This window comes from Pleurodeles waltl, chromosome 7, assembly GCF_031143425.1.
Source record: "Pleurodeles waltl isolate 20211129_DDA chromosome 7, aPleWal1.hap1.20221129, whole genome shotgun sequence".
NCBI classification, from domain to species: domain Eukaryota; kingdom Metazoa; phylum Chordata; class Amphibia; order Caudata; family Salamandridae; genus Pleurodeles; species Pleurodeles waltl.
In genome coordinates this window covers 172,572,795-172,861,152 of record NC_090446.1, presented here as the reverse complement: position 1 = coordinate 172,861,152, position 288,358 = coordinate 172,572,795, and the positions used below count along the sequence as shown (strand labels likewise).

The window sequence follows — 288,358 nt, the reverse complement described above, 5'->3', positions numbered from 1 at the left end:
TCCATGCAGCCTCCGCCAGCTGCCGCAGTCACCTTGACTCTACTTGACTCGCCAGCCACGACTCTGTCGATTTCTGGCAATACAGGTTGCAGGCAGAACACAGCACTCAATGCTCCTTCAGGGTGGCGCGTTAGAGGAGGAGGATACAGCAGAATGATGTAAGATTAAGCCAGGGTCGCAAGGAGATCCCTAGAAGCGTGTCCCACCAGCCATCTTGCTCGGCCACGCCCCCTCCATGACCCCCTCTTTAGCAGCTCCTGATGGAGAGTTCCTGATGGAGCTCTTCTGCCTGAAGTTCGGCAGAAAAAGGCTATAATTAATGTGAAAGGGTGGGTGGTTGGTTGGTTCAGTAGGTGAAAGGACTGCTGTATAGATGCGTAAGTGACAAGGAGGAAGGGTGGATTGATGGAGGGATGTATGAATGAGTGAAAAGATGGATGTAAAGATGGATGAGTGAAAGAATAAATAGATGAGTGAAGGGTGGTAGATTGATGGATAGATAAAAGTGTTGATGGATGGAGTTCTTGATGGCCCTCTTCTGTCTGGAACTTGGTAGACTAAAGGGGAATGAGTGAGTTAGTTAGTGAAAGGATGGATGTGTCAGTGAAAGGATAAATGGAGAGGTGAGTGAAAGGATGGTTGTGGGTAGATGGATGGATGAATGAGAAAGGATGGATGAAAGAATATATGAGTGAAAGAATGGATACATTAGTGAAAGGGTGGATGGCTGAATGAAAATATGGATGGATGAAAGGATGGACGGTGTATGGGTGAAAGAATGGATGGATGAATAATGCGTAGATGGATGAATGGATGGATGGTTGAGTGAAAGTGTGGATGGATGAGTGAGTGAGTGAAAGGATGTATGGTTGAGTGAAAGAGAAGGTGGATGGATTGTTGGATGGGATGAGTGAAAAGGAGGACGGACAGATGAATGGAGTGAAGGTGTGGGAGGTAAAATGTACTTAAAGAGTGGATGGATAAGCAAAAGGATGGATAGATGAGTGAAAGGATACATGGGTGAGTGAATGAATGGATGAATGAAAGGGTGGATGGGTGAATGAAAAGGAGGGTCGATGAAAGGATGAAAGGACAGATGGATGTATGAGCGTAAGAATGGATGGATGAGTGAAAGGGAGGGTGGATGTATGGGCAGATGAGTGAAAGGATGAGTGGATGAGTGAGTGGATGGATGAATGAAAGGGTAAATGAATTGATGGAAGAGTGGTTGGGTGGAAGGGTGAGTTAAAAGATGGTTGATTGGATGGCTGAGTGAAGGGGTGGATGGATAGATGAAAGGTAGGACGGTTGAATAGATGCAAGGATGGATGGAGAGAAAAGTGGAGATGGATGGATGATGAATGGATGAATGCATGGACGACAGGAAGGATAGATGATGGACAGATGAGTGAAAGGGTGGATGTGTGAGTGAAAGGGTAGATGGTGAGATGAATGAGTGAAAGGATGGATGGATGGGCTTGGAGGTGAATGCATTGGTTTGGATATGGAGGGGTGGACAGACAGAATGGTGAAAGACTGAATGATAGATGAAAGATTTAATGATGACAGAATTAGAAGGTGAAATTGTGGCTATCAGCAGGTGGATAGAAGGATGAATGGACAGATACTGGGATGGAAGAGACAAGAGAGCTATTCTTGGGAGAGTTGTGGTGAGTTGCTTTGTTTGCTTGGTGCCATAAGAGCTTTGGTCTGAAGTGGGGAGTGGGTATTTCATTTTCTGGCCACTCCCTTGTTGTGTTGTATTATCCTCGTAGCCACTGCTTGCACCACTGTCATCTGAGTATCAGTCAGCCTAATTCTGGCACGTTTTTCATTCCAATCTAAAAACACGTTTTTCTTTTATTCTAGGACCCACTTCAAACAAGGTGGAGAGAGATATTTTGACCTGACTAAGGAAATGTTTTTCATTATCCTTCAATGCCAATGCTACAACTGAGTCAATGGGTAGTCATGGCTAAGCTTGCCCGTGCTTACACCAACTGTTGCACAATTGTGCATTCCCAGTTAAAAATACATATAAAATGTATTCATGGAATAGCTTTATATTTAAAAATTAAAAATGTTAATTTCAATTATTAATTCACTTAGACTTATAACAGCTATTGGGTGTATTCTAAATTCTTGCCATTTTACTGGTTTGTGGTGAAATCGAATTTATGCAATCAGCACAATCCAGTTCTTCAAATACATCTTTTCAGCAATGTTTATATTGCATCACTGTTTGGTTCCCTCAAATGACATACATAGGTGCTGGAAGTAGAGGTGCAGGGGGTGCTGCAGCACAGCCAAAATAACCATTCAGGAGTTCAGAATGCCCTTGGTGATGCACAAAAGAGATATGTAGTGAAATCCAAATTTCCACATGCTATCGTTTGTGCACTGAATGGTTTTAACACACTATCCGTGGAAATTTAGGGGCATTTTAATGGAAAACATTCTGTCTGTAAATGACAGTGCGCCACCACACCATGCTTCAGTAATATATTTGCAACAATGTGCTCCAAAATGCCCCAACACCTACAGACTATACACCCTTACCACTCTCTTGAGAGATACTATTGCTACCCTTCTTTATGTGCCGTTTGGATTTTTCACATTCCCTATGAATTCAGTGATGTAACATTGATGGCAGCACCCCCACTCTGAAAATTGTTCCAGCACCACTGATGACCTACAGACCTTTCATGGATGCAGAATAGTATATAAACAGACTGCTTGACTGTAGGTCAATAAAAAAATAATCAGATTAGGAACGGGCAGAGATTTTATTACTTTGGCAACCTTCAAAATGGGCAAAGTTTCCTGACTTCAAGAAACTACATATTACTTCTCCTGATGGCCTAAGGTGATGATCAAATTCCTTGCCTGGCTTCTGTGAAGATATCGTGTTCAATTATGACCCATGGGCAGGGTATCCTGAGGAGGCAATCATGGCAGCCTGAAGCCCTCCATGCAAGTAACATGCTGAGGTGCCAGGTGTAGCAGTGGATGATGCAGTATGAGGGGCAAGTGAGTGAGCAAGTGGTCTGCTATATTCACTGAAACTGGGGAGTGGTGAGGCACGTCTCAGGGCCAGGCTGGGTGGGCTAAAAAACCTTACAGAGAGGATGGGAAAGACTGGGGCTCAGAGTAGGTGACAGGGCACATTCCAAGTAGGATCTTCTTGCAGCAAAAGGAACTTTTCTCACAGATTCAATGCGTCACTGAAGCCGCCCCTCCTTTGTGATATTCAAACTTGCTCAAAACGTTTTTAAAACGTGCAAAGTTGTGCATCCGATGACTTTGCAATTTCAATCTCACTTCCATCTTACGTGAAGTTGGATGGGTTTACACAATTCCTGCAATACAGTCCATGAAACACTGCACTCTCCTTGGCCTTAGAAGTGATAAATTGGGAACCAATCAAGCTTGTAGCGAAGAAGAATCATAGCCTTCCACTTTTCCCAAAATATTTGCTAAGGAGCAATTTAAGGAGAAACCACGACAGTTTGAAAAATCGCACATCATCGTTGCAGGGACCTCATCCCTGTGACAACATGTGTAATTGTGCACAGAGAAGGCTGGGCACCTTGGGTTACATCGGCCAGGGTCAGGCAATGGACAGGGAGACAGGAGGCGCCGAAAGCATGATTGGTGGACTCAGACGGGTGAGTGATAATGTGTGAGAGCCTGTCTTTCATCACTTGTGTGAGCTGTATATGTGCTAGGTGAGAATCTTCGAGTGACCGGCTACACCTGAGGAAGGCACTAAGGGGTTTTGATGGATGTATATCCCCTGGCCATGGGCTGTGACCAAGCTGCGCTAGGTGTGTGGCAGGTGAGGAGAGATCCAGATTGAGGATCCCAGCTTCGTACAAGCTATTATGAGACACATGGGACAGGGACCTTGCGATCTCAGGGTTTTGGACAGGTCTGCATTAGGCTGGTTCTCAACCACTGGAAGGCTAAGTCTCCGGAGACACCTTGTTTCCAATCTTACGCTGCTCCGAGGGCTATCACTGGAAGGGGTGGGATGATGAAGAAGTCTGAACATCCATATAGAGTTTTAAGTGAGTGACACATGTCAGGTCACACACAACTCGAGCTACCAGCCTGTGAGTAGAAGTTCAGTTTTGGCTCCAAATCATTAGCTGAAGAAGGTGGTCCTCCGCTCATAGCATGCTTCCAGGCACAGACGTCATCGCATAAGGGAGTTGAAGCTTGAGCTTCTAATCAGTGTGCTGATACATGAAATAACAGTGTTATTCCATCCCATTGGCTGGCCGGTAGGTTTTTTTCTCTGTTTACTGTATTTGAACCTCTAAGATAAGGAGAACAAAGACCCTCTAACTTGGTTACTAAATTGTATCTTGGTGATATAGTACCTAAGATTAGGAATGAGGGCGGGCTTCCACTGCCACAAGAGTATGTGAGGAAGAGAATGCAATCCATAGGGTGACTGTTTACATTGCCTCCCTCCTAGATGGTTGCAGTATTGTTTATGCCATTCATTTTGGCCTGTTTTCTCTCCTGTAACCAGTAGGTGACCCTTGTGGGACCCCACTATACCAAGAAAAAGTTGCTGTTATGAAGACCCGAGCATGATGCAGCCAGTTGTATGCTTGCAATGGATGATAGCGATGATCCCTATGGCACATACTCCAGGAGAAAGCAATACAAATTTCCTGTCTATGATTACTGTTAATCTCTAAAGTTGGGATCACCCAGGGACAATTCCTTTTGCCCATCCGTAATCCATGTCCTTCAACTACTGAATTTGGGTAACTTGTGTCTTCCCATATGCAGATTGGCAGCAGACTCTGTCATTAGACGTCACCACCCGTGGAAGGCCACGGAAAAATGGGTTACATGTTAAACAAGATATTGTCTATTTTGTGGGCAGACAAAATAGATGTAAGGCCCAGCACAAACAGGAAAAATATCATTATAGACAAAAGTACGTAAAGCTCTGCTTATACAAACACATAGAATAGCAGGGTAGACAAAATGATTGCCAAGCAGACGCACATGCCTAGGCATTTCATGCCTGCATTTTGTGGCCTTCCATTGTCTGCTGCCGCATAACTAGCAAGAAATCTCCACATTGTCAAACAAATCGGGAACTAGTCAAACCTTCCCTAGACTTCTATCTCTGATTTAGACTCGTAGAACCTACACCAGAAACTGCACAAACATGAGGGGACATTTGGGGTCAGCCTGAGGCTCCCGGCTCTCCACAACACGTGCCCCTAGATTCACATTACCAGCCATAGAGAGGACCAAAACAATGGGGGCAATTCTGCAACAATCCTAGGACCCCTCCCAGCCTCCACTCTCGAACTCAGAGCACCCAAAGCAGGAACTCCTCTGAGTCCCGGAGAAATCTGGGGAGAATCTCAAGCTTCCAGTACCAGAAACTGGCAGCAGTGGGGAATTTGTCCTGCATGCTCTTAAAATGTCACCGAGTAAGCAATAGAACAGACCAGATCCCAATTAGACAACAAAATACAGTATACTAATAATGTGACCTTTCACCTGTCATTCAGCTCCACCTCCGTCGCCGACAAAGAAAACCAGCCAAACATAACTAAAGGTGCAGATCAGAGGCTGGTTCTCAAACCTCCAAGTAGAAAAGGCAGAGGCTAGAGCAGGTGAAAAACAAACAAAAATGAATGAGCGCAGGTGGAGCTGCGGAACATGGGGGTTTTGCATCCAGGATGTGAATCCCCAAGGACCTGGCAAGAGGCAGTATATGCAGAGTGGAAAGAAAGGGCTGATACCGCACACAAGTACATTCTCTGCTACTCTCTACTATCCTCTTGGATACAGGAGTCAAAAAGTTTTCAAACAGGGTTTTGCAAAGTTACATACTCTTTAAAAACACATTCATTGTGCAAGAATAAGCTCCCACACAGCAGTTCCAGCATCATATTAAGGATGTTTGGAGCTCTGGGCAAGACACATTTTAGGGGCACCTGTTAGGATCTAATCGAAGCTTGCATGAGCCCAAACAAACTTTCACAAAAGTGATCAAACAAAAACAGTTCAAATATGGCATTCCTGAGCCCTAAAATCCTTAAAGTGACACTTGGCAAAGAAAAATAGAGTCAGAGAGAGTTTGAAATACAGAAAGGGGCAAGATGGAAATAAATAAATTTCACTTTCCTAGGAGCTCCTCGGAAGATGAGGTCCCCATGCAAGTGCTCAATTTGCACATGCCTTAAAACTTTTCTGATCAGTTCAGTTTCAGTAAAGTCGTGACGTACCTGTTCCCATATCCGGTTTCTGAAGAAATGTATTTTGATATGGTGAATGCAAAAGAAACTGTTAACCCACGGTAGATTTCGTCTGTAAACATATTCTCTAAGTACAGTAGCCAGGGAAACATTTGCACATCTGTTTTTGAGTATAACATTGGTTCTGTTGGTTGAAAGTGTTTGTGGGAAAATGTACCCGCCAAACCAGTCACGTGGAAAAAACGGAGAAAAAAAATAAAAACTTCACAATTTCATGAATCGGGCAGTGAGGCTATGTTTATTACGATCAGGTAACTCAACTTCAGGGATCAGAATTTTGACAAACAGTTATTCGTTATTCTACAAAACCTGCTACAATGGCAGTGCCAATTTTCACAGTAGAATGAGGGAGCTCCTCTGAGTCTATTCACATTGCTGGGCACCTTTTCGACTTGCAATAAGATTGCCATTGCCAAACCTATCGTGAGGGTGTGTGTGGATACATTTGTGAAATCTTAGGTCTGATTCATAAAGGTAAACTTAGACCAAAAGTCTAAGGTTAGAGCAAAAGTCTAAGTTTACAGCTAAAGTCTAACTTTACTCGCAGTAAAGTTAGGTTTTTGGTCTAAGTTTAGACTTCTGGTCTAAGTTTACCTTTGTGAATCAGGCCCTTTCTCCACATCTTTTCCTACTGGTACTTAATCAAATGCCCACAAAGCCACTTTAATCAAAGAGGCTGGAAACAGTGTCACCTGAGTCCATCACTTTCCACACCTTTAAAGGCTGACGGGCAGCTAACTCTACTCTGAAAGTCTTCTGGGGATCTTCAAAGAATCATTACTTATGATACTCAATAAAACCCTCCTTGTGCAAAAGAGACGGAATAAAGGCAATAACCAAACATAATCCGTATTAAATGGTCTTCGGGAACGCAGCGCATAAATCAGCTGTATATTCTGAGAAAAGATTGATGAGACTTTAGAAAGGTTTTGGAAAGACAATAATAAAATGATAAAGGATTTAACACAACTAATTGGACTGTACATTTATGTGTGAATGAGAGACTTATGAGCTTAGGGATTTTTTGAGGGGGGAAAGGAGGAGGTGTTGTCTCACTAATTATAGCCTGAAAATAAATGCTTTTCTCAGGATCCTAGACAACCAATTTGTGGCAAAGATCAGATCAGGACTGCTAAAAAAATCCTATTTGCTGGTCGAATAGACAAAGCCCCACATCTGGTAAAAGTTCAAAATAATTGATGAACTACATATTCGCTTTAGCCATTCTGACTGTCATCACCCCGACTATTAAACAAACAAGCAAGGATTGAGCCAACTTCCTAAAAAAGAAACTTCTAAAAGTAAGTTTTGACATTTCATAGAAATGATCCTGAGACCCACGGTCTATGACACTGACAGTATTTTTGTAACTCCTATAGACATTTTTGATCCATTATCACCTAACTCTCTATAACTTTGTCTTCAAACTACTTGCAAAAGCCTTTCTTCAGTGTACCTTTGAACCTGCGTTCAGCAAATCATGCTCTGGGGCACTTACTATGGAAATAACTTATTTTTGTGTCTGTAGCAGATCCTTTTGTGCAGTGATCATCCCCAGGCTGTGGAAGAACTCTATTGGATTACCTCTTTAAAAAACACCTCCCTCAAATCCCTCAGAAAGTAATTAATCCATCCGATTTCACTACTCTCTTAGCTGAGCAAGCTACTAGAGAAAATAGCTTTCAATCAACTTCAAACTCTTGTGAAGCAAAACAGCTTATTGGATGGATTCCCATTAAGTTTGCTCCTTCCATGGGAGACAAATTGAGTTGCTTGCAGTGTCAGTTCCGGACAACCTTCACGCTCTTAGAAATTGCAATAACTTTTGACACAAAAGTTCACTTCATTCTCACTACAAGACTTTCTGATCAAGACATAGAGGGATTTTCTCTGACGTGGCAGACCTTCAGCAATTCGTCCTATTAAGTCAGAAAAAAAGGGATAATAATTATTTTTTATTATCCCTTTATTTTCTGCTTTCATAGGACGGGGCCAGCCTTCTCCACGTCAACAAATGGAAGAGGAGTAGTGGAAGCTTCTAAGTGCGCATGTCAGTTTGGTCGGTCATCTTAATCTGTGTAACAGCATGCATTGGGATTGGTTGGGGAGGGAAGAAGACGAGAGGCAGCTGGAGCTGGATCAGCAGATCATGGAGGGGCAGGTAAGTTTATTATTATTATTTTGTTGCCCCCCATGCCTCTGCTCTGCCCGCTACCTCCGCACCCCTTCCATTCAGTACAGCCTATCTGCAAGGAAACAGCACATCTTGGCTAGCCATCCCATCAATGTCGTCTGCACTGAATCACCCCTTTCAGGACCAGTTGAATGTGGGAGTCGTGCCTTCCATGATATTCACTAGTGGTAAGTGTTAAGATAGTGCACCTCCCTACTCTGCTACCAAAACAGAGTGCTCCCTCTATCAGCCCCACACTTTGTCAGACATTTTAGGGTACCCTCTACAACTATAGACCAATATTTCTGCCTCCATACACATATCCATGCCTACAAGTCATTGTCTTTTTGTTTCCAGTTGTTGCCTGCCCCACAGCCCAGCCATGCCCCTCTTCACCAGCATAAACCCTAAATGATAGAACAGGAGGTGAAGTCGCGCGAGATCAAGGTCGCATTGGACTCCCAATAGGATGAATTGCAGCATCGTAGGGATGGCCACATCAAAGATAACTTCTATTTCTTTAGCAAAGTGTACCTTTGCCAATCCCACAGCGCAAGCATTGTGGACCTGGAACCCTGGCCATATTGTAAAATCAACTTTTATTGTAGTGGATCCTGTATAGGATTTTCAGATGTATAAATCTCAATTTGAATTGAATTGCTACTTCCTTAGGGTTCATCAAAGCCACCTCCCAGTCCACATTTTACATTGGGCCTACATCTCTCTTCCAGGTCACCCTAAGTCCAGTAAGCGTTTCAGGTTTATTGTTTATGATGAAGCAATGTGTTTGGGAGACCACCTTAGTGTTAATTTCTTCTCCAAGGATCCTACTCTCCAGAAGTCTATAATCTGGAACTGATTCTAGTCTATTTTTCTGGCCACAGAGCATAAAATAACTGGAGGAACCAGTATTTCTGCGTGGGATTCAAGTTATAACCCTTCTGCAGGACTTCAAAGGATTTCACTTCATCCATGTCCATTATGTCTCCTATTGTGGAGATGTCTATGGTATCCCATTGGCAAAATCCAGTCAGCTTCCCTACCTCTTTTAGCATATGCCCTTTCCACAGCTGTGTTTGCTTTGTTACATTTCCCCGCCAGCCCAGATGCTGGCTCCTTTCTACCATACAGCTAGAGTTGCCTGGGTATTTTTACTATAAAGATAATCTATATAAATTTAGCTCTTCCTGTCCCCCCCGTTCTAGTCTTGAAGCAGAATCAAGCTTCAAGCTGAACCCCCATTTGTTATATCCTGTACCTGTGTTGCCCTCCAGTACGCCCTGATATCTGGTAACGTGATGCCGCCATTATAGACTGACTGGTGCAAGGACTGGAGGGCTATCTGGGGTTTATCCATCTCCAACAGGAGTCGAAGTACAGCTCATGGACAGCAAACAGTGTATTTTGAAGGATGTAGAGCAGCTTAGCAAGTGTTATCATTTTAAAAATTGTTGCTCTCCTTATCCTGGACAGTGGCAGTTGCGGCCATTGTTCCCTGTCGGCCTGATATCCTCATAGACACAGCTATTTCAATCACTAGGTATTGAAATCCTGCCCTCTCGACACAGAGGCTGCAGTAGGAGTCACTTAAGTTGCCCTGTGGGCTGAGGTTGTATAATGCTGATTTCCCCCAATTGATCCTATAGCCTAAATATTTCTCAAAGGCTCGAAACACTGACTGGTAACAACACTATGGTTGCATGGAGGTCTGCGGTAAGTGCCCCTTCACTGTAGGCCCTTTTGAGCAGATGGAGCAGATGCGGGTCAATAATCAATGATAGCTGCTTGTACGTATTACACGGGAAGTCATTAGGCCCTGGTGTTTTCCTGTTTGACATGTCAGTGGGGGTCTCAGAGAGCTCCATAAGAAGGAACTACTCTTCCAAGGCAATCCTGTCCTCTTTAGCTAGGACTGACAGGCGCATCTCCCTAAGGAAATCTGCCATGGTTAGTGAGGTCATCGTCCGCTACCTCAGGTAAAATGTTTGCAAATTCTTGGGCTATCCAGAAGCCTGTTCTGATTGCCTGGCCTTCCTCCTGCCAGATTTCTCCCAGCCATCTCGATTCCTCCTCTCTCCTACTCAGCCAGGCCAACAGCTGACCTTACTTGTCCTCAATCTCCTACAGTCTTCGTTGTTGTGCGATGTACTAATTTTCGGTGGCCTGGCTGGTAATATTCTTATACTCCTCCCTCTGCAGCCTAAGCATCACAGGTCTGTGTGAGTGGTAAAATAGAGGGCTTCTATATATATAATCTGCTCTTCCAAGACATCCACATTCTGGGCCCTACACCTCTTAACAGGGGTCAGTAGATTTTGCCTCGAAGGATGGTTTTGTAGGTTTCCCTAAGAGAAAATTCACAATGCCTAGGTTTTCAGCAAATAAAGTTTTGAGGCCTTCCTCAGGCTCCGTACCACGTCAGCGTCTTTAAAATCCTAAGTGCTGAGGCACCACGTGGAAATATCCCGGTTCACAACCTGTTCCCATCCCAGGATGATTTTGAGTGTGTGAGTGGGGGAGAGTGATATTAGACACCCTTGGCGAAATATTACACCTCTTGTAGAGCAGGAGCCCCGCCATTGGAGATGAACACATAAACTAATCATGAGAAGGTTTTTTGGGCTCTCAAGACAAAGGAGTATTGCCTGTCTGCCAGGTGTTTCAATCTCCAGACGTCTGTCAGGCACAGGGTGCATGTGAATGACACCAGGTTTGTGACTGGGTATTGTGTGTCAGAGTGAGGTGCAGATCGATCTAATTCTTTACCCGGTATGTCATTGATGTTGCCTCCTATTATGTGTCTCGTGGCTCTCGATGGTAACACTATGTGAAAAATTGCATTGAAGACCCGTTACTAAGCTTGGGTGGGGCATAGGTATTACGGATTAATATGGATTGCCATCTCCACATGCCAGCATTGCAGCCAGTAGGATCTTCCTATTATCCGGTCACCTGAAAGGGGTGACCACCTTCATTAGGACTGCCACTCCCCTAGAGCCCTTCGTAAAGCCCACATGGGCCAAGAAAACATATGGGCCCCGCTGTATGCATCTGCAGTGTGATCCCAGTAGGTGTGTTTCTTGCAACAGTACCAGGTCTGGTGTCTGTCTGTGGACATACTGGGCCACACCCCTCTCTTAATTCTTTTGGCCAGGCCATTGACATTCCAAAAGAAGATTTGCAATGCAATGAGTTCTGTTTCTTCAGTCACCATGCAAGTGGTACATTGTGCAGGAGACCATAGGATCCTCGACAGGTCCCTTCCTGCTGCTGAGTGTATTTGCGTATTGTTAGAAATTGGGTCTCTGGTTGGCAGTCAGTTTGCACTCTGTCCAAGTAGGGACCCTTGCGCTAGTCAGCGTAAGGGAGATACACAGCTCAGATAACCCCTGCTCACCCCCTTGGTAGCTTGGCACAAAAAGTCAGGCTTATCGCATAAGTAATGTGTGAAGGATTTGTACCAAACCACACAGTAATACAGTGAAAACACTACAAAATGGACACCACACCAGTTTAGAAAGAATAGATAGCCAATATTTACCTTAATCAAACAAGACCACATTGACAAAAATCCAACATACACAAATAAAGTTAAAACATTTTTAAATAATGGAACCTTACTCCATAGAAAACAATGGAAACGTTGTTACAGAAATTACCTGGTTTGCGAAAAAAATAAAGCTGCACGGGCAAGTGTACGTCGGAAAAGTCAGCAATGCGTTGAAAACCTTACTCGCAAGTGAGGCCGTGCGTTGTTTCTTCTCCGGTCCAGTAGGAGATGTGCCGTTTTCTCTCCTGCAAGAGAGTGATACGTCGAGGCACTTTGGATCCACGCAGGTTTGCGTTGATTTTGATGCCCCGCGATGATGCATGGGAAATCCGGCCACACGAGGATGAGAATCCACGCTGCATGGGGTTTGTGTCGATTTTAGCAGCGGAAAGCAGTGTTGCGTTGTTTCTCTAGCCGCAATGCAGGTGATGTGTCGCATTCCCAGCCACAATGCAGGTGGTGCATCGATTTCAGTCGCGATGTGGGTGGTAGATCGTTTTTACAGCTGTGTGGGAGGTGGTGCATCAAATGTTTCCCTGCACGGCTCCTGTGAGTGGATTTCTAACTTGATTCCACCAGCTTCATCTTTCAAGGGCCCACGGACGGGATAGGGCACCACTTGGCAGTGTAGGAGTCTCAGCAGTGAGTCCAGGTGCTGGCAGAAGAAGTCTTTGATGGCCCTGAGACTTCAAAACAGGAGGTAAGCTCAATCCAAGCCCTTGGAAGCACTTCACAAGCAAGAATATACCACAAAGTCCAGCCGTTGTCCTCTTTCAGGCAGATGCAGCAACTGCAGGCCAACCCAGCAAAGCACAATCACAGACAAAGGGGCAGTAGTCCTCCTTCAGCTCTTCAGCTCTTCTCCTTGGCAGAGGTTCCTCTTGGTTCCAGAAGTAATTTGAAAATGTGGGGTTTAGGGTCCACGACTTATACCCCTTTCTGCCACACTTCAAAGGAAAGTATCTGTTGTTCACAAGATCCTGCCTTGCCCAGGCGTGGCCTCAGATATACACCAGGGGGTTGGAGACTGCATTGTGTGAGGGCAGGCACAGCCCATTCAGGTGTAAGTGACCACTTCTCACTCCACTCTAGCCCAGATGTCCCATCAGGATATGCAGGCTACACCCCAGTTCCCTTTGTGACACTGTCTAGTGAAGATTCACAAACAGCCAAACTGTCAGTCTGACCCAGATAGGGAATACACAAGCAGGCAGCGTCACAGAATGGTTTAAGCAAGAAAATGCCTATGTTCTAAAAGTGGCATTTTCAAACTGACAATCTAAAAACCAACTTTACCAAAAGTTGTATTTTTAAATTGCGAGTTCAGAGACAGCAAACTCCAGATCTTTATCTGCTCCCTAAGGAAACTGCACTTAAATGTTATTTAAAGGCAGTCTCCATGTTAACCCATGAGAGAGATAGGCCTTGCAACAATGAAAGCCGCATTTGGCAGTATTTCACTGTCAGGACAAGTCCTACTTTTAACATACACTGCATCCCGCTCATGGGGCTCTCTAGGGCCTACTTTAGGGGTTCCTTACATGTACAAAAAGGAAAGGTTTGGGACTGGGAAGTGGGTAAGCTTGCCAGGTCGAATTAGCAGTTTAGACCTGCACATGCAGTGCAGTGGCAGGTCTGAGCCATGTTTACAAGGCTACTCATGTGGGTGGGACAACCGGTGCTGCAGGCCCACTAGTAGCATTTGATTCACAGGCCCTGGACACCTCTAGTGCACTCTACTAGGGACTTACTTGTGTATCAAATATGCTAATCATGGAAAAGCCAATTACACACACAATTTACACCCGGAGCACTTGCACTTTAGCACTGGCCAGCAGTGGTAAAGGGCCCAGAGTACCAAAACCAGCAAAAACAAAGTCCAGCACACAGTCAAAACATAGGAAGCAGAGGCAAAAAGAGACAGGGGAGACCACGTCAGGGATGCCAGGTCTAACTGGAAATATCCTGAACAACTAGGTCTAAACCACAACTTGCCTGGACCACTACTGATAAACAACTAAAAAGTCTCTACAACTGAACAACTACTGTCTAAACAACTATTGTGCCTGAATAACAATTGCCTGAACAACTAATTTTAAGGTAAGGTTTTCTTTTTGGTTTTTATGATTTATTAGTTGTTTAGAATATATATATATATATATATATATATATATATATATATATATATATATATATATATATATATATATTAGTTGTTCAGGCAATTGTTATTCAGGCACAATTGTGGTTTAGACAGTAGTTGTTCAGTACTTAGTTGTAGAGACTTTTTAGTTGTTTAGCAGTAGTGGTTTAGGCTATAGTTGTTTAGGACCTAATTGTTCTGTCACATATTCGGTCTAACACGTATGTTTACATAGAAGTTGCTGCCAGAAAAACCAAAAAACACATCCCCAACTCCCTCCCCAACATTTTTATTTCACAGGCTCAAAACTATCCACTTGCCTAACTATGGAAAGGTTTGTCGCTCTCCCATGTCCCCCCTTATACTTTAAGCTGGGCACTCAATCTTTTTACCACCTTACACAAAACCCCAAGAAATAAACTCAAACAACAAGGGGGAGTAGCACCTGAACTTCCTCCAACATCAGGACGTTAACAGTTCTATGGAATACACATCATCACGCTGTGAATCTTGTCCATACCTGGGGGACTCACCTCCTCCCTGTGATAAAGACAGTTATATGCAGCTGCCTAGCTCTCAGTGCTCCAGTCTCACAGGGGACTCCCCCCTCATCTGTGCTAAGCTGTTCGGCCTCCACACTTGCCTTATCTGTTGGCGGTCTTCTGGTGTCTCCAGATTCAGCAGTGTAACAAAACTGGTGAGGGTCTCCCTACAAAACACATGGAGGGGGCTCCCCCTCCAGATCCACACAGGCCAGGTGGGGCCCCCGCATTCCACAGACTGTGGGGGTCTTTGTTACGCCACTGTCCAGGTTCTATGCAAGGGGGGCTGATGTCTGTTCCTGACAAGTCTAAGGTGCTGCAGGTCCACCCCAGTCTGTATGTGAGCGAGTTCTGTGACTGCCCGATTGAAGTCTGCCATCCATAGGAGGCGTCTTCCACCAGAGGACAGTGCCACGGGCCTGTGTAGTTGCTTCCCCTCTGCTCTGTGGCCCACTCCCAGGCTGCCTTTGGGGTATCAACAAAATAGGAGTTGGAGCTATGGATTACTCTATGTTTGACTGGGAAAATCCTTATTTAGGATACGTTCATATCCTGGAGCTTCATTTCACCACCTCAAGCAACTTCTGCTGATTCTGAACTTGTCTAATGTAGCCTGGGAAATCATTATGCTGGACAAGTGATAGAGCAGCTCTCCTTTCTTACGGGCCTCCTGCAGCATCACTTCCCTGTCACATAAATTAAATATAGTAGCAATCAGGGGTGGGGAGGCACTCCGAGAGTGGGCCTCAGCATTGTGCCTTGTGAGCCTTCTCAATCCTGAACCAAGGTAACTCCTCTCCACTAGAGATTCAGGATACATTCTAGTCCTCAAGACATTTGTTGGGAGAAGGGGATCCCCCGATCTCCTGGGAACCAATGAAGTGCAGGTTATTGCATCCGGATCTGTTCTCGGTGTCCTCTGCCCTCACTTCCAGGATTTTTGTAGGCAAGTGTAACTTAGTCACATCAGTGTGAAAGGTAGTCATCTTCTCTTCAAGCTTTAGAAACTAGCCCTCGACCACTAAATCCCTGGCGGCTACATTTCTGAGGTTCTGTTGCAGAGGCTCCAAGTCCACCCCTTCCCCAATGCCATTTGTGAGGCCTAGCTTTCTTGCAGGATCACAAGCGTATCAGTAGCATTTGAGTTTTACTAGGTAGGGGCTTGTCCAGGCCAGCACTGGGTGTCCCCAACTGATGTGCCATTTATCTGTCCATTGTTGTCTGTGCTGGTGGGCCAGGCCCCTTGGGTTTCCCCATCAGTGTGGTTATCTGTCAAAAATGTAATCAGAATGGATTCAGCCCCTTGGGGCAAACATGGAGTCAATGAGGATGGCTGCTGGATCCAAGAGTGGCATGGGTGTCAATCTGAAGGACAGGAGCAGCTTAGTATGCCCCAACCCAAGGTTATGGGAGCTCCATAAGCAGGACTCCGCTACTAATCTGCCCAGCCCACTTGCTCCATCCGCATATGCCAGGAAAGGCAGCAATAAGCAGCCTGTACCTAATGGGGAGGCATTTACTGGCCCATACCATACCTGCCCAGGTAGATCCACCCACCTCCAGTGCCATCAGGTCCCCTTCCCCTACAGCAGCAGTGATGGATGTCAGCCACTAGTCCCTATAAAAGGCAGTGGGGTGCACAGGAGAGCACGAGGCATCTTGCAGTCCATGAGTGGGGGGTGGGGAGGGACGGGGGCAACGAGCACCGGTGGCATGTGTTCACCCCTGGGCAGAAAAGTGCCCCCTTATTCTAGTCCCTCTGCCAGCAGCATCATCAAGGCCCAATTAAGAGGACTGACCTTCTCTTCCACCACAATGCTGAGCCTGTTGCATGTGTCTTCCCCGAGGCTGCACCTTACAGGTCTCAGTGGAACGTCAAGCATGGGGCTTCCTTCACGCTGATATCTTCTGCTCCCCCTCAGCAACAGCTGCAGAGGCTGTCTCCGTACTGCTTCCAGCCTGGTGCTGTCCGGGTGCTCCATGCAGCCTTCCCTGGATCACCTCCCAGTCCTTCAGACATTGGTCGGGCCTCCTGGCAGCAGGATAGCCCAGGATTATGAAGGATGCCCGGTTGCACAATCACAGTGTACTCTCCCTCTTGGCTGGCTTGGCCACTCCACCCACAGAAAATTTCTTGAACTGCCTACTGCTGGTATTGAATGATGCAGCTCTCTTGGTTAATAGTCTGCGTAAAAACTGCCAATACTAAAATAGCTGCTTTGGCTCCCTATATGCGGTCAAGACCACATTAGTTGGTAGTAGAGCAATCTACCAGAGTACCCAGAACTTCTTGGCCCCAACATTTGTCTGGCACAGTCTGGCCAGAGCCCTTTACTCAACCTAACAATTTCTCCTTGTGGTCCCTAAGGTGTGCACAGTCACTTATGGAGATAGCTCTTTCTCTTTAGGCACACGTATGGGTTTCTGCTGCTAGATTTACATCAAACCTTCCCTCTGCTTCATTTCAGAAAGTGACACAAAATTTATATTTTATCAACAACAGGTTATAATGTAGGTGTTGGGCTTGGCATATATCTCTACAGTTCCATAACCCTACTTGCATATCAGCACTCAAATAATTATTAACATGAGATAATGATGGACTGTGCAACTATGGTTAGCACCCAAGTGCTAAGCCAAGTGTTCTGATTGCTTTTAGGTATTAACTTCTCAATCAATGTTTTTTTCTGTGATAGAGACCTCCCTCAGCATCAAGGGTAATCACCAGGCCGGCAGAAATCCTCCTTTATAGCAAGGGTGGCATCAGATCTTTAAACTGTGATAACTTTACAACTGTAGGTCAGGGGTGGATCTTTCAAAATGCCTTGCACAGATACCAGGCTACCCAATAGCACACAAAAGGCCTTGCGAACTAGGGAAAAACACTTTTGTGTCATGCGGATAGCAATTGGATTTCGGCCAGAGAAGAGAAAAACATTTTAAACACTGGGAAAATTGACTGAGTAGTGAGAAAGATTAAGTGTCATTCAGATCACACACCAGTAGCACCCTGGAGACACACTCAGGGAGCAGTTCAAAAGACAGTCAATCAATCAGTACACTTGTAAAGTGCGCTGCTCACCCGTGACGGTCTCAAGGCGCTGAGGGGAGGGGGGTGCTGCTACTGCTCGAACAGCCAGGTCTTGAGTAGCCTCCTGAAGGTCAGCAGGTCTTGGGTCTGTCGTAGGAGCAAAAGGAGGGTGTTCCAGGTCTTGGCGGCGAGGTGGGAGAAGAATCTGCCGCCGGTGGTCACTCTTTGGATGCGAGGGACGGTAACGAAGGCGAGGTTGGCTGAGTGGAGCTGGCGGTTCGGGGTGTAGAAGGTGAGTCGTCTGTTGAGGTAGGCTGGACTGGTGTTGTGGAGTGCCTGGTGTGCGTGGGTGAGGAGCTTGAAGGTTATCCTTTTGTTGATGGGCAGCCAGTGTAGGTCTCTCAGGAGGGGAGTGATGTGGCAGGGTACGTCCAGGATCAGGAGTGCAGAGGAGTTTTGTTGTACGTTGCAGTTGTTTGAGGAGTTTGGCCGGGGCTCCCGCGTAGAGGGCGTTTCCGTAGTCAAGTCTGCTACTGACGAGGGCCTGGGTGACTTTTCTTCTTGTTTCTGTGGGGATCCACCTGTAGATCTTGTGGAGCATGTGGAGGGTGTTGAAGCAGGAGGAGGAGACGGCACTGACTTGCTTGGTCATGGAGAGTGTTGAGTCGAGGATGACGCCCAGGTTGCGTGCATGGTCGGTGGGTGTCGGGGCTGCTCCCAGTGCTACCAGGAGTCGTCCCAGGCTGAGGGGTTGGCACCGAGGATGAGGACCTCCGTCTTATCTGAGTTCATCTTCAGTCTGCTGTTCTTCATCCATTCGGCGACGGCCTTCATTCCTTTGTGGAGGTTGGATTTGGCGGTGAGGGGGTCCTTGGTGAGGGAGCGGATCAGTTGGGTGTCGTCTGCGTAGGAGATGATATTGAGGTCGTGCAGCCGGGCGAAGTGGACAAGTGGGGCCATGTAGTCGTTGAATAGTGTTGGGCTGAGGGACGATCCTTTGGGTACGCCGCAGATGATCTTGGAGGCTTCGGATCGGAATGGGTGAGGCGGACGCTCTGGGTTCTGCCGGAGAGGAAGGAGGTGGCCCATTCCAGAGCTTTGTCCCGGATCCCTGCATTGTGGAGGCATGCGCGTAGTGTGCGGTGGCAGTGACATTACCTGCAGAACAATAGGGTAGTTGTCACGAAGATAGTGTCTTTAGTTGATCTTCTGTCCTGGTCACCTTTGCCACGGACAGACCATTGTGAATTCTCAGGCCCGGTTTCCTTGAGTCACCTGTATATCTAGGCCATTCACAGTTGCCCTTGTCCTCAAGTGCAGCGGGCTGCTTAGGTCACAGCATGCCTGCCCATATCTCGATAGTAGAGTACAGCTTGTCCAGACATCCAAAAAGCTTGTCAGGTGTGTTCCCAGGTTTTGGGAGATAAGCATGAGAGCAGCAGCCATAGCAAGCATTCCCTTTGAGCAGTCCTGTGGAACTCCTCTGAAATACAGAAAGCTAATTGTTGCCACTGTTAGGGCACTGCCGAAAAGCTATGATTCAATCATGAAGTAATTTTGAAATGAAAATCCTTGAGTCATGCAAAGCAATTTTGATGAGTCACTTCACAGGAATGTAGCACAAAAGGTAGAGGGCAGCCAGGCTATAGCTACTCAGAGCTAATTGGATATGGTTGCAAAAAACGGGTTCTCAATGGGACACTACCAGGGGATGCTGCTTGCAATGAGTCACATCTGCAGTGACTTACTCTGGTCTGAGAAACTTCCATTACCAACCATCAGTCACGCCATAACCTGGTGGAAATGCCATCCTAGGCTATGGATGGTGATGCAATGGGGGGTGGAGGGTGATTACCTTAGTTTTAGTAAATTTGAGTAGTCTGTGGAGGAGCAACAAAACAGTCCACCAGTGGTCTAGAATTTGTGATGCCACCATAGACAAAACCAAAGGTAAACTGCATTTTTTTAAAGTACAAGCTAATAATAAAATAAACAAATCCAAGTTTCAATTATTTCCATATGGAGCCTACTGTCAGCATGCGCGAATGTCAGGGGGTGGCAAAATGCCAAGGATGTATTTTCTTGATTCCACCTGTGCCTGTTTATTCTACCACCCTAAACTTCAAATCTCTTTGTCTCATTCTTGTATATTTCTTTGGAGATCTGCCTACAGACAGATTGTGGTATTTCTGCAGCCTCATGTAATAAAAAAATGCATAGAAGGACTTTGGATCAACATTCTTCGTCAATGTGTCTGATCAATTGTTGTGAAAACACCCACACATACCCCAGCATACAGCATGGGGAAATTGGCAGCCCACTTTAGCAATTGTTTTTGTGCTTTTTGAATGATGGCATATTGCTTGGTCATATTTGCACATCCACCTAAAAGGTGCACTTCAGTGCCAAGACTTGAAAGTCCATAATTTACTTTGCCAATTCTTTTTTTCTTTCTATGTTTTATCTTTTTTATTTTCTTTGTCACCTCTGCTTTTTCCTTCTATCCTGATTTCTATATTTCACTTTCTTCTCCCTTTTTGTGTCTTTCTGCCTCTCGCTCTTGTTTAAAGTCTAATAAAAAATCAGTGCCCATCCCAAAACATGAGGGCTGCTGCCCAGTGCCTCTAATCACATGCGCAAATGCAGATATTCCTAGCTAGAATAGTGAAGGAAAGCCCTGATTCCATTACAGTCATGGAGGTGAATATTATGCGTTCTTAAATTCCTACTTTTATTACACCTGCCACAAATCACAAAAAACTAACCTTCCCGCAAATCCTGGGTCATGAGCTACATGCTAGGGGTAAGTAGGACCATCAATCAGCTCTTTTATTGCTGCTCAGATCTGAGACAAGTATTCAATGTCACTCCTATCTGTATTCTATTGCTTGAAATGTGTTTGAAATGTGTTTGTTATTGCGTATCTGTCAAAGTGCTGGGCTCAAATGGGCTGTGTTTCACACAATATTTCTCATTTGCTTTATTTCCATTTATTTAGATGCATTTTTAGGCATTGATTTCCCTTTCTTGTTACTTGGGTCACTTCTACTGACAAACTTTGTTTCATGCATTGCCATTTGTTCAAGGCATAGCATCAACACTACAATGGCCAGCATGCCATGCTACTGTAAAATAGATTTAGCACTGGAGCAATGTATTAATTATAGGCCTCATGACTACCCACATGCATTTGTGGATTACACCTGGGACACCTGTTCATGTCTTCCTGATGAAGCATTGGTTAAAAACATTTGAAAGTGGAATGCTTGATGGTATTGTGCATTTAGGAATCCGATTGTTTTGTGCGTGGTGTAAACAGTAGCAATGAAAATGACAGCTTCCACAAATGTGGCCCCTTCTGATTCCCAAAATCAATCTATCTATCTATCTATCTATCTATCTATCTATCTATCTATCTATCTATCTATCTATTTATCTCTCTATCTATCTGCATGAATACAGTCACACAGCTGTTTTTGTATAAATTTGAGGCTGATAACAATAGTTATGAAGGATCTGGAATTGTTCTTATGATTTTGAATTTGAAGAGGAATAATTGATCTAACATACCCAGTTATTTTCCTCAATGTTTAGTTAAGGATATTTTCTACTGGGGCTGTTTCATTACTGAAAATTTCACCCTCAACTGCTGGTAGTAGCAGGCTATGCATATCCCATCCTAAAGGCTGCACTTGTGCGTGTGTTTCTCTTTAGCCAAAAGAGATAAATGCTCTTTAAATCTGAGCATGTGCATTCTCATAAGATGCAGGAACATTCTATGCAGTGGGTTTTTACTCTGTGGATATTGTAATTAGCGCCCCTCAACTGCCGAAAAATATTGTCTAGTTTAATGGGATGGTTGAAACTTTTCATAATTTAGTTTTATTTCTGAAAGATGAAGTGATATGCTAGACTCTACCATACCACTTTGTTTTTCAATCCCAATTCATGCCTCTCTATTGTCAGCACATACCAATGCTTTAATTGAGGCTACCAATTCTCCACATTAATTAAATTGTGTTTGCTGTCACCAATCAAGCTAAAAATACAAACTTAATTTTAACTTCCTATGTAATATTTCTTTACATTTACAGAGCATTTTAAAACATGCTTTATATATGTATACTTTATTAATCTGCTACCATTAATTGATCTCTAAAGAGTCAAAGCCCCAAATTAAGAATGGCAGTTCTTAATTATTGATTCTATGGTTGACTTATTATGAAAAAGTAATCATAGATTAGCAGGCTGTATCCTTTTTATATGACTTTGACCCATTCCTTATACAATTAAAACCAACTGCATTGGCTTATTGTACAGCCTGGAGCTACAAAAAATGCACATTTTACTAGTGGCCACTTGAATGATCCAATCCTGCAGCTGCGGCGTACTGCATTTAAGTATAGATTCACCACATTTGCCTCATAGTCCATCCTCTGCTGCATAATCTGCAGGTTTTAATAAAAAGAACTCTAGCTCAAATGGATCAAAAGTTATGAAAATTGCGCCGACCCATGCTTCTGCACAGCGAAAGTCCCAATGCAAAGGTTGACCGGTCATCTTACAGTTAATTATTACTGTAATTGGATGTTAAACTGGTATTAATAAGAGAAAACATTTGCCAGGTGTTAATATATGAAACAAGCATTTGCAATGCAATAGGTATCGCATTTGCTTGAGCTATTGGTGTTGTAAATGCATAACTGGACTTTTCTTGTCACATAAATTAGTCAACCCTCCTGCATACTTTGGTCCTTTCTGTCACATAATTCCAGTGGCCCTGCATATAACTAAAACACTTTGCTTTACCTTTTTCCTCTATCTGCAGCAAAAAATGAAAATATTGCCATTATTTATTATATTTTTTTAATATTATTATTTTGGTGTCCCCCCAACCTAGTGTGGGGACTCAGGGCTGACCTAGACAGAAAGAGCAGGAAGTGGAGTGAGTTATGGGCAAAAATGTTTTGTAAAAGAAATGCCCTGCAAACCATGTGCAGCAAATATTGTAGTATCTCTACTCTATGCTTAGAACAGCCCCTAGAGGGCACCACTATACAAATAAAATTTGTAAGAAACATGGTCATGTAACCATACAGTCATCCCCTAGAAGGCATAAAAACATGAAAGCAGAATGGCAGAAAATAATGCAGTGTGACCTTATATGTAGCCCATAGAGGGCATAGTACCTTACACATTTTCAGGCCTAGCAGGCCTACTGCAATACTATTACAAATAAGGCCAATAAAACACAAACTAATCTCAGCTGTAAAACAAACGTTTTGGTCATCTGTGCCACGGACAGACCATTGTGACTTTCTCAGGCCCGGTTTCGAGAGCTTAATAAGACATTGAATGATAAGAGAGTTTACTATTTTGGGGTCCCCCAACCTAGGGTGGGGACCCAGAAATGACATAGACAGAAAGAGCGCGTCATGCTGAACATTTCGATAGTGGTCCGATTGTCTTAGGACATGGGCAAAACTGTTTTGTAAAAGGAATGCCCCGCTGTAGGAAGTTGGCTCTGTATGTGCTATTTCAAAGTAAGGAATAGCATGCACAGAGTCCAAGGGTTCCCCTTAGAGGTAAAATAGTGGTAAAAATAGATAATACTAATGCTCTATTTTGTGGTAGTGTGGGCGAGCAGTAGGCTTATCCAAGGAGTAGTGTTAAGCATTTGTTGTACATACACATAGACAATAAATGAGGTACACACACTCAGAGACAAATCCAGCCAATAGGTTTTTGTATAGAAAAATATCTTTTCTTAGTTTATTTTAAGAACCACAGGTTCAAATTTAACATGTAATATCTTGTTTGAAAGGTATTGCAGGTAAGTACATTAGGAACTTTGAATCATTTCAATTGCATGTATACTTTTCAAGTTATTGACAAATAGCTACTTTAAAAGTGGACACAGTGCAATTTTCACAGTTCCTGGGGGAGGTAAGTTTTTGTTAGTTTTACCAGGTAAGTACGACACTTACAGGGTTCAGTTCTTGGTCCAAGGTAGCCCACCGTTGGGGGTTCAGAGCAACCCCAAAGTCACCACACCAGCAGCTCAGGGCCGGTCAGGTGCAGAGTTCAAAGTGGTGCCCAAAACACATAGGCTAGAATGGAGAGAAGGGGGTGCCCCGGTTCCGGTCTGCTTGCAGGTAAGTACCCGCGTCTTCGGAGGGCAGACCAGGGGGGTTTTGTAGGGCACCGGGGGGGACACAAGCCCACACAGAAATTTCACCCTCAGCAGCGCGGGGGCGGCCGGGTGCAGTGTAGAAACCAGCGTCGGGTTCGCAATGTTAGTCTATGAGAGATATCGGGATCTCTTCAGCGCTGCAGGCAGGCAAGGGGGGGGTTCCTCGGGGAAACCTCCACTTGGGCAAGGGAGAGGGACTCCTGGGGGTCACTTCTCCAGTGAAAGTCCGGTCCTTCAGGTCCTGGGGGCTGCGGGTGCAGGGTCTCTCCCAGGCGTCGGGACTTTGGATTCAAAGATTCGCGGTCAGGGGAAGCCTCGGGATTCCCTCTGCAGGCGGCGCTGTGGGGGCTCAGGGGGGACAGGTTTTGGTACTCACAGTATCAGAGTAGTCCTGGGGTCCCTCCTGAGGTGTTGGATCTACACCAGCCGAGTCGGGGTCGCCGGGTGCAGTGTTGCAAGTCTCACGCTTCTTGCGGGGAGCTTGCAGGGTTCTTTCAAGGCTGCTGGAAACAAAGTTGCAGCCTTTCTTGGAGCAGGTCCGCTGTCCTCGGGAGTTTCTTGTCTTTTCAAAGCAGGGGCAGTCCTCAGAGGATGTCGAGGTCGCTGGTCCCTTTGGAAGGCGTCGCTGGAGCAGGATCTTTGGAAGGCAGGAGACAGGCCGGTGAGTTTCTGGAGCCAAGGCAGTTGTCGTCTTCTGGTCTTCCTCTGCAGGGGTTTTCAGCTAGGCAGTCCTTCTTCTTGTAGTTGCAGGAATCTAATTTTCTAGGGTTCAGGGTAGCCCTTAAATACTAAATTTAAGGGCGTGTTTAGGCCTGGGGGGTTAGTAGCCAATGGCTACTAGCCCTGAGGGTGGGTACACCCTCTTTGTGCCTCCTCCCAAGGGGAGGGGGTCACAATCCTAACCCTATTGGGGGGATCCTCCATCTGCAAGATGGAGGATTTCTAAAAGTTAGAGTCACTTCAGCTCAGGACACCTTAGGGGCTGTCCTGACTGGCCAGTGACTCCTCCTTGTTGCTTTCTTTGTTCCCTCCAGCCTTGCCGCCAAAAGTGGGGGCCGTGGCCGGAGGGGGCGGGCAACTCCACTAAGCTGGAGTGCCCTGCTGGGCTGTGACAAAGGGGTGAGCCTTTGAGGCTCACCGCCAGGTGTTACAGCTCCTGCCTGGGGGAGGTGTTAGCATCTCCACCCAGTGCAGGCTTTGTTACTGGCCTCAGAGTGACAAAGGCACTCTCCCCATGGGGCCAGCAACATGTCTCTAGTGTGGCAGGCTGCTGGAACTAGTCAGCCTACACAGACAGTCGGTTAAGTTTCAGGGGGCACCTCTAAGGTGCCCTCTGGGGTGTATTTTGCGATAAAATGTACACTGGCATCAGTGTGCATTTATTGTGCTGAGAAGTTTGATACCAAACTTCCCAGTTTTCAGTGTAGCCATTATGGTGCTGTGGAGTTCGTGTTTGACAGACTCCCAGACCATATACTCTTATGGCTACCCTGCACTTACAATGTCTAAGGTTTTGTTTAGACACTGTAGGGGTACCATGCTCATGCACTGGTACCCTCACCTATGGTATAGTGCACCCTGCCTTAGGGCTGTAAGGCCTGCTAGAGGGGTGTCTTACCTATACTGCATAGGCAGTGAGAGGCTGGCATGGCACCCTGAGGGGAGTGCCATGTCGACTTACTCGTTTTGTCCTCACTAGCACACACAAGCTGGCAAGCAGTGTGTCTGTGCTGAGTGAGAGGTCTCCAGGGTGGCATAAGACATGCTGCAGCCCTTAGAGACCTTCCTTGGCATCAGGGCCCTTGGTACTAGAAGTACCAGTTACAAGGGACTTATCTGGATGCCAGGGTCTGCCAATTGTGGATACAAAAGTACAGGTTAGGGAAAGAACACTGGTGCTGGGGCCTGGTTAGCAGGCCTCAGCACACTTTCAATTGTAAACATAGCATCAGCAAAGGCAAAAAGTCAGGGGGCAACCATGCCAAGGAGGCATTTCCTTACACAACCCCCCCCCAAACGAAAGAGGATGAGACTAACCTTTCCCAAGAGAGTCTTCATTTTCTAAGTGGAAGAACCTGGAAAGGCCATCTGCATTGGCATGGGCAGTCCCAGGTCTGTGTTCCACTATAAAGTCCATTCCCTGTAGGGAGATGGACCACCTCAACAGTTTAGGATTTTCACCTTTCATTTGCATCAGCCATTTGAGAGGTCTGTGGTCAGTTTGAACTAGGAAGTGAGTCCCAAAGAGGTATGGTCTCAGCTTCTTCAGGGACCAAACCACAGCAAAGGCCTCCCTCTCAATGGCACTCCAACGCTGCTCCCTGGGGAGTAACCTCCTGCTAATGAAAGCAACAGGCTGGTCAAGGCCATCATCATTTGTTTGGGACAAAACTGCCCCTATCCCATGTTCAGAGGCATCAGTCTGCACAATGAACTGCTTAGAATAATCTGGAGCTTTTAGAACTGGTGCTGAGCACATTGCTTGTTTCAGGGTGTCAAAGGCCTGTTGGCATTCCACAGTCCAGTTCACTTTCTTGGGCATTTTCTTGGAGGTGAGTTCAGTGAGGGCTGTCACAATGGATCCATATCCCTTCACAAACCTCCTGTAATACCCAGTCAAGCCAAGGAATGCCCTGACTTGAGTCTGGGTTTTTGGAGCTACCCAGTCCAGAATAGTCTGGATCTTGGGTTGGAGTGGCTGAACTTGGCCTCCACCTACAAGGTGGCCCAAGTAAACCACAGTTCCCTGCCCTATCTGGCATTTGGATGCCTTGATAGAGAGGCCTGCAGATTGCAGAGCCTTCAAGACCTTCTTCAGGTGGACCAGGTGATCCTGCCAGGTGGAGCTAAACACAGCAATATCATCAAGATAAGCTGTGCTAAAGGACTCCAAGCCAGCAAGGACTTGATTCACCAACCTTTGGAAGGTGGCAGGGGCATTCTTTAAACCAAAGGGCATAACAGTAAACTGATAATGCCCATCAGGTGTGGAGAATGCTGTTTTCTCTTTTGCTCCAGGTGCCATTTTTATTTGCCAGTACCCTGCTGTCAAGTCAAAGGTACTTAAGAATTTGGCAGCACCTAATTTATCTATGAGCTCATCAGCTCTAGGAATTGGATGAGCATCTGTCTTGGTGACAGAATTGAGCCCTCTGTAGTCCACACAAAACCTCATCTCTTTCTTTCCATCTTTGGTGTGAGGTTTGGGGACTAAGACCACTGGGCTAGCCCAGGGGCTGTCAGAGCGCTCAATTACTCCCAATTCCAGCATCTTGTGGACTTCCACCTTAATGCTTTCCTTAACATGGTCAGATTGTCTAAAGATTTTGTTTTTGACAGGCATGCTGTCTCCTGTGTCCACATCATGGGTACACAGGTGTGTCTGACCAGGGGTTAAGGAGAAGAGTTCAGGAAACTGTTGTAGGACTCTCCTACAATCAGCTTGCTGTTGGCCAGAGAGGGTGTCTGAGTAGATCACTCCATCTACTGTGCCATCTTTTGGGTCTGATGACAGAAGATCAGGGAGAGGTTCACTCTCTGCCTCCTGATCCTCATCTGTTACCATCAACAGATTCACATCAGCCCTGTCATGGAAGAGCTTAAGGCGGTTCACATGGATCACCCTCTTGGGGCTCCTGCTTGTGCCCAGGTCCACCAGGTAGGTGACCTGACTCTTCCTTTCTAGCACTGGGTAAGGGCCACTCCATTTGTCCTGGAGTGCCCTGGGAGCCACAGGCTCCAGAACACAGACTTTCTGCCCTGGTTGGAACTCAACCAGTGCAGCCTTTTGGTCATACCAAAACTTCTGGAGCTGTTGGCTGGCCTCAAGGTTTTTGGTTGCCTTTTCCATGTACTCTGCCATTCTAGAGCGAAGGCCAAGTACATAGTCCACTATGTCTTGTTTAGGCTCATGAAGAGGTCTCTCCCAGCCTTCTTTAACAAGAGCAAGTGGTCCCCTTACAGGATGATCAAACAGAAGTTCAAAGGGTGAGAATCCTACTCCCTTCTGTGGCACCTCTCTGTAAGCGAAAAGCAGACATGGCAAGAGGACATCCCATCTCCTTTTGAGTTTTTCTTGGAGCCCCAGGATCATGCCTTTTAATGTCTTGTTGAATCTCTCAACCAAGCCATTAGTTTGTGGATGGTATGGTGTAGTGAATTTGTAAGTCACTCCACACTCATTCCACATGTGTTTTAGGTATGCTGACATGAAGTTGGTACCTCTGTCAGACACCACCTCCTTAGGGAAACCCACTCTGGTAAAGATACCAATGAGGGCCTTGGCTACTGCAGGGGCAGTAGTCGACCTAAGGGGAATAGCTTCAGGATACCTAGTAGCATGATCCACTACTACTAGGATGTACATATTTCCTGAGGCTGTGGGAGGTTCCAGTGGACCAACTATGTCCACACCCACTCTTTCAAAGGGGACCCCCACCACTGAAAGTGGAATGAGGGGGGCCTTTGGGTGCCCACCTGTCTTACCACTGGCTTGACAGGTGGGGCAGGAGAGGCAAAACTCCTTAACCATGTTGGACATATTGGGCCAGTAGAAGTGGTTGACTAGCCTCTCCCACGTCTTGGTTTGTCCCAAATGTCCAGCAAGGGGAATGTCATGGGCCAATGTTAGGATGAACTCTCTGAACAGCTGTGGCACTACCACTCTCCTAGTGGCACCAGGTTTGGGGTCTCTGGCCTCAGTGTACAGGAGTCCATCTTCCCAATAGACCCTATGTGTTCCATTTTTCTTGCCCTTGGACTCTTCAGCAGCTTGCTGCCTAAGGCCTTCAAGAGAGGGACAGGTTTCTTGTCCCTTACACAGCTCCTCCCTTGAGGGTCCCCCTGGGCCTAAGAGCTCAACCTGATAAGGTTCAAGCTCCAAAGGCTCAGTTCCCTCAGAGGGCAGAACTTCTTCCTGAGAAGAGAGGTTCCCTTTCTTTTGCTGTGTTGCAGTTGGTTTCCCAACTGACTTTCCTTTCCTCTTGGTAGGCTGGGCCATTCTTCCAGACTCCAGCTCTACTTGTTCACCCTGTGCCTTGCACTGTGCTCTTGTTTTCACACACACCAGTTCAGGGATACCCAGCATTGCTGCATGGGTCTTTAGTTCTACCTCAGCCCATGCTGAGGACTCCAGGTCATTTCCAAGCAGACAGTCCACTGGGATATTTGAGGAGACCACCACCTGTTTCAGGCCATTGACCCCTCCCCATTCTAAAGTAACCATTGCCATGGGATGTACTTTTCTCTGATTGTCAGCGTTGGTGACTGTGTAAGTTTTTCCAGTCAGGTATTGGCCAGGGGAAACCAGTTTCTCTGTCACCATGGTGACACTGGCACCTGTATCCCTCAGGCCCTCTATTCTAGTCCCATTAATTAAGAGTTGCTGTCTGTATTTTTGCATGTTAGGCGGCCAGACAGCTAGTGTGGCTAAATCCACCCCACCCTCAGAAACTAGAGTAGCTTCAGTGTGGACCCTGATTTGCTCTGGGCACACTGTTGATCCCACTTGGAGACTAGCCATACCAGTGTTACCTGGATGGGAGTTTGGAGTGGAACCTTTCTTGGGACAGGCCTTGTCTCCAGTTTGGTGTCCATGCTGTTTACAGCTATGACACCAGGCCTTTTTGGGATCAAAGTTTTTACCCTTGTACCCATTTGTAAGGAAATGCCTCCTTGGCATGGTTGCCCCCTGACTTTTTGCCTTTGCTGATGCTATGTTTACAATTGAAAGTGTGCTGAGGCCTGCTAACCAGGCCCCAGCACCAGTGTTCTTTCCCTAACCTGTACTTTTGTATCCACAATTGGCAGACCCTGGCATCCAGATAAGTCCCTTGTAACTGGTACTTCTAGTACCAAGGGCCCTGATGCCAAGGAAGGTCTCTAAGGGCTGCAGCATGTCTTATGCCACCCTGGAGACCTCTCACTCAGCACAGACACACTGCTTGCCAGCTTGTGTGTGCTAGTGAGGACAAAACGAGTAAGTCGACATGGCACTCCCCTCAGGGTGCCATGCCAGCCTCTCACTGCCTATGCAGTATAGGTAAGACACCCCTCTAGCAGGCCTTACAGCCCTAAGGCAGGGTGCACTATACCATAGGTGAGGGTACCAGTGCATGAGCATGGTACCCCTACAGTGTCTAAACAAAACCTTAGACATTGTAAGTGCAGGGTAGCCATAAGAGTATATGGTCTGGGAGTCTGTCAAACACGAACTCCACAGCACCATAATGGCTACACTGAAAGCTGGGAAGTTTGGTATCAAACTTCTCAGCACAATAAATGCACACTGATGCCAGTGTACATTTTATTGTAAAATACACCCCAGAGGGCACCTTAGAGGTGCCCCCTGAAACTTAACCGACTATCTGTGTAGGCTGACTAGTTTTAGCAGCCTGCCACAAACCGAGACATGTTGCTGGCCCCATGGGGAGAGTGCCTTTGTCACTCTGAGGCCAGTAACAAAGCCTGCACTGGGTGGAGATGCTAACACCTCTCCCAGGCAGGAATTGTCACACCTGGCGGTGAGCCTCAAAGGCTCACCTCCTTTGTGCCAACCCAGCAGGACACTCCAGCTAGTGGAGTTGCCCGCCCCCTCCGGCCCGGCCCCCACTTTTGGCGGCAAGGCCGGAGAAAATAATGAGAATAACAAGGAGGAGTCACTGGCCAGTCAGGACAGCCCCTAAGGTGTCCTGAGCTGAGGTGACTCTAACTTTTAGAAATCCTCCATCTTGCAGATGGAGGATTCCCCCAATAGGGTTAGGATTGTGACCCCCTCCCCTTGGGAGGAGGCACAAAGAGGGTGTACCCACCCTCAGGGCTAGTAGCCATTGGCTACTAACCCCCCAGACCTAAACACGCCCTTAAATTTAGTATTTAAGGGCTACCCTGAACCCTAGAAAATTAGATTCCTGCAACTACAAGAAGAAGGACTGCCTAGCTGAAAACCCCTGCAGCGGAAGACCAGAAGACGACAACTGCCTTGGCTCCAGAAACTCACCGGCCTGTCTCCTGCCTTCCAAAGATCCTGCTCCAGCGACGCCTTCCAAAGGGACCAGCGACCTCGACATCCTCTGAGGACTGCCCCTGCTTCGAAAAGACAAGAAACTCCCGAGGACAGCGGACCTGCTCCAAGAAAAGCTGCAACTTTGTTTCCAGCAGCTTTAAAGAACCCTGCAAGCTCCCCGCAAGAAGCGTGAGACTTGCAACACTGCACCCGGCGACCCCGACTCGGCTGGTGGAGATCCGACACCTCAGGAGGGACCCCAGGACTACTCTGATACTGTGAGTACCAAAACCTGTCCCCCCTGAGCCCCCACAGCGCCGCCTGCAGAGGGAATCCCGAGGCTTCCCCTGACCGCGACTCTTTGAACCTAAAGTCCCGACGCCTGGGAGAGACCCTGCACCCGCAGCCCCCAGGACCTGAAGGACCGGACTTTCACTGGAGAAGTGACCCCCAGGAGTCCCTCTCCCTTGTCCAAGTGGAGGTTTCCCCGAGGAATCCCCCCCTTGCCTGCCTGCAGCGCTGAAGAGATCCCGAGATCTCTCATAGACTAACATTGCGAACCCGACGCTTGTTTCTACACTGCACCCGGCCGCCCCCGCGCCGCTGAGGGTGAAATTTCTGTGTGGGCTTGTGTCCCCCCCGGTGCCCTACAAAACCCCCCTGGTCTGCCCTCCGAAGACGCGGGTACTTACCTGCAAGCAGACCGGAACCGGGGCACCCCCTTCTCTCCATTCTAGCCTATGTGTTTTGGGCACCACTTTGAACTCTGCACCTGACTGGCCCTGAGCTGCTGGTGTGGTGACTTTGGGGTTGCTCTGAACCCCCAACGGTGGGCTACCTTGGACCAAGAACTGAACCCTGTAAGTGTTCTACTTACCTGGTAAAACTAACAAAAACTTACCTCCCCCAGGAACTGTGAAAATTGCACTGTGTCCACTTTTAAAACAGCTATTTGTGAATAACTTGAAAAGTATACATGCAATTTTGATGATTTGAAGTTCCTAAAGTACTTACCTGCAATACCTTTCGAATGAGATAGTACATGTAGAATTTGAACCTGTGGTTCTTAAAATAAACTAAGAAAAGATATTTTTCTATAACAAAACCTATTGGCTGGATTTGTCTCTGAGTGTGTGTACCTCATTTATTGTCTATGTGTATGTACAACAAATGCTTAACACTACTCCTTGGATAAGCCTACTGCTCGACCACACTACCACAAAATAGAGCATTAGTATTATCTATTTTTACCACTATTTTACCTCTAAGGGGAACCCGTGGACTCTGTGCATGCTATTCCTTACTTTGAAATAGCACATACAGAGCCAACTTCCTACATTGGTGGATCAGCGGTGGGGTACAAGACTTTGCATTTGCTGGACTACTCAGCCAATACCTGATCACACGACAAATTCCAAAATTGTCATTAGAAATTGATTTTTGCAATTTGAAAAGTTTTCTAAATTCTTAAAAGACCTGCTAGGGCCTTGTGTTAGATCCTGTTTAGCATTTCTTTTAGAGTTTAAAAGTTTGTAAAAGTTTGAATTAGATTCTAGAACCAGTTGTAGATTCTTAAAAAGTATTCCAACTTTTAGAAGCAAAATGTCTAGCACAGATGTGACTGTGGTGGAACTCGACACCACACCTTACCTCCATCTTAAGATGAGGGAGCTAAGGTCACTCTGTAAAATAAAGAAAATAACAATGGGCCCCAAACCTACCAAAATACAGCTCCAGGAGCTTTTGGCAGAGTTTGAAAAGGCCAACCCCTCTGAGGGTGGCAACTCAGAGGAAGAGGATAGTGACTTGGAGGAAAATTCCCCCCTACCAATCCTATCTAGGGAGAACAGGGTCCCTCAAACCCTGACTCCAAAAATAATAGTCAGAGATGCTGGTTCCCTCACAGGAGAGACCAACACCTCTGAAATCACTGAGGATAGCCCCAGTGAAGAGGACATCCAGTTAGCCAGGATGGCCAAAAGATTGGCTTTGGAAAGACAGATCCTAGCCATAGAAAGGGAAAGACAAGAGATGGGCCTAGGACCCATCAATGGTGGCAGCAATATAAATAGGGTCAGAGATTCTCCTGACATGTTGAAAATCCCTAAAGGGATTGTAACTAAATATGAAGATGGTGATGACATCACCAAATGGTTCACAGCTTTTGAGAGGGCTTGTGTAACCAGAAAAGTGAACAGATCTCACTGGGGTGCTCTCCTTTGGGAAATGTTCACAGGAAAGTGTAGGGATAGACTCCTCACACTCTCTGGACAAGATGCAGAATCTTATGACCTCATGAAGGGTACCCTGATTGAGGGCTTTGGATTCTTCACTGAGGAGTACAGGATTAGGTTCAGGGGGGCTCAAAAATCCTCGAGCCAGACCTGGGTTGACTTTGTTGACTACTCAGTGAAAACACTAGATGGTTGGATTCAAGGCAGTGGTGTAAGTAATTATGATGGGCTGTACAATTTATTTGTGAAAGAACACCTGTTAAGTAATTGTTTCAATGATAAACTGCATCAGCATCTGGTAGACCTAGGACCAATTTCTCCCCAAGAATTGGGAAAGAAGGCGGACCATTGGGTCAAGACAAGGGTGTCCAAGACTTCAACAGGGGGTGACCAAAAGAAAGGGGTCACAAAGACTCCCCAGGGGAAGGGTGATGAGACAACCAAAACTAAAAATAGTAAAGAGTCTTCTACAGGCCCCCAAAAACCTGCACAGGAGGGTGGGCCCAGAGCCTCTTCACAAAACAATGGGTACAAGGGTAAAAACTTTGATCCCAAAAAGGCCTGGTGTCATAGCTGTAAACAGCATGGACACCAAACTGGAGACAAGGCCTGTCCCAAGAAAGGTTCCACTCCAAACTCCCATCCAGGTAACACTGGTATGGCTAGTCTCCAAGTGGGATCAACAGTGTGCCCAGAGCAAATCAGGGTCCACACTGAAGCTACTCTAGTTTCTGAGGGTGGGGTGGATTTAGCCACACTAGCTGTCTGGCCGCCTAACATGCAAAAATACAGACAGCAACTCTTAATTAATGGGACTAGAATAGAGGGCCTGAGGGATACAGGTGCCAGTGTCACCATGGTGACAGAGAAACTGGTTTCCCCTGGCCAATACCTGACTGGAAAAACTTACACAGTCACCAACGCTGACAATCAGAGAAAAGTACATCCCATGGCAATGGTTACTTTAGAATGGGGAGGGGTCAATGGCCTGAAACAGGTGGTGGTCTCCTCAAATATCCCAGTGGACTGTCTGCTTGGAAATGACCTGGAGTCCTCAGCATGGGCTGAGGTAGAACTAAAAACCCATGCAGCAATGCTGGGTATCCCTGAACTGGTGTGTGTGAAAACAAGAGCACAGTGCAAGGCACAGGGTGAACAAGTAGAGCTGGAGTCTGGAAGAATGGCCCAGCCTACCAAGAGAACAGGAAAGTCAGTTGGGAAACCAACTGCAACACAGCAAAAGAAAGGGAACCTCTCTTCTCAGGAAGAAGTTCTGCCCTCTGAGGGAACTGAGCCTTTGGAGCTTGAACCTTATCAGGTTGAGCTCTTAGGCCCAGGGGGACCCTCAAGGGAGGAGCTGTGTAAGGGACAAGAAACCTGTCCCTCTCTTGAAGGCCTTAGGCAGCAAGCTGCTGAAGAGTCCAAAGGCAAGAAAAATGGAACGCATAGGGTCTATTGGGAAGATGGACTCCTGTACACTGAGGCCAGAGACCCCAAACCTGGTGCCACTAGGAGAGTGGTAGTGCCTCAGCTGTTCAGGAAGTTCATCCTAACATTGGCCCATGACCTTCCCCTTGCTGGACATTTGGGACAAACCAAGACGTGGGAGAGGTTAGTCAACCACTTCTACTGGCCCAATATGTCCAACATGGTTAAGGAGTTTTGCCTCTCCTGCCCCACCTGTCAAGCCAGTGGTAAGACAGGTGGGCACCCAAAGGCCCCCCTCATTCCACTTCCAGTGGTGGGGGTTCCCTTTGAAAGAGTGGGTGTGGACATAGTTGGTCCACTAGAACCTCCCACAGCCTCAGGAAATATGTATATCCTGGTAGTAGTGGATCATGCTACCAGGTATCCTGAAGCTATTCCCCTTAGGTCGACTACTGCCCCTGCAGTAGCCAAGGCCCTCATTGGTATCTTTACCAGAGTGGGTTTCCCTAAGGAGGTGGTGTCTGACAGAGGTACCAACTTCATGTCAGCATACCTAAAGCACATGTGGAATGAGTGTGGAGTGACTTATAAATTCACTACACCATACCACCCACAAACTAATGGCTTGGTTGAGAGATTCAACAAGACATTAAAAGGCATGATCATGGGGCTCCCAGAAAAGCTCAAAAGGAGATGGGATGTCCTCTTGCCATGTCTGCTTTTCGCTTACAGAGAGGTGCCACAGAAGGGAGTAGGATTCTCACCCTTTGAACTTCTGTTTGGTCATCCTGTAAGGGGACCACTTGCTCTTGTTAAAGAAGGCTGGGAGAGACCTCTCCATGAGCCAAAACAAGACATAGTGGACTATGTACTTGGCCTTCGCTCTAGAATGGCAGAGTACATGGAAAAGGCAACCAAAAACCTTGAGGCCAGCCAACAGCTCCAGAAGTTTTGGTATGACCAAAAGGCTGCACTGGTTGAGTTCCAACCAGGGCAGAAAGTCTGGGTTCTGGAGCCTGTGGCTCCCAGGGCACTCCAGGACAAATGGAGTGGCCCTTACCCAGTACTAGAAAGGAAGAGTCAGGTCACCTACCTGGTGGACCTGGGCACAAGCAGGAGCCCCAAGAGGGTGATCCATGTAAACCGCCTTAAGCTCTTCCACGACAGGGCTGATGTCAATCTGTTGATGGTAACAGATGAGGATCAGGAGGCAGAGAGTGAACCTCTCCCTGATCTTCTGTCATCAGACCCAAAAGATGGCACAGTAGATGGAGTGATCTACTCAGACACCCTCTCTGGCCAACAGCAAGCTGATTGTAGGAGAGTCCTACAACAGTTTCCTGAACTCTTCTCCTTAACCCCTGGTCAGACACACCTGTGTACCCATGATGTGGACACAGGAGACAGCATGCCTGTCAAGAACAAAATCTTTAGACAATCTGACCATGTTAAAGAAAGCATCAAGGTGGAAGTCCACAAGATGCTGGAATTGGGAGTAATTGAGCGCTCTGACAGCCCCTGGGCTAGCCCAGTGGTCTTAGTCCCCAAACCTCACACCAAAGATGGAAAGAAAGAGATGAGGTTTTGTGTGGACTACAGAGGGCTCAATTCTGTCACCAAGACAGATGCTCATCCAATTCCAAGAGCTGATGAGCTCATAGATAAATTAGGTGCTGCCAAATTCTTAAGTACCTTTGACTTGACAGCAGGGTACTGGCAAATAAAAATGGCACCTGGAGCAAAAGAGAAAACAGCATTCTCCACACCTGATGGGCATTATCAGTTTACTGTTATGCCCTTTGGTTTAAAGAATGCCCCTGCCACCTTCCAAAGGTTGGTGAATCAAGTCCTTGCTGGCTTGGAGTCCTTTAGCACAGCTTATCTTGATGATATTGCTGTCTTTAGCTCCACCTGGCAGGATCACCTGGTCCACCTGAAGAAGGTTTTGAAGGCTCTGCAATCTGCAGGCCTCTCTATCAAGGCATCCAAATGCCAGATAGGGCAGGGAACTGTGGTTTACTTGGGCCACCTTGTAGGTGGAGGCCAAGTTCAGCCACTTCAACCCAAGATCCAGACTATTCTGGACTGGGTAGCTCCAAAAACCCAGACTCAAGTCAGGGCATTCCTTGGCTTGACTGGGTATTACAGGAGGTTTGTGAAGGGATATGGATCCATTGTGACAGCCCTCACTGAACTCACCTCCAAGAAAATGCCCAAGAAAGTAAACTGGACTGTGGAATGCCAACAGGCCTTTGACACCCTGAAACAGGCAATGTGCTCAGCACCAGTTCTAAAAGCTCCAGATTATTCTAAGCAGTTCATTGTGCAGACTGATGCCTCTGAACATGGGATAGGGGCAGTTTTGTCCCAAACAAATGATGATGGCCTTGACCAGCCTGTTGCTTTCATTAGCAGGAGGTTACTCCCCAGGGAGCAGCGTTGGAGTGCCATTGAGAGGGAGGCCTTTGCTGTGGTTTGGTCCCTGAAGAAGCTGAGACCATACCTCTTTGGGACTCACTTCCTAGTTCAAACTGACCACAGACCTCTCAAATGGCTGATGCAAATGAAAGGTGAAAATCCTAAACTGTTGAGGTGGTCCATCTCCCTACAGGGAATGGACTTTATAGTGGAACACAGACCTGGGACTGCCCATGCCAATGCAGATGGCCTTTCCAGGTTCTTCCACTTAGAAAATGAAGACTCTCTTGGGAAAGGTTAGTCTCATCCTCTTTCGTTTGGGGGGGGGTTGTGTAAGGAAATGCCTCCTTGGCATGGTTGCCCCCTGACTTTTTGCCTTTGCTGATGCTATGTTTACAATTGAAAGTGTGCTGAGGCCTGCTAACCAGGCCCCAGCACCAGTGTTCTTTCCCTAACCTGTACTTTTGTATCCACAATTGGCAGACCCTGGCATCCAGATAAGTCCCTTGTAACTGGTACTTCTAGTACCAAGGGCCCTGATGCCAAGGAAGGTCTCTGAGGGCTGCAGCATGTCTTATGCCACCCTGGAGACCTCTCACTCAGCACAGACACACTGCTTGCCAGCTTGTGTGTGCTAGTGAGGACAAAACGAGTAAGTCGACATGGCACTCCCCTCAGGGTGCCATGCCAGCCTCTCACTGCCTATGCAGTATAGGTAAGACACCCCTCTAGCAGGCCTTACAGCCCTAAGGCAGGGTGCACTATACCATAGGTGAGGGTACCAGTGCATGAGCATGGTACCCCTACAGTGTCTAAACAAAACCTTAGACATTGTAAGTGCAGGGTAGCCATAAGAGTATATGGTCTGGGAGTCTGTCAAACACGAACTCCACAGCACCATAATGGCTACACTGAAAGCTGGGAAGTTTGGTATCAAACTTCTCAGCACAATAAATGCACACTGATGCCAGTGTACATTTTATTGTAAAATACACCCCAGAGGGCACCTTAGAGGTGCCCCCTGAAACTTAACCGACTATCTGTGTAGGCTGACTAGTTTTAGCAGCCTGCCACAAACCGAGACATGTTGCTGGCCCCATGGGGAGAGTGCCTTTGTCACTCTGAGGCCAGTAACAAAGCCTGCACTGGGTGGAGATGCTAACACCTCTCCCAGGCAGGAATTGTCACACCTGGCGGTGAGCCTCAAAGGCTCACCTCCTTTGTGCCAACCCAGCAGGACACTCCAGCTAGTGGAGTTGCCCGCCCCCTCCGGCCCGGCCCCCACTTTTGGCGGCAAGGCCGGAGAAAATAATGAGAATAACAAGGAGGAGTCACTGGCCAGTCAGGACAGCCCCTAAGGTGTCCTGAGCTGAGGTGACTCTAACTTTTAGAAATCCTCCATCTTGCAGATGAGGATTCCCCCAATAGGGTTAGGATTGTGACCCCCTCCCCTTGGGAGGAGGCACAAAGAGGGTGTACCCACCCTCAGGGCTAGTAGCCATTGGCTACTAACCCCCCAGACCTAAACACGCCCTTAAATTTAGTATTTAAGGGCTACCCTGAACCCTAGAAAATTAGATTCCTGCAACTACAAGAAGAAGGACTGCCTAGCTGAAAACCCCTGCAGCGGAAGACCAGAAGACGACAACTGCCTTGGCTCCAGAAACTCACCGGCCTGTCTCCTGCCTTCCAAAGATCCTGCTCCAGCGACGCCTTCCAAAGGGACCAGCGACCTCGACATCCTCTGAGGACTGCCCCTGCTTCGAAAAGACAAGAAACTCCCGAGGACAGCGGACCTGCTCCAAGAAAAGCTGCAACTTTGTTTCCAGCAGCTTTAAAGAACCCTGCAAGCTCCCCGCAAGAAGCGTGAGACTTGCAACACTGCACCCGGCGACCCCGACTCGGCTGGTGGAGATCCGACACCTCAGGAGGGACCCCAGGACTACTCTGATACTGTGAGTACCAAAACCTGTCCCCCCTGAGCCCCCACAGCGCCGCCTGCAGAGGGAATCCCGAGGCTTCCCCTGACCGCGACTCTTTGAACCTAAAGTCCCGACGCCTGGGAGAGACCCTGCACCCGCAGCCCCCAGGACCTGAAGGACCGGACTTTCACTGGAGAAGTGACCCCCAGGAGTCCCTCTCCCTTGTCCAAGTGGAGGTTTCCCCGAGGAATCCCCCCCTTGCCTGCCTGCAGCGCTGAAGAGATCCCGAGATCTCTCATAGACTAACATTGCGAACCCGACGCTTGTTTCTACACTGCACCCGGCCGCCCCCGCGCCGCTGAGGGTGAAATTTCTGTGTGGGCTTGTGTCCCCCCCGGTGCCCTACAAAACCCCCCTGGTCTGCCCTCCGAAGACGCGGGTACTTACCTGCAAGCAGACCGGAACCGGGGCACCCCCTTCTCTCCATTCTAGCCTATGTGTTTTGGGCACCACTTTGAACTCTGCACCTGACCGGCCCTGAGCTGCTGGTGTGGTGACTTTGGGGTTGCTCTGAACCCCCAACGGTGGGCTACCTTGGACCAAGAACTGAACCCTGTAAGTGTTCTACTTACCTGGTAAAACTAACAAAAACTTACCTCCCCCAGGAACTGTGAAAATTGCACTGTGTCCACTTTTAAAACAGCGATTTGTGAATAACTTGAAAAGTATACATGCAATTTTGATGATTTGAAGTTCCTAAAGTACTTACCTGCAATACCTTTCGAATGAGATATTACATGTAGAATTTGAACCTGTGGTTCTTAAAATAAACTAAGAAAAGATATTTTTCTATACAAAAACCTATTGGCTGGATTTGTCTCTGAGTGTGTGTACCTCATTTATTGTCTATGTGTATGTACAACAAATGCTTAACACTACTCCTTGGATAAGCCTACTGCTCGACCACACTACCACAAAATAGAGCATTAGTATTATCTATTTTTACCACTATTTTACCTCTAAGGGGAACCCTTGGACTCTGTGCATGCTATTCCTTACTTTGAAATAGCACATACAGAGCCAACTTCCTACACCATTGTTTTGTGAAGAGGCTCTGGGCCCACCCTCCTGTGCAGGTTTTTGGGGGCCTGTAGAAGACTCTTTACTATTTTTAGTTTTGGTTGTCTCATCACCCTTCCCCTGGGGAGTCTTTGTGACCCCTTTCTTTTGGTCACCCCCTGTTGAAGTCTTGTACACCCTTGTCTTGACCCAATGGTCCGCCTTCTTTCCCAATTCTTGGGGAGAAATTGGTCCTAGGTCTACCAGATGCTGATGCAGTTTATCATTGAAACAATTACTCAATAGGTGCTCTTTCACAAATAAATTGTACAGCCCATCATAATTACTTACACCACTGCCTTGAATCCAACCATCTAGTGTTTTCACTGAGTAGTCTACAAAGTCAACCCAGGTCTGGCTCGAGGATTTTTGAGCCCCCCTGAATCTAATCCTATACTCCTCAGTGGAGAATCCAAAGCCCTCAATCAGGGTACCCTTCATGAGGTCATAAGATTCTGCATCTTGTCCAGAGAGTGTGAGGAGTCTATCCCTACACTTTCCTGTGAACATTTCCCAAAGGAGAGCACCCCAGTGAGATCTGTTCACTTTTCTGGTTACACAAGCCCTCTCAAAAGCTGTGAACCATTTGGTGATGTCATCACCATCTTCATATTTAGTTACAATCCCTTTAGGGATTTTCAACATGTCAGGAGAATCTCTGACCCTATTTATGTTGCTGCCACCATTGATGGGTCCTAGGCCCATCTCTTGTCTTTCCCTCTCTATGGCTAGGATCTGTCTTTCCAAAGCCAATCTTTTGGCCATCCTGGCTAACTGGATGTCCTCTTCACTGGGGTTATCCTCAGTGATTTCAGAGGTGTTGGTCTCTCCTGTGAGGGAACCAGCATCTCTGACTATTATTTTTGGAGTCAGGGTTTGAGGGACCCTGTTCTCCCTAGATAGGACTGGTAGGGGGGAATTTTCCTCCAAGTCACTATCCTCTTCCTCTGAGTTGCCACCCTCAGAGGGGTTGGCCTTTTCAAACTCTGCCAAAAGCTCCTGGAGCTGTATTTTGGTAGGTTTGGGGCCCATTGTTATTTTCTTTATTTTACAGAGTGACCTTAGCTCCCTCATCTTAAGATGGAGGTAAGGTGTGGTGTCGAGTTCCACCACAGTCACATCTGTGCTAGACATTTTGCTTCTAAAAGTTGGAATACTTTTTAAGAATCTACAACTGGTTCTAGAATCTAATTCAAACTTTTACAAACTTTTAAACTCTAAAAGAAATGCTAAACAGGATCTAACACAAGGCCCTAGCAGGTCTTTTAAGAATTTAGAAAACTTTTCAAATTGCAAAAATCAATTTCTAATGACAATTTTGGAATTTGTCGTGTGATCAGGTATTGGCTGAGTAGTCCAGCAAATGCAAAGTCTTGTATCCCACCGCTGCCACCAATGTAGGAAGTTGGCTCTGTATGTGCTATTTCAAAGTAAGGAATAGCATGCACAGAGTCCAAGGGTTCCCCTTAGAGGTAAAATAGTGGTAAAAATAGATAATACTAATGCTCTATTTTGTGGTAGTGTGGGCGAGCAGTAGGCTTATCCAAGGAGTAGTGTTAAGCATTTGTTGTACATACACATAGACAATAAATGAGGTACACACACTCAGAGACAAATCCAGCCAATTGGTTTTTGTATAGAAAAATATATTTTCTTAGTTTATTTTAAGAACCACAGGTTCAAATTTAACATGTAATATCTTGTTTGAAAGGTATTGCAGGTAAGTACATTAGGAACTTTGAATCATTTCAATTGCATGTATACTTTTCAAGTTATTGACAAATAGCTACTTTAAAAGTGGACACAGTGCAATTTTCACAGTTCCTGGGGGAGGTAAGTTTTTGTTAGTTTTACCAGGTAAGTACGACACTTACAGGGTTCAGTTCTTGGTCCAAGGTAGCCCACCGTTGGGGGTTCAGAGCAACCCCAAAGTCACCACACCAGCAGCTCAGGGCCGGTCAGGTGCAGAGTTCAAAGTGGTGCCCAAAACACATAGGCTAGAATGGAGAGAAGGGGGTGCCCCGGTTCCGGTCTGCTTGCAGGTAAGTACCCGCGTCTTCGGAGGGCAGACCAGGGGGGTTTTGTAGGGCACCGGGGGGGACACAAGCCCACACAGAAATTTCACCCTCAGCAGCGCGGGGGCGGCCGGGTGCAGTGTAGAAACCAGCGTTGGGTTCGCAATGTTAGTCTATGAGAGATCTCGGGATCTCTTCAGCGCTGCAGGCAGGCAAGGGGGGGGGTTCCTCGGGGAAACCTCCACTTGGGCAAGGGAGAGGGACTCCTGGGGGTCACTTCTCCAGTGAAAGTCCGGTCCTTCAGGTCCTGGGGGCTGCGGGTGCAGGGTCTCTCCCAGGCGTCGGGACTTTGGATTCAAAGAGTCGCGGTCAGGGGAAGCCTCGGGATTCCCTCTGCAGGCGGCGCTGTGGGGGCTCAGGGGGGACAGGTTTTGGTACTCACAGTATCAGAGTAGTTCTGGGGTCCCTCCTGAGGTGTTGGATCTACACCAGCCGAGTCGGGGTCGCCGGGTGCAGTGTTGCAAGTCTCACGCTTCTTGCGGGGAGCTTGCAGGGTTCTTTCAAGGCTGCTGGAAACAAAGTTGCAGCCTTTCTTGGAGCAGGTCCGCTGTCCTCGGGAGTTTCTTGTCTTTTCGAAGCAGGGGCAGTCCTCAGAGGATGTCGAGGTCGCTGGTCCCTTTGGAAGGCGTCGCTGGAGCAGGATCTTTGGAAGGCAGGAGACAGGCCGGTGAGTTTCTGGAGCCAAGGCAGTTGTCGTCTTCTGGTCTTCCTCTGCAGGGGTTTTCAGCTAGGCAGTCCTTCTTCTTGTAGTTGCAGGAATCTAATTTTCTAGGGTTCAGGGTAGCCCTTAAATACTAAATTTAAGGGCGTGTTTAGGTCTGGGGGGTTAGTAGCCAATGGCTACTAGCCCTGAGGGTGGGTACACCCTCTTTGTGCCTCCTCCCAAGGGGAGGGGGTCACAATCCTAACCCTATTGGGGGGATCCTCCATCTGCAAGATGGAGGATTTCTAAAAGTTAGAGTCACTTCAGCTCAGGACACCTTAGGGGCTGTCCTGACTGGCCAGTGACTCCTCCTTGTTGCTTTCTTTGTTCCCTCCAGCCTTGCCGCCAAAAGTGGGGGCCGTGGCCGGAGGGGGCGGGCAACTCCACTAAGCTGGAGTGCCCTGCTGGGCTGTGACAAAGGGGTGAGCCTTTGAGGCTCACCGCCAGGTGTTACAGCTCCTGCCTGGGGGAGGTGTTAGCATCTCCACCCAGTGCAGGCTTTGTTACTGGCCTCAGAGTGACAAAGGCACTCTCCCCATGGGGCCAGCAACATATCTCTAGTGTGGCAGGCTGCTGGAACTAGTCAACCTACACAGACAGTCGGTTAAGTTTCAGGGGGCACCTCTAAGGTGCCCTCTGGGGTGTATTTTGCGATAAAATGTACACTGGCATCAGTGTGCATTTATTGTGCTGAGAAGTTTGATACCAAACTTCCCAGTTTTCAGTGTAGCCATTATGGTGCTGTGGAGTTCGTGTTTGACAGACTCCCAGACCATATACTCTTATGGCTACCCTGCACTTACAATGTCTAAGGTTTTGTTTAGACACTGTAGGGGTACCATGCTCATGCACTGGTACCCTCACCTATGGTATAGTGCACCCTGCCTTAGGGCTGTAAGGCCTGCTAGAGGGGTGTCTTACCTATACTGCATAGGCAGTGAGAGGCTGGCATGGCACCCTGAGGGGAGTGCCATGTCGACTTACTCGTTTTGTCCTCACTAGCACACACAAGCTGGCAAGCAGTGTGTCTGTGCTGAGTGAGAGGTCTCCAGGGTGGCATAAGACATGCTGCAGCCCTTAGAGACCTTCCTTGGCATCAGGGCCCTTGGTACTAGAAGTACCAGTTACAAGGGACTTATCTGGATGCCAGGGTCTGCCAATTGTGGATACAAAAGTACAGGTTAGGGAAAGAACACTGGTGCTGGGGCCTGGTTAGCAGGCCTCAGCACACTTTCAATTGTAAACATAGCATCAGCAAAGGCAAAAAGTCAGGGGGCAACCATGCCAAGGATGCATTTCCTTACACCCGCAAAGCATTATGGTGCATTTTCCAAGTGCAGCAAATATTGTAGTATCTTGATTGTAATGCTCAGAACTGCCCCTAGAGAACACCAAAATAAAAATAGCATTTCTAAGGAACACGGTCATGCAAGCATATAGTCAGCCCCTAGAGAACATAATGACAAAAAAACAGAGTGGCAAAAACTAATGCAGTGTAACCATATACATATAACCCCTAGGGGGTGTAGTGCCTTACACATTTACAGGCATAGCAAGCCTACTGTAATACTATTACAAACAAGGCCCTTAAAGAAATACTACTTTCAGCTGTAAAACAAAAGTTCAACCAAGAGGCGCGATGACAGTCCTGCCTGACTTGCCTGACCTGGGGTGGGGTCACATCCCCCAGCTGATCATCATTTGCCTGTTCTAAACTCCATAAAACAGGCCGGGGACCACGCGCAGTGGGACGCGCTGACACTCTTGCCTGACCTGACTAAGGCCCCAAAAAGAGGATCATGCAGGGGCCAGAAAAATTCCGGATATATTCAATATGAAGAGAAGAAGTAATTCCTCAGATATTACATCTGAGATTGATGGCAGCAAAAGCAAAGATACTCATAGGTTTTCTCCAGTGGTGTCTTTGCCGACTTCTATCTGCAATGCTCTTTGTCCTACAGCGCCACAGAAGGGGCCCCTACACGAGGCAGGAAAGTACATTCCTCCTGCGTTGAGCTCGGTGATTAAGGTGGTTCCTAATATACTGTGTACCAATCGCTTTGAACCATTGCTGGAGAACAATGATATGCCTTGCTCGTCTGGATCTGCCATCCCAGTTGACAGTCCACATAGCACCCATTATGACCCAGAAACTCTAGAGCCCCAGGTCAGTAGAACCGATCTGGCCTTAGTCCTACAGAGAGTTGGTGAAGTCAGGGATCTGGTCCTGGCTTTAACAAACCTAGTAAAGGGGAAATTATCATACCACTGCAGTTGTAAATGCCAAGGGGGTAGTGGGAAGACCAAGGGGAATGAAGCGTCAATAGCAATGAATCCATCTCCGGGGGTCATGTTCAGAGGGGCGTTTTTACCCTCTGCCTGTGAGACCCTGCCTATTTCAGACAGAGAGGCGGGTTATCCTAATCACACATCTGAAAAATCGAGCTATAGAGAAATGCCTATTAGAACATTAAGATGTAGTGACAGCCAAAAGCTTAGGATAAGTAATTCCGCCCACCCTGAAGGTGACGTAGAAAGAGGAAGGGTCAGGGCACGTGACCCATTGATTATAGCTGACCCAGAGGCTCCAGCTATTCTATCGCACGTTAGGCCACCCAAACCTCCTTTTAATTATATTTCTCCTCTCTGCAAAGACAAAGATGAAGCAGTAAATATACCTCAGGTACAGGATATGGGTAGTGGTGATAATATTATCCATCTGGTAGGTGTTCCAAAATTACCATTAGGTTCAACTGAGAATCAGGATTCCCTGATAAACAAGGTGACACACTGGCTACGTACTCGACAAAACTGTCTCTCTATTATCCGTTCAGATATTTTGGCAGCAGACAGAAGTAGTATACCAGATACCAACTTGGATAAAATCACCATTTACCTAGTAAACAAGTCTTTGGTAACCCAGCTCATGGACTTTGATCTCCGGACTCGTTCATATGGGGTGAAGAAAGGTGGGGGTTAGGCTTATGTTAGATCCCCGTAGTTCCTGTACTGTAGTAAATTCAGATACACCAAACAGTACTCGTAGAGGCGCCACATCCATGATAAATCTAAATCCCAATCCCCCCTGACAGTCAATCCCTGCGTGACTGGCCACCAATATGATAGTTTCTAATACAATAAGTCATGAGGCATTATACACTGAGGAGGATGGCAGGGGACTGATGTGGGATAAAGGTGGTTATGCTATTGACCAAAGGGTTTCAGGTCGGCAGATCCACAAAAAAGAACCCAAAAACAGCCCACTCATTTTATTGTCCTGGAATGTAGCAGGCCTTGATAAGAAACTGGATGACCCCGATTGGGTTTCCTTCATTAAAGCTATAGATATATGCCTCTTCCAGGAAACATGGGCAGAGAGAGTCAAAACTATAGATGGATTTTCTTCCCTTTTTGTCCCTGCCACACCCCCGGAGAAGGGTATGGGTCGTGCAAAGGGCGGGCTTTTGTTATGTCTAAATAAGAAAGTACAATGCGATTTTCAGCGATTAGAAATAGATTCTGTTGACCTAGTGGGCACACAAATTAAATTCAAACAAGACCTTACTATTGCCATTATTAATGTCTACATCCGATCAGCTTTGCGAAGTATCGAATCCCAAACATTAGCTACATTAATCAGCTATTTAGAAACCTTACATCCTTCAACCCTACTGATTATAGCCGGGGATATGAACTGTACTTTCGAACCTTCCCCCTGTTCAGTGGTTTAACTGATGAAGAAGATGAGCTTCGGGGGATACCTCAGCCAAACAGTACTCAGTCCTGCACACGTTCTTGTGTGGCCGTACAGCTTGCCACACTTTGCTTAAGATTTGGCCTAAGGGCCTGCAATGGCAGGATGCCATCCTATTTAAACCTTGACCCGACATTCAAGCACTATTGACTATTTTCTGGTGGATGTCAGGTTGTGGCCATACCTAAGGGATATGAAAGTGGAAGCTAGATGCGAGAGTGACCACTTTCCCCTGCTACTCACATTGTCGGGGGAGATGTTTAGGAGAACATCTAATATTATACTTACAGAGGTCCCCTCACTGTGTTGGTCCAGTAGCTTCACCAAGGTCACCTGGCCTAAAGTGATGACTAATCCCCATTTGATGAGAGGGAATTATCAAGCTTTCATATATAACTTGGCAGCATACGAGGATCAAGTTGTAGATAATATTCCGATCCTTGATATTCATGTTAATTTGACTAAACAACTGCAGAAGTTTTTTTGCAAAAAAAGAAGATCCAGGCCAATTGGAAGGGAAAAGGGATGTAGTGGTTGGTTTGATGAAACCTGCTCTAGGGCCAAGACAGGGTTAAAAGATGCGCTTATTAATGGTTCCCAGGGGGAGATCCAACAAGCAAGACGCAAACATAAAGAAATCACAATCACAATCCAAGCAAAAAAACAGTGGGAGGATCACATGTGGCAGGGACTCTTAGAATCCTCAAGAGCAAATAACAACAAGCTCTTTTGGGAACTTCTGACCAAAAGACAAACAGGAGGTAGGACCTCCCCTGCCAATTATATACAACCTGAAAGTTGGGTGGAGCTTTTTTCTAGGCTTTATGCTATGCCAGCAGACCCCACGGTAGTTGCTGGGTTATATCCCCTCCCGATGGGGCCAGATTCTTGCTCAAGTCTGTCCCCATTCGGGGGGGGGGTGACTGCGACACATATTTTCTTCTCCTTGGAAGAGACCCTTGAAGCTGTAAATTCTCTAAAACCAGGTAGAGCACCTGGCCCGGACAAGCTCCCAGGAGACCTCATTAGATCAGAACCTAACCTATGGTCATGGTATAGAAACACAATTTCAAACAGTATAGTTTCCCGAAACGTGGAAGGGGGCAGAAATCATACCAATCCACAAAAAGGGTAATGTTAATCTTCCAATTAACTATAGACCTTTTAGCCTTATAGACAATTTACAAAAGATCTTTGCAAAACAGCTTCTGCAGAGGTTAACCAGTTGGGTGTAAGATCACCAGATCCTTTCCCCCCACGAAAAAACTAGTACGGTGGACCAGGTTTTCAGGCTAGCAGTATTGCACTGGAAATACGTAGTTCTTGCCAAATTGCACTTGTATGTAGTATTTATTGACTTGAGATCTGCCTTTGATTTGGTACCTAGAGCCAAGTTTTGGGAAGTGTTAGGCAAACTGGGGGTTCCATCTGAAATATTACATTTGTTAAAGAGACATTATGAAAATACTTATGCGCAAGTGAGATGGGGGAACCAAGGCAAACTGACTGAAAAAATTCCAACTGAGTGGGGAGTTCAGCAAGGTTGTGTGCTAGCCCCCTTATAATTCACCTTATTTATAAATGAGGTAGTGAAGTACATGACCTTCTGTCAAAATGACGCCCCCTTCCTGGATGCACAAAAAATCCCCCATTCTTCTCTTTGCAGCCGATTCGCTTCTCATTTCAGAAACTCCAATGGGGCTGCAAATTCTTGTTGACAGATTCAATCTTTTTTGTAGAGAACATGGACTGGAGGTAAATGTAAGCAAAACTAAACTAATGGTGCTCCATACAGGCCCTAGTAAAAGTTGCTCCATTGATATTAACGGAGTCCCGTTAAATAAGGTTAACTCCATAGACTATTTGGGTGTCAGACTATCCAGTAAATTATCCTGGGAGGATCAGATTCTGAAGAGTGCTGGGCTCCTACAACATAGAGCCGCATCTATACTCCGCTTTTACCAAAGCTCCACAACTAAAGCAGTGCTCTCAGCGACTAAAATGTATATAGCCAAGGCACAGGGAGCAGCCCTATATGGTGCAGAAGTATGGGGATCCAGCACTTGCAATAAAATAGTGGGAGAAAACACATTTGCCACGGCCTTGATCGCGTGCCCGCGCAGCACACCCCTGATTCCTCTTTTTTTAGACTTAGCGTTGAAATGAGTAGCCGACCTAATTACCTTGAGACCTTTAATCTATTGGATAAGGTTGTGGACTACCCCTGAATTTAAAAATTTAAAAGTATCATTAGTTGATTTATTTAAAAGACTGAACGCAGCAACAATCCCCTGGATCAGACATGTTTCTTACTGGTTTTGACAATTGGGTCTGGCTGATTACTGGGAAACCCCCCATAAATTAGAAAGACGCCACAAAAATGTCTTAAAGACAGTTTATTGGTCCCATATTAGGGCCAATTATATAACTTGTAAATCATATGGCCGTCTAACTGATTGCTTTCTTAATTTTAAGTGGTTACCGCAGTATGAGCCATATCTAGATAATATACCAAATCTACTGGGTAAAAGTTTATATGCAAGATTTCGATTCGGAGTTCTACCTCTATTGTCCTTGACCAGTAAATGGGGGCAGTCCACCAGCACGGACACGTGCCCTGCGTGTGGTGGAGCGACAGAGTCTATTGAGCATTTTATGTTTTTTTGTCCTGCCTATTCCACCCCACGGACAAAGTGGATCCGTAAAACTTGCCGAGAACTGGGTATAAGTAACTGTAACCTCTCATTAAGGATCTTAAAAACCCACAGATCTAACGATCCAGTACTTGCAGTTAGCAAATTCTTAGTAGCAGCTTGGCACATACGTCGCTGTTTTTTAACCAAAAACAACTAAACACCAAGTGCAATCAGACGCTGTTTTATGAACCTATGTATTTTACATTTTTATTTTTCTTCTTTTATTATTTTATATATTGATCTTGTATCTGAATAATAATATTTGTATTGCTGAGTATTGCTTTGAAGGTCAATGGACCAAATAAAGCTTGTTGTTGTTGTTGAATACACTGAATGGTGGGAGACGTTCCTATTTTAGAGTCCCCAACAACCCAGGTTGGAGACCAAGATATGACCTATATAGAAAGAGCATGTCGTGTTGAATGGTTTGTTGGTGGTCCCATTTTCATAGGACCACCACAGGCTGAGTTATGGCAAAAATGTTTTGAAAAGGAAATGCCTTGGAAAGCATTATTGGGCGGGTTTCCCGAGTGCAGTGAATATTGTAGTATCAGCCCTCCTGCTGTGCCAGGAGAGCTGCTTTGAGGATTTCTTTTGTAAATGATCCAGTTTGGATATGTCTCAACTGCTAAACTTGTAAACCGGTCCTCGTGTAAAGCGCTCCTCCAATCAAGTTTGTGCTATATGAAATTTCAGTGCAAGTCTGATCAAGTTTGTGCTATATGTTTTTTTTTTTTTAATGTATGAAATACATTAAAAATAACACCCCCTCCAGCTTGCAGCCTTTGTGCGCAGACACCACAAAGAAACAGCACCATGCCTAATACAGGGAAGCAGAAGAAACAACATTCGGCCACACAGTGCAAAGCAGCAAGGCAAAAGAAAAAAATAGTGCGCCACACTAAGATATCTGGCCAATAGTGCAATAGTCCATGTAACAGTGTCAGTCTGCAAGTGGTAACAAAACAGCCTCAAGGCAGGACAACCTAGGGAATCAAGGGAATTTTGAAAGGCCGGCCCAGGAATGAATATAAATGATGTGCGTGAGATGGGCGTTGTTAAAGCCCACAGAGTAGACTACACCAGGTCGAAGCAAGCGCGCTGCTAAACTCGACCGAAAAATGACAAAGCTACGAAATAATGCTATCAGAAATTGGGCTGCATTAGGTCGCATAATATGGCTGTACTTGCAGCCTAATTTAGTTAAACCCTCCGCCTAATTTGGTCGTCCCCTGCCGTATATTTTCAAAGGTCCTGATTATACTGCTGTTTTACTCTTGCCACTTTTATTGTTTATTCACCTCTGCATATACTCTTTGTAAACAAATGTATTTTATTTAAGGGGAGAGCTCTAGCTTAAAAAAACTGGTGGCAGAACACCTGGAGATGGCAAAACTCGTTATTTCTTTGGAAAACGGACAACACAAATTGCACGAGACCAGGTGCTAAATCGCGAAAGCAGCTCTTTCCTTGGAATAACAGCATAATTGATCTATTGTAATCTACCGGTGATGCGCGGACTAGCCAGAAGGTGGCGCCAGTAAACCCTGTCCTGACAGTCCTCTCCTTAAATCCTCTGTGTAAGAAAGAAACTTTCTGCCACGTCAACTGAACTTCCTGGAGGATTAGCTTCCAGCCAGGGACATCAGCCAGAGATACCTGGACCTGGTGAGAGATCTGAACAAACAAGGAAGTTAGGAGGCAAACAAACCACCTCTGTTGTTTTGTGGACTATTTTCTGATACGGGGAAGAATGCAGTCAGCACACAATTAAGGTATTTGAGCATCTAGTCTGGTCCTTGTTGATTCTGGCTGCGTTGCGAGAGATAAACAATGCATAGCGTTTTAAACATTAATTTTGAGCGTCTTTCAGTGTGCTTTCCGGGTGTTTAAATGTGCAAGAACGCGTGGCCAGCACACCGCGCCGATGTTCTATTAAAGAAAAAGCCGCACGTTGAGACCCACAATGTTCCGTTTTTTTTTTTTCTTTGTTCCGCCTGCACACATTTTCTATTAGCCAGATTAAAATCTGCCGTGACGCCGTTTGAGGACAGCCCCATGATAATATCTCGAATTTGGCTGATGGCAGCAAGGAGTAAAAACTAATCCCGTAGAGGCTACACTAATCTCCGATATTATCAAGAGAGTGTTCACCTATTGACCCCCGCGAGCAGATCACTGGCGTATTTACCGTTGCTTCTTGGTACGTGTAGTTTTGCTGTGCCCTTTACCGCGCGACTATGGGCAGAACCTTCAGAAATCACGAATACGATTCTGGTCAAGAACTTGAAATAATCGGTGAAGGGGAGCAGGGGGGCGGAGGGTGCTTTCTTAAAGTTAAATGAACAATGGGTGCCAAACGGTTGTTCTTTCCTTTGGGAATATGTGTTATTAGGCCAGCTCATCAAATTCATTTGTTTAGGATACCTAATAATAGGCGTCCCATTGTAAAGATTTCAGTCCATTGCTCTCGGAGATCCAGTACAATCGTGGCTAGGGCGGCCAGAATTATAAAGCCAGAAACTGGGACATTTCACAAAAATGAAAGAAAGGATACAGTTGCACTTCAACCGAGCGCACAGAATGAATGCGCTCAACAGCATATAGTTACCGAAGAGGCACTAAGAACATAAATAAAATGCATTATTAAATGCCTGCATCACGCCTGTTAATTACAATTCTTATGATAGAATCTACCTATCCCTGCTTTAGAAAAGATAAAAAGGCACCTTTCATTGTTTTAGGCGACTCTCTCCAAAAACCGGGATATGAGCTAAATTTCCCGAAATCTGCTGGTACAGCGGGTAGAAACCGTGAATGTCCCGGGGTATCCGGGACGCCTGGTAACCGTAATCGTGGCTGTAAAGGCTTCTATCATAGCTTTATGTGGGATGAAAAAAGTGTGTGAATTGAGGCCATGATTCATGCACCAAAATCCAAATAGAGAGCCACCCTAACAACACATTTAAATAGAATCACAACTGCAACCAGCAATCATGACCACTGCTCTGTGCGCCTTGCAGGGAGGCCAAGGACTGGATGACTGTGTATTCCCATCACATGTTGCCCCACTGAGAGGCACTGAAAAAAAACTGGCACTGCCCTTAGCCAAAACATAATCGTGCCCAGTAATAAACACCTGGGTGCGACTTCATTCAAATTACGCACTAGACAAGATTAATGCGCTGCCTTGGAAAAATAAGCACTAACAACCATCCTGGAAAAAGCAAACACTCTCAGGGAAGGCGAGATTAAGTAAAGCATGTGAACTATCAGCAGAAACGAAATGGATTACCTTAACGTTTTTTACACTCATTGTTCAGAATTGTTTTGCATGAAAAGGTAAGGACATGATTACAGGACCCATTTCTAAGCCCTTTTTAAAATACTTTCAGGTCTGCGACTTGGAGAGTCTTGGTCCACTTAAAGCCCTGTTTATTCTGCAGCGCACGCCCCAGAGCCACCACCCAGTGGACACTTGTGAGCAACAATACCAAAGGCTCTTCTAGTGGACTTTGCGTTGTGCCTCTTGATGATGGCCACCCTCTGACTCTACAGCAATGCACATCCCAATGTACCCCTTCTATACCTGCTTATGTTTGACCTTTAGTTTTTGTGAACTAATGGTTGTGTGTTTGTTGGACGTTGTGAAAGTTAGGTATAGGTTTGTTGCACTGTATCATTCATTTACTGCAGTACTCACAGGCACACTTACACTCATCACATGCATTTAACAGGCACACACTGAACACCACTACATCTTTCACATATTGTACCACTCATGGGCACACACACAGCACATGCATGTAACATGTATGCACTGCACAACCCTAAACCCTTCATGTATTGTACCACTCACAGGCACACATACAACCAGCACATGCCTTTTAACATACATGCCCTGCAGAGTACTGCATTATCCCTGTATTGTACCATTCACAGGCACTCACACTCCCAGTACAGGTACACCACTCATGCAGCGCACAGCACTTCACACCAAACCGATGTAGGCCAAGGGTGAGGTAAGCACACAGCAGTGGAACTTTAAATGAGTAAGCCTGCAGGCCTCACGCCAGTTACACAGGTTAAAAAGGACCTGTTCACCCTTACTGATCACCACACGGTATGCTGCCACCACCACATGTGTGCTGCTTAACTTCTTACAAAGGCAGTAACCTTTCTCCACTATGAGAGTAGCAATTTTGAGACACCTCCTTATCCAACAAGACCGCAATCTATGAGACAGGCCTATGTGATGACACACATGCATGAAAAACATATGTGTTTGCATATGACCACAAAAATCAGCATTAGGGACCCAGGCATCAGTACAGATGGGGCACTCGGGGAAGGGGTGCACGTCCTTTACCACGCAGAGGACTTTTCGTTCCCAACAATCATCATTTAAAAACACTCTCCGTGCATCCTCTTTATCAGTAATAGCAGACTTGTTTGATTATTTACAGCACGCAATGATTGGAATTTATAGCTGTGATAACAATGGTGACACACGGTGGAAAAAGACATAACTTTAAGAAACGCACTGGATTCAAAATAGATCATCATGTGTTACAGCAGAGTTATTAATCATAAAATAATATTTATTGACTTGTGTAACTTAGCATAATTACTTTCAAAATTAATTTACAGGGCCCTTGCCTATTTGCACTAAAGGCTACAGTTATGCGGCATTTAAAAGTTGCACTAATAAGTTTCCTGTCTGCGTGTTTCTTTTCCTCTTCTGTGTTTTAAATTTTTATGAAATAGTCGAAATGGGATTTATTTCCTGGTGCTACTTCACGTACTATACTTCGGAGGTAGCCATGTTGAGACATTCCTGCAATGTTGCAGTAGCCTAGGCTGTTACCCCCTGCAGGTACAGCTCTATTATCTGTTCACTTAATGGCTTACTGTGAAATTGTGCAATGCCATTTTCCTTATTTGTAGGGTTAAAAGGGTTTGTTATTAATTTGGATGATCACTAGAGTAGCCTGTTTAATGTAACACAATTTCTGAAATGTTGATTAGTTTTTCATCACAAAAGTATGATGGACAGAGCACCCTGGGACCCGTTTCAGGGTATCACCCTTCATCAGCCAGGCTAGCTTGAATACAGTGGCACAGTGAGCACAGAACCCACGTCTGAAGAGTCAGGGAGTGGCTGTGAATGGATTAAAGAGGCCTGAGAAGGATTTATGATCTGTGTGTGCATATTTAATTGCAGTAGCCGTGTGTTTCACAGGAGAGCTTTGGGCACTGGCACGTTTTTATTTACAAATTAAGCACTGGAATTTGAAAACCATATGATTTAGAAAAAGTGCAACCGATTTGAATCTGTCACAAGAAATCCATGACCCCTGAGCACTAAGTGCCTGCCGAACAAATTGTTAGTTGGTCATATGATGTTTTGTAGTTACAAGTGAACACAATATAATCTGTGGAACGATGGACGGAACTTTACCTGAGACCTCTCATGCATTGCATTTGACGAGCCAAGCAACCTTCACTAAATTTGTAGAAAACATCCACCCCGATTCATGAATGTTGAAATTATTGATGTATTAAAATATTAGGTCACCATAGTTTTTTGGCTTTAATACGAAAAAGGTGGTTAATTTGTACCTGTATTTTGCATTAGTACATAGGAATTAATATCTTTAATTCAAATAAGTGTATAATTCAGAAGTTTTCAACTTAAAAAGTAATTATAATCAAATATTGGGTTTGATCACAACACTAGCTATGCCCCCTAGTCTTGCTGATGCAAGCGGAGTGATATTTATTGTGGTGGGTTACTGATTTGCCCATGGGCAGAGAACTAGTTCTGCTATCATCCACATACATGCTATATGTACAAGGGCACATAAAGTTTGTCATAGCGCTTGACAAACAATCATTGGCAAAGCCAATAGGTCTCCCCTGTGCATGAACTATTGGCTTTGCCAATATGTTTTAGCCATATTTTACACCAGCTTCGCCATTCCTCTCTTCAGCAGGGCAAGTTAGTGTGATAAAGGACAGGGGAGTGTTTTAAAGCCATCCTACTCTGCACTTCTGCATTCTATGACAACAAACTCTACACCACTGTACTGTGTGCCACTGTACTCTGTATCACTCCACTACAGGCTACAACACTTTGCAGCACTTCACTGTACCCCACTGCACTCTACAGTCCCATACAGTACTCTGCACGACACTGCACTACTCTATTCTGAACCACTCTAGGCCCCTGCACAATATGCCACTCTGTATTCTGCACTTTACGGGACTGCACTCTACACCACAGCAATCTATGCCACTTGACTCCACTTTGGCCACTGCCCTCTGCATTGCACAACTCTATGCCACAGCACTTTACCCCTCTGCAATCTGCACCACTCCACTCTTCTGTGCACCACTCCACTCTTCTGTGCACCACTCTACTCTACTGTGCACCACTCTACTCTACTGTGCACCACTCCACTCTACTGTGTACCACTCTAATCTACATCACTACATTCTACAATGTTGCATTGTATGCCACTGAGTTCTATGCTGCTTCAGCCAATGCCACTGCACTCTATGCCACTATACTCTGCAACACTCAATGCCGGTTCACTCTAAACCAGTCCGCTCGACTCTGCAGCTCCATCTACAACACACTACTCCACTCTTCACCATTCCACTCTACAGCATTCCATGGCACTCTTCTCTCAGCCACTAACTTTTAGCCATGCTAAACAGCAGCAGCGCTGACGTACAATACAGCTAAAACACATTGGCAAAACCAGTAGCGCTTGCATGGGCGAGACCTATTGGCTTTGCGTATGCTTGTTTTATTCATTGTTGACTTCATATCTGAGAGTAAGGATCATTTAGGGGTGACTAAGTCAGATTTGTGGATGCAAAGTGACCTAGAGATCAGAATGATATTATCAAACTGTCCAAATATTTTGTTAAACGGAATCTGAAATATAATGATCCAAAAGGAAATATTATGTTTAAACATAAACATTTTTGATGTCAAAAACGTACATTTTGCATGAACATAGTATGTGGTTTATTTACTAATTTGTGTTACAAGGTTAATTTATATTTTTGAACACGTTACGAGGAATATTATCAGGCCTTAAGCAGTGGAGGATTAAAACATAATCTGGGATCAGTGAGTTTAAGAGGGTCTAAGCTTGACACTGATTAATAAAGTAGCTGCCAGAGCAATTACTGTGTGTTGCAACCAGGAATTAATAGAGGTGCATACATTGCTCGCTGGATAGATAGAGGCTGCGACCAGAGAGAGTGATATATGGAAATAACATATGAAATGAAGTACCTCTAAAGTACATGATAAGGATATTGCAAGTCACTGAGGAATTCCATGACTATATCAAGGTTCAAAACCGATGCCTCAGTTACTTAATAGGGAAAGAGAACTCCTGTAAAGGCTCACATTTTCAGTTTTTACAGATACATAGAGACTAAGGCGGTCATCATGAACATGGTGGTTCGGCCCGCCATGCCGGCAGTGGCGACTGAAGCAGCTAGCCGGCATGGCGGGCCACATAATGAACTGGTTGACGGCCGCCAGCGGCAGCCGTCACCTACCGCCATGCTCCCGCCACCAGGCAGCCAGGTGGCGGGATGAAACGCCATTATGCGCTACCCTGCGGATAATGTTTCATATGCCGCAGCCAGGAAAAGGCTGGCGGAGGGGGTGCAGTGACATGCGCGACGGGTGCTGCTGCACCCGCCGCACACCAACATTGGTGGCAGCTCCTAATGGAGCCGCCCTCAATGTTACGCCCGTGTTCCCCACCAGGCCGGCGGGCGGAAACACTGTCTCCACCCACCGGCCGGGCGGGGAAAACATAATACGGCCGGCGGGTTTTCCAGGGGGCTGGCGGTCAATGAAAAGACCGCCAGCCTGAACACGGCAGGAAATCCCGCCGTGTTCAAAATGAGATCCTAAAACCCATCTATTTTTATGTCTTTGTTTATTTGTAGATATCAAAATAGGAAAAATAAGTATTTTTATGAGACCTTTAATGACAGCTCTCGGCGTGGTTTACCTGTACGTTTTGCTTCTGTCCCCCTGTTTTTGGACCCTGTGCTGTAATTAATTTTTGCTGGTTTTGACACTCTGGGCACTTTACCACTGCTAACCAGTGCTAAAGTGCAAGTGCTCTCTATCTAAAGAATATTGACAATTGGTTCTCCAAGTTTGGCACATTTGATTTACTGGTAGGTTCCTAGTAAAGTGCACTATGGGCACCCAGGGCCTGTAAATCAAATGCTACTAGTGGCCATGCAGCACTGATTATGCCACCCACATGAGTAGCCCTTTAAACATGTCTCCGACCTGACACTGCAGTGTCTTGTGTGCAGTTTGGCACTACCAATTCGACCTGGCAAGTGTACTCACTTGCCAACCTCAAACCTCCCCTTTTCCTACATGCAAGTCACCCCTCAGGTAGGCCCTAGGTAGCCTAATGGGCAGGGTGCAGTGTATTTAAAAGTTAACTCGTGTACTGGTGTGTTTTACATGTCCTGATAGTGAAATACTGCCAAATTTGCTTTTCACTCTTGCAAGGCCTATCTCTCCCATAGGTTAATGTGTGGGCTGCCTTTAAATGTCTTTTAAGTGCAGGTTCCCATTGGGAGCAGATAGAGATTTGGAAATTGGGGTCTCTGAACTCATAATCCAAAAATGCATCTTTTGGTAGAGTTGTTTTTTAGATTGTCTATTTGAAATTGCCACTTAAAAAGTGGGCATTTTCTTGCCTAACCATTCTGTGCGTCTGCCTGCCTGTGGAATCCACGTCTGAGTCAGACTGACAGTTGGACAGTTTGTGAATTCCCTCTAGAAAGGGAGCTGATGAGTGGCCGGAATATCCTGATAAGTCTCCTGGGCTAGAGTGGGGAGGGAGGAGCTGACGCACCTGAAAGGGCTGTGCTGGTCTCCAGCCCCCTGGAGTGTGTCTGGGACCAAAGCTGGGGAAGGCAGGATCTTGTGAACAACAAAAACTTTTCTTTGAAGTTTGCCTACCACAAAGACAGAAATGAGAATAAGTGGTGGACCCAACCCTCAAACTTTCAGATTACTTCTGGATCAAGAGGAACCTCTGCCAAGGAGAAGAGATTGATGCTGGTGGATGACCTGCCACTCTGCCTGTTGCTTTGTTGTGCTTGCCTACTGCTGCTGCTTCTGCCTGAAGAGGGCAAGAACTGGACTTTGCTTTCTGAAATCCTGCTTGTGAAGTTTCTCCAAGGGCTTGGACTGAGCATGCCCCCTGTTCTGAAGTCTCAGGGGCATCAAAGGCATCATCTGCCAGTGCCTGGGCTCTTCTGCTGAGAGTACTGACTTGCTAAGTGGTTCCAAATCCAGTCCCTTTGCCCTTAGAAGTGGAAACTGGGAATCTGCAGGGAAAATCCATGCACCGCTGTGTGCAGATCAGAAAAATTGATGCACCACCCTTCCTGCAGCTGAAAATTCGATGCAGCGCCTGCCTTTCAGATGGAGAAACGAGCGCCTGTTCTCAACATGGACTCTTCGCACAACACATGAGAAATGTTCACGCACAGATCCTGGGCGTCAAAATCTGGAAACATCACTGCATGGACCCGAGGCTGCGCACCCGGAATCAATGCATGGCCTCGCTTGCGAGTAGAGAAATGACGTATGGCCTTCTGTGCGAGTAAGGAATCGACTCACAGCCTCACTTGTAAGAAATCGATGCATCGCTTGCATTTCTGTTGCACTGCGGCCCTTGCATCTTTATTTTTGACGCATACCAGGTACTTTGGCCAGATGTAGCAAAGGGTTTTTCCCATTCTGTGTCAATGGGAAAATGTGTTCGTACATATGGCCCTTTGTGCTAAAACAACGTCTCCATTGATTTCTATAGCGTAAGCCTCTTTTTACTGTATAAATTCATATCTTTGCCTGTGTATGTTGTTTTTTTTTCATTTTGGTCTTGTTTCATTTAGATACATTTTGGCTATTTTTCTAAACTGGCATGAAGCCCTCTTGTGGTGTTTTCACTGTATTACTGTGTGTGTTGGTACAGATACTTTACACATTGCCTCTGAGATAAGCCGGACTGCTTGTGCCAAGCTACCAAGGTGGTGAGCAGGGGTTATCTGAGCTGTGTATCTCCTTTACCCTGACTAGAGTGAGGGTCCCTGCTTGGATAGGGTGCCAACTGACTGCCAAATAGAGACCCCATTTCCAACACTAACACTTCTAAATAAGCTCAAATCAAGATCCCCATGGGATCCTGCCCCTCCGTACATTCTAGCCAAAGTTTTTGAACAGATCTTGCCAGCTCAATATTCTGAACTCGTCTCTGGCCAAAGGGAAAGTATCCGCACGATGGAAACTTGAAATGGTAAAAGTCCCCCTTAAAAAGACAAATCTGGACCTCTCTGGCCCCAGGAACTACAGGCCTATTTCCCTTTTGCCTGGTCCAAGTTATATTTTGGAAAGTTATGTCACTAACCATCTCCCTCAGTTTCTTGAGAAACATAATATTCTACATCCTACTTGTAGGAAAGTGCCCTCTTTCCTGGCATGTTTACTCACATTTTCTGCCTGTTGGCATTGTGTTTGACTGTGTCTACTGGGATCCTGCTAACCAGGACCCCAGTAGTTATGCTCTCTCCTGTAAACTGTGCCTTTTACTCCCCACAATTGGCATACTGGTCTCCCCATGTAAGTCCCTAGTATGCTGTACCTAGGTACCCAGGGCACTGGGATTCCAGGGGATCCCTATGGGCTGCAGCAGTAATTCTGCCACCGATAGGAAACCCATGCAAAGAGTTCTGCAGGCCTGCCATTGCTGCCTGTGTGAAACCGGTACATGCACCTGTTTTTACTACAGGTCACTGTAAGTCACCCTTATGGTAGGCTTTCTCCTCCCAGAGGGCACCCCTTTGTGAGGGCACCCATGCTCTGGCAGAGGTGCCCCTATAAACTCCAGAACCATTTTCCTGGACTTTGTGTGTGCGGGGACACCATTTTATGCATGTACTGGACATAGGCTACTACCTATGTCCAGCTACATAATGGTAACTCCGACCCTGGTTTGGTATCAAACATGCTGGAATCATACACCCATGCTGTTGTAAGTATTAGAAGTATGATTCCATGCACTCTGGGGGCTCATTAGAGGACCCCCATCATTTCTACGACCAGTGTTACAGGGTTTTCTGGGCAGCCCAGCTGCTGCCACCCCTCAGACAGGTTTCTGCCCTCCTGCTGCTTGATCTGATCAAGCCCAGAAAGGCAGAAGACAGGATTTCCCTTGGGAGAGGGAGGTAACACCCTCTCCCTTTGGAAATAGGTGTGACAGGCTTGAGAGGAGTAGCCTCCCAAGCCACTGGTATGCTTTGAAGGGCACATTTGGTGCCCTCCATGCATAAACCAGTCCACACCGGGCAGGGACCCCCAGTCCCTGCTCTGGCATGAAACTGGACAATGGAAAGGGGATTGACTACTCCCCTGTCCATCCCCACCTCAAGGGTGGTGCTCGGAGCTCCTCCAGAGGGTCCCTGGGTTCTGTGTTGTAGGAAGAATAGGAACACATCATATACATCACATACATATAAACATAAGTTCCCAAACCCCCAATACAAACGTTGTAGGTTAGAGATAGTTGTAAACCAATGTAAGTAGTGAAAGGCTTAATGCATGACATGTTTAAAAAAAAGACAGACTGTGGGTTCAATAGAAAAGGCAGGTCATATTTAGGACAAACAAACACTTATTACTTAGGAAACTTATACACATGCTGCATTGTTAAGTTAGCTGTGCTGAAACACACAAGAGGCCCAAACCACACTAGAATGAGAGTTTTTCTTTGGAGCTGCACCAACTGGTGCTTTCAAAATCTTCACTTAGCACGAACAGGTTGGAACAAAAGGTTGTATCCTGCCTTAGCGCAAGGGTCCTAAAAACCACAAGTCATTCATATCTTGGTGAGGGGAACTGTGTAAGGGTCAGATAAGCATTTGCACAAGGCAGGGCTACTGGGAGCATCATGTAACATATAATCACTTGTCGTGCAGAAAGATAGAGATGTTGAATGACATCAATGTTACTTACCCACCCATGAGGCGACCAGTAATCGTGCATGTGCTCTTTCCAAGAGGTACCTCTCCCCTATTATCTTATCTGTACTGCTTGTTCTTGCTTACGTCAATGCTGAACTTCTGACCGCAGTTTTTTTGTGGTTTTTACAGTATAAATACCACTGCTTGTGAACTAGAACTTTGAACTTCAGTCATGGCCTCTATGTTGAGACTGCCGATCGTTCCCAGCTGAAAATCGATTAAACCTTTATTACTTTGTCAAATTGATCTGTCTTATTTTATTAACTGATTTCCCTCTAACATCTGCCATCTTGTTTCCAAGGTTGGCAGGGAACTCTGGGAGCATCTGAATGGCCATTTCAGGCAGGTGGCGTCAGAACCCCCTCCTGATAGGTGCTTACCTGGTTAGGTGACCAATCCCCCTTTCAGGGCTATTTAGGGTCTCTCTCTTGGGTGGGTCCTCCGATTCGGCTTGCAAGACTCCAGCAGGATTCCTCTGCAACCTCCACTTTGACTTTGGGCCACTGGAACTGTGACTGGACCCTTCAAGAAACTTAGTTTCCAGGACTCCTGCCAGCTTTGCCACATTTCCCAAGCTCTGCATCCTCAGAAGACCGCAACTCTTCAGCCTGCACAAGAAGAAATCTCCCATGGAGTGAAGGAGTCACTCCCTTGCAACCACAGGCACCTACAGCAAACGTCGACCAGCAGCATGGATCTCCCCTCCTCTTGGGCTGTGTGATCCTGGATCAGGGGTAGTTGTCCGGAGTAGTCCTCTTGGCCCCTCTGCCAGCTTTCCAACTGTGGTGGAGGTAAGCATTTGCCTTTCCACGCCGGACAGCACGCCCGTGCACCACGTCTTTTGCAGCTGCCAAGGCTTGTTGGCATCTCCTCCAAGGGATCTTCAGGTTGTGTGCAGCTCCAGCCCCCAGCGCTCTTTCCTGTGAAGCACAACCTCCTATGTGGTTCTCCGGCGGCCTGGGATCCTCGTTTTGTAGTGCTGCATTGGCTCCAACTGTGACTCCTGTCTCCCCATCCTCCTCCTGTGGGTGCTGCCTCTGCTTCTGTGGACTCTGTGCAATGCTGAGGTTCCTCTGGGACTCCCCCTCCTGGTTTGAGTCCTCCTGGGCCTTGCTGGTCCCTGGCAGCACCACTTTTCCTGTAACCTCGAGTTTGCCTTTGCCAAGGGTTGTTTGTGGATTTCCTGCACTGACACCCATCTGCAATGTTAACTCCAGTGTGGGACATCTTCTGCATCCATCAGAATCTCTTCTCCGGCTCCAGGGCTGCAGTGCTGACCTGTTCTTCATCACCATTGACCAACTCCTACAAGTACAGCTGGGTGGGTAGTAGCTCGTACTACTCTTTGACTCCACTGTGACTCTTGGACTTGGTCCCCTCTTTCCACAGGTCTTCCTTCTTCAGGAATCCACCACTGGTTTTCTTGCAGTCTTCTCTGGGTGTCTTCTTTTCTTCGTTTTCCTCCTTTTGGTTGGTTTGGGGAAAATCCACTGATTTACTTCTGCTTTCCTGGTTGCTGGGGGTTGTGGTGCTACTTACCTCTGTGGTTTTCTAGTACCTCCAGCTCCCCTCTACACATTCCACTTACCTAGGTTGGGGTCCTGTGTTCGCATTCCATTTTTTTAGTATATGGTTTGTGCTCCCCCTCGGATCACTATCGGTTATTGTTATTTGCACTGTTTTCTAACCTTTTCTATGTCTATTTCTGATTACTAGTGTATATATTTAGTGTATTACTTACCTCCTATTGGAGGGTTGCCCGTCTAGTATTTTGTGGTATTGTGTTCCAAAAATAAAGTACCTTTATTTTTTTATAACTGAGTTTTCTCTTTCTTATGTGTATGTATTGTGTGACTACATTGGTATTGCATGAGCTTTGTATGTCTCCTAGATAAGCCTTGGATGCTCATCCACAGCTACCTCTAGAGAGCCTGGCTTCTAGACATTTCCTACACTTAGCTAAGAGGGGATACCTGGACCTGGTATAAAGTCTGAGTACCTTTGGTACGCACCACACCCTAGGCCAGCATCCTACATTACTCAGGCGGGCTTCAGTCCGAAACATTGATCTGAAACTGCCCTCCTAGTGCAGCATTTGGTCTGGTCAATCACAAGATTCTTGTTGAAAGACTACAGAGTGTTGTTGTGGTAGACCAAGCTCTCCTTTGGCTCCAATCTTTCCTCAGTAACAGGACCTTTAAAGTGTTTGAGTGTGGCTGTATATCTGATACTTTCCCCTCTGAACTGTGGAGTCCCTCAAAGGATCCTCATTAAGTCCAACACTATTTAAAATGTATATGAGCCCTCTGGGGTATGATGCTCTGGCACACAGGATCTCACTAATCTCGTGTGCAGATGATACACAACTGGTCTTTTCCATCTGTCACACACAGGATCCCTGCTCCGTGAACATAGGTCCCTGTCTCACGGACCTAAGAGGATGAATTACTCTGCTTTAGAACTAAATGGAGAGAAGACTGAACTTATGATCCAGGGTAATTCCTTACCGTCTCAGTAAAATCTGGGATGGCCAGGCATTTTAGGCATCCCGCCCTCCCCCTACCCTGCTGTAAATAGTCTGGGTTCTGGCTGGATAAAGTATTAACTATGGACATTCAGATCACAAAGTTAGCCGCAATTTGTCATGGGTTGCTTAAAATTCTTAGGAAAATACTCAATCTGCTTCCTCTCCCCTCTAAAAGAATAGCAGTCTGGTTCTCATTCTTGCTTGTCTGGATTATGGAAATTCACTGTACCTGGGAGCTGCCAACTGGGCGAATTACGCAGCCTGCCTCCTCTATAACATTCCCAGAAACTTGTCCGCTCAGCACGCTCTAAAATATCTTCATTGACTCCTGATGGCCCAGAGGAGTAAATTTAAATCCCTGTGCCATGCCCGCATAACACTAATGAACACAGGCCCGAAGCTTTACCAATCATTGATCATCCCTTATATCCATACAAGGTGCACAGGATCTACTAATGCCCGATTATCAGCGGTACCTTGCTTTAAAAGAACTAAGATTGGAGGCCGCTCTTTCCAATACAATGTATCCAAGCTATGGAACTCTCTTCCTCTTTCCTTACGGGCTTCTGATACTGAACTTCTGTTTCGCAAGCATTTGAAAACCTGGCTGTTTGCCCGATCTTTCTGAATCACTTAGCCATTTTTGGACTGCTCCCACAGTATTTCTTGTAGTCTGACTCATAGTGTACTTCAGCTCTGGGATGCCTATGGGCAACTAACTACATGCTCTACAAAAGCCTTATAATGATGATGATGATGATTCTGGGGGTGATCCAGATTTTCAGCATTTTCCTTTACTGATGCTGCCCATTTCTTCTTCGATTTTGCTGTTCATTTGGAACTTAGAATATTTCTGATTATGTACTTTGAAATTGAGCCTTTATGACACTCAACATTTACTCTGTATCATCTGATTTCGAGATTTTGTAGTAAAACTCTAACTTGTTCCTTATCTAGTACCCGGTTATTGAATACTCCAAGTTAAGGTTTTATTACTATGTTAAGGTAATGTTGAGTCTGGTGTTGATCTTGAGCTAAAAGGCACCTCCTCAATATTAGAGTGGAACCTAAGGTAAAGTTTGGGGTGATGTAAATTTCATGGTGTCCCTGAATTTTGAGTTTTTGGTTCCTCTTCCACATGTGTTTATTGCTACACATCAGTGTCCTTTCAACAAGTATTCTTATGTAATAATGAGGTTTGCTGTGTGTGTAAGCCCTGTTATTTTCTCCACCCCATCAATCTTTCCTTAATAGCTGATATAGTATTCTTTAGCATATTAAATGTCGTACACTTTCAGCCAGCTAAACTCTGTGGCAGGTTGGCTGTTTGGAGAAAAGCCAGTCTGAAGGAGGCACTGTGGTCTATTTGATGAGGCACTGTGTTTGAGGCGAGAATGTCTGCTTTTTAGTCCAGATATCTTAATGACAATTGCTGCGAAATTTGGGAAGTTGTCTACATGTTCTAGTTCCACAAGCAATCCAGTAAATCCAGCTCAGGTCATCATAAAAATCATACATTCTAAATATTGACTGTCAAAATATTGCTATATTGACATGACGTCCAGTTGCTATATATGAGGGCCCCTGTCTGCATATCTCTCTTCAGATTAAGTGCCTAGAAATAGCATTTGCGGAACAGAAGCGCTCCACAAAAATCGCGGTTGCTCACTGTGCATTTCACGGGCTTGTCATGATGCAACTGAGCATTGATTTTAAGATGGCTGCGCATACCTGTCCGTGTGTTTACTTGGTCCTGTCACACCCTGGGACCTCAGCAAAGCCTCTGGCATTTCTATGGTAACTGGCCATGGATTAAACTCCACCCCTGGCGCCCATTGCTTTCTTGTGCACCTGGATCGAACCACAGCTACAGTGAGCCCAGCAGTAATTATACAGTCATCTCAAACGAACCGCTTGATTGTTTAGCCTTGCTAATTAGTATCTGCGAGAGGCCCTGGTTGCCATGGCTGCATAGCCTGTCATACCCTCTTACTTTAATCTCATGCAGTTCCTGGCAAATCGTATTGTTTCCTTTTTTACTTTGCCAATCACTGTTGTTATAACACAGCAACGCTGTTTCCTCTCCAAAGGGGCCCTGATCCTTGCAATTTTACCATAGAAGCTCTCGGGCACTTTTTGTTTATTTAATTAGCTCTTCCCCAGCTCATGTCAGATCAGCTTCTCTAATATAATTATTTTAAGGCCAGATTAAAGGTTACGCCTCTCTCTGTGCTGCATTCCCCTTTTCTTCAATGTTGTCGAAGTATGCCAGATTGGCCGTGCTGCTGTTAGCTCCAGTGTTTTGTTAATAGGATTTCACAATATCTGTTATAGAAGCATAATTGTGTCACAACCTGTCCGACGAGAAACGTGTCCTGTCGCTGTACTCACTAACTTATCTTGCAACTTGTGAACTAAAACTTAAGTGTTGTTTGATTTAGATATCAACCTTTTGGGATCTTCGCAAAACCGGTCGGCGTTCCTAACAAACTAAATGGATCACCTTCGGTCTATATTCGCACATTTCATCGAATTATCGGAAATCACATGAGAAGAAGAGATCATTAAGCCGCTGAATAACAATGGGTGAGTGTTTGATTTTTATTTTGAAGGTAATTGCTAATTCTTTGTGGAGAGGGGTAAACTATAATCATTTTACCCAATTACAATTTAATATTTTACTTTTTGATAGTTAATACTGACACTTGGTGGGCACATCTTGCTAGGCTTTCTAAAGCCAGGCTCAGCTTTAATTTCCTTTGTGGGTGATCCCATACCAAAATAAGTCATACACAGTTAGCAAGTGACTTTTAAGCACCGTTCCTTTTTAACTAGTCGAAAAGTGGAAAAGTTACGTTTTTAGAATGGACTGTTTCATCTTCTTCCCTAGCTGTAAGTGAACTATTAATTCTTAGCCACTGGGATCGCCTCTGGGTCGCATTGTATTCCATTGAATTTAGACCATCAGTGCTATTACACAAAAGGGATTCTCAGTTTGATTAGGACGACAATGAAAGGATGTCCCCTTCTAATAACGAGTCGTAATGACACGAATCACTGTTTTTCACCACAGTTATAAATAATGACCTGCCTAATTTTTTTTCATTAGGCATGAGACCTTTTCCAAATGGGCAGTTTTTATTGCAACCTCTTTGTACGTCGATTGTATCGTAAATGACTTACCTGTTGGCAAACCAGCTGGTGAGGAATGTGAACACTGTTTGTCAGAAGTTATAATATTCCATTCAAATTCAATTATCTACCTGTGCATCTCGAAGCTATACACACTTCTTCATCGGAGTTCTTAAATATTGCATTTACAACATGAACAGACTAGGAAATGATTCTAAATCTATCAACCTTTACGTCATACATTGCCTCAATACTCAGATACACCTTAACCTGTGCAAAGTTCTATTGGGTGCTCATCAAGTTTTAGCTTGTCTAATACATGTTCAGAAATTATTGCAAAACCCCTGTCCTGTTGCTTGTGATCATAATCTCCTATCCGATGACTCCAACTCTCTTGCCCCACTCGTTTGACTGCACGAGTATCTCCAGTACAAAATCTCCTCAACCTGGGAGTCACATTCAACTTTGAATTTTCTTTCATGCCCCAAACCAGCACCTCCGCAAATTCTAACTTCCACTGAATTATGTTAGGACTCAAATTTGGGTTGTGTCATCTTGATTATAATTATGTTGCACTCATGAAAACAAAACATAAATTCTCCGCAACCATGCAGTTAACCTCTCCCATTCCTTCACTGGATCCTCATCAAACTGGATTCAGATTTAAAAGCTGTATTGTGTGTTTAGCTCACTAATCTTCTGCATGGTCATGAGCCTGGGTAGTTGATTAGCATAGATTTGTCCAAAGGAGATCCAGAAGGACTAGATTCATGCGAGGCGTACAGAACAACCCCTGACTACATATATTAAAAACTTTAAGTTAAATGTGTGAAAATGTTTCTTATCAAGATTTCCAGAAACTCTGCCATGGATCCACTGCTGTTATGTCTTTTGGACATATCTCCTATTGACTCTTCTCATCTTTTCAACTGGCAGACGTCTACATTTCACTCCCTTAAACTTGCTCTCCCTAGCTCATATAAGATATACGTAGTGCTTAATTTACACAAGAATGAGTGCCTGTAGCCAACGCTCTGCTCAAAAGCCCGCGGCTGGTGAAGTTAAATGTCAGCATGCCCAATACCAAGGCTAGTAGTCCTAAATCCACTTCATGTCTCTTTAGTCCAGCACAGTCACATCCTGACCCTTTATCTGACTTCTGCAGCTTCCTGTTTTCTACCTTTGTGATGGATTATTGTCTTTCTTTTGGATCTGTGTGTTTTTTCCATTATTTGCACTCAATAGGTTTCTGATGTGGACAAATAAGTCCTGGTCCCAAAATATAAAAGCAGTGCACCCAGTGGCAACCACTGTCTCAAGTTAAGCACTGGGAACTCATGAATTAAGAGGAAGATCTGAAAGCACCTTCTGCATCTTCTTGCAGATTTGCCAGTAAAGAAAATTTATGAACTTCTGAAAATCCCTCTCCGTATCTCCTTGCAGTTTTGCAAAGCAGGGGAACCTATCTCTTCCTCTTGGTTTACTAACCTCAAAATATTACCTTTCCTTTCTAGTTTAAGGGGGGGCTATAGAGAATGGTGTCACCATAGACTGTTGTGTTGGGTTGAGGAGACTCGCTTTCTTATTTTCATTTTTAAGGTCCCTTTAAAAGCTTTGCTTCCCTGTCCTTCTTGCCTTCCTTTACCTCCTCCCAAAAGCAGTGACAGGAGGGCTATGGAACACTTGGAAGTAAATTAGAATCAAATAACATCCTTCAGTTCAGATGATATGTGATGACTTCAATTACTATTGCTAAATTCATTTTGAAGACTTAACTCCTATTTAACTTGTCTTTTAGGCCCTGGTGTGCGAGTTCTGCTGTTGTCCACAGTTGTTTCTCTGCTTGGAGGGATGATTTTTGGATACGAGCTTGGGATCATTTCCGGGGCCCTGCTTCAGCTTCAGACAGACTTTTACCTCAGGTGCTTCGAGCAAGAGATCCTCGTAAGTGCTTTGTTAATTGGTGCTCTGCTGGCATCCCTGGTTGGAGGAATCTTCATTGATCATCATGGTCGTAGAACATCAATGCTGACTAGCAATGTAGTGCTTTTAGTGGGCAGCCTAATTTTAACTTTGGCAGGATCATTCACATGGCTTGTGACTGGGCGCATCATTGTAGGGTTTGCCATATCCATCTCATCCATGGCATGCTGCATCTATGTGTCTGAGATTGTGGGTCCTCATCAACGTGGCATGCTGGTGTCCCTTTATGAAACGGGTATTACAATTGGTATTTTACTCTCGTATGCATTGAATTATTTCTTATCGGATGTAAAGGAGGGATGGAAATATATGTTTGGATTGGCTATTGTACCAACAGCTATTCAGTTTTTCAGTATCCTATTCCTCCCATCTCATCTTCCAAAATTAAACAAGAAGGACCAAGAAACACATAAGGGACTTATTCCACTACAGAACATTGAAGAAACCGAGGAATCTAACCGTGAACTCAATTGTGAACGCCAATATACATTTATTGACCTTTTCCGTTCTCGGGACAACATGAGGATGAGAACTTTAGTTGGGCTTGGTCTAGTCCTCTTTCAGCAGCTAACTGGCCAGCCCAATATCCTTTACTATGCATCAACGATATTTAGCTCAGTGGGTTTCCAGCGGGATTCTTCAGCCATTTTGGCACCCGTTGGGCTTGGTGTGGTAAAGGTTATTTCCACTTTGGTCGCCATGGGCTGTGCTGACAAAGCTGGAAGAAGAGTCCTGCTGCTTGCCGGATGTGCTGTGATGTCGATATCGGTCACTGGGATTGGTTTAGCAAGTTTCAGAATTTCACTGGAGTCTCGCAACAGCTGCAACAACATCACAACATCAAACCTTTCACTGAATATGGTGAATGCATCTACTACACCGGGTTCCATTGACTCCCCAGTGCAGACCATTACTCTTCCTCCGGTTGTCTGGCGAGATTCAAACATTCTGAGTGTTGCAGTAACTGGATCACATGCCCCTAACATAGATGTCATCAACACTGAAAACGTAAGGTTGTTTGTAAACTTTTCTCACACTCAAAATGTGGGACACCACCTGCAGTCAAAGGAAAAACTGCTGCAAAAGATGCATATGCCTTTCAATAGCACACGACTTGCTGAACATACCGCTCTGAACTGGATCACTTTAGTGAGCATGATGGCATTTGTGAGTGCGTTTTCAATTGGATTTGGCCCAAGTAAGTTCAAAGTTTGCACACCAAATTTTAAATGCTAAACGATATAGTACAAAGGACATCTAGGCCACAAGTAACATGCCACTATGTGCCTATAGCATGCTTTGCAAGAGTATGTTCTGCTTTATGTCCTTGGCTAGAGTGTGTTCTTTAAAAAAAAAAAAATCATTTTGAGCTTGAGCAAAAGAAAGCCTTGTTTTCATTTCATTTCCATAACAATTGAAAGAAAGAAAGTAAATATTTTACTGTATGCAAATGTGTCAATATTGAGGCTTGTCAGTGGAAAAACGTGGAGGCATGAATGCCCGTCTCTTCGGTTTGGCCTATAAGACAACTCCAGCTGTCAGGTTGTAAAAGACCCATTGTGGGCTAACTAAAAACTTACAGCTCATCGACTGCTAACCAATGGTGTGCCTTGATGTCACTATTATTTGCTTGCTTCTTATTTAATGGACTTCCTTGTCCCCTTTTGCTTGGCTGACTTGTAACGTTCCACTGCTCAGGTTTAGGTAGCTAATTTTTACTTTTAGGTTAAGCAGTTAAGCATTCTATGAGTGCATATGTTTTCCAACTCTCACCTTCATGTGCTTTTTCTCCTCCCATACTTGCCGTGCTCTGTGTTGCTTTCTACCTTATTTGATCCCCCAGTTCCCAGAGGTTTCTCTCTCCCATGTGTGTATCTCCCCCGCAAAACACCCTGCACCCCATGCTGTAATCTCCCTTGTGTGCTTATCCTTGTAAAATAATCCTGCAACCTTACGCTCCGTGTTGTTTACTCCTGCAAATTCCCTGATCTGTGTAGCTCGCACCGCCATGTTTTTCTCCCTCTGAAAATGTCCTGGCTCCAAAGCTCCATGCTGTTGTCTCCGTTGTCTGCTATACACCTTCAGCCAAGGGGCTTTGTGCTGCTCTCTCCCACATGTGATTTCCCCACTCCCGCTCTGTGTTTCTCTCTTTATCGTGTACTCTCTCCAGGAAACCATACTCCACTCTCTGTGCTGCTTTATCCATTCTTCATTTCCTCCACTCACTCTCACCCATGCATCCCTCACACACTCCCCAAACAGCATTGTCAGAACCAAGAGGTCCAAAGGTGTGACCTATTGGCTTTGCAAATGCTTGTTTTTATTCTGTCGCGCACTTGCTATTCGGTTGTGTACCCGACTGAGCGCAGCTGTCTAAGAATTGATCAGCATGAAAGCGTGTCAGAAGCTTTAGTGAAGCCCTGGCCATATATCTCATGCGGGGCCCTCTGCTTTTCTTATAGCATGAGCACCTCGTCCAAGATAAAACAATGTCCTGTCACACATTTCAAGGCAGCTCAACCATACGACGTTCCCTGTTGGCAGGTGGCATGATCTTCCTCATCATGACTATGTCACAACGCATGCTAATCCTGCTGTTGTGATATATTAATACCTTTAGCAGCAGTAGAGCAGGTCTTGAAAAGAGCAGCGCCTTGGGCTAGCAGCCCTCGCTGCTCCCCCATTCTAATGGTTGTGCCAGCAGGATGCCACCAGATTGACCCTCCAAGCATCAGGGGCTAACAATGTGTCACTTTCATCTACGGCACCGGAAATACTTACATTGACTCTGATCCTACTCAATTGTGAATTCGACCCATCTCCCCCAAAGGGTGTAAAGCTAGCCCTTGCTTTGAAGCGGTGAGGGGTGGGGCTCCTCTGGGACTCTCCAATTAGCCTTCATAAATGTTTGAGGCAATTTAAGTTTGTAATTTTGTAAACGTTATTTTTTTTAGAGGAGCCCCATTATTTTGTATTTTGCGACTGCCTTCACTAGTTATTCTCAATGGGCCAGATGTAGCAAGCAGTTAGCACGTCGCAAACAACAAATTTTGCTGTTTGTGACGTGCAAAAAGCACTTTGCAATGCACAAACCTCGTTTTGCGATTCGGTAACCTGGTTACCGAATCGCAAAACGAGTTTGCGAGTCGCAATTAGGAAGGGGTGTTCCCTTCCTAATTGCGAGTTGCAGTGCAATGCAGGATTGGTTTGTGACCACAATGCGGTCGTAAACCATTCACAATTTGCACCCTTTTGAAATGGGTGGTAGCCCATTCGCAAAAGGGAAGGGGTCCCCACGGGACCCCTTCCCTGTTGAGAATGGCACTGTTAATATTTTTACAGAGCAGGCAGTGGTCATATGGACCACTGCCTGCTCTCAAAAAATAAAAACGTTTCATTTTTCGTTTTTTGTAATGCATCTCGTTTTTCTTTAAGGAAAACGGGCTGCATTACAAAAAAAAAAAAACTGCTTTATTAAAAAGCAGTCACAGACATGGTGGTCTGCTGTCCGCAGCAGGCCTCCATCCCTGTGAGGGCCGCCATTCGCAAGGGAGTCGCAAATTGCGACCCACCTCATGATTATTCATGAGGTGGGCCTTTGCGACCCCCTTGCGAGTCGCAGATGGTGTCAGGGACACCATCCAACATTCAGAATTGCCACTCGCAAATTGCAAGTCGCTCTGACTCACAATTTGCATGTCGCAAATCTGGCCCAATATCTCACATCCATAATCTAGATAAAAACAGCTTTAAAAAAAGACTCTGTTGTTCCATCCTTCAAAAGTTTGAACCAGTGGAACCAGCATAGACTCTGCCATCGGAAACAAGGCAGTTTCCCAGACTCTACATAGAGTGAGTAGGATGCGAGTTTGCGGACGGTGTACTCTGCACATTTTAAGTATCCTCCAGACTCCAAATAAGCCAAGCAACCCCCCCCCCCACTCATGTTCTTTCTCAAACCTTCAATTGAGTGAGGATATAATCAATTAATCTGAGTAGTCTTAGGTCCGGTCAGCAAAAGGAAAATGGTGTACTGTCACTTACCTCTGTGAGGGTCTCTTTTGAGAACAGAACATTTCAATATATGCAAAATTATTGACCTTTTAAAGTAGGTTTAATGTGTTTCTCAGTTTCTTCCACAACACCTTGCATCACTGACAACTTTCAGACCAAAACTTAGCTTAGATTACTGAATGATGTGGGCTGTCACTGCTCTCAACCTAGTGCAATGCTGGTAGGTAGTTCCCAAAGGCCACAAACCGTCTGTAGATGAACCAAGTCCTTGTACAGATTCAGGTTAGAAGGGACTGATCTCCATCGTGAGACCCTGCAGTGGGGGCAAGTGTACAGCCGAGCTTGAGCCCATGCCTGCATAGAACATGAACGTAAGTCTAAGTTTAAGGTCAAGTGTGAGTTTAACAAAAGGTTTGAACATTCATCCATCCTCTTTGTTATAGCACCATCACATAAGTTTAAAAAAACTCAAAATGTCGCCTAAAAGACACAGTTTAGTACAGTTATTTTTACAAATTAAAACTGAAAAAACAGCTGAGTTCGCAAATTATGGTTAAGATCAGAATATATAATTCCCACAACAGTCATGCAAACCATAACATGCACACCAAATGCAATGCTCATCACCTCACGTTTAATGAAACAGATGCAATTATAAGTGTTGTGAATCATCTAACAGACGAAATTACATATCACGTAAAGCTTATCACTTAGCACTTTGACAGAGATAACTAGTCGGCATGATTATGTGTTGTTGTTTAATTGCATTGAACTTTTAGGTGTTTTTGTGTTATTATTATAAATATTACGAGGTCACATGCACTGCATTTGGTTTATGAGTTTTGGTTTCCATGTCTGTTGTGATTTATGAATTCTGGCTTGGCCCCCTTGTACCTACTTAGCGGCAGGAGTGCAATCCCTGTGGTGCACAACCACCATCTTTGCCAGCACCATACTGGTGCAGGGTGGGTTCATCCTAAACTCTTCTGGTTTTTTTGTGTGACAGTTTTTTCGTGGATATAAGCGGTCTTTAAGTAAATATATTAAAATTGCATAGGGGTGGGTATTATTGAAACTTCTTTATTGCGAACACACCTGTCCAACACAAGATTAAAAGCAAATAATGGAAGAGGTGGGTGATATTCATTAGGATATCTTCCTCACTGCCTTAAATTGTTCAACATGTTTCAGCACTTCCTACAGTGTACTTATAATTCTGTGGGCTTTCTTCAGGATCAGAGGACCCCTTTATTATCACTATCTTCACTATGTCCTAGTCGCGAGGTGGGAAAAAACAAAGGTTAAAATCGCATTTATTAGTGTTACTTACATAGATCCTTATGATAACCTGTAGGAATAAAAGCAGGAACATAACTTTGTATATTATAGCCTGGAATAGCATGTGACACACAGTGTTATCTGGAACTCATATATCTCCCCGTACCCTCCTGCTCCTGGTGGCAGGATAGAACACCTTGCTTAGCCCGTGCTAAATGTTTATTACCATATTAGTATCAGATCCCAAGTGCCCTTGAATCTGATTAGTACAGGGCACGCAGTCCTTTTTTCTATCTCCACAACTCTGGGGCAATCAAGATGCTAAAACAGTCAGACTTCAGCTTTACGCAAGCCTTGGGTTGTGTGAAATACACGCTGCTGGCACAAAGGTGTGCACGTGACATAGATTTACACCATTCCGACATGCAGTAGAAACCTCTGGAAATCCCTACTGGGCACCACAGTAGTGAAAATAACATAAATACCACAGAAGGCCCCTATGTGACATTTACAACACTCTGGTAAGCATAACATCATAAACATTTCTGAAAACAACAATGTGTATAGTTGGTCCAGACAACAGTAGGATGCCGTGTTGACTGTTGGAACCTTGAGCAAATTCATAAAACACGAGAGAAATGGGAGAATCAGACGACAAAAGTAATACTTGCCTCTTGGAAAATAAGCTATAGGTTTAGAATACATTTAGAAAAATAATTTTTTATATAAAATGTGATAAAAAAAGTGATAATTTCCATTGGAGAATAAAAACATGATTTTTTTTATTACGCAATTAAACCCTGTCAATGAGCAGTTCATTTGCACAAATATGTAGTCACCAGTGACGCGGGAGATTTGTGCACAAATGAAAGAGTTTGAGGCCCAGACCGGTGGATATCCGGTAACACACCTAAAAACCATCAAGAGAATTGTACATACTGAATTAAACCACAGGATGTATTTGGTCATTGCTATTTCCCTTGCAAGTAAAAGTAACTGCCACTTTAAGAGGGGATGTTATGACGTCCAATAAAATATTCACATTTTGTATCTTGCCAAGAGCATAAACTCTTCACAATTATGCAGAATCCTATGACAGATGTCCATTTGATTCACAAAGGCATCAAAAAGTTTATTTCCCCTCCTTCTAAACCTGAAGGTGAAAAAATATTTATGACAGGATTTTTTTTCCTTGTCAGAGTTAATTAATTCCATAGTTTTACAGGATCTTAATCCAGTAATTCTGTGAGGTCTTTTGATAATACTGCATGCTTACCAGCAAAGTGTCTCTAGCAATGATTTTGCTCGGTAGCTCCCAAGCGTCTGTAAACAATTTAAGCCTTAAAATGGCTGATGGTAATACTAGCACCTGACTTGATCTTTCAGGCATGTTTTACCCAATGTTTGACATTGGACCTTATGCACTTAGTTGTTTTCAACTGGAGGTTGTGCATCATTGTTTTGACCGGGTAAAAGCTAGCTCTTCAAAGAACTGGGTACCAGCATCTTAGATGCTCCTTAGAGTGACAAAAGGTGGCTACATGTGTGTTGTGCTTGGCCTAAAATATCAAAAATATCTAAAATATTTGGTCAAATAGTAGGAAAGGATATACAATCATGAATCACATTCAATGAAGCAACAAATCTATCATTGAGTGTGCAATTTAATTAGTCTTTAGTCTAATCATTTTTGTAGCTCCCGACAAAAAAGACAATCAGATTACAACAATATATTATATAAACAAGGGAATTTGTGCACAACGAAACAAATTTGTTTGTACAACACATAAAACACTCGACAATAAACATTAAACGTAAATAATTGGTCCAACATTCCTCTCCTTATTCTGGAAACCATGTGGTAATCACTGACAACTAAATGGAGAATCCACATGTAAGAGATGGTTGCCTAATCTCTCACAGTCCTAAATCATCCTTATTTTCATCCCTGTTTAAAAAAGGAAAGTGGGAAGGGCTGTGATGTAAAGTCCTTCAAAGATAAATTCAATCTTCCTTGCAGCCTCTCCTTTTATAGAAAGTCGGCGCGTTTCGGACCCTTCAACTATGGGCCTCCTCAGGCCTAATGGAGAGAGCCAAACCCATAGAAGGAGATACTTCTATATAATCCAAGTAGGCATGAATTATTATTATTCCTTCATTGCACAAATGGGTTATTTTGTTATGAAAAAAAACGCTGCAGGGATTGCTAAATCCGTTCGTACCTCCTAACAGCTGACTGAAAGCCCCGATTCTTCAGGCACAAAGGAGATCGGTAACACGCTGAAGTGCCTGAAACTAATATCTGTCATGCTCAGAAGTCACATGAGAGTGAAGGCAGGGCCGGCTTTAGCGTGGGTGGTGCCTGGTGCAGCAGTCTTTTTTTGGCACCCACCACCCATGACCACCTCCTCGGATTCCTTCACTACCACCCGGCTAAAGTGCCGTCATCACTCCATAGCCCCTCTCTCACATACATTTCATTTGTTTTAAAGTGCTTGTAAAGGCAGGCTTTACTATCCCACTCATCTATAGGCATAAAATATAGGTCTGTTCTTTACAGGAGCCATAATAACCCTCTGTGCTACTTTATTTTGAGTCAAAATTGCCATTGGACAAAACGCGGATTTCTCGATCACTAGCAAGAATATTAATCACAAAAGTTATCTTGACATTTTAATTGCTTCCTGAAGACTGGACGCACAAGCAACTTTTCAGCAGATGCTTTTAAATCGCAAGTTTCGTAAGTTATTGCTAAACACGGTCAGCACCCCCTCACCCCTATCCAGGTCAGCACCCGGTGCGGCAACACTGGTCGCACCTCCCTAAAGCCGGCCCTGAGTGAAGATAATGTCCATCCCCCAAATACTTGTTATAAATCCCAGGCAAGGGAAATGGCTGCTTTCTAGTCAGACTTTTGGTGCATTCCTTGGTGCACTGAGAAGCAGGATACATTGTAACTTTAAGGTTTTTGGGGCCTCGGGATAGACCTATTTTGTAGCCCCTGTTCGGAAAAAATTTGATTACCCATTTTGTACTAGTTGAGGTCCACACAGACCCACAAATATTAAACTATACTTTAAACCGAAAAGGGATCACACAAAAACAGCTGAACTGTGATTTGCCCAGAAGCCCCCAAAATCCTTAGAGTAATAGTAGAAGGGGAAAGTTTAAGACAGAGAAATTTTGAGGTGAGATAGAAAGATCATGTTCCTAAGTGTCCCCTTTAAAGGTGGGTGCCCTGAGCAGTCACACACTTTGTATGTGCCCTAAAATGCCTCTGGCATGTCAGTGCTCTAAAGTACCCTGGGTAACAATTGGTGCTATGCAAAACTTCCATATAAATACATCTCTTCAGACAAGTTATAGACTAATTTTATAAAAGGTCTTTATGGGTTCCAATAAGTAACTATTTTTTATATCTTTAATTGCCAGTAATCAGAAGTGGTGATGTGAACTTATCCTGGCATTGTGTGATTAAGGGTATGGGGACAGCTATGTTGACCAGATGACAATTACAGTTTGACTGTTTCTAAGATGTGTGCCTTATGCTGGTACGTATTTAGAATTTGCTGCAGCTCATTCTGAGCGACTTATTTTGGAGTTACCAGTACTTTCTATTTTTCTCACCAACTAAATTGCCTTTTATGATCTCACTTCTTTGTTACAATATTGGTGTATTCTTTTCTTCCATTCATTGTATACTTCTCATCACTATGGGTGCCCTGACACACGTATGCTGTGGGGTTACTTTTGTGATGTGGTTGGTAGTGAATATCGGTAATGACTGCATATCTGGATTTGTTAGTTGTTATGTTTGCACATACAGAACTATGCCACCAGTGTAATAAAAATAAGAACATCCTTTCTCACACTATTCTAGCTGCTGACTACCCACAAAATATAAAAATATTTTACTGGGTCGTACACGTCATAAGCTGTGTGCCTCCTCATTAACTGAGCATCCGGTTTCCAGCCCCCCTTGACATAGACTTGTGTGTGTACCCATATCTGGTTCCATACTCTAGGAATCATGCCTGGAGGCGGTCTATATCTTGTCAGGGTTTTTGGGATGCTTGTTGCACATTGTTCACATAACAATGTCTTTCTACGGCATAGCTTTCTTTGAAACATGAATGTTGCATTTTTTTCTGCATCATTTAGTGCCAAGTTTTAATGTCAGTTTGGATCCAACAGATATCCTTTAGGAAGGCTATGATCCTAAAAAGAGGCTTTCTATGTTTTGCTACTATGTTATGCTGAAATCCTATGTGCAGTAGCACGATTTATGTATCCGTTTTCTCAAACTCAGACTTTGTGCCTCCATGCTTCCCGCCACCTCTTGAGGATAAGAGGAAATTGATAAATCGGGGGAGGTAATGTGGAGCTGACAGCGCCTTTCTTTGAATGCAAGAACAACCCTAAAAAGGCTGTACCTCTTTGTCTGTTGAGCGCTATTGTTCATTTTTACCTCCTATTTGCTGAGTTCATTGGAGGCATGGCAGCGGACATGTCAGTAAAATACTCGTCTTATCTATGTCTCAAACCTTAATCGTTAAATCCGTCATCACTAAGAGCTGCATGTCAAATTTTCAGATAAAACTTAGCTTTCATTGTGTACTCAACTCTTAATCCTTCAAATATTAGCTGGATTCACATTTTTATTGAAACCTTTGCTGGTGCACTGATGTTCTTGGGTGTCCATGCCCAGAATAGTCCAAATAATCCAGGTTTTGTGGCAGATACCCATAGGAAGGCCTACTTGAATCCTCAATTTTATCGCAGTAATGGAGATGGTGTAACCTTAACCAGCACTGTTGTGGTGGGTATTACATCACCCGCATGCGTCGCCCGACTGCACTGTTCATGGGTTCCAGAGAGCAAAAAAATAAAACAAGAACAGAAAGAAACATTTTATTACATTAGGAACATAAGCAGTAACAGTAATGGGTTCTGGAGCTCAGCCCTACCTGAATCCAATATTGCCTTCTCTTGTTTCTAATGCAATAAAGATGTATTAATCTCGTGTGTTGAAATGCTTTACCTTTTTTATACTCCCTGTGATTTGGCCAGCTTCTGCACACGAACAACACAAATCTAGATGTGCTCTGTAGGTCACATGGTATTCCTGTAAAAAGGGTTAGAGAAAAAATATTTTTTGTGAGTGTTTCTCCTTTAACTAGTGTTTCTGGAAGAAAATTGCCACATAGCTAAGCTTAAAAAAATGGAACGAACATGAAACGAGCAGTAGCTCATCCACAAAAGATTGGTTGAAGTGTTTTTCAAAATAACTTTGATAAGCTGTCTACCATCTTTGCATATCCTTAAGATTCATTTCAACAATTTTTAAAGCTGTGATTGTTGAGTGAAATGTATTGATAAGTGGTTTAAGTGGCCCATATCGGGCAGGCGAAGCTGACAACAGACAGATAGTCTTGGGCACGAGACACCTCTGTAAATGATATCCTTCCTGATCCAAAATAAATTGTCAGTTTACATGTAGCTGAAGCAAGGGAGCCAGTGTCTCCCGCGACCACAGCAACATTACTATTTGAAGAGTTTTAAGGCCCACAGCAGCTGCCAATCTCATGACAGAGGGGAAGAAACTTTTCTAATAGCCCTGAGTGTACCCTGTTCAGGAGTCTTTACACCTGTCCTATTCTGACCCCAGACTTTTAAGTTACTTTTGAATGGGGACAATCCAACCCGGTCTACAGAAAACATATTTATAAGTTGTCTGCATAATTCTGAGTTCTCAGTACGTTTTCTTCATTTTGCAAACTGTTTGGAGGTTATTGAAATGTTGGAATTATTTGATGGTATGCAGGCAGAGCGAAAGAGTGTAGAAAAGTCAGACGGGAAAAAGGCAGAGCAAAGGTGGCAACTTAGACTACCAACAGCTCAGCTGCCCTTCATACTGGACTAAGCAATGCACAGTCTCAGTCATGGCTCGCTGACCTGTAAAGGGGCGGGGTGGGTCCCATGGATAGAGGTCGCATTTGATAATAAAAATAAAAATGTACCTTCTCCGTTGCCGCGCCGCTCCTTTCTCCCTCGCTGTCGCTCCAAGCTGCAGGCACAGGCTCCCAGTCTGCCCTGCAGCCAATCCTGAGGCTGCTCAGAGCAGGCTCTCTCCAGCCCGGCAACCCAGTGCCAGGCTGGAGAGAGCCCTGTGCGCATGTGTGTTTGGCTGATCTGAGACGACTGGCCAAACACAAATGCGCTCTGAGTGGAGTGCAGTGCACTCCCCTTACTGCCTGTCACCTCCATGGGCCGCCCCTTTCACCACAACATAGTTTATTATCCCTTTGTGGTGAAAGGTTTGCAGCTTCTGCTGTTGGCAGGGGGTGACGCTCCCTTGCCCTAATGGAGAAGCCACCCCTGCACAGTTTCAAAATAATCCATTATATATACGCTGCCCAGCCCAAATCACTCACTCGCCACAAGGAAGCTCTATTACTATTAATTTATTTATAGCGCACTATAGACGAGAGTCTTGCATCACTTCCTCGAGCCAGAGGTAAATAGGAAGACAAAAGACTACAGGAGAAGAGGGTTTGAGCGCTGTCCTGAAGAGTACATGGTCCATATGTTAACGGACTTCAAAAGACAACAAGTTCCATATTTTGGGTCCAGTATAGTAAAGCTTGGACTCACCCCCCAAGACGGTTATTCTGCTCTCTGCAACCAATGCAGCTAGCACATGCATCCTGTAGGGTAGAACCATGCAAGGTGGGGCTGGGAAAGGTGCATAATGGGACAGATACCCTGGCACTAGGACTTAAAAAAAAAGGCTGCTGAGATCTGTGTGGGGTGGAGATGTGAGAGAGAGATGGAGACCTTGATATCAGGACATACAAGGAGTAATGAAAGAGAGAAGTAGGTGCAAGAGGGAAAAAAAGATGCCATATATTGCAATTATTTTGCCTCTAAGCATTTATCAATCAGTGGAAATAAATATGGTTTGAAGTACTTTTCTCATTACTTCGGCAGTTATCTGATATTTTACTTGTTTTTTTCATAGAACTATTGGGGGTCCCATCCGGTTTCTTTCTCGCTTTTTTCTTCAACTTTTCACATACATAGAAATAACAGCCATTTCCGTGGGCTCTTTAGGTTCCAGAACCTGCCTGCTAGTGAAAAATGTGAAAGACTGTCTTCTTGGGCCTTTAACACGAAAAATAGAACGACCCACAAGACGCCATTCTACCAGCACTTAACTCACACATATTCCAATACTTGAGAAGAGCACCCCCCTAATTGTAGAGGCATTTGTTCTAGTGGATCAGACGAAAAAAAGAAGGATTTCTTTCTAAATGTTTTTGTATCCCTCACAGCAGTCTTCTCTTGCTCGCTGCAACAAGCTGGCCATGTAGTGCTGGGCGGAGGAACACAAAGGAATCACGTGTGCTCCTGGGCCTAACATGCCGGATCTACATTGATGACTTACTCGGCATTGTCCACCGCTGGGGTGCTCAGCGAGTGTCGGCTCTTTTTGTTCATATTCATATACTCCGATTCTGGGGGCGCCATTTCAGTTTGTGTGTGCAATTCTCATAGCCTAGATGGAACTCGGTAATCCTGGAGAATTGCACCTTGGTTTCGTGCAGTTCGCCTTGCATTTTGAGAATCCCGACGTCAGCGCATTCTGAAAAGACATTGCATTAAATGTTTACTGATTTTCTCGATAGGGAACTTCGGCATATGACACCTGCAACCCGGATTGTCGATTGACAGCTTTCAGATAGGAGTGCAGAAAAACCTGGACATGTGTGTAGATGGCCTGACTGCACAGAGTGTCTGCCTAGCATTTGCTGAAGCTTATCAAAGAGGTTTAAAATGATTTGTTTGCTGGGGCTGTACCTTCCCTACATTTCCTCCTCTGATTGACTGAGGAGTGTTACCCAACGCCTTCTCCCTTATCTTCCTCCACTGTTGGTCTCCCAGCATTCTCATTCTTTCCCCCCCTGGCATTTACGGCTGCCACTTTGAAAGATGGTGGTGTCATTTAGGTATTCTTTTATACTTTTTTTAAAAACTCTTTTGAGTTGGTTACGAACTGCATTCCTCGTTATGGTATTCCGAGAACGCAGTATATGCATTTACATCTTCCCTATTAGTTACCTAGGACTCACTCTTGCCAACCACCTTTTGGAGAGTTTTTAATTATTTGGTACACTGTTTTTATTGGAAAATAACGTGTACACTATTCCGTACATTACTGTGTGTTATTTTAACAATTTTAAGTCAATTTGCGGATCACTTGCGATCTGCTAAAGCGTCGTACATCTGGCCCGCTTTATACCCTGGCTAGGGTCGGACTGGGACAGAAAATACGCCGAGGCACCCAAATGAAAGTGACCCCGCCTTAGTAAATCAGACAGGTAAAACAGTAGCCCGCATTTGCAAATCCGGCCAGTTTTCATCTCGTGAAGACTCCCTGCGTGGGTGTTCTACAGGGTACTAGAGACTGCGTGCATTTCCACTTCCTGCAAGCCATGTTTGCGTTAATATCCGGGAAATCAACAATAAAAAGCGGCCCATCAAACCGTAAAAGAGGCCCACAAACGGACAAAAAACAGGCCCACACACTAACCCGTCAGACCACCTGTTTTGGCACTGTCTGGTTGGCCTATTGGCCAGTCCGACCATGCTCCCGGTACAATAGTTTAACATTGTGCTATTTTCGGGGATTGAAATTATGATTAGCATTTTTTTGCTTCCTTGCAATCATGATTGATGAGCGTTTAAACCAATATATTTAGAAAACAGGTGTCCATTGAAGTCCTTATGTTACATTTCAGTCCTTTATTGAGTTTCACCTGTTACAGGGGAAACCCAACTTTCTCAAGGCAGTCTCTGCAAGCTGCCAAGGATTTTAGCTTGCTATGTGTGACATTTTCATAATTTCAGTGCAATTATGAGTGACATTTCAACAACTATGAGTGACACTTTCTCCCCAGCAAAATCAGGTGATGAAGACGAGGGAACCACATAAATATCAGAAATTACACCAATTTGAGCAACAAGAAACTCTAAGAAGATCTTAAAACTGCTGCAAAGTACCAGCAATGGAAGGGCACTGACCTAGTGCCCTTGTAACCTGAGGTCCATTCCGCTCGCTCACTCTTTCTCTTCATTCCTCCTTGGAGGGAGAAGCTCTTCAGCATCAGCACTTTGTTATTTGATTAATGATCTATGGGGAGGTGACATGCATGGGGCCCCCTTGGCTGAGCACCAAATCTGTCTTGGGTGCCCCCATCTACCCGAGGGCCAGTTCTTGCACCATGGAGCCCCAGAACTGAAATGCTGAGGAGAGTTGGTTCGCTTGGCTGAGATATGAGTTTCTATGACAGCAGGACAGTATTCTCTCATAATATAGTGAGAATCCTATACCTCCCGTTGTACACCAGCGCCACCTTGAGGCCTTTGATTAACAGTACCCAGAGCTTAGCTAGCAAAGTGAGAAACTGAAAGTGCAAGGTAGGACATGGTTCTTTTGCGTGACAATCTCAGGCATTGCAGTAATGCAGGCAAGTGACTGAAAATGCGTTATTCTAACGTGAGATGCATGGCACTTGGCAGGGCTGTCTCTGGATGATGGCATGCTATAATGCGTTCCCAAACCTACCAGGATTTCAGCAAGGAACACAGGCAAATTCATGGTCTGGAGTGGAACTAGCTGAGGTGGCCTGGCAACGCTTTGTAAATTGCTCTTGGCTTCTCACTCTGAGTTTTTCGCCTGGCTTTGTGTTCCTGCACTTTTGATGTTCTCCTCCCCTTTCCTGTTGCCTAGAGTGTAGCTTCTCTGATTTAACCTTTCATTAACAAACTTCTTCGGTTTTACATACATGTCCATTCTATCTTTGACAGTAAGAAAATCCATGTTTTTATTCCATTCTCGGCTGTTAAACTTCTAATTCAATATTTCGTCTTGACTCACTTGGATTAACATTGATTATTGTTCACTCTATATAGGTCTTTCATAGTTTGCCTATCAATCTATAATTCATCCCGCTTTTAACATTCTTTTTGGTTGCAGAAATTCTGCTCAAATTACACATTATTTCTCTTTGAGAAATTGGGTTGTTGGCTGAGTGGGATATTAACTTTACTCAAGTAACAGCCACAGTCTCTGCCATGGTGAATCACAAAAGTCCCTAAGTTAATCGGTGCTTAACCCTGTGGCACCGTGGCATAAAAACAGTCAGACTTAACTTCGAGGCAATGTGTAAAATACAGACGCAGCACACATACAGTAACAAGGTGAAAATACAACACAGAAAAATCTCACACCAATTTAGAAAAATAGAGTCAAATTCAATAAATTATGTTGACATCAAAACTAAAAAAATCCAATCAGTAGAACCAGAGCCATGCATTTTAAAGTTTTGAGGTTAAAAAGTAGCACCTAAAAGATCAAAGGGCCAACCACGGACATAGCCTACACCGATGGAGCGTGAGTCGATTACAAAAAGTGGATTGGGTCTGTTCTGAACTTACCTTCGGACTGAGAAGAAATTTTGAAGATAATGTTTTGAGTTGGTAAAGTTCAGATGGGCAAGGGTGCAGGCAGTGTCCAAGGAGGGAGTGTTGTCATCGGCGAGCTGCTGGACAAAGCTGCAGTGAAGATTTCTTTGTTTGGATTTAGTGACTGTTTTTGAAAGTTGAAAATCTCCAGAAGGATGAGGCTGGAGGCTGTACCAAACATAGTACCAATAGTACCAAAAATAGGCCGGATACCCTTTTGTCGAAGGACCGCTGAACAGACTTTGCTGCTGCAGAGAACAGCGTAGCACTTAGTAAATGTAATAAGGCATCCCAATGTTATCCTATGGGAAAGGTAGCCCTTACAGTAGTGAAAAACAAATTTAGGAGTTTTCCACTACCGGGATATATAAAACTTAAAAGTACATGTCCAACATTTTAATTACAACGCCCAAGGGCTACCTAGGGCCTACTTTAGCCATGGCTTATATGCACTAAAAGAAAAGTTTGAAGCATTTAAGGGAAGTTCAAGAGGGTTATATTGCTAAGTCGAATTGGCAGTTAAAAACTGCATTCTGGCTGCAAAGGCAGACCTGAGACATGTTTTAAGGGGCTACTTAAGCGGCTGGCACAATTAGTGGTGCAAGCCCATCAGTAGCATTTAATTAACAGGCCCTGAGTATGTGGTATGCAAGTTTACTTGGGACTTACAGTTATATTTAACATGAGAATCAGGTGTAAGCCAATTTCCCCTTGTTTTAGTGAGAGCACTTTAGCACCGATAGAAAGTGTGGTACAGTGCACAGAGTCCTCCAGTCAACAATAGCAAATTCAACAGCATAGGTGTGTGAAAGCACAAGGTTTGTAGGAACTCCACTCGATGGCTGACAGCTCTAACGCTCTCTCTTCTGCTTTGATTGACTATTTCACTCTTTCTTTAAGTTCACTTGTTATAGATAGTATTCTAAAATGCTACAGGTCTTGCTGCTTCCTAGCCAAGTGTTTTATGTGCCATACCTGGCAAGTCTACCAGGTCCATGCATAATGAACTTCTCCAGCCCAGGTTTTTTCCTTTGATTTGGAGGACTTATAGACCTAGTTGTATAAAGAAAACAAGAATACAACTTCCAGAATTCACAGTAAAACCCTGGACTGGAGCAGCTTATCATGCATAAACCTGGGAAACTTGGCAGGGCTGTTACTCCATCTTTATCAGTCTACCAACTAAACAGGCATTTAATTTCCGCTATCTTAAATTGTTCTCGACTTCTTCGTGCTGCACCATATTTAAGTTCTTTGTGGGCTTGAAAATCTGGAAAAATCTTCTGGTTTGCCTGAGAGTTCACCAAAAGCGTAATGTTCAAAACTGGTTGCAAAATCTCCTGCAGGGCCTGGCCTTCCCTCAAGTACTGCTCATCCATGTATGCATTTTACCTTTCGCAAGTTTCAGGATGTTTGCAATTTGTTTCAAATATTTTTGCGCCTGATTGTTTTTAGGAATGCTTTGGATAAAAGGACAACATAACTTCAAATAAATAAGTAAATAGATACCATGTCCTGCACATGAAACATCAGCTACTGCTGCTCACTGCTAAAAGTGGAACTCTAATGACACGAAGGATACCAATAACAAAGATGCAACTCATTCCGACTAGAGGAGTTAAGATTTTGAAGTGGCAAGTCGGTTTACCACAAAATAATACGTGAAAAGAACAAGTTTTCATTGGTCCTTCATTCCTTAATATTTGGGACACATTTTTTCAAAATAATATTATTATTTTCTGGAACCACTCCTCACAAGATCTCAGGAATTTGACTTACCTCATGTTGTGTGCAGTAGAAATTTAAATGGTTGATGTAGTCAAATGCAACCTAATCCCATATTGGCATGAGAGGACCCGGTTGTGCATCCTTTGTGTAAACTATACTTTGTGTCCAAATAAGTACAACATTAGCCTCATGCGTTTTAAATAAATATTGATAATTGTATTTGCACTATTTTTAACAGGCTGTTGTAATTTTATTGTCTCTGATCCCTTCAGAAATGCTTACATTGATTTGGGGATTATGATTATTATTTTTTTTTTTTACAAATGGTGAAAATGTGTGCGGTGTCCTTATATTCTGCAATCCTTCCAATATTGAGTTCTGAGTAATATTTCAGACAACATATGTGGGATAAATCTAGATTTGAAATCTGCATTTGAAAATGAAGTATTAGTTATGGTTTAGCAAATGTAGTTTATAAAATACTATAACCCTGCAGGAAAATCTTGGGTTAGAAATAATCCAGCGTTTTGCTCATTACGTTGAAGGTTGTTAGTTAATGTCTATCTACGATAACCATGGAGTAGTTTTTCTCTTTGCTTCTTTGAAAATTACTACTCTATATTCTGGTAATTGTGTAACATAGACATTTATTTACATATCTGAATATGCAGAGTTTTTTTCCTACCGTTAGTGGCAAGATAAATATCCCATGAGATGCAGAAAGGTCTTACAAAAGGGTGGGTTTTGAAAACCTAACTTCTTGTTTTGGACTACAGTTTTTGTTTTCATGAGGTTTTCTGATAAACCACATCTAGTGGGACTTGAAATATTTGAAATGTATGTAGTATTGTTCTCCTAGAGTAGGCTTCTCCAACAAGAGCTTTGGGTAGTTCTCCAGCTACCCATAAGTAGCTCTCCTGTGTGTAGCTCAACCTAATAAATTAGATGTTTTTCTTGGTTGAATTAATATGCGTATGCCAAAATTAAAATGTGTGTATTCTACATGAAAATTTGTGTATTTTCAGAACTCTCCAGCTGCTGTTTGAGGAGAAGTTACTAATGTTTTCTTAGGGCTGGGGGATTGCAGCAATGGCTGCAATATATTACCCGTTTAGAGGCATTCCACATTGATTAAGCATTTTATACATTACTGCTTTGAACAGTGTCTGATGCAGTGAGGTGATCACTCTTAGTAAACTTGCTTATGGTGGTCAATTATGTAATCCTGACTGATGTGGTCAGTAATAAAACTGTAGTAATATTAGAAGCTCTGGGTAATTTACGTTTAATATAAGCAGGTGTTTGTACAGAAAAGGTTGTGACCCCTGTCCTAAAGAGAAAGAATATAGACAAGCATATCCACATCTGTCAATTGGTGATGGGGAATTAATTGAAAGCTTATTAAATGAAATGAAAAATCTGAATGTCTGCAAATGATCAGTATTATGTTTCAATATAACATTATGATTCCATATAGCATTCATTTAGCAGCTTGTTGAGTGGACATTATCATGTGATAATTCCCTGGTACTCTTCTTAACAGTCCTGGGCCAGAGTCTTCTAAATTAGATAAACGCAATAACATATGCGGTAATTTGTGTTCTGCTGGTGATTAGTGCTATTAGAACATAGTAAGAGTCTCAGGCAACCCATGAACCTCAATAGCAGGTTATGGCTTTGTCATCCTCCTTCTGCTTTTGCTGTCACAGAGGAACAGTTTGAGCAGGAGATGAGTCCACCAGCTTGTATCGCCCCTGCGCAGACTCTCATTTTGTGACAGCAGGACCCACAGGATGAATGGGGAAGCTGAGTGTTCTGGTAGCTCCTGGAACAGATGCATGGAGACCAGTATGTCAGCTATCGTTAATTTAATGGGATGTGGTTTTCAAATTTGTGTTCAGTGGTTTGCCCATTGCAAAGTCCCATCATGACCCCCAAAACACCCTCCAATATACAACAGTGGTTGTTTTTATTGAATAATAGCTTCAGTCTGTACCTGCTCCAATTGTCAGTCAGTTATGTAGGTACTGGAGGAGGCAGGGGAATTGTGAAGAAATATTAGCGCCTACTCTTTTTTGGCCACAGTACTTGGAATCTAAAAACTAAATGGCAGATATTGCCTGTAGTTGAATGAATCTGATTGGGTCCTAAAACTCAAGTGCACTCCCAAATTGTTCTAAGATTTTTCTTAATAACCTTCAAATGTTCACCCTAGAGCTAACGTCCTGAGTGAGGTTTGATATCCAAAGAAAGTGAAAGGTGTAGAGAAGGAATACACTGTCAACTAAATGATCATCCCATCTGGTCCAGTGTTTCCTCACCTGAAATTACCGACGGTGGAAGCACTGATTCTGAAATCACTGTCTGTGGAAATGTTTTTTAATATTGTTCACATCTCGGCTCTTACCTGCACTGTTTTCCTTGATGCTAGGAGGCCTCTCTGTATGCATCTTGTGAGAAATGTATCTCTGTAGATATCTGCATCCCACAAGGTACTATCAATGCTTCTGCATAAGAGATGTTGCCTTATGGACCTCTCCAGCCATCGCGATAAAGCTCTAGATTAGCTGCAGTACTCTTTCCTGTTTCCTTCTCTTTCTGTTTGGTACCCGCTTATTGTTCATCATCGTAAACCAAAGCACCATAGAGGTGTAATGGTTCAGACGTGTGTCGACCATTTTTCATTCTTCACAGGAAACACACGTGCAATGAGGTAGACGGATCTTTGGACCCAGAAAGATGTGTGGTGAACCATCAACAATATTGTAACACCACCCCAGCTGTTTAAACACCATGACCGATGTGGCCACAAAAGGAAAATTCCAATCCGGAATAAAGTTAATAGATTTTTTAGAAACACAAGCACAAAGTCATGTCGACAATGTGCAAAACCAATTTTTAAAGATACATAATCACCAAGTGTTTCCCAAAGTGACGAAATAGATTCAGTTGAACCGACATCAATAAAACTTAACATTTAAGAAGAATAATACATAAAGTCAATGGGAATATTTGTTATACAGATATTACACGTTGTTCAGAATTAACAATCATTTGTCAATTCAAATTTAGCAGAGTCAATAATCTTTGGCTGGGCACAGGTCAACCCTACAGCTAAACAAATTAGGTAAATACATGTGTGGGGAGGAACACATGCGGGCAAAATACAAAAGGTACAAAAAGAACAAAAATAATTTGGAAAAAGAATATCTCTGGCTGCAGTTAACTAATCTAAAAATAAAAGGAAGAAAAGCAACAGCATGGTGGAGTTTCTAACCAAAGTGGCATTTTAAGGTGCAAAGGCAAATGACAGGGAGGAAGATACCTATCCAAGAGATACAGCATTCAGTGAATCTTCATCAGCAAAGTAACAGGTCAGCAAGCTATCTGCAAGCATCAGGAAAGCGTCTGGGACTGACCAAGAAAAGACTGAGACTGGACTCAGACTGGGACTGACTAAAGTTCTAATGCTCATTGGTATACCAATTTACATAAAGTATCCTTATTTGTCAAAGGTGTCAGTTCATATCACGCTGAATAGGCACCATCAAATCATAAATTATCACCACACTCCTGGTTGCAACAGTTTGACAATTTCCGAAGACTGTCATGGGAACATCTCGTTTCCATGTGACTCCAAACAGGTTAGAAACAAATGTATACAATCTCAGTCCATGTTCCTGCACTACAATGTTCCCAAGAACAAATGGGTACAGTTCTCCACAGTTAGACAATGGACTTTGCTTATCCTGGGAACAAAATCTGAAAGAAAACTTCACATTATGAAAAAAAACAATTCAATACTTTTACATGACTGTAAAATGCAAACTCTGTAGGCCACAATTATGCTAACACAAGAAAACTTTTAAATGCACGTAATACTTTTTTATTGAATCACATATTATATGCAAACTCATAACTTAATCATTAGTAATATTTCATCTTTATGAATAATATCTTTTCATATAAATGGAAAAGCCTTGCTTTATATATATATACATATATATATTTTCACCTCACTCCAGGAGGTTTTTTGAACACTCTATTTTATTACAGCAACCACCAACGCGTTTTGACTTCTAACAAGTCTTGCTCACGGCTAGTGAGTCCATTCTCTCTTTTCCTTAAATAATGCAGGTCTTCAATGCCCATTATCTGGCATCTGGACCATGTAGTTACCTTTTACACAAACCAAAAACAACATTTAAAATAAGATATGAGTGGCAAAATATATTATCTAACGATTACCATAACCCTAATAATATATTCTTGAAACAAAATCCTTTTTCACTTGTATTCTAAACTTTTAAATATGCATAGCTAAATCAATATATATGTGCTATTTAATTTTTAAGTATATGATGTTGGTATTGGTTTGAATTACGGACCATGATGGCTAAGTGGCAAATTCATCTAATGACAATTTTCACATTTGGTCATTTAAATTCTTCATTTCTTGTTGGTGTTCTTCAATATCACATGTTAGAACTGAATCACTATTACTGTACGCCTATCTGTCTGCTTCCACAACTCACACATAGGCATTGAACCTCATTACACCCCCACTGATGAATCAAGTCAGGAGCTGTAATGTCAGCAATCCATTTTTGAATGTGCACAATCAAAACTTGAAAAAAGGCCCACTCAACATACCTGTATGTCACTGGAAGGACTGATTGATTGAGCTCTGTCCTAGAGTCAGGTGCCCCTTCTTCCTCTGGCTCTTCATCACCTGCCATATCAGCTTCTCAAGCCACTGGTCCATGTGCCTCAGCCTCATCAGCTAGCAATGGTATCTGACGTCTCAGGGCTAGATTGTGGAGCTTGGAACAGGCAATGATGATTTGGCAAACCTTGTGGGGCAAGTAGAGGAGGGCCCCTCCAGATAGGTCCAAGCACCTGAATCTCGCCTTCAGGAGGCTGAAAGTCCACTCAGTTACATGCCTTGTCCTCCCGTGGGCCTCATTGAAGTGGAGTTCCCCTGGCGTGGCTGTGTACCTCACTGGTGTAAACAGCTAAGGAAGGTTTGGATAGCCAGAGTCACCTGTGAAAACAATTGCAGGACAATTGAAATAATAGGACAAGCGACTGGCCAGATTGTGATGACAGGTGTCATAACATTGAAACACATAACAATGCATACTTGCCAAGCAGACAGGCCCTCTCTGTGTGTAGTTGTGCCATCATGTGTGGGACGTTGCTGTTCTGCAATATGTAGGAGTCATGCATTAATCCAGGAAACTTGGCTGTCACTTGTGAGAAGTACTGGTCTGCCAGACACACCACCTGCACGTTGATAGAGTGGTAGTTCTTTCTGTTCCTATACACCTGTTCATTGGCATTGAGAGGGACCAGGGCTACATGGGTGCCATCCATGGCCCCTACCACATGAAGAATGTGTCCCATCTCTTAAAAGTCTGCCTTCACATAGGTCAAATTTGTTTTTTGGGGGAACTTGATGTAGCTGTCCAGGTGTTTCAACAAAGCACACATCACATCCTTGAACACGAGACTGAACATGGGCTGAGGCATCCCTGCTGTTAAGGCGACAGTATTCTGAAATGAGCCTGTGGCCGGGTAGTGTAGCACTGACAATACCTGTACTATGGGAGGTAGCTGGCATCAGATCAGGCTCCAACTGTCTACATAGATCCATGATGGTTTGACTAGTCAGACGAAATATCTGGATGGCATGCCTGTCCTCCATCATTGCCAGGTCTACTAGTGGATGGTACACTGGTGGTTGCCTCACTCTCCTCATTGCAGGATATCTATGTTGAGAGAAGAGAATGTACAATGAGTCATACAGTATGCACATGTCTGCAGCACATGATATTTTTGCTCACACCTAACATCTGTAGTGGATGCGTAGCACTGCTGACACATACAATACAGATCAGGGATATGCAAATGTTACACCCTCATTGCTGCACATTGGCTAACATGTAAGTCAGATAGGATATGTGTAACATATGCAATTGAACATGTGTGGGTAACTTAGCAGTCCTGCAGTGATCACACATATATAGCTGAAATCTGCCTATATTTAGCCAACGTCTATGTACCTCTAAGTAGCTTAACAGAGCTATCAACATATATAAAGGATCAACATGTCATTGTGTCCAGATTGTCATACTATGTTGCACAACCATGATGGCACAACATAGGGTTACACAGATATTTGGGCGAGTAAGTGTCTGACATAGTTAATTAAGCACATCCATCGATTACTTGTGCCCAAAATGTCAGGCGCCTGGTCTATTATAGTGGACAGTTGGAAGTGACCTAAGTCTGCCGGCAGAAGTTGTCATGGCGGTAGGCGGTCGCAACCGTTGTGCAACTTGTCATTAATTAACATTGCTGCCTTTGGTGGACTAGGGCCAATGACGATGACTGCCGGTGATGACAATCCTGTACGTGGCGGCTGTGACCGTAAGTTTCTGCAGCCTTGCTCACTTCACTCCTGACACTGTTGCTTGTAAGACCTCCACTGGGTGAGCTGCTGTGTACTGCCTCTGGGAGCCATCATGCCACGTCCTGGAGGTGATAGGGCCCCTGCCTTCACCTAAGAAGAGCTGGAGAAGCGGTTGTAAGAGGTCCTGCCCCTGTATGAACAGCTATATGGGGCACCAGAGGAGCAGGTGAGTCCAATGCCCCAGCCATGTGTGATAGGGGTTGTGTGTGACATTGAATTGAGCATGTGTACTGGTGAGGTAGTAGATGAATGAAGATAGCATATAGTGAAGGCGTTTGAGCAGAGAGGATGTGTATGTGAGGGAATTTGCTGTGACAAATGTGTAGTGACCACTCTTGTTGGTATGGTGCATGTGTACATGACTTTCTCCTTTTGTCTGTGTGATCCATGCAGGTGAATGCCCATCAGAAGATGGGGATCTTGCGTGCCATCAGCAAACAAGTGCAGGTCCTGGGGTCCACAGCCGGCGGAGCACCCATTGTCGCAAACGGTGGGGGGACCTGAGTTGCAGGGCCTGCAAGACTGCAAAGGCTCAGCTGGGGATGTCCTCCCAATGAGGGAGGGGTGCCCGTTGGACCCTGACCCCCCTAATGGCCCGCATTTTGGCAGTGGCCTAGCCTGGGGTGGATGGGCATTTGAGGGCAGCACAGCTGCCACAAGGGGGTAAGTACTGACTGTATCCCGGCTCTGGTTGTATAGTGTTTGATGTAGCTTCTGTGACAAAATAGTAGGTGCTACATGTATGTAGACTAGTGGAAACCAGTAGTTCCCACTTTACCTAAGTATTATATGTAGATGTGGCATGATGGTTTGCTATGTGTACGTTTAGATCACCTGTATCAAGACATCTCTATGACTGCGTGTGGAGATGCTCAAATGACAATGCCACATGTGTGACTCCATCCTGCCATTTCAATGGATGTAAGCTGGTGTATCACCCTACCCATTGAGTATAACCTGTTCCATCCATCAGCATATGAGCGTTATTGGCTCAAAGGTGTGTGTCCACTCCTATCTGTGTTGATCACCTTTATTTGCAACATGGTTACTCACGTTTTTTGTAGAGGGACTATACATATCTAGTAATGGTACAGGTATAGACTCCATGTGAGGCAGCCATCTCATTTACACCACAGATATGGCCTGTGTAGGACAGTACTTATGGGATTTTAGTTGTATTTCTATTGTCTGTTCATCTTCATTCCATGGGGTATGTGAAGGTAGCAATGGAAGGACATTTGTGGCAGTAGCAAGCCATTCCCAGGAACATTTTGACTTCCCTTTGAGTAAATGGGGCTTTCATTTGTATGATTGCTGAAATTCTCTCTTACAACACCCTCCTTGCACCTTCCTCTTTGTGGTGACCTAAGCATCGGACTTCCTTTTTAAGGTACTGCAACTTTGCTGAGGAAACTTTGTTGTCAGTATACTGCACTAAGACCGAATGATAGGGCATTTTAAGGGGCTCTAAGTTCTTCAAAATCTGATTTAAAAAATGATGGGGATTCCGTATACCCCTGTGGAATACGACACCATGTTAAACTATGACTGCCAAATTTTAAATCAAATAGGAATAGGCTTTCCTCAAGTAAAGAAATTGAGAAAAAGGCCTGGGTCAAAACAATGACTGCAAACCACTCTGTTTCAGTCTGGATCTGAAATAAATTGACTGCTGGATTCGGTACCGCAGGATAACATGGAATGACACTTTTGTTCACTTTTCTCAAATCCTGGACTATTTGGCATTTTTCATTTGTCTTCTGCAATTCTAAAATAGGGGAATTACAAGGGCTTTCCAAAATTTCCTTAAGAACACCTTGCTCAAATAGACTCTCAATCAAGAGTGTTATTACTGCAACTATCTCGGTGTCAAGTTTTAAGATGGTATCCTTGGATATATTGCATTTGGCTTATGTTAGACCTGGCATCCTTGGCGTGCTCTCCCCTGTCTTTTTTGCCTCTGCTTCCACTGTTTTGACTGTGTGCTGGACTCTGTTCTTGCTGTTTTTGGTACTCTGTGCACTTTACTGTTGCTGACCAGTGCAGAAGTGCAAGTGCTCCCTGTGTAAATTGTATGCGTAATTGGCTTTTCCATGATTGGCACATTTGATTTACTAGTAAGTCCCTAGTAAAGTGCAGTAGAGGTGCCCCTGGCTTGTAAGTCAAATACTACTAGTGGGCCTGCATCACTGGTTGTGCCACCCACATGTGTAGCCCTGTAAACATGGGGCAGACCTGGCACTGTGGTGTGTGCAGTTTTAAACTGCCTATTCGACCTGACAAGTGTACCAACTTGCCAGGCCCAAACCTTCCTTTTTTATACATGTAAGGCATCACTAAGGCTGGGACTAGGTAGCCCCATGGGCCGGGTGCGGTGTATGTTAAAGGTGGGACGTGTACTGATGTGTTTTACATGTCCTGACATTGAAATACTTCCACATTTGGTTGTTCACTGTTGCAAGGCCTATCTCTCTCATAGGTTAACATGGGGGCTGCCTTTAAACATCTTTTACGTGCATTTTCCCTTTCAGAGCAGAAAGAGCTGTGGAATTTGGAGTCTCTGAACTCGCAATTTAAAAATACACTTTTAGTAAAGTTGGTTTTTAAATTGTCAGTTTGAAAATGCCACTTTTAGAAAGTAGGTATTTTCTTGCTTAAACCATTCAGCAACTCTGCCTGATTGTGGATTCTTTTTCTGGGTCTAAATGACAGTTGGCCTGTTTGTGAATCTCCTCTCAAGAGTGACTTAAAAGGAGCTGGCGGTGTAGCCTGCATATCCTGATGAGCCATCTGGGCTAGAGTAGAGAGAGTATTGGTCACTTACACCTGAATGAGCTGTGTTTGCCCTCACACAATGCAGTCTCCAACCCCCTGGTGCGTGTCTTGGGCCGGGCCTGGTCAAGGCAGGATCCTGTAAACAACAGAGACTTTTCTTTGAAGTTGGGCAACTTCAAAGGCAGAAAGGGGTATGAGTATTGGACCCAAAACCCAAGACTTTAGATCACTTCAAGGATTCAAGAGGAACCTCTGCCAGGAAAAGAGCTGAAGGAGAAGTGCTGCACCTGCCTGTGACTGTGCTTTGTTGGGCTATCCTGCAGTTGCTGCTTCTGCCTGAGAAAGCAGACAAAGACTGGACTTTGTGGTATATTCCTGCTTGGCAGGTATCTCCAAGGGCTTGGACTGAGCTTGCCCCCTGTTCTGAAGTCTCAGGACTATCAAAGACTTCCTCTGCCAGCACCTGAACTCTCTGCTGAGACTCCTGCCCTGCCAAGTGGTGCCCTATCCAGTCCCTAGGCCCTGGAAAGGGGAAGCTGGTGGAAAATCAAGAACAACCAAGGAAACTGACTTCGGACGACTCCGGACTGACGCTGCTGCTGGAACCCGTGATGCCCCCTGCAAAGGAAGCTGTGGTCCTCGCTGGAGTGCAACAACCCCTTAAGGCCCAGTGCCGCTGCAGCCTCTCTGATGTCTGCTACTCTGTGGAAGTAGATGCACTATGTCGAGACCGCCAGATATCAACTCCGCCAGAAGTGCATGGAACCAACGCTTCGCTCCGACACTGCTTCATCTCCACGCATCCCAGCAAGGACCCAATGCCTCCTTGTGATGCCTCCTCTTCTTTGCTCCAAGGCACCGGAACCGACGCCGCATCGGACCCAGCGACGCCATGATCCCCGACTCTATGTACCGGCTTGTTTTCTCATTTTCCTGAGGTACTGTACCTGAGGGTCTGTGTGACTCCGTGACCAGTGCCATTAGCGTTGGATTATTGGAAATGACTCTGTCACGATGCTGTGAAACCACAGCATTTGTGTTTCTAAGCGGTATGTTGAAGTTTACCTTTTTAAAAAATTCATAACTTTGCTTGTGTATGTTGGATGTTTGTCGTTTTGGTCTTGTTTTGTTCAGATAAATATTGGTTATTTTTCTAACCTGATGTTGTCATTTTGTAGTGTTTTCAGTATATTACTGTGTATGTTGGCATAAATACATTACACATTGTCTCTTGGTTAAGCCTTTTTGCTTGTGCCAACCTACCAAGGGGGTAAGCAGGGGTTAACCAAGTGTGTTTCTCCTTTGCCCTGACTAGATTGAAGGTCCTTGCTTGGACAGGGAGCAACCTGACTGCCAACCAAAGACCCCATTTCTAACAGCTTCACTGTTATTTTAGCTGTATCATCACTTTTTATGAGACCTGTAACCTTTCTTGAAAAATCCGAGACCTCAGGGAGAACTGTCTACTGCAATTCTTCAGGCAAATCATTACATGTCATCACTGGATATACTGAGACAAGTGGGTACTGTTCTACAATTTTACAAGGGACATCATCATCCTCTTTTGTTTGTATTAATATTCCTGTGGGTGTACAGCTAATGGAACAATTTAGCTTATACAACAGGTCATGTCCTAACAGATTTACTGGACTTGAATCACAAACCACAAATTGGTGCTTATCTTCAAATTAACCTGTTTTTACTGGAACGTGTTCTGTAACAGGATTTGCCTATTCGTTACTCCTACAACCTGAATTCTTCTTCATGACAAGAGCAAAGCTGGTACTTCTGCTGTTCTTACAGCTGAACATTTAGCTCCATTATAAAGTAAGAATGATATATCATGTCCCGTAACATTGGCATTTACATAGGGACCATGTTGATCTACCTCCAAGGATGCAGCTAACATGCAATCCTCCTCATCAGAACTATCAGTGTGAAATGTGTCTAAGAATTCATTATCGCTTAAATCAATTAATGGAAATTGTGATGCTATCTGATTCACATTTGTATTTGCCAATTGATTTGGGTTTACTTTTGCCATCCGGTTTTGCTGAGGAACAATTGCCTGCTGCTGTGTCCTCTGTTGTACTATAGACACTGTACATTTGGAATTCGGGGTCTTTCGCCTCTGTGAATTTGAACTTGATTATTGCCTTGAATATGAGCTGCTCCAGCATTCTGTACCAAATTATTCACATTATTACAGGGACATTCACTCTGCCAAGGACCAACATTTCCGCAAGCATGACGTGGAGTTGTTTTCTTCAATGACTGAACTTTGACCAAATTTCAACTCTGATCTACATGAACACCACATCCGCTCTGACTTCCTATTTTTGTAGCGTTCAATTGCATCATCATCAACTTCTCCCTCAACATTTTCTGCTTCAATTCAATTTCATCACTACAGCACGTTGCATACTGCAGGAATTCAACAGTGGGTTTGTTGTGCCAACAAATCAAATGCTGCTGAATCATTGCTCTATTGTCTGGCTTCAATCCTTGCAGACGCCTTAGCACAAAATGACCCAAATCTTTTGCCTATATATTCTCTCTACCACTATGCTGTTTGAAAGCTTGCAGCAATCTCTCTAATATGCATGAATCGACTCTTTAGTTTACTGTGCTGTCCTGTCCATTTTCTGCCAATCAGTATTTTTAAGGGACACTTTGTTCTTCAGGAATTCAATTAGCGTATAATACTTTTTCATTACCTCTTCAGACGGTGAACCTGTACTTGATCTCTCTGAGGTTCTCATGAATAATTTTCATCATACCTTTTATGACTATTTTTTAATTTTTTAGTCAAATAATGGCTTTTATCAGGCTGATGGAACAAACCTGATGAGTGCCTTTCCTGGAAAAAATATTTTCTTGCAGGTTGTTTTACATTTTTTAATTTTTTTATTCTCTGTTTTGATTCAGTTTTCAACTTTTTATAATCATAATTAAAATGATCTAAAGCCACAACATCATGAATCATGTTTACATACATCATTATGGGAAATATAGATCACATTCTTTGTACTTACTGAGCTACAACTAAGGCAAGTGAAATAATACTCCATGGTTACTCTGTATGCTGATAGCCATTAAAAAACACTCCTACGTATGTGTTCCTTGTCTTCCAGTGTTGAAATAATCACACTAGGGTCCCCAAATCTTGAGATGTTCCTGTGGGTGACCCCGTACTCTGTAGACTGACTCCTCTGCAATGGAGCCATGCTCCCATGCTAATGAGAGAACACCCTCTTGAGACAGCACTGGCACACAAGTAGTGCCAGTACTATCTGTATTACAGAAGTGGGTGCACAAGCATCTGCGCTACCTCTGTAACACCAGAGTGCGCCCGAGTAGTTTCCATAATACAGCCCCTGGAGTAGTCTTTTATGTACTGTTACAAGCCTTTGTGACTTGGCCCAAAACATCTAAAATGGGTATAAAAAGACAACATTCAGGGAATTGCTACCAGTAGAAAGGACAGCTCCTGTTTTACACTTTTGCTAATACATGCTTGAATGTTTTTGGCCAGTTCACAAAGGTATGTGTGAAAGACAGAAACCTTATTTGTGAACTTTTCCTAGAGTCTTTAATTTGAGCATTGCCGAGGTGGAATCTTCAGTGCTGGGGTCATGTAGTTGAAAAATGCCAATCCATTGAGGATAATGAGATGCTTGAACCAGAATCTGAGGTTTCATGGTGAATTTAGGATGAACTTAGCTGAGAGCCCAAAGCCAGTAGAAGATTGAGCGTCACAACTGCTATGATTAGGTCAACCTACAGAGTGGGAAGGAGAAGCAGAACAATTCTATGAAATGTGTAGGTCAAAGAAGGCATTCTTTACTTGGTGTTGCAGTGACTTGAATATAGAATTACATTTGCTTGTACATGCTGAATCAACTTTATTTGGCTGAAGGGCATTGCCTCATAGCGGCTTGACTGTTGAAAACCCTCCTGACAACCACCAGTGTCCACCCCTTCTCTCTGGTAAAGCTGGAACATGAAGGATATAGGGAATTTTTTGCAGCGAAAGTAGAACAATTTTATGACAGGAGTGGTCACAAAGCACTGTGGTGCATTTCATTGGGAGCCACAGAAGGAGGAATGCCCTTTGTAAGATAGTGGATTATTATTTGGAGTAGGTGACTGCCCACGTCAAGGAATAATAATAACTCCTTATCAGGGTGAGCTCTCCTAGTCACTAAATTAACCTAAACTCCCTGGTAGCTACGGCACATGGCAGACAGGTTCAACTTAGAGCAATGTGTAAAGGATTTCTGCAGTACAAAATCAGTAATGAAGCCCAAACACTGAGCGATAAAAATCCCCAAAAAATCCTAAACCATGCCCAGTTCCATAAGCTGGAACAGAAGAAAGAACTGCTCCCCCAGAAGGAGCAGTGGAGGAAATTGCTCCCACCGTGGCAGGTGCAGAAACCAAGATCCCTCCTGCAACTTGATGTGTTGCTGTAGCCACACAAGAAGTGAGCCACTAACCTTTGCAGTCTTCTTCTTTATCCTGTGTACAAGAGGGACCAGGACCAGTCCTTCAGTGCTCCTCTCAGGTCACAGACAGCTGGTGCAGTGCTCTTCTGTTGTTCTGAAGGTCCAGTGAGAGTTCTGAGGAGGGTTCCTGGTGAATACCACATTTACGACCTGCAACGCACCTGCTAATGGGTGGAATGACTCCTGAGCACTTCCTAGCTAATGTGGTAAAAGGTTTTGCGGGCAGTCCTACTCGTATACTCAGCATTTACTGTTTGCCCAACTACAGGGATTCCCACTGTACTCCTCATTCTTATAATTAAGGACTGACAAAACCCTTTCTCCCATGTGCAGAGCCTGTTTGCTGACCCAGAGGTGTTACAAGGGAAATGAGCAGTTCCCTGCTGTGTCCACTCTGAACGAGTTCTTGGGGTATCTTTTTTCCCACTGGGTTTGGTGCCAACCTGAGACTGAGGACAAGGGCTGCTTCTCCCAGGTGTCCCCTTGCATATACTTGTTAAAGAGCAGATCACCTTTAAAGGTAATAGAGTTCCTGGATCCTACCTATCTAGTCTCCCTGCAAGGGGAAAGAAAATGCCTTGGCATTGAAGCTGCTTTGGGAGAAGTGTTCTCTCCCCTTTTATGCCTCAGGCCGAATACAGACTGGGCAGTTGCAGGATAGCTTATGCAGATTAGCCCCAGCATCCTAAAGCAGGCCAAAAATCTAAACATTGCAGACCGTATTCAGGAAGGTAAACTTAGACCAAAAGTCTAAGTTTACGACTTTCAGTGTTCACACAAGTAAGTTACGAGTAGTATCTTTACGTCCACACACAGAGCGGAATCTCCACACTCTTAAGCGCATGGATGCCATTTAACTTTTCATTCCACCTGTATTTCTGTACCGTATAGTAAGGCCTTGTAGGAAAGCTTATTGCGCCAATCATGTGTAAGCCAATTTACACATGTTTAATGCACCCACACTCTCTCCTGTTTAGCATGGCCACAGAGTTCTAATAGAAAGAATACAGACATGAAAAAATTGGGGGAAACCACATGATATGATTTTCTGAACCCTCCCCTTGCAATTTGTGATGTTCGTTTGTGCAATACAAATGAGTACCATGCAGCTCCACAGTTAGCTACTCCTGCTGGTGAAACATCTGGAACAATGACGCCGGAACCATGACAATGTTGTTAATGCAAGCAGAACCACGCTTGTGTTAACAACTCTCTTTTTCTCTGCCTTAACCACGCATGTGCTGAACAACACACATGCGTGGCTAAGGCAGAGGAAAAAGGAAGTCAGCATCGGGAGAGGACGCGATCAGGTAAGTGGGGCTGGGGGTAATTTAGTTTTTAGTGCAGGGTGGGGTGGGTCAGGGCAATTTTGCTTTAGGGGTGTGGGAGAGGAGTACGGGTAATTTTGTTTTTAGGACGGGGGGGTCAGGTTTTGTGGGGTGGGGTCGGGGTAATTTTGTATTTACGGCGGAGGGGGGATGGGTTTTTGGGGGCAGAGGTGGTGGGTCAGGGTAATTTTGTATTTAGGGCGGGTGGGGTGGATCGGGTTTTTGGGGACATGGGTGGAGGGTCTGTGTAATTTCTTATTTAGGGCGGGTGGGGTGGATCAGGTTTTAAGGGGCGCAGTGGGGCGTCGGGGTAATTATGTACTTAGGGTGGGTGGGGCGGGTTTTAAGGGTTGAGTGGGGGTCGGGGTAATTTTGTTTTTAGGGGCAGGGGTGGGGGTGGGGGGGTCAAGGTAATTTTGTATTTAGAGCGGGTGGTTTTTTGGGGGCGGGGGTGGATGGTTGGGATAATTTGTTTGTGGGCAGTACCATCCGCCCATTGAAAGAATGGATCCAGGAACACATCAGAGCCATTAGGAACAATTACCCTACCTACCCCCTGGCTGCCCATTTCAATTCGGCACATGCAGGTTCAGAGGTCATGGGTATTAAATTCCATGGCATTACACGCATCACTAATGATGAAAGAGGTGGGGACATGGTCTCCAATCTCAGAAGATGCGAAGCCAAATGGATCATTAAATTACGTGCAGTTGACCGGGTTTTGAACATGGACAGAAAATTGCATGTGTTTTTGTAACCCATACCCTGCATACATTTTCTGTAGTACTTCATCTATGGGTTGTTCCTTCATGCTTCTTCGCTGCTTAAGTCGAATCATATATTATCTATTGTTATACCTTCAATGTGGGTCCAATGAGTGTTAGCATGCTAACACTATGGCACTACCTGCCTCCTGGCCATTCCTGTGCATCCCTGTATTAAGTATGTTTTTACGCACACTGGACAGGGTGTCTGCCAATGGATTAGACTACCCCACATACTGTTGTCGAATATTACATACTTTAATAACATACTTCATGTTTGTAACTTGATTCTGTATACCTTTGTACGAACCTTGGGTTCTATCCCAGTACATGTACTTCTGCACCGACTTTTCAGTTTACTTACTATCATTGTTCAAGACTGGCGAACACTGTACTCTTTTGTGATGACTTTGCGTTACGTTTACAATATGTATACCTATGTCAGGAGATGTCTATCTACACACTGTTAATAATCAGTATCACCTCAGGGACGTAGTATGGTGGGCTCTACTTAACATTACCTCAAATATCTAAATATAATTACGGTGTTTTACTTTCCCATCCTGATCATTCCTCGTCTCCCTCCACCTCTAAACATTTAAAGCTACTGCCCTACTTTACTGAGCATGTTCTCTACATCTAGTGACAGGTGTTGGGTCTTGATACCTGGGTGCACTATGGATGTATATAGCACATTTTTACACTTGCTACTTGTCTTTCTCCTAACCTCTCAGCCCCAGTTTTGGACCACAGCTTTTCTTCTTTTACTGTTTTTATCCTGCATTCTAAAATTCTGGGCCCCTACTGATGCACGTTGCCCTTCAGACTCCACTGCGATATTTAGGGTTTTGATTTCTTCAACTGTCTTTTTTTTCTTCTCCCTTTTACTATATTTCGTCAGACTTTCTAGTACGGACCAGTATGATCTAGTCTCTAATTGGTCATTAGTTTTTACACCAATATGGCCCCATTGGTGCCCCCATTCAGTACTGTGCCCTCCCTTTACACCATCTCTCTGTGTCAATTTGCCATGTTCCAATATGGCCGCCACAATTTCTTCTCCAGCTCCCCTCACTTGGCTTGTCCCCCTTCTATTTTTATAGATTTTTAAGCCCTCTGGCTTTCCGTCTGGCTTCTAGGTCGGAGTCCATTTCCTGCATAGATGTGGTCAACATAGACCAGGTAAGCTACTCCATACTACCCAATGTTATTTTGTGACCTGTTCCCCTTCCTCTTCATTAATATCCACCTCGTTCACCCTGCTACCCCACTTTATGTCGCTCTCTTTGGTCATTTTTGTGGACCATTTAGTCAGCCAGTTTAGATTTGTTGTGCTCTTTACATCTAGTCGCCTTTTCTCTGCCTTGTTGCACGCTGCACTTGGCCTACTGCTACAGGTCTCAGGCGCTTTCTGGCAGTACTCACCCACTGGCCCTTTTGTTTAGTCTGTCCTTTCTCTCTCAGCCAGGAGTACATTATTTGCCAATGTGCTTTCATTTATGTGGAAGTATTATCTGCCCCTTTCTGACTACACCTGATTTCTCCTGACCTGTTCTGATACCAGCCTTTCCTTTTTTTTTTTTTTTTTTTTTTTTTACTCTCTTCGCCATAGGGACAAGACTTACCACAGTCTTGGTCAGCAGGGTTTAACCTTCACCCTGTTCGTTTTATTAGTGAGTGACTTTACTTACTTCCCTACTTACTGTGTCGTCTCATAGGTGAGTTCCCAATGCATGGTTTGGTCTCTTTTACACTCAACTTACCTCTTATTATGTGGAACTTTTGATTTAAACATTTCTTTTGCCAATTCCCTTCTTTTAACAGAAGTTTAATTTAGTTCCAAGCATGTCTACTAAAGGATGCACTACCGTCCTACTACTACCCCCTCACATGCCTTCATTTTGTTTTTCTGTTAATACGTGGTCTCCCACTAATTGGTCTAATCATGTTTGGGCTTTCTGAGCACATAATTCGTAATTCACCGGTGATGGTGTTATGGTTTACTTACTTTGTGACAGATATCAGGACGCTGCTATGTGGTGGGCACAGTCTATGAGGTGGCTCTTACTAATTTACACAGGTTAATCTGGTTAGATTGCCTTATTTCAAAGCCACTTTGTGCAGATTTGCACGGGCACATCAACACTCTTCCTTCACTTAAATATGGACGCATTCCTTACCAAGTGAATTCACATGTGCTCCCACTATGCTATCATCCTCTATTTTGATATATTTGGACTGGGCAACTACATCTCTATGTATATTTTGCAGTGGTGACGAAACAGTGTTGGCTGTGCATATGGAACTATGCTCAACTGACTACTTGGCTGTATTTATGGATCAAAGCTCAACCAATCTCTGTTGATGCCCTTGGCTACTAATTAAAGGAATCCACTACAACCAACTCAAGTGGAGGACATCTTTATCATGAACATTGTTTTGAGTGCTGCGGCTTCTGTGCTAAATTTCATGTTTAGTGTTTCTTTGAAACACTACCCGTAGGCTCTTGGGTAGTGGAGCATTTTACCGCATAGCACCATAACCCACCCCATGTTTGCACGATTTTCGACATTAACTACTATTGACTATACTTGCTCAACATGTGGGAAGTGCACCTCTTTCTACCACCACTATCCACCCCCTTTCTTGTCTACTGGGATAATTTTCTATTTAGGGCGGGTAGGGGGATTGGGTTTTCAGGGGCAGGGGTGGGAGGTCGGGGTAATTTAGGGGTGGGGTAGTTTTATGTTTGGGGGTTGGGTTCAGGGTAGGACGCGGTAATAAGTGGGGTTGGGGATAGTTTTTAGGGGTGGGGTGGATGGGTTCTTTTTTTTAAGGAGCAGGGGTGGGGGGCCAGGGTAGATTTGTTATTGGGATGGGGCTCAGGGTACTATGGTTTTTGGGGGTGGAGGTAATTTTTTTTTAGAGGCGGGGTGTTGTGGTAATTTTGTATTTAGGGTGGGTGGGGGTCAGGTTTTTAGGGGTGGGGTCGTGGGTTGGGGGTAACTGTTTTTAGTGGCGGGGTGGGGGGTTGGGGTAATTTTGTATTTAGGGCGGATGGGGGGATGGGTTTTTGGGGGCAGAGGTGGGAGGTCAGGGTAATTTTGTATTTAGGGTGGGTGAGGTGGATGAGGTTTTTAGGGGTGGGGGTTGGTGTAATTTTGTATTTAGGGCGGGTGGGGGATCAGGTTTTAAGGGGTGTGGGTGGGGGGGTCAGGTTAATAATGTATTTAGGGTGGGTGGGGGCAGTTTTAAGGGGCAGGGTGGAGGGTCGGGGTATTTTTGTTTTTTGGGGCGGGGTAATGGGTTGGGGTAATTTTGTATTTAGGGCGGGTGGGGTTTGTAGGTTTTTGGGGGTGGGGTAATTTTGTTTTTAGGGGTGGGGTAGTTTTATTTTAGGGTTAGGGTTCAGGGTAGGATGTGGTCATAAGTGAGGTTGGGGATAGTTTGTTAGGGTGGGGTGGTTGGGTTATTTTTTTGTTTTTAAGGGGCACGGGTGGGGGGTCGGGTAGTTTTGTTTTGAGGGCAGGGTACTATGGTTTTTAGGGGGGGTGGGGGTGATGGGTGATTTTGTTTTTAGGGCCAGGGTGGGGGGGTCAGGGTAATTTTGTATTTAGGGGCAAGTGGGGGGGTCATGTTTCTAGGGGCGGTGGGGGGTCAGGGTAGTTTTGTTTTTAGGGGCAGGTAGTTTTATTTTTGGGGGTGGAGTTGGTGGTTTTTAGGGTGAGTGGGGGTTGGGGTAGGTTTTAGGGCTCAGGGTGGGTGGGGTATTGGGGTAGTTTTTATGGGCGGGTGGGGGGTCAGGAAGTTTTATTTTTGGGGCAGATGGGGAGTTGGGGTAGTTTTGTGGGTGGGGAGGTCGGGTAGTTTTATTTTTAGGGCAGGGTGGGGGGTCGGGCAATTTTGTAGGTGTGGGGTAGTTTTATTTTTGGGGTGGGGTCGTTTTTAGGGTGGGTTGGGGTAGGTTTTAGGGCTCAGGGTGTGTGGGGGTGTCGGGATAGTTTTAGGGGCAGGTGGTGGGGTTGGGGTAGTTTTATTTTTAGGGCGGGTTGGGGGTGGTCGGGGTAGTTTTACTTTTAGGGCGGGATGGAGGTGTTGGGGTAGTTTTATTTTTAGGGCGGGGGGAGGGTCGGGGTAGATGTATTTTTAAGGTGGAGGGTAGCATGCGAAAACCACGCATGCCGTTCCACACATGCCTTCACTAGGCATGCTTTTAGAACGAAAAATCGTTGTAAAGGCATGCGTGGTAAAGGCATTCGTGGAAACAACACAGTTGTTGTTCCGACCATGTTGTTGAGGCATGCGTGGTTGGCACGTGTGGTGTTCCATCATACATTCACTCCTGCTTAGTGAATACAAAGTAATTTGATGATATTGGACCTAAAATGGTGTCATCACAAATGTGCAACTTACTCTTCAAGCTGATTTATGCTTATTTATTACAGCTGTGTATGTCATTCTACTTACTGCTTCTGATGCGTGTGACTAGGTTTATGAAATCCAAGAAATGTAATGAGTATGTTTAATTTTTCTTTGCCCTTTCAAAATATTTTCCTTAGCATTTTTCGTCTTCCTGAGTACATCTTATAAAAATGTATTTAATGAACTTACCAACACTTTAATGTGATGAAGTATTTACACTACTAAGTTTAGGATAAGTGGCTGTTCGCTATGTTTCCATTAGATTTCGCTATCAATTTTTCGGACACTTCCTGGGAATCACTGCTAGTGTAAATTAAGCATAAAACTATGTGTTCATGTGCACATATGATTACACTTACATTATGAATAGGTCTCCTACACTTACTTATGTAACTACTTCTTTATGATTCAGATGTAAAGAATTCTTACGTGAAGTATGCATTATTCCATGTTTAAACTTTGCTTACAAATGGAAAGCTGTTTTATAAATCGGGCCCTACCTGACTATTCTTTGAGATAGTATTTTTAAAATAAAAAATTGTTAAACTTTCCTGTATCATGTTCAAAACTGTCTTATTTCTCAAAATCCCAATAATTGGTAACAAAAAAATATCTCTATAATTGTATGGCTCTATTGCACTGGTAGGATAGCTAAATCAAAACAAAGACATGCTTTTTTAAAGTGTTTTCCAGGGATTGATAGTCAAGAAATTACTTTTGGCAGGGATAAACGTTGTAACTCAAGTTTAAATTGACAAAATAACATGTAATTGATTGTATTGAAAGCATGTGTTAGTATATTACATCCAACATATTTTCTGGGTAAAGAATATGTATATGTTCCATATATATATATATATATGTATGAGGCGTGCACATGCGGATGGAATAGATATATTTTATAACAAGGCAGCATTTTTGATCATTAACTTCTATTTTTTGGCAGCACTGAAGCGAACCATGGGGCTTGAAATGGGATAGACAGCTCTAGGGTTTTTTAGACTTTGTTGTTTCATCTTCTAGTTAGAAAAGTAGAAAATATGATTCGTGAACAGATATTGGATTCCTTTAAAATTGATCATTAGGCAGATTACAGTAATAGTGCTAGGGATTTTTGTTCTGAGAGAAAAAAATGGAAATTTGCCTGGTCAGGGGTCCTTGTTAAATTAGAAAGGGCTGTTTTTCAGTTCTTTTGCAATATCTTTGCACAGCCATTAGGTGGAACCCAAGGATTCTGCCTTACCTACTTCACGAGGGGACCATGTTTTTCCAGAAAAAAACGATGGTTTTTCTGGGAAATGTTTCCTAGTACATTTTTTGTTGAAAAATGCTACAAGAAAAAAAAGTTGCTCTACAAAAGTCTAGGTTTTTCCAGAATTAAAAAAAAAAATCCCTGAAGTTTACATTGACCAAGAACCTGAATCTTGCCCATCCTTAATGTCCTTAATGCACCTTTAGCTGCAGATGTACATAGCTGTTTGCAGCAGATGGATGCCAGAACAAAATGGCAGATTGGGCTACGAGAGATGCTGCTGGAGTTACTTGCAATGGATTTCAAAACCTTCTTGTATGCTTGATTTAATAAACTATAATGTTGTTTGTGTATAATAGACACCCAGGCCATCCAAAGAGTGCTTATAACTGACTAGCCCCTTAGTTCACTTTTGGCATTGTTGTAAGGGTGGAGAGAATTAATGTTTCTTAGTTCATGCTTGTAACCATGTTACTTCCCAAAAATATACTCCTCAATACATGCCTGCCAGTTCAATATCTTTTTAATGTCGGTGCTGAGTCAAGTTAACCGTAACCTAGTGTTGTTGACCGGAGGGGGGCTGTAAAGGTCAGGAGGATCGCATGCGTCCCCAGGCGTGCTTTGTGTACCAGAGGCCTAGACCTATGTCAGTCTTCCATAGCTCCTGATTCGCTGGTGGCCTACTTGAGACGGGTATTTTTTTTTAGATCACTTGTTCATTTGAGTCCCCGTCCTTTTAGTTAAGGCTCCTACAAATATGTCACACCATGTTCAATTGCAGTGGTCGTTCCATGCACACATATTTTCAATATTTTTCAGTAAATCTATTGCAGCAAATTGTAGCTATGCATGAATACTTCTAAAGCACAAACTGAGTATTCAACAAAGATATATTATCTAGAAAAATGGAAACACGCAAGGCAAGATTTTTTGAGGATAGAAGTATAGGGGCATAAATAGAACTCCTGAAAATGGGATTCACACAGCTAAGATATTGGAGGTACATGTGAGACATATAATACATTATTGTGGTTAATTTTAAAGTAGGCCATGGAATTAGAGTAGCGATTTGCCCTGTTTAAATAGTCTATTGTGATCAGTTGATGATCACTTGACCCATGTGCAACTATAAAATATTCCTGGTTATACTGTCAACTGCTCTGGTGTACTTTATCCAAGTGCAGACCTCAAATTATCAGTTTGAAGCAACTTTTTGAAATAACTCCTTGTGCTTGAGAGACTTCACACCAGTTGAAATCATAAGGCTGGGTTGAGGATGAGTTTTATGCAGGACTAAGGTTATCAGCTTAGTTTTAAACTTATATTTTCATTAAGTAGAGGAATGAATAATACATTACAGTTTCTGATTTTTGGAAAACTGTGTCACAAAGTCTGTCAAATTACTAGAATTTATGTTTATTACTGTAATACCTGACTTACTATTTCAGATATAGAAGGATAATTTAAGAAGCCATAAATTATTAACAATGATTTAAAAAAAAAGTTTAATTTGTTTAGTTTCTTAGGTGGCTTGTAAATCCACTTTCACACACTAAGGAAGAAAAAGTTTATGCTTGTTATCAAATTTGAGGAGCAGGAGTTTGTTGATTTTATACACATTTCAGATTTATAATTATTAGTTAAGTGGTTATTGTAGGAAGCTGGCTCTGTATATACTATATCAAAATGAGATATAGTGTGCACAGAGTCCAGGGGTTCCCCAGAAGCTTAACAGAGTGTAAACTAGATAATACTAATGCTCTCTTTTGTGGTAGTGTGGTCGAGCAGTTCGGCTTATCAAAGGGTAGTGCAAAGCATTTGTTGTGCACACACAGACAATAGAAGAAGCACACACTCAATGACGTAACTAAAGAACAATGTTTTTATATAGCAAACATATATTTTCTTAATTTATTTTTAGAACCACAAGATTCAAGTTGCAGGTAAGTGGTTCAATAGATTTGTATTTCACACATGTATAAACAGTACTTTGTTTGAAATCGATAACTTATACAGTTATTGGCAAAAATCTGTTTTAAAAATGGACACACTGTGTATGGAAATGCCTCCTTGGCATAGTTACCCCCTGACGTTTTGCCTTTTGTTGATGCCAGTTATGATTGAAAGTGTGCTGGGACCCTGCTAACCAGGCCCCAGCACCAGTGTTCTTTCCCTAAACTGTACCTTTGTTCCCACGATTAGCATAGCCCTGGCACCCAGATAAGTCCCTTGTAAATGGTACCCCTGGTACCAAGGGCCCTGATGCCAAGGAAGGTCTCCCAAGGGCTGCAGCATGTCTTATGCCACCCAGGGGACTCCTCACCCAGCACGTACACACTGCCTCACAGCTTGTGTGTGCTGGTGGGGAGAAAATGACTAAGTTGACATAGCACTCCCCTCAGAGTGCCATGCCCTCCTCACACTGCCTGTGGCATAGGTAAGTCAACCCTCCAGCAGGCCTTACAGCCCTAAGGCAGGGTGCACTATACCACAGGTGAGGGCATATATGCATCAGCAGTATGCACCTATAGTGCCAAGCAAAACCTTAGACATTATAAGTGCAGGGTAGCCATAAAGATGATATGGTCTGGGAGTTTATCAAATACGAACTCCACAGTTCCATAATGGCTACACTGAAATCTGGGAAGTTTGGTATAAAACATCTCAGGGCAATAAATGCACACTGATGCCAGTGTGGAATGTATTGTAAAAAGCACCCAGGGGCATCTTAGAGATGCCCCTTGAATACCTGTCCGACTCCTAGTGCTAGGCTGACCAGTTTCTGCCAGCCTGCCACAACCAGACGAGTTGCTGGCCACATGGGGAGAGTGCCTTTGTCCCTCTGTGGCCAGGAACAAAGCCTGTACTGGGTGGAGGTGCTTCTCACCTCCCCCTGCAGGAACTGTAACACCTGGCGGTGAGCCTCAAAGGCTCATGCCTTTTGTTACAGCACCCCAGGGCATCCCAGCTAGTGGAGATGCCCGCCCCTCTGGCCACTGCCCCCACTTTTGGTGGCCAGGCTGGAGGAGATAATGAGAAAAACAAGGAGGAGTCACCTACCAGGCAGGACAGCCCCTAAGGTGTCCTGAGCTGAGGTGACCCCTGCCTTGAGAAATCCTCCACCTTGAGATTGGAGGTTTTCCCCAAGAGGATTAGGGATGTGCCCCCCTACCCTCAGGGAGGAGGCACAAAGAGGGTGTAGCCACCCTCCAGGACAGTAGCCATTGGCTACTGCCCTCCTGACCTAACACCCCCCTAAATTCTGTATTTAGGGGCACCCCAGAACCCAGGAAATCAGATTCCTGCAACCTACACAAAGAAGGACTGCTGACCTGAAAGCCCTGCAGAGACGACAGAGACGACAACTGCTTTGGCCCCAGCCCTACCGGCCTGTCTCCGGGCTCAAAGAAAATTGCACAGCAACGCATCCAATAGGGACCAGCGACCTCTGAAGCCTCAGAGGACTTCCCTGAAACCTGAAGGACCAAGAAACTCCCGAGAACAGCGGCACTGTTCACCCACAGCAACATTTTTGCAACCAAGAAGCAACTTTTAAAGAACTCACTCTTCCCGCCGGATGCGTGAGACTTCACCCTCTACACCCGACGCCCCCGCCTCGAGCTCCAGAGAACCAACACTACAGGGAGGACTCCCAGGCGACTGCAACCTCGTGAGTAGCCCGAGACACCCCCCTAGTACCCCTACAGCGACGCATGCAGAGAGAATCCAGAAGCTCACCCTGACCGCGATTGCCTGTAACAAGGAACCTCTCGCCTGGACCAAGCACTGCACCTGCAGCCCCAGGGCCAGAAGGAACCGAACTTCAGTGCAGGAGTGACCATCAGGCAACTCTCTGCCTAGCCCAGGCGGTGGCTGGCTCAAGAAGCCCACCTGTGCCCTGCCTGCACCGCTAGAGTGACCCCCGGGTCCCTCCATTGATTTCTATTACAAAGCTGACGCCTGCTTTGCACACTGCACCCGGCTGCCCCTGTGCCGCTGAGGGTGTGTTTTGTATGCCTACTTGTGTCCCCCCCAGTGCTCTACAAAACCCCCCTGGTCTGCCCTCCGAAGACGAAGGCACTTACCTGTTGGCAGACTGGAACTAGAGCACCCCTGTTCTTCATAGGCGCCTAGGTGTTTTGTGCCCTCCTTTGACCTCTGCACCTGACCAGCCCTGTGTTACTGGTGCGGTAACTTTGGGGTTGCCTTGAACCCCCAACGGTCAGCTGCCTATGCTCAGGAACTTGAACTTGTAAGTGCCTTACTTACCTGAAAAACTAACCATTACTTACCTCCCCTAGAAACTATTGATTTTTGCAGTGTGTCCACTTTTAAAATGGCTTATTGCCATTTTAACTAAACCTGGGTATGTTACTGCTCTAATTCAAAGTTCCTAACTTACTTGTGTGGAGTACCTTGCATTTTATGTATTCACTTCAAATCATGAATCTTGTGGTTCTAAAATAAATTAAGAAAATATATTTTTCTATATAACAACTATTGGCTTGGAGTTAAGTCTTTGAGTGTGTGTTCCTCATTTATTGCCTGTGTGTGTACAACAAATGCTTAACACTGCCCTCTGATACGCCTACTGCTCGACCACACTACCACAAAATAGAGCATTAGAATTATCTAATTTTGCCACTATCTTACCTCTAAGGGGAACCCTTGGACTCTGTGCACACTATCTCTAACTTTGAGATAATATATACAGAGCCAACTTCCTACACACTGCAATTTTCAGAACAGTTCCTGGGGGAAGAAATGTTAGTTCGATTTGCAGGTAAGTACAACACTTACAGTTTCAGTCTCTGGGTTTTAGGAAGTCCACAGGTTGGGGTTCAAGTATACACCTACCACCAGCAACACGGCGCCGGCCGGGTGCAGAGGTCAAAGATGAGTAAATTTAGCGTGGGCTCCTAGGGAGACAGGGGGGTACTCCAAATCAGATCTGCCTGCAGGTAAGTACCTGCAGCTCAGAGGACAGACCAAGGGGGAATTAGAGGAGCACTGAGGGGTCCACAAGTAGGCACCAAACACACACCCTCAGCGGCACTGGGGCGGCCGGGTGCAGGACATCGGGTTTCCAATGCTGGTCTATGAGGTGACCCCGAGGGTCACTCAGAGGCTGCATGTGAGGTCCAGGGGGTTCTCTCGGGCAGACCACAGGCTGGACAGCCAGGAGGGCCACCTGCTGAACATTTTTGCACTGGAGTTTGGGTTCTCCAAGGTTGGGGGCTGCAGTGCAGTGTTGTCTTTAGGCATCGGATATTTTCACCCAGAGCTTTGCGGTCATGGAGGTCCTCAGGTTTCCCTCTGCAGGCTTCGTCGTGGAGGGGTGGAGAGGTCAACCCAGGGTGGGCACTTGCTTGCAATTACCTGGGGATCATCTCTAGCTGGGTGGACCACCTGGACACGGACCGGGGGTGTCAGGTCAGAGTGGTCAGGCCTTGCGCACCTAGAGTGAGCTGGGAGTCCTTGGTTGTTGGTTTTTCTTAGAAAGGGCCGCTGTTCTCTGGAGTTCTTGGTCCTTTTGGGTGCAGGGCGGTCCTCTGGAGCTTGGCAGAGGTCGCTGGTTCTGCTGGATGCCTTGCTGTTCTTTTGCAGGTTCTTTGAAGCAGGAGACAGGTCGGTAGGGCTGGGGCAAAAGCAGTTGTCGTCTTCCTTCTTGTCTGCTGGGGATTTCAGCTAAGCAGTCCCTCTTCTTGTTAGGTCGCCAGGAATCTGGTGCACTGGGTTCAGGGAGGCCTTTAAATCCTAGATTTAGGGGTGTTACATAGGTCAGAGGGCAGTAGCTAATGGCTACTGTCCCTGAGTGTGGCTACACCCTCCTTGTGCCCACTCCCTTTGGGGATGGGGGCACAAACCTAATCCTATTGGTCCCTGTCCTCCAAACCAAGATATATGATTCTGCAGGGAGGGGGCTACCTCATCTCTGGACACCTTATGGGTGGTCCTGGCTGGAGTGGTCACTCCTCCCTGTTTTTCCTAATTTTCCCACCGGACTTGCCACCAAAAGTGGGGCTTTGTCCGGGGGCAGGCAACTCCACAAGCTGGAGTGCCCTGGGGCACTGTAATCCAAGGCTTGAGCATTTGAGGCTCACCGCCAGATGTTACAGTTCCTGTAGGGGGAAAGTGTGAAGCACCACAACCCAGGACAGGCTTTGTTTCTGACCACGAGAGCACAAAGGCTCTCACCCCATGTGGTCAGAAACTTGTCTGAAAGTGGTAGACTGGCACAGACCGGTCAGCCCTGCACTAGCAGTTTGGCTAACATACAGGGGGCATCTGTAAGATGCCCTCTGGGTGCATTTTTCAATAAATCCCACACTGGCATCAGTGGGGGTTTTTGTGCTTAGAATGTTGCTATCAAACGTCTGAGTATTCAGTGAAGCCATTATGGAACTGTGGAGTTTGTAATGACAAATTCCCAGACCATATATTCAATATGGCTACACTGCATTTGAAATGTCTAAGAATGGGCTTAGACACTGTAGGGGTATATTTCTCATGCAGCTATGCCCTCACCTGTGGTATATTGCACCCTGCCTTAGGGCTGTAAGGCCTGCTAGAGGGGTGACTTACCTATGTCACAGGCAGTGCTTTCTAGGCATGGCACCCTGAGAGGTGTGTCATGTCGACTTTGCCTTTTTCTCCCCACCAGCACACACAGGCTGCATAGGTAGTGTACATGTGCTTGGGGAGGGGTCCCCCTGGGTGGCAAAATATTTGCTGCAGCCCTTGGGAACCTTTCCCTGGCCTCAGGGCCCTTAGTACCATGGGCACCTTTAAAAGGGACTTAACTGTGTGCCAGGGTTGTGCCAATTGTGGAAACAAAGGTACAGATTTTGGGAAAGAACACTGGTGCTGGGGCCTGGTTAGCAGGATCCCAGGAAACCTTTTATCAAAGTTGGCATCAGCACTAGGCAAAAAGTGGGAGAGGTATCCATGCCAGCAGTGGCACTTTCCTACAGATGTTGGTTGGTTTGCCATTTTAATTGGATTGATAATTTGAGATGAAACCCGTGCATTTAATCGAATGTACATTGGTTTAAACTATGAATGAAAATGGATCAGGAAGATTGTGGACAAGTCAGCCTAAAATAAATATGGAAAAATTGAGTTTTGCCTACTAAGGCTATGTGGGGTTTATTGGCCTAAAATTCACTGTGGCGACACAAATAAGTAAGGAATGCTGCATGCAATAAATTGAAAGATTGGGGTACCCTAGTTAGTCGAGGTCCTGGTTATAAGAAATCTATTCTAATTAATACTTCCTACTTTGAATTTTGAAAATGCACATAAAACAGTGTCAGCATACAAATTATTAATAATGAAGATTGATGATCTGGTGGTGCTGGACAGGAGACTGGGGTCTCTGCTTAAGCTTAAGAGTATCTAGAGTGGGTCTAAGGCAGTAGTTATTCAAACTGAGTGCAGTCACTGAAATCCTGTGCCTCCCTGTCTCTTGGAGGTATTTTGAGTTTTCTGGACTTGAACAGCAGCATAGTGAAACTGCACCTCTAGCATCTGAAGAGGGACGGCCTCTGGGCCTCGTGTGTGGGAGACATGGAGCTTTTTAGTGAATTAGTACCCTATTTATAGGCCTCTTCTGTCTGCAGTTCTGCAGACAATATGCTCATATGTATCACAGTTAGGGAAAACCATTACAGAAACGATTGGTCTGACATGCACAGTGAAGGAAACAAATAAAGGGGAATGATGAAAATTGTGGAAACACAGCAACACAAATAGAAAAAGCAAAGATTGAAGAGAAAGGTAAAAAAATATAAAGATGGGTATTTTGGGGAAAGTAATAAAGGGAGAACGATGGTAGGGTTGAAAGTAAAGGAGAAGTGAAAGGAGAGAAGTAAGAAAAGGGCAATGATATGGTGGAAGAGTGAAGAGAAGAAATAATAGATGGAAGGACGAAAGAGTAAAAGTATTGATGGGTGAAAGGGTGATTGGGCAGAGGATGGAAAAGGATAGGCAAATGGGGTAAAAGGATGGAGGAAGGAATAGCAAAAAGGTGGATCAATTAATGGATATATTGAACGTTGGATGGGTAAAAAAGTAGGGGTGGATGAAAAGGTAAGTTGATGGACACGGACTGAGAATTGATGGAAATGAATAGATGGAAGGGTGAAGGGATGGATGGAGGATGAAAGGGTGGAAGAAACTCTGAAAAGGATGGCCGGGTTCCTCTCTTCTTATGCTCCGTGTGATTAGATGTATTGTTCAACTGGGGTGTTTACCTTCTCTAGATACTCCTAAATATTCCCTTTCTTGAAAATGTTCATACAGAGCTTAACTGGAGCCCTTTCCCTGCCCAAAGCAGAACATCCTGCCATGCAGCAGCTGACAACACCTTGGTTTTGATGACAATAGAGTTACCATTAGGAAACTAGTTTGTTTTCATAATTTACAGCGTTATTGCTTTTGCTGTCATGGATAAGAGAGGTGGGTAAAGCAGGTGTATTCATTTTCTAAAAAGAGTATAAAAGTTAATTTCTGAATATTGTGTATTGACTATTTACTGTCAAAGCAAAATGTGCCCTATTTAGCAACTAAATTTGCATGTTATTATTTAGGATGGCGGACACTGCGAGTAAGTTCATTCAAAATACATTTTCTGCTTTTATTTCTTCAGTGACGTGGTTGGTTCTAAGTGAAATTTATCCAGCTGAAATACGAGGACGAGCCTTTGCATTTTGCAACAGTTTCAACTGGGCTACAAATTTAATAATCAGCCTGTCGTTTTTAGACGTTGTTGGTAAGTGCTTGAGTTCATTTGTCACTTAGAAGATTTTGTGTGTCCTTGTGGTATGTTAACCCGCACTTGGTTTACTCTCCGTATGCCTCGGGGTTTGAAGGGTGTGAGGCTATGGACCAGATTTACACTTCTCCTTCACATCTCTGGTTCGAGCTGTAGAGGTGAGGTTGCTTCTCCTGCCAATAACTTTGAAGTGGGCATCCAGTGTAGAGAAAAAACTGTTCTCTTTCCCATTCCTGCATCTCTAGCAATCGCCAACCATAGGCCTTTCAGAATTTTCCTTTGATGATGCTACCTGAGGTTTTGAGACCTATCGGGACATTATTTGCCAGTGGCCTTTTTTAAATTTGAAAAATTGACACAGTTTATATGCATTTACTTGTGTGGTGCAGTGACCAAATTATCGTAGTCCACCCGGTCTATGGAGAATGCCCATATTTATTTAAGAACTTCCAAGTTGTCAAGGGTGTAATAGCAAGAGTGGTAGTGATCCAGAGAAAGCTATACATTACAACATGGTTTTGTTGCGAGAGCAGCGGGGACACCGAAAAGGAAAATTTTAATTTTTCCTCAGTGCCTGAACCTTCTTGAATCAGTGTGGGGCACAAGAGTCCTTGCTAAGTAAAACAATTCCTTCAAACATCTGACACAAGCAAACCAATTCACCTGCAGAAAATAAATATAAGTCTCAAAGCTTTATGAAATCGTTTTAGTAATAACTTCTTCATTGGAAAGACTTAAATATTGAACAATGTAATTATCAATACAATCCAGAACAAAGCATGAAGCGTGTTCCATATAAGTTGATCACTTTTCTAAACTGTGGAAAGTGAGAGAAAAGCTTCAGCCGGGACCCATAAAGGGCTCTAAATTCGAGATGTGAAAGCATACAGCTTAAGCATAAATTTCTTATCATAAAGAGATCTTCCTATAAAGTGAGGTTTGAGAATACTCAGTAGAATATCAAAGCAGCATAGATTCAGGCAAGGGAAATAAAATGTCTTTCAGAATGAATCTGAGAAGCATCAGTAAGCGCACTGCAGAGAGTCTGGGAAGTGAGAGTTCTCAGTCCCAATGTGTATCAGTGTGTGTATGTCTATGCTAAGAACATGCACTTTTATAAAACTTTATATCTGTAGTTGAAATAAACCGTTGCAGTCCACTGTCAGCTCATCCATTCAGATTGCTTCTGTTGTCTAAGCTAACGAAAACCAAGAAATTCTAAACATAAGATACAAATGTGCGACAGATTGTAATGCGACTAACAAATCAGTTTTGGTTCACATGGTCTTTTATTTGAAGGCAAAAAAACAGTTCAGTGTGAACTCATCCCCTTTCCCATATGCTTCTATTGACAAAATCTATTCATAAGTAAACATTCTACAGAAATTAATCTAAACATTTTCAAACATTGTTATATTTTATAAAAACTATGTTGATGAGAAAGTTGAAATATAACACTTCATCTATGAAGTCCATTGTTTCAATACATTTCCGCCATTGAAAGTTTAACATTCACATTCCTGACTCAGGTCAGGGCAAAGGAAATAAGAAAAATGCATTTGTCAACAGTTGAAGCTAAAGAAAGCCTACTGTGCACCTTTGCATTTAAAATACTGCTTTTCATTAGAGACCTACAAGTTTTAATTCTACATGTTAATTGGATTAGTCTTTTTGTTTTATTAAAGCGCTCTATAGTCATAATGAAATTTTACTGCTAATACTGTTTAACAAAAAAGCATGCTTATTTCTCTAAACCTGGTCATCATATCCAGACACCGATAATGGCTCCTTGCAAATGTGCAGTGGATACCCAAACTTAAGGAAGGTGCTCTCCATCTAGAGATTGAATTCATTAAGGACCCCTTAAGTCAGAATCTTGTTCAAAGGTTGAGTCAACTCTAAACTTGCATTTAAATTTGTCTGGCAATTTATGGCTGGCCTTTTCAGGCCTTTTTTCAGAGAGAGGGACAAAGCAAGCCTGCTGTTGTGCTGTGTTTACTCTATGGCCACAGAGTGCACTTAACCAAATTGGCTGTCTCAATGTCTATTATCTTGTCTCTCCCTCAACGCTGCCCTTAGCAGCCATTGAGTTGATTATCCAAAGTGGAGATGATTGTGGAATTCTTCTTTCTGGCACTCGAGCATCATTTCCTCCAATAGCTTGTCCTTTGATATCTGTGTTCTTTGCTCAAAGATAGCTATCAAAACTGTTATGTGTTATGACCTGTTTCCAGGAGATGTACCAGAGTTCTTATGTTGGAGCACTTAAATATTTCATAAAAATTACTAAGTTCAAATGTAATGCTTTTTTTGGAGTACAGTACTGTTGGACTAGATGATTAGCCCTCATCTAGAGTTTGGTGAATGCTGGATATCAACCAAAAAAGGGTTATACCCTATCCACTAGACTAATGGTTTCCCTGTCCATTTGATGTGAGTCAAGATTTCCGCACACCAGAACGTCCGGTGGCTCTACCATTGGAAACCCTTTACCTGATGGTCCAGCCTCCAGTGGGCTGCCAGATGATGGTGATGTTGCCTTGTCCTGTTTAGGACGGCCATCACTGTATTTTTCTACATGGCTACCCTTAGCATGGAAATCAACCAAGTGCGACCTGCGTCCTGGTTACCAGCAGACTCGACTATGGCAATACCCTCTTCGCCAGCACCAACCTGAAGAAACTACAGCATATCCAAAATGCCTCAGCCTGACTTATCCTGGACATTCCCCTCTGCAAGTACATCTCCAGTCACTTAAGAGACCTCTACTGTCTTCCTGTTGAGAAAAGGATTAACTTCAAACTCCTCGTACATGCATACAATTCCCTCCACAACCTAGGGCCCCCCTACCTCCACCACTGTATCACCTTCTACTCCCCCACCAGACCTCTCTGCTCCGCTCAACAAGCACTAGCCATCGTACCTCGCATATGGAAGACCTCGGCTGGTAGAAGATCCTTCTCCTTCCTCGCGGCAAAGAGCCAGGACTCCCTGTACCTGCACCTCAGGCAGTCACTATTGCTGCATCAGTTCAGGAAGGACCTTAAAACCTGACTCTTCAACTGAAACTCGGAAGACAAACCCCCTCAGCACCTTGAGACCCTTATGGGTGATTAGCCGCACAATATAAACATTGATTTTCTTTGATTTGATTTGAAGAAAATGCGGAAGAATGATGTAGGAAGGTGAAGTACCTCAGTAAACCAAAAGAAATGAATGTTGGAGAAGATTTTATTCTCCTCCTCGTATGGAGCACCTGAGCACCTGAACAGCACCATGTGACAACTTTCAGTCTGGTTTGAACATGTATATTCCATGGGAATGTAGCACTCATGCGCTTCACATTCTAAGTGAAGAATGACCATAGGGGCAGATCACCACAACATCTTCCCCTTTACATATTGGATGAGTAAACATTTATACATTGAATAAAATAAAACGGTTAACCCAAAAGAAGAACATAAATTCAAAATAAACATGATTATATAAATAAACTTAACTTTTATGCAATAATACTTAGAAATATTACTATAACCAAAATCAGTAATTGTGAATATGACAATGGGCACCATGGTTTATTAATGAAGCCTAGCTGATTTCTTGATAATTCTTCCTGGACTAGTGCAATGATATACACCTTGGTTTGAAACCCCAGACGGTCCTTGGTCAGAAAGCCTAGACCACTCATCTTCCTCTGTGTCACCACCTCTGTTTTAAACCTTCACCGCTCTAGAACAATTCCGCCATTCATCTCCTCTCACTTTGACTGAGGGCCACTGACAGCTTCCACCTTCACAGGTTCTCTGTCCTATGATAGACCTTTCGGTACATGGGAAGGTTCTTAAATACAGACCCAATCTACTCTAAGAATGGCATTATCATGCATGCCCACACCGTGTTTCACATCAAACTTTTATTTTATTTTTCTCTGTGCAACTTCCTCCTTCCGGTGGACACATTTATCTATATCACTTTTATGAGAATAGTCAGACTGATATTCTTTTAACCATACTGGAAATATCTTGCTAGCAGGACACCTACCGTTCTTCACAGACCATTGAGTACAATCTACAAGTGTTCTGTTAATTTTTTCCACCAAACCAATTGCCTGTGGATGATACAGAGCAACCCTTTTGTGTTTGATTCCATACTTACTAAAAAAATCTTTAATTTCTTTTGAAACAAATTGAACTCCATTATCAGAGAATAACTCCTTTGGAAACGCTTATCTGACATTAAGACAGGGTAAAGATGTACAAATATCATTAGTGTGGGGGTCCCACGTTGACGTCAACAATGTCTGGATTGAAAAGTTTCCTAAGGTTTTTGGACAGAGATTAGGGAAGATCAGTGGTTCAGACAGAAGATCAATGTTCATTTTGCTGAAGAATGAAATCACATCCCTGGTATGCGGTTCCTGAACAAATTCCACCTCCCACCACTTGCTATAGTAATCAACTAAAACTATAGTATATCTGAATCTTGGTGGCGAACTACTGAATGGTCCAATGAAATCCACTGCTAGCTTGAACCATGGTCTTTCTGGGAAAACAACTGGGTGAAGAGGTGGGTAGCAGTTTTCAAAACTTTCACACTCATCAAGCAAATGACACATTCTCTGTCAGTCTGTACAATCTCATGGTCCATAATGGGCCACCAATACACAGACCCTCATGCTCAGACTGAATGATTCTTCCTCTAAGTAAAAATAGTAGTATAAATTTGTCTCCTCTCATAATTATATTCTCGTCATCTAGCTTCAGTTTATCTGATATCTTAAAATGTGGTTTGACACTTGAAGGTAATAAACTCTCTTTTGGCCAATCTCCAACAATGAATTCATGAACCATTTTTCGCACCTCATCTTTCTCCATACAATCCATCCATTCCATTTTATCAAAAATGCTCCAAATGCAAACATCAACAGCTACAATGAAACATTCTTCATCCTCATCCTCGCTTCTCCCTAAAACAGAAGGTGATCTTGACAAAAAATGGGCTTCAATATTTTTCCCGCTTGGGACATGCTCATTAAATTGCACTGTAGAAGAGTTTTGCACTAAGTCTGGCACATGTGGGAGTTAAATCTCTGATGACTGTCAGGCGTGGCAGGCTGATGCTGTACCTTTAAGGGGGCATTGCGCATAGCCTTTAAGGCTATGCGCTGCACCTGAACGGCTGCTCATCCTTTGATTTTCCCGGTTCTTCGCTTACCTGCTGTTGGCTTCTTTGTTGTCAGATGCATTACCAACCTTCATCACTTGCCTGATTTCCTCTGCTCGCTGCAGTCATAGGATTCGCCTACCTGTGCCCAGTTCCTTGTCGTTCCTGGTAGGTGCATCTGCTTTCAGACATCTGACCTCGAACCACAGCCTGTTTCTTTAAGGTCTAACGGCCATCGTCATCACTGCAGCAGTCACTGGAAGTCTTCATATTTCTATTGAACCACAAGATATAAGGCACTAGTAAGCAGTATTCAGTGCCAAAATACTGTACATGATTAAATACATGAATGCGCATTCATAAAAAGACTTAGTTGATAATATATTGAACCTCTCCTGAAAACTCGGCATGGGTTTATGGAACTTGTCAAGTCTTTCACCACGAATTCCCTATGAGGAGAAAAAGATCTGAAATTAATCATTTTGCCTACTCAAAAACATTTATGGACGAGTTATAACAATATTGCATGAGAAAGACATATTGAGACAATACATATATATAAAACCTGTCTCAAGAACGAATGAATATTGATGCCCTAACTTTCGTAATTAATTTATGACTAGTATTTTACTAGGTGTGAGGTTGCTACACAACGCATTGAAAGGATATTATGTATGACTTAAAAATGTAATGTTTAATGTTTTCTAGCTGTATGTTTTGTTACAGTTACAGCACCCTTATACTGACAAATACTGCTTTTCCAAGCAAAGAGGAAGGGACCTTAAGAATGAGACACTGCTATAGGTATTTGTGTTGCTTGATACATTTATTTTAAACAGGACACTGATTACCCATTATCCACTTTAGGTACACTGAAGGAATGGGGGAAGTCAACTCATCAGGTGTCAGTTCTGGGTCCACATTATCATGTCCTTGTCCTTTCCTCTGGGTGGGTTAGATTAGATTATATCAATCTAACAGACTTGCTGGGAAGTAGGGTAGAATTATTCATGCTAATTTCACTCCTCTGAAAAGGTAGATGCTTGGCAATGACATTTCCACTCACAATACAAACCAGAGGTTTATGGTCTGTCAATATAGTAAACTTCCTATCCCACCAAAACACTAGAAACTCTTGACGACTCAACAACATGCAAGAAGTTATTTTTCAGTTACAGAATTTGTTTTTCATTGTCTCTCAGAGCCCTGGAAGCAAAACCTATAGTTCTTTCTACTTGACCACCTACTTGAGCAAGGGTTACCCCAAACCAACTGTTACTTGCATCAACAATCATAATATGGTGACTGGAAAGATCATATGGTTATACACTTTTTACCAAACTTATCCTCCTTCTGGGTAAAATCCCCCTGACATCTCTCATTTCCCTTGAAAACTGTTTTTAAGCAAATTTCAAGACTTTCTGTCTTACTGGTAATGTTTTTGATGATCTTGGCATAAAATCTGCTAACTCCCAAAAACAAAGACACTTGTTCCCAACTGCTGGGTGCAGCAGCATTACAGTGGCTTAAACTAAACCTGGGCATGGTTCTACCCCTTGATGAGAAAATACATGCTTTAACTATTTAAGCTTGGACTTGGCAAACCCACATTTCTTTACATTTACAACCACCCCAGCCCGTTCCAGTCTTTCCAATAAACTATGCATTTTTTTCGTTGTGTTCCTGCATGTCCCTGGCAGCCACAAGTATATTGTCTTGGAAAACCACTACACCATTGATACCCTTGAGCTGGAACTCCATTATATGTTTGGAGACTGAGGTGCTGGATGCCAAGCCGAAAGACATCCTCTTAAACTGAAAAGTGCCTATGGTAGATATGAAAGCTGTAAGATGCGTGCAGACCATTGATCTAATTCTACCTGGTGGTAGGCAGATAAATTTTGCTAAACACAGAAGCACCAGCAAACTAAATACTATATCATTGATTCATAGTAGAGGGTACAAATCGACCCAGATGATTCCATTTGGACTGTGCAAGTCAACACCAACTCTCAAATCTCCTGTTTCTTCCTGGCAGTGACTAACAGAGACAACCAAAGTGAAGATTCTATTGGCTTGATAACTCCCTGCATGCACATTTGTTCAAGGTTTTTTTTCCAACTCTTCTCTAATGCTAAAAGGCACCATTCTCAACTTGTGTGTTATAGGTATACTGTTATCCTGAACCATGATCTTGTGTCTGAACCAACTGATCTTCACTAATCTCGCCTCAAAAACCTTAGGAAGCTTTTTAATCCAGAAATTGTTGGGATCCCTGTGGGTCTCCTTCACTAATGATACTTGTACATCTTTATCCAGTCTTAATGTCAATCCAAAAAGCCCTTTGTGATACCATCCCAGAATGTTTAGTCCTTTCTTTGCAGCGTATACATTTCCATGAATGATTTTTGCCTCAAAGTGAAACGTGATTTAAAAATATGCAACTAAATCATTTTTTTCGTCCAATGAAACAGTGAACCTGTCTGGAGGCAACAGCTCTCTGTTGTTCCACGTATTCCTTAACAACCCTTTTATGATAATGGTCATCTTTACTCCAAAATCAATAAGGAGCTTCAACATCTTTACACCCACACAAAAATCAAAATCAGTGTATAGGTCTCTATATTCATATTTGTCTTCATCATGTATAACTAGTACTAAATCTTTTGTCTTATCCACTAGATCAAATGTATGATCTCCAGAATCACAGTCGATTACAACATTCACCCTGTTTTTGTTTGACTGACACACTTTGGCGAAATGCTGTACTTCCCACAATTTTTGCAAGTGTCACTTCTTGCAGGACAAGGATGTGCTGTAGGAGCACTCCTGAAAACCACTCCTGAAGCAGATATTTTTTTTTTCCTTAAAAACTGTTTCTTTTCTCCTCTTGTTACTTAATTTGTTCTTTTTTGAAAATGTTTCGCTGTTGCTCTCCGTGGAACTGCTGTCTGCTAGCACCCCGACGCTATCTTTATTAATCAATTCTCTAGACGCTTTATGAGATATGTCAATGCTTTTCACAATATCAGTTGTCTCCTGTAGGAAGTTGGCTCTGTATGTGCTATTTCAAAGTAAGGAATAGCATGCACAGAGTCCAAGGGTTCCCCTTAGAGGTAAAATAGTGGTAAAAATAGATAATACTAATGCTCTATTTTGTGGTAGTGTGGTCGAGCAGTAGGCTTATCCAAGGAGTAGTGTTAAGCATTTGTTGTACATACACATAGACAATAAATGAGGTACACACACTCAGAGACAAATCCAGCCAATAGGTTTTTATATAGAAAAATATATTTTCTTAGTTTATTTTAAGAACCACAGGTTCAAATTCTACATGTAATATCTCATTCGAAAGGTATTGCAGGTAAGTACTTTAGGAACTTCAAATCATCAAAATTGCATGTATACTTTTCAAGTTATTCACAAATAGCTGTTTTAAAAGTGGACACAGTGCAATTTTCACAGTTCCTAGGGGAGGTAAGTATTTGTTAGGTTAACCAGGTAAGTAAGACACTTACAGGGCTTAGTTCTTGGTCCAAGGTAGCCCACCGTTGGGGGTTCAGAGCAACCCCAAAGTCACCACACCAGCAGCTCAGGGCCGGTCAGGTGCAGAGTTCAAAGTGGTGCCCAAAACACATAGGCTAGAATGGAGAGAAGGGGGTGCCCCGGTTCCGGTCTGCTTGCAGGTAAGTACCCGCGTCTTCGGAGGGCAGACCAGGGGGGTTTTGTAGGGCACCGGGGGGGACACAAGTCCACACAGAAATTTCACCCTCAGCGGCGCGGGGGCGGCCGGGTGCAGTGTAGAAACAAGCGTCGGGTTCGCAATGTTAGTCTATGAGAGATCTCGGGATCTCTTCAGCGCTGCAGGCAGGCAAGGGGGGGGTTCCTCGGGGAAACCTCCACTTGGGCAAGGGAGAGGGACTCCTGGGGGTCACTTCTCCAGTGAAAGTCCGGTCCTTCAGGTCCTGGGGGCTGCGGGTGCAGGGTCTCTCCCAGGCGTCGGGACTTTAGGTTCAAAGAGTCGCGGTCAGGGGAAGCCTCGGGATTCCCTCTGCAGGCGGCGCTGTGGGGGCTCAGGGGGGACAGGTTTTGGTACTCACAGTATCAGAGTAGTCCTGGGGTCCCTCCTGAGGTGTTGGATCGCCACCAGCCGAGTCGGGGTCGCCGGGTGCAGTGTTGCAAGTCTCACGCTTCTTGCGGGGAGCTTGCAGGGTTCTTTTAAAGCTGCTGGAAACAAAGTTGCAGCTTTTCTTGGAGCAGGTCCGCTGTCCTCGGGAGTTTCTTGTCTTTTCGAAGCAGGGGCAGTCCTCAGAGGATGTCGAGGTCGCTGGTCCCTTTGGAAGGCGTCGCTGGAGCAGGATCTTTGGAAGGCAGGAGACAGGCCGGTGAGTTTCTGGAGCCAAGGCAGTTGTCGTCTTCTGGTCTTCCTCTGCAGGGGTTTTCAGCTAGGCAGTCCTTCTTCTTGTAGTTGCAGGAATCTAATTTTCTAGGGTTCAGGGTAGCCCTTAAATACTAAATTTAAGGGCGTGTTTAGGTCTGGGGGGTTAGTAGCCAATGGCTACTAGCCCTGAGGGTGGGTACACCCTCTTTGTGCCTCCTCCCAAGGGGAGGGGGTCACAATCCTAACCCTATTGGGGGAATCCTCCATCTGCAAGATGGAGGATTTCTAAAAGTTAGAGTCACTTCAGCTCAGGACACCTTAGGGGCTGTCCTGACTGGCCAGTGACTCCTCCTTGTTTTTCTCATTATTTTCTCCGGCCTTGCCGCCAAAAGTGGGGCCTGGCCGGAGGGGGCGGGCAACTCCACTAGCTGGAGTGTCCTGCTGGGTTGGCACAAAGGAGGTGAGCCTTTGAGGCTCACCGCCAGGTGTGACAATTCCTGCCTGGGAGAGGTGTTAGCATCTCCACCCAGTGCAGGCTTTGTTACTGGCCTCAGAGTGACAAAGGCACTCTCCCCATGGGGCCAGCAACATGTCTCGGTTTGTGGCAGGCTGCTAAAACTAGTCAGCCTACACAGATGGTCGGTTAAGTTTCAGGGGGCACCTCTAAGGTGCCCTCTGTGGTGTATTTTTCAATAAAATGTACACTGGCATCAGTGTGCATTTATTGTGCTGAGAAGTTTGATACCAAACTTCCCAGTTTTCAGTGTAGCCATTATGGTGCTGTGGAGTTCGTGTTTGACAGACTCCCAGACCATATACTCTTATGGCTACCCTGCACTTACAATGTCTAAGGTTTTGTTTAGACACTGTAGGGGTACCATGCTCATGCACTGGTACCCTCACCTATGGTATAGTGCACCCTGCCTTAGGGCTGTAAGGCCTGCTAGAGGGGTGTCTTACCTATACTGCATAGGCAGTGAGAGGCTGGCATGGCACCCTGAGGGGAGTGCCATGTCGACTTACTCGTTTTGTCCTCACTAGCACACACAAGCTGGTAAGCAGTGTGTCTGTGCTGAGTGAGAGGTCTCCAGGGTGGCATAAGACATGCTGCAGCCCTTAGAGACCTTCCTTGGCATCAGGGCCCTTGGTACTAGAAGTACCAGTTACAAGGGACTTATCTGGATGCCAGGGTCTGCCAATTGTGGATACAAAAGTACAGGTTAGGGAAAGAACACTGGTGCTGGGGCCTGGTTAGCAGGCCTCAGCACACTTTCAATTGTAAACATAGCATCAGCAAAGGCAAAAAGTCAGGGGGCAACCATGCCAAGGAGGCATTTCCTTACACAACCCCCCCCCAAACGAAAGAGGATGAGACTAACCTTTCCCAAGAGAGTCTTCATTTTCTAAGTGGAAGAACCTGGAAAGGCCATCTGCATTGGCATGGGCAGTCCCAGGTCTGTGTTCCACTATAAAGTCCATTCCCTGTAGGGAGATGGACCACCTCAACAGTTTAGGGTTTTCACCTTTCATTTGCATCAGCCATTTGAGAGGTCTGTGGTCAGTTTGAACTAGGAAGTGAGTCCCAAAGAGGTATGGTCTCAGCTTCTTCAGGGACCAAACCACAGCAAAGGCCTCCCTCTCAATGGCACTCCAACGCTGCTCCCTGGGGAGTAACCTCCTGCTAATGAAAGCAACAGGCTGGTCAAGGCCATCATCATTTGTTTGGGACAAAACTGCCCCTATCCCATGTTCAGAGGCATCAGTCTGCACAATGAACTGCTTAGAATAATCTGGAGCTTTGAGAACTGGTGCTGAGCACATTGCCTGTTTCAGGGTGTCAAAGGCCTGTTGGCATTCCACAGTCCAGTTTACTTTCTTGGGCATTTTCTTGGAGGTGAGTTCAGTGAGGGCTGTCACAATGGATCCATATCCCTTCACAAACCTCCTGTAGTACCCAGTCAAGCCAAGGAATGCCCTGACTTGAGTCTGGGTTTTTGGAGCTACCCAGTCCAGAATAGTCTGGATCTTGGGTTGGAGTGGCTGAACTTGGCCTCCACCTACAAGGTGTCCCAAGTAAACCACAGTTCCCTGCCCTATCTGGCATTTGGATGCCTTGATAGAGAGGCCTGCAGATTGCAGAGCCTTCAAAACCTTCCTCAGGTGGACCAGGTGATCCTGCCAGGTGGAGCTAAAGACAGCAATATCATCAAGATAAGCTGTGCTAAAGGACTCCAAGCCAGCAAGGACTTGATTCACCAACCTTTGGAAGGTGGCAGGGGCATTCTTTAAACCAAAGGGCATAACAGTAAACTGATAATGCCCATCAGGTGTGGAGAAGGCTGTCTTTTCTTTTGCTCCAGGTGCCATTTTTATTTGCCAGTACCCTGCTGTCAAGTCAAAGGTACTTAGAAATTTGGCAGCACCTAATTTATCAATGAGCTCATCAGCTCTTGGAATTGGATGGGCATCTGTCTTGGTGACAGAATTGAGCCCTCTGTAGTCCACACAAAACCTCATCTCTTTCTTTCCATCTTTGGTGTGAGGTTTGGGGACTAAGACCACTGGGCTAGCCCAGGGGCTGTCAGAGCGCTCAATTACTCCCAATTCCAGCATCTTGTGGACTTCCACCTTGATGCTTTCCTTAACATGGTCAGACTGCCTAAAGATTTTGTTCTTGACAGGCATGCTGTCTCCTGTGTCCACATCATGGGTACACAGGTGGGTCTGACCAGGGGTTAAGGAGAAGAGTTCAGGAAACTGTTGTAGGACTCTCCTACAATCAGCTTGCTGTTGGCCAGAGAGGGTGTCTGAGTAGATCACTCCATCTACTGTGCCATCTTTTGGGTCTGATGACAGAAGATCAGGGAGAGGTTCACTCTCTGCTTCCTGATCCTCATCTGTTACCATCAACAGATTCACATCAGCCCTGTCATGGAAGAGCTTAAGGCGGTTCACATGGATCACCCTCTTGGGGCTCCTGCTTGTGCCCAGGTCCACCAGGTAGGTGACCTGACTCTTCCTTTCTAGTACTGGGTAAGGGCCACTCCATTTGTCCTGGAGTGCCCTGGGAGCCACAGGCTCCAGAACCCAGACTTTCTGCCCTGGTTGGAACTCAACCAGTGCAGCCTTTTGGTCATACCAAAACTTCTGGAGCTGTTGGCTGGCCTCAAGGTTTTTGGTTGCCTTTTCCATGTACTCTGCCATTCTAGAGCGAAGGCCAAGTACATAGTCCACTATGTCTTGCTTAGGCTCATGGAGAGGTCTCTCCCAGCCTTCTTTAACAAGAGCAAGTGGTCCTCTTACAGGATGACCAAACAGAAGTTCAAAGGGTGAGAATCCTACTCCCTTCTGTGGCACCTCTCTGTAAGCGAAAAGCAGACATGGCAAGAGGACATCCCATCTCCTTTTGAGTTTTTCTGGGAGCCCCATGATCATGCCTTTCAATGTCTTGTTGAATCTCTCAACCAAGCCATTAGTTTGTGGATGGTATGGTGTAGTGAATTTATAAGTCACTCCACACTCATTCCACATGTGCTTTAGGTATGCTGACATGAAGTTGGTACCTCTGTCAGACACCACCTCCTTAGGGAAACCCACTCTGGTAAAGATACCAATGAGGGCCTTGGCTACTGCAGGGGCAGTAGTCGACCTAAGGGGAATAGCTTCAGGATACCTGGTAGCATGATCCACTACTACCAGGATATACATATTTCCTGAGGCTGTGGGAGGTTCTAGTGGACCAACTATGTCCACACCCACTCTTTCAAAGGGAACCCCCACCACTGGAAGTGGAATGAGGGGGGCCTTTGGATGCCCACCTGTCTTACCACTGGCTTGACAGGTGGGGCAGGAGAGGCAAAACTCCTTAACCATGTTGGACATATTGGGCCAGTAGAAGTGGTTGACTAACCTCTCCCACGTCTTGGTTTGTCCCAAATGTCCAGCAAGGGGAATGTCATGGGCCAATGTTAGGATGAACTTCCTGAACAGCTGAGGCACTACCACTCTCCTAGTGGCACCAGGTTTGGGGTCTCTGGCCTCAGTGTACAGGAGTCCATCTTCCCAATAGACCCTATGCGTTCCATTTTTCTTGCCTTTGGACTCTTCAGCAGCTTGCTGCCTAAGGCCTTCAAGAGAGGGACAGGTTTCTTGTCCCTTACACAGCTCCTCCCTTGAGGGTCCCCCTGGGCCTAAGAGCTCAACCTGATAAGGTTCAAGCTCCAAAGGCTCAGTTCCCTCAGAGGGCAGAACTTCTTCCTGAGAAGAGAGGTTCCCTTTCTTTTGCTGTGTTGCAGTTGGTTTCCCAACTGACTTTCCTTTCCTCTTGGTAGGCTGGGCCATTCTTCCAGACTCCAGCTCTACTTGTTCACCCTGTGCCTTGCACTGTGCTCTTGTTTTCACACACACCAGTTCAGGGATACCCAGCATTGCTGCATGGGTTTTTAGCTCTACCTCAGCCCATGCTGAGGACTCCAGGTCATTTCCAAGCAGACAGTCCACTGGGATATTTGAGGAGACCACCACCTGTTTCAGGCCATTGACCCCTCCCCATTCTAAAGTAACCATTGCCATGGGATGTACTTTTCTCTGATTGTCAGCGTTGGTGACTGTGTAAGTTTTTCCAGTCAGGTATTGGCCAGGGGAAACCAGTTTCTCTGTCACCATGGTGACACTGGCACCTGTATCCCTCAGGCCCTCTATTCTAGTCCCATTAATTAAGAGTTGCTGTCTGTATTTTTGCATGTTAGGCGGCCAGACAGCTAGTGTGGCTAAATCCACCCCACCCTCAGAAACTAGAATAGCTTCAGTGTGGACCCTGATTTGCTCTGGGCACACTGTTGATCCCACTTGGAGACTAGCCATACCAGTGTTACCTGGATGGGAGTTTGGAGTGGAACCTTTCTTGGGACAGGCCTTGTCTCCAGTTTGGTGTCCATGCTGTTTACAGCTATGACACCAGGCCTTTTTGGGATCAAAGTTTTTACCCTTGTACCCATTGTTTTGTGAAGAGGCTCTGGGCCCACCCTCCTGTGCAGGTTTTTGGGGGCCTGTAGAAGACTCTTTACTATTTTTAGTTTTGGTTGTCTCATCACCCTTCCCCTGGGGAGTCTTTGTGACCCCTTTCTTTTGGTCACCCCCTGTTGAAGTCTTGGACACCCTTGTCTTGACCCAATGGTCCGCCTTCTTTCCCAATTCTTGGGGAGAAATTGGTCCTAGGTCTACCAGATGCTGATGCAGTTTATCATTGAAACAATTACTTAACAGGTGTTCTTTCACAAATAAATTGTACAGCCCATCATAATTACTTACACCACTGCCTTGAATCCAACCATCTAGTGTTTTCACTGAGTAGTCAACAAAGTCAACCCAGGTCTGGCTCGAGGATTTTTGAGCCCCCCTGAACCTAATCCTGTACTCCTCAGTGGAGAATCCAAAGCCCTCAATCAGGGTACCCTTCATGAGGTCATAAGATTCTGCATCTTTTCCAGAGAGTGTGAGGAGTCTATCCCTACACTTTCCAGTGAACATTTCCCAAAGGAGAGCACCCCAGTGAGATCTGTTCACTTTTCTGGTTACACAAGCCCTCTCAAAAGCTGTGAACCATTTGGTGATGTCATCACCATCTTCGTATTTAGTTACAATCCCTTTAGGGATTTTCAACATGTCAGGAGAATCTCTGACCCTATTTATGTTGCTGCCACCATTGATGGGTCCTAGGCCCATCTCTTGTCTTTCCCTCTCTATGGCTAGGATCTGTCTTTCCAAAGCCAATCTTTTGGCCATCCTGGCTAACTGGATGTCCTCTTCACTGGGGCTATCCTCAGTGATTTCAGAGGTGTTGGTCTCTCCTGTGAGGGAACCAGCATCTCTGACTATTATTTTAGGAGTCAGGGTTTGAGGGACCCTGTTCTCCCTAGATAGGACTGGTAGGGGGGAATTTTCCTCCAAGTCACTATCCTCTTCCTCTGAGTTGCCACCCTCAGAGGGGTTGGCCTTTTCAAACTCTGCCAAAAGCTCCTGGAGCTGTATTTTGGTAGGTTTGGGGCCCATTGTTATTTTCTTTATTTTACAGAGTGACCTTAGCTCCCTCATCTTAAGATGGAGGTAAGGTGTGGTGTCGAGTTCCACCACAGTCACATCTGTGCTAGACATTTTGCTTCTAAAAGTTGGAATACTTTTTAAGAATCTACAACTGGTTCTAGAATCTAATTCAAACTTTTACAAACTTTTAAACTCTAAAAGAAATGCTAAACAGGATCTAACACAAGGCCCTAGCAGGTCTTTTAAGAATTTAGAAAACTTTTCAAATTGCAAAAATCAATTTCTAATGACAATTTTGGAATTTGTCGTGTGATCAGGTATTGGCTGAGTAGTCCAGCAAATGCAAAGTCTTGTACCCCACCGCTGATCCACCAATGTAGGAAGTTGGCTCTGTATGTGCTATTTCAAAGTAAGGAATAGCATGCACAGAGTCCAAGGGTTCCCCTTAGAGGTAAAATAGTGGTAAAAATAGATAATACTAATGCTCTATTTTGTGGTAGTGTGGTCGAGCAGTAGGCTTATCCAAGGAGTAGTGTTAAGCATTTGTTGTACATACACATAGACAATAAATGAGGTACACACACTCAGAGACAAATCCAGCCAATAGGTTTTTATATAGAAAAATATCTTTTCTTAGTTTATTTTAAGAACCACAGGTTCAAATTCTACATGTAATATCTCATTCGAAAGGTATTGCAGGTAAGTACTTTAGGAACTTCAAATCATCAAAATTGCATGTATACTTTTCAAGTTATTTACAAATAGCTGTTTTAAAAGTGGACACTTAGTGCAATTTTCACAGTTCCTAGGGGAGGTAAGTATTTGTTAGGTTAACCAGGTAAGTAAGACACTTACAGGGCTTAGTTCTTGGTCCAAGGTAGCCCACCGTTGGGGGTTCAGAGCAACCCCAAAGTCACCACACCAGCAGCTCAGGGCCGGTCAGGTGCAGAGTTCAAAGTGGTGCCCAAAACACATAGGCTAGAATGGAGAGAAGGGGGTGCCCCGGTTCCGGTCTGCTTGCAGGTAAGTACCCGCGTCTTCGGAGGGCAGACCAGGGGGGTTTTGTAGGGCACCGGGGGGGACACAAGTCCACACAGAAATTTCACCCTCAGCGGCGCGGGGGCGGCCGGGTGCAGTGTAGAAACAAGCGTCGGGTTCGCAATGTTAGTCTATGAGAGATCTCGGGATCTCTTCAGCGCTGCAGGCAGGCAAGGGGGGGGTTCCTCGGGGAAACCTCCACTTGGGCAAGGGAGAGGGACTCCTGGGGGTCACTTCTCCAGTGAAAGTCCGGTCCTTCAGGTCCTGGGGGCTGCGGGTGCAGGGTCTCTCCCAGGCGTCGGGACTTTAGGTTCAAAGAGTCGCGGTCAGGGGAAGCCTCGGGATTCCCTCTGCAGGCGGCGCTGTGGGGGCTCAGGGGGGACAGGTTTTGGTACTCACAGTATCAGAGTAGTCCTGGGGTCCCTCCTGAGGTGTTGGATCGCCACCAGCCGAGTCGGGGTCGCCGGGTGCAGTGTTGCAAGTCTCACGCTTCTTGCGGGGAGCTTGCAGGGTTCTTTTAAAGCTGCTGGAAACAAAGTTGCAGCTTTTCTTGGAGCAGGTCCGCTGTCCTCGGGAGTTTCTTGTCTTTTCGAAGCAGGGGCAGTCCTCAGAGGATGTCGAGGTCGCTGGTCCCTTTGGAAGGCGTCGCTGGAGCAGGATCTTTGGAAGGCAGGAGACAGGCCGGTGAGTTTCTGGAGCCAAGGCAGTTGTCGTCTTCTGGTCTTCCTCTGCAGGGGTTTTCAGCTAGGCAGTCCTTCTTCTTGTAGTTGCAGGAATCTAATTTTCTAGGGTTCAGGGTAGCCCTTAAATACTAAATTTAAGGGCGTGTTTAGGTCTGGGGGGTTAGTAGCCAATGGCTACTAGCCCTGAGGGTGGGTACACCCTCTTTGTGCCTCCTCCCAAGGGGAGGGGGTCACAATCCTAACCCTATTGGGGGAATCCTCCATCTGCAAGATGGAGGATTTCTAAAAGTTAGAGTCACTTCAGCTCAGGACACCTTAGGGGCTGTCCTGACTGGCCAGTGACTCCTCCTTGTTTTTCTCATTATTTTCTCCGGCCTTGCCGCCAAAAGTGGGGCCTGGCCGGAGGGGGCGGGCAACTCCACTAGCTGGAGTGTCCTGCTGGGTTGGCACAAAGGAGGTGAGCCTTTGAGGCTCACCGCCAGGTGTGACAATTCCTGCCTGGGAGAGGTGTTAGCATCTCCACCCAGTGCAGGCTTTGTTACTGGCCTCAGAGTGACAAAGGCACTCTCCCCATGGGGCCAGCAACATGTCTCGGTTTGTGGCAGGCTGCTAAAACTAGTCAGCCTACACAGATGGTCGGTTAAGTTTCAGGGGGCACCTCTAAGGTGCCCTCTGTGGTGTATTTTTCAATAAAATGTACACTGGCATCAGTGTGCATTTATTGTGCTGAGAAGTTTGATACCAAACTTCCCAGTTTTCAGTGTAGCCATTATGGTGCTGTGGAGTTCGTGTTTGACAGACTCCCAGACCATATACTCTTATGGCTACCCTGCACTTACAATGTCTAAGGTTTTGTTTAGACACTGTAGGGGTACCATGCTCATGCACTGGTACCCTCACCTATGGTATAGTGCACCCTGCCTTAGGGCTGTAAGGCCTGCTAGAGGGGTGTCTTACCTATACTGCATAGGCAGTGAGAGGCTGGCATGGCACCCTGAGGGGAGTGCCATGTCGACTTACTCGTTTTGTCCTCACTAGCACACACAAGCTGGTAAGCAGTGTGTCTGTGCTGAGTGAGAGGTCTCCAGGGTGGCATAAGACATGCTGCAGCCCTTAGAGACCTTCCTTGGCATCAGGGCCCTTGGTACTAGAAGTACCAGTTACAAGGGACTTATCTGGATGCCAGGGTCTGCCAATTGTGGATACAAAAGTACAGGTTAGGGAAAGAACACTGGTGCTGGGGCCTGGTTAGCAGGCCTCAGCACACTTTCAATTGTAAACATAGCATCAGCAAAGGCAAAATGTCAGGGGGCAACCATGCCAAGGAGGCATTTCCTTACATCTCCTGTAAAGATGGATTCTCATATGTGAGAAGTTCCCCCTGTACCTTTTTGTCATGACACCTGGCTATGATCTGATCCCTGATTAATTGGTTTGTGAGCTCCTTAAATCAGCAGCTAGAATACGTAAGGATGCAACATATGAGTATATTAACTCCTCCTGCTGCTGTTCTCTAGTAAAAGACATATGCCTGTTAACAATCAGACTTGGCTGTACATTGAATTGCTTCTCTAGTTTCTGAACAGCATTTCGAAATTCATCCAGTTCTTCATCATCTGCTGACACATGTTCTAGTGGAAGGAGATGTTCATAAATGGGTTGCCCCTCAAAATCTATATTAAGCTCGAGAAGAAACCTTCTTCCTCCTGGGGCAATGTCAATTCCCTTCTACAGCTCCTAGGTACTTTGCGAAAGTCCTGTACCAGGTTTTCCATAGTTGGTTCACTTGGAGATTGCAAAAAAGCAGGAGGAAGATTTGCTGACTTCATATTGAATTAAATTGTTTTACAACACAATATTATCAAACTTACCCCTTCTTTATAATATTCAAGTGCCCACCAGACCATGACAAATATGGAGATCAAATCCACAGGAGAAATCTATTGAGCGCAGTGAGTGTGTCATTGACATACAAAAATAAATGAAATTCCCACCAAACAACATACTGATAGTACTCGTAGGGACCTAGTGTGCGTTTCATTGATGGGCAAAACTTTGCCAGTGGATACGCTGCGTGTGCGTGTCATGGATAGGTAGGTTTTTCACCAACAAAACCAAAGACAATTCCAGAATGCAAGAAAAGCAGAAAAGTTAGGATAAATAAAATGAATCAAGCATTCTCTCCTTTGCAAAAGCTATTGGCTTTGCCAATGTCTTTAAGTCAAGTTGTACACCAGCAACTGTTGTTCAGGAAACGTTTGTGGTGTAAAGGAGAGTGGAGTGGAGTGGGATACAGTGGAGTGTTGTGGAGTGTCATAACATAGAGTGGAGTGTTGTTGATTAGAGTAGAGGGTTGTGTAGTAGAGTGGAGTGGGGTGGTTAAGAGTGGAGGGATGTAAAGTGGAGTAGTGGTGCATACAGTGTTGTGGCATAGAATGGGGTAGAGTGTTGTAGAGTGTAGTAGAATGGCATAGAGTGGAGTATAATGAAGTGTTGTGGCGTGGCATTGAGTGGAGTAGAGGTGTAAAGGGGATTGGCATGCAGTTGCATACAGTGGAGTAGAGTGTTGTGGAATGGTGTACAGTGGAGTAGAGGTTTGTAGAGTGTTAGAGTGGAGTGGGTTAGAATGGAGGGACATAGAGTGGCATATAGTGGGGTGTTGTATTGCTATTTTGGCCCTGTTTTTACACACGTTATTTTAGCAACTAGGCCTATCCGTTGTGTACTTTAGTCCAGTTGCAGTTTATTCAGCTTCATTTTATTTTTCTAATACATGCAAAATTTGCGGTGCTGTTTTATTTCTCTTATCTAGCTTTTCTTTACCCTATGAAAGTACTATGTTCTTAGTAAGATATTGTTTTTACTCTGTGCCTTCACAAAGGCTACAGGGAGCTAGAGTTGCCGGCTAAAGTGGTATGCTCTGTCTCCAACACCCATAGAAACATACACATTTTTACGTGGGGACATTTTCTCAGAACATCAGCTCTTTTATTATAAAACACTTCTCTGTCCCATACACGTTAGAGGGATATTCCAGCCAGATGACCATGACTGCTTGCTGATTGCCTATGCTACAGCAGCTTGCTCAGACTACCAAATCCCTGGACCATATAGCGACGGTGTCTTCTTAGCATGCAGGCTTCCTTGCTTAGGTATGAGGGATGATGTCTTCCCTGGAGAGAAACCTGATGGGCAAATTAGGGCTTACTAAACTGTGCTCTAACATAGCTGAGTTAGGAAACATCCTAATGACATTATGCTGGGAATATTTTTGTGGTTCATATTCCTTGTCACAATTTAGCTTTTAGTGTGTTTTATCATCCTAGTTGTTGTACTACATGCCGAATTATTGAAGATGCAGTTATTTCAATAAACTTTATTGAACTATCAACTGCCTCTGTTTGTCTTTGCATATGTGAGACTAATATAACTGAGAGAAAAGGATGAGGTCTGAACAAACACAATTCCTATTAGGAGTCACCCTTGTCACGCGCCCAGTTGCCACAATCATCCCTGCTCTTGGGCAAAGATGAGCCGCTGCTAGTTAGGTGAAAAACCCAGATTAGGCTGACAGTTGTGCCATGGTATAGAATTGGACTCAGTGCCCCACGATTCAGGTGATTCTGCCGCCCAAATCCAGGAGCCTCATTAGGATAATGAGAACCTATACGACATGGCGCCGCCAACATTTGGTCAGGCACTAATTTTTGGATCCTTCGGAGTATCTCTATCTCACTATGTGCTAAAGACACCTCAATACCATATACGGAGACATCCATAGTATTGAGGATTGCCTCCTCAGCTAAGTAGGTACTGCCTATTTAACCCTGTAGGTTGTTCAAACTTGAACCTTAAGAGGATTAATCCCCACTTTGTGTTATTGTCTCAGAACAAATACAATTAACCATTACCATGGTGAACCTGCAACGTGTAGCAATTGCAGTAAATATGAGACCACCCCGCACAACACATTTATTGTCACATGGGCTGACGGCCCAGGGGGGTACAGTCACTTTTGTTGTTGAGGCTCATCCAGCCTATAGAATAGAAACTTTTTATTCTTGGGTCACTTTTCCAGCAGTTAATGTGAACACTAACACATTTCATGATTATACATCTGCTAACATACCTGCACAATGCAGAGTTTATGCATACTTAGACATACTATCTTATCAAGACCATAATAATTGGCTTTTTGCGCCCTACCACACACAATGTTACAGGTTAGGTTAGGTTATCTAGGTAATGGTGGCCCTACCTGGCCATACTGGCATCCTGATGCAGCAGCCTTGGTGGTAACTGAGGTTTGCTGCTTATATACAGAAATTACCACAACATACAGACTATTAGTACAGTTTGTAATGCAAAGATTAAATAGGAACCCAGCATGTGCTGCCCCAGGGCAACCAAATGCAGTTATGTCAGGTATAAATCCTGTGACTGTACATTCGATCATGGGTAAGGTACCCACCAAACAGGAGGAGATTCAGTTTTGGTTAGCTCAAAAAATAAATACGCTGGAGGCATTTTGTCCCATACGGGACCTCAGGACAAACATAGAATTCTCACTATGTGCTTTCCATTTGAGATGGTTCCGACACCAGATACCTGCAATACTTGGGGCATGGTAGTTGCCATGCTCTACACTACTGCACACCTTACATCAACACTTGCCAAATTTCTGTAAATATTAAAACAAATTCAGGATGAATATGGGGCTGCTCCGGCCCTGGACTTGGGGATGCAATTAATGGGAAACTTTGCCACAGGGTCTTCAATTATATTAAGCAACTTTAAAGGGGAGGCATTTGCACTAGCAGTGCGTATGCGGCTCAGGGACGTTCCCGCACAGGATCAAGAACGTGAGCTGCCAAAGATTATCGCTGAGACCTACTCTAGTATAGGTCGAGATAGTCCGGTGGTCGTACCAAGTAAACCAAATTTACAGGGTAAATCTAATAAAGATTCTACCACGCAAGCACCGGAAGGCTCTAAAATATGCTGGGATGAAAAACAACAAACACCTTAAAAATTAAAGGGAGAACCTACGCATACGGAGACCCCTCAGAATCACTATAATCTTAGAAATAGAGATAATATAAAAACGCCTGACAGATATCAATATACTGATACACGCCAATCTCATTCCTTTCAGGACTCACTGGAAAATCTCAGTGAGAGAGGTGGGCGGTCAGAGCAGCGAACAGAGTACGTGAAACCGAGAAAGAACTCCACACTCGTCTGAAGTTTCAGTTATGAAAGAAGAGAAACTTCCCTAACAAAAACCCCAATTTAAAAAGAAAAAGTGGCAGCAGATGCAATACGACATGCCACTCAGGAAGAGGGCTTTACTGAAGAACAGGAAGTGGGCACTTGCACTGCTAAACATTGCAGCAGAAGTCACAATAGTTCACCGGGATCTTCAAGAGCATCTGGAGGTGAAAGCAACTGATGTCTTCTTACAGGTTGAGACTGCCGACACACATTGAACACACAATAGATGCCATCTTTTGAGATTGTGTCATCACCATTTAGGATATCTTGCTGGCAGAAAAGGCTTGGCCACCAGAATTTGTCTGTAATCTCTCTTATAGAGAAGAGATTATTGAATAGTCTTTCTCGCCCCTTGTTCCCAGGAAGCTCATAGAAATTCATGCCATTGTTTGGGCATTGGTGCAGGCACCTGCGTTATACCGCAACTACGTTGGGTAGGATAAAGATTCCCCATCACGTAATACCTACCGCAACCCCAACCTCAATATCCAATAAAGCACAAAGCAAAAGCACCCGTGCGGGTAATCCTCACACAGTTAGAATACCAGGAACATCATAGAACCCTGTGTCTCACCCATGAACAATCCATTGTTCCTCGTAGCTAAACCAGACCTTTCGTACAGAATCGTCTTAGACTACAGACACTTAAACAGTCACACCTGCACATTTGCTATACAAAATGCACACAGCACAGCACTTATGAACAATATATTATGGAAAAAATATAAAACAATGTTAGATATCTCCAATCGCTATTTCTGCCAAACATAGAGCCTGAAAGTAGGGACTTAACAAGTTTTAGCACTCTAGGCTCCCAAGAAAAATTCTGCCATCTCCTACAAGGGTACAAGGCAGTCCAGGACTGTTTTCAGCTTGTGTTACTTCTATTTTACATTACATATACCCTGAGGCATTGTCCTACGTGGATGATGTATACCTCACGGATGATGACCTCATGCAACATATAAGATGGGTAGCCCGCATTGTTGTGGGATTTGCAGAAACCTGCAACAAATTCAATAAAAAAAAAAAACATAAATAGCCTTCCTTAGTGTCCTGTTTTTGGGATATGAATTAAAGGATGAAGGCAAGAGCCTAGAGCCCCAGTTTTTAGAAAAATGCACTAACGTACAACGCATTAAACCATTATACTACGTGATAGGTCCTGATTTTTCCAGTAAGTATTGGACAGTCCAACACTCACGCATTCTCAGGGCATTACAGCAAGACAAACTTGAAGCTAAACGGTTACACACCACCAGGGACAACAAAATACACTTGGGCCCTCATTACGAGTTTGGCGGTCTTTTGGCAAGACCGCTGCACTGGCCAGTGTTGGTGGAACCTTACCCGCCGTATTAGTAGTCACAAACTGAAGACCGGCCAAATACAGCCACAAACTCAACACCGCCAGGCCGACCGAGGGCGGCAGAGAGGCAGTTCCACCACCAGCCATGCCACGCTGACAACATCCCGTCTGCTTTATTACCACCCACAAATCAGCACAGCGGACATTGCACAGTGGAAAATCATTGGTGGTACAAACCGCATGCACCTAAAATCACCTCCAGAACCCAAACACATTTGACAGTATGAATATCCAACACCTGACACACATCCCCATACTACACACACCCACACCCACTCCCACCACCATAAAACACCACCCCACAATCCTTTGCAATTACAACCGCTCATAGAGATACCGACAGCACGCACATACACATATTTAGCACTTTCATACCATAGGCACACATACACATCTCACGCAGTACACAACCCACACATCACAAATGCACACAAACACCACAACACACCTGCACACCTTAATAAGCACCCAACACACATCATCAATACCCAAACACCTCACCCTTGCGCACAACACCCCCGCCAAACCACTGCACCACCACCTTGTCCCAACAAAAGCACCCACGCTTCACTGATGAAGAGTTCAGGGTCATGGTTGATGAAATCATCAGGGTAGAGCCACAATTGTTTGGAACACAGGTCCAGCAAACATCCATTGCCAGGAAAATGGAGTTATGGTGGAGGATCATTGACAGGGTCAACTTAGTGGGCACCCATCCACGCACAAGGGAGGACATAAGGAAGAGGTGGAATGAACTATGGGATAAGGTGTGTTCCATGGCATCACGTCATCAGATTGCCATCGTGGGAGAAGAAGGTCTTGGGCATCATGCATCCTGAGGGCCTGATTGGAATCATCGGAGGACTCTACTCTGGTAGGTGAACAACACTCCCCAGGCACCGACCACTCATGGACAGCATGCGTCCCCACCACCCTATCACTCCCCAATCCACCCATCTCACATTTCTGCACCCCCCAAAATCACCACATGGCCCTCTATTGCATGCCACACCTCCTGACTCACACTATCCCCACACAGTCCCTTCCTAGTGCACAGATACCAATTACAGTGCCACGAACCTTAACTCACACAATGCATCCCTCTCTACACATCAAAAGATGACAGTCCCACTTCACAGTGGAACACCTGCATGGTAAACAAAGCACATGCAACACCAACTGGATGCTTCGACTGCGTTCTAACTCATTGCAATGACAGCAATGCTATCCATTATCCTTAAGCCTCAATGGCACGTGGAAACAATGTCACAATCTATCACCCGCAAACAATTTCTGGAGTGCTGCATCTGTCATTGCCATCACTGGGAAGCAAATCAAGCTAATCCATGCATCAGACAACGATACGAACAAGTACATCTCCCAATGTAACTCTCTCCTGTTCCATCCACAGGTAGCCCTGCCACTGCCACCCTGCAGAGGATGCCAGAGACAGACAGCTGTCACCAGGATGAAGACCCCAGTGGATGTCTGGACATTGACAACTTGCCTGGCCCATCTGGGACAACTGGTCAGTCCACCACCACCAACCCCACCCTGGACACATCGGCGTCACCCATCGCAGTGGCTACAACACCATAGCCAACTTTTTGTCCCCAAAACTGTGGCCCAAGGACACTCCCCAGATGATGAAGGTCCTGGTGCAACTAGGAGTGGGTACACTGTGCCAGGGGCACAGGGGGCCTGGGGCAGTGGGAGAGCACCTGTGGTCCAAGGGATGGGGCACCCAAGGCAAACGACTGGCCAGGAGGCCATCTCCCAATTCCTGGGAGCATACCACCAATCCCAAGACAAGATGTGCCAGATCCTTGCATCCTTACAGGAGAACCAGAGGCTGCAGAGGGAATACCACCAGGAGGCCATGCAGGGGTGCTCAATGAACGCTCAACCACTCTGCGTGCCTCTTCCACCCACCAGTAGGCCCCCTCCATTAGCCACATTCCAACTGAGCCCTCCACTTCTGTGGCAGCTAGTGAAACGGCGGCCCTGTCGGAGGACCCACAGACCACCAGCACCCCTTCCTCTTTAGCTAAGAAACACACTCATGTAAGCGAGGTTGACCATCCGGACATCATGAAGGACCTGATGCCAAGACCAAAACCACTGCCAGGAAGTGACCCTCGTCTGAACATTCTCCCTTGGGTGCCACTGACACACCCTGTTGACTGTCCACTGTCATCGCTCCATTTTTCCATGGCCCCTGGGACAACTACTCTGATGATTTCACTCAACATGACCCCAATCATCACCCATTTCACTTGTGAATAACATTAAACACCTTTGAACACAGCTACTGCCTACGTGTCTTTATTGTAACAAGTATGATTTTCTGTTTTACAACATGTCCAAACAGTCAACCCATTGTCCTGCAAAAGTTTGTGAGTTTGACAGAAGGGGGAGTCAAGGGAGCCACCAGGCAAGGCCGGAACCAGAGTTGCACCAGAAAATGCCCTGCAAATAGGTCAGATAGGAAGGAGTCAATGTTGGCCACTCAACACACATGCAGTACAATGTTGAGCTCCCTAGTGTGATTTAGCAAGTGGAATCTCAAACCGTATTTCCATGGCAGATCCACATTTCCTAGACATCTATACCCAATGGCCCTTCCCTCACAGCGGAGAAAACTCAACTAAAGACATGTTCCACAGTAAAAGTAAGGTTACACATTCTCCCATTGTAGACTGTGAGAATAAGTAGCAATACTGATGATACCACTGTGTTTGGCACATCAAGTGCAGTTGACATAGCAGTACAGGGAACGTACAACATGGACAATACTTTGCAGATGTGATGCTACACAGTAGCTGGGTTAAAATATAACTGACATTTGAACAGTAGCACCTTCCCTGATGGGAAGTATGTTACCCTCCAAAACCACCCAGAGGTATAGCTGCACTCAACACCTCCACTGATAAAACGCACCAGGACGTGCTATATCACAGAGCAGACCAGAAATACAGGTCACATACAAAACAGTCTACACATACCTGTTTCTCATTGAATGTATTGGTGGATCAACTTTGCTTTGGTGTCACCTGCATCCTCATCATCTGCCTCCTCATCACTTACTATCAGCCACTGGTCCAGCTGCCACCTCCTCTACATCCAGCAATGGAATGTGATGTCTCAGGGACCGATTGTATAGCATGCAGCAGGCAACAATGATCTGGCAGACTTTTAGTGGTTTGTAGAGTAGGGCACCTCCAGAGATGTGTAGACACTGGAATCTGGCCTTCAGTAGCCCAAAGGTCCTCTCAATGACACGCCATGTTCTGGCGTGGGCCTTATTGAAACGGTTTTCACCATCTGTAGTCAGGTATTTCACAGGTGTCAGCAGCCAAGTAAGGTTAGGATAACCAGAGCCACCTGGGTGCACAAAGGTTGGACATATCTCAATACCAGTAGAGTCACAGAGCAGATTGTGAAGAGAGGTGAGATTACAGGGGTACACATACTATTGGATACATACAGATGAGCCAGGCCCTGTCCCTCTGTAGTTGTGCCATCATGTGTGGGATGTTGCTGTTCCGCAGAACGAAGGAGTCCTGCACAGAACTAGGGAACTTGGCCGTAACCTGGGAGATATATTGGTCAGTGAGACACACAACCTGGACATTAATGGAGTAAACGTTTTTCCAGTTCCTGTACACTTGTTCATCTCTCCTCGGAGGAACCAAGGCAATGTGGGTGCCATCTATGGCTCTGTGCCGGGCAGTTCATTGATGATACGGCCCAGCAATACACTGGGACCATTTCCGGATCGTAAACGAGTGATCTGGAAATGTATTTTCAAACGGCCAATACGGATGTGCATCTCGACGAGGGAGGGGTTTTTAAACCCATTGCGTCTTTGTCGGAGGAGAGGTCGGATTCCATTAGCTGATTTGCTGAAGAAAAGACGCTGATTTTGGACTCTGAGGAGAATATGGGGAGGAAGACACCAACGGAGTAGCAGACTGAAGAAAATGCTGGAGCCCAGATTCCAGAGAGGACGACAACGAGGAGTTTTCACGACGGCTGGGCTGATGACCAGGAGGTGGCGAACCGGATATTCCGGCCACGCTCGGGGAAGAGCGTGGCCTAGTCTGGTATGCTTTGAAAACCATAAAAAAGGGGGAGGGAAGGAGAACCCTAGGAGCGGGATCGCTGGTGAAGAAGAGATTTGTTTTTGTTTTGCATTCATCGCTGTATTGTGGGATCTTTTCAGTGGATGAGTATTTTCACCAGTACTTCATTTTTGTAACCAGGTGTTGGTTTGTTTTTCATTATGTTACTCCATTCTGATGTCACTAGGTCAAGACTACCAGAGGCAGGCACACCAAGAGCCAGTAGAATATTAGTGTAGGGAGAGGGAGAGAGGAGAGAGGCTAATAAGATATAAAAGAAGCCAAAATCTGGGAAAGGGAACATAGAACCGGAAAACAAAGGAAAGTAAGAAAACAAAGCAAAGTCAGACAAAACAAAAGAGAAGGGAGAGAAAAGGAAAGAGAAAATCACCATTGTACTACTTACCCACCAACTAACATTCTTGTATTGTTTGTTTCTCTTTCCATGCTCCTCCTGAGTCACCACCTGGGGAAAGAAGAAAACAGAGAGTGAAGACTTTGTATGAAGACGGAGAGAAAAAGAAGAACGAAATAGAGAGCAAGAAATAGAAATTACAGAACTGTATTATCCTCTTAAAGCAATAAATCACAAACCTTTTGTTAAGTGTGCGTCTCCATTACTGTCACCCTGTTACAGGCCCCTGTCCCATGAGGGACATGTGCCATATCATAGAAGTCAGCAGTAACAGTGGCCAAATCTGCACGTTAGGGGAACCTGATGCAGCAGGGCAGGTGTTTGAGTAAAGAACACAGTACATCCTTCAACACATTACTGAACATCAGCTGTGACATCTCTGCTGCCAAGCCCACTGTCATCTGGAATGACCCTGAGGCAAGGAAGTGGAGCACTGACAACACCTATACTATGGTAGGGATGGCATAGGGATGACGTGTCTCTCTTCCAGGGTAACAAGGTCGATTATGGGCTGGTACACAGGGGCACATCTCATTCTCACCATTGCAGGGTATTTGGGAATAGGAGAGAGGATAAGTCAAAAGCTGATGTCTTGAATGTGTGGACATAGTCAATCTATGCAGTAGTCCATGACCTGAAATTCACCTACTATTCACTACATATAAAAAGGCAGCCGCCTGTCCTGCATGCACACAACTGATGGAAGTGACCTCATTCCACCGGCGTTAGTCATCATTGTGGTAGGCGGTCTCAACCGGAGTGCAACTCTTCATTGGAGAACATTGTTCCCTATGGGAGACTGGGGCTGATGGTGATCACCGCCAGCAATGACAGTCATGTACACGGCGGGCGTGACCGCTATTCACTGTGGGATAGCTCACTTGACTCCTGAAACTCGTGCAGGCAAGACCTCCACTGTGTGAGCTGCCATTGACTCTCTCTGCGAGCTAGAATGCCACGTCCTGCAGGAGATAGGGCCTCATCCTTCACCTCGGAGAAGCTGGAGAAGCTTGTGGATGGGGTCCTACCCCTGTATGGACAGTTGTATGGAGTACCAGAGTAGCAGGTGAGTTTTATGTCATTACCCTGTCTGATAGTGATGTGTGTGAGGTTGAAAGGCTTTGGGATGAGGCAGATTAGATGTGGATGCATGGAGATGGGTGAGGAGTCAAAGTGTTAGTAGCGTGAAGACACGTTAGTGTGGCCATGAGATGTGTCTGATGTGTCATGTCCACTGCTGTCCCTGTGATGCATGGGTGCTTGAGAGCAGCACATCAGCCACAAAGGGGTAAGTACACACTCACACCTCAATAATGTAATGCTTGTATGGCTTTGGGTTACCTACTAGTGGGAAGCTGTAGCATAGGTCATTGGTAGATGCACATCAACTACGGGTATCAGGCACCCTGGCAGGATTGGTATCAAATATGAGTGCCTATACAATGCAGACAGTGACTCATGAGGGCATTTACTTACAATTTGGGATTTGTGTGGTCATCCTCCCTCAGCAACGTTTGAGAGCCCAGCTCCTTCCATCAGCATCAGTACACCTGAGGTGTCAGGGCATTGCCATCAGTATAAGTATACAACTGTGACAGTGGTAATTAGTGAGTTCTCAAACAGCTGCCTTGTACTGTATGTGTAGGTAGGCAAGTGGGCCCATATGCTATAATCAATCAGTGCTTGTAGAGCGCAACTTCTTACCCGTTAGGTCTCAAGGCGATGGGGAGGAGTGCAGCCTTAACCAGTGGGGTGGTTCTTAAAAAATCCATGTCTACAGTTCCTTCGTGAAGCTGAGGAGGGAGGTAGTTTGTCTTATGTGGAGCGGAAGGGCGTTCCAGGCAGTGACTGACAGGTAGGAGAAGGAGTGTCTTCCTGTTCTGGTTTTCCTGATGCGGGGTACTTCTGCGAGTGAGAGCTAGGCTGAGCGTAGGGCCCTGTGGGGTATGTGGAAGTTGTGTTGTTGGTTCAGGTAGGCTGGTCAGGTGTTATGGAGAGCTTTGTGTGCGTGGGTGAGGATCTTGAAAGTGATTCTTTTCTATGTGGGGTGCCAGTGCAATGTACACAGGTATTGTGAGATGTGGCAGTGTCGGGGTAGGTCGAGGACCCACCTGGTGGCGGCATTCTTGATGTTTTGTAGTTTGCAGGTGAGTTTCTTGTTGATTCCGGCATAGAGTGCGTTGCCGTAGTCCAGTCTGCTGGTGATGAGGGTGTGTGTGACGGTCTTTCTCTGTTCGAGGTGGATCCACTTAAGGAACTTGCGTAGGAGGCGGAGGGGGGGAGGCAGGTGGAAGTGACTGAGTTGATTTGATGGTTCATGCTGAGGTTGGAGTCCAGTATTATTCCGAGGTTGCAGGCTTGGCTGGAGGGGGTGGGTGGTTTTCCGAGGGTGGGTGGCCACCAGGAGTCGTTCCACACGTGGGGTTGAAGGCCTATGATGAGTACTTCTGTCTTGTTTGCGTTGAGTTGAAGGCAGCTGTTTCTCATTCAGTTGGCGACTGATTCCATGCCTTCATGGAAGTTGTGTCTGGCTTTGTCTGGTTTGTTGGAGAGGGAGAGGATGAGTTGGTTGTGGTCAGCGTGGGAGAATGATGTTTATTCTGTAGCTGCTGATGAGGTTGGCTAGCTGGGCCATGTAGATGTTAAACAACATGGGGCTGGGGGAGGAACCCTGTGGCACTCCGCAGGTGGTGGGTGTGGGGTCTGCGAGGAAGGGGCAAGTCTCACTTGTTGATTTCTGCCAAAGAGGAAGGATTGAATCCAGTCGAGGGCCTTGTCTCTGATGCCGGCTTCAAGGAGTCTTCTTATCAGGGTGTGATGTGAGACTGTGTCAAAAGCCACCAAGAGGTCTAGTAGGATGAGTGCTACTATCTCTCTCTTGTCCAGCAGGGAGCGGATGCCATCTGTTGCGGCCAGGAGGGCTGTTTTGGTGCTGTGTTTTTTCTTGGATTGGGAGATGTCGAGGATGTTGTGGTCTTCTATATACGTGGTGAGTTGGCTGTAGACTGTTTGTGTCAGAATTTGGTAGAGGGGGGATCTGCGCATAGGTTTCCTTTGCTGAAACTGTCGTAGATGGTCTTAATTTTGTGGTGGAAGTATGTGTTGAGTCTCTCGCAGAGGTCCTGTGAGGGTGGAATGTCTGTTGTTTCACTGTTGGGTTGCGTGAACTCCTTGATGATGCTGGAGAGTTCCATGCTGCTGTGTGCTTGTGAGGAGATTCTGGGCCTCATTACGACTCTGGCAGCTGGCGGTAACACCGCCAATAGGCTTGCGGTGTTCTGCCGGCTATTATGACTGTGGCACATTAGCCACGGCCATACCGCTGGCCCCTCCAACATACCGCCAGGCTTCTGCCTGGTGGTCATAATCCGCAGGGCAGCGGTGCAAGCACCGTTGCTCTGGGGATTACGAGTCCCCAACAACCAGCCTGTCCATGGTGGTAAACACCGCCATGGAAAGGCTGGCGGTAAGGGGGACTCGGGGTGCCCCTGGGGGTACCCTGCACTGCCCATGCACTAGGCATGGGCAGTGCAGGGGTCCCCAGGCACAGCCCCATCTCACATTTCACTGCCCAAATTTCGGGCAGTGAAATGCGCGCTGGGTGCTACTGCACCCACTGCACATCAACATTGCTGCCGGCTCTATAACGAGCCGGCTGCAATGTTGATGTGACTTTTCCACTGGGCCAGCGGACAGAAACACTGTTACCGTCTGCTGGCTCAGTGGAAAAGTAATAACAGGGATCCAGATATACCGGCAGCATTGGCGGTCTTTTTAAAAGACCGCCAAAGTTGTAATGAGGGCCTCTGTCTTGTATAGCTTTGTTTCGGGTGTTTCTGATGAGTTGGTGGTGTGCGGTGGTGGCAGCTCTGAAGTTGCTATGGGCTTCTGTGGATTTTGTGTTTCTCCAGGTTTTCTCAAGGCAGCAACAAGTGCGTCTAGATTCTCGGAGTTAGGGGTGAACCAGCTGGCTTTCTTTGTGTGGGTGCTGTTTTTTTTTTTAGGGGGGGCTTTGGTATTTTTTTGCAGTCACGATCCATTTGTGGAAGGTGCATGCTGCGTTTTTTGGGTCATCGTCGTGTGCGATGAGCTGACAATAATCTCTGGAATGCACTTCTTAGTTTAAAGAAGACATTTATTATCACTTTACCTCGAGGTTCCAAAAATGAAGGAGATTAGTAGGTCGAAGGCACACGTGTAAAAATAGTCAAAGCAATGAGAGGGAAATATATCTAAATGATTCTCAACTGCAATGTACAAAGCAAATATATGTGATTATATTATAGCATATTTGCAAGGCAAAGAATAAAGTAAAAATTCATCATTGTAGGGCCTGCCAAGCTCTTCATCTTTCTCATGCCAGCAAGAAGACGACCCCTGTTCAACTGCCAGAAAGAGATCCTCACCCTCACAGGAAAATGTCAGGCATTTGACGTCCAATCCTGACCGATGTCTTGGAAATTCCCTTGCTACTGAGCAGGGCCCCCTCTTGCCTTCTGAAAGGCCCTCCCCTCTCAGATCGACATATTCAAACATGCTGGCCACTGTAGGTCAGAGTAGGAAGAAAAACGTTGAAAACTGGCCAACCTTTCAAGGATCTCCTTCCAAGGCCACACCTTTCCCTGCACTGCAGAAAACAAAAAATATGTACTTTCTTATCATGAACTGTTCGTGTTCCGTGAGAGAAATACGAAGAAACAAGCTTAGTGTACCATGTGGAAAAACACAGCTCAACTGCAATGTCTCAACTGCAATGTTTAATGCCACGATAAAGCCAATAGGCAGCTAAACTGATTACAAAATGTAATCTGCAACTGGTGAACACTGAACAACTAATAAGCACAGTGGTGCAACACAGTCAGTGGTCAAAAACATTTATTTTTACTACATCTCCACCCTCTGACCAATGATTTTGTGTACTTTTCTCTTATTTAAAAAAAAAAAAGAAAACAAATCAGGTTTGCATTGTATACAGCAACATAATGCAATGATAAAAGCAATCACTGTAAAGCAGTGGAAGTGGATTAACGTATTGATCTTATAAACTTTTAAATCAGACAAACCTACAATGAAAAGACTGAAACATATATTCTGATAGGGATAATAACTGATTGAATAGTGTCTCTAGGATAGCAGGTTGGTGTAGAATTAGATGGAAACATCATGAGTTCTAATCATGAAAAGGTACACGATCTACCTAAAAGGTTTGCTGGAATGTAAGTGAAAGTCAGGTTTCCGCACGGAAAACAGCCAGCCAACTGGCAATTTTGCTTATTGAGACTGGCAGCAGTCATCAGATGATAACAAGCCATTAGTTAGTTCCAGTGGAAGAATGTAATCAAACAAGTTAACAGAACATCCATGGTACTCTGCATTGTTCCCATGTAGAACTTTGATCTGTGAAGCACAATTTGCGCTTAATGGATCAATAGGTTTTGTGCTTTAAAAGCAGCAGGAGAGTTACAGAAAGGTTATCAAATCAGGTTCAGGTTGGGGTGCGGTCCCTCCCCCGACCCCACACGCAAACGCCCAAAGGGAGACCACACAGCACACTCATCGTCAGTGGCAAGTCGTAGTAGGATCTGCAAAAGAAACAAGTATGACTTTTCTTGCAAATATCATTTGTCATCTGAAATGTGCCCTCCTTTTTCCTTTCCTTGTTTTATAATCAGCAGGACGTTATTGGGGCCCATTGTTTTAATTTCGGCAAGTTCTGGAGGGCCATTTGGGGATTCAACCCACACCTTAGCACTGAAGTTTTTATCTGCTGCACCACAGCTTCCCTTTCCTTGCACTGTTAGAAGAGCTGGGGCAGTCCCCTTCCTTACCAAACCTCCATACACTGCACTTATGACAGGTTGGGCAATTCTGTCTCCAATTTTAATAAATAAGTCAACTTCTCCACTATTTAACAGAATAACTTTGATTTCTCCTTGGCAATCTGCATAAATCACTCCCCCTAAAACCTGAATACCTTTAAGGGCCAACACAGATCTGGAAGCAATCAATCCAAAATGCCCTGGGGGGATCTGTACTCCAATACTTGTTTCACACAATGCTATGTCTAGGGGTTTTAGTCTGTAAGCTTGTAAAGCATGCAAGTCAAGACCTGCAGATTTGGGTGTGACTCTGTAAGGAGCTAATGCTCCATGTTTTATTTCCCATTATGTGATGGTATTGGTGGCCACATGCAAAGCTGGAGTTAACAATCGCATCAAAGGTGTTTCAGCATTTGTTAATGGTCTATTGTTCAGAATCTGGAGAGCTTCATTTAAATGCTCTCTCCAGTTTTTCAAAGTCCCAACAGATAATTTTCGCATTTGAGCTTTCGGTAAACCATTCATTCTCTAAATCAGTCCTGAGGCCTTTGGATAACAAGGGATATGATATATCCATTCAATATTGTGCTGGGAACAGTAGTCCTGTACCAAATTGCCTTTGAAGTGTGACCTAGTGTCACTCTGGATCTGGAGTGGTACTCCATAGTATAACATTAACAAGTCCAGAGTTCTGATAGTATTGTGCTGAGTAGCACATTTCCAAGGGACAGCAATCAAGTATCCAGAATAAGTGTCCACTATGGTACAGGCGTCTTGACACCCGCTATTAATCGGTAGTGGTCCAATGTAATAAGTTTGCCATATCTGTCCTGGTAACTTTCCTCTCCCCAATTGATCTTTGACTGTTTGTGGGACAGATGTCTGTTGTATGTGCTGACAAATGGGACATTGCAAAATCACAGTTTTTATCAAATCTAAGGGAATTTGCATCTCTACAACCTCTGCCCGCCTGTAAGTTGCTTTCTCTCCCAGGTGACCACATTTCTGGTGCACCCACTTAGTCATCCCCACCAAGTCAGAATTCTGGATTGACACTTCTGCCTCTGAACTTTTGTCTTTGACATCTGCAAGGGAATTGAACCAAAGTTCTAATGAGTCAATGGGACAATGAGCATCTATGACTTTACTCTGTTTTAACATTTCCCAAATTTCCTGCCACAACTCTTTGCTCCACATCTCCTTTGAATGATTAGACCAGTTATGTGCATGCCATGTGGAAAGCCAGATGGCTAATCCATTAGTAGTGAACCAAGAATCAGTGTGAAAATGACAAGTCTCAGGCAGCTTTTGCTTTAGAGCCTCATACACAATGTACAACTCTACATATTGGCTATGTTTTCCTTCTCCTGTGACAACAACTTTTCAGTAACTGGACTGTATGACACTGCTTTCCAATGTCTTTTAGTACCCACATATTTCAATGAATCATTAGTAGAACAAACATGCTTCCTATCCTCAGGGGACAAGAATTCAAATGGTGCACTCAATTTCACCGGTGACTCTGTTACCTGTGGTACTACCTGCATCCTCTCCTCATCATGTACAGGGGGTTGTGACACCTGTTAATGTAGGGCTGCAGTGCCTGTCGGTCCTACTCAAGCCCTGTCTTGTATGTACCAGATCCAGTGTATGATGCTAGTCTCTTGTGCATGTCCTATACAGTAAGATTTAGGTGAACTTATCACCCACTGCATGAGTGGTAGTTCAGATTTCAGAATTACATTATAACTTAATGTGATTTGCTCAGTATCCACTAGAGCCCAATAACAAGCCAAAAGCTGTTTTTCCAAAAGAGTACAGTGCTCCTCATAGTCAGGTAGTTTTCTAGTCCAAAGCCCAAGGGGCACCCTTGTCCTCCTCTGTTTCTGCCACATATTCCAGTTTGCATGTTGTCCCTGAACAGGTACATGTAACACAATGTTTCCCTCTTGCACTGTACACAAATCTAAAGTCTGTTGGATTATTTCATTTGCCAAATCGAAAGCACACAGCAGCTCTTCACTCCATGGAAACTCATGTTTTTTTCCTGGTTACTTTGTACCAAAGGGTTACGATTTTACTCAGATGAGGGATATACTGTTTCCAAAAATCAAACAATCTCATGATACTCAGTATCTCTTGCTTAGTGCCAATAGTAGCAAACTCCAAAATCTTTTGTTTCACCTGTAACAACATCTCTCTGTTCTGAATTCCACTGAATTCCCAAAAACTTCACATTTTGCGACAGTACCTGTGTCTTGTCTGAATTAATTGTACACATTGTACTCTGCAAAAGTGGTCTGAATATACCGGTAACATCGTCAACTTCTCGCTCAGTGTAATCTTCTAAAGAATGCATTTCAACTCCTGCCAAAAACTGAGGGCTGCTCTGCGCATGGAGAACTACGCTCTGCTCATGAGGCTCACACTGGCCCCTTACCTTTTTAACCTCCTCATTACTGGAATGTGAAAAGCAAGATTCTCCTCTAACAGCTTGGTAGATTTCAGCTTATCTTGCAATAATTTGCTCTGGCTAATTTGCTCACGTAAATTCTTATTTTCATGTTCTGTTTACATCTCTCATGCATTTTTCTGTAAGCAGACGAGAGTGTCCAAACCCTCCTGTCAAGAACAAAAGGGACATCATTCCTTTAAAAAAACACCTTTCTTAAATATGAAAACAATTTAGTTTTATCCAAGCACCCATCCCAAAACTTAGAAAGTCCTGATAAATAAGAAAACATGCTTGTCACAACACCATGAGGCTGGTTAATTTCACATGCATTTTCAAACGTGGTTTGCGGTGCTTCCTTTAATTCTCTAAACAAAAAAAACAAAAAATATTTACACTTTTAAATCATGCCCCTCCTTTTTAGACTGACGATCTATTCCAAAATGTTTTGTTTTCACTAATGACTGAGCTGACAAAAATCTCTGGAATGTACTTCTTAGTTTAAAGAAGACATTTATTATTACTTCACCACAAGGTTCCAAAACAAATGAAGGAGAATAGTAGGTCGAAGGCACAGATTTAAAAATAGTCACAGCAATGAAAGGAAAATATATCAAAATAATTCTCAACTGCAATGTACCCAGCAAAAATAATTGAAAAGCAAAGAATAAAGTAAAAATTAATCACCGTAGGGCCTGCCAACCTCTTCATCTTTCTCATGCCAGCTAGAAGACGACCCCTGTTCAACTGCGAGAAAGAGATCCTCACCCTCACGGGAAATGACATTTGCTGACATTTGACGTCCAATCCTGACCGAAGTCTCGGAAATTCCCTCGCTACTGAGCAGGGCCACCTCTTTTATAGCTTAAACAACCATGGAAAGAGCCTTCTGAAAGGCCCTCTCCTCTCAGATGGAAATATTCAAACATGCTGGCTACTTTAGGTCAGAGTAGGAAGAAAAATGTTGAAAACTGGCCAGCCTTTCAGGGCTGTCCTTCCAAGGCTTGCACCTTTCCCTGCACTGAACAAAACAAAAAATATGTACTTTCTTATCATGAACTCTGTGTTCGGTGAGAGAAATACGAAGAAACAAGCTTAGTGTACCATGTGGAAAAACACAGTTCAACTGCAATGTCTCAACTGCAATGTCTAACGCCACAATAAAGCCAATAGGCAACTAAACTGAATACAAAATGTAATCTGCAACTGGTGAACACTGAACAACTAATATGCACAGTGTTGCAACACAGAGTCAGTGGTCAAAAACATCTATTTTTACTACATGGTTGGTGTTTGGGTCTGATGACGGTGAGTGTGTTAAAGGTGAAATGGATACTTCGGCGGTCTGTTGATGGGAGTTCTGTGGTGTGACTGAAAGTAGCAGAGGTTCCTGTAGTGAAGCTGGGAACAAGGGTCTGTCCTGCTGAGTTTGTTGGCTCTGTCACAATCTGTCAGAGTCCTATGTTGTGGAGGTTGTCTAGGAGGGATGCAGTGTTGAGGTCTTGTAGATTCTCGAGGTGGAAGTTGCGGTCTTCCAGCAGGGTGTAGTTGGTGGCTGTGATGGCTTGTGCGGAGATGCAGTTTGTGATGAATCGGTAAAAGGTGTACGTGGTCTGGGGGGGCGGTAGATGAGGGTTCCCCTAATGGTGGATGTCGGGCTGGTGTGTAGCTTGAAGTGGAGGTGTTCCATCAGGCTTGTGGGTTCTTCAGAGTCTTCGGAGTTTTGGTTCAGGCTGCGGCTGGACCTGTGGACGATGACGATTCCCCCCCTCAGGGCAGCTGGGGTGGTCTTTCTGGGAGATCTTGTATCCTAGGGGGATGGCGATGGCGATGTCTGGACCTGAGGTGGTGTTGGTCCAGGTCTTGGTGAGGAATGCGACATCCGGGGTGGTGCTGTCTAGGAGGTCCCAGATTTCGGCAGCGTGTTTATGGAGGGAGCAGATGTTGAGGAGAATGCACGTCAGAGTTTTCGGGGTCAGAGAGTTGTTGCAGGTGGGTTGTGCTGGGTCCAAGGTCTTGGTTAATGTTACTGTGCAAAATGTTTATGGATAGGTGGGCATGTTACCTACCCATGTAGGTTTCTGTTGCGTATGGAGTACAGGATATGTCTCAATAAATTACCATGAGATTGTGCCAGGTACTGGGCAAATGTGACTGGTATGAGCCTCATCAAGTACACGAGTGCAAATGTTCCCAGATCAGCAGTTTACATCAGTATTGCTGTAGTTTCCCCCCATGGTTTCCTACTGTTGTAGCATGTATAGGTGAAGGGATGGCCCGCCATGGCATAGCAGCAGATAATGATGTTGTTACTCTGTGTGACTGTTGGGTTGGTATTGACCCATTGCACCCTGTCTTTCTCTGTCCCCCTCCCTCCCTCTCCTCCTTTATCTTTCTGTGCATTAGCATCATTAGGTGAAGGAGAAGGGGCATTGGCGAGTGATGAAGCTGCAGCCCCTGGGACCCAGGAGGCTGATACCAGCGGAGCCGGGGGGACCAGTGGGACGAAGGGTGAGGGAGTGCCATGGGGGAGACAGGATCGACGACAACATCTTCGGATTTCTCCTCTCATCGACGCTTCCTGGTGGGGGACCCATCTGGGATCATCCCAGCACCATCCTTGTCCGCCACCCCCTTTAGCAGCACTGCCTTCCCTGTAGCTCCCCACCCAGTTGCCCGCTCACCCTGGGCATCTTCTTTGCCTCAGGCACCTCTGCCCCTGCCCCAGTCAGCCCTGCTGCCCTCAGTGAGGAGGGTGTTGACCTTCTGAGCTCCATCTCTATGGGGGCAGTCAACCACCGTGAATGCCATCCAGGGACTGGCATCACAGATGCAGCAGTCCAGTGCCTATCTGAAAGGCATTCATGGTGCCCTGTCTGCCCTGAAGATCCTGCCAGGCTCTGGCCTCCTCATTGATGGCAGCCAGTGTCCCTTATTTGTCCTTTCCCCCTCCAGCTACCTGTTTCCAATCCCACAGCCCTCTCCCCACACCTATCCAAGGCACACTCAGACAACATGCATCCACATTATCAGACACAGTTCACAAGAACATACACAAGCACCACAAAAGCCACCACCGCCATGCACACAGACAACAGACACAACAACATCCACTCCTTACACGGACTCTCCCACTACCTCCCCCCTCACAGACACTGCATCACTCAAACCTGCAGTCACCACATCACCACTCCCAGATCCTGCCACCAGTGCCCTCATTCCCACAGAGAATATTCTCAATGCTGTTCAGATGCCTGTCATTAAAGAGAGACCTCTGGCCCAGGGGAAACGCATTATTGTCGTATCACTGATCCCACCCATTGATGCTGTGACCAAAGCCAGCATTCCTAATGCTAAAGCACTACATCCACATTGGATTCCATAGGCAACGTCTCTGACGGCCATTGATGTTGACTATATTTTTTACTCAAAATCACAAACTGAAGAATTTTTTAAATATGAACTTGAAAACAACTTCCTGTAAACATACTACCTATTGAAAAATACCAAACAATTACAGGTGTGCATGGCCACATGAAAGATGGTGAATTCCGTCCACAGCATACCTACACGCAGAACTTAGGGGACTGCACTGAACAATTAGCAGAGCTCAAGGCTCTGGTGATGGCACTGGAACACATGGATCCGGAACAGTTAACATTAATAGAATGTGATCCGTATTATTGTGTCCAGTCCTTCAATGAAAATCTGCATTACTGGCACCAGAATGGGTTCAGAGATTCAAAAGGCAACACCATTAAACACAGACTCCTGTAGGGAAAAGTAGTGGATCTGAAGGAAACGTTACCTAATGTCTATGTTGTACATACAATAGGAGACCAGCGTGTTGGAATACACGTTACTGGCAACACCTTGGCTGATGAAGCAGCCAAATCAGTGGTAGCTACGGCTTCTGTTGCTACAGTAACTCGTTCTAGAACGAAATTGGATGATGAAACTCTCGGTGCTGTGAAACCTTGTGCTGATGGTACACCCTTGCCAAAGGCATACTCTGCAAAATATGCGTACAGCATATCTTGCCTCAGTACAGCCCTAGCTGTAATACCAGGGGTGGGTAAATATTTGATTCCCAACAAAGATCAAAGATCAGAGTTGATCAAAGCAGCACATGAGGGAGCTGCTCCTGCCCATGCTGGTGTGGTGGCTACAATATCATTATTACAAGCACGGTACGGGTGGCCAGGTCTATACAAACCATTTTGGTCCCCTGAAACCTGAAAGTGTATACAAATACATATTAGTCGCTATTGACTGATGCTCCAGATTTCTATGGGTTTGGCCACAATGCTCAGCTGACGCTCTAACTGTTCTTTTGTTGTTTTGCAAGTCTTTATTGGCTCATATGCTGCTGCGACTATCCACTTGGACCAGGGCCCTACATTTGCCTCAAGGGCTTTCAGGGACGCCATGGCTTTGTTAGGGGTCCAACTGCATTACACATCTCCATTATATCCCGAGGGAAATAGTGTAGTGGAGCAACGAAACTGAGATTTAAAGCAATCCTTAACGGTGAGAGTATTAGCTTCGGGTCATAGTTGGCTTACACACCTTTATGGTGTCCAGAGAGCACTTAATAATCTGCCCAGAAGGTCCATGGGGGCGTACTTCATACCAAAGCCTGTTCTTGCAGGACTTACAATAGTTCAATGACTACAACGCATCTGCCATTGCTGCCTCCTTATGAATAATGGAGGTACCAGTAACATTGACCGGCTGGATTCCAAACCTTGGGGATCTAGAGCAGTGGTTCCCAACCTTTTGACATCTGTGGACCCCCACTTTATCTTTACTGGAACCCGGGGACGCCTACTGAATCATTATTGTAACCCAGGGACCCTTACTGAGTCATTACTGCAAGCTGGGGACCTAATTTGTTAATAATATTTAATTTTCTAAGCAGTCTCGGACCCCCTGAGGAGGCTTCGCGGACCCCCAGAGGTCCCCGGACCACAGGTTGGGAACCACTGATCTAGAGCGTGAAAAGATTGCTGTGAAAAAGGAGTTTGGTCCTTCCTATCGCGTACCGGTTCCAGTTTTGGGAATACATGTTACCAGAACTGTTATATTACCACCGCTGGCTGGTTCTAAAGAAAATCGCTTTGTCTCCATTGACAATGTCAAGCTACACCATATGGCCGATCCTGCACAGCAGACCTAGAGGACTCCTGGATAGTACCCAAATTCCTCTCACTACAGACCAGTATGTTCCTCCGCAGGTTTTAAGCAGCAACGCTGATACCCCTCCGAGCTTGGGGAGGGTGGAAAATGATGTTTCACTAGTTCCACTAACTTCTTCTGTGACTAGTAACGTCAACAATATTGAGCTATTCTACTCAAATTCTACATAAACGGATGGTGTAGTCTACCAGCGCTCCTCTTCCAAACACAGCTCCAGTTTTTGTTGACCTCAATTACACTTTCTCTGACTCATCTGCCTCTACTACAACAGAACTGTCAAGCGCACGTAAGCTGATATTATGGCTCAAAATTAACTATTTCATTCTTCCATGGAACTATCTTTGGGTTTTATTAACTGTATTTGCCTTCCTTCTTTAGAGTGGTTTTATCATAATTTTCTTTCTACTAATACATTGTCATTACCTTCCTGAATGCTCTACAGTTGAACTGGTGGGTGAGGTCCTAAAACCACACTTTTCCTCTGACAAAGTCCATAGAGACTTGTCCCTAATGAACATTTCTGCTATTCCAATTCCTGATGGGATTCTTTGGGATAAAGTCTCCTTCCATATATATGGGCCGACGGTGGTCATTCAAATTCCATGTGTGTTCAAACTTTCCATGAATGATGTGATATGATTCTATGATGTTTAATCTCCAGTATTTTACTGTTTTTAAAAGTGAGGATGTTTATCAATCCAAAGAGAATTATGGAGATATGTTCTGTTACAACTATTATGGACACCATTTCATTCACAGAGCAAGTACCCCGAAGACTATTTTTAATTAAACACAGTGGGAACACTGTCCCACTCCTCGGGTGGGGAGTTCTAAAACGTATACTGAGAAGTTTGCATATTTTTCAGGGCACAATGTTAAAAATGCTGAGTCTTACTATTTTAAATTACCAGTGATTGAAAATCAACAAATTTTATTGACAGATACAAAATTGATTTATTCTGATTCCTTTGCTTCCTGGTTAGCTATAGAACGCTATGAATATTGGTTGAAGTCGATAGACTTAACAGTGTGTGTGGGGAACTAGAAATTGGCAAATAAAGGTAAAGGAAGCTTTATTTAGAGCATGCCTGATGCCTGTTCAAATGATATTTTTAAATAAAGCTGTACAACAGACAAGTTGTTTGTCCTTCTCCTACCTGGCCGCCAAGAACTGGAACTCCCTCCCGACCGACCTGCGCCTGACCCAAGACCACCTCTCCTTCAGGAAGAAGCTGAATACCTGGCTATTCGAGCAGTAGCGGCACCCCCCCCCCCAGCGCCTTGAGACCCTACGGGTATGTAGCGCGCTTTATAAGTGTCATTGATTGATTGATTGATTGCTTGGCAACAATTAAGGATTTGATGCGTACAGAATTCCTGTCCCTCCAAAACAAATAAATGGCAAAAAAACATGAATGCAACTGAAGAGCAACTCAATGGATGGGTCCAGAAAGGAACATTCAACACTACAGTTACACGTCCTGGTGAGTGGTTATTGTGGTCAGTAGACACCAGCGGGTGTCAGACACGTTTTGTAAACTCCACAGGCGGTTTTAGAACAAGTAGGCTGGACCCTCGCTTTGTGTCCTCGAACACTCTGATATAGTAACAACATACAGTGTAGGGAAGTTATGCCAACAATTGTTTAAAAGTTTCTCACTTTATGCTGTTAAAGAACACCTCAGTCTCCTGTACAATGATACAGATTTACAGGATTTCCTGTTAGGCCCCAGAAGACAATGCAGAAAGCCCTTCTTATATGCAGTATACAATGACGTTTGGAAACTTTCCCCACAAGAAGCTGCTTCCCGGTTAAGGCAAATAGATCAGAACAGCTTATAGAAAGTATTCGCTGTTGTAGGAATTAACACATTGTCTGACCGAATATACACTTTAAACAGCATTGTCTCTTCTGCAATAGACATAGGGGCTCATTCTGAGCCCGGCGGGCGGCGGGCGCCGCCCGCCTGGAGGGAGCCGCCAAATGACCGCACCGCGGTCATAAGACCGCGGCGGCCATTCAGACATTTTCTCTGGGCCGGCGGGCGCTCTCCAAAAGAGCGCCCGCCGGCCCAGAGGAAATGCCCCTGCAACGAGGACGCCGGCTCAGAATTGAGCCGGCGTAGTTGCAGGGGTGCGACGGGTGCAGTTTGCACCCGTCGCGTATTTCAGTGTCTGCATTGCAGACACTGAAATACACAGTGGGGCCCTCTTACGGGGGCCCCTGCAGTGCCCATGCCATTGGCATGGGCACTGCAGGGGCCCCCAGGGGCCCCGCGGCACCCCCTACCGCCATCCTGTTCCTGGCGGGAGACCCGCCAGGAACAGGATGGCGGTAGGGGGTGTCAGAATCCCCATGGCTGCGGAGCGCGCTCCGCAGCCATGGAGGATTCCCCCGAGCAGCGGGAAGTCGGCGGGAGACCGCCGACTTTCCGCTTCTGACCGCGGCTGAACCGCCGCGGTCAGAATGCTCGTGGGAGCACCGCCAGCCTGTTGGCACATCGGCCTATTGTTATTAGGACGGGGGGGGAGAAGCCTCTAGGCGCCAGGGAATTATTTTGTTGTTGTTTTTTTAGAGGTGGGGAGCGACCCCTTAGCCGCTCCCCTGGGGGGCACATTGTATTTAGACAATTTCTGCCCCCCTTGGGGGCAGATCGGATGATTTTTGTTAGGTCAATCTGCCCCAAGGGGAGCAGAAACCATTAGGCATAGGGGATATTTTTGTTTGCGGCAATGTCACGCAAGGGGAGCGACCCCTTTTGTGTTTTTTAGAGGTGCGGAGCGACCCCTTGGTCAAGGGTCGCTCTCCTGGGGGGCAAATTGTATTTAGGCCATTTCCGCCCCCCCGGGGGCAGATCGGCCTATTGTTATTAGGCCGCAGAAGCCTCTAGGCGCCAGGGATAAAAAAAAATTGTTTTTTTTGTTTTTTTTGTTTTTTAGAGGTGGGGAGCGACCCCTTGGTCAAGGGTCGCTCTCCTGGGGGGCAAATTGTATTTAGACCATTTCTGCACCCTTTGGGGGCAGATTGGCCCATTTTTGGTATGCCAATCTGCCCCCCAAGGGGGGCAGAAACCACTTAGGCACCAGGGATTGGTGTGTGTGTATGTGTGTGCTTTCTTTAAGGGGGCAGCCCCTTGGGTAAGAGTCGCTCCCCATGGGGGCACATTACTGTTGGCCATATCTGCCCTCCTTGAGGGCAGATGGGCCTATTTTTGGAAGGCCCATATGCCCTCAAGGGGAGGCAGAAAGCTCACCAGAAGCCAGGTAAGTTTTTTTTTCAAAAATAAGAGGGGGGGGTATGGCCATACCCCCACTCCAAATATATGGGGAAAAAGTTGTTCTGCCCACCAGTGGGCAGATGGGGTAATTACCCTGATCCACACCCCAGAGGGGCAGAAAGTCTACTAGATGCCAGGGAATTTAAAAAAACAAAAAATATCGGGGTGGTGGCTACCAACCAGTATGGGCCTGGTTACGCCCCCACCCCAACTGAAGGGGGTAACAGTCTTTCAGCTCTCCTCCACATTCTACAACATCTTATCCCACAGCAAGCAAGAAGACATTTGATTATTTGGGGTTTTAGTTTTACATTTGGGCCGTGAGAGCTTGGCTAACTCTCATAATCGTCCCACTTGGAATGGTGAGGGCTGCACTTCGTGGACTTGGGGACGCTACCATGTACAAAAATCCACAAGACCTAGACACATCTGAAAACTAAACATCTGGGTGATTGCAGGGTGGTGTGTTTCACATGCACCCGCCCCTTTTTTGTACCCACAATCCTCTGCAAACCCCTACTTTGCTGGAAATCACATATTTTCCCCACGTTTTTGTGATGGAACATTCCGGAATCTGCAGGAATCCACAAAATTCCTACCACCCAGCATTGTCTCATCTATACCGATAAAAATTCTGCTGCACTTGTCAGCCTAAAAATGTTTTTTTGCAAACTTCCCTTTTGGAACCCCTTTTGTTCCCCCTCAATATCGACATGTTTTTGGCTCTTCCCTTTCACAAGCACTTGGCCCACCTACACAAATGAGGTATCATTTTTATCGGGAGACTGAGGGGAACATTGGGTGGTATGAAATTTGTCCCAGTGCAGTGATCCCACACAGAAATTTGTTTTTTTAAGCTAAATTTGAGGTTTGCTGGGGATTCTGGGTAAGAAAACATTGGGGGATCCAGGCAAGTCACACCTCACTGGACTCCCTCGGTGTCTAGTTTTCTGAAATGTCTGGGTTTGGTAGGTTTCCCTAGAAGGCTGCTGAGCCCAGGACCAAAAACGCAGGTGCCCCCCGCAAAAACAGGTAGTTTTGTATTTGATAATTTTGATGTGTCCAGATAGTGTTTTGGGGCATTTCCTTTCGCAGGCAGTAGGCCCACCTACAAAAGTGAGGTACCATTTTTGTCGGTGGGTGGAAGGAAACCTGTGGCTCCTCTCTGAATCCAGAACTTTCTGTCACCGAAAAGAGAGGAAAAGGTATTTTTTTGGCCAAATTTTGAGGTTTGCAAAGGATTCTGGGTAACAGAATCTGGTCAGAACCCCACAAGTCACCCCATCTTTGATTCCCCTAGGTGTCTAGTTTTCATACAGCACAGGTTTGCTAGGTTTCCCTAGGTGCCGGCCGAGCTAGAGGCCAAAATCCAAAGCTAGGTTCTTTGCAAAAAACAGCTCTGTTTTCTTTGTGAAAATGTGATGTGTCCACGTTGTGTTTTGGGGCTTTTCCTGTTGCGGGCGCTAGGCCTACCCATACAAGTGAGGTCCATTGTTATCGGGAGACATGGAGGAACGCTGGGTGGAAGGAAGTTTGTGGCTCCTCTCTGATTCCAGAACTTTCTGTCACCGAAATGTGAGGAAAAAGTGTTTTTTTGGCCAAATGTTTAGATTTGCAAAGGATTCTGGGTAACAGAACCTGGTCAGAGCCCCACAAGTCACCCCATCTTGGATTCCCCTAGGTGTCTAGTTTTCAAAACTGTGCAGATTTGCTAGGTTTCCCTAGGTGCGGGCTGAGCTAGAGGCCAAAATCCACAGCTAGGCACTTTGCAAAAAAACGCTCTGTTTTCTTTGTGAAAATGTGATGTGTCAATGTTGTGTTTCGGGGCAGTTCCTGTCGCGGGCGCTAGGCCTACCCATGCAAGTGAGGTACCATTTTTATCGGCAGACATGGAGGAACACAGAATAGTAAAACAAGTGTTATTGCCCCTTGTCTTTCTCTACATTTGTTCCTTCAAAAACGTAAGACCGTGTGTAAAAAAGACGTCTATTTGAGAAATGCCCTATAATTCATATGCCAGTATGGGCACACCGGAATTCAGAGATGTGCAAATAACCACTGCTTCTCAACACCTTATCTTGTGGCCATTTTGGAAATACAAAAGTTTTCTTGATACCTATTTTTCATTTTTTATATTTCAGCAAATGAATTGCTGTAAACCCGGTGTAGAATGAAAACCCATTGCAAGGTGCAGCTCATTTATTGGCTTTGGGTTCCAAGGGTTCTTGATGAACCTACAAGCCCTAAATATCCCCGCAACCAGAAGAGTCCAGCTGATGTGACGGTATATTGCTTTAAAAAATCTGTAATCGCAGGAAAAAGTTACCGAGTAAAACGTGGAGAAAAATTGCTGTTTTTTTCACCTCAATTTCAATATTCTTTTATTTCAGCTGTTATTTTCTGTAGGAAACACTTGTAGGATCTACACAAATGACCCCTTGCTGAATTCAGCATTTGGTCTACTTTTCAGAAATGTTTAGCTTTCTGGGATCCAGCCTTGGTTTCTCACCCATTTCTGAAAGCACAAAATGTTTTTAAAATGGGGTATGTCCCAGTAAAATGTCAACATTGTGTTGAAAAATTGGGTTTTCTAATTCAAGTCTGCCTGTTCCTGAAAGCTGGGAAGATGGTGATTTTACCACCACAAACCCTTTGTTGATGCCATTTCAGGGGAAAAGCCACGAACTGCCTTCTGCAACCCTTTTTTCCCATTTTTTTTTAAGAAAACAAAATGTTTGCTGTATTTTGGCTAATTTCTTGGTCTCCTTCAGGGTAACCCACAAAGTCTGGGTACCTCTAGAATCTCTAGGATGTTGGAAAAAAGGATGCAAATTTGGCGTGGGTAGCTTATGTGAACAAAACGTTATGAGGGCCTAAGTGCGAACTGCCCCAAATAGCCAAAAAAAAGGCTTGGCACAGGAGGGGAAAAGGCCTGGCAGCGAAGGGGTTAATTTAACACGAAAACAACAAATAATGTCTCAAAAAGAAGCAACTTACATCATGCTACACATCGAGAAATTATAAATGTTGCCTGTTACTGTGGCTGAAATACCGTCTGCTGAATGGTTAATACACAGGGTGATAATCTGCCTATTTTGACACGTCAGTTCACATCCTTCTTGAAACACATTCCAGTAGGCAGCTATGAAATGCTGGGAGATAATTACATCCATAAGGTGTGGGAGCTTCCCTTTTGGTACAAATGCTTCAATGGCATGAAAGAGGTCTTTCTTGGTGGCAGTGAATGCAAGACTTCTGTAAGCCATTCAGTGGTTTGTAAACAACTGTCCTTGCACGGGGCATGTAATGCCTCAGCGGTGAACTTGGCTTGCTATCTGAAGGGAGTTCCAGTTTCCTTGATTAGACCTGCGTTCCAGGTGCTCTCAAAGGGAAGCTATGTGCTTTTTAACAGCGAGAGCTGTTGTGGAAAGCGGGCCGGAATAGCTTATGTCCTTTCGGTCTCCCAGGTTGTTATATGTTGCGGGAATGTGCTTTTTCCTTCTTCACAACAGATGAAAGTAGCAAACATTTGGCCTCATATTGCTACTTCAAATTTGAATTTTGACAGGTTGAGCAGACTTAAAGCTTTATTGTTTCCGAAATGTGTGGCGCTTAAATATGCGCGTGAGACCTACGTGCTTCAAGTTGCGAGGTCATCTGCAGAGACACAGTCCCTTTTAAGTACAAACTTTCTGAGACACTTTGGTGAACTCTTGGGACGAATATTTAAAGCGTCCAGTACTACTGCAGTCGCACATTTTTTCAAGCCTGTTGGTTTCGTTCACACCTTTTCCTCTATATTAAACTTAATACCTTCAGCCATACATTGAATATTTTTGAGTGTTTTTGGGGGATATCCGATTACTTTGGCTATAATATGTGGCATTTTGCTGTTGCTACAAGGAGGGCTGAAAGTGCTTCCACCAGGGCAGCTGTGTCGTGAACGCATGAAGCAGTATTTTGGAGCACCATTCCTGGAAGAACTGGAGTGAGAGTGGTCTCTGTCATTCAGACTTGTTTTGGATTGTGTGCAGCCTGTGTTTTGATGCCTCTGGTGCCTTTTGCGAATGTGCGATGAAAGTTTATCTTTCTACGTGGTGCTTACTTGCATTGGATTGCATTGGATACGAATCTGTTGATGTTCCCGCTGACGGCTCATTACCAGATGCGCGTTGAGGGTGTGTTTGCTACAGAAAGCTGTCTATGAGCTGCCCTTTGTGGATCATACAGCTCTTAACACAACATTGGGCATAACACGGAATGCTGCTGCCTCAGCTGGAGCTCAGGCTTTAGAACATGAGTGCTCGTTGAATGTTCGAACAACAAATGCTGAAACCACGCATTCCTGAACAATGCGGTCGGAACAACGACCGCGTTGTTACCACAAATGCCTTTACCAGGCATGCCTTTACATAGATTTTTCGTTGTAAGAGCATGCATAGTAAAGGCATGTGTGGGAATGGCATGCGTGGTTCTAGCATGCAACCCCCCCACCTGCCCTAAGGCCCAGAGTACCCCACCCCTAATACTAAAACTACCTCAGCCCTCCTCCTTAAAATAAAACTACCCGGATACCTCTCACCCACCCTGAGCCCTAAACCCTTCCCCAACCTCCCTCACCCAACTTAAAAACAACTGACTCCCGACCTCATCCCTAAAAACAAAACTACCCTAACTCCCACCCCAAAAAAAACCTAATTACCCTGATTCCCCCACCACCAAAAACCAAACTACCCCAATCCCCCCACCCCAAACACCAAACTACCCTGACCCCCACACACCCAAAAACCAAACTACCCCGACCCCCCAGCCCCTAAAAACATAACTACCCCGATCCCTCCACACCCACCCCAAAAACAAAACTACCCTGACCTCCACTCCTAAAATAAAACTACCCAACCCCCACCCCTCCCCCAAAAACAAAACTTCCCTCATTCCCCCACCCTCAAAAAACAACTAGCCTCACCCCAACCCCACCACAAAAAAACAAACTACCAGATCCCCCCACTCCCACAAACCAAACTACCCCGATCACCCCACCCCCAAAAACCAAACTACCCCTACCCCTCCCCCAAAAACCAAACTACCCTGCATCCCTCATACCTAAAAACCAAACTACCTCTACCCCCTCCCCCAAAAACAAAACGACCCCAATCCCCTACCCCCAGAAACCAAACTACCTGGATCCCCAACTACCTTGATCCTCCATCCCCCAAAAACACACTACCTTGCCCCCACCCCCTAAAAAAAAAAGTACCCGACCCCACCACCCCAAAACAAAACTACACCAACCCCGACCCCTGCCCCTAAAAAGAGAACTACACCTATCCCCCTGCCCCTAAAAACAGAACTATCCCGATCCCCCGCCCCTAAAAACAGAACTGTCCCAATCCCCCATCCCTAAAAACCAGACCTACCCCAAACCCTGCCCCAAGCCCTTAATCCACCCCACACCCCTAAAAACTACACCCAACCCTGCCCAAACCCCACTTACCTGACCGCATCCTCTCCCGATGCACTCTCCCTTTCTCTCTGCCTTAACCACGCATGTGTGTGTTGGTTAAGGCAGAGAGTAAGGGAGTCGTTGTTAACGCAAGCGTGGTTCCACTTGCGTTAGCCACATAATTGTTGTTCCAGACGTTTCCTGTGCTCGTTGGTTTTCCTTGACAATGATTTGTCTATTTTACCACCTGCCGAAGTGGAACATTTCCTTACCTAAATTGTCCCAAACATAATTGGCGATTTTGAAAATTACACTGACTTTTAAATTCGTTTTTTTGGGCGCCACTGCTGATGTTTTAAATTGCCCCTTTTTATAAATTGTATATGCTCATTTGTCTTTTAACTTGTCATCATTGACATTCACGTATATATGCCTAATGGCTAGATACTAGAAGTTCATTTTTTTTTTTTAGGCGTTAACCACTTTTAAACTGCCAAGGAGAGGGTTTTAATTTGCTATTTTATCCCTGTTTTTAGACACATTGTTTTAGCAACTAGGCCTGATGCTGTACACTTTAGCCCAGTTGTATTTTATTCAGCTTCATTTTATTTTTCTAATACAAGCAGCATGTGCTGGCTGTTTTATTTTTCTTATCTAACTGTTCTTTAGCCCATGAAAGCACTATGCCCCTCATTATAACCCTGGTGGTCTTCTGACCACCAGGGTTAATGTGGCGGTATTACCGCCAACAGGCTGGCGGTACATACCGCCACATTATGAGTGTGGCGGGGGGCTACAACCAACCCACCACTTCTCCACTCATACCACCATGGCGGTATGAGCGGCTGGGCAGGAGATGTCAATCTCTGACCTGGCGGCCCACAGAGTACCGCAGGCAGCATTATGAGCTGGCCTACCGGCATGGTTTCCATGGCATTAGCAATGCCACGAAAACCATGGCAGTAGGCCCTACCAGTGACAGGGAGCCCCCACCCCCCATTCAAACACCCCCAACCACTCCGATACCCGCATTCACCCACCCCCCATAAACACACACATGCCCCCACAGCTCCACATGCACACATCACCCCCTCTTCCCCCACCCCACTACAGTCACAGTGCCCCTCACCCACCCCCCTCCCTACATACAAGCATACACACATCCACACGCACCACACATACACACATTCACATTTACACTGGCATACACGCATTCACTCATTCACTGGCATACACGCATTCACATACGCATTCCTCCAGGCATACTAACACACATTCTTTCACACAGACACACTGACATGCAGACACGCACTCACTTCACCATTCTTACACGCATTCACTCATACTCCTACATCCATGCATACAACACAACATAACACACACCGACACATTCACACATGCACTCACACTCTCAGACCCACACACACAACACCCCCCCTGTTGGACTCCCGATTTACCTTGTCTGTTGAGGAGGTTGTCCGGCAGGGAATGAGAAGGGGCACTGCTACCGTTCTACTGGCGGGACGATGCTGATGTTAGCAGCACCAAGTCACCACCGTCTGCCAGTATGAACACTGTAGGATTTCCATCCTTATTGTGGTGGAAGTCAGGCAGTGCTCATGATCTGGCAGACGGATGGTTGCTGCCGCGGTGGTATGTTGGAGGCCGTCACCGTGGTGGTAGGGGGTTATTACCACAAAAGTTATAATGAGGGCCTATGTTCTTAGCAAGATATTCTTTTCACTCTGTGCCTTCATCAAGGCTACAGCCAAATAGAGTTGCCAGCTAAAGTGGTACTCTGTGTCTCCAACATTGATAGAAACATACACATTTTTACATGGGGACATTTTCTCAGAACATCATCTGTTTTATTATAAAACACTTCTCTGTCCCATACAAGTTAGAGGGAGATTCCAGCCAGATGACCACGACTGGATGCTGATTGAATATGCTACAGCCGCTTGCTCAGACTACCGAATCCCTGGCCATATGGGGACGGTGTCTTCTTAGACTACAGACTTCCTTGCTCAGGTATGAGGGATGATGTCTTCCCAGGGGGTAAACCTGATAGGCAAATTAGGGCTCTAACGTAGCTGAGGTAGGAAATATCCTAATGACATTATGGTGAGAATCTTTTTGTGTTTCACACTCCTTGTCACAATTTTGCTTTTAGTGTATTTTATCTACCGAGTTATTGCACTACATGCCATTTTATCGAAGATGTGGTTACTTCAATAAACCTTATTGAACTATTATCTGCCTCTGTCTTTGCATATGTGAGACTAATGTAACTGAGAGAAAAGGATGCGATCTGAATGACTACGATTCCCCTGAGGAGTCACCCTTGTCATGCGTCCAGTTGCCACAGTCAACCCTGCTCTTGGGCAGGGATGAGGTGCTGATAGTTAGCAGGAAAACCTGGATTAGGCTGACATTTGTCACATGGTTGGAATTGGACTAAGATCGCCATGCTTCAGGTGATTCTGCCACCCAAATCATCTAGCCTCATTAGGATAATGAGAACCTACGTGAAAGGAGTAAAGCATTGGAAAATGGAGAGCAGTTGATTGGAGTTCAGTAGCATAAAGTGAAGTGGCATAGGGTGGGATGCCATAGCCTGGAGTGAAGTGGTGTGGAGTATTGTAGAGTGGAGTGGCATAGTATGGGATAGAGTATCGAAGAGTGAACTGTCATAGAATGATATGGTGTAGAGTGGAGCTTTGTAGAATGGAGTGGCTTTGAGTGGAGGATAGAGTCATAGAGTGGCTTAGAGTGGACTGGCATAGAGTGCGTTGGTTGGCATAGAGCAGTGTACAGTGGCTTAGAGTGGAGCAGCATAGAGTGGAGTGTCGTGGATTAGAGTGAGTGTCATGGAGTAAAGCGGAGTAGGGTGTCATGGACTGGAGTGTTGTATAGTGGAAGGTGTAGAGTGATGTAGCATAGAGTGGAGTAAAATGATGTAGAGTGGAGTGTCTTAAAGTAAAGTGGCATAGTTTGTAGTGGCGTAGGGTGGAGTAAAGTAGCTTACAGTAATGTAGCATAGAGAGTCAGAGTGTCATAGAGTGGAGTGTCGTAGAGTTGGGTAGACAGTCATGGAGTGGCTTAGAATGGAGCATAGGGGCATATTTACAAGAAAGTGACGCAGCGAAGCGCTGACCCAAAATTGACAGCATGTCACTACACCACTTCTGAAATGCAGGAATGCGCCATATTTACAAAAATATAGCCCACCCCTCTGTTTCCCCTAGCACTGGCACTAAATTGAGCTGTCTAGCGCCAACACAGGCACCCTTGCACAATAGTGCAAAGGTGCCTGCATTGCAGGGAATTATGGTTTCTGTGCAGGAAGGTGTCTCTTCCAGCACATAAACAATCAGTAATGGTGACTTGGCACTTCAATGTGTGCTGCAGAATCATCATTATTTAATGATTGTTCATGTGCAGAAAGGGACACATTACTGCACATAAACATTAATGGCCTTTTGCTCTTTCTTTGTGCACTGCAGGAGGAAGCACACATAGAAAAATCTAAAACGAGGAGAAATAAAAGTATTTCTCCTTGTTGCACCACGCTAACGCCACCCCATATTAACAAGGCAGCGTTAAGCTGCAAAATGTGTCTTAGCGCTGCCTTGTAAATATGGCGCAGGGCACAGCGCCACTGGAGAGTCACAAAAAGTGACGATCTGGTGGCTCTAGGGGCTTGGTTATATGCCCTGTAGTGTCATAATGTGGAGTACTGTGAAATATCATAGAGTAGGGTGGCATGGAGTAGAGTAGAGAGGCATATAGTGGAATGTTATAGAGTAGAGTACACTGACGTACTGTGAAGTAGAGTGTTGTACAGTGGTGAGTCATAGAGTGGAGTGTGGCATAGTAGAGTGCCCTGTAGTGAAGTATTATTTTTTACCATTTACCATTTTATTGTTATCAGCCTGTCCGGCCATAACAATTTCGCACTTGCAATTACCAACACCACATAACACATTAAAAATCACATAATAAAAATACAAACTGATTAATAAAAACTATACTTAACAATCAATTCTTTCATGTGCGCCATCGCACAACGCTGTTGTTTGTTTGCATAACACACTACGCAATTCAGTAGAGGCATGATAAAGCATGAAAATTAGATGGTATTTTCCTGGGACTAATCGTGTGGGGCGGTTTAATACGACCCTCAAACTTAATAACGTCCCAGGAAACTATCCCTGTCATGCCACGTCCTGCACCAGTTTCCCCAGGCAATATACACCTATAGGACACCACAGAGCAGTTTTTATCATGCTAAAGGCTGTGGGTTCATTGATGATCGTAACTTCCATGCCTCCAAGATGTATGTTGAGACAGTCATCATGATGTGTTTTTTATCTGAACGCATACACAACACTTCAGCTTCCTTACACTTCCTAACGCCAAACTTTTTTTTTTTTTTTAGTAAGTACAGTTTTCGAAATTCAAGCGTAAAATGACATATTAAGAGGAAATGAGATAATGTTTCTTGACTACCATAAAGGCAAGGGCAGCAATCAGGTCTCCTTGAGGGACCAGGCTGCCATTTGTTAGCCACTGAAATCACCGGTAGCGTACCCATGCGAAATTTAAAATAAAGAGCTATTTTTTCCTCCGGATAGATACTGTCCATGAAGACAGCTGGTTTAAGTTTTTGGTTAAATAAAATATATCGCTTGAATAAGGAACTGAGTGAATCACAAATGTTCAGTGTGTTGTGGTCCCAATATGCCTTTTTAACAGCAGCTAGGCTAAGCTTTGTGATTTTCCCTGGATGGAGACAGAGTTCTTCCAAGCCTATTGCAGCCAAGGTGGTTGAAATATGTTTAAACCAGGGCAATTTCCGATGATTTTGTAAGTTCATGATGTCAGTTGTTATGTCTTTATATGATTTGAGTTCCTCCTTTATCCAAATGCGAATCCAGTATCTTATTGGAGCCAATGCAATATAGTCCTAAATTTTCCTCATTTTTAAGTCTATTCTTATCGCTTTCATCGGTGTGCCGTTACCTAGACAAACTAATCGTCGTATAAATTTATTTCCAGTTACTTGTGTTGGTGGAGTCTTTTCAACTCTCAAGATTTCCGCACCGTAAAGTGCAGCAGCCCTTGCTTTTGTTTTATATGCAAGCAGTGCAGTACTCACAGAGTGATTCATGGTGGCTTTTGCGAATCTGAGTACAGCTCCAGCTTGTTGGGCCAGGGAGTTGTTACTTTTGTAAACTTGCGGATTCCATGTCAATTTGTCATCCACCTGGCAGCCCAGGTCATCATGAGTCGCCACTTGGTCCAGAGACTTTTTATTTACCTTAAAGGTAGCTTGCATCTTCTGTTTTTGATTGAGAATCTTAAACTTTGTTTTACCCTCGTTAATCATCATATTCCTCAAGGCGCAGAATGATTTGAAGCTGTTTAGCAGACGATGCATAGATATCTCTGTTCTTGCCAATAATACAGCATCGTCTGTAAAGAGCAAAATAGGTATGCTTTCACCAGCTAATTTCAGCACATCCAAATTTAAATTCTTCAGTTTTTGGCCTACTTCATTTATATAGCAATGAAATAGGGGTGGGGCCAAGACACACCCTTGTTTGACACCTCACTGGATTGGAATCTCTGCTGTGTAGTAATTTCTCAAGCTGTGTCTGCCCCTGGCGGTGTTGCTTGTTTGTAATAAGATTAACAGCCTTAAGATCTTTCCTGGGATTCCCATTTCCGACAGTAGTTGCCATAATATTTGGTGATCCACACTGTCGAATGCTGTTTGAAAGTCAACAAATACCATGTACAGTGGGGAATCCTTAAAGGAGACATATTTGGAGCAAATCATGTTCAGCTCAAAGAGTTGATCTGTTGTACTTTGGCCCCTCCTAAAACCAGCTTGATATAACGATAATAGATCTCCTTCCTCAAGCCACTGGTCTAGGCGTGACTGAATCAGTTTAGCAAAAATGTTTCCAACACTGTCAAGCAATGAGATTGGCCTGTAATTACACACCATATCCGGTGGCCCCTTTTTATGTATTGGAACAATTATTGATTTCCTCCATGAAGACGGGATTACCTCAAAGTGCCAAACACTATTATATAGGCGAGTTAGAGCTGGTAACCATAAGGATAGTTGATTACGATAGACATCTGAGGCAGTACCATCTGGGCTTGCACCCATATGCAGCTTTTGGAGAAGAATAGCTTGTTCGATTTCTTTCTTGCTGAATTTAAGCGCTAGCTCCATGGTGTGGGGTGCAGCATAGATTGTTTGCATGGAGTTTGCACAAGGAGGATTGTTGAGGGCTGAGTCATCCAATGTTTCATGTTTAGGCACAATGGGCCACTTAGTTGCTACCGCAAGATTCTCAGGGAGTAACATTGTCTTACTTAGTTTACAGTCGCTACCACCCGACCCTTGGTTGTGGCCTATTGATTTATTAATACTTCCAGGTACGATCTTATCATCTTCTTTATACAAGGTAGTGAAGTGGTGCACCCAGAGTTGTGGGTTAATATTCAGCTTTAAGTTTTTTGGAGGGCCTTCACATCCCCACCTGATTATCTCTCAAAACTTTTTTGAATTTCCAGCCGACATTGCGTGCGAGAGATCTCTCCAGGGCTTGTGTCGCAGTAGTTTCTTGTATTGTTGCCTGCATTCAAGAAATTGTTGCTCATTAAAGTTATTCAGATGCCGGTTCTTTTATGCTTGTGGTAGCGCCTTTTTTAATTTTAAGCACTCATCATCGAACCAACCCTCAGTCTCTTTAGGGATGATTTTAAAATACCTAGTTCTTTGCTTTGAAGTTTGCAATAGAAGATTATTACAGTTTTGCAGAAGGAGTGAGGCCTCATTACCTGGCAGGTTAAGAAACATGGAGAGTGATGACATCCAGATATCACTGGGGACACCCATAAAAGGTTCAACCATATCTGTCCTTACAATGTTTTTCCCTGTTTGGTCTCAAAGCTATTGTTGGACAGTTTCCTTTATATGAAGGAATTGGTTTCCGGGAGCTCGTGTCGGGGTAAACCATCTCCATTAATAGCGGGTCGTGGTCACTCTCTATCCTGTCCCCTATTTCCATATCTATGATGTAATGCCAGGCTTCAATGTTTATTGCCATATAGTCATTAATAATTTGCCTTTTTCCAACTCAGAAGGGCGATTTGAATGCTTTGTCTGAATTAGTTCTTCCATTTAAGATGCAAATCCCTCCTTCTACTAGAGCTTCAAAAATTAATTCTCCTTTCTTGGAATCTTGGCAACGTTCAATGGGGAGGATCGGAATATTCCAAGCGTAATCTTCTAATACTTGTTCATCCCCAAGGATATAATGGGGTTTGGTGTTAAAGTTGCCACATATTAATAGGAAGCTATTACAAAACTGGAAAGGGCAACCATTCATGTAACCAGTCACAGAATTCCACTGACCTCCAGGTCTTTTGTTTAGGATATGCTCCTTGAGCAGCCGCACTCCTGGCTTAACTTGAACCCAACTGATAGGTGGGAAGCACACATTCACTATTTCAAGTGACCACACCTCGTGTTTTACTAATAGCATATGGATAGCCTTACTTAATATGAATTTTCCAGTAGTGAAGTTCTAACCAAGATGGTCAGGCCCCCTATTGGTTTTCCTTTATTATGTTTAGTTGCAGGTAGGTGGAACGTGGAAAACCTGTCTAAGTCGATGGTATTGATAGACCAAGTTTCCTGGAAGCAGCTTATATCTTGTTGTTTGATAAATTCTATCCAGTCCTTATCCTCGGTTTTGGATTTTAGCCCTGCAATGTTCCAGCTTAAGATTTTTAGTGGTGATCTAATTCCATCTTTTATATTCAGGCGATCCATTTTTTGCTACAAGCTTCTGTATGGTTGTTCTTCACAAATCTGTGGCTGTGAAATATTACCAGTGATGTTTCTTGGGGAATTAACTAGCAAGTGGAACCTAATGTTGCTCAAGTGTATTTGTTCAGGTAGTTGTTGTTTGGAGCTAATTGCTCCCTGCAATATCGAGCCAAAGCTATCTTTAGGCACGTACTTGCTTGGCACGTTTTGTTTTTGAGCTTTTTAGAGAAATATTAATGGATACAGTTCCTTTTGTGGAATGACAGTTATTATTCCCCAAGTCTTCTTCAAACTGGACCAATTTAGGACCTGATTTACTATCTATAATGAAGCCCAGACTGTTTCTGATGATTCCTCACTATTTGACCATTTTCTTTGTATAAATCTTACTGAGAGTAAATCTTTAGTCGTTACATTATGCAGGCCTGGCAATGAGTTAACCAGATATAAGCTATTACACCCGTTTAGAATATCTTGTCTCCCTCTTGAGGAATACTCAGGAGTAAACACAATCGTATCTTCATGCTCTTTATTCCTTTCAGAACGGATCTCAATATGCTCGCAGCCTTCCTGTAACCGTTTTCCTTGGAGTCGACTTTCATCTTTCTCTTTGCTATTGATGTTAGCTACAAGTCGTTTGGATGCTAGCTCTTCATGTTCTTTTATCCCGTCATGATGTATCTCTGTGTTCCTGCATCCTTGGTGTATTTGAGTTTTTACGGGCCAGAATTCAGTTTTTACTTTATTTTCCCAGTTGAGTGCAGGGCGTAGTAGAGCGGGCAGGACATTGTCGTACCCCAACTGGCCACTGCGATTTACTGGCTAAGCCTGAAGATGTTTTGCTGTTGTCAAGTATGCAGGAGCCGAGGCTATTAGATTGTCGTCAGTTTCCACACAAGTGGTTGGTTTTATACTTTGTTCGCTTTCTGCGGCCTCAGAGCTCTTCAGCCTCCTAATTTTTCTTTTACTGTTTACTTGTAGTGTACTCTCAATAGTGGTGTTTAGCTTTTGTTGACATTTCCATTATAATTTCCCACTATGCTTGGATGGTATACTTGGTCTAGATGTTCTATTTTCGTAACTACCGATTGCTTATCTTTATTAGAACTTAACTTTAGTTTTGATGTCTCTGGGCTCCCTTTTTCATTGGCTAAGTCCTCGCTTGCCTCGTTTATCCCTGGATTTGCTGCTGGATCCGTTTCAACCTCTTTTTGTTCCTTATGCCATGACTAGATGCTTGACGTTCCCTAAATCCAGTGGGTATACAATTAGTGATAGATGCCGCTTTTGTCACACAGCAAACCTGGATTTTTATTCATGAAGTTGCTATCTTTGTCTGTTGCTTTTCCAGGGCTCTCAGTCATGACATTGTTATCTACATACTGTTGTTGGACAGGCAGCACAACATTTCGAATCTGCTCCACTGATCTTGACTGCTGCGTCGTGTTTTGTGCCTTTTTTACTGTGGCTTTTTTGTTCCCCCTAGCTTTTTTCCACTTTCTTTTCCATTTTCCTGTTTGTTGAAGACTTTTATTCTGAACCCTCTTTCTTGCTGTACTTGAAGCTTCAATTTCTGATGGAGAGATTCTGCTCTTTCCCTCTATCTCATTTATGTAATCGCTCGCATCTGGGCAGCCTGCTCGTCCTAGGCTTTGCAAGCCTGTTCTATCCATTGGCGTTCTTGGGGTTCTTGACGCTATTTCTGTGGGCTTACGGTTGCACACTTCTAAGTTTTTGAGGCTATGCTTGCAATCTTCAATTAGGTTGTTAATTACCTTTGGAACTTCCAAAACATTTTTCAACAGTGGTCCACATGTTTGCCTATCTGCCGTATCGACTGCAGACTGTTGCCGCAGATTATCTCTTACTACCAGGGCCATCGTGCAGTGTATGATCTTTATTGTGGCTGTAAATTGTTTAGTCAGCTCAAGTTGATTATCAAGTTTAAGGGACTGGGCCATGATCGCACTTGCAATTGAGTCCAATGTTGTACATATAATTTTCATGATGCTGAGAATTGGTTGATCTAGTTAAAAATCGTTTCTGTTTTCCCAATTTTGCCCATTTTGCTTATTGATTGCTTGGCCTTCCGAAATCTTGTCTCCCTTATCCCTGAGGCCTTTTGTTAAATTGCCATCCCAAAAAGTTAAGTCCTCCGATGTTATGCTGTCTAATTGGGGTTCTATGTTTCCGATTACAGAGTTATCGAGTGAGGATAGCTCTAAACTAAATGAATTCGTATCATTTCTGCATAGTGTGGAATTGCTTTTTCCTACTTGGCCTTCAAGATAGGACTGCAGCGCTAAGAGCTTACGGGACTGCTTAGTTAATAGTTGTTCTGTTTCGGGTTCCTTCTTGTTTGTATTCTGATGTACTATTGGCTCCACTTGGACACTTCCTGTTGGGGTTGTTTCTAAGGAATTCACGGGTTTTTGTGATCCTAATTGGACTCGGGAATAATTCCTGTATAGTTCATGGCTCTTTATTTGCTCTCCTAAGAAATTATCCCACTCCAATGGCTTAATTATTTCAAATTCACCACCCTTTGGAGAATTATGCATTGGTTGGGATGATTGCAATGGAGATGGAAGTAGTTCCGACTTCCAGGTCTCTAATTGCTCCAGTTCAACCCCCATCATATTAGCGTTGCCTTTTTCCCTCAGTAGCTGTACTGTGGGACCACTAGTCATGGAATATTGCATCTGCAACCAATCAGCACTTGAATTAAGATAGTTGTAGTAGTTAGTTATGGTGTTTACTTTTGGCTTAGCTTTTTTTATCTCCTTGCTCCCAACTGATTCTGAATACAACAGTGTATTCTGTTGTTTCCTGCTTGGAGGAATTGTGTGACTCCCCTAAATTTCTCCCACGTCCCAGATTGCACACCCAATATCGCAGGTCGAGCCCTGGCCTCCCAATAGATCCCTTATCATCGGTATCCTCTGTATCACCGGGGTCAGCACGGGCTGGCAAGGAGAGTTCCAGATTGGACATCCCACTCTTCTTCTCCACTAAGTCACTTTCATCACCAAGGATTCTGAGTTGGAACCCCCCTACCACAGTCTCTACCCGTCTTCCTGTTTCCCTGGGAATGGCTGTGTGGGTCCGGGATCCCGATCAAGCCCGCAATCTAGCCCGCAATCGGGTTCCTGCTCAGCACCTATGAATTTTGTTGAGTGAACTAGCACCTCCTTAGCCCTCTTTGTTTTCCCCCTTGTTCCAAACATCTTGGGTGGAACGTGACCTCCCCTTGACTCCTTACAGTTCTCTGTGAAAGACCTTTGTTAGGTTCTCGCCACTTAGAACAATTTCAACAATTTTATTTTATGGAGATGCAACTATTCCTTTAACGTCCTTAACGTCTTGCTCTTCCTCCTCTCCTCCTCCTGCTCCTACTCCTCTCCTTACTATTTCTACTGCTCATGCAATTTATTTGCTTATGGTTAGTTGCATAATTGCTTACTTGCGTTTACCTCTCATCGTCTGTCGCCGCTGTCTGCTGCCTCCTCTCCCTCTGGGTTGTCAAAGCAACTCTTGAAATACACTTGAAGTATCCACGTGCCTTGCACCTCACGAGGCTCTCAATCCACACAGGCCTCTGGGGTTCTTGTATGGCTGAAATCAACTGTAGACAAGTGGCAGACGGGTCACCAAACTGTCAGACAAGCGGCAAGCCGCTGGAACACAGGCTGCTACAGATTACCAAATGGCAACGGTGGGAGCAAGAGCAAGAGGAACGGTGAGGAATGTTGAGGTCCCCTCGTCAGCACAGACCGGCAGCAACAGCCCCAGCGGCACCAACGCAAGGGCTGCACAGCACCGCAGGAGCAACAAGGGCCCGGCAGCACTTCCTAGTCAGTGCCTGGCCCGGACCGGCTTGCCCAGGATGCAGCAATGCCTCCATGGCACACAGACGCGGCACAGTCCGTCCGTCTTGTTCACCTCATCCTGCCGTGAGCCACCCGGCACCAACGTCGGCACCATGAAATGCAAGGTCAGCTCGATCTCTCAAAACCAGCACTAGAGTGAAGTGTTATAGTGGAGAATAGAGTGGAGTTGAGTGTCGTGGAGAGTAGTAGAGTGGTGTAGAGTTGAGTATTGTAGCAACGAGTGGCACAGACTGGAGTAGCATAGAGTGCTGTAGTGTGGAGTGTTGTGCTGTAGAGTGTCGTAGAGTGGAGGGACATTGGCCCTCATTCTGACCTTGGCGGTCGGCGGAGAGACGGCGGTCGGACCGCGAACAGACCGGCGGTATTAAAAATGGCATTCTGACCGCGGCGGTCACCGCCGCGACCGACCGCCACTTCCCCACTCCGACAGCCACGGCGGTCATGACCGACGGGCTGGAGTCTGCGCACTCCGGTCCGGCGGTCGACCCAAGACCGCCAACGGTATCATGACCCTGCTTACCGCCGCGGTTTCTGGCAGTCGGGAACCGCCATGCGAACCATGGCGGTAGGCACTATCGGGGCCAGGGAATTCCTTCCCTGGCACTGATAGGGGTCTCCCCCACCCCCCACTGCCCCCCCGAGTCCTCCCCCCACACCCTCCACCCCCCTGCCACCCCCCAGAGGTGGTACGAACCCCCTCCCCACCCCCACCCCGACATGCACATACACGCACCCCGACATGCACACACCCCCTACATGCACATATACACACCCCCTACACACACACATACACAACGGGGACACATACCCGCACACATACATGCCGACATGCGCACCCGTCGAACTACACACATTGCCCATAGGCACAGCAGCACTCCCCGCCCGCATGCACGCACTCACACACCCCCTCTACACACTCCCACGCACACCCCCATGCACGCACACATCACACAACACCCCCCCACCCCCTCCCCTCACGGACGATCAACTTACCTTGTGCGTTGGTCCTCCGGGAGGTGACAGGAGCCATGGGGAGGTGACCGCCAACAGAAGACCGCCAACAGAAGACCGCCACACAGAAATGTGGGTCGTAATTCTGTGGGCGGTGTTCTGCTGGCGTGGCGGTGGAGGTTGACGAGTCTCCACTTTCCCGCCGACCGCCAGTGTGGCTGCTGGCGGTTTTCCGGCGGTACGCTCCCAGCGGTCAGAATGCGCACAGCGGCATACCGCCGCGGTCGGCGGTCTTCACCGCGGCGGTAACTCGGCGGTCTTGCGAAAAGACCGCCAAGGTCAGAATGAGGGCCATAGTGTCATGGTGTAGATTGGAGTGTCAGTGTAATGGTGTGGAGTGTCATAGGGTGGCATAGAGTAGAGTGGAGTGGAGTAGAGTTGAGTGATGTAGATTGGAGTATAATGTCATGGAGTTGTGTGGCATATAGTGGCATAGCATAGTTCAGAGCGAAGGGTCGTAGAGTGGAGTGCCATAGAATGGAATAGAGTGGTGTGGCATACCATAGATTGTAGTAAAGTCTCATACAGTGGAGTGGCAATATTGTGTGGTGTATATTGCAGTAAAGTGACATAGAGTGAAATGGAGTGGAGTGTCATAGAGTGGAGTGGGTTGGTGTGTAGCGGAATGTCAGAGTAGAGTGGCGTGGAGTGGTGTGAAGCAGGGTGAGGTATGGTCAAGTGGCATGAAGCAGAGTGGCATAGAGTGGAGTGACGCACAGTAGAGTGTTGTAGACTGTTGTAGACTGTCGTAGAGTGGAGCAGAGTGGCTTAGAGTGAAGTGGCATAGAGGAGTTGTGCAGAGTGGATGTAAAGTGCCATAGAGTGGAGTGTTATTTCATAGAGTGGAGTTTCTTAGCATGTTGTTATAAAGTGGAGCTGCTTAGAATGGAGGTGCATAGAGTGTTGAGGTGCACAGTGGAGTGGCGGGGAGTAGAGTACAGTGGTGTTGAAAGGAATAGAATGTTGTAGAGTGGAGTGCCATACAGTGGAGTAGAGTGGCTTAGAGTGAACTGGCATAGAGTGACATAGAGTTGGGTAGAGTGTTGTGGTGGGGAGTGGAGTACAGTGTCACAGAGTATAGTATCTTAGATTGGAGTGGCATAGAGTGGAGTGCCGTAGAGTGGAGTAGAGTACTGTAGAATGGAGTGTTGTGTCATAGATTGTTGTGTTGTAGCATGGAGGGGTTTAGAGTGCAGGGACCTAGTATGTCTCGCCATGGAGTAGAGTAGAGCGGAGTGTCATATATTGGAGTGGCATAGAGTGGAGTAGAGTGTTATGGAGTTGAGTGATGTAGAGTGGAGGGGCGTAAAGTGGAATAGCATAGAGGAGTAAATTGTCATTGAGTGGAGTAGAGTGAAGTGCTGTAATATGGAGTGGTGTGCTGTATAGTGGAATAGAGTTGAGTGGCATAGCATAGAGGGGATTAAAGTGTCATAGAGTGGAGTGTCATAGCATGTAGTGGAGTGGAGTAAAATGGCATAGACTGGCATAGAAAAGAGTGGCATAGAGAGGCATAGTGTTTTAGCCATGTTGTAAGCCAGCGTGGTTGCTCTTCAGCATGGCCAAAAATTTGTGGCGAGAGTGGTGTAGAGTGGAGTGGCATAAGGTGGAGTAGAGTTTCATAGAGTAGAGTGTCGAGGAGTGATGTGGAATGTTGTGGAGTCAGCTTAGAGTAGAGTGGCGTAAAGTGGAGTAAAGTACCATAGAGTGTAGTGTCATGGAGTGGCTTACAGTATCGTGGTGTGGCGTAGATTGGAGTGGCAATAAGTGGAGCCGAGTGTCTTAGAATGCAGTTGCACAGAGTGGAATAGAGCAAAATGGAGTAGGGAGTCACAGAGTTGAGGGCCAAGGTGTGGAGTCGAGTGTTGTTGAGTGGAGTGGTGAAGGGTGATGTAGAGTAGAGAGGAGTAGTGTATTGTAGAGTGTTGAGTGTTGTAGTGTGTCATGGATTAGAGTGCAGTAGAGTGGACTGGCAGAGAGTAGAGTGGAGTTGGAATGATGTGGCAACAAACTGCCATTATAGACAACACTTTTACAATTGAAATGGCCATCACATTTGCACTGGCATACATTTTTATTGACATAACTATACAGTGTACAAACGATAATGTGTGGCAAATGGCACCACCAAGTGTATTGATTTGTTTTGATCGTATTAATATATTTGTTTCCTTCACACTACAGAATTTCAAGAAAATGTGCTTCATTTTTGCTTGAATTCCGATATATTCTGAAATATTTGCAAGGTTCATTTACAGATATTTAAATGTTGTGGTGTGCTAGACAACATACCATTCTACGGCCTTTACTCTCACATGGGTGCACAGAAGAATTGTCAAATAATTCCTCTCGCTTTGAAGTCAGAGAAAGAAAGATAAACACCAAGCCTTCTGAGAGACAGAGCCTGACATTTGGCCTTTGTCTTTAAATGCACAGCAAATGTGACAAGATAAGAACCTAGGCCTGTTTCCAGAAAGGGAGCACTCATGGAAGAATACAAGGAGCACTGATGAACAGGCAATGCTCGATGGGAGGAACACAAACCTGCTGGACAGTTTAAAACAACTAAAGACCGCAAATACAAAGCAAGCAAATGTGAGTCACAAACCACAAAACCAACCGTAAGCAACAGATGGAATGCATTCCCAGGGAAACTTTCTGTCCCTTGTCTTCGCAAACCAGGCAGCTGCTCTGTCTAGTAGGCTTCAATCTAAAAGTACATTGATGAGTATGCAGTGGGATAAGAGAATACATATGATGTTGATAAAATTCAGATGCAAGTATAGGAACATCAAGATATTATAATTCACATAAGAAATATTCATCATTTTTTTAGCTTCTTGTTTTATTGAGTCTCCACTAATTTTCTTTACCTACACCATTAGTACTTCCTTCCACCTTGTAAGATAATGTGAAACCATAAAGAGTACAAAACAAAAAGCACCTAGAAAAAACTGCACTGAGCATAAACAGGCGTAACACTACATTGTATGCTGAGTGATTGTGTATCTGAGTATTCTTGGACCAGATATTCATTTTGAGTTTGCAGGATAGAGTATTTTAAACAGTATGGAGTTGCCTTTTTTCATATAACCATAACTATAGAGGGAGTTTGCTTAGCTTAGTTTTAAGCAGCTGTCATGAACATGGTACATGCTTCAGAAAAGAATGCTCCCTTTGTGCACACTTTTAATGTGGCGCAAGGGCGGCAATTAGAAGTTGTCACACACAGCTTTCCTTCAAGTGATACTCTTTCTTGGTGGACAGTGCTTGTATTTGCTGGACATAAAAATAAATATTTAACCATCTACCTTTCATATGAAGAAATGTACACTATAACAATCCAAGCAGACCCAACGTTCACCATTATAAGTTGGTGTTCCACGGGAATCCGCCCTGGCACCCCTCCTGTTCTCTTTATACAACTTCATATGGTGATTTCATATTCTCATTGGATTTCTTATTCAATTTATATGCCGATGACACAACCTTATTACCATTAAAAAAAAATCTCACCCCTTCTCCTGTCATGTGTATCTTACATTCTTACTGTTGATAGAGCGGTCCGTACTAGTAATTTTTCCTGTATTCGGACACTCTTTAGGCCGATGAATCTTTTGACTAAGTGGGACTCTCTGCACTCTTAATCGATCAATTGCATCAAATCAATAATCAATAACGAACATAAGCAATGCCTTGTTCAACATAACACTTGACAATTAATCCAGAATACATTTCGGCGAACCCTGACCTTCAGTCAGGAATAACCACACCAGTTTATTCAAAGTTAGTGAATTTATTTCCCTATATTAACAAAGCTAGCACAATATAAATGTGTCTCAACACCAAATGATAAACATAAATGAACATTAATAGCTGTCCATATCGGCGAAACAGGTGCAATCTATGTAGCATTTGAATCACAAGGCATTCGATAATAGCAATGCAAATCACTAAAACTATAATCTGTAACGAACTAATTGCATACATTTAGTCAGCATAACAAGATCTCAAATTGCATCGTGTGACATATGGAATCCTCATCTAACCTCAAATTAGCATCGGCATGTGGGACTTCATGCAAAAACAATTTAGCAACATTAATTTAGAAAAAACTCCTAACTAGGGCTCTTATCAAAATCAGCAGTTGGTTACCTAAAGGAAACACAATGCAATTTTACAATTTCCTTTCATATTTACCAATTACGATCAGCAATCAAGGAAGTCTTCGTCTCACAGGTACCGTTCTTCGATCAGCATGGGTACCGTCTCGATCGGCATGGGACGGGGCAAAAGGGGCAGGGGTGGACGGGGCAGTTGCCTCACGGCGGCAAGGTAAAACTACTACTTCATGCAAGAGATCAAATCAAAGTTAAAGTCTCTAGGGCCAGAATCATTTAAAGTCTCTTTCTCTCGATTAGAGAAAGCATCAAAGTCTCTTTCAAAATGGCGTCGCAGCAAAGTGGGCCATAATAGCTACGAAGTCTGCAAAATGGCGGGTATCGAGCTGGCAATGGCTGATAATAGCAGCAATGGCTGGTAATGGCTACTTTCTTCTCGTGCACCTGGTTTTTATAGACAACTGTTCAAATCCAGTAGGGTCTTCCATTGGAGGGTTCATAGGTTAGCTTCAAATTGTCCAATCAAAAACAACAGTTCTCAAGCTTTTACTTAAGCATACATTATCCTTGGAGATGGGTACGCAAGTTGCAACATTGTATACCAATTAGCTCACTTTCAGAGCCTCCATTGTCCGCACCTGCAAATCGACCTTGGAGTAAAGAGAAAATATGCCAGGCTGGCACGAAACCTTAAGATAAGCATGTGAACGGTCTCAGTGGAAAAGTACAGCTTCAAGCAAAAATACACGTTTAATAGCACATTGGAAAAATACGAGCATCTAAACCGTGAGACCAGGCAACTAGGCCAAAGCCTCCGCTAAAGTAATGCTAAGCTAAACATTTCAAGCAAGCAAATCATAGCACACGTTTACGATTATGTCGGATTAGTGCAATTCTAATACACCACGTTATATAAAGCACGCTTATAAATGTTGGCAAACTACTCTGAGGGCACATTTTGTCCCCGTACATTCTTTATTAGTTCGGTTAAAGTCACACATGATTATTTCACACTACGTTTAAGCTAATAAATGTAAAACCTTCATTTTCTGCTTCATCAATCCCTCCTCTGATGACTACTAGTCATCACACCAAACCATGCCCACAAATTTTATTCCATTAAAATTCTGTCAGTTCCCTTTTCCTTTTAATTCCCCTAGTTTGCGCTTTGTGTTCTTCTGCCATTCTTTTCATAATTTTCTCTTCTTTTCTTCTTTTAATTCTTTCCATAATCATTATTATCCCCCTTTTTATTCCCCAAATTCCAAATATGCAAATTATCACTATTAAAATTCCCTCTATTATTTTCAATAATATTCCATTCCAAATTCCCCCAATCCAATGTCCCACTGATGCAAGTCCTTTTCCAACCTTCTCCCATACTCCTGGTTCTTTCAGTTCCTTCAAATCTGCACTCTCTTTTGTTAGATTAGCAAGCATAGTTTTAATTTTCACACTATTGTCTGGAATATAAGTACAACAGTGTCGTGCACCAAGCATTTTGCAAACGCCACCATCCTTTGCTAAAAGAATGTCTAAAGCAAGCCTATTTTGAAGAGTCATAGCTCTTTCCGCTGCAAGTTCAGCATCTATCAGGATTATAGCACCTGAAAACTTTGTCAACATGTTATCCACTATAGTAGACAACTTTCTTTTTTTGATGGAATTCAACACAACTCTCAACGAAGGAATCATGGCTCCAAATATATCTCCTACCACAGCAGCTGCGGTCTCTCTTTTCTGGATACGATGGGATCCAGATGTCTTTTGAATCATCGATAGGTCATCCAGTTGATAAACCTTTGGGAACACTATACCCAAATAACATCTCCCCCACCATCCCTTTGGAAGACGATAATAGGCATTATACCCACAAATGTAATATACACCTGGAATGACAGGGTCAAGTCCGTTCATCATGAATGTCCATTTGGTCTTAAAGATAAACGTATGTTTACACTCACTCGCTCCTACAAAAATGTTGTCATAATAAGATTCACCTCGATATATACAAAATTTCCCTACATGCCAAGCATCTAAAGCTATTTTCCCTTGTGTCTTTATTGCAGCAAAATCATAATTATCTACTGAAGCCCTCTTATGTAGCTCCTTTTCTAATTTCGCAATCATTTGTGCCCTTCTATCATCTGTGCGATCTAAAAAGCTTATCTCTACTGCAGAGAGCGAGCAGGTAAGGTTTTCCCTATGAGCGTGAGCCGTTTCAAAAGGTTGCATTGGCTCGAAAAATTCCCTCATTATCTTAGCATCCCAATCTTTAGCAATCTGGCTTAGCTGCGCTATTATAGGAACATATGCAAAGGTAACATCATAATTTGAGTAAAAATACTGTATGTTAGTTTGACCATAAAATCTAGACATTACTATACTACATGTAATCCCGTATGTAAGAGGCATGTGGTGATATGTCACCCCTTCCTTCACTGATGTCGGTATCTGTGTACACACATAACAATCTTTCGCATCCATAGTCTCAACATATTCTGTTAGCAAGCGATAGAAAACGTTATACGAAAGCTCTTTCTTATCGTGCAAGAGTCTCTCATCCAATGCTAGTCTTTTCAATGCGGTTAGTTCGGTGACAGTAACAGGAGCAAAAGTAGAAGCATCAATTCTCTCATTCTCAGTCTTACCATGTACTCCAAGTACAATTGCCATTATTATTAGTACACATGCAATTATCAAGCCTATACACACATATTTACAATATTTCTTTCTACTGTTTTGCGTCATGATCTGTATAGAATCAGAGAGCTAGAAGCACCTATAAAGAAACTATTTAGCAATTCAGTTACGAAGCTGAACGAACACAATGTTCACACCGTCTTCTTCAAGAGGCCAAGTCTCTTATCGGTTAGCAGCATTTGTCTCAATTCGGCAATAACTCAGTCTTTATCGGTTTAGCAAATGTCTCATCCGGTTTAGCAATGTCTCAGCTGGTTGTTTGTTTCACGTTAGATTGTAGCAAGCAATGTCATTTATCACCCTTTCAATCAACACTGTCCATAAAACTTTTCTTTTCTATTGGTATCTCTTCCTCTTCTTCGTTCTCGATGCTTAGAGATACAAACTCGTCAGTCCAGTCGTCATTGACTACATATGCCCATTCAGGACCGGAATATCTCCTGTTTGGTATCCTTTTCCTTTTCAATTTTGCTTCTCTTTTCGATTCTGCTTCGCTGGTACTTTCCTCTTTTGTCAAGTCTTTTTCTTCACTTGAGGATGGTACCACGACAGACACTTCTTTTCTTTTCTCTTTCACTTTTGGCCTTTCTCCGTCGTTCAAACCTTCTTCGGTCCTTTGTTTTACTGGTGATATACTTAATCTCCTCTTTGCACCATGTCCATTTGATGGACCTGCGACCTTTTCTGTAGAAGTTTGAACTTTTTCGTTCTGTTCTGCCTTGTCCCCTCCTTCTGGGGAATCAATCACGTTCTCCTTTTCTTTTTCCGTATCGTCTGCTTCTGGGAAAGCCCTCCTCTGATCAGGCTCTCCTGCCTTTTCACCTTTTTCGAGCCCTTCGTCACCGTTACTTTCGTCAGGCTCTTTATCACTTTCAGCTGCTTCAGGTTCTTTGTCACCTTCAGCTGCTTCAGGCTCTTTGCTACCCTCAGCTGCTTCAGGTTCTTTGTCACCTTCAGCTTCTTCGTCGCTGTCTGAACTTTCTCCTTGGTCTTCCCCAAGTGAGTCGGACTCTTCGCCCTCCAATAATATCCCTCTCTCTCCTGCTTCTGCCTGTTCGCTTTCAGTTCGATTTTGCTCTGTCTCAGCACTCAGCACTGTTTTGTCAGGCACTGGCAGTTTTTAACGCTTCAACTTCCTCATCTGTGGGGCACAACACCTTCTTTGTGTGACTGGCGTGGATCCAGTTGGGAACCCCCGCACACTTCACAGCGGTAGTTGTCGTCAGCATCACTTGGAAAGGGCCTTTCCAACGGGGTTCCAGACACGACTTTCTCACGTGCTTCTTTACCACGACCCAGTCACCTGCTTTCAGTGCGTGTCCTGGACCTTGGATCGGTGGCAAGGTGGTCGCTTCCACCTGGTGAGAGAAAGAGCGAACCACGTCAGCTAGACCCTTGCAGTAGTCTAACACCATATCATCTGTAATATTCAAAAGCGCGTTTGCGGGAACTGCAGGAAGTCTCATAGCCCTGCCCATGAGAATTTTGTGCGGAGACAATCCAGTCTTTCTATCAGGAGTGTTTCTCATTGACATTAGCACTAAGGGCAATGCGTCAGGCCATTTCAAGTTTGTCGATGCACATATTTTCGCCATTCTTGATTTCAGTGTACCATTCATCTGCTCCACCAATCCTGATGCTTCAGGGCGATAGCTACAATGCAGCTTTTGCTCAATGTTCAGCGCTTCGCAGAGTAACTTTATCACCTCGTTATTGAAGTGACTTCCCCAATCTGATTCTAAAGAGATCGGGAATCCGAAACGTGGTATTAACTCTCTCAACAATAGCTTTGCAACTGTAAGGCTGTCATTTCTACGTGTGGGGTATGCCTCAATCCAATGACTAAAAATGCACACAATCACCAACACGTACTTCAGACCTCCATGCACAGGCATCTCAATGAAGTCCATCTGCATACGACTAAAAGGCCCACTGGCCCTGCCAATGTGGCTCGCGTTCACAACTGTTCCCTTTCCTGGGTTCATCTGCTGGCAAGTGACACATCGATGGCAAACTGCTTCTGCAGCTTGACGAAATCTGGGGTTAAACCAATCAGTTTTGAACAATCTTATCATGGCATCTCTCCCTAGGTGAGCTTGCCCATGATAGAACCGCGCAAGCTGTGATAAGAGACTATTTGGCAAAACAAATTTTCCCTCATTTGAAACCCATAGCTCATCTGGTCTTTTTATACATTGTGATTTAATCCAGGAATCTCTTTCATCCTCCCTGACATTATTCTGTAATGCTTTTAATTCATCTATTGTATCTACGACCTTCAAGGCAAAAGCTTCAGCTGGTTCTAGTTCTGGCTCACTTATTGAATTCCATTCGTCCCTGAGTAATATACAGTTCAAGGCACAAAATCTTGCGACTTGATCCGCATATGCATTTCCCAGAGAAACATAGTCCTGTCCTTTCGTATGAGCACTACACTTTACCACTGCAACTTCGGCTGGCACTTGAATAGCGTGTAACAATTCCCTTATTCTCTCCCCGTTTTTCACTGGGGATCCTGAAGAAGTCAGGAAACCTCTCTGGGACCATAGTTGTCGAAAGTCATGCACAATCCCAAACCCGTACTGACTATCAGTGTAAATGGTGACTTTCATCAATGCAGACAGTTGACATGCTCTGGTAAGGGCTACAAGTTCTGCTACTTGTGCGGAATAGACTCCTTGAAGCCATCCCGCTTCCAAGACACCTGTTACAGTACATACAGCATATCCTGCTTTCAAAATCCCCATCCCGTCTCTTAGACATGAACCATCAACAAAAAGAATTTGGTCATTTTCATCAAGCTTAGTATCCTTAATGTCCGGTCGAGGTTTCGTGCAAAATTCAGTCACCTGAAGGCAGTCATGCTCGACGTCTTCAGCGTTCTCAATTTCAGCATTTTCTCCAGGGAGCAAGGTTGCTGGATTCAACGTAGTGCACCTTTTCAGCTGCACATTCGGTGAGCCCAGAATTATCGTTTCATACCTTGTGAGTCTTGCTCCAGTCATGTGCTGCGTTCGGGAGCGGGTCAAAAGTATCTCAACTGAGTGAGGGACCATGACTGTTGCTGGGTGTCCCATCACTATTCCTTCACTCTGAGTGAGGCTGATACCAACTGCTGCTACGGCGCGCAAACACCCTGGGAGTGCTGCTGCGACCGGATCCAAAGTAGCTGAAAAATACGCTACTGGTCTGTTTACGCCACCATGGGCTTGAGTCAGGACAGACAAAGAACATGCATCACGTTCATGACAAAACAATGTGAAAGGCTTTGTGTAATCAGGCATACCTAAAGCTGGAGCCCTGCACATGCACTCTTTCAATTCAACAAAAGCATCCATCTCATCTCCTTTCAACTCAATTTGATCCAAAGCATCCTTCTGGGTCAGTTTCAGTAAAGGCTTTGCTAGAGTCGAGAAGTTGGGAATCCACTGGCGACAGTAGCCCACCATTCCCAAAAACTTCCTCACCTCCCTCCTTGTCTTGGGTGGACTCATTTGAAGTACGCTTGTTATTCTTTCCTTCATTATTCTCCGTGACCCTTTCTCTATTTGGTGACCCAAGTATTTCACTTTCTTCTGACAGAACTGTAATTTGGAAGGTGACACCTTATGTCCATTCCTTCCCAAATGGTTCAATAGAGCAATGGTATCGGCTGTGCAGCCACTTTCTGTCTTTGATGCAACCAGTAAGTCATCAATGTACTGTACTAGGGTTGACTCGAATGGCAATTCTAATGCTTCCAAATCTTTCTTTAGAATCTGATTGAAGATTGACGGTGACTCAGAAAACCCTTGAGGAATTCGGCACCAACTGTATACTCTGTCTAAGAATTTGAAACAAAAGAGAAATTGGCTGTCCTCATGAAGAGGCACAGAAAAGAATGCTTGTGACAAATCGATGACTGAGAACCATTCGGCATCGCAAGGAATTTGAAACATTATCACAGCTGGATTTGGTACGACAGGGCAACACTTGACTATGATGTCATTTATTTTCCTCAAGTCCTGCACAAGTCGTACCTTTCCACTCGGCTTTATTAGTCCCATTATTGGTGAATTACATGGACTGCTTAACACCTCTTTCAGTACTCCCTGTTTTACAAATTCGTCAATGAGTTGGGCAACTTTCATGAGGGTGTCTTGTGCCATGTGGTATTGTGGGGTCTGGGGAAAGATCGCATTGGGCTTTACAGTCACTTTCACTGGTTCCACTCCTTTCATCAATCCCACCTCTTTCCCTGTCATGTCCGACACTTCCTTTCCGACTGTCTCCCGTAATTCAGCTGGAATATCTTCTTCAGTTATCATCGGGAAAAGACAAATCAGAGGATACTCTTCATCTACAGTTTCCATCTCATCCCCCTCTACACTGTCCTCTTCTTCCCCATCACTGCTCGTCTGTATTGTTATTCCTTCGTTCGAACACATGATCGAACAACCCAATTTGCACAATAGGTCTCTTCCTAACAATGCTATCGGGCTTGAGTCACATACCACAAACTGATGTACCCCTTGATAGTTACCGATGCTGACTGGTACCGGATCTGTTATTGGGTTCGTCAGGTGTCTGTTTGCTACTCCCACCACTTGAACTGTCCTCCCTGAGAGTGGCAAATTTGGTACTTCACTGCTCTTAACAGTTGAACGTGTTGCTCCTGTGTCAACCAGGAATGAGACACGATGACCCATTACTCTTCCCTCTACGTACGGACCCTTTTGATCAACTTCCAAGGATGCTGCAAGCACAGAATCTCCTTCTTCTTCTGAACTTTCACTCTCCCATACATTGTTTATTCCACTCTCACTGTGTAATGGGAACTGTTGTACGGTGCCATTTGTACTCATTACCTGACCCGAGACCTGTGGAGGAACCATCACTTGCTGCTGACTCATTGGTGCCAAGGGTATTTGCATTTGCTGATTAGGTACCATGGGTAACTGCTGTTGCATCGGCTGCATTTGCGTCATCTGCATACGAGGCATCTGCATCTGCTGCGGCTGCATAGGTTGTAACCCCTGCAATTGATTTACGGTCTGAAAATTTGGGCTTGGACCTCTCATTTTCGGTCCCCTCATTGTCTGAAATGCATTGACATCATTGTTTTGCTGACCAACACCTGCACCTGCACCTGCACCTGCACCTGCACCTTCCTGCACCACCATCGGGCACTCGCGTTTCCAATGACCGACAATTCCGCACACGTGACACGGCATCACCTTCTTCATTGCCTGCACACCCGTCACAACAGTGTTCAAATCCGGACCATTATTCGCAAAACCTCCTCTGCCTCTGCCTCTGGCCTGTGGCTGAAACATCATATTTCCCTGCAACTGCGGCTGCGGTTGCGGTACCTGCTGTTGGAACCCTTGCATCCCTTGCAAACCTTGCAGACCTGTCTGAGCTGCCTTAAGCTGCATTATCATCACCTTCTCTTTCAACCTTTTCTACGTCACTTCAATTTCGTCGCTACAGTATTTCGCATAAGTCAAGACTTCGTCAATCGGTTTAGACTGCCAGCAAATCAAATGCGACTTTATCATCTGACTTATCTCTGGTCTCAGCCCTTCCACAAATCGAAACACAAAATGAAGCATGTCCTTCGCCTCTATTGTTTCCGTGCCGCTGTAGTTCTTAAACGCCTTCAACAACCTCTCATAGTAACTATGAATCGACTCTTTAGCCTCTTGGGCCGTTCGATCGATCTTCTGCCAATCCACATTTTTCGCGGCAACTTTTGTCTTCAAATGCTCGATCACCTTGTAGTACAAGCTCATCACCATAGGTGATGGTGCACCCGTCTCCCTGTCTCTCTCTGGTTCACTTGTCGGCCAACCTACAGCTCTTTTGCAATCCTCCCACAAATCTGCCGGAACCACAATCTCAAAGAGAGTGTTCAGGTCTTCCCAGAGACATTTTGCAAGCTTCACAAACCTATCAGTCTGTTGATACCATTCAATCGGCTTCTCTCTCAGTTTGGGAAAATCATCCGTAAATGACTGAATGTCGCTTCTGTGCCATGGTACATGTATTAATTTTCCCCCTGCTGTCTCCCTCATTGGTAACATGGTTACTGTCTCGCTGCTTTGTGGTCTCTTCTCATTATGCTCTGTAGCACTGTCCCTCCTCTTTTCCTTCCTCTTTACCCACCTGCTTTCCCACTTGTCTAAGCACCTCCATACTTGTGCACTCTGCAGCAATTCTCTAAGGTGCGCCTTCATGCCTGCTGACCTCATGTGTTCAAAATCTGCAGTCCCAAAATCCAACCTATAGCTCCTGCTCAAGTGTTTCATCTTGTCTATATCAACCCCGTTTCTGTCAGCTACCTCCTGCAAGCTTTTGTGTACCTTGTTCACTTCTTTTGTTATCCTGGGACATAGATACCTCAGCTCTTCTTCCGAGTAGGACTCCAACCTATTCACACCCATAGTCCCTTCCACCAATTCTTGTGCTTCCATGTTCAGCCTCATCCTGTTCATATAATCTTCTCCCTTCCCACTGTCTGAGCTTTGTGTGGAATTTAGACTGTTGAACCACTGTGTCAGCTGTTGCGCATTCAACCCCATCAGTGTAGCATTCACATCGACTGCCATTGATGGTTGCGGCAACTTTTCAGTATTCGATGTTAGAGGTATTATCAGTGGGGGGCTCGACCTCACCAGTGTTGACTGAGCACATATGGGACTAAACTCCATCAAGGACCCAGATCCGGTTGGCTGGGCCGCTATCGGAGTTATCCCTGGAGTGTTTTCTATGCACCTCCTTTCAGTCCCATTCTGCAGCATTGATCCCTGACCGCTCATACCTAAGTTAGGCTGACTATACAAAGGTACTGGTGGACCTACAGTAATAGGTAGTGATATTGCATCTGGGTTTTGTCCATTTCCCATGTTCTGAGGCATGTTCATTCCCACACCATGGGTCATCATTGCCGGCATGCCCATCTGACTCCCCGTCATTTGAGCATTTGCGTCTCCCCCCTGCATCTGCTTCTGAGGCATCAAAAACTGAGTTGATTCAGCTTGTGTCAATGTCTGGTTGTGACCATTCTGTACTCCCCTTACTGTTTGTTCTAGAATCATTCCTGCACTGTTGTCACTACTGTAGTACCCTGGCATCTGCGGCTGATAATTTTCTGCTGGTTTCAACATGGGCACATCTGGATATATTCTCCTAACCTGCGGTATCTGCGGGGTGAACAATAAACTCGGGTCCTTAGATCCCGATGATGCTCCTGAACTCTGAGTTTCACTATTCTGTACCGGTGCCGGAGGGGCAGAACTGGTACTTGGACCTTGTCCATTCTCTGCATAAGGTGGTGGACGGTCGTTCAGCAATTGCATTATTAACTCCTCATCCTCTAACTCCTCTTCTCTTCTCAACTTTTCCTCGTCCTCTCTATCCTTGGAACACTTCCTGTCTGTCTTACAGGTAGCTTTCTTACCTGTCTCCTCTTCTTCCTTAGTAATTGCGGGGAACAATTTTATCCCCTGCAACACATCTGACCTCCACACCTTCTGTGCATTATCCCACCTAGCGTCCGCTAGTGTCTTTTCTACCTTTCTCATTCTGGTCTCGAACTTCTTTTGCTGTTGCTGTCTAGCCATTAGTTCCCAAATTGCTAGAGCCTCAAACTGTGCTGGCCTTGGAGGCACCTTCATGTCGTACATCGTGAATCTCAAATTCTCTAGAATCCTTATATTGAATGTCCCATGTATCGGGAACGCTACGCTCCCATGTTTCTCTGTCAGTTTGTGCCACTGCTTTAGCCAAAGGCACGGGGCTACCCCTTTTTCCTCCATTACAATGTAAGCTGGTGTGCCCTCGGGCGGCGTCTCCTCTCCTACGCTCGCTTTAATGTAGGACTCCCCCTTCATCGCACTCCTAAATGCTTTAAAGAATTTCATTTTCTCGTCTTTTATTTCACAAAGTTTGTAATCAATAGGTGACTTTAATTCCCGGAATACTCTTCGCTTGCCTTTCCCCTTCCAATCGAGCCCCACGGACTGCGTCCAATCCGTGCGCGACCCTTCTCTACAACCAACCTATCCCAGCGCGGCTCCTAGTGACGTCACACTCACACACACTGCGGCTGACAAAGCCTTGCGGCTAGTCCTCCTTCATTCACCTCCTCTCGTAACAACTTCTTGCATGTATCGCGAGCTACCAAAAAATAAAACAGATCTGTCGGTTTACTACAGGAAGGGTAACACAGTCGCTTCAGGACCTTAGGGACTTTTCACTAGCCTCGGCCGCTATTCCGTCTTTCTCGGTCCCCACGTTCGCAAGCAAATCTGACCCGCAGATCTACTCTCAACTTGTCAATGATCTGTTCTAGTGCACTTAGAATCTTGTCAAAGCCCGAAGTCGAAGTTTCTTTCACTCCCTAACACACGTACCGACTTGTCGACCACGCCCGATCAACCTACTAAACCGCCGAGACCACAACATGGATCAACATACTCCGGAGTCTCTTGACCTCGCAGGGCCCGTCTCAACAACAACAACCACGTGGACCTTATTATGCACAAAGCGCCACACGCACATGAAGTTCGACGACTTCCCTACCCTCACACTCGGAGCCGCACCTCCGCTATCTTCTATGAAGTTCGACGACTTCTCTACTTCTACACTCGGAGTCGCACCTCCGCTATCCTCTAAAAAAGAAAAATTCCTCGCAACCTTTTCATACACCCTGCGGCAATAAGCTGTGCAAGCGCAAAACCCTAACTTCACTCATACCATCACTAGTACCACCAACGCCGAATCCACACCTCCATTCTCTCCATTCGCAATCTCCGAGATCCCGGGAAAGTCGCGGTGGACCTAGCCCATCATCATTCTGTCAATCTGTTTTACCCAAGGAAAAATCTAATTCAACTTCTCGAGTGGGGTCTCAAAATGCGTAACCGTTAATTCAACACCATGTACTCTAAGAGTACAGGGTCCCAAAAGACAAAACCGTCCTCTGCTACCATCTACTGATAGAGCGGTCCGTACTAGTAATTTTTCCTGTATTCGGACGCTCTTTAGGCCGATGAATCTTTTGACTAAGTGGGACTCTCTGCACTCTTAATCGATCAATTGCATCAAATCAATAATCAATAACGAACATAAGCAATGCCTTGTTCAACATAACACTTGACAATTAATCCAGAATACATTTCGGCGAACCCTGACCTTCAGTCAGGAATAACCACACCAGTTTATTCAAAGTTAGTGAATTTATTTCCCTATATTAACAAAGCTAGCACAATATAAATGTCTCTCAACACCAAATGATAAACATAAATGAACATTAATAGCTGTCCATATCGGTGAAACAGGTGCAATCTATGTAGCATTTGAATCACAAGGCATTCGATAATAGCAATGCAAATCACTAAAACTATAATCTGTAACGAACTAATTGCATACATTTAGTCAGCATAACAAGATCTCAAATTGCATCGTGCGACATATGGAATCCTCATCTAACCTCAAATTAGCATCGGCATGTGGGACTTCATGCAAAAACAATTTAGCAACATTAATTTGGAAAAAACTCCTAACTAGGGCTCTTATCAAAATCAGCAGTTGGTTACCTAAAGGAAACACAATGCAATTTTACAATTTCCTTTCATATTTACCAATTACGATCAGCAATCAAGGAAGTCTTCGTCTCACAGGTACTGTTCTTCGATCAGCATGGGTACCGTCTCGATCGGCATGGGACGGGGCAAAAGGGGCAGGGGTGGACGGGGCAGTTGCCTCACGGCGGCAAGGTAAAACTACTACTTCATGCAAGAGATCAAATCAAAGTTAAAGTCTCTAGGGCCAGAATCATTTAAAGTCTCTTTCTCTCGATTAGAGAAAGCATCAAAGTCTCTTTCAAAATGGCGTCGCAGCAAAGTGGGCCATAATAGCTACGAAGTCTGCAAAATGGCGGGTATCGAGCTGGCAATGGCTGATAATAGCAGCAATGGCTGGTAATGGCTACTTTCTTCTCGTGCACCTGGTTTTTATAGACAACAGTTCAAATCCAGTAGGGTCTTCCATTGGAGGGTTCATAGGTTAGCTTCAAATTGTCCAATCAAAAACAACAGTTCTCAAGCTTTTACTTAAGCATACATTATCCTTGGAGATGGGTACGCAAGTTCCAACATTGTATACCAATTAGCTCACTTTCAGAGCCTCCATTGTCCGCACCTGCAAATCGACCTTGGAGTAAAGAGAAAATATGCCAGGCTGGCACGAAACCTTAAGATAAGCATGTGAACGGTCTCAGTGGAAAAGTACAGCTTCAAGCAAAAATACACGTTTAATAGCACATTGGAAAAATACGAGCATCTAAACCGTGAGACCAGGCAACTAGGCCAAAGCCTCCGCTAAAGTAATGCTAAGCTAAACATTTCAAGCAAGCAAATCATAGCACACGTTTACGATTATGTCGGATTAGTGCAATTCTAATACACCACGTTATATAAAGCACGCTTATAAATGTTGGCAAACTACTCTGAGGGCACATTTTGTCCCCGTACATTCTTTATTAGTTTGGTTAAAGTCACACATGATTATTTCACACTACGTTTAAGCTAATAAATGTAAAACCTTCATTTTCTGCTTCATCACTGTCACTGTTCACTATGGCCCTATATCCCCATATTGAGCACATTAATACAGAGGTCCTTTACTTTCTATCCTCCTGTACAATTGTGGGAACAGAAACCATACCCAAAATCCAGGACAGTCAAAAATTCAAAGAACCCAAAATGTACCTCATACGGTTCTTCTATGTATATCTATTTCATGAAAAGCGACCATCGCTGACATCAATTTAGCAGAGTAGCAAAAAATAGTAAATGGCACCTCTCAAAAATTGATTTCTAGATTAGGAAAAGTTAAAGGACTTGTTACAAGGATTTCAAAATCATTTAGTACAGAATAAATGCCATTAATGCTCAAATGCAAAGTTTTATACAGAGTAGTCAAAAGCAGAAATCATTATAAGTCATAAAATGAGTAGAAAAATCAGTAGGAAATTGTACAGCATCCCTAGTTGAACAGGAAAGCTCAAAAGCTCTGGCATACCCCCAAACATCGAGGGGGTCTTATACACAGTTCTTGCATAAGTAATTATAAAGTCAGCAAACTCATTATGGTATGATCATAAGATGTTTGAACGTCATTACCTTAACACATAAGCACAATCCCATTTTAAGAAAGCATTCAGCATCTTCCATGGGACTGCCATCCGAAGAAGTTCGAACAAAATATGAAACATTTCAACAATATCAGTTCAGGCTAATAAATAGGACTTGTTGACATAGCTGATTACAGAGGAAGGGCCTTGAGGTTGCAAGAAGTCAGGAACACTAGACAGGTCATTCAAATCCTGATATTCATAACAGTGTAAAAACAGTTACATCAGTGTGACTTTACTCTGCAGAGCTAGTGGGGTTGGGGGGCATGCACAGGGGAATTAGATGGGAGGGGTGAATACAGGAGTGAATGAATGAAACTGCATCAATTTTATTGAAGTTGGCGTGTTAACATAAATGTGGCCTGGCTAAATTATATTAATAAGCACACTTCTGTACATCATCTTAGACTCATTTAAACTGCAATCAAATGTACTAATCATTTGCATATTGGACCCAGCATAAAATTGTTATTGTTCATTATTAATTATTGAGCAAAAATATAGATTTGGAAAAAACGCTTCTACACAACCATGTTTCTTCAGAGCTCTGTCTACTTCTCCCTGACATCCTGTCTTTCACCATATTTTCTAGAAACCATGATATTCGTTTTTTTTGGTTCGACTATGTAGATAAATCCTTCAATGCCAGATGCTACAGATAGGTTTCATGTCCTAAAAACAGAAAGTTGCAACAGTTTATCTCTCTTAGTTTAGCCATTTGATTGATCCACACACTCGTCCTCAGCAAATGGGACTTCTGCAGAAGCCTACTAGTGACCTTCCACACTAGGCTCCCAATGGGACAGTCTTTAACTCGACATGCAGAACCTTTTATTTTCTCCCTCGAATCGCCACTACTTATCAATAAATCACCTTGCTTTCTCCTGGGAAACAAGTCCCCATGCTAGTTTCTGTTGCAAGTCTACGAAGTTGTTAATTGTACATCCAAAGACTATCTCTGATATCTCAGTCTGAAAGAATCCAACCTTCAATTTAAGATCTGCTAATCCGCACCTCTTCCGTTCCTTCTGCCTGCCAATACCTCTTCACTGAATTCCCTCTGCTATTAGTGCTAACCCATCTGCAGGTTTTAAAAAATAATGCCTTCTGAAATCGGAAAAACAACCAATGACACCATGTAAATGGGGGAGAGGGGTAATTGTCCTTGAACCAATATGTAGACTGATGCATGTGGTTTACTTTATGATATGCTTTGTTAGCTTCTACAATTAATCCCATACAACATTGCTCCTAATCATTTCTATATTCACGTCCACTTGTCTACTTAAACCATCATGTCCATCTAATGTCTCTATACTGCAAACACTGTTTTATTGGACACTGTTTCTGAAAGAAATATATAAATATGTTAATAAAATGTGCTCTAGATACATTTTGCGATGTACTTACGGTGGTGCTCAAATGCCACTTGGCACAGGACAAGGAGTCTGTCCATTTGTATTCAAGGTCTCCATGTGATAAAGAGATCTTCACATGCCCCCAAAGAGAAAAGTTTTGAAATGTTCTTCTTGTTCTTAAACTTTAAGAGGTTTAGATTTGGATGTATTAGATAGCCATGTGTCTCCAATAACTAACACATGATGTTGGTTGATAGTTTGTCTTATTCTGTGGTATAATCTCCCAGGAGGTGTGCAAATGACTACATCCGATGGCAATCTACTTAGCAAAGTTAGTTGATGGACTATTTTATTCTGTGGTACAACCTTGCGTGAAAGCCCGCTTTTGACTACGTAGGATCTCACACTGATTTAGGACAGTAAAACGTTTATGATATTTCTGATAAGAACTTTTTATGGGCCTATCAAAAGCTACAATCCCATCTTGTCTGCATGCTTATAGTTATAATATTATCCAACAGTTGATGCAAGGCTTGCATCCTTATGTATTTTACTTCTGCTTCCGCTGTCTTTGGCACCCAATGGCAACCTGATGAAGCATGTGGCTCCGGTGCACCAGGAGAAGGATATTAGCTTACTTACTGAGTACAAAAAGTTGTACTAATAATAAGTATAGTCTAGGAGTTTCCATGTTTTAAAATCATTGCCATTGTTCTAGACTCAACTCATCATCTCATCTGGATGGAATGGCCTGCAATTGAGATATGGTTTTAGTCTATGGCAACAACTAGGTCATTTGCCTCTGAGTTGAACGTGGGCATTCTTGCTGCTAGCACTCTTCTAGTGCCTTCTACCTCACTGGGCATCAATCCTGGGAAATGTACTTGACTGGACCAGTTTCTATTTTGCCAACTATTCTTCATTTGCCTAGTTGTAGATCTCCAAAATTCCAAACCTCTTGCCTTTCGGTGTCCGTTAGGAGTCCATCCTGGGTTCTACAGTAGGGTTCTCTCATCACACCACCTCTTTGTACCAGGTGGTGTTATCTCTCTCTTTGAGCTTACATATTACTTCTATGCTGCTGATACAGAAGTCGATTTTTCCTTTTATTTGTATATTCCTTATATTTATATATGTCCTCTTCGGAGACTCTCTGGCCTACAGCACTGGCCATTTCATGATAATTTACACTGTATAGCACTTTGCGCCCTAATTCTTAGTGATGCAAAGAGTGGGGTTTTCAGCCTTCCTGCATGACTTGTCCCTTGGTACCCTCTTTCACCAGTAACCTGAATGTCTTGTATCTGACCAAGGGGTTGTCTATAGTACCAGAATACATTTATCACTATCATGACAATACCTATATCAAAGACAATATCAGAAACTCTGCAATAATGTGCACTTTCAGGCCAACAGATTCCTTATAGAGCAACAAAGGGTTGGTCAAAAAGATCGGGAGATATTTTCTGAATTTTGAGTACTTTCTTTGTGGTTCAATTACTTTCTAAAATTTATTACGAATAACTTTTGCAAGGTCGATAGTGACTCATAAAAAAATATTTTATGACAATAACTATTCAAATAACCACACATAGCACAAACATAATCGACACTACAACCACAAATACTAGCTGTAACCACTATTTCCTGCCAAAGAAATTGAGTTGGGGACAACCCCCGGTTGTTGCCCTCAAAAAATATATTAGGCTATGTGTAATGTAGTGTCAATTATGTTTGTGCTATGTGTTATTTGAATACTTATTGTCATAAAATAAAAGGAAGTACTTATCACGTTTCTTTGGGAAAAAATCAGAAAATGTATCCCGACCTTTTTGACCAACCCTTTGTTGCTCTATGTTATTGAACCCAGGTCAGGTAAGGGTTATTGGGTTTTCCTCTTTTGTATACAAACCAGATTCCTTATCAGCATGCTGGTATAGAACAAGCTAGACTACTGAAACACCCTACTGATAGCCCTCCCTCAATAAAACGTTGCACCCTAGATAATATCATTACTTTCTCCACTCCTGTAATACGCAGCTTACCCTGGGACATACCAGCCGTAGTAAACGGAGAACTAGTTGACTTTTATTCAAAAAGTAGAGTGCAATGCAAGACTCTGACCACGATCTTTAAAGGCATCTTTAATACACCCCTTCCTATTCTCACAATGTTCTTCACAATCCATTCATGCCTCCGTTCTACCACTGGGCAGCCTTACCCTCTCCATGGTCACAAAGCAACTTTTTGTGCCATCGAAGTTCATATTCTAGTGATCTATTTGAATACACGTTTCAGCCAAAGTAGACCTACCACTTTCCTTCTGAGATTTAAGAGCCACAAAAGCCCACGTGCTTGATGCACAGAACCCCACAACAAAATAAATAGCTAACAGACTGGTTGATGCCAACTCTACTATTTACGTTTTGCCTCTGATACGTTCTTGTATTTCCGTCCATAACATTTTCTTCCAAAATAAGAGGACCTGTAACCACTTAAACTGTTTTATTTACTTACAGTGTACCCCAATGGGAGTACCACCAGCTGATCAAAAAGTAAATTAATCTGCATAAATATTTTCTCTTCCTAGAGAGTAGGGCACCCAAAGGCAAAGGTGTGGGCCACTGGATTATATAAAGCTTTGAAAAAGTTCTCATCCGTCATTCTTGATGTGTTAAGTTTTTTTGTGGTAAAATAAAAAACACTTATCATATTTTTCACTTTTGTTTTTTTCTGCAGATTCCATAGGTTTGTCCTGGACGTTTCTTCTCTATGGTCTGATGGGAATGTTTGCTGTTGCATTTATTTATGTATTTATTCCTGAAACCAAAGGACAGTCGCTTGAAGAAATTGACAAGCAATTTGCAAATAAAAGGTGGGTGTTGTGTGAACAAAATCACCTGTAAAACAGTTTTTGTCCACCCAAAGACAATGCAATCAAACAGCAAAGTCTTTTCTATAAAATGTTCATATTGATTGACTCCGATTGCGAGATGGGGTGAAGTATCTACAGGTGCTTTGCTAGTCTATAACCTCACAACTACTACCACCAAATCTGCTAGGGTAAGCCATCGAAAGGCTTCAAATAATGTCTCTTCGTTACTAAAATCAGAAGACTTGATATGCAAACAGGGAATGGCTCCTAATTGAACATAAATGTGTACGCTATCAAGTTAGATGCAGTATTGCAGAAGAAAGTGGAGAACACATTCATTCAGACCTCGGAGGTACGTCCTTCCCCCATAACACAAGCAGCACAGTAGCCCCTGAAAAGTTTGGACAGGCGACTGAATAAATAATGTTTTATTGAAATAAGTTGTCAAGGAATAACAGACCAGCCTGCAACCGCCACCTCGCTCATCCTCTTGCTCACGTTGCACACTCTTACTTCTCACCCCTTCTTATTCCATGCTCATAAGAACAATGAACACTATACATCCCCCTTCCCTATTATTAAAATAACCACAGTAGATTGTCATCAAGATAGAACTTGACTAGGTATAGAATCTTATAAAACAAATACAAAAACTGAAAGAAATCACACAATATGATATATAATAAAATTATTAATTATATTATAACAAGATGAGCAGATAGATGGTCGGGACCCCCTTATGTGTCTGGACAGGTGGTTCAAAAGTTCATCTCACTGCTTTCTTTTCCCTGGATCCCGGCTGAGCCCCCACCACCTGGCCCTCCTCCCATGCTGTTAAACCTTTACACTTTAGGGACCACAGTGCCATCCTCCACACTGCCAGATGGACGGGCCCACTCAGGATAGAGGACAAAACCATCATGCTCTTTCCTGATTATACCTGAGTGATCCAGCACTCGTCCTTCCTGGAAGACAAACAGGGTCTTCGCCAATTGGGGATAGAGTATTCACTGTTGTTTCCAGCTCACCTCAAGAAAATATCTGAAGGCTCCACCGCCTTCCTCGGATTAGACTGATCAGCACCACAGGGAGTCGACACTGGTGCCCGCCAAACTCACATTGGGCCCGACCAGGTCATGAGGCCGGAGATGAGGCTGGCCATGTATGGAGTCCACACCTTGAGCAACTAGAACGAGATCCCCAATTTGGAACAGATCATCAAAGACCACAGACATGCTCTCCAGGCTGTAGATAATCTGGGAACTAATGCTGCAACCTCCGATGATGAGAAAGGCCTGCATATTTTCACATCAAATGATGACACTCTCCTGTCCGATGACTCTCAAAGGGGCTCACAAACCAGCCACTGGTAACGCTACAGACAATCTTATATGAAAGCTGGGTTTTCCAGTGTTCTTATAATCGATTGTTATATGGATTCAGTCTGCATTGAACTGTAGGACCAAAATTCGCATACCTTCGCTACCATAAAGACCATCATCACCTGACCTCCAGAGGTGAGTGCCGGTGGTCCCTGCTGGGACACTTATGGCTCAGCCCTTATCCTTTGAGGGCCTCTCCAGCGAACCCCGACACTTGGCCACAGCCCCAAGCCACGCTAGAGTTTTCTGAAATGCCTTGTTTTGGTGTACTACCAGTTGTGGTAGGTCCCCCAGTTGCCACAGTCTCTCTTGTTCACACCCTTTCCTACACGTGCCACAATCTGGCTGATGGGCCTTTCATAGTTGACACAGGACAGGGTGAATGTTATGATGGATGGACCTACGTTACTGCCGGTGGTCCACGCCAAAGCACTACTCACTGCACCCCGAGAGAGCCATGGCCCCAGTGAATGATATTAATTTCCATCCCTTGAACGTCTGGGGAATGCACACATCAGGAACCTATACGCCAGCTACTAATATATCAAACGCCAACCAATGCAGATTTTTTTTTTTTGCAGGAGGCTCACACCACAAAAGAAAAACGAACTTGCCTGTACAGGCGCTGGATGGGTCTCATTTATGCCACCACTTACTCTGCGTAGGCAAGGGGCGCCATGGTATGGGCTCGCCTTGGACTCCACTTTCAAGAGACGAGTACAACCATAGAACCATAGAAAAGGAGGGTTGATGTTCTCCTTGAGGGCACCTGTTTGGCCGTCCACTACTCTGCAGGAGCATCTACACCCTTAATACGGATCAGGGAGCAGCTTCGGATGCCCCCTGCTACCCTCACACACAAAACCACAGTGCCCTGGGTACTGGGAGGTGACTACAACTGTGTGCTTGAACTCACTTTGGATAGGTCCCAGCCCTGCTACCCGCTCTTCCCCTCACATGCAGGCAGATTGATTCTAAAACTGGGTGAGTCACTGGTCACTTGCAGATGCATGGCGGTCTTACAACCCTGGCTACCGGCTCTACTCTTTCCACTAAATACCCCACAATTTGTATGACTGCCTTGGCCACTTCCTTTGCTCTACACCCCTGGTGTCAATAGTTCAGTGCTCGGATTACGTGGGAGGTTGGTCTCTGACCATGAGGCACACGTAATGGACCTCAGGTGGATATCCCCATACTCACTGACCCCAATTTGTAAGCTCCCCCGTGATTGCCTGGGGAACCCTGTATTCCGGAACAAACAGGGGGACCACATCCAGCATTATTTGTCAAAAAACCATAACTCAGTCTTCACCAGGATGCCGGAATGGGTCGCACTAACGGTGGCGATAAGAGTCATTTGTATCCAAAAGACAGTGGGAGTCCATCAGGCCTTGGAAGGTGACATAGTGACTGCCCAGAGGAGCCTTGCTAGATTGAATAAAGTCCCTGGCCACGACCCCTTGCTTACCCCACAACACACAGAAGTGAAGACCTCCTACACAGCCCTTCTAGAACCCCTGTGGCACTAAAATTTCACAGTTCACGCAGCCAAAGTTCATAGTGAAGGTGACCAATCCGGCAGGCTGCTGGCCTGACTGATCAGACAAGAGTCCAGTATCTGCCCTATTACGTAAGTGGTGACTCTGTCAGGCACCACCAAGAGTACACAAACTGACATTTTACAAGCAGTCCACGAATACTACTCCACCATCTAACAGGTGCCACCAGACGTCTCATAAAGTTATTCCAATGCATTCCTAGCAGACATCACTCTCCCACACATCTCAGCTACCACTAGACTCTACCTCAATCCCAGTGGCACCTCTAACACATTAGCTCTCCTCAGAACAACATTATTCCAAAATCTATCAGTGAGGCTTCACATCTTCATCCAGGCATCTTTTGTCAGGCCTTTCCTTCAGCCCGGATTATATGACCTAGTCAACAACTTCATCCACATTGGTTTCCTTCACCTATTCTTCTTGAGTGACACATGCCTCAGTTGCATCTGTGAAATTGGCCACCACACACTCATCTCCATAGTCTTGAGAATCTCCTTCCACCAACAAAAGACAAGACAAACAGTCTGCCATGGCATTCTTAATCCTAGGTACATATTCCACATGTGAAGCAAAATACTTTAGCCCAAATAACCGTTGTGCCATGAGTAGAGTAGCTATCCCTGCTCTCTTCATCGTGAATACTTCTACCAGGGGGTAGTGATACGATCTCAACAAAACTCACTACCCCAAACACATGATCTAAAATGTGTAATACCCTAGTAACAAGCCATTTCCTCCTTTTCTACAACAGAATAGTTTAGTGCTTGTCTCGGCACTCTCGACACGTACACTTTCACCACTTCTTGACCGTCTCTCATCTGCATCAACATTGTAGCCAAACCGTAACTGCTACCATCCATTATAATAATCACTGGTAAGTTAGTTTCAAATGATTTAAGGTATAGAGCAGCACAAATTTCATCCTTTAAGTTTCTAAATTCACTCTCACAAGTAGTGCACTACACACATTTCATATTATTCTTTAACAGTTCATTCATGTTCCAAGTCTTCCTTTGAAAGCTGGAACTAAATTTATCATAGTATTGAGCCATCCCCAGAAATGAGCATATTTGCTACTTGGTGCCTGAATTGGGTGCCTCTTGAATTGCGTTCACCACATTTCCTTAGGCCTTATGCAGTTGCAGTCAGTGTGGTGACCTAAATATCCCACCCCATCTCTTCCAATGCAGCATTTGTCAGCTTTGATGATCAGCCCACTTCCCTTCAGTATGTCTAACACCAATTTCAATGTCAATCATGTTGCTCCCATTCATTTCCATAGATTATTAGGTTATCCTAAAAATAGGAACACAAAAGGATGATGAACGGAGTGCTGAACAATGCAAACACTCAACCCTAGTCACAGATCTGGGTTTAATCCATTGTTCTTTTGCTCACCATGCCACCCCAGTTTGGACCCAGCCATCATCCAGCTAGCCTGGCTGATTAAGGGTGATACCCTGAAACTCGTCCTAGGGTGCTCGAATCTTGTCCAGGGAGGACCTGGCTTGGCAGTTCGGGCTGGAATGCTCCAATAGGGAGCAGGGACAAGACTGATTTACATATAGCTGGGTCTGAACTGGGGTGACGTGGCAAGCAAAATAACAATGGATTAAACCCGGATCTGTGAATGGGGGTGAGTGTTTGAAAAGTTTCAACACTCCGTTCATTGTTTTTCATTATATATTCTAAAAATAGGAAACATTTTCTGCTTCCCTCAATTATTTATCCATTGCCATCTAGAATACTGCAGAAGCACAAGCCAGTCAAAATGCCATTTGGCAGAACTGGAGTGCCCCCTCTGGAGACACAAAAGTTGTCAATGGTTTAGAATCCTCATTGAGGGCAACGATGTTAAGCAGAAGATAACTGAAGCATGGAAAACACCGTTGGACCCTCAATGTACTTAACATCTTACTTAAGTTGGGCAATGGATGGTGATCTACCCAAACATTCTCAAATCAGCGCACACCTTTAATCCAAAAGGAGCCAGTAACACTGAGACCAACCGTTCCGTTCCGATGCTTCAATCGTTCTATAACACCATTGTTACACAGTCTTAGAAACCCCATTTTCAAATTTGTTCCTCAATGCCAAGGGTACAAGTCAGACATAATGCAAAACAGACTTTGTGCTCTTGGCCATTCTTATATTTAAACCCCTTCAATCCCACTTCTTTTTTTTTAAACACTTCTGGATATTTTGTCTTCCACCACTTCAGCTTGTCTCCTTCTGTTTTCACCTCCACACATTATACTTGATCTGGGTTATTAAGGAGAAGAGTAATACCAAACTCTCTTTGTTGAGGACACCCAAGCGGACAACACCCTTCTTCTGTCACATACATTCAGGAACGTGTACTTCGACTCTTGGACCTTGAATTCAGTCGCAGCATCATAACATCAAACTACTTCAGGTTTTTTTCCCATATGCCACTAAGTGAATATCAGTTGCCATGAGTAACTCATCACCATATACGTGGGTCATTTTATCACTAACTAGGGTGTATCTTGCACCTGGATCTGATAACATTTTTACCACTTTATCATTCATTGATAAGTCACAAAATGGTGCATCACAAGCCCCATCTACATCACTGCTCTAAAATCCTGCAATGGCTTCCCTTGCAAGTGTGCCTGACTCATAAATTATTCATAAATCTCTTCAGCCTCTTATTTTTCTTCTTCTGCAGAAAGTGGAATGTGCTTCAAAATGTCCCTACCTTCTTGTTTTAGCAGAGCTAATTATCTTTTTCTGGTAAATATATTTCCACCAATTGTTTCCAGATATGCTTGAAATCCCTTTTTCCATTCAGTCTATTCTGCAGGTAGCTGATCCCAAGATTGTAAAAAAAAAAAAAAAACTGCTGGAGCTGCGACCCTTTCCATATTGCTTTTTTTTAAAGCCATAATTTGTTTTTTAAAAGAACATCCAATATATATTTGTTTATTTTTCCTATCCTGAGGATTACAATGTGTACTGAGTGTGTACATCACAATTGCAATGCTTCAGTTTAACTTTACTGCATTTAACTTTTCCGCATCACTGCACATTCATAAACATTGTGATATGCCGCACTTTACAGGTGACGTACGTGTCACTGCACTGATGATTGTTTCTTTGCGCTCTGCGTTATGTGCATGAAGTTCTTTCCTCTAATGGTGTGTGCGTCACCGTACTGACATGTCCTGTTGGAATTTTCCAGTGAAGCTGCACACTCAAAGTGAACATTGTGAGTAATGTGCTTGACCAGTGTGCCTTCAGTTAAAACTTTAAGGGCCTCATTTACAAGGCATTTGTGCCACCAGTGCGTCATCTTTTTTTTATGCAAGAAGTGCTCTACACTGCTCCACATTTACAAATTGACACATTGGGCCCAGGTATAATGTAATCAAGGTAGGTGCTCCCATGGCGAAAGCCACACAGAACTGAGGCAGTGAAATTTACAACATTTTACTGCTCCATTCTGCAACTTCACTGCGTCAGAATTTTACTGCCTGATTAGAGCAGGTGTAAAACTGAAGCAGGGCTTTCCTCAATAGGAGCATTCTGGCATTGCTGAAGTAGCGTCTTTTTTTTAATGCTACTCCAGCAATGGGTGAGTTTAGCATCACAAATGCATCAGTATTTCTGACACATCTGTGAAAGCATGCGCCATGAAGCTCTGTATTATAAATACAGCGCATCCATCGCGTCGTTAGGGCGTTGTGGAGCAGTGCAAGCAATCTGACACATTGGAGCAGTTGCATCAGATTCTTGTAAATGAGACCATAAGTGTCTGACACAGCACTAAAGCTATTTCCATTCATAGTATGTTTCTTCAAGACTTCCTCCAAAGGAAGTATTACCCCAAATGTTACATTGATGCGTGATCTGAGCCTGTAGATGGTTATCTCTGTCTTCATTCACGTGCAGGTTCGGTCTAAACTGTGATTGTCTGCAGTCCTTGTCCACTTGTTGCTAGCAAAAAAGTTCAGAGACAGGTCGCTGAATAAATAACAATGTATGGAAAAACATCAAGCAAGGAATAACAGGTTAGCCGACAACTACCACCTCGTTCGTCCTCTTGACCACGTTCCACGCATTTACCTCACACCCATTCTTATTCCACTCCTGCAAGAACATGGAATTCTACAGACAGCTTTCTAACCAGTCTGGGATGCTGTCATTGACATCCAGGCCAGCAGAAAAAAATGGAAGTAAGTTTCCCATGGCCCACATCTCTAGTGTTTCCCTTTTGTAACTTAATCACTCCCACGATATAGAGGATATGATCTTAAATGTTCGGCCTGTCATATGGTTGACATTGGTAATGGAATTTCTTTTGCCATTCACCTCCTGCTATAATGTCCAAATGTTTTCCAACATTGCTAGCTTCAAATGGGATTATCAAAATACTACCCAGAATAAAAGGCCAACATTATTGTAGTGTAAAAACAATAATAGAGTCTGGGTGGTGAATTAAAGTTTTTGTGTGAACTTATCATTAAGGTTTTAGACGGCTGAAAGGAAGCAGAGAGTCAAAGAAAAACAAAGAGTTACATTTTCTTCCGGCCATTATCAGATCCACTAAAAGGTAATTTCCTGGTTTAATGTGTCAAGAGCTCCTGAGTACTGTATTTGCATTGAGACACGATATGTAGCTAGATCATCCAGATTCTACAGCAGTGTTTGCCATCACTGCTCTTTGACTATTAGAATAGATTATTTTGTATTCTAATTGAGTGGGTAATTACAACCCTAAACACAACTGCTTTAACCCTGGCAAGGGCAAGAGCATTACCAGTGAAATTTGAGGACAGGAACGCATGGTGGTGATTGGCAGAGCTGTGACCTGGTATGTCTGAAGACATTCTGTGAGCATTTTCATGCTGCGTGAATGCTGGCTTGGAATACTGCAAGGTGTTATCTCCCAGTAGGCCTTTTCCATAATTATGTAGTTTACAGAGGGACAGACAGCAGCAATCCCTCTGATCACATGCATGTGGAAAAGGCATCTGATGTCAACCAGAAAGGAGTTACACTGCCTACCAGTGAAACAAAAGATCCAGTTTAAGCTTAGCTGCTTGGTCTTTGGATGCCTTCATAGTTTGAGCCCTTCTATTTCAACAGCGGGATCCATTCCTACTGTCTGTCCATTGAGCTTAGAAGCACACATTCAAATTAACTTCGAGAGGCTATAGAGCCTTTTTTGCTCGGAGCCCAACTTGCTAGTATCCATTCAGTCACTGAATGAGGCAATCTGACTCTGATGCCACTCAGGAAAAACTATGGGCCTGATTATGACTTCGGCGGAGAGGATTACTCTGTCCCAAATGTGACGGATATCCCGCCCGCCGTATTATGAGTTATATAGTATATAATCCAGCCGCAATTCGGCGGGCGGGATATCCGTCACATTTGGGACGGAGTAATCCCCTCCACGGAAGTCGTAATCAGGCCCTATATCTCCACCCCTTCCCACTGTCAGGCTAGTTGCTGTTCGCATAAGGCCTGTCTGTGTCGTGTGCGTGATATAATGGCTGTCAATCAGTAAGTCAGTAGGGTTTCAGAGTGAGCACCTAGTTGTAAGACCTGGACAAAGGGGCTCTTTGCCTCAGGATTTTGCTCGTGCTCTGGTGAGACTAGAATTTTCTTCAAGCGCATGAAGAGCAGCTCGTCAGACACTAGCGTGATCTTTCCATGAAGGCTCATGGCCCGCCTTTCATCTTTCTGGGCTCTAGCGCTGAGAGGTCTTTACCTCATAGCTTACTGGGGGATACTGAGTGGGAGACATCATGTGGAGCGTGAGGTTGTATCACATGTTATGAAGGGCGTGGACATGCCTGCAATTGCCTTCTCTGTGTCTATCCATTTGAATCGATTTTCGGGATTCTGACAAGAGAAACTAGTAAGCCAAAGAGTGTATTTATCATTTAAATGACATTTCACGTCGAAACTCAATACTGGTAAGTTAGGTCGTTTTGTTCCCCTGCGCAACCCTTTGCGAGCATGCTTTTGTACCATAGCATCTTTATCCACCTAATGAGGATTCATAAGAGACTGTGGCTGTTTAAACATTAAGTTGCGAAAAGAGAATCCCTATACAGGGGAATCTTGAAATCAAATATCACTGTAAAATAAATGGTAACACGCGCATATACCACGAGTAGCATAGGATATTCATCTGGAACAGTGGTGTTGTATTCCCAAGCCCCACAATGATAGTTGTGCAAACGTACACCTTCAATATATAACAGAAGTTACTGGGAGGTGGGAGGGGGTAGTGGTAGAAGGGGCAGACATATGCTTGGCGAGGAGCCAAGGACAGAGAAGCCATAGGACAGAGTTGGCAGGTCAGGATGTTAGGCTCGGTGGTCATCTCTGCCATAATGAGTAAAGAGGAGGACGGAGTATCTGGAGGCAAGTACAGGCGGTGGCATATTGTGAGGTGGATGTACGAGTGCAGAGATACAAGGTCCACGCATGATGGCATAGATCTCAGGCCGGGGGACCGTCTGAGGACTTATGTTGAATAATTTGTTTGATTTTTTTTTCCCATCCTTGGGTATAGGGCATTTGCAAAGGTGTTGCAATTCTTTGTATCAGAGGGCTGTTCTTTCAGCCGACCCACCACTTGCGCATTGCATTCTGCCAGACGCCAAAGGGGGGACATGTTTGGCCTTCCATTGTAGTGTAAAGTTCCTCTTGGCAAGTAGAAGGGCCAGCCCAATAAAACAAGTGTGCATTGAGTGTTTCTTCCTTCTCTTAAATATGCCTAAGGCGCAGGCCTCCAGATGAATATGTCTGTAAGTTCGGTAACTTAGCACATTGTGGAATTAACACTGTTCCAGTAGGTGGCAAGGACAGGCCATGTGGTGAAGGTCCACATCCCCAGTCTGGCAGCGGGGCATCAGTGGTCAGGTGTGGGGAAATAGAGGTGGAACTGCTCATGAGTTAATTATGAATGGTAAAAGGCATGAAACTAGATGTTTTTGAATCTGTGGTCGCTGGAGACACTTTTTTGAAAGGCCATCGCCTGGTCCCAATCAGCATCATGTAAGGCCCTTCCCAGCTCCTCCTCCCACTTCATGTGCAGGAGATCAAGAGGAGCCCCAGTGTGGGTTCCTAGTGCTTGCCATGTGATCAGATGACCCCCCATCTCCCATGGCAATGAGCTCCTGAAGGACGGCGTGAATAGGTGGTTCTTCATCTTGTGTGGACCACAGGGTGTGGCATGTGTTGTGCAACTGTTGACACATGAGGAACTGGCCTGGTGGAAGGCTGTGTTCTGTTCGTAGTTGGTCAAATGTCAGAAGATGGTCTTCAGAAAAGAGGTCGCTGGTAGTGGTAAATGACTTGTCATGCCAGCGCCTCAGGCCTGAAGCGGATTATGTCCCCGGGTATCAGGGGAGATCGTGTGGTAGGAATCTTGGAACCTACGTTTTGCATGAGGAATCGCATCATAATGATGCTACTTCCAAGGAGCTTTTGGAGTCAGGCATTCAGCTGTGGAAACAGGAAGCTGGGATGGTAGAAGCAGTGGGGGGATGGATTGTTTCCTATGTTTCTTCCAAGTTGCTGTTTGTAAACCACCTGACCACCCACTGCAGTTGAGCAACCAGAAAGTAAGCCTCAAAGGATGGAGCACCTGGACCGCCATCCCCGACAGGTAGTTGTGGTTTCTACACGGCTATCCGGTGGCAGCCACTGGCCCTATGAGATCCACCAACAGTGTGTCAAGTTCACAGATGAAACTGCGAGGTGGGATCATGGGCTAGTTGGTGAAGTAATATAGGAGACAGTAATACTACCATTTTTGACAAGGCAATTTTCCATTTAGTGGCTAGTGGAAGCTTTTCCCCAAACTGAACTATTGACTTCACTGTGGTTAGCCCTGGGTGGAGATTACCATTGAGGAGGTCAGGTGGAGAGCTATGTAGGTGAATGCCCAGATGATGGGCTGGGGAGTATCGCCAGGTAAGTGGGGCCCAACCTGTGCAAATCGCCCATGGAGGCAAGTCGGGATGTAGTGCGTAAACAGATAATTTGGCCCAATTAACTGACAAGCCAGTGCACCTAGCAAATGAGCAGAGTGCTTCTTGTATGGGGACCAGGCATGTATCCTGGGGATACAACAGGAGGTCGTCTGCATACAGCAACACTTCATGTGTCCAGTCCTCAAGGGGGAATGCAAAAACCTTGTCTATCTCTCCTCAGTTGGATAGTAAATGTTCGATACCGACTGCAAATGCAGGGGGGGAGAGAGTACACCCCTGCTGTGTGCCACGTTTAACCGGGAACCGATATATCGCCCCAGCCAAACCCGGGAAAGGGGCTTGATATTCACAGTCATGTGTAGGGTGCAAGGTGTTTACCTATGTTATTGGTGTGATGATCTGAAACAAGTGGTTCCAATTGAGTGAGTTGAACGCCTTCTCCAGGTCCAGGATTAGGCATGCCGCATGTGGGAAGGGATCCTGTATGTGACCCTGTACATAGTACAGGCATTGAAGATTGTGTGATGTACAAAATCCCGGAACAAATCAGTTTTGATCTGGATGTATACGTTCTGGGAGGATTTGTGCATATCTAGTTGACATGATATTGCCCAATGTTTTGTAGTCTGCACCTAGTATGGCAATGGGGTGGTATGAGAAGGCGTTGGTGGGGTGCTGGTTTGGGGATAGACATTTGTATGGATTCCTGAAGGGATGGTGGTAATTCCCCAAGGGGTAGTGTCTCATACATTGAGGACAAGGAGCTAGGCTACTTGCGAAGTTCGGCAGGCCATCGAGGCCTGGGGGGCTTATTCTCCTAAATCCTGTATCACCTGTTTGGCATCTGCAGCGGTTATGACAGCATCTTGGGCTTCCCGCTGTGCTGCAGAGATCTGTGATAGAGACAGATGTGTGAGAAATAAAGTTTTGCTTCTAAGCGGTCCGTGCGTGAACATTGTAATGGTATATTTCTTAATAAGACCTGTGGAACTCCTGGAGGATGTGATGTTGTGTGTTTAGGATTGGAGTTTGAGGATTGGTGTCTCCCTTTGTCCTTGACGGATCAGCCAAGCAAGGAGGCGGACAGATTTGTTGCCTTCCCTGTGGGTTTTTGCCTCATGGGTGGTTAGGTTATAGCATTGAAGGCACTCCTAGTGCACCGCAATGTTGACGCTTCACATCCTGTAATGCAGCCCGGCTTACTGAGTTACGTTCTGCCTGCCACTCTAGGAGCAGTAGGGGTTGTCTTGCCTCTGAGATTTCTCTATCCAGGATTCTGTGAACGCCCACAATCTCTTGAATACACACCCAAGGGTGACCACCTTGAAAGTGTCTCACTCTAGTGTCTTGTCGAACTCCGTGCCTTAGTTCTCCATAAAGTAATTACATATATGGGTGCCTTGGACATCCTGAAAAACAGAATCCTCCAGGCAATCAAGGGGTAGGTGCCACATGAGGGTTGGAGGGTGTGGGGCACCCCACTGTGTGTGGGCATTGTGGTCTGAGACTACATGGCCTAGATAGTCAGTGGTGCCGACCAGGGTCAATAGGGTAAGGGAGCACAGAATTTGATTGAGGCACACACAAGGATTGTTTGGCATTTAACAGAAGGAGTAAAACCGCAAGTTGGTGTGTATGGCCCTTCATGAGTCTCCCAGGGCCCAGTGTGTTACCCAGTTATTAAAGCATTCGGCTTGAGCAAAAGGTGGTATACACATTAATGGTGGGTGGGAGCGATCTAAGTGCAAATCTTGTACGCAGTTGTAATTGCCCCCTAGTATTCATGGTGCATTTGTCTTCTGGGCCAGAACATCCAAGAACCTGGTCCAGAAAGTGATCTGTTTGGTATTTGAGGCATATATGCTCCCAAGGAGTACCGAAGTACCATCAAGTTGTTTATCACGAATATGTACTTCTCGTCTCTATCAATGATGGTGTTGGACATTTAGAAGAGTGTTCCTGGGCGGAATCCATATCATAGTCCCTTTAGAAAAGGCAGAGTAGGTAGTAGCATGTATTGACCTTCACCAGCGTTTCCAGGGGTGTGGCAGTTCCGCAGCAGTGGTATGTGTTTCCTGAAGGAAGGAAAGTTTACTGAAGGGAGATGACCCTGTGCCTCTTGAGGTGTGTTGTCAAGCTGTGCGCATCCCGCTTGCATTAAGAGGCATTAATAGTAAGCAGCCTAGTGGTGGATAGTGGAGCCATGTCATATTTAAAAGAAATGGGTAATCTCCTCCTGCGCAGCGGTGGGTCAGTAAGTGCCGCACTGAAGCTATGCCTGGTACTCTGCATCATGAGTGTTTGTGGATGTCCGCCTCCCTGGTGTTGGTACGGGAAAATGTGGTTGGTGAGGGTGGCTGTTTAAAGAGAAACTCGCAGAGCCTACTGCAACCCGTAGAACTCCCAAACTGGATGATATAAATAACCAACAATATGATGTGGGGGGGTTGCCATGTAATGGAGTGGGTGAGAGCATTCATGACCCACCCAATGTATCGACAGTGTGATTGAGTTGGGCCTGCCAATGAGGCCATCGTTAGGCAGGGAGGTAACACTCCAGGGATAGTCACCATTGTGACTGAGGAGATAGGCCTCGTAAGCTGCAGATCGGTAAAGGGGCCAGTGTGTGAACAGCCAAAGGTGGAGTGACACCCATGGTGGATGGCACATGGCGTGCTTGTTACTTACCTGATAGTGATGCCGATGAAACTATCTAGCTAGAGAGTTTCGCCTCGAGGGGGAAGCAAGGAGAAGGGAACGGTGATAACAAGGTATGACATATTCAGTATAAATAATAGTGAGTATTCACATGCATTTCGGTCATAGATGTAGTAGATGAGTCTGAAACTTATAGTTCAGTCAAAGAAGGCCCTCTGCCGTCTGAGGCGTCACCAGGGGAAGAGGAGGTGTAGTTTGTGTGGGTGCTTGACAAGAGTCTAAGTCACCATCAAAGGAAAATATGTGTGGGCTGCTGTCAAGGTCCGATGGGCCAGCCTCAGTCTCCCTGCGGGCATGCCGACAGTCCCCTATGATTTGTTCAAGTGCGAGGTCCTTTAGAGTTGAGGATTTCAGAGAGGGGCCTCTGCAAGAGCGGCTGTGGCGTTCCTGCCCTGGTCTGAGAGGTCGGGATGGTCCATCTGCAGTTTTAAGCATGTAGTGTTGTTCTATCCATCCTTCTTTGGGGTCAGATAAAAAGTGGAAGTTGCCTTGGTCTAGTATTTTGAGGCGAGCTGTGAAGTACAGAACCCCCCATTTGTCAGAGCTGCTGTTTGGCCCTCAGAAAGGTACGTTGCTGCTGCATTGAAATCGTATAGTCCTGGAGAATCATGATGTGCTTGTCCTCAAGATGTAGGGGGCCTGCCGTCTGAGCCACTCACAGAATAATGTCCCAATCTAATCTCTGTAGTGCAGGAGTTTGGCGAGCGTGGGACAGGGTGGGGCCCCCGTAGGGGGGCGGCGGGCCGGGAAATAGTACATCTTCCCCAAGAAGAAGAAGGGTTTGAGGTCCGAGGGGCACAAAGGATTTGAGCCAGGTGTCCAGGAATTTCAAGGGATCTTTGCCCTCCAACCTCTCCAGTGCCCAGGATTCAGATGTTGCTCCTCTGGGAGAGGCCCTCGGCATCGTCTGCTCTGTCTTCAAGAGTCCTGATCCACTCTTGCAGGTCCCGAATGGCACATTGATTGTGCCCGTTGTTTGGGGTTGTAGTTCAGTTAGAGTATTCTCCCCTTTGTTTATCCCAACCAAAGGTTTCCGATAATAATCGCCAAGAAAGATCCCAGGGCGGTCTCCATGGATTTCATGGAGTTTGTAATGGCTGCCAATACCTGATCCAGCTTATCCCAGGGGGGTTTTGAAGGGTCACCTATGCTGTCCAGCCGGGGAGTGTCTGGTATGGTGGTTGAAGGGGTCAGGCATCACTGGTTTATATGCTGACACGTTGGTCTTCGGTCGGTCCATAATTAGTATTGCTGAGGGTAGCTGGCATCCAAATCTGTAATTTGGCCAAAAGACTCTTGAGCGCCTAGCTTTCTATGAGGTTAAGGTGACGAGAAGTGGGTTTAGTCAGATGACACTGTAGGCGGCTCTGTAGTGAGGGTCAGTGTCCAGGCACCATAGCAGTACCAGCCTCCAGCACTTCATCGTGGTACAAGGAGTCTTCCAGCCACACTGGTGCCCTGTCTAATGTGGGATGGCAAACGTAAAAAGGGCCCCTGGGAGATGATCGGCTTTAGAGGACAGTTATGTCCAATCTATAACGAGCTGCAGCATTCAGAGGTATAGTTCCTAGTGCAACAAGCAGAATTGAAAAGCATAAATGGGGAGGTGCTGTCTGCTCCATCTGTCTATCACTGCAGCTAGAGCCAGATGCTCACAGATGGTCTCACACCAGGCATCTAGACAGTCTCTGCACCGTGCCCCGAAAAGAGCACAGAGTATTGTGTGTTGCTTAGGGCATCCCCCCATAGGCCCAGGAATACTGCATTTCTGGGCCCAAACTGGTTTGTTAATATGGGGGTGGCTTGATGGTTGTGAGGCCCCCGTTCAATCCAACCCTGTTCCTCAGGGTGGTGCGGAGAATGCTGATGGGTGCAGTGGGCCATGATGGTGGCTCACCCCGGGGCAGGTGTTGATAATCACTTGGATCAGGATGTAGCCCAATACCTGTCTAGAGGTAATGCACCAATGCAGCTCGTAACAAGTAGGACAGGTGCTAAGTCTGGGGAGGTGTGGCTGCCAGCCTATGGCACCACTCCTCAGGACCAGGAGTTGGTTGCTGTTATTGGGCAGGCAGCGTCATGGAGCCAATTGCCGGTTCAGTATTTTAAATGTGTCACATGCGGGTGCCAAGCATGGTTGAAGCAGGGGAGTTCCCAGCCGTTGCAGGAGCAGCATGCCCCTGGAAGACCACAAAGGTCTTGAGGTGCAAGAAAGGCTGCCGTATGGTGCTTAGGGCATCCTGGTATCTGGTGGGTCTGTCCCAGGCCTCAGGAAGGCGGCATTGAGGATGGTGAAGTAGCGGGGAATGTTCCCTTTACTCATGTGGCCATACCTGACGGCGTATGAAAGGTCCCTGGGCCATGGTGCAGACCAACAGATGTTGTGGGTGAAAGGCAGGCCACTGCCCAGTGATGTAGAGATAGGTACACTCACCTCATCTCTGGAACCAGCTGCATGCCGAACCTCATGGGGGGCCAAAGGCCCCTGGGGGATCACTGCTTCGGTGCTACTGAAGATGAGCACAGCGGCTGTAGGAAGGCATCAGGTCTCAAGGCTGCATTTCAGAACCTGGTGCTGGGTGCCATTTTTCCCCTCTGGCTGTGGGTCTGCAATCCTGTTGTTCTGTACAGCCCAAGTTATGGGAGTCTGTTAAAATCTCCTATGGTGTGCTGGCAAATCCCAAGGTGTCCCCTGGGGAGCTATGTACAGTGGAGATGCCAGCCCCAGATGATGGTTTGAATGCGATGGCAGGGTGGATGTCATGGAGCACTGCCTGAGCAAATCCACAATCGTTGCCTGCTTGTCCTTACCACAGCTGTGTCTGATTACTATGGTACCTTTCTATCACCAGGGAGTAGCACACTGTAAATACTTTGTTGTATTCTCTTATTACTAAGTACAATAAATTGTCATCCATGCAAAATCGAATTCCATATGCATGAAATGAGTTCCTGTTTGTGGTGTACAAGACAATGTATGACCTTGACTGCTCTCAAAGAATATTATGGTGCGACCTTGTGTACCTATGTCTTAGTCAATATTCCCTCTAATTATTTTTCCCTCAGTGTGGCAAAATAATGTGTATGTACAATCTTTTATTAGGTGTGTGAAAATGGGGTTATAGTGGTCAGCAATGTCATAGGGATTTTGGTCCTGGGAAGAGGGTTTGTTAGAAATTGGATTTCTGGTTTGAAGAGATATGCATCCTGTCCAAGCAGGAACCATAATTCTAGTCAGGAAAAGTCACAAATACACCCTCGGTTAGCCTGTGCTCACCCTCTGGTAGTTTAGCACAGAGCAGTCAGGCTTAACTTAGGAGGCAATGTGTAAAGTATTTGTGCAACACTTCAGACAGTAAAACAGTGAAAGCACGACACAAAAATAATCCACACCAGGTTAGACAAATAGAACCTAACTTAATGACAAGACAAGACCAAAACTACAAAAATCCAATACGTAGAACCAGGGTTATGAATTTCTAAAGGTGAAAAATGCAGTATAATGCTTAAAAGAATAAAGTGCCAACCAGGGAGATTTTGTCGCGCGAGTCCAGGTTAAATCCAAAAGTTCAGGCCAACTGTGAGCTTGGGTCGGATATAATCCCAGATTCGTCCGCTGAAGTTTTACCTTCTCAAGAATTGGGCCACAAGGCCTGTTCACAAGGAAGAAGTTCACAGAGAGCAAGGGCAGTGTCACTGGTGTTCGTCCGCGGGTGCGAAGAGTTGTCTGGACAATATGTATGGGTGGGCTGGAGTATTGGGGGCTGCAATAGTTGCTATGTGAAGAAGCAAACTTGCGGCGGCTTGCGCTGATTCTTCAGATGGGTGGTGCAGTTCCAACGCGAACAGGCCCTTTCATGGTTGCTAAGAGCCTCAAAGGTTTGATTTTAGTAGCTAAAATAACAGTTCCAAGGGCCCAGACCCTGATAGGCACTTCTTGGGGGTCATGAGCTTGGTTAAGACGGGACCAGGAGATGTGGAGAGCCTCTTATGTCCCTCAGACTCAGATCAGGTGGCCCGGATACTAGCCCTTGGAGTCACTCTGGGGCCCTGGGTTCCAGATGGATGTTGCAGGGCCATTCCTCTGGCAAGAGGGCAGCAGGTCCTCACAGCAGGTTAGCGGTCCCTTGTAGCGCAGCAGTCCAGCTGGATAGCAGTCTTTGCAGCAGTAAAGCATTCCTTCTTCCTGGCAGAGTATTCACAGTTCCAGAAGTATACTGAGTTGGTGGTGTCAGAGGTCCAGTACTAATATCCAGTTGTGCCTTTGAAGTGAGGGAGACTTAAAAGAAAGGTCTCTGAAGTACATAGAGTTCCTCCTTTCCTGCCCTTGCTCCCCATTCATAATATGGGGATATTCAGCCCTTTGTGTGGGGACAGGACACTGCCTATTCATGTGTAGGTGCCAGCCTTTCCCTCCCATCCTACCCAGGATGGCCCATAAGGCTGTGGATAGCCCATCAGTCACATATAAGCTCCCTTTGTGTGTGGCTGTCTAGAGGAAATGCACAAGCCCAGCTTTCACCCCACCCCAGACGAGTATTGGAGTCAGGCAGTAGGCACCACAAGGCTAAAGTGAGAACATTTGAAATTCAAATTCACCAGACAAGTTGTGGTTTTAAATTGTGAGTCCAGAGACACTAAATTTGACAAACTTATCTTGTGAATTACACTTATAAGGCCCTGCTGTAGTGAAACACGACTTTGGGAGTTTTTTTTACTACAGGACATGTAAAACTTAAAACTACATGTCCCACCTTTTAACTACATTGCAGCGTGCCTTCTGGGCTTTCCAGGGCCTAACTTTAAAGGTGTCTCATGTGAATAAAAAGGGAAATTGTTATTTTGCCAGGTCGACATGACTGTGTAAAACTGCACACACAAGCTCTGCAATGGCAGGTCTGAGCCATGGTTAGAGGGCTACTTAAGTGGGTGGCACAATCAGTGCTGCAGGCCCACAAGTAGCATTTAATTTACATGCCCTAGGCACATGTAGTGCTCAGGGCATGTGTGCTTTACTAGGGACTTATAAGTACATTAAATATGCCAATTTGGGTTAAGACAATGTGACCATGATTTAGGGGAGAGAACACAAGCATGTGAGCACTGGTTAGCAGTGGTAAATTGCACAGAGTCGTAAAGCCAGCAAAACCGAGGTCAGAAAAGTGGAGTTGGCATGCTGCATACTGGAGACCTGATGTATCAAAGGGTTTTTCCCATTCTGTCTCTATGGGAAGATGCCTTAGTGCTCATGAACTTTAATTCTTCTGCAGCATTTTCTCTCTCTATATATATATATCTGACTATTGAATGCGTTTTGAACTGTTTGCATTATTCACAACATTATAAGCAACTAACTTTAGGCAAAAGAATCTGAAGTAAATTGTTCCATCACTTAAATAAACAAGCTTCTGTTAACCGGCATATAAATATTTTTAGATATTGTAAGCAGAGGCTGCAATACCCCATCTTACAACTACTAGTTGTTTAAATAGTTCTTGTATATTATATTTTCTGTTTGGTAAGAAGGTGCTGAATACAGTCTGAGTGAACCCAAACTGATGTAGCCACTATTCTTTGAATGCTGTCTTCAATGTTGCAGTGGTTCAGAAATTGTATTCTGTGTTGGCCTCTTAGGACAAGACACAACGTCTGAGTTTGTGGAGGTGGACGGAGATAGTATATGTTTTCAGGAGAGATAACATTACACCTAAAAAACTAGCATGATCGTTGCAGTAAACTCAGGTCCTCACATTGCTTGCTGAGTACTTGCAACAGCAATCTGTTTTAATAAATGTATTTAATGAGTTATGAAATACAGGGCCTACAGTACTAGGGAGAAAAGAGAACAAGACCATGGTGTTTTAAATGTACAGCATGTAATTCTGCTTTGCTCGTCAGTTGGTAATGTATTCAGTGTTATTCAAATGCATGGAGATCAAAAACTAAACCTAGCGGGCGAGAAAAACTTTTCTGAAGTTTCCTAAACGCGAAACACTGTTTCTTTTTTGGGGGGTAAATACTCTTTGCATATCTATCGCTTGATCTGCTGCTGTAATTGCCACCAACAGTATGATAGTGATGTTGAAAAGGACTGTGGGTATGCAGATAAATGGGAGCTTGATAAATGCATACCTAGTGTCCTTAGATGTCTTGTTCTCATATTCTTAGGAGACAAATAATGTTGTAATACAGCCTGTTTTTTATGCCACAGTCTCAGAATGTGCAGTATTTTACTGACTGAATCAACACTACGTCCAGTCAGATTTTTTTGAAGAACCTTAGCTCAGCTCTTAAGATCTGTGGTTCTGAGCAGTCAGGCTTTATCAAAGGAATGCCTTCAGAAGTACCAAAACAGCGAAATAAGGAAGAAACAAGATATAATAATCCAACATCAATTTATAAACATAGGTTATACCTGTATCTTCAAAATGACACCTTGAGGACAAAAATCCACCAGAGCATTTTGAAGACATTAATTATTAAAGAAAAATAAATTGCTGCTTTTTCATTCAACACAATTAATCTTTGTGATCGACCACGCTCACAGTCAAACTTTGCAAACTTTAGAAAACTTTTATAAAATTGTACACTACTACTCCTGCACCATGTGGGAGGCCAAAAGGGGAGCAGGTCACAAAGGCCAACACAGCTTCATTAGTCAGTTGCCTTACAGTCAAAGCAGTCTCCTGTACAGTTTCAGGCTCCATAGGTCATCTGTCTAGACTATAATGTAGTGGTCCTGATGCAAGGGATACAGGAAACTGCGGATGTTGATCCCATGACAGGGGCCTAGGAGTCACACTTTGGTTTGCCAAATACTTTGGGGCACAACAAGTGTTGCTGTCCACGAGAGATGCTTGAACTTGCAGGTCATGGGTACCCCTGTTATCATATACGAGGGAGTTATAAGTAAATTAACTTACATCAATTGTGGGTGAATCAATCGAGCATTTACCTTTCAATGGTCAGAGCACTGGCACTGAGGTCTGGTTGGTAGGCCTCAGTGCAGCTTCAGAATCGGAAAACCAGCGAAATCTCTCAAAAACTCTTGAGGGTGAGCATGCAAAAAGAGGCATTTCCTTACAATCCAAATTTTCTATAAATGTGAGACAATGTCTTTGCAACAATACTAACGTATTGAATTATTTTACAGTTTTATAAATGCAAACGTGATGTGGAGAAGATCTAGATGGAGAGAGTTCTCTAGAGCAGAGTATCGAAGAATGGATGCGTCTGGCGTTCCTTAGAGTATACATTCATCTACCATGGAAAGGAAATCATTCCAGCATTTTAAAGACTATTCTGATTTGCTCCATAGAAGATTCAGGCTCAATATCACAGATGTCTGTATCTTTGACCGAAATGAGGTTCATTCTTTCTGGTGTCTCGAACTCTGTGTTGTGGGTTATGGTGTAATTTCCATGAAAACTTTGCCCCAGAAAAAATAGTCTTGGTTGGTTTCAGAGCAAGTGAAATGTCATTTATCAGTAATCTACAGAGGACGAAATTATTTTATGAGTGGCCTAATTGTAAACATAGTGACACCTAAATTGAGCCTAGGAGCCGTTTCATGAATATTATGTATATATGCAGAATGGAGCTAAGCACTTGTTTTCAGCAAACCTGTTCTGTCTGCGCACAGACCCTGCAGTAGCACTGTTAAATGTATCTAAAATGTACTATGTACGTGTGTGTGTGTGTGTGGGGAGGGCTGTTCATACATTACATAGTTGACAATATATGATGATATACCTACATGAGTGCAAACAAATAACTCTGGGCTTTTCCAAAATACAGATTCAGAATCTGCAAACATTTTAGACATGCTGATTGAACTGCCCAGTGCCAGCAATTTGCTAGTGGGGTGGATGTTAGTAGTACTGAGGTTAGGGACAAGGATAAAAATGTAACCGAGAGTGAGCAGCAGCTCAAAATCTTGCTTCACCCACAATTTGATATGTTGAGGGGGAGGGGGATACTCGTAAACCTCGAGCAGTTCTACCCCCTTCAACCACACTGAGAACACATACAAACTCCAGCGTGCACAAGTAGGTATATTTCAAGGAAGGGAATGGATAGGCGCATCGTTTTTAATTATGGTGTGATGGAAGGGTCTTCATCCTTCTCCCTCTGGAGAAAAAAAATGCTTTACTGGTCAAATCTCTTTTTGTGGATGACTGACTGTGTGGACAAACCACAGAAGTGTTTGGTGGTTTTCTGCAGTACCAGGTCTACGAACAGGGTTCGAAAAAAGAGTGTAGAAGTGAGTGTGAAAATACAAAATGAATCACTAGTCACCATTTTGTATCTTAGGGACATTCCCAAACATTTAGAAGATTGTTTTATTTAATCAATTGCCTGAACAAACAAATGTAAGACTGCTCACCCAAAAGTCAGGGTAAGTTTGAATCAAGGGTGTGAAAGGTGGTGTGGCGGCAGCTCCTGGGAATATATGTGAATCTTCAAAAATTTTAAGTATTCAAATTGCAGTAGGAATGTACTTTATTCTACTAATTTTAGATTTATAATATTAAAGTTATGAGTTACATAAATTATGTCTTCTTTTAAGAGTTTGCCCTTCCAATACACATGACCAAGACTGTTTAAGATACATTTTCTGAAGAATGTGTCACCCATTGAAATAAAACTTTGTAGCCTAGAAATAATAAGTGTACAGTTTCATTTATTACATTTTACATTCTGCTCATTTCAGTTTGGCATAAGGAGCACACATAGGCGTATTTGTACTGCATATATAAATATCTAATTCCGAACATGGAGCTCAGTTACAGGTGTGTGAGAAGTCCGATAGTTGAATATCCTCCGGCAGGTGTATTTCTCCTGGTAGGGCAATTTCTTTCGGGTGTCTAAGCATTAGATTAATATCTTTCTGTATGAGTATATATTCCGGTATAGCCTCCTTTTTAAAGTGCAATGATTGATCACTTTTATGTGGGATGCAAGTATGCTCCAGTTAACCGGCACTTTTGCACTGACCTGAATACTGACTTCGCTGTAAATTGAATGATTTCTTTCTAGTTATGTGGTTTGTGCACCATTGTCTTATAGCGACACCTGCTGGAACAATCATTAACTGAAAGCAGAACAATACAGCAACAATTTAGTTGGCTGTATACTGGACTGTAAATACAATGTTGTATTGATAACGGATTCATAAAGGAAGCAGTCCACTATTAGTGGTCTTTTATTTCCATTCTTGTTATTAAACAAAGCAAATTGGTATTCTGTTTAAATAAGAATGAACCATCATCTTTATTTTCAATGAGTTTTGCCTTTTTTTTAATTAGATATACAAGGGACCATATTTATGACCCGGTTTGCGTCACTCTTGTGGTACGCCACGTTGGGCAAGAGTGACACAAACTTTAAGTCAGATTTTTGAAGCCAGGCGAACCCACTTTGCCTGACTTTGAATGGCTTCAAAAACTCGAGTAAAGGAATGCAGCGCAAATCGTCGCTGGGGATGCATTACTGTGCGCAAGGAAGGCATTCCATGCGCATTGCGTGGGTGTTCCAATGCAACTCCCATGGTTTTTTATGCATTCTGAGAACTACCAGGTAAACCTGGGAATGCAACAAAAAGTAATGCCTCCCCAGGAGAGGCATAATGAGGAGAAATATCCTTTTCTCCTAATTTTTCCCTCTTTCTATGTGTGCTGCAGAGCCTCTCACGATTTTTTTTGTGTGTGGAAAGATGCCTCTTCTGGAACAGAAACAATCTTGCTTACAACACAGGCACCCTTGCACTGTGGTGCACGGGTGCATGTGTTGGTGCTAGGCTGCCAAAATGGTGCAAGGAAAAAGGACAGGAATGAGCCATATTGGATAAATACAGCACATTCCTTCCCTTTCCCTGTGACACAGGGCAGTAGAGTGCAGCAATGTACCATGCTGTGCTGCCTCCACCATAAAAGGCATAAATATGCTCCAAGATCTCTATGGCAAGGAAGGAGACCTACAGTTCTTTGCCAGGTTGCCGCATTTTTTAATATTGTGTACATTTAACATGAGCTTCAATGGGTTTATCAAGTGTATTATAATTATCTAAGAAAAATTGCATGACAATGTGTTCAATGGTTTAGATTTTATTTTACTCAAAATGATGCTTTAAAACTCACATTCTGGACTACTTAACATGTCACACACGTGGCATTGAAGATCAAATTTGCATTAACCTCATGTATGTCTACTTAAGAGCATCAACTATGCTGCCTAATACCCGCGTTTTGAGAGAATCATGAACAAGAAGCAATAACGCCTGCATTTAAATTAGCATAGGCCTGGAAAACTTTGAGCTGCCACTCTAACAAAGATGTATTTGTTCATTCAATTAAGGTATGTCAACTAGGTGAAAATTGAAGATGAAGAAGCCCCCTTTGTTTACCTCATATGGCAAATATTTCCTTGTTGACAGCGTAATTCACTAATAACTTCATCCATTTATTGTGATAGTGTGCTACAGTTTGGTAAACTACATGTAATTCAACAAGCAACGCCTGTGCCCAATTTTCTATTATTTAAAATTCAACTATTGTAAGAAATGAAAATGGGCTTAAACATTTGCAACCTGCAAGACAAATAGCATACCTCTGAGCTCACCCACATTCGGTGGATGTTATACTCGTTTTACTGGTATCCTTTCACTTAATAAACAAAATGTTTCCGTTTACTTTGATGGGCTCACCCCCTTTTAAAGTCTTAAACACCCTCCCCCCAAAAATTGCACTCTATTCACGTTTACTGACTCACCCTAATTAAGACTTCACATGGCCTGTAATTTTGGGTCAAGGTTGCCAGGTATGCATTGGCCACTTGCAAGACACCTTCTGTCACCCCTATGGACAACCCTTCATACTTAGGCAAACTGCACTACACACAATTCTGAGATCAGCATAATGACACACAACCTTCAAGCCATGCTTGCAACACCAGTCTGCAAAAAACACCTCCAACTGACATACTTCTGCATTCTACATTATTTAGCAATCCACCATGCCTCACAAAATTCAGTCTAATTCAGCAAATACATTTCCACACCTTACAAACGTCCTTGCTACATAGCAATTGTCTGTAGCACTGTGTAACAGCTATTTAAGATAGGCACATGCCTACACATCCAATAGTGGATATTCTGTTGTCAACAGAAGATTTGGCCTTCCATACACATTTTTTGAAACAGTCTTTCAATTTTAAAAACAATCTTCATTCAAACATACCTCTTTGACACACAATAGATGTGCTCAAACTGTAATTTGTTCAACAGAGATTAATACTTGCAACCCCAACTATGATGAATTGTAAACAGTGCTCCATATGACTTGTAACATGCCTAGTCACACTTGCATCCAAAGTGATTTAATGTATCTATTGACTAACCTGGATTTTGACGGAGTTGGTCTATGTGTTTTCCATCTCGCTCCTTCTCGCTCATTGTCACTCCTCTAAAAGCTCCTGTGCTCTGTGTTTCTATCTTGTTCACTTTAACTCTTCTCACCCTTGCTCTCTGTGTTGTGCTTCCATTGACTCCCCATGTTATAGTTACTTTTGTGTGATTTTCGCTCTCTTGTCCGCTTCGCCTACCCACCCCATGCTTCGTGTTCTTCACCCCTGTGGAAAGAGCTTACCTGTCCATGTCTGCTTCTCCCCAGATCCGTGTTGCTATCGCCCTTGTGCGATGCTTTTCCGCTCCACGGCCACACCCTCTTCCGAATTCACTCCTCTGTCACCGCCACTACAATTTTTTTGTGCTATTGCTAAAAAAAACCTTTTTTATTTACAGATGCAATTGATGTCTGAAGCAAATGACAGTTGCATTGCTCTGTTGGCATGTACATACGTTCAAACACATGTAAGCGCATATGTCATCATGCATGCACCTTCATTGCATCATTTTATTAAAGCTTTATAGCCTGCCTTAGTGGGCTCTTCTAGCTATTAAAGGCCCGCTCCAGCATTAAAGTGTTTACAAGAGAGTGGACCATTAATGGTCAGTATAGCCCAGCTACTGTTGGCTATTAAGCTATTAGAACGTTCTTCCCCACGAGGGTAGAATGTTCTACTTAGAAAAACAAAGGCTTCTTGGAGCCCGAGGGGGTTGAAATCCCCCTTGGCTCCAAAGCCTTTCATCATAGTTTTTGCTGTAAATGTGCTACAGGTAGTAGCCACGTGCAGAGCCACAGATTTTAGCTGTCAAACATTCACAGCAAGAGCTGTGAAAGGTGGTTGAAGTCAGCTTCTGGTTCTCACTGGCTTGACTGAACTGCTTTTTGTAGTCCAGCCAAGCCATGAAGACCTAGCAGATGAGCAGATTTCACCCCTTCCTCCTCCTGAAGCACGAGACACTGAGCTACAAGAGAATGGAAGGGTGAAGGCTCAGTATTGCCCCTGCACAGCCTCTGCTTTTCACTTTCCTTTGCCTATTTAATGTTTTTTGGAGTGACAGGGGAAAGAGAAAGGCAGAGGCTATGTGTTAGGACACTGATATGTTGGGAGCAGCGGGCCTATACCAGTTCATATAGGACACTGGTGCTCCATTGTCTTCAATGGAGCTCTCAACAACATTCTTCTAATTTGACAAAGCTGCCCAGTATCTAGAAAAATCCCAACTCTCTAGAGCTGTGGTACTCAGGGTGTGGCCTGTGGACTGCTAGCCGCCCGGGAGACATTCATTGGTGGCCTACAGACCTTTTGGTTTAGTGAGTGTGTAAACACAAGAGGGTCCGTAAACACCAAAGAGGGCCGCCGGAGCATGTGTGATAGCAGCTTCACTGCGCATGCTCATGCTCCCCGCTCTATGGGCCCTCTCCTGTTTTTACTGGAACCCTTGTGACTGCATGCATCTGGCACTGGTGGGATTCAAAGGCCCTTTAGAAGTAAGCCTTCACAGCTGACTTTTATGGGATCTTTTGGAAAGCTTCCTGCTGCCTTTGCTGATGTTCCTCCCCACAGCCAGCACTCTCCGCTGACTTTGCCGATGACGATCCGCCTGCAGCCTGCTCTTCCCATCCGGCTGGCAGCCAGCACTCTGCCGCCTGCAGCTAGCATTCTCTGCAGCCTTTGCCGATGACATCTCCGCCCTCATCCTGCTCTTCACATCCCACCTGCAGCCATCACTCTGCTGCCATTGAGGACTTATAAGGTATGGATCACTAATGCTACATCTAGAGCTCGGAAAACGTTTTTTATTATTGATGTGTGAAGTACTGCCAATGAGGAACTAGCTGCTACGTTTTCAGATTGCATATGTGTTCCATTTCCAAGGTTTCAGTGTACCTATGGGCATGGATCGCTAGAGCAGGTCAAAAGTGTTTTATTGTTGATGTTTGCTGTTTGAAGTAATCCCAATGAGGATATAGCTGCCCAGATTTCAGATTGCATATGTGTGCCATTTTCAAGATTTCAGTGTATGTATAGGTAATGATTGCTAAGGCTACATATAGAGCAGGTCAAACGTGTTTTACTGTTGATGTTTGCTGTTTGAAGTAATGCCAATGATTGCATATGTGTGTCCTTTTCAAGGATTCAATGTGCTTATGAGTGCTGCTCCACAACCAAAAGAGTGCCACTTAGAGTGACACTTTCTTGCAAGCAAACCAAAGCAGTGACGTCCATGGGAAAAGATAATTATTGGACACAATATGTAGTAGGAGAAGCTCTAAAAATATCTTTAAACTGCTTCAAATCTCCTGAAATGGGAGGTTGCTGAACAAGACTTTCATAGGAAGTGAGCCGGCTCATCAAACTTCCTAAGGCACTGCACTTGGTAGGGATGAGGGCGGAATTGCAGATTCTATTATGCAAGGCTTTGCAGCATCCATAATTAGAAGGCTAACGCACCTCAGATAGTGCTCGTTTACATATGACTTTATATATAACATGCACATTTTTCCCCAATTGTATGTCCCCTGGTGGAAGGCGTACTATTGATTATTTGAGTTACCATTCTTAGCAAAACCACTAATTTTCACATTTCCATCAGTGCCACGAATTTACTTAACAGAATAACTCATTAGGCGACAGACATGCAACAATTAACCTAATTTGTGAATGTAGTAGAGAGGATTTATTGCTGATCACTCTGTGGTAGATCCGCTCTGCGCAACTAAAGGCCTAAGAGCAAGTAACTAGGGGCCAGATGTAGCAATATTGCAAATTGCGACTTGCAATTTGCGAGTCCATCCGACTCGCAAATTGCAAGTCTCAATTTGCAATGCAGTACGGTGTCTCAGACACCGACTGCGACTCGCTATGGGGTCGCAATGACCCACCTCATGAATATTCATGAGGTGGGTCGCAAATTGCGGCCCCATAGCGAGTATAGGCACTCGCAAACATGGAGGCCTGCTGTAGTCAGCAGACCTCCATGTTCGTGACTGCTTTCAATAAAGCATTTTTTTTTTTTTTTAAGTGTAGCCCGTTTTCCTTAAAGGAAAACGAGCTGCATTTAAAAAAATAACCGAAACCTTTAGTTTCGGTATTTTTTCAGGGCAGGGAGTGGTCCCTGGGACCACTCCCTGCCCTGAAAAAATATTTTTGGGTCTATTCACAAAGTGAAAGGGGTCCCATGGGGACCCCTTCCAATTTGCGAGTGGGTTACCATCCACTTGAAGTGGATGGTAACTGCGATACGACGCAAATGGTATTGCATACCACTCAGACTCGCAAATAGGAAGGGAACACCCCTTCCTATTTGCGAGTCGGCTCGCAAAATGCATTTCTGCATAGGAAACTCCGGTTTGCGACTCGCAAACGGCAAATTTTGCCGTTTGCGAGTCGCAAACTGTTTCCTACATCTGGCCCTATGTGTGTGCCAAAACAAGGCAAAGATGTCAAGCTATGGTCAGAAACACACAGACCCCAGTAAAATAAAATCTTGACAGTATTCTTCAGTGGTACATGCATTTATTGCATTAGGAATATTGAGCAGGACACATAAAACCTTGGAAGACTTTTAGGAAGTTTTTAACATCAAGTCATGCGTCCCCAGCATGAGACAGGCTTCAAAGAAATGGTTTTGTGCCTGATGGTAATGACCTCCTTGGAGCTTGGATTATGAATTTCACCCTCACATGTGGATGAATGATACGGCCACAGAGCTTGCCTGCTGCCTGCACTGAAACAGATTTCCTCCAATAAAAATGGCCACACTTTGAGAGAAAAACATCGTTAGCTAGCGTGAAACAACTTATCATTATGCATCAGAGAAGCAGAGCAGCCCTGGCTGATAAACATTACACTGTATAACTGCTCTGGTGTGGTTTTATGGTCAAAGCAAGCCAGAATTAGCATCAGTGTGTCATAAATGGGTTCAGAATACATGCCCATCCAATCCTTGGACTGTCTCTGTGGAGCACAGTCATATAAGTGTGCTTTTACATGAAAGTGTGGTGACCTAGTGCACAGAAAAAAAGGAATGTTAAAAAATGGGCATACTTACTATTCATTGGCCTCATTATCACTGTTTGTTTGCTGCCTTACAGTTTGGTGCTGCGTTTGTAGCTTTCACTTCTGGGGTGGGCAGACAAAACTAGATGTGGGCAAGTAAAATTAAGACTTTCCTTCATAAATTACTAAGAAAATCTACATTTTATGACTAGTTTAAAGCAAATCAATTACATTTAATGAGGCATGTTGAACTGGCTTACAATAAAAAACGTTAAATACATTATCATTAGACCAGTCAGCCGATCTGAGAATGTCCTCCAGCCGGGGAGGGGCCCAAAAAGCCTTAGAAGCCATAGCTCCTCGGGCTGAATGGGCACCAAAGGCAGAAGTATCAATGCCCGATAAGGACATAATCCATCTGACCCAACGAGCTAAAGTGGGGGAGGACACAGGTTTGAAGGGTTTTCTGAAAGAAATGAGGAGCTGGGACGCTGAGGCATTTCTCAAATCGATTGTCTGTTGTTCATAAGCTTTCAAACATTGGCCTACACATAATTTAGGGTGGTCAGGGAAATAGGGATAGAATACTGACAAAAGATGAGTCTTAGTACGTCTATTAATATTATTAATGGTAATAGTATTTAATAGTAAAATGGCGAGCAGTAACATCTAAAGCTCTAACATCATATAGCCATCACTAGCCAAGGTGCCCCCACATTGTTCAGGGCAAGTTCCCTGGACTTTGTGAGTGCGGGGACACCATTACACGTGTGCACTATACATAGGTCACTACCTATGTATAGCGTCACAATGGCAACTCTGAACATGGCCATGTAACATGTCTAAGATCATGGGATTGTCGCCCCAATACCATTCTGGTATTGGGGGGACAATTCCATGATCCCCCGGGTCTCTAGCACAGTACCCGGGTACTGCCAAACTACCTTTCCGGGGTCTCCACTGCTGCTGCTGCCAACCCCTCAGACAGGTTTCTGCCCTCCTGGGGTCCAGGCAGCCCTGGCCCAGGAAGGCAGAACAAAGGATTTCCTCTGAGAGAGGGTGTTACACCCTCTCCCTTTGGAAATAGGTGTGATGGCTGGGGAGGAGTAGCCTCCCCCAGCCTCTGGAAATGCTTTGATGGGCACAAATGGTGCCCATTTCTGCATAACCCAGTCTACACCGGTTCAGGGATCCCCCAGCCCTGCTCTGGCGTGAAACTGGACAAAGGAAAGGGGAGTGACCACTCCCCTGACCTGCACCTCCCAGGTGAGGTGCCCAGAGCTCTTCCAGTGTGTCCCAGACCTCTGCCATCTTGGAAACAGGACTGCTCTGAGTGGCCAGTGCCAGCAGGTGACGTCAAAGGCTCCTTTTGATAGGCTCTTACCTCTCTTGGTAGCCAATCCTCCTTCCTGGGTAGCCAAACCTCTTTTTCTGGCTATTTAGGGTCTCTGCTTTGGGGAATTCGTTAGATAACTAATGCAAGAGCTCATCAGAGTTCCTCTGCATCTCCCTCTTCACCTTCTACCAAAGGATCGACCGCTGACTTCTCAGGAGGCCTGCAAAACCGCAACAAAGTAGCAAGACGACTACCAGCAACATTGTAGCGCCTCATCCTGCCGGCTTTCTCAACTGTATCCGTGTGGTGCATGCTCTGGGGGTAGCCTGCCTTCACCCTGCACCAGAAGCTCAGAAGAAATCTCCAGTGGGTCGACAAAATCTTCCCCCTGCTAACGCAGGCACCAAAAGACTGCAACACTGGTCCTCTGAGTCCCTTCTCATTCTGACGAGCATGGTCCCTGGAACTCAGCAACCCTGTCCAAGTGACTCCCACAGTCCAGTGACTCTTCAGTACAAGGTTGATGGAGGTAAGTCCTTGCCTCCCCATGCTAGACTGCATTGCTGGGTACCACGTGATTTGCAGCTTCTCCGGCTCCTGTGCACTCTTCCAGGATTTCCTTCGTGCACAGCCAAGTCTGGGTCCCCGACACTCCCTCCTGCAGTGCACAACATTCTGATTCAACCTCCGGCGCCGTGGGACTCCCTTTTGTGACTTTGCGCGGACTCTGGTTCACTCTTCTTCCAAGTGCCTGTTAGGGTACTTCTGCGGGTGCTGCCTGCTTCTGTGAGGGCTCCCTGAGTTGCTGGGCACCCCCTCTGTCTCCTTCTCCAAGTGGTGACATCCTGGTCCCTCCTGGGCTACAGCAGCACACAAAAACCTCTACCATGACCCTTGCAGCTAGAAAGGCTTGTTTGCAGTCTTTCTGCGTGGGAACACCTCTGCAAGCTTCATCACAACGTGGAACATCCGTCTTCCAAAGGAGAAGTCCCTAGTCCTCTTCTTTCTTGCATAACTCCAAGCTTCTTCCACCCGGTGGCAGCTTCCTTGCACCCTCAGCTGGCATTGCCTGGGCTCCTGCCCACTCTCGACACTGTCGCGACTATTGGACTTGGTCCCCTTGTCTTACATGTACTCAGGTACAGAAATTCACTGTTGTTGCATTGCTGGTGTTTGTTCTTCCTGCAGAATCCCCCTATCACGACTTCTGTGCTCTATGGGGGTAGTAGGTGCACTTTACACCTACTTTTCAGGGTCTTGGGGTGGGCTATTTTTCTAACCCTCACAGTTTTCTTACAGTCCCAGCGACCCTCTTCAAGCTCACATAGGTTTGGGGTCCATTCGTGGATCGCATTCCACTTTTGGAGTATATGGTTTGTGTTGCCCCTATACCTGTGTGCTTCTATTGCAATCTATTGTAATTCTACACTGTTTGCATTACTTTTCTTGCTATTACTTACCTGTTTTTGGTTTGTGTACATATATCTTGTGTATACATCTTATCCTCATACTGAGGGTACTCACTGAGATACTTTTGGCATATTGTCATAAAAATAAAGTACCTTTATTTTTAGTAACTCTGTGTATTGTGTTTTCTTATGATATTGTGCATATGACACCAGTGGTATAGTAGGAGCTTTACATGTCTCCTAGTTCAGCCTAAGCTGCTTTGCCATAGCTACCTTCTATTAGTCTAAGCGGCTAGAAACACCTCTTCTACACTAATAAGGGATAACTGGACCTGGCACAAGGTGGAAGTACCTCTGGTACCCACTACAAGCCAGGCCAGCCTCCTACAGTTTGGATTTGTGCCTCCCAAATGGTTAATGTAACAGACCGCTGAAACGTTGTCCATCCTGAGAAGAATTGAACAACAAACTCTGCTCTTGCTAGGCATTTGATCGCAAAAGAACCAGCAAGCATCTCTAAACAACTGATGTGCAACTTTGACTCCTCTAGAGACCATGTACCTCCAGTCGAGATTGGATCACACCGGGACCCCCAGCCTACTAGACTTGCGTATGATTCTAATACAAGATCTAGGGCTGATGCAAAGATAGTCCTGCCATTCCAAGGGTCTAAATGGTCTGTCCACCATTGCAATTCTGTTAGAGATTATTGATCTAAGGCGATAGTGTCTGAGTAAGCGAGACCTTTTTGGAGATGACAAATTTTCAACCTTTGGAGGGCCCAAAAATGTAATGGACCTGGGAAAATGGCCTTGATTGATGACAACAGAAGGCCTACTATTCTTGCTAGGGATCTGATAGAAAGAAGGGAACTGCTTAAAATTTGGAGAATTTCCGATTTGATGGATTTTATTTTTGCTAATGGAAGGAGAAGTGTGGCTGAGACAGAATCTACTAGGAAACTTAAAAATTCTATCTTTTGAACCAGGACTAGGGAAGATTTGTCATTGTTGATAATGAAGCCGAGATCTGTGAACAAAGTGCAAGCTAGCTGAACATGAGAAAATAAAGAGACGAACGATTTTGGTTCATAACAAGGATATCGTCCAAGTAAATGATCAGTCTGACTCCCCGAGCTCTGAGGAAGGCTACAACCGGTTTCATGAGTTTTGTGAAACATCATGGAGCGGAAGAAAGTGGGGAAGAAAAGTGATATGTTTGATTGAGCCACTGGAATTGTAAAAACTTCCTTGAGTCCAGATGCATGGGAACGGTGAGTATGCATCCTGAAAGTCTAACCGAACCATCCAATCGCCTTGAAGTAACGGATCTTTGAGATGTAGTATAGTTTCCATTTTGAAGTGCACGACAAAATGGTTGAACTGCTTTAGATTGATAACAGGATGCATTTTTCTGTTTTTCTTTTGAACTAAAAAGACCTAGCTGATGAAGCCCAAAGGGTCGGGGGGCAAGGTACAATTGCTTGTTTTTGAAGAAGAGATTGAATTGCCAAGGAAATCAAATGTGTCATTTCCAAATAAACCTGCAGAGGATGAGGAAAGATTGATTGAAAAGGCTCTGAGTAGAGCTCGATAGTGTATGCTTGAACGGTGTTTAAAACCCATGGATCTGCTGTGAGAGACTGCCATGTTGGAGGGAACAGTAAAAGACGACCTCCTACAGTAGGAATGCCAGAAGGTTGACTTACTAGGTTGGGAAGAGAACCTGGAACCTCTGTTGCTCTTGTTTCTGAAACCACGATTTCTCTGTGGGTCGAATTGAGGTCTGTACTCCTGGTAGGCGTTGTAATAGGTGTCACGGGAACCTTGGTTGTTGTATGTTCGACTGGCAAAGCGGTTCCTGCGTCTGCCGGCCCTGCCGAAAATCCGACTCGAGAACATCTTCCTGAGCGACTGTTGCGCCTTGCCCAAAGATGCAAATGTAGCAACATATTTACTAAGCTCCTTTATAAAAGAGTTGCCAAAAAGGAGACCTTCTGCTTTGATCCCTGGATCTGAAACTGTTAGGCTGACCAGTTTAGGATCAAGCTTGAGCAGGAATCCCTTCCTGCGTTCGTGGGTAATTGCAGCGTTATCGCTGCCTAGAAAGCAAACGGCTCACTGCACCCATAATGATAAATCAACAGGGTCAACAATGGCATTTTCTAAACTAGCTGTTTCTGCCATGTCAAAAAATACGGGTCAAAGGCTCCCACAATATCCAATAATTTGCCTTGGCATGTGAACCAAGTCTTATCCATTCCTTTACGCGGATCCTTACCAAACTTTGTGAAAAAAGTGATGAGGTAAGTGTCAATAGAAGGAGTTGATGACATTTTGGAAAGCAGAGATGGGCAAGGACATTCTGACTTTAATTTTGCTCTGACTTGGCTTGTTTATCTAGAGGAGTGCGCAATCTAGACGTAACCTATTCAGCTACATGTTCCGCAGGAAACCATTCGGTGGAATGTGGATGCTGAATATCATTTGGGTCAAACATAGGTTCCCCTTCTGCATCTGTGACTTTGCTTGATTTAGATAGTTCTTGAGCCTCTAATTTGGCTTTTTTAGGAGGAGGAGGGAAGAAAGAATCTCCGTTATCAAAAGCGGAATTATCCGAATCGGGGTCAGGGTCATGCATTTCATCATCAGTGTCCAGTATTTTTGCGATAACAATATGAGAAGAAATCTGTTTGGATTTGGACACACATTTCTTAGACGATTTGTTTGAAATGATCCACTCCCTTAAAGGAGGCCTTTGAGGAACCATGTCCTCTGTCCTGGGTAGGAAGCCCTCACCAATCAATAGCGTCGCTTTGGAATTTTTTGAAGAGGAAAGACGCTTTCTGCTATCCCATGCAGACCTGAGACAAAATTGTCTCGGAAACCAATTTAACAACAGAGGTTTCAAAATTTTTAGACCGCTTTTCCAATGAAGCAGAGACTGCTTGCTCAACTGACAGTTGAATAAAATCATTTAAGTTCTCGTTAATTGCCTCCTCCTCCTCCATGAGAGCATGAGAAATAGGGGAGCTGTCCATGATTATGAGAAACAATCTCAAAGCTCCACTTGTGGGTGGAGAAAAAAGGGGAGTGGTTGTATGAGAGAGGATGAAACCAAGGAAAATGCCTTGACAGAAGGTCCGACGAAGTTTGAAAAACGAAGGAAACAGAAGCAGAAACAGTGCGGTGAACAGCACTTGCCGTTTTTGCCCTCGAACTGCCATCATTAAATGGCGGTCGCGTTGAGGGGAGAAACGGAAAAAAGTAACAGTAAGGGCGCACGCAGAGGAGCGAAAAGAGCGTGCGCCTACAAGATGACTAATGAAAGAAGCGTAATAGGCATATGCGTGTCTCCCAAGAATCATTGAATAAAGCTTATAAACAGTAAACAGTGCACTTGTAAGATTATGAAATATAAAATACTTATCTTGACTGCGGGCAGCAAGAAAAGAGCGCTGTTCTCAGTCAAGATATGTATTATAGAGGCAGCCTGTCGGTGATTGGTGCATTATACAAACTACATGTCATTTCCCTTTGGCTACTATCGTTATGCCTGTTGGGATTTGCAGGTTTTTTTAGTTGTTTTTTTTTGTCTTGACTGCAGCTACTATTGAAAATAAACAAGAAAAGAATAGCATAATAGGAGCTTTCGGTCTTGTCATAAAATTTACATTACTTTGGTGCAGCTCACTGGTGTGTAATCATACACTTTGTTGGTCCATCGATTGTGAGGCGGTCTAGGTCCATCAGTTGTGAGGCAGTGTTGGTCCATCGATTAGGAGGTGGAAATCTGATTCCTGGTCCTTGTTACTTATTGCACGGTAACAATCCTGCTAGGGAGATCGCCACAAATTTACAAATGCTTGGAGCACTCAAAAGTAAGTCCATGCTGTGTGCTTTTTATTTATTTGTACTTCATTCTCATCCAATCAAATCATTGCTAATGCCAACATATATTTCATCAATGCTGCAGGAGTCGCAGTTGACTTCTTTAGGGCTATAACAGAATTATAAATATACATGATTTTTACAATGGAGTTCTCTAAAATGAAGTGTTCCATCACCTAAGTGAAATTAAAACACTTGTGAATCTTCATGTGTGATAATAGTGCCTCAATTCTGAATCTTTGGTAGCCTGATATCTATTGGATTGGATAGAACCACATTGACGATCCTCTGCTTTCTCATCAGTTGTTGGAGGTGGATCAGAGGTAGCCATTGATCTTCTAAGTGGATTGGCACTTGGTTTGGTTATCATCTCTTTCTCAGAAGACTCGGATTCTTCTTGTTATTCACTGGTTTCTGCTATTTTTGATAACTTTTTCCAGGCTTTTTCCATTGTATATGACTTTTAGCACTTGTTGTTACAATGATAAACTATTTGATCCATCAGTTTCAGTCTTTTGTGAACTGCATCTTGCAGTATTTCTGCAACATCTCAAACTCGCTCTTGTCCAGTTGTAGTTGTTATTAGCTTTTCTTTTGGATTAGTTTGGTGTATGACACATTTTTGTATCTTGAAAGTTTTGTAGTTAGCAGCACTCTGTCAGGTGGTAAAGATCCTGTGCTACCACCCGCTCCGCTCATGTTTAAAATTCATATTTTTATTACTGTGTGTTGGATTTTTTATCGTATTTGGTCTTGTTTTATATAGATAAATATTGGCTATTTTTCTAAAACTGGTGTGGTGTCCTTTTGTAGAGTTTTCCCTTATTACTGTGTGTTATGTGCAAATGCTTTACACATTGCTTCTGAGATAAGCCTGACTGCTCGTGCCAAGGTACCAAGGGGGTGAGCAGGGGTTATCTGAGCGGGTATCTCCCTTATCCTGACTAGAGTGAGGATCCCTACTTGGACAGGGTGCAAACCGACTGCCAACTAGAGACCCCATTTCTAATAGATACATTATCCTGTGTTACATATTTAAAAAAATGCCACTTAAAATTATAGTTGGTAAGGTAAGTGTGATCACTTGTCCTATTAAAGTTATATTAATCTCACAATTGTATCCCAAATTGGAAAACATCCAAAGCACCGCTCCAAGGAAACCTCTAGGTGTAGGTATATAAGTATATCCATGTCTCAATCATAAAGCACCATTAGCACTATAAAATGAGAGGTACCATAATTCACCTCAAGCAGAAGCATGTGACATAATTAAAGAAAATAGTGAAATTCATTCTCTGTATTGTGTCCCATCTCAACACACGGAAGGCGACTGATCCAACCCACTTCGTTTTGTCTCAACACTAGCTGCCTATCACCACCTCTAACCTTCTGAGGGACACCTCTTATTCCATTCACACAACCATGTGTTGGCAACACCAGTGTCTGTTATATAACTAGGACATAGAAAAACCCTTATCGTTCAACCTCTGCCTTACATTGGCAGTAAAAGCGGCTTACCGCCGGCCGTGCAGAAGACCGCCAACACACCGCCGTGGCAGTGGAAATCCACCACAGCTATTATGACACACATCCCGAAATCCTCCAAAATTCAGACACCCACACAAGTCCGCCACACCAAAGGTCAGTGATAAACTGGCGAAAACAAATCCTCCACCGTCACGGCAACAGAAATACGCCCATGCTATCACGACCCACGAATCCACGCGGCGGTCTTTCAACCGCGGTATTTCATTGGCGGTACACACCGCCACACTCAAAATACACACACATCTCCAAAACACCACCACATTGGACAATTCGAAATACACACACCTGATACACATACACACACTACTCCCACACACTCAATACTATATAAAACACACACCCACAAAACCCTATGACCACCATTAGAGAAAGAAGGCCAGAGAGAGACACCACCATCCACAAACTAGCAGCCACAGGCACTCAACACCATCACCCACACTACTTCCACGCCCAAAACCCCACACACCACTACATATCACCACACTTATCACCACACAAACCACCCCACACAATACCTACACCACCCTATGGCAAAGACACCCCAGGTTCTCGGAGGAGGAGCTCAGGGTCATGGTGGAGGAAATCGTCCGGGTAGAGCCACAGCTATTCGGATCACAGGTGCAGCACACCTCAATAGCTAGGAAGATGGAGCTATGGCGAAGAATAGTCGACAGGGTCAATGCAGAGGGACAGCACCCAAGAAATCGGGACGACATCAGGAAGAGGTGGAACGACCTACGGGGGAAGGTGCGTTCTGTGGTCTCCAGAAACAACATGGCAGTACAGCGGACACGCGGCGGACCCCCACCTCCTCCCCCACAACTAACAACATGGGAGGAGCAGGTCTTGACTATTATGCATCCTGAGGGCCTCGCAGGAGTCGGTGGAGGAATGGACTCTGGTAAGTCAAATCTTAACTATCATATCCCCACCCTACCTGCATGCTATCACAGAGGAGGGTCCAGACATCTCCACCCAAACCCACAGAAGAGGCCCACAGTGATGACAGTAGCTCTGTCCAACTGGATCTAGATGACCAGACCGGACCATCGTGGGCCTCGGGACAGTCGGTTCCCCACACCCAGTCGCAGGCCACCACAGACCTTCCACCCTCTGGTAACACCAGCACAGCACCACCCAGCGGGCCCATACCTCCGTACCCAGGACACGTCAATCAGCTGTGTGTCCACCACTACAGGGAACCCAGGATAACCCACCACCCCAACAACAACAGGGACCTGGGGGCAGTGGTAGTGGGCACACGGTCCAGGGAACGGAGGCCCATGAACACAGGGGAACTGGGAGGGCTGCTGTGCGACAGGGGGCGGACAGGCCTAGGGAAACCCACTCTCCACGAGGCCCTCTCCTCCATCATGGGAGCATACCACCACTCCCAGGAGATGATGGCAACGGTCCTGGCCAAGTTTCAGGAGACCCAGCGGCTGCAAGAGGAACAGTATTTGGGGTTAAGAGAGGAACTCAGAACCATCAGCACCGCCCTGGGCACCATCGTAGGGGTGCTGAAGGAGATACTTAACACCAGGAGGGACACTGTGGCACTCCAAGGGGCCCCTGACACTAGCATGGACGAAGAACTGCCCACCACCTCCGCCTTCGCTAGTGGACAGGACGCCCCGCCACAGGACCACCACACCAGCACCCCAACCCCTGCAGACGGAGAACCACCCCGCAAATGGTCCCTGAGATCCAGGAACAAGACAGAGCACGATGCCAAGACCCCCGCCAAGAAATGAGACCACCCTGATTGTCATCCTACTGTCCCACTTTGTAACCCTGTCCATATTGGAACTGCCCCAGCTCCACTTCCTATGCCCATATGGGCAATGCACCTGTGAGACTAATAGACTGGACTCTGCCATGGACATTCCTCCACCATCACCCCTCACCATTTTACAACACTCTCCAATATTGAGCACTTAAATAAACACCCCTGAAACACAAAACAATCTGGAGTCAGTCTGTGAGTTTGAAAATGTGTATTAGCAATGACAGTGACAAAATGCGTTCTCAAATGTAATGTCAACATACCTATGTCACACATCTCAAATCCATGAGGAATGTAAGCAGATGACACACGTTGGTAACCACACCTGTGAAACCGTAATGGAAATGTACAACTCAGTTACCATATACTGGTGTGAAAGTACTTGTAGTAGGCAGAAATGTGTTCTCACCTGTGTGTCACTGGAAATATTGCTGGATAACTGAGTCCCTGTTGTCAATGTCTTCTTCCTCTGCTTCCTCCTCATCACTGTCCACAGGCTCCACAGCTGCCACAACACCGTCATCTGGACCATCCTCCTGCAGAAAAGGCACCTGGCGTTGCAAAGCCAGATTGTGAAGCATACAGCAGGCCACGATGATCTGGCACACCTTCCTTGGTGAGTAGAATAGGGAACCACCTGTCATATGGAGGCACCTGAACCTGGCCTTCAGGAGGCTGAAGATGCGTCCGATCACCCTCATAGTCCGCCCATGGGCCTCATTGTAGCGTTCCTCTGCCGTGGTCCTGGGATTCCTCACTGGGGTCAGTAGCCATGACAGGTTGGGGTAACCAGAGTCCCCTAATAGCCACACCTGGTGCCTCTGGAGTTGACCCATCACATAAGGGATGCTGCTATTCCGCAGGATGTAGGCGTCATGCACAGAGCCAGGGAACATAGCATTTACCTGGGAGATGTACTGGTCTGCCAAACATACCATCTGTACATTCATCGAATGATAACTCTTCCGGTTCCTGTACACCTGTTCACTCCTGTGGGGGGGGACCAGAGCTACATGGGTCCCATCATTGGCACCTATGATGTTGGGGATATGTCCAAGGGCATAGAAGTCACCTTTAACTGTAGCCACATCCTCCACCTGAGGGAAAACGATGTAGCTCCGCATGTGTTTCAGAAGGGCAGACAACACTCTGGACAACACGTTGGAAAACATAGGCTGGGACATCCCTGATGCCATGGCCACTGTTGTTTGAAATGACCCACTTGCAAGGAAATGGAGCACTGATAGCACCTGCACTTGAGGGGGGATCCCTGTGGGATGGCGGATTGCTGACATCAGGTCTGGCTCCAACTGGGTAAACAGTTCCTGGATTGTGGCACGGTCTAACCTGTAGGTGATGATCAAATTTCGCTCCTCAATTGTCAACAGGTCCACCAGCGGTCGGTACACCGGAGGATTACGCCATCTCCTCACATGTCCCAGCGGACGGTGCCTAGGAAGGACAAAAGCGACCACAGAGTCAAACAACTCAGAGGTATGTACCCACAGTCTACATAGAACACCATTCATACACAGATTCATGCCTGTATTTGTGTTGTGCGACAAGGCCTAGGTCTGTGTGACGCAATTGTGAATCAGGCCATGTGGGCCCCTGAAATGGCAGCTGCCTGACCTCTAAACTGGGACAATGGGATGTGAGGTAACTGCGCTGGCGTTCTACACCGTTGCGGTAGGCGGTCGGAGACCGCGGCGCAATGCTGCATTGGTTAACATTGGACCCTATGGGTCCCAGGAGCCAATGACGAAGTACGCCGGCGGTGATGGTACGCACCGCCGCGGACGTGACCGCCATTTTCTATCTGTTCAATCACGCGATACCTGATCTTCAACAGGAGAGGACCTACACTGCAAGTGCTGCTGTGACTTCGGTCTGGAAGAGACAATGGCTCGTGAGTCTGGGGAAAGGGCCCTTGCCTTCACTGCAGAGGAGTTGGAGAAGCTCGTGGATGGGGTCCTCCCCCAGTACACGCTACTCTACGGTCCTCCAGACCAACAGGTAATTACACAGGGATCACGTTGTATGGGGTATGCCTGTGTGGAGAGGGCTGGTTGTAAGAAGGAAGGGGGCACAGTTCTGCGTGCATGAAGGACTGTGAATGCATGTGCCACATGGCAAGGCTAGGGATGTGGGCCACTCACTTTGACGGTGCAGTTGGTAATGACTTCACTTATTCCCCTGTACATTTCATGTAGGTCAGCGCCCACCAGAAGAAGGATATTTGGCGTGCCATCGCCAAGGACGTCCGGACCCTGGGGGTCCACCACAGACGGAGCACCAACTGCCGGAAAAGATGGGAGGACATTCGCCGCTGGAGCAAGAAGACAGCGGAGGCTCAGCTGGGGGTGGCCTCCCAACGTGGGAGGGGTGCCCGTCGAACCATGACCCCCCTGATGTTCCGGATCCTGGCTGTGGCCTACCCTGAGTTGGATGGGCGCTTGAGGGCATCACAGCAGACACAAAGAGGTAAGTACAACATCATTCAGTGGACTTTGCGCGCAGTGAAGGTGTCTGGGTGGGGGAGGAGGGCTGTGGGTTTCCCTAGGCCAGGGCGAGTTCCGTAGGCTAGGCCCCTCCATAATGCAGGCCATGTGGCACCCCACCCTAACTCTGTAGAGTGCAAGATACAGGTATACATGCCCCTGTGTCATCTATGTGTGCCGATGTCGACCATAGGCATGTAGGATATATCCCAGGAATTGCATCTGTAGAGCCCAACAGCGTGGCGTAGTGCAGGGGGCTTCTGTGTCTGTATTGTCCGCCAACGGTAGCGGTAAGCCATGCACTCAACCTGTCTTTCTTCTGTCCCCCCCCTTTTTGTGGTCTCCCTGTTCTTGTGTGCATCAGCATCATCAGGCAGAGGAACAGTGGCACCGGAGCACGAGGGAGCTGCATCCCACATGGCCATGGAGGGCCACACCACGGACTCGGAATACACCAGTGGGACAGAGGGCGAGGGGAGCTTCACGGCGGTCACAGGATCTGCAACCAGCGACACAGACTCGTCCTCCGATGGGAGCTCCCTTGTGGTGGCGGCAATATCTGTGCCCCCCACTTCTACAGGTACATCTGCCAGCCCCCCTACCAGCACCACCCTCCCAGCAGCCCCTCAGCCTTCGCCCCGTGCCCGCTCACCCAGGAGGGTGGGCATCACCTTCGCCCCAGGCACCTCAGCCCCTGCCTCTGTCACCTCTGCTGCCCTCAGTGAGGAGGCCATTGACCTCCTCAGGTCACTCACTGTTGGGCAGTCTACCATTTTGAATGCCATCCAGGGTGTAGAAAGGGAATTGCAACACACAAATGCATTCCTGGAGGGCATTCATTTTGGTCAGGCTGCCCTTCATCGGACCCTGCAAACTCGCCTCCCCCCTCCAACTTCCTCCACCCAGACCCAATCCCCTGTACCCCAGCCTATCCCAAGCACACCAGCAGACCAGCATGCACACACATCAACACACAAGGGAAGCTCAGGCGAACATAAGCACCACACATCCCACAGGCACTCACGCAAGCATCACACACATACAGACACACCAACATCCACTGCCTCCACTGTGTCCCCCTCCTTGTCTCCCTCCTCCCTCCCACTGTCGTCTACACTCTCACCTGCATGCACTACCACTACAGCCACTACGTCCCGCACCAGCACACCTACCACCACACCACGCTCACGTGCACTCACCACCCCCACTCCCATTTACACGTCCCCTGTGTCCTCTCCCAGTGTGTCTGTGACGCACCCTCCCAAGATACACAAATGCAGGCACACACCCACCCAACAGCCATCCACCTCACGACAGCCTCCAGCGCATGCACCTTCACCCAAAGTCACCAAACGTACACCTCCTACAACCACTATCTCTTCCTCCACTCCCAAACCCCCTCCAGCTACCCATCCCAGTGTTCCTAAGAAACTTTTCCTGACCAAGCTTGACCTCTTTCCCACCCCCCCCTCCAAATCATAGGTCCCGTACTAGCACCTCAGCCAAAAACCTCCGGGACCAGTGGTGCCTGTTGTTACAGGTATGTGGAGTGCACCGGCCACCAGGACAGCCAGTGTGACACGGAGCCACAGCACAGCCAGTCCCCCCCCTGTGAAGCACCAGAAGTTAGACAGTGCCCGGCGGGAGAGGGTGAAGACTCCAGCCAGCAAAGCAGCTCACAAGGGTCCCGGGGAGAGTGTCGACTCAGCTGTGACTCCTCCCAAGGTGGGGAAGGGGCAGAAGAAATCACCAAAGTCTGGGAGGAGCAGCACGGCGGACAAGACCAACATCATCCCCGCTGCCCAGGAGGCCACCGCCAGCCCAATCGTCACTGGCCAGGAGGCCACCGCCAGAGTCTGTGCCCAGGAAGGCAGCCCGATCGTTACTGGCCAGGAGGCCTCCGCCAGAGTCTGTGCCCAGGAGGGCAGCCCGATCATCACTGGCCAGGAGGCCACCGCCAGAGTCTGTGCCCAGGAGGGCAGCCTGACCGTCACTGGCCGGGAGGCCACCGCCAGATTCTGTCCCCAGAAGGGCAGCCCGATCGTCACTGGCCAGGAGGCCACCGCCAGAGTCTGTGCCCAGGAGGGCAGCCCGATTGTCACTGCCCAGGAGGCCACCGCCAGAGTAAGTGCCCAGGAGGCCACCGCCAGCCACATCCCAGGTGCCCAGGAGGGCCCCGGCAGCCACAGCCCAGCTGCCCGATGAAGGACCGCCAGCCCCAGCCCAGCTGGGCAATGAAGGACCGCTATGGCAAGCTCCGCTGAACAGGGCAAGCACTGCTGAACAGGTCAGAAACTGCAAACTCAAGCACCGCTGAACAGGGCAGAGACCGCCATGGCAAGCACCGCTGAACAGGGCAAGCACCGCTGAACAGGTCAGAAACTGCAAACTCAAGCACCGCTGAACAGGGCAAAGACAGCCATGGCAAGCTCCGCTGAACAGGGCAAGCACCGCTGAACAGGTCAGAAACTGCAAACTCAAGCATCGCTGAACAGGGCAAAGACCGCCATGGCAAGCACCGCTAGCCCATGAGCGGCAGGGGCACTGACGCAACTGAGACCGTCACGGGGTGAGTGATGCACTCTGGTCACCATTCCCCCTCCAGAACCAGTGGAGACATGCATCCACTTCATCTGCCCTTCACAGGATGAAGCACTCTGGGCACCAGTCCCCCTCCAGAACCAGTGGAGACATGCATCCACTCCATCTGTCCTTCACAGGATGAAGCACTCTGGGCACCAGTCCCTCTCCAGAATCTGTGGAGACTGTAATCCACTTGAGAGACTGTGGCTTTGCACTCCTCAGGATTGGACAGTGGGCAACCCACCCACTGTAGCGACTTGAGAGACTGTGGCTTTGCACTCCCCAGGATATGACAGTGGGCAACCCACCCACTGTAGAGACTTGAGAGACTGTGGCTTTGCATTCCCCAGGATATGGCAGTGGGCAACCCACCCACTGTAGAGACTTGCAAGACTGTGGCTTTGCACTCCCCAGGATGGTACAGTGGGCAAACCACCCACTGTAGAGACTTGAGAGACTGTGGCTTTGCACTCCCCAGGATATGGCAGTGGGCAACCCACCCACTGTAGAGACTTGAGAGACTGTGGCTTTTCACTCCCCAGGATACTTCAATGGGCATGGAGCCCCCTCGTGGATCTGGCGTGGTGCACTCATCCGGATGAGGTGCCCCCCCTTCGCTTCCCCCTGAGGTGCCTGTTGTATTTCTATATGATGCCCCGGCAGTGTTCTCTCCGTTTTGATCAGGTATCTGGTGTGGGCCTCGCCCATGCATTTTGGGCCCAGTGGTCCACGGACAATGAATGGTGCATTACCTGCACTACTAATCGTGATGTATATTTTGTTTAATGTGTATATATATATATATATCTGTATATATTTGGTTACTGTATTTTGATATATTACAATGGTTCCACTCATTTCCTTTTGTCTTTGCATTCTTCCAGGGGGGTTGGGGGTTGTTACTGTAATGTTTGGATATGCATTGGTGTGTGTGTTGTAGTGGGTGAGGGTCGGGTGGGGGTTGCGATGTTGGTTGTGTGTGTCCCTGTCTTTTGCCTCCCCCTCCCCTATGTCGTAGGTGCAGTACTCACTGTTGTCTTCGCCGCCGGCGTTTATGAACGTTGTATAGGAGCAGGAAGACTAGCGCAGGAAGAATATGGAGTTCCGGCTCCATGGTGCCCTCCTTCCTCGTGGAGTGTGTAGAGGTGAGTGTTTTCCCTTTGAAATGGCTGTTTCCGCCGTGTTTTTATCCGCGGGGAATCCGCCCCAGAAAAGGTGGCGGATTGGTAGGTTGTGATACTGTGGGCGGTACATTGTCTCCCACCTGTCTGTTGGTGGTGACCGCCGCGCTGTTTGTCTGTACCGCCGTGGCGGTCTGATTGTTAAAGTGGCTGTCTTTGTTGGCGGTTTCCGCCACGGTCATAATTCCCATTTTTTTACCGCCGGCCTGTTGGCGGTCTTACCGCCGCTTTAACACCTTCCGCCAGGGTTGTAATGACCCCCTAAGTCTTTTAGTATATTGGGTGGTAATTACCAAATTGTGGTCAAACTTGTCTCGGTTCCTCTGGCTCTTGTCCAAAGTACTAGTCCTAGACATCCTCTGTACTATTTCCTCAGCTCTTTGTAAAATCCTGTGTTCGTAACTCCTTGCTGATAAACGTTACTTAACTAGATGTATGTGTTCCAGATATTTTTCGGTTTTACTACAATTACGTCAAATGCACACCATTTTCCCATATGGAATGTTGTTATTCATAGACAAGGGGAGGGCGCTAGTCGCATGCGGAACACTATTGCAAGCAGTAGCCTTTCTAAACAGGGTATTATGAATACTCCCATATTTGATATAAAGCTGCAATGGGTTCCAGGTTTGCTCCCTTTCACACCAGCCTCTTTATGGGCTGGTGGGAGAGGGAGGATGCCTGGGGCAAAGGTGCTTCTGGGTGGATGGATCCTATTGTCTTTTAGGGACAATATATAGATGATATTGTGTTGCTTTGGAAGGGGACAACTGACCAATTGATAGAATATGTGGATTATCTATAAGCCAATCCCTGTAATGTAAGTCTAACTATGGCCTGTAGCAGAGAGAGGATAGACTTCCTTGATCTCTAGCTTTATATAAAATATGAGGGGATTCACAGCACCCTGTTTAGAAAGGCTACTCCTTGCAATGGTGGTCTGCATGCGACTAGCGCCCGCCCCAAGTTTACGAGTAACAGCATTCCATTTAAAAAAAATATTTTCATGCTTCATTTATATTTCGTACATGAAAACAAACTGTTTTTACATATATCACTGCAATATGAGAGGTTAGAAGTAGCACTTCTGGTAAAGGACATCTATGTGGAGTACATTAGCTAATTGATTACATAACAAGTGTCTTTTGTAAGTTCCCCTCCTGTGTTTGCGGTTTAGTGCTTTAGTTCTTGGATCAACTGCACAACTCTGGTTCCGGATACCCATCTTGCTGAGGCATAAAGCATCCTAGGATATCTTCTGGATGGGCAGCAGGTTCATGTATCATTATGTGAAAGCAAAGATCCATCATACCAGGTACAACAGTGTAACCTCAAAAACAATAACAATAACTGTAAATGGAGTCCACTCCCTGCCCCACAATCCCTGCCCAGCCATCCCGCAACCTAGCCCGTCCTGCCCACCTAGGTCTTGTAGCACGCAGCCGCAAGGACGCCCTCTAGTTTATTCCATTAAACCCTCTCCCCCTTATTTGAGTAGAGTGTGAAAAGGGCAATCTCTATAGCAGAGGCATTGTAAATGTTCTCTACATGCAAGCATTCATGTCATCTTCCTACCGTGCTCCTGTGTCCATCTCATGCCCTGGGTCATGCAGCTTGGATAGCAGCTCATCCCAGCCAGCGACCAGGGGGGATTTACACAGGCCCAGGTGTCCTCTCTTTGCAGCGCCACCCTCTCAGCCTCCACCCATGCTGTAAATTATAGTTTCCACGATTCTGTCAAAGTGGGCTCAGTGGACTTCCGTGTCCTGGTAATGTGTCATTCAGCTGTCAGGAGGCCCAAGTCTAGGAATCTTGTGGAAGCTTTATATGCTTTTTTAGCTCTGGGACACAACCTAAGGGTACAGGCTTCCCATGTGAGCAGTAGTGGGTGTGATGTGCATTGCGAAAGTCGCGCCAGCACATCTCGCCAGTAGGGTCCCAGCAAAGGACAGGACTGTAACATGTGGAGTAGATCCACATCCACCATTGAATAACGGGGGCAGCAGCGTCCCCGCGATGAAAATATGGATTGATTTTAGGAGGGCTGAGGTATGCCCTATGGAAGATATGGAACTGAATAAGACGAAACCGTGAGTTGCGCGGAATTTAAGTGTGGCTTTTCAATGCCGTGTCCCATTCTCTCACAGAACAGGGCCTGGCCAGGACACCCTCCAAGTAGGTCTTTAGTGTGGTGCAGGCATACTTTGTGTATGTTCGGAGGGCATCAGTTAGCCATTGAATTAGGTGGCTGCCTTCCCCCATCGCCTTCATAAATTGTACCAATAGGTGCATTGGCGGTTCCGCAGAGATGCCCTCCAACGCTAGGATAGTGTTGTTATTAGGGATTTATGCAACAGGAACTGCTCTGGTGACAGGCCTGTCTCTGCGGCCAGTTCATCAAATAGAATTAGTGCGCCCTCGCTATAGAGGTCTCCCATCATATACAGCCCAGCTGTATGCCAGGACTCCAACTCCTGGTACTGCGCAGCATACCCAAAACAGCCAGTGCCAGTGCGTAAGGATTGATTACTGGTGTGAGGTGCAGACTCCTGCGGTAGCATCGGTGAGCCACAGCCACCAGAAATGGTTCTGGTACCCCAGTCCGTGTGAAAGGGTGAAATAACTTAAGTATCTCAGGTAGGGTCCAGGGCTACTCCACTGGGTCTGTGTCAGACAACTGGAGACCGAGAGCCATCTGGTTGCCTACTGCAGCTGGGAAGCCAGGTAGTATTGTTCTATATTTGGTACGGCCAGACCACCCCACTCCAGGGGTAAGTACAGTTTTTTATATGCTACTCTGCACCGGCCCTTATTCTAAACAAACTCCCTAATTCTGGATTCCAACTCCCTGAAGAATTCAGCCGGGACGTAATAGTGTAGGTTGGAGAAATAATATAGCAGTAGTGGGAGGACCACCATCTTCAGGATAGCGACACTCATCTTCTGTGAGAGCAGTAATGTTTGCCATCAGTTCATTTGAACACAAATGGATGCTACTGCTCGTTTAAGGTTACCATCAAGGAGGTCTCCTTCTTATGAAATATGTGAATACCCAGGTATCTGAACATCGTGGGTTGCCAAGTAATGACTACCCCAGAGTGGCAAAGACCCAGATTGGATATGTCAGGACTGAAGGGGAACAAGCACGACTTTGCCCAGTTAACCTGCAGCCCAGAGCGCAGTAAATTTTTATAGTATTTCCGCAACTTCGTTAGGGATAGTGTCAACACTTTTAAAGTACAAGAAAAGGTCACCAGCTTAGAGTGACATAGTATGTTAGCCGTCTCCCAGCAGGATACCCAGGTCCTCCCCCTCTGGCAGAACTCCGCTGCCAAAGATTCCATCGCCAGCTAGAACAGAAGCAGGGAAAGGTGTGGAGATAGCCGAGCTGGTCCTGACCCTGATCCGGGCCGGATATATAAAATTTCACCAGTGGTACTAAACTGGTGCCTAAACCAACACGTCTCAGTACCTCAAACAGGTAGGGCCATTCCAGTGAGTCAAAGGCCTTTTCCAAGTCTAGTATTAGGCAGCCCACCTGGGGCCAGTTTTGTGTTGAGTACTTTATGACCCTAAATAGGTCCCTGATATTCAAGGAAGTGCTATGCGCTGGCATGAAGCTGTTTTGATCGGGTGGATCATTGGAGGGACCAGAGGCGCCAATTGTGTCACCAGAATCTTTGCCAGAATCTTATAATCCATGTTGAGCATCGCAAGCAGTCTATAGGAGCCAAGCTCTGTCAGGGTTTTGCCCGGCTTGGGAAGAGATATCAGTAACGCCTTTCGTTGTGACCCAGTCAGGGTCGCTACCTCCAGTGCCTCGTCATATAGTCGCAGGAGGTGAGGCGCAATCACAGAGGAAAACTTCTTATAGAATTCTGACAGTAGGCCATCGAGATCCGGGGTTTTGCCAGCTGCTATGGTGCGTACACTGTCCTGTATTGCTAAGGGTTCATCCAACTCTTCCTGTTGCCCCTCCGTCAAAGGGGCCAGTGGGAATGGGGTAAAAAAAAGAACTCTTCTTATCCCACCATACCCGACACAGTCGTCGAAGAGTACAGGGCAGTATAATGGCATGTGAGCTCAGCATGGATCTCACCTTGGGTGTAGAGCATATCTCCTGATGTTGAGCGTAGTTCCATTATAGGGGTGCGGGTATGGTCTTTTTGGATCAGCCAGGCTAGCAGCTTACCCGACTTGTCGGACGCGGCATGTGTGCGAGCCGAGTGGGCTGCGTAGTTTAGACAGCGCAGCCTCTCCACCAAAGACACATGTTCTACTCTATGCATTGCCAGTCTGCCAGCTCCAAGTGGGAGCTGAATAGTACTCTGCTCATGTCGTAACAGGGACCTCGCCACCCAGGTTAAATCATTCTCAATGGTTTTACACATGTTTCATTGTGTGCCCAGAAAGTGCCCTCTGATAAAGACCTTAAATGCCTCCCATTCAACCAGGCCAGACGATGTGGTGCCACCATTGTCTTCAAAATACTCTGTGATTGCTGAGTCCAGCGATGCCCTGAAGGGGCCATCTTCCAACAACTCAGGACATAGCCCCGACGTAGGGACGACCGGAGGGGATGCCTCCCAACCCAGTCGTAGGAGCTGGGGATTATGATCAGAGTGAGTGTGGCCTAGGTAATTAGTCTGCAGCACCACATAGTTCAGGTTAGATGTGCACAGTATTCTGTCAAGCCTAACATATAGCTGATGTGGAGCTGAATAAAACGAATAGACTCTGGTCGCAACATTACGCTGGTGCCATGGGTTCAACAGCTGCCAACGCTAGAGCCATTCTCTTAGTGATTAAGCTGGCTCCACCGTGGGTGCAGTAGGTAATGGTGGGAAGGAGTGGTCTAGGTCAAGGTCCAGAACACTATTAAATCCCCCCCTATGAGCCATGGGATGCCACTCCACTGGGAAAGGGAGCCAGGTAGCCTACGAAGAAAAGAAGCTTGATCCACATTTGGCGCATAGATGGACCCCATTAACAATACGCAACCATCTAGGTATCCACACACCAACACATAGTGATCCCCAGCATCAGCTTTCCACTCCTCTGCCACAAAAGGAATGTTTGGTTCAATCCAAATAAGGACCCCCCAGCGTAAGAGGTGAAATTGGTTGTAAACAACTTCCTTTGCCAGCACTGCTGCAGTTTGGTAATCTCTGCCTGCGCAAGGTATGTCTCCTGCAGCATCGCTATGCGGATCAAATGCCTTTTAAGATATGAGTAAATGGAATATCTACACACTGGGGTATGAATGCCCTGCACATTCCATGTAAGGATCTTAGTGGGGTTCTTATGTGGTCATTGGGGTAATTATCTATTAATGTACCACTCTTGGGGACATTGGGTTCACCTGGCCGATGACCGGCATGCAGAGAGAAGTGGGAGCAACAGGGACATGGACTCCACTCAAAATCAAACAAATGCAGTTTAAAACCAACAACTTTTGCTAAATTAATACAGTAGAATACCATCAGAGCAGAGAGACCACCGGTATCTGCCCAAACCATCCAACTTGCCTATTAGGCGTAATTGTGTGGGAAGACGTTACCCACAAACAAAGAAGTAATGGGGGGCACGTTCTACCAAATCAGCTGTCATGCGGGTGCCCGTAGTGCAACTTATACACAGGCAGTGGCTAGATACACCTTAAAAACACTTTATGCCGCAGCTTATCAGACCAAGCACAGACTCCTCCCCTGTTGTGTGATGGGGATGGCAGGGAGCAGCCCAGTACAACTGTTTAGGTAGGAGATAGTTCAGGCAGATTGCGCAAGCGCAGTGCAACCACATAGCACAGCCTAGCCCCCTGGTCGACCCTTACTACAGTGCCACACGACTGGGAACAATCAAGTAGTGGTATGGGTTCAGGTTATGCCTCCCGCTGTCTGTGGTGTCATGGCAGGGAGGACTGCAGACCCAGTGTCTGATAACATTTCATCTGAAGAGCCAGTTTCGCCATCAGAGTCACTTAGTTCTGCTTCCTCGTCTGAAGGGGCTGGTGGTGCTCCGATAGCCGCCACCATCTGCAGTGTGCGGCACTGCTTCTGTATTATCTGCTCCAGGTCAGGAGCATGTGCCGCTCTCATTGGGGGTGTGTTGCATAGCCTACGGTTCTTGCGTCGTCGAGGTTTCGAGTCCCATGGCTCTCTCCGCTCCGCTGATACCTCCTGCTGGCTGACCAGCTCAGTCGACTCCAACCACTCTCACGCAGCCTCCGGGGTGTCAAAAAATTGTACCTTCCCCTGAGCCACAACACGCAGCCTCATGGGGAAAAGCAGAGAGTATGTCACGTTAAGTGTGTGCCTCTTTCGATTTATAGGTAGAAAAGAGCCCCTCTGTTTTTGCATGGCAATAGTGTAGTCTGGAACACCATAACTCAGGCATTGTCTACCTGTAGTGTCGAGATGGATCGCACTTCTTGCAGAATGTTATCTCTGTCCATGAAATGAAGTAGCTGGAGCAGGAAGGGACACAGGCCCATTCCCAGCAGTCGGGCCCTCGTTGGGACCCAGTGAGCACATTCCACTGAGAAGAAAGGTGTGAGTGACCCTGCTGGGATCAGATCTCTGAGCCATTTCTCTGCATAGGCAACCACATCCTCCTCACCCTCCGCCTCCGGATGGCCCACATGAACATTGTCCACTCTGCATTCCAGCACTTCGACTCTGTCCAGCACTGCCTGCATTGAGGTTTCCAATTGGCCCGCCTTGGGAGGAAGATAGTTCAGTTTGCCTTCCAGTGAGTGAGTCTTATCTGCCAGCCTGCGATGATCCACGTGGAGTAGAGTGAGGTCGCTGGTCACCTTGTCAACCTTGCTTTCCACCGAGGTTTGTGTCTGGTCCATGGAGGTGTTAATGTGGTCCACCGCTGCTAGCACATTGTCCAGTTTATGACCGTCAGAGCCCAAGGCCTCTGCTCTCGCCACTGGCTGCCTGCTTCCTATGCCGGAGACGAGACAGACCATTTATTCAGTTGTGGGGTTCTGAGGGCTCAGGTTCATTGGGATAAGCACTGAGGGCTGCAGTGCCGTGGCACAATATTCTGATGCTCAAGAGTCTGGGAGGTCCGCTTGCCTGCGCAGCCTAGGGCCAGTAGAGTGTGGCAGCACAAGCAGCCCCCGTTGTTGGTCTTGACAGCCTCCAGTCAGCGCCTTGGGCCCCACGCTGTTCTCCTGTGCTGATCAAGCTTCACTCCATCCTGGGGGAGACCTTCTTGCACTCATGCAGCTTCAGCCTTTACTGTCCAGCTGAGGTCTCCTCTCAGCTGAGGGTTCTGAGGCAATAACGCTGCACAGGCCTGGGGCTCTTCCTAGGTTGCAGGAGGCTCTGATTCTCAGTCTGTCAGGTTTCTGCTCCAGCGGAGGGGATAGAGGCAACTGCATGTGCCCCCGGCCTCCAAGGAGTCTCTGCAACCACCCCCGAATCCAGCCTGGCAACAGGCCTGGCACCAGCATAGCCCTCAGGCTTCAACTCCTCATGGGGGCCCGGGGCAGTGGAAGAATCCACTGAGGACTGAGGGGTTCCTCAGCTCCAGCCAGCCCCTTGGTTGTAGGCCTCCTCCGCACTGCCTTCCAGCTGCCGTTCAGTCTCCCACAGCCCCGCTCACAACTTCACGCCTGCTCTTTCCCCGTTGCCGGTCTCTGTGTTTCAGAAGGGGCCAGCCCAGGGCTTGGTGCGTGCACTCAGGCCACTCTGGCCCGGCATCACCTCTCTATGGCCTTGGTGCGTGGGTACAGGCAGTGTCTGCGCCACTCACTGTGGCCAAGTCCATTTTCCACCGCTTTCGGATGGTGTCCTCAGTTCTGCGTGAGCGCCGCTTGTCTGTGCCGCGATCTGTCTCTTGCCTAGTGGCGGATAAAGGACGGATTGATGGGGCTTTGCCGCGGAGCCTTGCTAATCCGTGTCCGCCATCTTGGCCGCTCAAGCCACGCCCCAGTGATTAACAACATTCCATATGGGGAAATGGTGAGCGTTCAACGTCATTGTAGTGAAACCCAAAAATATCTCGAACACATACATCTAGCTAAGCAATGTTTCTCAGCGAGGGGTTTCAAAAGCAGGATTTTACAAAAAGCTGAGGATAGAGTACAGAGGCTGTCTCGGACTTTGGACAAGAGCCAGAAGAACAGAGACGACAATTTGGTATTTACTACCCAATAAGAAGTAATGACATATATAAAATCTTGGGACACTGGAGTTGCCAGCACATGGTTGTGTGAATGGAACAAGGGGTTTTACACCTGTAGCGAATGTAACGTGTGTGAGTATGGTAGAAAATAAGATCAAACAATTTAGTTACAAGAGTGGATGAGAATACTAGATTTGATATTATATAGACTGTAAAACGAAATTTGTAACCTATGTCATTGGCTGTGGATGTGGCCTCATTTTGTTGGCAGAACAATAAGACCCTTAAAAGCATGGATATAAGAACACGTGTGATATGGGGCAGAGGTGAGAGGTACCTCATGACCGCACATAGGGCAGAACAGCATGCTGATATAGCTGAAATTTGGTTCCATGAAATCAATAATGTCCCTCAGAACGCTAGAGGTGATGATATGAAGTTAGTGTTGAGACAAAATGAAGTGGGTTGGATCAGTCGTCTTCACTGTGTTGAGATGGGACTCAATACAGAGAATTAATTTGACTATTTTCTTTAATTATGTCACGTGGTTCTGCTTGAGGTGAATTTTGGTACCTCTTGTTTTATAGTGCTAATGGTGCTTTATGATTGAGAAATGGATATACTTATATACGTGTACACCTAGAGATTTCCGTGGAGCGGTGTTTTGGATGTTTTCCAATTTGGGATAAAATTGTGAGATTAATATAACTTTAATAGGACAAGTGATCACATTTACCTTACCAACTATAATAGTATTTTTTGAAATATGTAATACAGGATATTTTATCCATAATGGAAATAACCTTTGTGAAATGATATTAGGCTAGGTCTCATTCGTAAATCAAGAATGTCTTAACTGATGACATATTGTCATCGTGTATTTGACTATAAAACACTCAGGGATCCTGTGGAGTGGTGGCCGGATGCCCATTGCTTAGTGTTGAACTGTTGAACAAACATAGGTTTTGAATCTGGAATGTGACTATCTTTGATTTCCAATTGTATCATTTAGTTTTTTCCTTTTTTTGGACTGATAAATATTGTTACATTTTAATCACAACTTTGTGATTCATTCATGAGTACTAATAATATTTTAAAACATGTGAAATAGAATGACCCTTTTGCCATTCAGATAACTCCTTTCAAACCATACTTGTCCCATGCACCTGCCTACAAACACTTGGGGACTCCGTGGAGTAGTGGGCTGAAGCTCCATAACTCCAAGTTAGATTCCTAAAATAGTACAGGGTTTGAATCTGAATTATGATAATTGTGTCACCTTGTATGTCTTTGTGAATTAAAAATTGGGTATGTCACTGGGAGAAGTCCGTTATAATCTAAGTTGGACCAACATTAGGTAAAAACTAGGTACGAGATCATACTCAGTATTTGGATAACATTTTTCAGTGGTCTTCTCTGAATTAGGACTGGATTAAACCAAAATAGATGAAATGGAAAATATTGGTGTTGAGTTGTATCAGGGGTAGAAGGAGTTTTAGTCACTATAATTATGATACCCAATAAACTATGAAGTGGAAAGACCCATTCGCCTCCCGGGGTCAGGCTAAATAGGGGGGTTGATACAAGATGTTGGATTTTTTTTAAAAATAAGGACGTGTATTTCAATTTAAGCGTTCCTAGTCATGTGCCCCTGGAAGAGTATTCAAATAGAAGTTAATTTGGGGGCAAGGACAACTCATCATGGCGTTTGTCTAAGTGTTTGGAAACGGAAGCAGTGTTGCAGAGCGGCTTATTTTGGGTACTATTTTATTTGAACTGGTGAGTTATTTTTGTCTTTTTAGGGGTGATTCTAAAGACTGAGCTTTCATATGACATACTTGGCTACTTGTGTTCCTAAGTGATCTGTCATGAAGTTGGAGGTTCTTTCAGTTAAAAGCTTGAATAACATAACTTCTGGCTTCATGAGTTTTTGGGGTTATTTGTTGAAGGTAGTGTAATTTATTGCCTTTTCTTCACCTCTTGACCTTCCTTATCCTGCATGCTGGTAAGGCTGTAATCATCTCTATTTCTCAATCATTAAACCAGAAGGGACAATGTCACATGGGGATTGAACTCATTTATGTAAGTTTAACTGTGGACTGGTATCTGTATTTTGACCCTTCTGTCTTGGCCTTTGATTCAGCTCGATATTCACTTTAACATTAAACTACAAGCTGGGAGGGAAGGGGGTTGTTATCATTTTGGCTTCAATTATGAACGTGATCTGAATACGTCTGGGTCGAAAACAGTTTTCAGATTGGCCTTGATTTTGTGTGTATGCAACGACATTTTGCTAGCGGTTACTATGTACACATATTTTCAATTCATTTTTTAGGAATTAATATACTTTGACCAAAAGAACAATGCAATAGAATATATGTGGTTGAAAACTTGCAGGCGGTGTAATGGGAAATTATAACCTTTTCCGCAAATAAAAATACTGATGGTACGTTACTTAAAACCCCATTCGACCTATATTCCTAATGGAACATAAAAATGTTTGACAGGGAGGAGTATTATTTGTAATATTACGCTTTGATTGAAGAACTTTTTAATTAATATGTATGAGAAGATATCAACATATAAGGGAAACCCCTATGAAAATTACATTTAAACTAGAATATGTTATTGTACAGTGATCATAGGACTTTATCTATACCTAGGTCTCGATCGTAATTTGGATTGCCACTGCATTATGAAAAAAGGGGCAGGGTTCATTCCTTCCCTTTCTTTTTAATGCCTTTAGATGGTGTTTGTTTTACGGTTTTAGCAGTAACCAGCAATGCAATAGGGGGAAATACACATGCCAGTTTTTAAAAATGTAATGATTACATTTGACACTGTTTTCTATTAGCATGATTAGCTCAAAGATTTAGATGTTATGTTTGTATGGCTCTATTATGTATTGGAATCATGTTTTTAGATGTAGTAAAGGAGAATTATGTATACTCTATGTATGTTTTTCTTACAGACCTGAGGAAGTTCACAGGTGGTGAACAAAACGTGATGGCTGTTTGTTATATTGAAGAGAAAAAAGGATCCCATTGGAGCAACATATTTGGATGATTACTTCCTATATGAACTTTGTCAGCGCCCCTCCAATTACAATTCACAAATATTGGACCATTATTGGTTGCACTCTGGGAGCAGTGGGTGTCTGATTTGGGAGAACAACATAAAGTAATACTTGGAACTAGGGGCAGGTGCGGCTATTTCCACTCACTCTTCTGGTTGGATGATATTGGTGACTACAATAGGGTGTATGGTGCCCAGTGGTGAGAACATGTGGACCAATTACTTGTGAAGGCCACACAACTAATGGCTCGATTCCTAACACTCTGGAATTGAATCCATGCCACCATCAGGAGCCTAGTGATTTCTCACACCTTTGTCGGGTGCAATTAGTACCCGGAGGTCCAGAGCATCAGGAAAACGCAGGATTCAATGATTTGCAAACAGGAGCCTCACTAGGACTCGACCACCATGCTGGGCTCGCGGCCATTCACCCATCCAAAGCACTAAGGGCCATATTTATACTTTTCGACGCACAACTGCGCCAACGCAGTTGTGCGTCAAAAAATCTAACGCCGGCTAACGCCATTCTGAAGCGCCATGCGGGCGCCGTATTTATTCAATGATGTTAGCCGGCGTTAGCCGGCGGAGCTGCCTGGTGTGCGTAAAAAAAAATGACGTACACCAGGCAGCGCCGGCGTAGGGGAATATGGAGCTTGGGCGTCAAAAAATGGGGCAAGTCAGGCTGAGGCAAAATATTCGCCTCAACCCGATTTGCGCCATTTTTTGTTTTGACTCCCAACCCCCATTAAAATGACTCCTGTCTTAGCAAAGACAGGACTCATGCCCCCTTGCCCAATGGCCATGCCCAGGGGACTTATGTACTCTGGGCATGGTCATTGGGCATAGTGGCATGTAGGGGGGAACAAATCAGGCCCCCCTATGCCACAAAAAAAAAATTAAAAAAAATACTTACCTGAACTTACCTTAAGTTCCCTGGGATGGGTCCCTCCATCCTTGGGAGTCCTCCTGGGGTGGGCAAGGGTGACAGGGGGTGTCCCTGGGGGCATGGGAGGGCACCTCTGGGCTCCTTCCGAGCCCACAGGTCCCTTAACGCCTGCCCTGACCAGGCGCTAAAAAACGACACAAAAGCGTCTGGATGTCATTTTTTTTGACCTGCCCACTCCCGGGCGTCATTTTTGCCCGGGAGTGTAAATATGGCGCACATGCCTCGGAGTCATTTTTTAGACGGGAACGCCTACCTTGCATATCATTAACGCAAAGTAGGTGTCCACGCAAAAAAATGCCGCAAACTCCATGAACTTTGGCGCTAGACGCGTCTAACGCCAGAGTATAAATATGGAGTTCGTTTTGCGTCGAATTTGCGTCAATAAAAACGACGCAAATCCGGCGCAAACAGAGTATAAATATGCCCCTAAGTTTACATGTAGTGCAACATCAAGACTGATTTGCATATGGCAGGGTCCAAACTGTGGTGACGTGGCGAGCAAAATAACAATGGATTAAACCCAGATCTGTGACTGGGGGTGAGTGTTTGAAAAATGTCAACACTTCGTCCATCATTTTATTTTGTTTTGTGATGTTGCTTTGTGTGCCCTAAGTGGCAGGGGTATGCTCAGACGTGGGTCCCTTGCTTGCTGCGCCACTGGATTCAAACTAGCCTGGTGTCACAGTGTCCTATCCCCGGGATCTGCACTTTGCTGAACAAAAGGCCCACCTTCCGGTATCACCAACTCAGAAAGCTATTATAACACAGAGTTATGATGAAGCCAGGGGGAAGGGAATTAGGGTAGGGGGGCAGCAGGGAGAGAGATCTGAATAGAAAAGGTTAGAACAAATATGCACTTATTCATTGATAGAAATATAACTTATCAATAGACTCTTGACTGAATGTGTTTCCGTGATATCAGATGTAGACCCCTTTTGAAATGAGGGCAAAGCCCCTTCTTTGACTCATGGAATGAGAATAAACTACAACCTCAGAACCAAGAGATGGCGAGAGCTCTGGATTATGATCATACTCAGAATATCAATTCTGTAACATTTATGCATTATAATATAAACCTTTGATCATGACCTAGAAAATCTCAAAGAATGAAATATGCTTTTCACATATTATGCTTTCCAAAAAACAATGAAAACTATGATTTGCTCATCTCCAGAAATACTTTCACATTCACAACTATAAAGGCCAAAAAGTTTTTACTCATTGAATTTGAAGCGCTTTACTTATAATACCAGGAAGCGCTTTTACTTGTCTTGCCTGAGACGCTATGCTCGTTATGCTAAGGGGGCACTTTACTCATGTGGCCTGAATCACTTTGATTGTTGTGCCAAGAGCCTTTCACTCCTGTGGATTGAAGAGCTTGAATTGCTGTGCCAAGAGTGATTTACATCTGTGGACTGAAGCGCTTTGAATTGCAGTGCCAAGAGCGATTTACATCTGTGGACTGAAGTGCTTTGAACTGCCGTGCCAAGAGCGCTTTACACCTGTGGATTGAAGCGCTTGAATTGTCGTGCCAAGAGCGCTTTACACCTGTGGACTGAAGCGCTTGAATTGCCGTGCCAAGAGCGCTTTAAACCTGCGGACTGAAGCGCTTTGAATTGCCCTGCCAAAAGCGCTTTACATCTGTGGACTCAAGCGTTTTGAATTGCTGTGCCAAGAGCACTTTACATCTGTGGACTGAAGCGCTTGAATTGTCGTGCCTAGAGCGTTTTACATCTGTGGACTGAAACGCTTGAATTTCTGTGCAAAGAGCGCTTTACACCTGTGCTCTGAAACGCCTTTGATCGTCGCGCCAAGGCCGCTGTACTCTGGAAACTGAAAACGCTTTGATCATTGTGCTAAGGGGCGCTTTACTTCTGGAAGAAACGACTTCCTTCAAAATTGGATTCATCAAGGCCTTACCGCTACAAGTACGACCTACTCGTTTTTGATTTCACCATGGAAACAAGGATACTTAGATTGGATGACACTCTGCTATCCAGGAACTCTGCTCTTCTTCAGAGAAACCCCCACGAGGTCTGACTGCATCGAAGTCTTCAAAATAGTGAGCAACGTGCTTGGGTGTGGCTGGGCTTTATAGGCCTGCCACACCCCAAGATGGCTGCTGCCTCTAAAAACATGGGAATTGTAGTCCCTTCATGGAATAGCACTGATAAGTGCATCTTGTCCACCAATGTCCTGAACCTGCAGCTCTATGAGTTTTGCCACAGGGCAGACGACATTGATGGCCACCTTTGGAACAAGAGGGGATGACAAGTGGTGCGCCTAAAGCGCCGCAGAGCCGCGCTGCGGAGTTTCGGGCGGGACCTGGACCGCCCATGGCCTTATTCCTGACACCTGCCTGATGAAGGGTGATACACTGAAACCAGTCCCAGGATGCTTGTTTCCTGTCCAGGGATGACCTAGTTCGGGCTGGACTGTTCCCATGGGGAACAGGGTCAAGACTGATTTGCATATGGCTGGATCCAAACTGGGGTGACGTGGCGAGCAAAATAACAATGGTTTAAACCCAGATCTGTGACTGGGGGTGAGTGTTTGAAAAGTTTCAACACTCCATCCATCATTTTATTTTGTTTTGTGCTGTTCCTTTGTGCGCCCTAAGTGGCAGGGGTATGCCCAGACATGGGTCCCTTGCTCGCTGCGCCACTGGATTTGAGCTAGCCAGGCTGATGAAAGGTGATACCCTGAAACCCGTCCCAGGATGCTTGTTTCCTGTCCAGGGATGACCTGGCCTAGCAGTTCAGGCTGGACTGTTCCCATGAGGAACAGGGTCAAGACTGATTTGCATATGGCTGGGTCCAAACTGGGGTGACGTGGCAAGCAAAATAACGATGGATTAAACCCAGATCTGTGACTGGGGGTGAGTGTCTGAAAAGTTTCAACACTCCGTCCATCATTTTATTTTGTTTTGTGATGTTGCTTTGTGCAACATAATGCTACAGACATAATTTTCAGCAGTTTAGCTAAAACAAATAAGTGTACAATGAATCCATTAAGGAAAAATATGGAAAACTCGTATTTCAAAAAGGGTTAATTTGTAAATTTGTTCTGTGGAAAGGTAAACACAACAGAAGCGATGAGAGGAGCACAAAAGGGGCTAAGGAGGAAAGGTTATTGGTGGGCATGGGATGGGGGACTCAAGTTCCTGTGTCTGGCTTATTAGTTACTCCAAAGGCATAACATGAATATTGAAGACACTGGTTCACTTCTGCACTATGCTCTCCAGCCTCTGCTGCTTTATACAGCCAGAGCATATTCAACTACAAGAGAAACTGAGGTAGTTTCTACTCTTCCACACATTGTGTCTGCTGTGTTTGTGTTTATGCTTAGCACTGGTCCTTGTGGAGGGGTGGCGGGCCAGTCCTTTACACTTCTCTCATCTAGTCTACATTCAGTTGCAATTGCCTCATTGATCCATTGTCCCAAAACAAAAAGTGGCCAAATGCAAGCTTGGATGCTGTGAGGTAACACACCTTCAATTAATAATCTCAGTGAGATCTCTTTAACTGGCTGAATGATTTATAAGCCAGTCATTAGTAAATCTAGGTTATGGTCTAGAGAGTGAGGAAGGAGGAGAGATGCTGGATGTTAAAATATCACAAAGCAGTGACCATGTGCCACCACTACCTGTTGAAGGGTGTTTTCGTAGTGTTCCATTACTACATCAATAACAAATGTTGATCATTGATCAGTCACAGAGAGGCCTCTAGTATCTCAAAATCCATCCATTCAAAATAGTTTGTATGCCATCATCTCAGGTCCCAAAGTGGCAGATGTGGATCCAACAGTCAAAATGTAGTTTATGTAAATGGAGACCACAAAAGCCAGAGGCCATCAAGAAAAATGGCTGAAATTCAGTTATTACAAAATGTTAAAAGACCAGAAACATTCTTGATCATATTCCACATCTCAACAGCAAACATTTGTGTTGTTATCTCTATCATAATATAATGTCACAGACCCAATATGTTTCTACCACATTGCCCCATTTGATGACAGCCCATCTCTGTGCATATTAATCGAAGACCCAAATTTACAAGATTCTGGCACATCAGAGCTGATGTACCAGATATCTTGCACCCTCACCACCACCTAACAACACCGTGCGTGCGCCATATTTACAATATGTCAATATTGTCAACATTGTTTACGCTATTGTGGCCCTTTGCTCCACTAGCGTCAAAAATGTTGATGCTATGGGAGAAAAGTGCAAGGAAGCCCATTGATTACAATGAGTGCGTCCTTTTAACACCTGCTTTGAGCAGGTGTGAAAAATGATGCCAAAAGTGGCACATTGAAATCTTGTAGATTTCATTGTGCCATTTTTGTGGGCTTCCTAAAGCTGGAACCCCTCCATCCCTTGTACACATGCCTGCGAAGGTATAATGTGGCGCAATGGGTCACAAAGTGGCACAATGCATTGCGCCACTTCGTAAATGTGGTGATGCAATTTTTGCCTTGTCGATCGACATTAGTGTAAAAAAAGGTGCTACTGTGGCTCAAGGAGGCGCAAGGGCCTTGGAAATCTGGCCTTTAGACTCTGCTCCCAATTTGTGGTACATGTTGCCCTTTATAAAGCATGAAGACCAAGTACATTTAAGGTTTGTGTTACAAAGACAGGGTCTGGAACCCTTGTTATCTGACATATTGAAAAGATGTGCCTGATTCAGAACGGCAAGAGTGTCAACACTTGTGAGGTAATCCACATCCTCGATGACTTCTAATCTTACTTCAAATGATAGGTTGCTTAAACGATGGGACATTCTTCTGGTATTAATTAGACATTCCATTTTTTATGCAGCTGAAGTTGGCAGTCAAGCTGGTTCACCTAGAAAGGCAGATGTTATTGAGAAAGAAAAAGGGCCCACAGCATGGGTGTCACCTGTTTTGGTGGTACGGAAACTGAAGCAACAGAATGACGTGTATTTATAAGGACATGCATATGTTAAACACTGCTATCTCGCCTGAACATTGCCTCACACCAACAGTCAGTGACCATTGGTAAATTCATCACTTAAACATTGGCATCACTAGTGCTTCATTCAAGAAGTTCTCTGGGGCTCTTTGAAATCGTTAACGTTGGTGACAATATCCTAGTTCAGGGGAAGACAACTGGATAACACATATCCCGATTCAAGGTGGTTAAAAAATTCATCCAAGACGGGAAGCACATATTAAATGAAAACAAGTGTTAACATTTAAATCCATTGTAAACGTCTTTGTATATCACTTCTGAGTTACCAAAGTGCAGGATTGTAAGCATATTCGGTGTCTTAAGTGTGCCACTTCATAAACATACTGCAAATGTTTCGTCAGCTCAGAGGGAAAGCAATTGGTCAGCATGTCAAGAAAAAAGCGAGGGTTGCTGGTTTAGAATGAATTGCTCGACCTTATTTGGACCATTAGAGGAATGTTGAATTGAGTTAAGGATATTGTTAATTTTCTTATGGAAGGAACATGAAAGATTATTGCATATTTCTTGGGAGAAGCTGATTTGTAGACCTCAGCCTAATAACAATTTTGAACATTTCTTTGGATTTGTTAGATGCTATGAAGATACGGTTGCTACAATACGATTACAATACAATACAATTACAATAATACTGAATCGAGGCGAGACAAATGAGTGTGTAGGTCATACTGCATATGCACTCGAAATATTTGCCACAAATTCTTGTGTCCCTTAAAGAGGAGAAAAACTGGAGACTGACACCCGGCATCCATCATGAAAATATTTGGCACTGAGCTAGTATCAGAGGAGATGATGGGTGCATTTTGGAAAATAAATACAGCAACTTGTTCAGCTGAGAAAAGGGATTAATGGGCAGAGAGCTGGGTAGTGCTGCCCCTGAAGGTTGGGGTGGTGCGCATTGTGAAATTAAGGTAAAAATGATGGTGGAATGACCGGAACAAATAAGCGGGACTGCCATCCCAATCGTAATGAGTTTGGTGGAAGGATAAAAAGGTCCAGAAAAAGGTATTTTTCACCAGGGAGTATGTGAATATGTTGGGCCAGATCCACATTGTCACAGTATCAATAAGACTGTTGACCCTAAAGTGGATGAAATTAGCGGCTAGAACCTGAAATCCTGTAACATGATGATCTCTGATGGCTGCATTAGGGTAGGAAGATGCCTGGAAGCAGAAATAAGGGAATCCAGCAGTCTGCAGACACTGTGATGTTGAGCGTTACATGAATGGCCACATAAAGCATTTCTGTGCTGTTGACTGGAGGAATTTCGAGCCCTTTATGTAAAGCAAAGCTTTCAAAATAATTGTTAGGGTGTCACTTTACTTTATAAGGGGGTTGAACCTGAGTATAGGGGAAGAGTCATGGGATGCAAGCCCACGAGCCCTGCAGAATGCTTTTTGAGCCAGGTCTCGTTGATATATATTTTTGTAGAGCAAAATCATGCAACGTGATATTGGCTTAACAAGAGATCTAGGGGCATATTTATGAAAGGCTTTGTTAGAAATGGCATCTCTAGTTGGCAGAGGTATCCACCTTTGTCCAAATAGGGACCACAATCCTAGTCAGGGTAAGTCACACAATCCAAATTACCCTGTGCTGACCCTCTGGTAGCTTGGCACTGAGCAGTCAAGCTTAATTTAGAAGGCAATCTGTAAAGTATTTGTGCAATAAATCATACAGTAACAGTCAAAACACCACAAAAGTACACCACACAGGTTTACAAAAATATAAATTATTTATCTGATTAAATTAAGGTCAAAACGATAAAGATTCAATAAGCACAATTTCCGATATCACTTTTGCAAGATTAAAAGGAGTCTTAAATCTTAGCAATCAACAGTTGTCTCCTGGTTTCACAAAGTACCTGGTTTCGGTCAAAAATTACACATTCGGAGACCTTAGAGGAGGAGATGCGTGGAAAAATAGGGTGTGCATTGGAATTTCTGACACAGCACAGATGATGTGTCATTTCTTTCCATGCTATAAGGGGCTTTGTGTCGATTTCCGGCATGCAGGCTTGGATCCACACTGTGATGCAGGTTTCTCTTTGACGGCCATGGATGATGTCTAGAAATCCTGGGCTTACAGGATGAAGTTACAGGCGTTGCGTCAATCTGGTAGGCAATGCGTCAAACTTTCTGTTGCACGGCAGGTGCTGCGTCGATTCTTCACTCGGAGGTTGGGCTGCGTCGTTACGGTTGTGCATCGATCTGGTAGGGCTGGGTGCTGAAGTTCAGGCCGCAAAGGCAGGCGGTGCATCGCTTCTTCACTTGGAGGTTGGGCTGCATCATTTTGGTATGGCTGTCTGGCGATTTTCTTGTCTCAGGGCAGGCTGTGCGTCATTTCCAGCAGTCTGTGCATTGATTTTCGCCGCACAAGGAGTTCCTTGAAGAGATGAAGGCCCTCATTATGACATTGGCGGTAAATCCCACTTACCGCCGCTGTGAAGGCCGCCAACATACCATCGGGGAGGCGAACATCCGTTCTCCATATTAAGACACACACACACTAAACCGACAGAATACTGCCACAAAGACATATCTGACAGACCAAAGGTTAGTGTTAAACTGTCGGTATGAACACCCATACCGTTACTCCAACAAAACAAAACCCTCCACATTATGACCCACGAATCACCACAGTGGACATTCAATGGCGGTAAACCATAGGCGGTACACACGGCTTTCAGAATGGCCACCCAAGTACAAAACAACACAACATTGTCCAATACCAAAAACACAGACCTGGCAATGATACTCACACCACACCCACCCACCAACAGCACTATAAAACACCCACCCACATTACCCACAACCCTTTCCTAACACACAAATTAGGCAAGAAATAGTAATGCAAATTGGAGACACAACTACAGACACACACCACAAACACCCATTCATCCGTCACGCATCCCACCCCCACCACATCACTCAACACCAACTACACAACACACACCACACAACACCCATGTCCCCACAAAGGCACCCCCATTTCACAGATGAGGAGTTGCGGGTCATGGTGGAGGAAATAGTCAGGGTAAAGCCACAGCTCTTCGGAGCACAGGTACATCGTGGACAGGGTGAACGCCGTGGGAAAGCATCCAAGAACAAGGGACAACATCAGAAACAGGCGGAATGACCTACGGGGAAGGTACGTCCCATGACAGCAAGGCACCTGCTCGCCATCCAGAGGGCTGGCAGTGGACCCCCACCTCCTCCCCCACAGCTGACAGCATATGAGAAGCAAGTCTTGTCAATACTGCATCCTGAGCGACTCACTGGAGTTGCCGAAGGACTGGACACTGGTGAGTCAATCTTTACTACCTATCCCCCAAATACCTGCATGCCACCACCACCCCTTACCCTAACACCCATCTCTCCACTTCATCCCACACAGCGCACCACCACAATTGACTAACCTGAATGTCAAGCCCTGCATGCCATACCCATTGAATGAACATCCCTCCAGCCCTGCATGTACACCCACCACCAATGCATGCACAGCATGGAGAACTAAAAATCCCACAATACATCACCATACACAAAGAAAGATGGCAGGGCAAAATGCAACAATATAGGGGAAGCTAAGAATGTAGAAAATGTAACAGACATGTAGCATAATACACCACTTTCATTCCCAGCCAATCTCAGCGGCGAGAAGGTGCCACGGCTACCCAGATCCCCATTAGAAGATACCCCCAGTAATGACAGTAACTCTGGACTGAACTCAATGGCCCATCAGGGACCACTGGTAAGTTGGGCACCCCAGCCCGCACCCACTCCACCACAGATCCTCCCCCCCTCAGTATCCACCACCACTGCAGCCACCCAACGTCCCCACACCTCTGTCCCAGGACACGTGAATTGGCATTATGCCCACCTGAAGAGGGACCCCTATCCACACCTCACAGCCAAGACAATCAGGGTCCTGGGGTCAGTGGCAGTGGGCACACCGTTCAGGGGACACAGGCACAGGTGGACCGGAGCACTGGGAGGACGCTCTGCGCCCAGGGGAGGACAGGTTCAGGGAACCGACTGCCCAGGAGGCACTCACCAATGTTCTGGGGGCTTACCAACAATCCCATGACAAGATGGGTCAGATGTTAAACATCATGTAGGAGAACCAGCGGCTGCAGGAGGAACACTCCCAGGAGATCAGGAAAGATTTGCAGGCCCTCAACACCACCATGGCCTCCATACCAGCGGTGCTGGGTGACATGCCCAACATCATGAGGGACTACAAAGCACATCAGCGGGCCCCTTCCACTAGCCATTCAACTGAACAGCCCTCCACTTCTGCTGCAGATAGTGGACAGGTGGCCCTGCCATATGACCCACTGGCCACCAGCACCCCTCCCCCTGCAGAAGGTAAACCACCCCGCAAATGTTCCCTGCGACCCAGACAGAGGCCAGAGACACTTGCTAAGACCAAAACCACCGCTAGGAAATGAGACCCTCCTGAATGTCCCCCTTGTGTTCCACTGTGTCACCTTCTCCACTTTGAAATGCCATTGCTCCCCTTCCTATGGTCCCTTGGACACTGAACCTGTGCCACAAACAGACTGGACTTATACCCTGGATTTACCTCTATCCCTACCATCACCCCATTCCATTGCAATATTCCTTCTATATTTTTCAATACAATAAACACCATTGAACGTAACTTGAATGAAAGTGCATTATGTGACGAAAATGCGCAATAATTTTAACAGTTTCATCTTGTGCAGTTGTCCTGAACTTTGTGATTGCATACAAATAAGGGCCTGTAGTTGTCTGTAGTCATCACATCAGTACACAGTTGTAACCACACCAACATGCAACAGCCACACTGCAAAGATAAATAATCAGAGGAGGTTGGGTATCTCCTTCGCCCCAGGCACCTCAGGCCCTTCCCCAGTGAGCCCTGCTGCCCTCAGTGAGGAGGCTGTTGGCCTTCTGAGATCCATCTCTGTAGGGCAGTCAACCATAGTGAATGCCATCTAGGGGCCAGCATCCCAGATGCAGCAATGCAATACCTACCTGGAGGGCATCCATGGTGGGTTGGCGGCCCTAAAGAGACATTTCAGGCTCTGGCCTCCTCTCTAATGGCAGCCAGTGTCCCTGGTCCTACAGTCCCCCTCCAACTACCAGTTCCCAGTCCCAGTCTCCTCAACCCCAACTCATCCCATGCACACAGAGACAAGAATGCACACAAAACATCACATAAGAGTGGCACAGACAAACACAGGCACCAAACTTCAAGTCACAAGCACTCACACAAACAACAGACAGTTGCACATATAACAACATCCACTGCCTCCACTATCTCCCCCTCCTCCTCTTCCCTCACAGTCACATCCGCACTCACACCTGCATGCACTGCATCAACAGCCAATATCACCATCACCAGATCATGCAGCACACCCACCTCACTTGCAGACACCTCCACAATATCTATCCACTTCCTGTTTGTCCTATCCTACCTTGTATGCCCCCCAAGAGACACAAACACTCACACTCTGACAGCCAACAGCCATCCACCTCACACACGCACACTGTCCATGCACCTACACCCAAGTCCAGGAGATGTACACCTCCTACAACCTCTCCCTTTGCCTCCACTCCCACATCCCACCCCAATGTCCCTAAGAAGCTTTTTGTTGACCAACTTAACCTGTTCCCTCCCCCTCTTCCCCCCATCCTGCCTGTAAGAGCAGGGTCCCAACGACCCAGCCCACCACCTCATCCAAAGAGCCTGCCACTGATACCACCAAAAAATCAGCTGCTGGTACAAAGGTGCCCCTGAGTGTGACGGCAGCCACTCCTAGTAAGTGCACACCTCCACCTCAGAAATGGAGGGCTAGGGTGGCGAAACCCAAGGGACAGAGGACAGGGTAAGAGGAGGCACCTCCTAGACCTGGAGGCAAGGACACAAGTCACATGTCAAAGTCCAAGTGGGCCCGTCACACGAGGGAACACAAGGATCCCTCTCCATCACCAAAGAATGCTAAGGATCCCCCTCCACCACCAAAGAAAGCCAAGGAGCCCCCTCCACCAGCAGAGGGCAAGGAGCCCCCACAACTAGCAGAGGCATCAAGGAGCCCCCTTCACCAGCAGAGGGCAAGGATCCCTCTCCACCAGCAGAGGCAAGCAAGTAGCTCCCTCTACCAGCAGAGGGCAATGAGCGCTCTCCACAAGCAGAGGCACCCAATGAGCCCCCTCCACCTGCTGAGGGCATGTAGCCCACCCTCCAGAGACTGTTGGGCAAGGAGTCCCCTCCAGAACCAGTGGGCATGTTACCCACTCAAGAGACTGTGGCCTTTCACTCCCCTCCAGAGACTGTTGGGCAAGGAGCCCCCTTCAGAACCAGTTACCCACTTCAGCTGAGGGGGTCCCCACCCCCCTCTCCATGAGGTGCCTGCCCATTTTCAACATAATGCCCCTGAACAGTGGAGTCCGGCTGATGTCAGGAGTCAAGTTGGTCCTTGAACTGTGCTCTGTGGCCATGTGGCCCTTTGGTACTTTGGACTGGCCATCGGCCCAATCTGAACCTTGAAGCCTGCATTTACATTTCATGTTTCATTATGATGGCTGTTGGCAGCAAAACACAGTGTTCGAACGTCAGAATTGTTGTCCTTGCATTATTTGCACGTGGGTCCTGTGACAGTTGTTTTACTCTGCAGCTGGTTCTGTGCATGGTGTGTGTGTGAATGGTGTGTGTTGTGCGTGTGTGTGTCCCTCTTCTTTTCCTCCCTCCCTCCCTTGTGTGCTAGGCTTACTCACCATTGACGTCTTTGTCGGTGTTGGTGTTCCAGGACAGCCATGGCGTGGTAGAGCATGGAAGACTTGGAGTTCTGGTTCCGTGGTGGCCGCAGAGTCCTTTGTGTCCCAGATGGTGAGGCTTTCATTTTCTGTACTGTGTTTCCACCAGGCTTTTGATGGCATTGGTTCCACCCCGGAAATCCTGGCGGTTTTCTGTGTCATAATATAGTGGGCGGTACCTTGAATTCCGCCTAGATGTTGGTGGCTACCGCCGTGGTCAGTAGTGTTAACGCCCTGGCGGTTGGTGTGGTACATTGGCTGCCTATGGGAGGTTTCACCGCAATAGTCATAATTTGGTGGTAATTACCTCCAGGCTCTTGGTGGTATTACCACCACTTCAACAATCACCGCCAATGTCATAATGAGGGCCGAAGTCTTTTTGGTCCTGAGACTTCAGAAAACAGGATGGAAGCTCAATCCAAGCCCTTGGAGAGCACTTCTCAGCACAGCTAGAGAGCAACAAGGCAGCAGGACAACAGCAGGGCATCAGTCCTTCACAACAAAGCAGTCCAGATGAGTCCTTTGAGCAGCCAGGCAGTTCCTGCTGATAGGTTGCAAGTTCAGGTCCAGAAGTGTCTGGTTTGGTGGGGTCAGAGACCCAGTTTATATACCCAAAATTCCTTTGAAGTGGGGGAAACTTCAAAGAGTGATTTTGAAGTGCACAAGGTCCCCTTTCAGTACAGATCTGCCTGCCAGAGTCCCAGTAGTGGGTTAGGCAGTCCATTGTTTGAGGGAAGGCCACTAGCCTTTGAAATGTAAGTGTCAGGCCCTCCACCCTCCCAGCCCAGGAAGACCCATTCATTATGCTGATGAGTGCAGGTGTGACTGAGTATCCTGTGTTTGTGGTTGCCTGGGTGAAATGCACAAGGGAGCTGTCAACCAGCCCAGCCCAGATGTGGATTGGAGACAGTCTGTAAGACACAGATGGATTTGAAGTGCAGAGAAATGCTCACTTTCTAAAAATGGCATTTCTAAAATAGTAATATAAAATCCAACCTCACCAATAAGCAGGATTTTCTGTTACCATTCTGGTCATACTGAATATGACTTGTACATATAAAACACACATGTACATGTCCTGCCTTTCACCTACATAGCACCCTTCCCTATGGATTACCTAGGGCCTACCTTAGGGATGAATTATATGTAGAAAAAGGGGAGTTTAAGACTTGGCAAGTACTTTTAAATGTCAAGTTGAAGTGGCAGTGAAATTGCACACACAGCCCTTGCATTGGCAGTCCTGAGACATGGTTAAGGGGATACTTATATGGGTAGCACAACTAGTGCTACAGGCCCACTAGTAGCATTCAATTTACAGGCTGTGGGCACATGTAGTGCACTTTACTAGGGACATACAAGTAAATAAAATATGCCAATTGGGAATGAACCAGGATAGAGAGCATATCCACTTTAGCACTGGTTAGCAGTAGTAAAGTGTGCAGAGTCCTAAAACCAGGCAAAACAGTTTCAGAAAAGTGGAGTGAGGCAGGCAAAAAGTTGGGGGAATACCCAACTAAGGCTGTCAGGTCTAACAGGTTTGTACCACAGTTGCGTCACTTTTAGTGATGCAGTGGTACACAAACCTTTCAACCCCATCTATGACGTAATGTAAAGCCATTTTGTGTGGCTTTGTATGCCTCATACATATGGAGTAAAGCAATGCAGTGTGATTCCATGTGTTGGCTTATTCTTCATTAAGAAGTCGTTCCATGGCAACACCCATGGATTTTGATGCATCCCCCAGATTTACAGGGCCATGTAAACCTGGGGATGGGTGAAAACAATACACTTCTCTGGGGGTGGGGCAACGAGGGTAAATATCTTTATTTCTCCTTTTTTCACTCTTTCTATGTATGCTGCATATTGCAGCACACATAGAATGAAAACAAAGCCTTCCAATGCCCGAATTTGGGGGATTTTAGTGCATCATAGCACGGAGCTCTTTTACACATCGGCCATCTTAACCGGCTCCTGGCCACACCCCTGGTGGATGCAGATTTTTATCATAAAAATCATAATTTGGTAGTTAACACATAATAGTAATTGAAAGCGAGTAGAACAAATGTGTAAGTTTAGTATCAAACCAATATTTCTATCCATAAAATAAATCATTGACACAGTGTGCTCCATAACTGACAACATTTTTGAATCCACATCAAAATGTCAGGTGTTTCTTTCATATAAACAGTCCTATTATTATGCAAACACATTGGACTCATATTAAAAAAAGGAAAACCACCAGCACCAACCAGTTTCCTAAAATCTCCTCCAAGAGTAAGCCACCCCAGTATCTGCTTCCTTCAAACAAATATCACAAAGGTAATTTATAGATTTGGTCAAAGCAAGCAGGCCTTCCGGCAGCCCGTCTGACCCTTGTCCAGCACACATCTTCAAGAACATGCTTTTACCTACTTCTGATGCCACATCTGTAAGAAGAATCATCAATAATTCTGTGACTAAGGAAACCTTTCCTGAAGACTTTAAAAAGGCATACATAGGCCTGTTATTAAAGAACACAGACATGGACCCACAAGACCCCAACAGCTACAGACTGATTACAAATAGACCTTTCCTGGGAAAACTGATAGAAAGAGCAGTATTCAGCCAGATGTCATAATTAATTGAAGATGACTCCATACTTTCAGACTACCAAACTGGATCCCACCCAGGAAGAGGCACTGAATCTTTACTCATCGCAATCTAGGATGATCTTAAAAACACGGTTGACCACAATGAAGTTGCTGCACTACTTCTCTTGGACCTCTCAGCTGCCTTTGACACTGTTGACCATGAGAGCCTAATTCAAAGACTCCACAAAGCCAGCATAAAAGGAACTACTGGATCACATCCTGCCTTCAAAACAGAACAAATGTAATCTATTCTCTCCCTATCTTGTCCAAACCCTACTTCACAAAAGCAGGGGTCCCTCAAGGATCGATCATCTTACCTATGCTTTTCAACATCTACATGATGTCATTGCCAGAATTGATCAATGACTTTCATCTCACATGCTAAAACTATGTGGATGACACCCAAATACTTCTTAAATTGGAATGCCACAAAGACATTGGAAACTCACAAATCTTCAGTTGCCTCAGAGTCATTGATCATTGAATGACTTGGAGCCATCTCAAACTGAATGCTTCCCAAATGGAAATGCTTATATGAGGTGACTGTAAAAATTATGACCCACTGTGCACCTGGCCTGATGATCTGGGACTGCCTCCTCAAGTATTTAAGTAAGTTAAAAACCTTGGATTTACCATGGACGCCAAGTTAACAATGAATGCCCAAGTTGACAAATTAGCATGATCAAGCTTCATCACCTAGAAAACTCTGTGATGCATATTCCTCCACCTCGGATTTCCACAAAAGGCCCAGGCTACTATCTAAACTAGATCACGCCAATGGCCTCTACCATGGATCATCTCGATCTGCTAAGAAAAAACTGCAACACACTCGGAACTCAGCTGCTAGACTACTACTAAATGTAAAGCTGCAAGCCCACATCTCCCCTGCCTTGAAGGCACTATGGCCCATATTTATACTTTTTTGTGCCACATTTGCGTCATTTTTTTACGCAAGAACAGAGCAAACTTACAAAATATAATTGTATTTTGTAAGTTTGTGACGCTTTTGCGTCAACAAATGCAGCACAAAAAAGTATAAATATGGGCCTATATTGGTTACCGGTTGCCGGAAGATCCACCTTCAAGTTGCTTAGTGTCACCCACAAAGCAATACGTGGAACAGGACCGCTTTTCATCAGGAATAAAACCATCAAATATATTCAACAAAAAAACCTCCGCTGATGATTAGAAACCCGCCTTAAAACACCACCATACAAGAAAAGACTATAGGCGGTACATTCTTTTTCGTGCAAGTGGCCAAAGTATGGAATTCATTACCCCCAAATATAAGATCTGTGGATAACTATCTTGGCTTCAGAAGACTACACTAGAGTTGTCATTTTCCTTCATAACCAACATATCCAAACAGCAAAAAAGTGCATATGCCTGTGTTGGTAAACATTTATAATCTGATTATGTGTATGTATCTATATATATGTATTTCTTTAAGAAAAATCTATATTTACTATTTAATAATAATAAAATAAAATATGTGCATACTCATTAAGCCTGTTTAACAAATGTATATTTACTCACGGTTAAATGTATATATGTGTGTGTGTGTGTGCATATATATATGTTTGCATATATGTATATACGAGTATGTATACATATATGTGTATATTATCCTATGTTTAATATGTTCATAGATCATTGCATAGTTCCTAGATAAATTGTTAGATTAGATACTAATGAATCACTGCTTTCATTTCAGTTATCACAATGAGCAAATGTTTTCTTAACAGCAAGCATTTCACTATTGGAAATTGAGGAACGATAAAATAATGTTAGAAAACTACATAAATAAATTAACCTCAAATATTGCTAATCTTTAACCCCTTCGCAGCCAGGCCTTTTCCTCCTCAGGTGCCAAGCTTTTTTTTGGCTATTTGGGGTAGTTTGTGCTTAGGCCCTCATACCTTTTTGTCCACATAAATTTTCCACTCCAAATTTGCGTCCTTTTTTTTCCAACATCCCAGGGATTCTAGAGGTACCCAGAGTATGTGGGTTCCCCTGGAGGAGACCAAGAAATTAGCTAAAATACAGCAAAAGTGTACTTAAAAAAAAATGGGAAAAAGGGCTGTAGAAGAAAGCTTGTGTTTTTTCCCTGAAAATGGCATCAACAAAGGGTTTGCGGTGCTAAAATCAACATCTTCCCATCTTCTCAGCTTTCAGGAACAGGCAGACTTGAATCAGAAAATCACAATTTTGGCATATTGGGACATACCCCATTTTGTACTATTTTTTGTGCTTTCAGCCTCCTTCCAGTTAGTGCCAGAAATGGGTGTGAAACCAATGCTGGATCCCAGGCAGCTAAACATTTCTGAACAGTAGACAAAATTCTTAATTCAGCAAGGGGTCATTTGTGTAGATCCTTCAAGGTGTTCCTACAGAAGTAACAGCTTAAATAAAAAATATGTTGAAATTGAGGTGAAAAAAAGAGCCATTTCTGTTCACGTTTGCTTCTATACCTTTTTCCAGCTATGGCAGATTTTTTAAAGCAATATATACTGTTATGTCTGCTGGACGCTTCTGAATGCGGGGATATATAGGGTTTGTAGGTTCATCAAGAACCCTAGGTATCCAGAACCAATAAAGGGGATGCACCTTGCAATGGGTTTTCATTGTACAGCAATTCATTTGGTGAAATATAGAGTGAAAAATAGGTATCAAGGAAACCTTTGTATTTCTAAAACAGGCACAACATAAGGTGTTGAAAAGCAGTGGTTATTTGCACATCTCTGAATTCAGGGGTCCCCATACTAGCATGTGAATTACAGTGCATTTCTAAAAATAGACTTCTTTTTGACAGACTGTCTTACATTTGGAAGGAAAAAATGTAGAGAAAGACAAGGGGTAGTAACACTTGTTCTGTGTTCCTCCAAGTCTCCCGATAAAATGGTACCTCACTTGTGTGGGTAGGCTTAATGCCCGCGACAGGAAAAGCAACATGGACACCTCACATTTTTACATTGAAATCTGACATGTTTTTTGCAAAGTGCCAAGTTGTGGAATTTGACCTCCAGCTCAGCCAGCACCTAGGGGAACCTACCAAACCTGTGCATTTTTTAAAACTAGACACCTAGGGGCATCCAGGATGGGGTGATTTGTGGGGCTCTCACAAGGTTCTCTTATCCAGAATCCTTTGCAAACCTCAAAATCTGGCAAAAAAAAAACACTTTTTCCTCACATTTCGGTATTAGAAAGTTCAGGAATCTGAGAAGAGCCACAAATGTCCTTCCACCCAGCATTCCCCCAAGTCTCCAGATAAAAAAGATTCCTCACTTGTGTGGGTAGGTCTAGTGCCCACAACAGGAAACGCCCCAAAACAAAACATGGACATATCACATTTTCCCAAAGAAAACTGACCTGTTTTTTGCACAGTGCCTAGCTGTGGTTTGCGGACTCTAGCTCATCCGGCACCTAGGGAAACCCATACATTTCTAAAAACTAGAAACCAAGGGACATTCAGAATGAGGTGACTTAAGGGGCTCTCACTGGGTTCTGGCACCCAGAACCCTTTGCAAACCTCATAATTTGGCAAAAAAATAATTTTCCCTCTCATTTCGGTGCTGCAAAGGTCTGGAATCTGAGGGGAGCCCCAAACTTCCTTCCGCCAAGCATTCCCTCAAGTCTCCGATTAAAAATTGTACCTCACTTGTGTGTGTAGGCCTAGTGCCTGCGACAGGAAGTGCCCCAAAACACAACATGAACACATCACATTTTCCCAAAGAAAATGGACATGTTTTTTGCAAAGTGCCTAGCTGTGGATTTTGGGCTCTAGCTCAGCTGGCACCTATGGAAACCTAGCAAACCTAAACATTTTGGAAAACTAGACGCCTAGAGAAATCCAGAATGGGGTGACTTGTGGGGCCTGTTACCCAGAATCCTTTGCAAAGCTCAAAATTTGGCAAAAGTAACACTTTTTCCTCATATTTCGGTGGTGGAAAGTTCTGGAATCTGAAGGGAGCCGCAAACTTTCTTCTACCCAGCATTTCCCTAGGTCTCCCGATAAAAGTGGTACCTCACTTGTGTGTGGAAGCCTAGTGCCCGCGACAGTAAATGTCCCTAAACACAACATGGACACATCAAATTTTCCCAAAGAAAACTGACCTGTTTTTTGCAAAGTGCTTAGCTGGGGATTTTGCCCTCTAGCTCAGCTGGCACCTAGGGAAACCTAGAAAAACTATACACGTTTGAAAATTAGACACCTAGGGGAATCCAAGATGGGTGCGACTTGTAGTACTCTCATCAGGTTCTATTACACATAATCTTTTGCAAACCTCAAAATGTGGCCAAAAAAACACTTTTTCTTCACATTTCGATGATGGAAAGTTCTGAAATCTGAGGGGAGCGATAAACTTCCTTCTACCTAGCGTTCCCCCAGGTCTCAAGATAAAAATGATACCTCACTTGTGTGGGTAGGCCTAGTGCCCACGACAGGAAATGCCCCTAAACACAACATGGACACATTACGTTTTCCCAAAGAAAACTGACCTGTCTTTTGCAAAGTGCCTAGCTGTGGATTTTGGCCTGTAGCTCAGCTGGCCCCTAGGGAAACCTAGCAAACCTATATATTTTTGAAAGCTAGACACCTAGGAAAATCCGGGATCTCACCAGGTTCTATTACCCAGAATCCTTTGCAAACCTTAACATTTGGCCAAAAAAACCACTTTTTCCTCACATTTCGGTGATGGAAAGCTCTGGAATCTGAGGGGAGGCACAAGCTTCCTTCTACTCAGCGTTCCCCCAGGTCTCCCAATACATTTGGTCTCTCACTTCTGTGGATAGGCCTAGTGCCTGCCTCAGCAAATGCCCTAACACACAATGTTGACACATCACAGTTTCCCAAGGAAAACTGACATATTTGCAATGTGCCTAGCTGTGGATTTTGGCTTCTAGCTCAGCCGGCACCTAGAGAAACCTAGCAAACCTATACAATTTTGAAAACTAGGCATCTACGGGAATTCAGAATGAGGTCACCTGTGGGGCTGTCACCAGGTTCTGTTACTCAGAATTCTTTGCAAACCTCAAAATTTGGCCAAAAAACACTTTTACCTCATATTACAGTGATGGAAAGTTCTGGAATCGAGGGGAGCCACAAACGTCCTTTTACACAGCGTTCCCCCAGGTCTCCTGATAAGGATGGTACCTCACTTGTGTGGATAGGCTTAGTGCCTGTGACAGGGAAGGGTCCAAAAGACAACATGGACACAACAAATTATCTATTACAAAACTACCTGTTTTTGCAAGGGGAGCACCTGTGTTTTTGGTCCTGGGCTTGCCAGCCATCTAGAGAAACCTATCAAACCCAGGCATTTTTTAAAAGAAGATACCCATTGGAGTCCAGGGAGCTGCGGCTTGCATGGGTCCCCCAAAATTTTCAGAATCCCTTGCACACCTTAAATTTAGCTAAACCAAATCACATTTTCCTCACAGGGCAATCGGGCAGTATATACGAGTCTCCCTCCGGATGCCTCTTTGGGCCCAGAGTTTTCATTTCTTAGTTGGAGAGTCTTTTTTGGGACTGGGAATACTCTGATCAACAATCAGGAAAATCTTTCATTCTAACCAGATCCTTCACCACTGCTATTTTAGGAACTCTTGCCTATTCCACCATAACAAGGCTCTCGACCACTGACTCCTGAAATGTAACTATTTTCATCCTTGACTCCGGGAAACAATTTTTGAGCACAATAAAAACATTAAAAGTTGCTAAATGGAACAAAGGTGTAGCCAACTTTTTATACCAAACGTAAGACTTACAAACAGCAGTGTAAGTTTCCAACCTCTGATTTACTCTATCAACACCACCCATGTGCTTATTGTTGTCCAAAATGCACGCAGGTTTGCGCACTCCAGCAACCTGACCGCAAACAGTCACAGGAAAAGTACGCTCATCATGGATGGTAGTCAGCATGTACACATTCCTCCTGTCTGCAAATTTCAGAGGTGGCAGCTCATAATTACGGAAGGCACTGCACTGTCCCCTCTCTAGTTTTTTACAGACAAGCTCCCTTGGATAGCCTTTCCGGTTAGAGCGGATTGTGCCACAAGCAACAGTGTCCACTCTGAACAATTCCCTGAACAACTACACTCCTGTGTAGAAGTTATCTACGTACAAATGGTGACCTTTGTTTAAAAATTCATCTACCAAGTTCCCACACAATTTTCTCACTAACTCCAAAACTGGGTGGACAGCCAGGGGGGTCAATTCTGGAATCCCTACCAGTGTAGACACAAAAATTATAAACATATCCTGTACTACTTGAAGCCAACATATACATCTTAATTCCACACCGTGCCCTCTTGCTAGGAATGTACTGCTTAAAAACCAAAAGGCCTTGAACAGGATCAAAGACTCATCTACAGATATTTCTTTCCCCGGAGCATAAACCTCTGAAAAATGATATACAAAATGATCAAGGACAGGCCTAATCTTAAACATACGGTCAGAATCACGGTGATCTTGTGGCAAAGCTAAAGCATTGCCAGCAAAATGCAGCATCTGAAGAAGAAGCAAATACCTATTACGGGTCATGGTTGCAGGAAATATAGCCGTTGTCATCAAGGGACTAGTAGGTCAATAAGAAGCCAGTGATGGCTTACTTATCACCCAATCAAAAAAGTCAAACCCATGAACTTTTTCATCTCTTCCAGATTTGTGGGAATCCGCTGGGTAGCTCTAGACTGTGGCCTAGGGCTGGCAGCATTGCCCCTCAAATACTGCTCCACATGCAAATGAGTCTGCTCAACAATCTCTTCCAAAAATACATCATCCATAAACAGCTGAAAGAAACTGACAGACAACATGTTTTCTGTATTCACTCTACACCCTGAGAGACCAGTAGAGGCAGGCAACTCTGGCTGCTCCATGGTGGGGGCAACCCAGAGTTCAGGACTTTCAATGGGAAACCTTTCAGCCCCAGGCTGCTGCACTATTGGCACATCAGTGACCTCCTCTAAAACAGGCCCTTCATCTGTACTGAGAGTGGCTTCCTCATCGAAGATTCTTCTCGGACAGAAAATTCACTGCCAGATGCTCTCAGTTCCTCCTCTGCCTCAGATGCAGAGTCAGTCTCATAATCATGATCAGAAGACGACCCAAAAAGCATACCAACAACCTGCTGAGTGGTCACCCTGTGGCTAGACATGATCCTTTCTAAGAAGAGTACCTTGACAAATGAACATAAAGGTGATATGCAATGCCTCCTACATCATTACCGATCTTGTGGCAAGATACCCAGGGAGCACACATGACCCCTACATCTTTCGCCACAGTGGGATACACACAAGTCTGCTAGCTGGGGAGTTTGGTGAAGGATATCTACTAGGTTATTTGATAGTTTAGAATAATGCATTGATGTAAGCGTGACGTCAGACATCACATGTACTCATTTTACTCTGTGCATTCAGGAGACAGTGCCTACGCTATGCGCACCTATATGCTTACCCCCTACCTGAGCCCTGCCACTCCAGATGAGAGGAGGTACAATGCTGCACACCACAATGTGGTGGAGCGCACTTTTGGGCTGCTGAAGAGCCGCTTCAGGTGCATCCATAAGAGTGGAGGTGCACTACAGTAAAGCCGAGAGATGACATGCAAAATTGTGGCCACATGTGCTATCTTGCATAACATAGCAACCACCACGGGCATACCAGTGTAACTCACGGAGCCAGACTCAGATGAGGATGATGATCCCTTACCACCCCTTCAACCAGCAGACAGTACCAGTGCAGTAGAGGGCAGGCAAAGATGTGCTGACATCACACACAACCATTTTTGATGTAAGTAATGACAACACCACTTAAACTAAATGTATTTCTATAGTTAGCATCTTTATTACCTTGACTTCAGGCAACCAATGTGTCATTAGGACATAGCTACTCACAATAGGCAGACATGTACAATTAACAGTGTCACACTATTAGCATCATAGCATAACTGTATTGCTACATGTTTAGGTAGTCCCCCTGTAGCCCTCAACACCACTTCTTCCGTCCATGCACTCCACTTCAGTGTTCAGTGCCCTGGCTGGCACCTCTTGTAGCAGGTTCACATGCAGTACTGTGTCTGGCACTGCAACGCCTCAGATCTATCACAGGGACTGTCAGACTGCTGAGGCTAGAGGACTCCTCACTGTCCCCAATACCCAGTTCGCTGGTTGTGGCACTGCATGCTGTTTGCATTGCATCCAGTATGTTGGTTATTTGTACCAATCCCTGTGCAATGTCCCAAATGCAATGTGCCATCTTCAACTGTGTGGCAATGGCACGCCATGATATCAGGGCTGTTGAACTTGCGAGCCGATTGACGGATCTACAGAAGCTATCAAACCTTCCCAAATATTGGTGATGGTGCTTGCGCTGGCTGACGGGCTCCTGCTGTATCACAGTGTAGAGTTTCCCAATGGCCTTTGCCAACTCCTTGGTGTATTCAGCTGCTGTTTGCTGTCCCTCAATCAGAGTCTCCAACTGCTTGTGTAGTAACCCCATCTTGCTATTGTGAGACACAAACTGTCTATGCAGTGACTTCAATTGTTTGCATTGCAGGCGCCGCACCTTCAGCATGGAAGCTTCAAGGCTGCCAAAGATTGATGGGCCCACTCCTTCATCTGTGCACTGTCTGCCTGCATTGTGGCACCTCCTGAGAGGGGTTGACTGTTGCTGGCACTGGGACTGCTGTCTTCCTGTGGGACTAGCCTCTGGTGGTGGTGTGGGTTCGTGTTCTGGCATCTCATCTGAGTCCAGGTTATACTCTGGCAGTGGTAACACCATTGCCCTGCGTCTAGTTGGAACAATACTGTAGGACTCACTGGTATTTGAGTCAGACTGTGGCTGTGTTTCTGCTTCCCCCACTTTTTCAGATCTTGCAGCAGCAGGGACCGGGTCATCTGCAAGGACAATGTGCAGCATGTCAGTTCTAGCATTTTTCACAGATTTCCACAGTGTTTCTTTAAATGTACAATTAAATTGTGTCACCATGAGTCGTTTGTGGTGTTTCTCTATGTGGTTGACCACTATCTTACTATTTAAGTTGTGTATTCACCTTAGGGTTGTGTACTACCACTCCCATCCGGCGCAGTTGTGTTGTATGTAAGATGTGACATGGACTACTTTTCACTGTGCATCAATATATTATCTATTTCCTAAGGGGCATTTGTCCATGCACATGTGGGGATACACATAATTACTGGCCTTACCTTTGCTGGTGCTGGGTGCCCCTGAGGTGTCAATGTCAGTAACACCACTGACAGCTTCTGGAAGCAATGTGGACTCCACTAGGTCCTCCATAGGAGTGAACGGTGTCTGGGTGGATGGTCCGCCTCCGGTGCTCCTTGCCTCCTTTAGCCTGCTGGCCACCCTCTCTTTGGCACGGGACCACAAGTCATACCATCGCTTGCGTATCTCCTCCACAGAGCGCTGCGCAACTCCCACTGCGCATATTTTTGTCTGGATGTCAGACCAGAGTTTCTGCTTCTCATTCTCATGTACTTGGAGTGAGTTTTTGCCAAATAGTCTATCATGGTTCCTAACAACCTCCTCAATGAGCACCTCCAATTCTGGCTAACTGAATTTGAGCTTCCTCTTCCTGTCTCCTTTCTCCTTCCCAGTTCCAGCATTGGCCACGGAGCTGTTTGGTCCTGGCTTACTCACAACGCTGACTCCCTGATGCTGGGCTGTGTCTTTCTCCCTGTTCCTGTGGGTGTGGCTCCTGGAAACAGCATGGGCTGACTCACTTCCTGGTTGTGATGTCAACAGGCTGTTCCGGTTTGCCGTTTTCGCTATTTGCGATTTTCAATTACCGAACCGCAAATCTTTTTGTGATTCGGTATTTGAATCTTGCAAATTGCATTTGCGAAGTTTAAGAAATCACTATTAGTGATTTTCTAATTTGATACATCGCTTTTTGCATTTCTTAAATTGCGATATCTTAAATATCGCAATTTGAGAATCGCTAACTGGAATCTTGATCCATCTGGCCCTTGGGCCATAGAGAAAGGTAATGGTGAATTTTTTGAAAGTCTCAAAATTATGTGATAGTCTCAAATTATGTAACTAATCTAAAGCACATCCGTGCAACTGTGCCATTCTTATTGTAGGATGAACTGAGATGCAAGGAAAAAAGAGCTTTTAATAATCCAGGAAAAACCTTTGCTTAAAGGGCCATCAATGAAGGATGTCACAATACCTATCAAAGCCCAAGTTGCCGTCATCAAACAGGGAACATTCCAGAATGCCTATTGTTGACCATTGTTAGGAATGCAGGATTGAGTAAATAGAAGTGTTTTTTTCACTGCACCAAATGGTCCTTTAAATGGCTTCCAATGAAATCCAGCTTAGCATCACTCAGCATTAGAGACTCAGAGCCAGACCTTGTGGGTATTGATAATACAGTTGTATCCTTGTGATGTAAATTGTTTTGTGTGATTACAAATCAGAACTGTGCTGCAATGATCAAAGATTGTCTTGAGGAGATTGTGCTGATGGAAAACTAACATATTTTCGAAAGGTGGACCTATGCAAGGGGTATGAGTGGGATATATTAAGCTTCAAATCATTCAGGTGAGATTCAGGAGAACTTTCAACAAATAGATTTACCCAAGCTGAAAATTAAATATGAGGCTAATGTCCAAAACTGTGCACAGAATGAGTTATAGGTCTAGGACAACTTTATATGTGTCATAAAAACTCCGGATAAGATATGAACATGGCAAAAACCAAGTACCATTGATTTGATATTTGGACATCTATTCCTGTAGACAATTCAGGTGTGTAGAAGAAAATAGGAGCAGATGCACAGTCTGAGAAACGATGAAGATGTTGGCAAAAGTCTTTTGTTGTGTCCCCAAACCACGAATCATTTGGAAAAAATCACTGAAGCTATTGTAAAAGACGTAAAATTTGCTCTGTGAATCAGGTTCTGCAGATGTTTATCCTCGGGGATATATTTCTGGAGATGATGGTGCACAAATGTAGGTGATATTTAACACACATCGGCCACTGTGTTTACCTGTTGCTGTTCCAACCCTTTGACCGAGCGTAGACTCAGGCATTTCTATGCTAGCAGAAATTAATTATACAGTCATATCAAATTAAGCACTTTATTGCTAAGGCTTGCTAATTATTATCCGTGAAAGGCTATGGTTCCCATGACTGCATAGCTTGCCGTACCCTCTTGCTTTAATCTTGTGTAACAGCATTAAAATTCATTGAATGAAAAAAACTATAAGATACTGCCTTCCAAGTGCTATATGTTTCCTGCTATCACATATAGTTTTCCTTTTTTGGTCTTGCTTATAGCAGCACTTGCGCACTTGTGAGCTCTTTTGTTTTCTAAACAGTGGGCTCAGAATCCACCCATTACTTACCATTTGTTAGTACTAGAGTGTACGTGTTTTCTACCTATCTTTCTTTCTAGTGCACTTCGTTTCTGTTTTTCTTTGTGACATTTTCCTATTTAACATTCCATTTATTAGTGATACCACTTTTATTTCTTCCAACATTTCCTAGAATAACATCACTTTTATAAATTATAGCACTTCTTTGTATACACCTGTAAATAAAGTGTTTACCTTGCAGTCATGTAAGTGAAATTCCCCATTGCCCCATTTGTGGTGTAACACTTAAAGTAATGCAACAAGATTATTATCTTAAAAGACAGCAAAAAAATAATCAAAGTAAAAAACAAAAATATTTACAGCTTGCACTAAAAAGCAAAGCAATATATTTACATTAATGGTGATACCTTGGTTTTGCCAAAGTTGTTTACTTTTGCTATTACTGTTGTAACATAGCAACAGCTGGTTCCTCCTCAAAGAGCCCATGATCCTTGGATCTTGCACACTTTTTGTTTATTAGGTCTGAAGTTAGACAAGACCTTTTGATTTTTGATGGTCCAATACACCTACTTAAAGGTGCTTTCAGCCAGCTTTCTTCATCCATGCCATTCATATTTTGCTTTCATCCACTGCAGCAAACGGCATGAGGCAGGGGTTCAGTCCAATTCAGCCACTGGATACTTTCACTTTGAGTGACCGCATTTTGCTCTTTCACAAGGAGCACAGCCGCACAGAAGCTAGTTCCCTTATGTGCCAATGCTTTTGCTTTTATTTCATCACTTTGTAGTTCCTTTTATGTTTATAATCTGATGTGGCAGCAGGACAATTTATACTAGCGAGCAAGGTGATGGCACATGCCATATTCCGCCCTTTATGAGTTCCTATTTCTGGCCAACACTGTTGTGAATGTCTTCGGCGGTGTCCTTTATCTGACTGCTGGTACATCACAGCACACCCGATTGCGTCCATTTGAAACTGTTCTGTATTCAATTGTCGAAAGCTTCAATATCATAGATGTGAATTCATAAGCAGATAATTGAGCTAAATTTCACAGATGGTTCTTAAACTTTGCTCAGGAAACAAACGGCGTTTACCATCTATAATTTGCAACACTTATAATACGTTTTAATTTCCTTCTTTCCTTATCCTTCCTGCCTTCTGCTTCTTTGTTTCTTTGTTTCTTTGTCTCTTTCTTTCTTTCTTTTTTTCTTTCTTTCTTTCTTTCTTTCTTTCTTCTATGCTAATGTATATTTTTTCTTAAGAGAAAAAAATGTTGCCTTTAGTCAATGTTTTTTTCAGATTGACAACTGCAGCTTTCGATACAATAACGTTTTGCAAGAGCCATGACAAAACAAAACAAGAACTGCCAAAAGGCTGGTGGACGATGGCAAACCTGTTCGATTTGCCAATGCTTGTTTCATTAGCCCCTTTCCAACTCATGTCAGGTCAGCTTCTCTAATTAAAGAGAGCGTCTCTATATTCCGCGTTCCTTCTTTGTTCAGTTTGGTTGAAGTAGCCCGCATGGGCAGTGCAGGCCTGACATTCGCACGAAGGGCCCCTGCTGTTCTTGCTGTAGTGTTTTGTCAAAGGTATTTCAAAGTGTCTGTTTTAAAAGCAAAAATATGCTATAATCTGTCCGACAAGAAAGGTGTCGTGTCATGTGACTGTACTCACCATGCTTAACTTGCAACTTGTGAACTAAAACTTTAATGCCGGTTTGTTTCACATATCAGACTTTGAGGATCCAGCGCGTTCTTGCAAAACAGATTACCGTGTAACTTTCGGTCAGGACTTCTATATATCATATAACAAGTCATCATTACGTCACTGAATAATAATGGATGAGTGATTTCTTTTGTTCATTTCAAATTCATAGCTAAGTTGTAATTGTATTTAAATTCATCAGATTGCAATGTTATATCCGACAATGAAATGCTAGCTGCCACATGTTCGCACAATTTAAATTTGATGGCATGGGGTTTACCATATTACAGTATCATGTGTGCTGTGGGCCTTTTTCTAGTCAGACCATGCGATTTTTGGACTAGAGGCCTCAGGGCATGGGTTTTGAATTCTTGTCTCCTGGCAAAGGTCTAGAGATAGACAAGGTTGAATATGATGAAACCCTGTAAATGTAAAGTAAATCCACTTTGGCCAAATGTTAGAGTTTTAGGAACACAGTCCTGCAAAATGCCAATGTTTTTAGAAGAAGACTTATCTAATGTTTTATTTGTTATCAAAATTCCTTGGGAATGGATTTGTTCCTCCAATCCATCTTGTAACAGTACCTGTCATCATAAATAAACTCTAATGCGTTATTCAAGATATTTCAGAAGATTTTGGGGCATATTTATACTCTGTTTGAGCCAAATTTGCGTCATGTTTTTAAACTCAAATTTGGTGTCAAAATATTTGAGTTTGCACCATTTTTTGAATGCGTGAACCTACCTTGTGTCAATGAGATGCAAGGTAGGCGTTCCCATCTAAAAAATGGTGCTATCACCATAACCCCATATTTATTCCCCTGTGCTAAAATGACGCATGGGTGGGAGGAGGGGTTCAATAATGGTGCAAAGATTGCTTTGCACCATTATTTAACGCCTGAGTCAGACCACGCATTAG

At 45.0% G+C, this 288,358-nt stretch overlaps 1 protein-coding gene across 1 annotated transcript; it reads left to right on the top strand.

The window, feature by feature from the left end:
* Positions 1-50,899: 50,899 nt before the first annotated feature.
* Positions 50,900-224,835, top strand: SLC2A10 (solute carrier family 2 member 10). Its single transcript, XM_069243469.1, has 6 exons — positions 50,900-51,055; positions 66,339-66,483; positions 68,828-70,210; positions 116,734-116,856; positions 202,396-202,531; positions 223,329-224,835. The coding sequence occupies exons 2-6, from the start codon at positions 66,480-66,482 to the stop codon at positions 223,420-223,422; spliced, it is 1,740 nt and encodes a 579-aa protein (XP_069099570.1). The 5' UTR covers positions 50,900-51,055; positions 66,339-66,479; the 3' UTR covers positions 223,423-224,835.
* The last annotated feature ends 63,523 nt before the right edge of the window (positions 224,836-288,358 follow it).

What these genes read in the sequence shown, in the direction of transcription:
- SLC2A10 (XM_069243469.1), top strand. An exon ending in TTCAATTGGATTTGGCCCAA is followed by an intron (nt 70,211 to 116,733) that starts GTAAGTTCAAAG and finishes TTATTTCTTCAG; the next exon opens with TGACGTGGTTGGTTCTAAGT. An exon ending in GTCGTTTTTAGACGTTGTTG is followed by an intron (nt 116,857 to 202,395) that starts GTAAGTGCTTGA and finishes TTTTTTCTGCAG; the next exon opens with ATTCCATAGGTTTGTCCTGG.